Here is a 252,245-nt window from a genome sequence, read left to right as displayed (position 1 = left end):
CAATACAATTTTCCTGCTTGTCGCTTTAATGTGCATATGTTTGTTTGTATGTAAGCAGAGTGAGGGTGCTAAATCCAACTAGACATAATTTACTTGGACAAAATCCAAGATTTACACTAGAATGTGGCGTTACTAACTAAATATGATTATATGATCCGTTGATTGAAAATTTGTTCATTGAAGGTAAGTATTATCAAATTTTAGTTAATTTTAGTTCCATCCGAAATGATCATTTACTAATGTGAACATGACCCGAAATTCTAGATTCCTGTTCCACTCAAATTGAGAAATGATGATTTGCAAAGGATGATCAGTAGTGTGATTTCTTTGACTGCGAGGGACGGTTTGTATTAACATTATGGCAATTTGCTAGAGATTTATAATTGATTAGCAATGCAGTGGGAAGGGTATATACCGTATACACACTTTCTTTTTCTCTTCTATTCTTTTCTTAAATTCTTCACCTCATCGCATTTTCTTAAGCTGCTTTAGACGGGCCCTGTTTCAATATTCTATGCCAGCGTATACGATGCTTAAAGTCACAGTATATGTAATGTCATTGGTGCTTGTTTTCTCTTTGAACTTTACGACATATATTTTCATATTATCATATTCTAAAAAGATAAATGCATCTTGATGTAGTGCAGTTCTACTATGTGATAGAAGACTTGAAGTTGACTTAAAGATCACATAATATAGTAAAGTTCAGTTCATGCTCACCATCATCTGTGCAAATTCTGCTAAGAAACACTGTCCATGGATACGTCCAAAGAATTAGTTTTAATCTGGGCTCTGCCCGTACTCACTATACTTGCCATCATCATCCGTGTTGTTTACATTAAGAAGCACCGTCATTCTTCCAAAGATACCACTAGTAATCCACAATTAACTGACCCTTGTTGTTCTTCCTCTTGTTCATCTGAATCAAGCAGCTGGGATGTGTTCTTGAGCTTTTATGGTAAGGACACTCGCAGGAACTTCACTTCACATCTTTACTCTGCTTTAGATCAAGCTGGAATCCGAACCTTCAGAGATGATCCTGCACTTTAAAAGGGCCAAGAAATTTCATCCAGTCTACTTGATGCAATCAGAAACTCAAAAATGTTCATCGTTGTTCTGTCAGAGAACTATGCTCGTTCCCCCTGGTGCCTTGATGAGCTTGCAGAAATCATTAGGTTTGATAGGACAAAAAATCAAGTTGTTCCTATATTTTGCTATGTTGATCCATCAGATGTTCGACACCATAAGGGGAGTTTTGGGAAAGCTCTTGATGGCCTTAAAAAGCGTCATTCCGCTCATGTGATTGTGAAGTGGAAATCAGCTCTATCTGAAATCGCTGAGCTATCAGGACACCATCTCAGGAAAGAAGCAAATGAGTACGTTCCTTTATTAAAATTTTTGAAAATGGTCATTTTTGCTGTCCCGCGAGGGACTACGTAATTTTAATCTATATACATACTCAAGAACTTTATAAGATAATTAGAATCTGATTATTTGCATCAAGTAAATAGACAATAAAAATAGTAAAACATTTTCACCAGGAAATTTAAAGGTTGGAAGTAATTTTCCCAGATAAAGTTATTTTACAGCAGACACAAGTAGAGACTAAGATCCTGAAGCTCTCTCCATATATACTGGATTTTCTTTCCTTAATCCAATGAAATTGTGTTTTCTCCTTACATTTTTCTTTGCTTATGGTTGATTACAATAATTTGTGCAAGCATGTGAATGAAATACGTGTTGTCTTCAGTTTCTAGGAGGCTGAATACAGGGACATGATGCATATTTAAACTGATTGTATCGTATATCTGTATTAATGACACAGGAATGAATCAGACATCATTCGGAAAATTGTGGAGAATGTGACAACAAGGGCGTTTTCAACAACATTTCATCATGAAAAATTATTCGGGATAGATTCTGCAGTTGCAGAAATATATCAAAAATTGAGCATGGATTCTAATGATGTACGTACCATTGGTATATGTGGGATGGGCGGAATTGGGAAAACCATGATCGCTAAAACTTTCTACAACCAAAATGTCAATAAATTTGATATTAGCTGCTTTCATGAAAATTTTGAGCAGTCCTCACAAGGAGTTACTTCTCTACTTCCTCCACTTGAGCAACTCTTGATTGATCTTCTCAGAAAGAAAAATTATAAGGTTATTGATGTTGAAGGTAAGATGAGAAAACTGAAACAAATTCTTCATTCAAAAAAAGCTCTAATCATTCTTGATGATTTGGACCAAACACACTATCCAAAATTGCCCGCAAATCTCAGCAACTTCTTTTCCGCTGGAAGTAAAATTATAATCACGACAAGAGATGTAAACCTTCTAAATAAATTAAAAGTGGTTATATCAGAGATAGATGTATACATGGTGCAGACATTAGGAAAAGATGATTCATTAAAGCTCTTTAGCTATCATGCCTTCAGAAAACCAGTGCCGCCTGAAAGTTTCAAGGAGCTCTGCCGAAGCTTTGTAACTCATGCTGGTGGTCTTCCATTAGCTCTTAAGGTGTTGGGTTCATCTTTGCTCGGTAGGACTCATGAGTCTTTCTGGAAAGAGAAGCTTGCAAAAGTTAGAGCAATTCCAGAGAATGATATACAGAAAATACTTCAACTGAGCTACGATGAATTAGACGATGAGACGCAGAAGGCAATTTTTCTCGATATTGCTTTCTTCTTCGTCGGAAAGGACAAAGATGAGGCTACTGATGTTTTCAAATCTTGTGATTTCTTTCCCGGGGTTGGCATCCAAAATCTCCTGGACAGATGTCTATTGTCAATTGACAGACATAATAACTTTGAGATGCATAATTTAATCCAAGACATGGGAAGGGAACTTGGAAAGAGTACACGCTTGTTCTTGAGAGGAAATGCGTGGAAGGAATTGCAACATCTAGAGGTAATCAAAATGAAAATACTATCCTAGTTGTATTCGGTCTTTATAAATGCTAAAATGAACAACCCACATTAGATCCATTATCAGGAACTTTTCAAAATTCTTATATGATATTTCATTATCACAGTTTTCTAAAATTCTATTATTGATCAAATTATCAGGAAAAATTTAATGTTGAAGGCCTTGTATTAGACTTAACAACTTCTGCAGACAGAGAACTAAGTACAGTTATATTCGAAAGGATGTCCAACTTGAGACTACTTCAAATAATTGATTCAAATGACAGGGTAGGAAGTGACATTGCAGGAAGTTTTGAAAATTTACTTCCCAAATTAAGGTGCATTAGGTGGCATTATTGTCCGTGGACGCAGTTGCCTTCTACTTTTCGTCCGCAAAATCTCATTTCAGTTGAAATGCCATCCAGCAAATTCAAGAGATTATGGAGAGGACCCATGGTACGTAAATAAAAATAGTTAGTATTCTATAATTATTTCTTGGTCCTTATAGTAGAAAGTATCTATTTATGCATAATTGGTTCAGTTAAACTTCTCATATTCCTTGTTTTAATAATTTATTGTTCATTATTAATATGATCTGCAAAATTAGTATTTCATACACATTTCAGGGTCAATTTAATGTACACAATAATTTATCATAAGTTGGGTGAGTAAACTAGTTACTAATTCATACTATGCAGTCTATACTATATTATCATAGATAAACATGTAAAAAAATTGTGGCTCAATAGTTGTCTAACTCTTATTCCAATACATTTTTGTACCAATTTTTTCATATCTCTCCATTCCTAATTCCATCCAATATTTGACTTTACAACTAATCTCATCATTTAATATAATAATTAAGGGCAATACATGAAAACAATTTTTAATAGTATTAAAATTTTCTTAATATATGTTTTTTTTTCGAATGTGATAATTAAAAAGGGACGCAGGGGTAGAAAGTATTAAAAATGTAGTTGTGCATAAATATTTTCAAATTTACTGACTTCGGTGGTCTGAAACAGCCTATCAAACAATTAAATTATCTGAGTTGTTTGTATCTGAGCGGATGCCATGAACTAAAACGACTACCAGAGCACTTGGGTGATTTGAAGGCGTTAAAGAAGATTGATGCAAGTTTTACAGCAATTGAGAAACTGCCAGATTCAATTACTCACCTCAAGGAATTAGTTGAGTTGAAGTTGAGCTCTTGCAAGAAGCTTACGCGGTTACCTGAACAATTGGGAGAGATAAAAGCCTTAAAAAAGCTTGATGCAGGTGGTACTGCAATTAAACAGTTACCAGATTCATTAGTCAGCCTGATTAACATGGAGGATCTATATTTGTATTGGTGCAAAAACCTTAGAAATCTTCCAAAAGACATATGGAAGCTCAAGTTACTCAAAAAACTAAATCTGAGCATGTGTTCAGACCTGCAGCAATTGCCTGAGCAATTGGGGAAGATGCAATGTTTAGAAAGTCTGGATGCAAATAACTCAGGAATTGAACAAGTACCAGACTCTACAGGACAGCTGAGTAGGTTAAAAGAGTTGCATCTATATGATTGCAAGAAGCTTAGATATGTGCCCACAAGTATCTGGAATCTTACCTCAATTGAAGATTTGGCTATTCACCCGGGGGATACAGGGAGAATCAATTTACCTAATTCAGTAAAAAATATGAAGAAGTTGAAAGCCCTGGACCTGAGTTGTAATGTAAGATTGTACCTGCCTATTATTCTGTGTTTCTCTTCTTTGGAAAGGTTAGGGCTTATTGATGAGGGACCAATTCTCTCTTCGCCAAAACCATTCAGCCTTTCTGAGCTTTTCAACCTACAATATCTTACATTGGATAAGTGTACAAGTTTTGGGTCCTCCCTTCCGGAACTTCCTGTGAATCTGGAAGAGTTGAGGGTATATAATCACAATTCACTAGAACAACTACCTGATTTATCGAGCTTAAGAAAGTTGAAGCAGTTGTATATAGATGGATGCATCAGCCTTCAATCAATTTCGTTTCTTCCTTCTCATCTTCAATTACTTTACGTTGAAGAATGCACAAGCCTACAAGATCTACCAGACATGTCAGTGTTGAAGGAATTGGAAGAATTGTGTTTTACCCAGTGCAACAATCTAAAATCAATAAGTTTAAAACCGAGTTTCCTTCAGGTATGTTGCTATTGGTCTTACAATGAAACACAGTCACACTTCTATAAATCTATTCATATTTTTTATGTTACAGGTTGGAGAACACCGCCGTCCATTTGAAGCTCATCTACCAAACACAGAGGTTGCAGAATGGTTCGACTACAAAAGCAGTGGGTGTATGGTCTCTTTTGATATCCCAGAAAGCTTTGGATCTAACTTCTTAGGTCTTGCACTCTGGGTTGTGTATACATGCAAAGCCAATAAAGAGAAGTGGACATCCATCAAAGCTGTTATCACGAATGACACGGAAGGTATAACAGAGAACTATCCCATCTGTGTAAATATTGTAGTCGGTGAAGCACGGTCCAAGGTACACTGCATTACAGGAGAGAAGATCTCAATGAAAAGTGGAGACAAAATTAAGGTTTCTTTTAGCGTTCCTATTGGAGAAGTGAAGGTCAAAATGTGTGGAGTTCATGTTATATAGAATAGACCTTTAAGAACACACAAAAAAAAAAACATTGCCTAAGAATTACTCTGTTTTGTACATAAACTTCAATTATATGATCGACGCGGGGAAATGTCCTCTTTGGAATCACTTGATTATACTATATTATGTTATTCTTATTTTTATACAAAATGTAATGTACTGTACTCTTCCTCTTGCCTATTATCTCAGCTCTTTTCATCTGCTTCAAATTCTTTCCACGTGACCTTCTAAATGGAGAGAAAAGGTCCAAAAAGTCACTATTTTAATCTAAATAGATCTCATTGTCGTTTTCTGAAAAAATGTCCCAACTGTCACTTCAAAACACGACTTGAAGTTGTGTTTTGATTTTTCTGAGTAAAACACGACTTGAAGTTGGGTTTTTGTTAACACAACACAAAGTTAGCATTTTGAAGTGAAAATTGCGACCATTTTCTCAGAAAATGACAAGATAGGCCTTTTGCTCCTAAACAGTGACACTTGGTCCAACACCCTCCTAGATGTGGTCCAACACCCTCCTAGATGATAGCAAAATTTGTTGATTTTGTTATGAAGGAAGCTATAATTAAACTTTATACCCGATAAACTTTGCGGAGCTTATTTTTTTAGATATAAAATAAAAATCTATCACCCCGAATGCAATATGACAATCACGTCAAATGGCTAAAGATTTGTTCATCATAAAATCCATCTGCATTCTTTTTTCTTTTCTTTATGAGGTATCCATCCATCTGCATTCTTGATTGTTCTTATATGTCGGGCAATCAATAACTAATATATAATTCATCATCTGCAACTAAGGGATTTGAGCACCCGTGAACTGTGCACTGATTTTATTCCTTGGGCTACACATTGTTTGAGCTGTCCCTGCCACCTTCCCACTTATTTTACTCTCTTCTGTACTCTATGCTTTGTTTTTTATTCTGTGGGAGCGTGAAATTTATGCATAACATAAAAGTTTTCAAAAATTAAATGTGTTTTTGTCAGGGTGATGCTTAGATCGGAGTACTAATAAACTTCGATCATCTGGATTATTATTAGGTGTTTTTTCAAAATTATCCAAGTTATAATTTTTTTTTTAAAATACGGTAAAATGCAATCTCAGTTATAATAATGATAACCCGAAAATTAACCGTTTTCGACCAGCACTACAATCTCATGCACAATTTTGATTTTTAATTGTATTATTGAAAATAAATTTGAAACATGTATACTTTTATAAATTTTCCATTATTATTTTCTTGCATCACTAAATAACTGTAACAGGCTAATACGAGATTATGATTTAACTTAATTGGTGAGATAGTGTCGAAAGAAATTATCGCGGATACAAATTTAATGTGAACCAAATAACATATCTGAAATTATACAGAAAAATGACACAAAAGTTTTACATTTATGAATTTGTACAAGTTCACAAGGCTAGTAGAGTGAACTCTTTTAAGTGATGTCTGGATCATGCAAATTACTAAGCCATTCTTCTTCACTTCTCTATCTTTCTCTCTCTATTTAACTAGTTTGTGAAAACCATGAAATCAATAGACCTTTTGTGTGCATCTCCAGCTTCTACAGCCATATGTTCTAGCACGGATCAACGGACCATGGTCCGTGACCATGGTACTAGATCTATGGACCGTCGAAGTGATCACTATATAAGTTCTAGCACGGATCAACGTACCATGGTCCGTGACCATGGAACGAGATCTATGGCCCGTCGAAGTGATCACTATATAAGTGATCACCATCGACGAAAATCTAAGACTAACATTCCTGCCATTCCTTGTTCATCACAGTTGCCAATCAATCCTGCATTTTACCAAAATAATAGGAAAAGTGCTTCTGAAAGTGGTCGAGGACTACGGAGAGCAAGCTCAGCAAAGATTGTTAATGACCTAGCTACTACTCCTCATGGATCCTCTAGGCATCTCTTGAGTGATAAAACTCTCAGTGATGTGTTATCACAGACTGATAGTTTATCTGCTCCTGTTTCTAGTGAACCTGCATTGCCTCGAAGCCTAAGCTCCAAGGAACCTGTCATTCCTCGAAGCCTAAGCTCCAATGATTCTGCATTGGTTTCCAGAGATCAAGCTTTGAGGCCTTTTGGCCAACTTATCAGCTCTAGTGATTCTCTTGTTTTAAAACCTGTCAACAAACAGTTAGGTGCCAGTCAATCTGCGCGGATAATTGAATCTTCTGCTCAGAAATCTTCCTCAGCTCGATCTCAGTCCCATTATCAGGTTGGAGCCATATTTTCCTTTTGATATACTCAAGAAATTTTATCAGACATGATCAATTAAGTTGGAGCCCTGGATTTTTTACTATTGAGACATTAAATTTTTAACTACAAGTATATCAGTAATTTGTGTTTGGAAGACTAAAAACCAGATTGCCTTTCACAGGTGGTGGAACTAATGGTATCAATTCATTGCAAGGGGTGTGAAGGAAAAGTGAGAAAACATATTTCCAGAATCGAAGGTAATCAATGAATTGCCTTTGGAATAAGTATGTTTTGTTTAGTCTGGTTTTATTGCTTATTCTAAGTGTAAAAGGGTTAATCCATAGATAAGTATCAAAATTTTACTTTTGCATTTAGACAAAGGAATAGAGTTATACTTTTTAATGAACTGATGCAGGAGTGACCTCATTCAGTATTGATAGAGCAACAAAGAAAGTGACAGTGATTGGGGAGGTAACCCCTTTAGGAGTACTTTCAAGCATTTCAAAGGTGAAGAGTGCCCAGTTTTGGCCATATCCAACTTCTTCTTCTTGATAGATCTCACGGATTTTCCCTACTACTCGCTAATTTTCCTGTTATAAATTGTTTTCAAAATTTCAGCATGATGAGTACTCTGTGCCGTGTGGTCATTCTCAATTGCTAATCTGTTTGTTCAATGCATATGTAAGTTATGAGAATAAGGTTGATTTAAATTGTTTTTACTGTTGTGTTTCCTTTTTAATATAAGGGGTAATTTGAGTTCTCTTCCTCTGAATCAAGAATAATACAATTCACATGTTTCAGATTTTTTGCTTATCCTGTTGGTGATAGGTATACTGATATTTTTGTGTGCATTCGACATATGTTTAATGGTTGGACTTGGGAAGTTGGAGCAAAGTCATGAGAGAACTTTATCCTTTATAATGATTCCAGGGACATTTAAAAACACGAGAGAACGATAAGAGGTGCATTATCAGAACAAGACCAAAAGAGAAGTTGTAGGACATGACTTTGATAAGTGATGAAACATAAAGTTACAATGCATGCAGTGGCATTGGTCTGCAGCTTCTGAAGGCCAGAAATATATACAAATATACTTCTCTGAAAATAATCTAATTACAAACCTATTATTTTTGGTTAGATTCATTCCATTCTCACTTGAGTACCAGGTAGCACCTAAGAAGCAAGGAAACGGGTGCGTAGTGCAGGGATACATAGATTCGCCCCCCACATACGAATACATACCCGGATTGACCATGCTATGGTCTGAGCAATCCCAATGATAGTGGCATGCATTTAACTGGTGTGTGTCTGTGCACTCATTTCATCCTTAAGGTGGAACCTAATGATGGAAACTAGGTAAACTTTTAGGTACCAACTACCAAGTCCACTTACAAGTGGTGGCCTTTTTTAACTCCTTCCTGTCTTTCCCCTTTTTTTCCCTCCTATATAGTATAAAAAAAGGAATGTGCTTGATTCAAAAAGAAGTGAAACAAATTCAAATCCCTATCTACAATATCTGCATTTGATACATTAGTTTAACACAAGTTATTCTTACTTTTTTCTTTGTTTCTCTGCTAACTATGCTAACTTTAACTTCTTTGACTAATCCTGAACAAGTTTCCTATATGCCCTGTAAAAGTTTATTCGTTATGCAAGGTACTTCATATGATTATCAGTAGAAATTCATATGGTGGTATGCACTATGAGTTCATTTCGTTTTCATAACTTTTGATTTGGTTAGTTTGTGTTTTTCTTAGAAAGGAACTAATGTTATTACTATAAACCGAAACGTTAAGGGATGAATGAGTTATGATTATCCGGAATTGCTCCCCAAGAAGTGGATGATGGAAGTCCTAGATATGAGACTGAAACCTAATCTTCCGCACCAATACATGAATAAACTAGAATAATATTACAAACTAACATCTGCCAAATCTTGTAGCATAGTAAGCTATATTTCAATAAACAAGATTAATTATCACTATAAAGACAGAGAACTACAACAACAAAAAAAGAAGCTAAATCCAGTTAGGCCAATATCTATGAGTATTATTTAAGTCTAATAATGGGTATAGACAAACAAGAAGTAAATGAAAATTTTTTTAGTGAAAAGATCCGGGAATTAGCTTTCAAGCAATTCCATTTTCTTTGTACCACTGAATAAGATTTTGCATTTTCTATATGTATTTCAGATTGTTACAGCAAAGTCCTCCCTTAGTCATTCCTTACTCTCAACCATTAAAAACCTCTACTTTACATGCTCATCCAAGTGCTAGCCTTCGAGTTTGATGTATCAATACTTGACGTGCCACCTGAGACATCAACGCTTGATCTTCGACCAGATATTCCAAATGTTGATGTACTGAAATCTGGGATATATCTTAAAGACTCGTGGCAAAGAGGCAATGGTCTATCAGGCAGCACTGGAATTTCTATATCACCTTCTAACATCTTTAGAGCCTCAGAAATAGTTGGCCTTAGAGCCACCATTACATGAGCACAAAGAATACCAACATGTACAAATCTTTCCATTACTCCCTTTGATCCATTTTCTTCCATTCGATGATCAAAAATGTTCTCAACGTTTCCTGACTTCACAAGATCCCATGCCCAATCCGTGATTAGAACTCTTGAAGATGTTGAAAATGTGTCAAGTACTCTCCGCCCACTCATGATCTCAAGAATTATAACGCCAAAGCTGTAGACATCACTCTTTTCAGTTAGTTGTCCGTAAAGAGCATATTCTGGAGCTAAATATCCGTATGTTCCAGCTACTTTAGTCGTCAGATGTGATTCTCCTTCATTAGTCTGCTTGGCTAATCCGAAATCAGCTAGTCTGGCTTTCATTTCTGAATCCAAAAGTATGTTTGTTGTCTTTATATCACGGTGATAAATGGCTGGTTTGAGTCCATAGTGCAAATAAGCTAGTCCTTTTGCGACATCAATAATAATGTTCTTGCGCAGAGGCCAACTCAATGGCTGCTTACCAATAAAATTCCCTTCATTGTTGAACAAATGCTCATCTAAACTACCATTTGACATGAAATCATAAACAAGACATCTTATGTTACCTTTAATCGCGTCGCTAGCAACACAAAACCCTCTTAGAGCAAGAAGATTTCTGTGCCTGATTTTGCTAATAATCTCTGCCTCGTTGGTGAATTCTTGATCATCGCCATTTATATCCATATTAAGAAGTTGTTTCACTGCGACGATTGTGCCATCCAGAAGTGTACCTTTATAGACAACTCCAAATCCTCCCTGTCCTATCAGATTCTTTTTTGAAAACCCTTTAGTTGCCTGCTCAAGCTCAGCTATATGAAACCATTTTGCCCCTGTGTTGGGCAACACCTTAGCCTTCACTCCCCTTACATATTCTTCGCGCAAAGCTGCTAGCCTCCTTTCCTTTATCATTTTCTGATAAATCATGAAGCAACCCCATGTTGTCAAAACCCCAAAAATTGCCCCCAACAATCCAAAAACAACCTTGAAAACTTGTGTCCGCTTGTTAGTTGTTGACTTGGCCACATCCAGCCCGAGTGCACAATCAGCTATTCTTGCATTCTCAGGGCCATATTCATTAACAATTCCAGCAGCATACAAACAAGTGTAATAGAAACATTTTGTGGAGTTTAACCTCATAGACTCTAACCGAGGAGCCACCCTCTGCCCAGCCTCTGAGCAGGCGTTGCACTGACTTGGAGTAGATAAGTTCCCTTTGCAAGCTGAGTCTAATTCAGTAATACCAACTTTTTCTTTCCAATCTTGAAGTGTTGTAATTCCACCACAATTACTTGAACTGTTAACCACTAGCTGGTTGTACGATCTATCAGTGCATGAAATGTGGACCGACATGGATGCAAGCCTCTCATTAAAACGCAAGATACAAGAAGTTGCAGTTTCTGAGTTGGGAAAATAGAACATGGAAGTTTCATTGAGGTATTTTGCAAGGCCAACACCAAGGAGGCTTCTAATGGTTTGACAACAAATTTCTTGCCTTACTGGTTTATCCACGCAATTTGATATCTGCCATGGTAATGTGTTGACATAACTAAAATCAATGGGGCATGAAGAATTTGCACAAGAAACGAAATAGATACATCTAATGAAATAAAAAAGCCAGAGAACTGGAATCATCTCCTTTTGGGACTTCCCCATATCTTGTTTCTTCTGCTTAATGAGCACTACAAGTTAATAAGGTTTAACAATAGTCTTATGTTTGTTAGTGTCAGCTGTCAAAGCATCAATGTTGGTTGCTGTAGACTTGGGTCAATTTTTATACATGCAATAAAGCTATCTTTATAAATACTCTAATATGATAGTGTGGTTAGTTGTATATTTTCTGCATTAAGAACTGCAGAGACCAGAAAGTATTTGCATCCCAGCCATGTTGCTACATTGGAAGGTGACTAGGCTGAGTTGATTATTTGGTAAGCACACCAGTCTGGTCATTTTTTATTAATACGCGGCAGAGGATTAATTTAGTAGATTACATCTAATCTAGAAGTGTTATTAAATAATTGTTTTTTCGGAGACTATTCTAGAATCCAATCTGAGGACATGAACAAATATTCTCAGTTGTTTTTTTTTTTTTTGAAATAATATTCTCAGTTGTTAGATTTTCATATACTTTGCTTTCTTTCCTTTAACCAACAACTGCATGACTCTAATAAGATGACCCCAACATTCAACCAAGGTTCAAATCACAATTGATCATTGACTACAGGATGTCTTTCAAGAAAAAGTAATGTTTTATTAAGTAACGACTAAAGAGGTTCATCACTGGTTATGAGATATGGTTTTTTTCTGAAACCACGTGCTTGAAATTTCTCTAACAATATTATTTTCTTTAGAAAAGACTCGGATTCTCGCGACCATGCTTTTGGCAAGTGTCTTAAAGTTTTTAGCCAGCTGTGTGTCTGATAGCTGTCCAGCCGATGCTAGAGAAGAAATATTTGATCTGAGAAGGCAAGATGAGTTTCTGACGAAATGATCTATCAACCCAAAAGATATGATTGTTAGAATATGATCCTGGTAAGCCCTCCTCCTAACACCTTGAGGTTTTAGGAGAATTGGTCACTTGTTAAGGACACAAAGACTCCCTGTGACCCCCAATATTCTCAAAATTTGTTAAGGACACGAAGGCGAGTGAGGGGGAATGTTAAAATATGATCCTGGTAAGCCCTCCTCCTAACACCTTGAGGTTTTAGGAGAATTAGTCACTTAACAATGATAAAGAAGCTCAAAAAACTCATTAAGCAAAACTTAATAAAACAAAGTTTATGAGAAGGTAAGCTCCGGTTTCATTAAGTGGCAAAGCCACTTTCTGCCAGATAAATGAACAAACTGCTTTAAAACTCACGATGGACTTTACAAAGAAGCCGCAATGGAAATGCCAAATGTTATGTAGCTTTGGGGACCTATAGCATGTTCTTTCTGCGATAAATATATTGTTTCGAGTAACATGGGTACATCAATGATAAATCTGCATTGGGACATTCCTCGGTGACCTGCCCAGAATCAGTTTATGCTGTGCATGGCTTCCATGGGCTGGCCTGATTCTGAAAGAAGCTGTTCAAATTTTAGCAGCGTCATAGTTCCTATTCAACATGTATTTCTTTTCAAATTTTAGATTTCAAATGACATGAATTGAGATATCATTTCAAAATCTAAGTTTTATACTAACATTTAAATATTCTGAATTTCAAATGAAGTCCAAATCAAACTTTTTTTGTGTGTCTATGTAATCAATATTCCCACAGTAGCGGGAGGTTACCTAGAAACAGGTAATGTTTAGAAGATTTGAGAATGTATTAGTAATTTAGGTAATAATTAGGATAGTGTAACTTTTGTTTGATACATTACGTGGACTTGTTCTGAATTTAGGTCTCTGAATACGATAAACAATCCTAACTCTATGGTCTAATTTATGATTTTTTTTTAATTAAATCTAGTTTCTGGAAATTGGTGCATGGGTGTCGATAATGATTATGACTAAGTGAATTTTAAGTTTGGATATCACCAACACATTGACAATTGTTTTGATCCGTATGAACACCAAAAATCCTAATTTTAGAATTTTTTGACAGAAAGACTTAGATTAAAAAATAGGAAAAATTAAGCGATCCAAAAAATGAAATCTTTAGTTCAGGGACATAGAAAATAAAATGTCAATATTTCAAGATCTATAATTTATTTTTCTAAAAAAATATATTAGAATCTTGAAATATTTAATTAAGATTTGAAATTATCCTAAAATATATGATAACATTCAATCAAGACTATTAATTATACTAAGAGAGGTGTATTGGATTGGGATTTTAAAGTATTTTTTTGCATTCATGAAATCCGAGAGTATTTGATTGGGATTGTTTGAAATCCATTAAAATCTTAAGGTATTCAATTGGGATTTTAAATTATGATACAAAATCCGGTGGTATTCAATTGAGATTTTAAATTATGTTTTAAAATCCGATGGTATTCGATTGGGATTGTTTAAAATCCATTAAAATATAATGGTATTCAAATGCTGATGGATTTTTTTTCATTTCATAAAATGATGGATTTTGTGGCATTATTCAGCGTATTTTAAGTCTTTTGAAATCCCACCAAAATCAATGGGATTTTGAAGCATTGTAGCTAAATCCTATCAACTCTGCGACATTTTATCAAGAATCCGCATAAAATCAAAATCTCATACAATCCATTAAAATCCATACACTAAAAACAATCCATTAAAATCTCAATCGAATACACTCCCGTAAAATATATGATAACATTCAATCAATACTATTAATTATACTAAAATATTTCATATAAGATTATTTTAAATCTATTACAATTTGGCATATTTTTTAAATTTAAAAAATAACGATTATTTGATATTTGATCAGTATATTTTTATTCTAGAAATCTTTCCTAATCTAGGTAATGTCAATTCTACCATATTTGTAAAAAATTCTAATCTCTGAGTTGTACACTAATCTAGCAATAAAATTGATTTGACTTTCTAAAATTTTACGGTATTAAGTACGATGAGAGACAAATGTACAAAGATATCAAAGAGATATTATATAATCAAGAAATATATAATGTATAAAGATATTATATAATCAAGAAATATATAATATACCCTTAACAAAAGAAAAAAAGATCATCAATTTTCCTTGATAGATATTCTTTAAAGAAAAAGAAATCTGAATATTAAATACAAGAGATTTTGTGAGATATCTTCCATTAAATCAAATATTTCATTAGTCTATAAAAAGGGTGCAGACACATAACAATATAAAGCAATAAACCACAAACATCAGTGCAGAAAGATCATCCTAGGCAAAAACTAGATATATAAAATGGCTGGCAAGAACATCTCTTCTGTTACTAGAAACTTATTCATTGCATTCTTTTTCATTGCTTTGACTATCAATACAGGTTTGCTTTTGTGTTAAACATAACATAACATGCAACATATGAACATTGCAGACATCTAAAATGTGTAGTTTTGTTAATTTTTTTGGTACAGAGCAAGTAGGTGCTACTTGGTTGATTGATCAGGGTCCATGTTCCAACTTTCCTGATTGTGATGCACATTGCAAGAGCATCCAGTTTCCGCAAGGTGGACTTTGTAAGGCGCCTAGTCCTGGAGCTCCTCTTCGTTGCTACTGCATTAGCGGCTCCTCTTAATAGCATGATTTTCGTATTGGATGAGACAAAGTAGTAATAACCGGAAAAGAAAGATAGAGGAGTATTGTAGATGCTCGTTTCCGGTCTATCGTCTCGTTATTTTAATTGGTTCAGTATGAGTCGTAGTTAATTTTGTCCAGGATTTTTACCTGCTAATGAATTTCCATTTTAAGTTTTGCTCAAGAAAAGCACAAGGTATTCGTTGAGATTTTGAAGGATTTTTCTGCTTTAATGAAATTCATGTAGGTATTCGTTGAGATTTTACATGATTTTTTTGCACTAATGAAATCCAAGTATATTCAATTCGGATTAAGAAAAATATATCAAAATCTTGGGATATTCAATTATGATTTTAAATTATGTTACAAAATTTGTTAGTATTCAATCAGGATTTTAAATTATACTCAAAAATATGAAAGTATTCGATTGGGATTTTATTGGATTGTTCCGTATATTTTATGCTTTTTGAAATTCTATCATAATTCATGAGGTTTTGAGACATACAAAATCTTAAGAACTCTCTTAACTCTGCAACATTTTATCTAAAATCCATATAAAATCAAAATTTGATATAATCCATTTTTTGAAACAAAGATGTTATTCTAATACTCCCTCCGTCCCAAATTAACTGTCCAGTTTGACTTTTTGATGATCAATTTGACTCAACTTTGACTGAAAAATATGTATATTTGAATAAAATTATGAAATATATATCATTGAAAACATTATCAAATCTATTTTAAAATATATTTTTCAGTTTTGTAAAATTGTAAAAGAATAATTTCTAATTTTCAGTCAAAGTTGGGTCAAATTGATCATCAAAAAGTCAAACTGGACAGTTAATTTGGGACGGAGAGAGTAATAAAAAGTCTTACTATATTTACCCCAATGATTGAGTCGAACATATAGTAAATTGTAACCGCCGATTCTCGTGAAAAGACGGTTAAACTATATTTATGGAACTTTATGGAAGGTTGCAATGTCTAGTACTAGTGTGCAGAAGATTGCCATTGTTTACAGGTCCTTATTGATCCAGAAGATCTTGTATGAGCTGTTTGACTGAAATATAGGCTTCCAATACATGGGTGAATCACTAGTTTCATCCGTACTAAGTTCTAAAAAACTTGATGCTGATGCTTAAAGAACTGATGTTGTGAAAGTTAAGCATCTTCTCCCTCCGAGGATGTTTATCTTGACAGCTGTAAATCGAATTCCATTCAACTTACAAGGGCACAATGCGCAAGGCCAGCAAGTTTCTTGGTAATGCTCAATTAAATTTCCAGAATCCATTTTAAGCTAAAAGTCTTCATCATATTTGAGGAGAACTCAATAATATCGATTATTTTACCTGAGTTAAATCTGATTTTTCAGACTTTCTTCTCTATCTTCAAATTCTCTTTCAACTCTTCTTTGCCTTGACCTCCTCTAGCTACAGTTCTTTCCTACATTACTTTCAAAGAAGATTTACAAGCAACCAATATACCGGAATAACTAATATCAGAACCTGCTACGCAAGAAGCATCACAGAGTCTTTTAAAATATAGGCTGAATACCTGTAAACTTTATAATTCAAAAACACCCTACACAGTCTGCTTGAAATGGTAAACAAACATCATTCAAATAAAATGATAAACAAACAAGAAACGCAAGCATTATGCATTGAAGCAAATCCGTTTACTTTCTATAACTGAATGTTTAAGCTTCTGCTTAGGAAATATCTGTTGGCCTCAATAAAAATCATTGTCCAAGCAGCTAACTAAATGCTAGACCTGGGTTTCGATGTATCGATACTTAATCTGCTACCTGATGTATCAAGGCTTGATCTTCCACCTGAGATGCCCAATGTTGATATACTGAACTCTGGGATATATTTCAATGACTCGTGGCTAAGAGGTAGTGGTCTATCAGGCAGTGTTGGAACTTCTATATCACCTTCTAACATCTTCAGTGCTTCAGAAATTGTAGGCCTTAATGCCACCATTACATGAGCACAAAGTATACCAACATGTACAAATCTTTCCATTACTGCTTTTGATACATTTTCTCCCATTCGATCATCGAAAATGTTTTCAACATTTCCTGATTTTACAAGATCCATTGCCCAATCCGTGATCAGAAGTCTTGTGGATGTTGAAGATGTGTCAAGCACTTTTCGCCCACTCATGATCTCAAGAATTATGATGCCAAAGCTATAGACATCACTCTTTTCGGTTAGTTGACCATAAAGAGCATACTCTGGAGCTAGGTACCCGTATGTGCCAGCTACTTTCGTTGTTAGATGAGATTCCCCTTCAGTAGTTTGCTTTGCTAGACCAAAATCAGCTAGTCTTGCTTTCATATCTGAATCTAAAAGTATGTTTGTGGTCTTTATGTCGCGGTGATAAATGGCTGGTTTGATTCCATAGTGCAAATAAGCCAGCCCTTTGGCCACATCTATAATGATATTTTTGCGCAAAGGCCAATCCAATGGCTTCCTAGCAATAGTATTCCCTTCTTCATAAAACAGATGCTCATCTAAACTCCCATTTGACATGTAATCATAAACAAGATATCTTCTGTTACCTTTGATAGCATCGCTTTCAACACAAAACCCTCTTAAAGCAAGAAGATTCCTATGCCTGATTTTGCTAATGATCTCAGCCTCATTAGTAAATTCTTCATCATCCCCATTTATATCCATATCAAGAAGTTGTTTCACAGCAACAATTGAACCATCCAAGAGTGTACCTTTGTAGACTACTCCAAAACCTCCCTGCCCTATCAGATTCTTCTTTGAAAACCCTTTAGTGGCTTGCTCAAGCTCAGCTACATGAAACCATTTTGCGCCTGTGTTAGGCAAGACCTTAGCCTTCACTCCCCTTACATATTCTTGACGCAACGCTGCTAGCCACCTTTCCTCTTTCAATTTCTGATAAACAATGATGCAACCCCATGTTGTCAAAACTCCAAATATTGCCCCTAACAATCCAAAAGCAACTTTGAATATTTTTTTTCGCTTGTTGGTTTTTGACTGAGCCATGGGTATAGCTAGTGCACACTTAGCTATTCTTGGATCCTCAGGACCATATTCATTAACAATTCCAGCCGCATACAAACAAGCATATTTGAAACATAGTGTCGTGTCAGACCCCAATTGAGAAGCCACCCTTATCCCAGCATCAGCGCATGCCTGGCACTGACTGGCAGTAGAGAAGTTCCCTCTGCAATCTGAGTCTAGCTCTGTCTTGTAACCAAGTTTTTCTCTCCACTCCTTAAGTGTTGTAACTCCACCACAATTATTTGAGCTGTTAACCACTAGTTGGTCATACCATCCCACGGGGCAAAAAGAAATGTTGATAGACATGGATGCAAGCTTGTTATTGAAACTAGACATACATGCAGCTGCTATGCCTGTGTTTGGGAAATAGAACATTGATGTTTTTTTGAGGTACTTCGCAAGTCCTGGTGCTAGGAGGAATTTGATGGTTCCGCAACAGGCCTCTTTGTTAACCGGTTTATCTGTGCAGTCTGATCTCTTCCATGGTAATTTGCTGACATAACCAAAATCAATGGGACATGTAGTATCTGCATAAGAAATGAAGAACAGGGTAGTGAAACCAAGAAGCCAGAAAGTTGAGATCAACTTCTTTTGGGACTTGCTCATTTTTTGTTTCCTTGCTAATTGGATCAATACATGCTAATATGATATGATTAGTGCTAAAGCATCATAGTCGACAACTGTGGACTTATGGTCAAATTATCTATATAAAACTATCTTTATCTTTTTTTATGGTCGGTGGGGAAACCAATAGATCATATGAAATGATGGTGCGTTTTGTGATAGGAATTTTATGCGTTCCAGCTATTTTATCACGTGGTGCTGGTTTTGTTTCTGCAGTAGAAGGTAATTAACGTTACATTGTGTTTCAGAACATGTATTTCATTTCAGATATTGCTGGTTTTGTTTCTGCAAAGGAAGGTACTTAACGTTAGATTGTGTTTGGAAAGATGTATTTCATTTAAGATATTGAATTTCAAATGACATGATTTGAGTTGTCAATTCAAATTCTCAACTTTATACTACTATTTGCATCTCTGGAGTATCGAATAAAATCCTAATCCAATTTTTTGTGTGTATCCAAGCATGTCATTCGATTAAATCCAGAATTTCAAATGAAATTCAAGTTCCCAACAGGCCATAAAAGCTAGCTGTTAAGTTTAAAGATTAATTAAGCTTAGGCATTTGTTGCTTTCTTTGAAAGGCACACCTCGTGTGATTATTTTTCACTATACTGTGGAGCAATATAAGTTATTTGATTGTGTTGCTGAGATTATAAAAATGTGGTTGCACATGAGAGTGCATTGAGAACTTCACCTCATAAGTGAAAATGAAAGTATTGGAATACTTGAATATAAAATGCATAATCGTAAACAAAGAGAGAAACAGAACCTGATTGGCAAGAATCAAGATGCATTAAAAATCCAGAGCCTCCGTTGTTGTTTTTAGTCACGGTTAGATGTGCTTCTGGCAAGGCCGGTGAGGGGGGAAGTTAATGTTGTCCATAAGTGCATTGGTTGCGCTAGATTAATAGGACACCATTGTTTATAGCAATGCTTGCACCTCTGGGTTTTGCATAGGGTACTTGAGCATTGATAGCAGGGTTAGTAATGGTTCAGGTTAATGCTCGAGCAGATAGTATGTCATGCATCAAGTGAGCAGATTGTCATGGCTTAGAGCTGCTCCCCTCCCTATTGCAGCTGGGGGAGTGGAAGCAGCCACAATAGCAGGGCCGATCTAGAAACGAAATCTTTAGGGGGCACAAGCAAATTTTTGGAAAACATGTATATATTTTTAAATTCTAGGAGGTACTTTTGTAAATTTGTAAAATTTAGAATGATGAAAAAATATAAAATGGAATTTAGGAAACACGTGTCCCTCGTTCCTCATACTATATCCACCTCTGCACAGCAGGTATTGTGGACTAGATGGGGTTTCTGCGTCGAAATTTCAGGCTGAGGTCACATATACAGGTGATTGTGTTGGCTAGGAATAGGAGTGACACAAAGCCCTTCAATGGAAGCACCGTAGGAATGTGGGACAGGGACACCATGATGCGGAAAAATATAGGATTTTTTTATTTGACGGAACAAGTATAGGATTTTGTTGAGCTTTATTAAGGTTTAATGGGAACAGTCCAGTTAAATTTTGTATGTATTCTTGGTTTCGAATCCTCCTTCCCTCATTAATTTATGAACTGGTTACTTCACATATAGTATCAGAATACACTCATGAAGTCCCCTACCTCATCTGTTTAATTTTATATTTTATATTTTATACTTTTAGAAATCTTTTCCTCATCTATATAATGTCAATTCTACAATAGTTAATTCAAATATGAATAGACTCCATGTAAAATTCCAATCTCTAAGGTGTACACTAATCTAGCGATGAAATTGATTTGAATACCCGAAATTTTACGGTATTGAATACGATGAGAGAGAAATATGCTAAGATCAATACTTGACATATCACACAGATATTATATAATCAACAAATATATAATATACCCTTAACAAAAGAAAAAAGGATGCCAATTTTCCTTGATAGATATTCTTTAAAGAAAAAAAAAATCAAAATATTAAATGTAAGAGATTTTGTAAGATATCTTCCATTAAAACAAATATTTCATTAGTCTATAAAAAGGGTTCAGACACATAGCAATATACAATATAAGCAAGAAACTACAAGCATCAGGGTAGAAAGATCATCCTAGGCAAAAACAAGATATATAAAATGGCTGGCAAGAACATCTCTTCTGTTATTAGAAGCTTATTCATTGCCTTCTTTTTCATTGCTTTGACTATCAATACAGGTTTGCTTTTGTGTTAAACATAACATAACATGCAACATATGCACACTGTTGCAGACTTCCAAAATGAGTAATTTTATTGTTTTTTTTTTTGGTACAGAACGAGTAGGTGCTATTCGGTTGATTGATCAGGGGCCATGTTCTAACATTCCTGATTGTGATGCCCATTGCAAGAGCATCCAGTTTCCGCAGGGCGGAGTTTGTAAGGCGCCTAGTCCTGGAGCTCCTCTTCGTTGCTACTGCATTAGCTCTTAATACCATGATTTTTCGTATCGAATGAGACAGAGTAATGTAATAACCGGATGACAAAGATAGAGGATTATTGAAGATGCTCATTTTCTGTCTTGCATCTCATTATTTCAATTGGTTCCGCATGAGCTGTAGTTGATTTTGTCCCAGGATTTTACTTGCTAATGAAGTTTCATTTGAACTTTTGCAAAAAAAAAAAGTCTAATATATCCTTTCTTAAATTTAGGGGGTGTATTCGGCAGCGATTTTAAAGTTTTTTTTTTTCATTCAAGAAATATTAAGATATTCAATTGAGATGGTTTAAAATCTATTTAAATCTTAGAGTATTAAATTAGGAGTTTAAATTATGGTATTCGATTAGGGTGTTTTAAAATCCGATGATATTAAATTGAAACTATTTAAAATCCATTAAAATCTGATGGTATAAATCAATGGAATAAAGCTACACCGTGCTCCTTATGTAATGTCAATAATCAATGAAACTTACACTTTATGTTAGAAATCACTCTCCGAATTTGAGAAGGAATGATCCATTTTTTTCGTATACTCATTTTTTTTCTCTTAAATCTAATCATAACAATTTTCCACCAACTCAACTTTTTTCATAACTTTCCTCCCATATTTATTATTCTTATCAATTTTTAATTAATCATTTCATTTAATTACGTTTGATTCCCTTCTACTCAAACAAACACAACATAAAAAGATTTGTCCCCTGCAAGTTAGAGGCAGAGCGCTTTCTCGGCAACTAGTTCGATGAACTTTTTATACCCCCTACTATACAATGCAATCCAATAAAATACTATTTCCGTCTCATTAACTTTTGACTCATTCGACCTTTTTATAAATAAATTGATCTTGATTATATTTTAGGACGATATACTTTTACAATTGTATAAACATACAGTAAATTTTTAAAGGTAGAGGAAACATTATGTAAGTTTTTAAGATTAATTTATAAAATAATTTAGCACAATTTAAATACAATGATGTGTAAAATACATATCATATTTTCATCTTTTTACAGATTCAAAAATGCAGGGACCGTTTGGGCAGGCTAAATAAAATTGATTTATTACCTTAAGTAAAGAAGTGGATTAGATGTGATAAGTACATAAGTTAATAAAGTAGAAGCTTTGAGAGAAGCTAGTAATCTCAACTTCTTAAGAGTGTTTCTACTTATTTACACAAATGGGTTAAGAAAAGCAGAAGTCGGAAGCAGCTTCTGCTTCTTCAAGACAAAAAGGCCCACAATATTCATAAAATAAAGAAATCTAAATATTAAATGTAGGAGATTTTGTGTGATAACTTTCTTTAAACTGAATGGAGGCTTTCATTAGCCTATACTTATATAAAAAGGATCCAGACACATAACAACACAAGAAAGAAACTGCAAAATTCAGTGCAGAAAGATCATAAAGGCAGAAGCAGATAAAATGGCTGGGAAGAACATCTCTTCTGTTACTAGAAGCTTATTCATTGCCTTCTTTTTCATTGCTTTGACTATCAATACAGGTAAAAATCTTTTGATTTTGTGTTAATTGTTAAACATAACATAACATGCAACATATGTGCACCGCAGACATCTAAAAGGTATAATTTTGTTAAATTTTTGGTACAGGCCGTGTGGCTGCTACTCGGTTAATTGATCAGGGGCCATGTAACAACTTTCCTGATTGTGATGCCCATTGCAAGAGCATCCAATTTCCGCAGGGTGGAGTTTGTATGCCGCCTAGTCCTGGATCTCCTCTTCGTTGCTACTGCATTGATTAAAAGCTCCTCTTAAAGCCTGTTTCTTCATGTTGAATAAGACTGGGTGATATAAATAACGGACAAGAACGATGCAGAATTGCTGTAGATTTTCATTTCTGGTCATGTATCCTGCTTTTACAAATGGTTCAGTATGAGTTGCAGTTGATTTTTAAACCAGGATATTTAGCTGCTAATGAAATTCCATTTAAACTTTTGCACAAGAAAAGCCTATAATGATATTTTGTTATAACATTGCCTAGAAGATCTGTCAATGGCCTAAAGACAAAGCACTTTCCCTGGAACCAGTTCTGATGATCTTTCAAACCCTTATTTGAAAATACAATGCAATATAATATATACACATGACCAAAAATAAAACAAGAAACAAATAAAGATCATAGCAAAATCCTTGTCAATTTAGCAATAATATCCAAACTGCGGAAATAATTTTTGTTTAGCAAATATGCCTGCTGAACATTATTTGGAAAGAAAATACCTAAAACTACTTGAATAATTAAAAAGATTGGTAGCCTACAGAGCTTTAAGTAAACATATGTGCAGCAGCACTTCACTTGGGGGGAGGGAAGAAGATGGCATCAGCAGTCCTTTTAGAGCGGAACTGCTTCTCCACATCTGAATCCACATTGAAAGATGCCTGGAGAACTTGAGGAGACAAGGACTTCCATGCGCCAATGCTTCCAGCTAGATGTGTGAATACCGGACTGCAACAAACCACGTATCAAATTAGAATTAAGAGACAAGGTCAATATTGGCTTAAAAGTGAGAAGGTGAATTAGGAGCAATTGACTATAGTGAAAATCTCTAAGCCACAATGTAAAATGGTGCTTACTTTGGGGTAGATATGATAGAAAACCATTCCAAACCTTCAGGATTGCCAATCTTTGAAACCACAAAAAACCTGGGCACAATGAACAGATTACCAGCCTCAACAGTTGTTTCCAGAACGCGTTTCCCATCTATTCCAACAACCTGAGCACGACCACTGCCTCGCACAATGTAAGTCACCTGGTATGCTGAATCACATGAAAATCCAGGAGAACACATTGCACTTCCATCTAGTCTTACAAGATCAGCTCCAAGTCCAACCTCACCAACCAAAGGCAAATTCTTAGTGTTCAGAACCACAACCCTTCCACCATTTTTGATATCAACATCTAACGGGGCTTCCAGACAGTTCAACACCAAGCCATTTCGGTGTTTCTCACTTGGCTCAGTGATCTTGAAACCTGCATCAAGCTTGACAATTCCAGTACCAGACTGGTTCCCAACAAGAGTCTTCACGACACTTTCCTCCAAGTCCCATGCCCTGCCTACAAACTCAGTTGAAAAGCCTGTGAAGATTCCATTAGAGCCCGTCAAGTAAAAGTTAGTAAATGAACCGGATTTGTGGGCTTTTGAAGTATCTCCCAGAAAAAGAACTACAAGCTCAGTGTCCTCCTTATTGTACCACCATGTCACAACACCAAACGGAAGAGCAATAGAATCTCCCGTCTTGATTGGTAGGACCTTCTCTTCTTTCTCTGGAAGAACAATTCCGGCCACTCCACTCCCTGATAAAAATACAATTAATAGTGCAAGTGCAAAACATAACTAACACCTCTTCATCTTCAAAAAGGTTTTACTATGATATATCTTCCTAAAACGTGATCTCATACATTTTAATACTGAAAGTGAAAGATTAGATATGAGGATTGCAGTACTGGACACAAAGAATTACCTTGACAAGCATAAACTGGTTGCTATTCAAAAGATAAGAATGTGACAATTTATCAGGTAAAACTTAATAGAAGCCATATTTGGACATTGTCACTTGAGCCTACAATTCTACCACCATCAAATGGTTATAACAAAAGATTGAAACTTTTTCACAGAAATACATGTTTTTTCACACAAATATTATCAAAACTTTAGAACATCATAAACTTTCATGATACCATCAATCAACATCCAAATCCAAATTCAAAGAATAACTGAAATTGTTAATTTCTAATTGCAATTAGCAAAAGTCTGATCCTAAATAACCACAGAACAGCCATAAACACAACAAATCTGTCATGATCAGTGCTAAAATCAAACCATTGACCACAAAAACTAAAATAATTAATTAAAATCACCCTTATCATCATGCCTGCAATTTCTAAACCACCAGATATTAAAAACCAATCAGACAAAATAATAAGAAAACAGATTATACTTATTTTTTTTTTGACAAACAGAAAACAGATTATACTAATACAACACTACCAAGTGAAAACAAATCTATCATGATCAGTGGCAAAATCAATCCAAGAACCACAACAAATCCAATCGAATAATCAACAATGAAGATACCTTGAAGAACATAAGCGACCTTAGCGGAATCAGAGTAGCTGGGAAGAGCAAAGCCATTCTTGTTAAGAGAAAGCTTAGCTGCACCAATATTGCCTTGTTTCAGCATTGGCAGATCATTAGGACACCATGCATGGTAGCTCCCACCATCTCCTCCGTACACTTTCTTGGCCACTTTGGGTGTCAAATCAATATCCATCTTTTAAGTTATTAACAACTCCAACAAAATTATTCTACTCTTTTGCTTTTCTTAGGCTAGTTTTGTGCTGAGAAATAATGGAAGTTGATCATGTATGTGTGTTTATATATAGCTAGCTAGTACTTTTAATTTGATCTACTTAGAAGTCTAAGTCAACACTAATTAATCTCAACTTATCTTATCCATGTTAACGAGTTACCAATTTACAAAAGGGATTTTAAGTTGTAACTGAACGGACTATATAAGTTGTAACAGAATGCACTACTGGAGGAGCACCTAAAATTTATACTTATCACAAACTTTTTTGTCCGTTAGAATTTTTCCTATTTTTATTTCAAGAAAAAAATAATCCTATTTTATGAACAAAAATTATTAATAGACAATGATTTTTTGTCAAAAAAAAAAAATAGACAATGATTTGAGGGGCAGTATTCAGAAATCTGTTTCTTTTGATAAAAATTGATAAATGTTTGTTTTAAATTTAGTTGGGTCAATGCTAATTAGTGTGATTTAGGAAATTTTACGGGAGTATTTTCTTTTAGGGATAAATATCAAGTCGGTGACTCGTTTCGTCCAAATGTATCAATTGAGTTACCGATTCCCAAATTGACTCAAATGAGACACTCATTAGAAAATTTTGTATCAAAAATATCACTATATCATTAGTCGAAATTTTGAAAGTATTATATATTGGGTTTCGCACATTTTTTATGAATGGTATTATATCTAAATGAAAGATTCTGAGTTCTAGTATTTTAGATAATATTTTTAGATTTTTAAAAATTAATCTCCTATTTATTTTTATTTAAATCAAATAAAACAATCAAAAAATTAAAAATAAATAGTTGATAAAATTTTAAAAATCTAAAAATATTAGAAAAAATAGTAGGACTCGGAATCTTTTATTTGTATGTAATACCATTCATAAAGAATGTGCGAAACTCAATATATAATATTTTCAAAATTTTGACTAAGGATAGAGTGATATTTTTGATACAAATTTTTCTAATGAGGGTCTCATTTGAGTCAATTTGGGAATCAGTAACTCAATTGATACATTTGGACGAAACGAGTCACCAACTTGATATTTATCCCTTTTCTTTTAACATGTTTTGAAATTTAATTTAAACAATTGAAGATTGGTCGTAGTAACGTATAATAAGATTATTAGAAAGTTGAATAAATTTATAGCCGCATTATTATGATATATATATCGACTATTATATACTTTATATACTTATATATAATAAGCGTAAGGGAGATAATTTGGTCGCATTGTTGTACGGTCCAAAAGCTTATCATTCGTTGAATCGTATATTGAACAAATAATGCAACCAATGATATTACTTGTAAAAATATTTGCTCATAAAAACTCACTCCAATAATATTTCTATTAATATCTAGTCTAATGGGTGTAAAATCTCAATTGAATATTCCAAGATTTTATTGAATTTTAAACAATCATAATTAAATACTCTGAGATTTTATTGAATTTTAAACAAACATAATTAATTCAAGTATGCATCATTGGAACAACATAGAAGATGTACACTTCGAAATCATGGTGACTTACTTGACCTTCAACTGTAACTCTATCATGGTGCCACGTCATACACTTTGCAGTCTTGTCGGACATGAATAATCTTTGTAGTCTCAATGCAAGAGGAAAGTATCTCAAGATTTTTCTTGGGATCATCCTTTTCTTTTGATCCTTTTGAGGCTTGTATCGATTTTCATTACATATGTCACAATATATCTTCTCACTATCCTCTTTGTAAAACAACATGCAATCATTTACAAAAGCATCAATCTTTTGGTAGCCCATGTTCAACCCACTTACCAATTTCTTCACATCGTAGTATTTCATGGGCAACTTGTGACCATTTGGCAACACGGATCCAATGAGTGCAAGCAACTCGTCAAAACCCTTGTTACTACAACCATGCTTATGTTTGAATTGGAGTAGGTTGTTCACAAATGATAATGTTGTAAATCTTGTATTATCAGGATAAATTGGTTCAGAAGCACTGTCTAGCATATTATAAAAGTTATTTGCAGTTGCATTCAGTTCTTCTTCATCATTCTCGAATTGTCTTGTTGCCTCCGCAAAATCTCCAAGCATTTCACGTGCATCATAAAAATCATCATCCGTGCAACCAACATTCCTAGAACTTGTTCCGATGTCAACCCGTGACTTATCACTCTCCCCGTGATAGTACCATATTGTATATCCCAGCATAATACTGTGCCGATACAAATCCAATGTCACATTATCGGGAAACTTGAGATAATAATTTCCACATTCGTTACATGGACATCTTATCCTCCCCTTTGAATCATCCATTCGTGCACTAGCAAATTTGATGAAATTTTCAACACCAATTTTATATTCATCCGTTATTCTCTTACTCGCATCAAACCGACGATTCATCCAACTACGATCGGAAGTCATCTACAAGGTGTCCAAATATTCTAATAAATTATCAATTATTAATCTACACATACACATCTAAATAAAATCACCAAATATACAATAAATAAACAATAATTATTAAATATATATTATTATTGTTACTTATTTTCAATAAATGTTATTCAAAATGATTGTTGTTAACATTTTAAATATTTCATATCTATAAACAATTTCTTCTTGAAAAATTAGCAATTTACATTTAGCATGTCATTTTAACATAATTATCTATTTTTCAATTATACAAGTAATAAAGAAGAATTTAGGAAAATTACCTATGAGAAATGTCTTACTTACTTTGAAATTAGTAGATAACAACAAAAATTTAGCATGCCATTTACAATTATACAAGAAACATATAATAAATTTGATAGGAACTAATAATTAGCATGTCATTTTAACATAATAATGTAATTATCAATTATACAAAAAATAAATCATAAATTATGAGAAATGATACTCACTTGTTTTGAAATTAGTAGATGGGTGAGCTTGAAGGAAGGAGAGAAAATGGTGGAATATGTGGGAGAGATGATGAGAAAAGAAGTGGCCACAAACCCACGGGTGTGGATAAGAAATATTTTGAACAAAAGCGACCGCAACATAGGTGGTCGCTTTTAAACAAAAGCGACCGCAACAGACGCGGTCGCTTTTGTACAAAAGCGACCAACAATGTTCTGCGGTCGCTTTTGTTTCAAATTTTCCACATCCCACCGCGGGAATTTTCCCGCCCTGTACATTAAAAAAATAAAAGCGACCGCAGCACACTGTTGGTCGCTTTTGAACTCAAAAGCGACCAAATAAAAGCCACCACATGCAAAAGCCACCAAACAAAAGTGACCGCCATTAAAAGCCACCGTTAACGGTCGCTTTTATTAGTCAGAAAATGAAAGTTTGAACTTATGTTAAAAGCTACCTCTTTCGGTGGCTTTTATTTGTGGTCGCTTTTATTTGGTCGCTTTTAGCCTTTTTTCCTGTAGTGCTCCATGAGGACGCGCCCTGATTGGAGGGAGAAGACACATCTCAGCTTTATAAGGAAATGATTTATATGAAGACCGACTTCATTGGCCAGACCCATGAAAGAAGATTAGGTTGGGCTAACAGCTTCAAGATTGGACCAAGCCCAAACTAGTCATGTTAGTCAGAAGAGACCACTCAGGGTGCAAAATTATGAAGATTAACTAAATGGGCCGGGTCCACAGAAGAAGACCTATTTGGGCCAGGAGAAACAAGATCAACACGACTTCGAAGTGACCCTGTCAAAAGATAGGGCGCGCCCTATCTTCTGGGCGCACCACCTTGCCGAGGACAGTTTGGTTCACAGTAATTTAGAAGAGCAGAAGGAGATGCTTCTTGTTTAGGGGGACGCCCTTAAGCATAAGTAAATCCTACTGTTGAGTCATCAAAGGCCCTACCTTGTAGTCTGAGGAGTTGTCCTCCTTGGGAGGTAGAGGTTTAAGAGAAGACGCGTCCTGAAAGGCTCTATCTCTGTAGTCTGGCGGGTTGTCCCTATCGGGGAGTAGAGTAGTGTCCATGCATTTGGGGTAAGTATTGGGTGCTCGAGAGTCTACAAGGCCCAAGACTAGACCTCATCGTATTAGGCCCCTTTCGGGAGGAAGATTCTAGAAGGGGAGGCCCAGCCCACATGGGTCTCTTACGAGAAAGAACTACGTGCCGGCTTGATCCCCTATAAATAGGGATACATAGGCAGATTGTAGGCATCGATCATTCTTGAGAGCTATTCCACTTAGCAATCTCGAACCCTTTGCTTACAATTGCAGTCGCATCCATAACAAACAACCAACCGCTTCCTACATTCTCGCCAACAAGAATCTTGATCCACGCCGCGAACCTCATCTTTGTTAACCAACCAGTTTTCTCCGTTAACAACAGTCAACTTATGCAACTTACTTACGGTACATGACTGATGACTCTTATTATATTATATACTTATACATAATAAGCGTAAGAGATATAATTTGGTTCCATGGTTGCGATCTTCTTACTCTCAAAAAATTATTATCCGTTGGATTGTATACAGAACAAATAAGCACCGGTATATTAGAACAAAATTATGTTCTCTAAGGCAACTAATTTCTAGTTGCATACTCATGATTCCTTTTCTTAATCTAAAACAAAGTCTACCTTTCAGATGTTTATGATTTTTTAATCCAAAATAAATATTTTCTACAAGTTTTAATTGCAGAAGCATATAATTCGCACCGTACGTCACAAAATTATTTTTCTCTAATATATTTTCTTAAACAACATATTAAACAAAAATAATATTATGCCCAATATTAAAATTAATAAGCCGAATTTATCTGAGGAACGAACACAAAAATCTTTTCTTGATCCAAAACAAATTCTACCTTCTTCTCGCATGTTTATGATTTTTTTTCCTTAATTCTAAACAAATTATGTTTCCCGATTCTAATTCTAGAACCATATAAATTTTAAGAAAAATAAAAAAATCACATTAGGTATCATATTTCTAATATAAAATACATTTATAAATATAATCTGATAGAAGTTGACGTCACATGTATGGAACTCTGCTACACAAATACATATCAACAAAAAAATTAAAGGAAAAACATGAAATTGTCGTAATAGAAGTTGATATTACATACAAAATTCTCGCATACAAATGCAAATTAACCAAAAATATTATACATAGCAGAATCTTCAACATCTGGGACAACAACAAAATCTTTCAAATTTAAAACTGGCCAAGATCTTGAACATAAATCACTCTACATCAGGCTCACTAATTTCGTCTCTCATTTTTCTAAAAATCATTTTTTAAAATTTTGTTAATATCGACATATGAATATATCAGACGGATAAAAATGAGCATACGATTTCATGAAATATATTTCAAAAATATATAAAAGATTAACAAAGAGTTGATCATAGTAAATGATGTTGCAAACAATATAACAATGCTACTAAACAAGCACGATGGCAAAAGTCAAAATTAAGACGTGACCAAAAAGACGACACATGTGGTTAGTACTGCACAAGTAGTGCACAAGTAGTTCTGCCTTAAAAATAATATAACTTCCTATTTTATTTAATTTAAAATTATGATTTATTATTGGTAAATAATTTTTTTTATCATTTTAAATATATTAAGAATAAAATTTTATAAAAATAATTAAAAAAATGTCGTGCATTGCACAGGCTATAGGTTAGTAGTGTTTAATTTTGATCATTAAGGAGACGTTTGGTTCGTGGAGCGGTGTGGGTTTGGAATGAGCAATCGGGTTAGGGTGGTATGGGGTTAAGGTATCATTTCTGATATCATGTATTTGGTTGAGTGTTTGAATGAATCTGTTTAATATTAAATAGTATTATGTTATTAACTAAATTAAATTATTTTATTAGAAAAAAATTATAAATATTTTTCTTATTATTAATAACATTTATTTGTATATATAAATATCTTTTTTATTATTAATATTTTTTCAAAAGAATAAAAGAACAACATTAACAATGAAACCCATGCCACCATCTCATACATACCCCTCCAATTGGGTTTCAAAAACTCATAACATGAGGTTTCAGGTATGGTATTGAGAATAAAAAAATTCCAAACAAACACCAGGTATGGGTTTAATTGATTTCATACACATACCTGATTCCTGATACCACCCAACCAAACGACCCCTAAGTATCAAGATTACTTGTAAGAATATTTGCTCATAAAAACTCACTCCAATAATATTTCTATTAATATCTAGTCTAATGGGTGTAAAATCTCAATTGAATATTCAAAGATTTTATTGAATTTTAAACAAACATAATTAAATACTCTAAGATTTTATTGAATTTTAAACAAACATAATTAATTCAAGTATGCATCATTGGAACAACATAGAAGATGTACACTTCGAAATCACAAAACGGAATTGAATGACTGAGGAAATCAGTTCTTTAACATTCTCGATTATCCCTGTTTCGGATATTCTGGTGATGCGACAAGGGGTAATCACAGGAGGCCAGGAACTTGGAGAATCTATAATGTAATCGTCAAAAATTTTGGTTTAGTACTCGTTTGATACTCTCCTTTAGAACTAGAACTCTATAGTGAGGAAAGTCTATTACTGTTATATTGTTAAACAGTTTAATATATTAAAAACACTCATGACAATATATTATCATATATTATTTCATAAAAAAATTATAATGATGTTAAAAATAAAATTACAAATATCCGATTTTGAATATCTAATTTTTAATAAGAGCCTTCATATAATTCTTTTAACTCTAATGTGTTATACGACAAATATCTTTTTTCATACATACGAAATATGAAAATTATAATGATGTTAAAAATAAAATTATAAATATACGATTTCGGATATTTTTTTTAATAAGAATCTTCATATAACCCTTTTAACTCTAATGTGTTATACGAAAAAAATCTTTTTTCATACATATGAAAATATACGAAATATGAAAAATCTGATTTAAAATTAATTGAATAATACATTATCACATATTAATAACAAAAAAATATTTATAAATAGATAATAAATTATAAAAGCTAAATTTTACACAACAAATATCATTTTTCATACATATGAAGATATACGAAAGATGAAAAATCTGCTTTAAAATTAATTGAATAATACATTATTACATATTAATAACAGAAATATATTAAACCTAGTGGGTGTTAGATATATATTTACTTTGATATTCAAGTGTTTATGGACCGAAGAATCCTATAATCCACAAACTCATACACGTACACGTTATACACTCAGACTCTTCTGATGAACTTGACAGTCAACTTATACAACTTACTTACGGTACATGACTGATGACTCTTATTATATTATATACTTATATATAATAAGCGTAAGGGAGATAATTTGGTCGCATGGTTGTATGGTCCAAAAGCTTATCATACGTTGGATCGTATATTTAATTTGGTCGCATGGTTGTATGGTCCAAAAGCTTATCATACGTTGGATCGTATATTGAACCATATAAATCGCACCGTCATAAATTTATTTTTATCTAATATATTTTATAATTAATAAGCCGGATTTATGTGAGGAAAGAATAAATTTTTTTTTCATAATCCAAAACAAATTCTACTTTCTTATTGCATGTTTATGATTTTTTTTATTAATTCAAAACAAATAAATTATGTTTATCAATTTTAATCTAAAAACATATTAAGTTTTAGAAAAATATTAAAATCACATTATAATAATTCTAATATAAAATACATTTATAAATATAATCTAATAGAAGTTGGCGTCATATATTATACTCAAAATACATTAAAATTTGATAAAAACAATTTAATACTTTGGTATGATACATACGAGAAAAGGAATGACTTGGTAGTTTGCAACTTTTCTATCTTTCCCCAGCTTCTCCATCGAATTGTTGCTCACAAAGGTAATAGCTTGTCTCTGTTTTCTTTTTACTATTTGATAAATTGTTATGCATCAGTTTTATAAATTTTTTTTGTTTGTCTAAATTTAATTGATTTATTCAATTTTTCGTAGATTACACCATGAATTTGCATTACGAATCAAATAATACGAATGAAAAATGGAGAATTTAACTTAACAAGCGACGTAGAGAACGGTACAGGCTACGTCAAGAACAATACAAGTAACAACAAGAACAATGTAAGTAATATATTAAACGAAAATACAAAAAATTATATACAAATATGCAGTACATCATGCTATTAAATATTTTTATTATTAAAGACAAATATGCTAGATCAAGTTACTCATAACTGTTAAATCATGGGAAACTAATATTTTGGATTCGATTCAACTAAAATTTAAGATAAAATTCTAAATTATAATAAAAACATGTAAAAATTATATATTTTTACAACAATTCTAACTTCCAAAGAAATCATAATTTCAAATTATATTTAATTGAAAATTTTAATTTATTATTTATAAAGTAAAGTTTTTCACACCATTTAAAATATATTTAAAAATTTTATAAATAATTAAAAGCTCTCGTGTCTTGCACGGGCTATAAGCTAGTACTATTAAAGTCGCAACATTAAAAGTTTGGTCGGTCGGTACGCAGGCTTTTATACGGACTTTTATAATTAACGGGCTTCAAACAAAATTAGTGAGCTTCAAACAAGATATAAACAAATCAGAACACAAAACAAGTATATGATCAAAACATAAAACAAATATAAGACCTGTTTGACTATACCAAAACTAAAGTTAAACTTAGAAAAATAATAAAATATTAAAGCCCAAACATTAAAAATTTGGTCGGTCGGTACGCAGGCTTTTATACAGACTTTTATGGTTAGCGGGCTTTAAACAAAATTAGTGGGCCTCAATTACCTTTTTAACTTTTTATATATTCTAACTAAAAAAACGAATCTTCTACGATTAACACGGGCTACATATATAAAATTATAATATATTATATATAATTATTAATAAATAACTTGTGATATTTTTCAACCAAAATACATTAACATTATTTTTAAATACTCCAATGGACTCACTTTAAAAGTAATATTATAAATCTATAATCTATACTATACTATATACTATACTATAATAAGACAAAATAAGTATAATTTGTCGTCGTACAAAATTTTGGTTTGCTCATGTTGGTTTAGCGATTCACCTTATAACTAAAAGTCTGCTACACGTAGAGTTCTCATAGGCTTACATCTCTAATAAGTTTGATATACTACAAGATAAAAACTCCACCATTATTCTTTTAAATATAATTTATAATTAGTTAAAAAATAAAATAAGTAAATTTACTATTATTAATATATATATTAATATTATATAATAATTAATAATTAGTTTTAAATTATAGAGCCGCCCGTGCTTTGCACGGGTTTAAGGCTAGTATATTATTATATTGTTAAATCTGAAACATGAAAAGTTCAGTTACTCGTTCGGTCAGTCGAGTTCGATGAGCCCGTTGGTATTCGAGCCACAAACCTCTTTAACTTATAACATGTTATAATATATTTTTAATTATCTATTAAACCAAAACATTAAAAATTAGGTCAGTATGATGGGTCGGTATTTGGTATACACGTCTCTTTTTACTTATAATATGTTCCATACTATATCATTAATTATCAATAACGAAATATTAAAAATTTGATTGGTTGATTAATATCTTATTTTATAGATCTCCTTAAATTATAAGATGAAAAAAAAAGTATTTTAACATTCTCAGTAAAATATATATGTTCGACCTAATTTTTAATCAGCCATTTGACGGAATTAACTATTAAGAATTTATCAGCTGTTAAATAAAAAATTTATTTAATCATATTATTCTATTATAATTTTATTCTCACAATAATATTAGTTCATTATTATACTATTAAAGCCGAAATATTAAAAGTTTTGACGGTCTGTCGGTACTTGGGCCAAATTATGGGCCTACTTATACAATCAATTATCTTTTTAACTAAATCTATTATCTTTTTTTTTCTATGTTTTAACTAAAAAAACTCAATTTTCCAAAAATAATATTGGGCAACATAGCAACTACTCTTTTTAACTAAAACACATTATCTTTTTCAAAATCCTAACTAAAAAATTGATTTTCCAAAAGTAACACCTGCAACATTGATATAAAAATGATATTATACATCTATATCTATATTATACTATTAAAACCGAAACATTGAAAGTTTGGTCTTAGACCTATCTATATATCAGTTATTCTTTTTAATTAAAATATGTTATCTTTTTTATATTTTCCAACTAAAAAAACTCCATCATTTAAAATAACTTACCTTTTTAACTAAAACACATTATCCTTTTTATATTTTCTAACTAAAAAACGGATATTTTACAATTAACACGAGCTACATATATAAAAATATAATATTATTACATATAATTATTAATAAATAACCTGTGATTTTTTCAACCAAAAAAATTAACATTATTTTTAAATACACTAATTGACTCACATTAAAAATAATATTGTAAATCTATAATATACTATTATACTATTAAAAGTTCAGTTAGTCGGTCGGGTTAGTCGAGTTCGGTGAGTCGGTTGGTATTCGACCCACAAAATTTTAACATGTTATGATATATTTTTTATTATCTATTAAACCAAAACATTTAGGTTAGTATGATGGGTTGGTATTTGATTTTACGCGTCTTTTATAACTTAATATGTTCCATACTATATTATTAATTATCAATAATGAAATATTAAAAGATTGATTGGTTGATTTATATCTGATTTTATAGATCTCCTTAAATTATAATAAAAAAATCATATTTTAACATTCTCAGTAAAATATATATGTTCGACTTAATTTTTAATTAGGCATTTGACGAAATTAATTATATATTAAGAATTTATCATCTGTTGAATAAAAAATTTATTCAATCATATTATTCTATCATAATATTATTCTCACAATAATATTAGCTTAAGCTAAAATATATACGATAAAATAGCAAATATTATAACCGTCCGCTAGTATATTATTAATAGGAAGAGGATAAATAATTAGGAAAATATATAAAATTTGTATTTATAATTAGGCTTTATCAACGAGTTAGTTTAGATAATTTAAACTATCCACTTAACCGAAGTTAGTTTAGATAATTTAAACTATCCACTTAACCGATTTCATTGTTTATCTACACTCATATTACAACTTATCGATGATGGATAGAATTATAAAGGTACATAAACATATAATTATGAAAATAATACTACATATAATTATAAAAATTGGATAGAATTTTACCTATCCTTTTATCTTTATCTTCTTTGTGATATGAGCGGTTTGGGTGACCTTAAATGCTTAAAATTAAAGACGATTAAAATTAAAGATGCTTAAAAATTAAAAAAGTGATGTAGAAGTGAAGTGGAAGATGAGAGAGAAAAGCTACTATAAATGTTTTGATTATTTACACAAACGGGGTAATAGCAGATGCAAGTAGGAGTTGATTTTTTTCAAGAGTCACGGTATTTAGGCTATTCTAGTTCTTAGTAATGTTGGTTTCCTATATTTCTATATAACATCGTTATTAATTAAAAAATTTAATTTAAGGGGTATTTTTTAAAATATACTAACTTTTTATTTTTTTGAATTTTTTTTATTTTTTAAGAGGATTAAAATATTTCTTTTTATTTATTTTTGCAAATTTACTATGTTAAGCAAAAAATCAACGTACAATGCAATCAAAAGCAATTTCAAATCGTTTTACAAATAAATTGCTTTAAATAGCATTTGGTTACCAATCGTATTAAATTTATTTTATGTAGTTACTTTTAATTACATACAATATTTTTATAAATATTTTTGAAAGACAGTAAAATTATTAAAATTTTAAGAAAACATAATTTTCTTGATAAATTCCCTCATTTAAATATTGAATCAAGTAATTACTAGTGGATACGTTTTTATAGAGACCATCATCTCACATACATGTGAAAATCGATCTGCAAGTGTTTAGACACGCAAATTGTGTTGTGACGCTTTGTTATGCACGGGAAGGAACATGCATACAGCGTTTTTATATTTCCCGGAAATTACGTGATTATGATATGCTCCCTATCAGTTTTCTCATATTTGTGTATTTTTTTAGTTTAAAATATTATGTTTTGACTTTTTTTTTGAATTACTATATTATTTATATATCTATTCGGAAAAAAAAATCAATTTCCGGTCAAAAATATAATAATGTCTGTAAAAGTTTAAAGAATTATATAAAAAATGGAGGAAGTATGGCATATAGAAGAATATTTGCAATTCATTAACAAATTCATCAAATTAATAAAAAAGGTAAATTCATCAAATTAATAAAGTAAATTCATCAAATTTCATAACCATAACTGCTCTCATGCTATATTTTGGTGGATAATCATGATGCCGGACAGGGTTGATATTTTTATTTCGAGGACAACAGGGCGTATAGTCTAATTCACGTGGATATTATTCTATAAATTGTAATATAAAATATTAAGGACGACTTCAATAATGCTCGTACATTATTCAGGAATTAATAATAGTTCTTTTAATTTTAAGAACATTTATGATAATTGTGTTCAAAATTTAGTACCGCAATGAGATCAGATCCAGAAATATTGAACGACGTTCTCTGAGATTCTGAAATTCTGCAAAGCTGCATGTAACCTCGACACCCCGAATTTTTCATTTGTTGTTTTTAACAAGTAACAAAGCATTTGGAGGCAAAGAGCATTTCCCATAGACTACTTATCCTTTTAAAAACAATATTATGATATATAAATCCTATCTCGCTAGAATATTAAATATTTTGATAATTTCAACATTTTTCTTTATATATGCCCTCTGTTTATATTTTATTATTATTTAAGCGGAGAATCGAAGATAGAAGTGGAGAAAAGTGAATAGAATTTGTATTTCTCCTATTCTATTCACTTTAAAAGAATATTATATTAATAATAATAAGTTAACAACATCTAAATACTCTTTAAAAGAGGTAAAAGAGAGGGAAATCTTAGAATTTTAAGGAGTCATTAGAATAATAATAATTTTTCATCTCTTCTTAATTTAAAATTACGGGTTTATTTATTGCGTGAACTCGTGCGTTTACCCGGTGTGCAACCGAAGGGTAGCGGCTGCGGGTTCCTATGTTAAAAAAAATACGGGTTTATTTAAAAATTTATTAAAAGCATTTTGTTTGAACTTTTCTAGTTAATAAAATCTTAAAGGGAATGCAAATAGTTTTGGTTTCAGTTGTTACACTTATATTATTGTATCATTCTATATCATAGTAAAAGAAATTACGATTGAGGAGTCAATTTGAGGATAAACATCGAGCAAAATTAGGGTTTAGAGGAAATCAACGTCGATTTACAAATGAGAGTATGTGTTCACATGTATATGTATATGTATGGGAAGTGAGTTTAAAGAGGTGGCGCATTGTGGAAGTGTACGACTACTGTTGAAGACTTGAAGTCAAGGGTTGAAGAGAGAATTTGGAAGAATAAGAATGAATTTCGGGATTGTACTTGGGTAGTGATTGGGCAACGGGTTGGGTCGTCGCGACAGCTTGGGTTGGTGGTGATAGAAGTATATATCGGGGATGGAGAGTTTAAGAACAGATGAGAAGGCTTGATGACGGTGAATGTGTCCTCCAGGCGCTGACAAGATGTAGTCTCGGTGGAGATAATCGGAGTGTGACTACGCCGCTACAGTTATGGGTACATCGGTTTGGCCGAGATTTTGCTGGTATGAGGGGGGTTGCTACCTAGACAGAGAGATTGGGGGGGCTGTAAGTAGTGGCGGTGATTCTTTTTAGATTTCTTTTATTTTTAGATTTTTTTCGTTTTTAGATTTTATATTAAAGTTGATTTAAGATTAGTTAACGTCTATTTAACAGAACCTGACGGATAGGATATGGTATAGAATTGTACATATAAGTATACCAACCGGAAGCCAAAACTATTGTTTTATCATTTAGAACATCCAAAATCACAAGTGTACATTGTGAATTTCCCACTCTTAAATGAAACAAGATGAAGTAAATTAATTAGAAATATTTTGTATGGACTTTTCTGCTAAATCTTAAATGAAATCTTATTAGTTATTTTCTCAGAGCTGTTCTTCTTTTGGAGTGTAAAACCAGCTCCTGTTTATGGAGTAATGATAATATAATATGGCTTATACAAAAAATAAGATGAAGTAAATTTGGACTTCACTAGATGGGCCAAAAACTGATTCGTGTGATTGATATTGGGCTTCAATTCGGGCAGAATTTGAGAATTTTGGAAATTTCATTCAGCTGAACATTTACGGAAGAATGGATCCGTGGAGGCAGGCCTAGACTGAAGAAACTGCAATCAAAGTAGTTCAATCCGGAATACAACTACAGAAGATACAAGGCCATGTAAGGCCCAAATCGGAAAATAAACTACCAGCCCCGGATGAATCCGTCTTCGTCCTTTAGGCTATCAAGTATCAACCTAAAATTAATTTCTTATATTGTATTTGGTCGGAGAGAATGGAATAGAATAGATAAAAAATACTTGAAATTATTAGAGATAAGAATAAAATTTTGAAAAACTTTGGAGGGAGTGCAAACTTTGTATGATGATATTTGAGAAGAAATTGAGGATAAGAGAAAATGCAACATTTCATCTCAAATTAAGGGTGTAATATCTAACACATGATGTAAGTAATAGAATAGAGAATGAAATGAAATTTCTTAACAATTTTCCATGATATAGTTTTTTTTCATTCCATTTTTTCGACAAACATTTACTCCAACCAAACACAACATTAGACATCACATTTTATATTTATATACCCTTTACAAATAACAACCCATATGTCTGGGACAACAGACAGTGCTCTCTTGAACATCACATTAAGTGACAGCTAATGCCAAGATACTGGCTGCCTTCAGTGACCGGCGAGAAGGCTATCGTCTGGGCAATATAGGCTTAGAACCGTACATCTAATACAAATTAAACTAATTTTTAAAATTTGACCCAACAAAAAATCACATATTTTATTTAAATTTGTTTAGTTTTGAAATCAATTTTTTTTATCTAAAGTATGAACGAAATATATGATATTCATATTTAAAAAAAAAAATGACTTCAACCTAGTCCAATTGAAGATTCACGGCTTTTTCCGCTTTCTCCATTATTGAAATTTACAAACTTTCTCCACACCGTAACTCCCAGCTAAACTCCTCACTAATTTCCAATAATTCTTCTGAATAAAAATTTAACTTTAAAATTTTTATTCAAGGAAGGAAAATCTTAACAATAAGTTATAAAATTGTATTTTATAAAAATATTAAAATATGGGTCAAATAATGAAAATTAAATGAGATAGATGGAATATCTTGTAAGTTGCCCAAAATCTAGCCAACATAATAATACTAAAATCTTCGCAAATAAAAAATGTTACATATCTACCATTGATATATACTACATTTCTTTATTGCGAGTCAGGAGTGCTATTTTACATTTATGCATTAGCATATTCACTTGGTTCTTAATTTGTATAACCTTAAATTCTTTGCATTGCACGTGGATTAATATTGTTAATATTAATGCATTAGCATTGTTCATTTGATTATTGATTTGTATAGCCTCAAACTCTGTTTTGTAGTGCATGGTAGATTATGTAAAAAATTAAAATTTGAATAAATAATATTCACCTCATTATAACATGTTGATCTGTCTTTGATAGTTTAAATTATTATTTATATTCATTTTTCTTAAAACATAAAAATGATAATTTAGTATTGACCAATTTTATGTGACCAAATCTTACTAATACAAATCATCTTCCCTTTAGTTTATTATTATAATTATTATAATATAGTACAGATTAGCCTGGTTTAAAAAAATTAAAAAGAAAAAGAAACTTAAAATACACCAGTTTAATATGATAATAAATGATGTGTAATATTCTTATTGCATATCTAATTATAACCAATTTTATGATCGTAGATGCTCTGAGATAGGAATGGAAATTATGTTATCTTGATAGCCCAATAATACCTCGAAGAGAACTCGACTATGCTTTTGCCATGTCTGTCTTGTTATTTTTGTATGTCAAGTTATCTAAAAAGAATTGGTTTCAAAATTTTGATAGCAGTTAATTATGGAGAATTGTAAAAAGCAATAGAATTATTTAAATGGCTTATACTTGAATATATACAAGAAATGACCAATGAATATTGAATAGAAAAATAGATTTATAGACTGATCCAAAACAAGAGGTTCCCTTTTTTTCTTGAAAGGCCATGTTACTTGCAAAACCAAGAAACCTTTCTAAATGGTAAAAGACAAAGCAATCCAAACTCTGTTCTAAACAACTTTGTGCATGGATTCTCTTTATCTTCAGCACTCATTATTTCCTCATAATTTTTGTATGATCAGGGTTAAGCAAGCGCATAATGGTACTAGAATTGGAGTTTACAGGAACATGGCCACTAGTTTCAGTTGTTGTGCAGTTGGAGTGTCTGAAAACAGTCCTCTCAAAGGCACTGAAAATGGCTCAGTTTTCGACGACTCAGCTGGTTCTGTAACAACTTTTGGGACATTACTGGATGCTGAGATCACCCCGGAAACCATTGATTTTTTTGTTAGTGATGCTCATGGTGATCCTGATTGTCCTTCTCAAGGCTTCTCTTCTGTTGAACAGGCTCTTTCTTCGTTGCGTCAGGGAAAGGTAAATAATCATGATTTGTAACACTGGAACTGTTAATTTGTACTACTGTGATCTGTGACTTGCTATTAAAATATTTTGATCTTTATGTTTGAATTTTGATTTTCTGTTAAAATGCTATTTTGCCTGTGGTGTTAGTTTGTGATAGTTGTGCGCGATGAAAATGAGGAAGCTGAAGGAAGCCTTGTGATGGCAGCATCCCAAGCAAGTCCAAAAAATGTGGCTTTTATGGTTAAACATGGTTCAGGAATTGTATCGGTTGGAATGAAAGGCGAGGATTTAGAGCGACTAAACATCCCTCTAATGTCACCTGAAAATGAAGATGATGTTTCTGCTCCCTTCTTCACAGTCTCAGTGGTAATTTTATTGGCCACAGTAGCATGTTTGTGGAGCATCAATGATTTTCTTATAAACAATGCTACAAAATTTGTGAATTTAAATGGTTTTATTTTAGCCTTGTCAGTTACGAGATGTATCCTCCAGAAATTTGACAATTACTAGTTTATATGCTTTTTTTCACCTGGATTAGGATGCAAAATATGGCACGTCAAGTGGAGTATCTGCTTCAGACAGAGCAAAAACAATTTTAAGAATCTCATCTCCTGATTCGAGAGCTGAGGATTTTAGAAGGCCGGGTCTCGTGTTTCCTCTTAAATACAGAAATGGTGGGGTTCTTACAAGAGCTGGTCACACTGAGGCCTCAGTAGATCTAGTCATGCTGGCTGGGCTGCATTCAGTTTCTGTACTTTCAGATATTGTTGATGCCGAGGATGGATCTGTGTCTTCTTTGACAAATTTACGGAAGTTAGCATCAGAGCACAGCATACCAATTGTCACAATCAGTGATTTAATCAGGTAAACTGTTGTTATAGATATGATTACCCATAAATTAAGTCAGACATTATCTTGTCATGTTCAAGCCATCCTTTGATTGTCTACACTAAGTAATCAGATGTTACACCTAGGTACTAAATATATATATATAATCCGATAGCACTGCAATTAAATTGATTACATTGCACTTGTTTAATTGTAGGTATAGAAGAAAGAGGGAAAAACTAGTTGAAAGAACTTCTGTTTCAAGTTTGCCAACTAAATGGGGTTTATTTGAAGCATACGCCTATCGTTCAAAGCTAGATGGGATAGAACATATCGTTCTTGTGAAGGTAATGCTCAGTTTGCATTAGACTTTGGTTTGGAAATATCTGCTGACTACTCAATTTTATAATCACAGGGGAACATTGACAATGGACAAGACGTTCTCGTCAGAGTTCACTCAGAATGCTTGACCGGTGATATATTTGGTTCGGCTAGGTGTGATTGTGGAAACCAGTTAGACTTGGCAATGCAAATTATAGAGCAGGCAGGGAGAGGAGTTGTTGTCTATCTACGAGGGCATGAAGGGCGAGGAATTGGCCTTGGTCACAAACTTGAGGCATACAATTTGCAAGATCAAGGTCATGATACTGTTGAGGCTAATCTAGAGCTTGGATTTGCAGCTGATGCGCGTGACTATGGAATTGGGGCTCAGGTATGTCTGGTTTAGCTATCTCTAAGAGTTAAAAGACAATTATTCATAAACGCTAGTATTATTAGAAAGTAAGCACAGAGCATAACGACTAAGAATAATATCAGATTTCTCATATCACTGACAGAGGAATAGAATGTGCCTGATAGGAAGCCATAGCTTTATCTAGTTCACCTTTTACTCTTTTCATCTATATCATTTGTTTTTAATCGTATTCACTTTTGGTCATTATTATTCTACAGATGCTAAGGGATATAGGTGTTCATACCATGCGCCTAATGACTAACAATCCAGCAAAGTTTACTGGTCTGAAAGGCTATGGTTTGGCGGCTGTTGGGCGTGTTCCAGTCATGACACCTATTACAGAAGAAAACAAGAGGTATTTGGAAACAAAGCGAACAAAGATGGGGCATATATATGGATCTGATATCCAAGGACCACTAATAAGTCGAGATAAAAATGATATAAAGGGATGACCAAATGCTGAATGATACTTGGTGAGGAAAGTTAGATGTTCCTTGTTCTCCATGAACAGCTTCAAGTCATGTGCTTGTTTGTCATATTTTTTCATTGTTTAAAATTTTTACAAAATTGCAGGTACAGAAAGCAATTGTCTGAAGAACTTACTGTACATAGAAAACCTTCAATTTGACATGTATACATACAAAAAGGGGTTTCCTTTTCCTTGACTGACTAATTTTTGTTTTCTCGTCACACAAAATTAATCAGAATTCGGACTTCCACTTCAGTTTGATGTGAAATAATCCATAACAGGGACAGCACTCAACTGCCCTCGTCGCACCTAGTCCAAATTCTCTGTACATGTACTAATTTGATATTACATGCAAATTTGCTTTTCTCTAGCTTTGCAAACCCCATCTGGAAGCATTGGACAACTGGCCTGGTTCTTCTACCAGAACTTGATATTGTGCAGTCTGGAAATCTTCATACAGTGACTGAGATTGTCTTAGTGAAATTGGAACACGTACATGAGTATACGAATAATATATGATAAGCTTTTCTCAGCACAGATAGAAGGAAATTAGGTTCTTAATACTAAATTCAGGTAAGACTTGTGCCAGTACTCTAGATCGTTTAGGGAGAGGCGGGACTTGTGCCAGTACTCTAGATCGTTTAGGGAGAAGCGGGTCATCATCCTTTCTCTTATGCATTAAGGAGTCTTACTGGTTGTGTGAGGCTAAAGAAGCTTGTAATCCTTTTGCATTGTTCCCTTCAAGGAACTGATATCTTCAACAAAATTCTAGAGGCTCAAGCTGTTATCGTTGTAGATTCTGCTTACGCTATGCAAATAGCCTCTGCTAAATTAAACAACAAATATACCTATCAAATTTGATGAAACAACCTAAGTTTCAATCTATCTGAAGTCTAATTGAAGGACTCTGGAGGACATGCATACGAAGCATTTCACGAACAGATGACTGATCTTCAGCAGAATCTTCCCTTGACAGATGTCCCAACAAGTCACAAGATTGGTCAAAATCAAATACATGAGCTCTACACAGTGGGCAGCTTGAGTGAGTCTGAAACCATATGTCGATGCAAGAAACGTGAAAAACATGACAACAATTTGGTAGATGTTTTATCCAATCGCCTTCTTCAAATTCACCCAAGCAAACTGCACACTCTGTTGTTTTTTCAGTCATCTCTGCATCATTCATTTTTTTGAACTGGACTGTTGGCAGAGAGTTGGCAATGTAGGAGTCCAGTCCTTGGCTCTGAAATTGTAATGAGGGATCCTCATGGTTTTCCTCATTTATCCGACGCCTTTGAGCTCGGTTTCTGGACATATATGATGCTACTGCTTGAATTCTGCAGCAGTTTCGATTGAGTATCTGGTGATAACTTACTATTATAAAAAGACTACAAAATCCACCTACCAAGGCTATAACTAATGGATCCCAGTGTGAATTTTGGAAGCTCGGAGATGGGGTTGGAGCTGGAGACATACTAGAAAATATCTGAGATTTCACTTAAACATTAAGATATGATCACAATATCAAGAAGCAAGTTTTCCATCTGAAGATCAAAACTATGATGTCTGTCAATAGCTTAAGATATGTAAGCAATGAGTCGATGATATCAAGTAATGCAGATATAGACAAATTGTTACCTGTCCTAATGACTATTTTCATTGTGATCTACGCCCTTTTGTCAATGAACAAGACCTGTACAGTGACTGCACAAGGGGACAGTTACACTTGAACAAAAGCTAGCTGTTGAAGAGGAATCAGTTACTTCGTTGTTATTGTGTTCCTGCTAATCATTTAGGTATATCTCAGTACGTGTAGTGATTACTTTTTAATTTATATAAAAAAAAAAACAAGAATCTTGCTAATAGAAGATTAATCTTGATGATGGAGTTAAAAATGAACAATTCAACTTAAAAGGCCATGCCATTTAAAACAGGAAGAACCATGATCACTTTACAGTCTTTAACCATCAGAACAAATATCTACTGTTCAAACCAAAGAAATGTGAACATTTCTATCTTGCAAAATCAAAGGAACCTTTGTCTTTTGCCAGCTGTTAGAGAATCGTTTCCTTGAGCACTTGACATATCCTTTCCAATGCCAAAACACGATCCTGAAGCCACGTCTTGAGACTGTAGCACTGCATTAGATGTAATTTGGGACCCTGAATGCATCTCAACGTATGATCGGGTATTCTGAGGAGAGGCATGGAGAAGTTCAGTTGGCTTTTGATTGAAATTTTTGACATGACCACCTTTGCCAGTAAAAGGAGGAATATTCAAGGTGTCAAGAGGGGGAGGATTACGCCACTTAGGGACTGGCCCTGCTACAAGAAGCGTCTCAAGCAATGGTCCAGCATCCAGCACAGACTGGGAGAGCTTTCCCTTCTGAGGCAGAGTTTTTCCACTGACAAGATGATCAATATATTGATCAATTTTCGAAGCTCCTGAATGAGGAACAGAGGTTGGACTTATGCCATTATAGTCTTGAACAATGTGTTGATTGACAAATGCCATTTTGTTACTTAAAGCTCCAGCATAGGTGCCTGAAAGTTCCGAGGAGGAGACAGGTTCAAAAACTGAGCTAACTGGGGAAGAATCCTGAGAATGATAACTGTATAGTCCAGAGAAACTGTTGGATTCAGTTGTACTTAAAATTGGTCTCATGGGGTTCGCAAAGGGGCACTCAGGTGGCAGTTGAGGGGGAGCTATAGTGAAGAATTCAGTACTGGGAGTCATGTAATTTGAAGCGATGAGCTTGTTGAGTAGCCAGCAGAGCTGTGCTCTGGCCTCATCTCTTTCTTGTATAACCATATTGAGTGATTGGAGTGTTTGTTTCTCATATGCCTTGTGTATTTTCATTTGCTTCTCTGCTTCTGCTTTTACAGATTCAAGTTCAATACTTTTGTACAAGAGCTGCTGCTTCAGATCATCATTGCTCTACAAAACGAACACATCAATGATTAGTTTATGTAATACACATAATCTCGTTTAGTGCAAAACTAACACCAAGTCAGGACTAGAATGGGGACATGCAGAATCGAAAAAATACTGTATGGTTATATTCAGAGGGACAAGTGTAGTCTACCAGGCAAGACCCAACAGACATTATATAAACAGATACTAACTGAAAGTTATCAGTTCTCCTCAAATCTTTACGTGGATCGTGTCCTATTTTCTCGAACACCTCTTAATACATGAATTTTCGATAAATAACTTTGTTCAATCCTAACAGGAATGGATAAAATAATAAAATACTCAATTTTCAAGATTTAAGTGTAGGAATAACACACACAAACCCTACTTATTACACATAATTTATCATTTTTTTGAGAAAAGATTCATGCATTCATGTCAACATTTATAAATACTTGCAATTTCCTGCAAAAATTTACAAAACAGTAATCTGTAAACATGAAATTGTGATATAATGACAAGATGAAAAAATCACATGCATGGTATAAACCCACCTCTTGATAAGTCCACAAGCAATCCATATTTTCCATTTTGTTGCTCATAAGATGAAGGGCCAAGAGGGGGAGTTTAAAGAGAAGGTTTTTATGGATATAACATGGTGAGTATAAGACAAAGAAAGACAGTCCAGCGTCCCCACATAGAGCAGAAGTAATTTTGGAATCTAGCTACTTCCCATTTTTGAAATCTTTGTATAGTGCGTATGTAAAGAATTTCCAACAAACTAAGACATTTCCCTAACATTTGTCTTTTGCTTTTATGCCAACAAGAAAATAAATATGAACAGAAAAATTAGAAAGATTTTCATGCAGAAATATTTTGGCAGTGTCTCTCTCATAATCATGAGGTGATCATATAGATCATTACTCTATTGATAGGGAATTTTGGGTGATTGGATTTGGTTATGGTTTCTTTTTATTTGTCACTGAGATTCTGTGCTATCAGAGCATCACAGACGTTGGTTAAAAATATTGGTTAAAATGGACGTGCAAGATTTGTCGAATTTATATATATATATTTTATTTTGATTATATTGATTGACAATTTTCAAATGGTATGTTGTTATTGTTTCAAAGTGTTACAAGAGCATGTTGAATGGGGGTGACCGTAATCGTGAGTTAAATTAGATCCGTAAGCAATTATGCAAAATTTGCTGAAAATGAAAGACATGGTGCTTCGATGATATCGGTTATATTAGTTGATTTTAATTTAAAAATAGTATATTATTAATATTTTAAGTTGTTAACAATAGAATATATCAATTCTATATGTAATAAATGAAACATAAATTTCTTACAAATTTTTTACACGCGATAAATATAGTCATATATAAGAGATGGACTATGATTATTGATAAGAAGAAAGTATGGTTTGAATGTGATAATTTCAAGAGATTATCTATATTTTTTAATTTTGCTATGACAACTCGTTTTTTAGGTAAAAAAATTTCACAAATCACAGTTGGTGTTGCTCTAAATAAGGTTTATTATTCTAATATGGTAATAGATGAAGGGTTTTCATGATTGGAGTTACTTTTACACATTCTGTAAATTTATATAATGTCTTACAGCAATTCCAACTGTGAAAATTTTTTACCTAAAAAATGAGTTTGACATATCAAAAACAAAAAATATTGATAATTTCATAAAAAATATCACACTCCAACTATATTCTCAAATTGCCTGTAATTTTAGCCAAATTTCTATGAATAACTATATTTGTCAGATCATTATAGATATGTAATGAAGGTCACGTCATCAATTAACATATTAAAACAATATATTATATTTATAATAATTTGAAATAATAATAACATGTTATATCTAAATTATAGTCCATCAATATCACTGAAATAAGATAGAACACAGGTTCAGCAAAATTTTTAAATAATATCGTACAAATTTAATTTGCTCATAGCCAAATTCAATTGAAGATGGGGACATCCAACAATAAAGATGTTCTTACAATTTTTACCTTTCATGTAACCATATCTACTATTCGAATACTAGTAACATATTATTAGTTTCAAATTGGATGATACTATAACTCTCTTGTATACGTATCAAAAGTTTAAAATTAAATTATCCAGCAAACAAAAACGCTTATGGGACATCCAGCAATTATATTCTACTATTTAAGCTTTGAAATTCCCAGGATAATAATTATACTATACCAATTAGATCATCAAGAAGCAATTAACCATGTATTAATAAGATCAGTAACATGCAATTAACTACTTCATTTCCCTTTTCCTTTTGCTAAATACTATGTGCCTTTCCCGGATAGGTAACATTGTACGTTGAATATCATGAGTCCGTTTGTGCAACTGCTTCAAGTTCAACTTATAATACAATGATGGAAATTCACACCACAATGGCACTGTCATACAAGAACACGGGGCCTTTTACTATGTCATCACTGCGTTCATGCGATGCATTTTCAGAATTGTAATGGTGAAAATATACTAATCTGTAGACATGGGGTTTGATTAAATCCCATGAATGGATGCAATTATGCAACAAGCCAAAGGAGAGATTCAATTGATATATCATCTTCTTGTTCCCCACATGAACAGTAGAGGAGACTGCATAACAGTAGCAAATGTAAATACAGGTCTGGGTGATCCTGAAGAGATACAATGCTTGTCAAATCACAGTCCCATTTTATACGTCTATGTTCATCGCAAACACAACCCTAATACATCTCCCTTAGGCCTTCACATCTGTGCTTCACTAAAACTTTACAATCTAACCCATATCTGGGTCCTAACAGCCTGTTAATCTCTCTTTTCATCCAATCAGGTCGTTTTCTACGGTTTCCATCCATATGTCTACAACGATATTATTGAAGCATGATGGATTTTTTCTCGTATATAATCAAATTTTCACTGTTTAGGACTATTAAATGCATCATCAAAAGATAACAACTGATCAACAGAAAGCTTATTGAATGGGAAGCCAGATTTTTAAGCATAGCATGCCCACAAAAAATGAGTACATGTAGATTATATTATAGAACCAATCAGTTAGACCATGGAATACTACGGGTAGAGGTTACACATAATCAGATACTCCTATTGAGATATGTTTTAGAATATACAAGGGAAATATACTGACATAACAAGCTGGCAGGTGGCTCTAGCTGCCGCAACCAATGTTTGTTCTCTTCTTTCATGTCTCAAAGGGGCAACTGTGAAACAACATATAAATAGTGGGATTAGATATGAAATCATATAGGAGTTGTTACTATTATATGGATCTAATAATGAAATTATCTAATAGTGAAATGACAGAGAAAATGTCGAAACTGTCACAATTTGGAAAAGATCGACCAAAATACGTTGGAATGCCCCAAATATGACACATCTCCAAAATCCAGATCTATTTCGCAAAAATATTTCTAATGGAAAAAATATATTTTGGCATAATATTTTAAATTGTAAATTTTTGCTAACAGAAAAATGATCTTGTGAATCACTAGGTAATAGTAATATCAGCATGTATAAGAAAACGGGAAAAAGATTTTGTGAACCCTACATTAATTCAATCTACATACAATATTACACCACCTTATTAGTTCAATTTTGGGTAAGAACATTCAGTTTCTCTTCTTCTTGTGTCGTTTGCCCAATTTTGATCGTCGCTGCTTGAACATATGCAGGTAAAGTTTCAGCCACAGAAATGGGTACACGCAAAGCAAAACCTGAGTGACCAAGATGGAAATATGAGGAACACACAAAACAGAAACTGTAAAGAGAAGGAAGTCGGTCTGTATTGGTCATACTGTATCATAATTCATACAGGACTCTTACTCTGAGTCAGAGTGCCTGCATACATACCGTGACAAAATCTGAATAGCTAAAAGGGAGAGCAGCAAACGATTTCCCATACATGTTCTTCTTCTTTATAAACGGGAGTGCTTCATACATGAGCCACACTGAAAATGAGCCAAACAATACAAAACTGAAAGGATCAGAATATTTGTGATTTTTTAACACATTCTCCATATTCTTTATAAGTGAAATAGAAAACTTACTTTCACTGAGAAATCCTATAGGAAATAAGACAATGAACACGGTATACCTGTGCCAAAAAATTGGTTTGACAAATGTATTTTTAGTATATTTCTTAAAGGTAAATTTTTTGGATGCTCTAGCAAATACATCTGACCTGAGATAGGTGAGGATATATGGAGACATATTGAAGCAATTCAAAGCATAATTTGAGTATCTTATAACCTGTAGCAAAACAACTACCACATTATATAAAAGATAAATAGGAAAACATGCCAATATTTACCCATGCCCCATGGCGTCGTAACACATAAATGAAGGACATGAGTACATCATTGAACAAGGACGATACAGTTTGGCAGGGACATGATTCTAACTTGCCTTGAAGTAAGAACATGAGCATTGCACAATATTATAACCCTAGTTCCTTATAGCCCTGATAATAAAACTTTCTTATCTAAAGCCCCTAAATGATTAAATTTATCTATCTCTTTGCATTGTAGTACAAGATTCATATAAAAATTTATGTTTCCACAGATACCTCAGCTTGAGGAAAAAAATCTCGGAAAGTTATGAATTATTTTCGGATTATAGAAACATTGTGCGTTGTTCTCTAGAAACAAAAAATTGATGAGCAACAAAGAGGCATAAAAGTGCAAGAGACTGTCTAATTCGAATTATATGTGTGTCCATGCATGACGGTACCCCCAGAGTACACTTAACAAAAAAGGTGCCCAAAGTACTAAAAAAACCGGCAGCCTTACCATGTCCTTAGTTATTAAGGTCGTGAAGGCAAATGTGTGGGTGATCTGAATTTTTTGCAATCGATCTTACCCAAAAAAAAAGTGGATCGCTAATGGCTTTAAGCCACAGGCACATAAAGCATCAATTTCATTAATAATACAGGCATGGTTTACAAACATCCAATTAGTTTCATACCAGCAAGCCTGATTAATATGACCCTTGTACTTTCATATTTGGCCAAGAGACCTGGATTCTTTCTTTTTGACCAAAACTGAAAACCTTTTATACTATATCAATTCTTGTCCGAGAAGATCAATGCGAAGCACATAAGCCTCTGATGAAAGATTCCAGTATCATTGCAACAACAATGCAGCGTATGTTGCTGAAAACTTAAAAAAAATTTGGTGAACGATATGAATTAGATAGCAGATCATTAAAGTTCAACAGTGGATTCAAGCCAGATTTAGAGGTGACAGAGAGGAAAGTAGCCACAAATCTCTCGATGCTGAAGCCTTGTTGGGACGGAGTAACCATGGTTAACTCAAAGATGACTAGTATAAGATGTGCCCACATTGTATTTGAAGAATAAAGTATAATCTGCGATTGAATTATAAGCACTGCAGGAATTCAACAAATCGGCAAATTCTTGGCGAAAGACAGTTGAACAGTTTCGGAACATTTGACATAATTCAACAACTTGATCGTCAAAGGGTAAAGCAGAGATTTTTCAAATGCCACCTAAGCATTCTATTCAGGTGGAAAACACTCACAACTTACTGCTATTTACCTAAAAGCTCAACGCTGTAATCGGATTTAGTACACTCGTATAAAATAACTACTGGTGCAGTATTTTAAATATTCTTACTGAATTCTCTGTGTAGCATCTCAGGCATACAAGATCTTGTTGAACTCATATACCTTGACAGTCTTGTTTTGTTTACTTTGTTTATTGCCAGATTACCTTGGCATTCTGTAATTATACCAAGACAGACATCAACGTTGTATAATTGAATCCAAAAAATGACCACTATCTATATTGCTTGGACTCGAGTACAAGTGTTGGACCTGACATAGATCTGAGAGTCGACCTGATCTTTTTTAAATTTGGCAACATGAGAACCCTGTCTTTATCTTCGAAAAGGGAACGGGGACACCTAATAAGTCAAAACCACCTATATCTTAACAGACACGTAACTTTATATGATATTTAAACATAATTTTAAAAAGGGAATTTCAAATTAAAGATGTTTTTACCTTAAACCTAGACATTAACTTTTTGTTATTTACACGTCTTAACCTCGATACTGTTGCATCGTAAACTATATTCTGCTGCTTCTTCACCTTGTTTTTTCTTTTTGCATCATAAGTTCACCTAATGTGTGCTCTTTTAGTATCATGTGCTACTACTTAGGTAAGCAGCCGAAATTAGAGAGTTGGAGTTACTAGAACAGTTATTAATTTCATACAGCTATCTGTTCACTTAAAAAATTAAGGTAAAGTTTAAACAAAAATGGATGTCCCCTCAATGCAGCAAGGAATAAACGAAGATATCCATCAGCGGATCCAAACAGGATGGAGAAAGATAGAGAGAAATACTACCTCAATTGAACACCAAGCAGTAAACATTATGAAAATCGCTGTAAACTCCTGTACCTACATGAATGCGATTAAGTGTAATTATTTCTCTATTGCAATTAAACTTGAAGATAAAAATTTAGCAAAAGAATTGAAGAGAAAACAATTTCCTAAAGAATTCTATTTGTTACTTAGTCATGGTAGCACGCTGGCACTCTTCTCTTTTCTCTTTAACAAAGTGGCACTCTTCTCTATTTCTTCCTACAATGATATTTTTCGGTGATGTGACTAACAGAAAACAAGACAACCATAATCTGTACATATTATGATGCAAATTATTTGCCCAGGCCAAATTATCAATTTGATACATTCAATAGTAGATACAATCATCACTTTATAGCTTAAATTAGTTATTTTACATAATTAATTCAAGATTATAGACAGGCTTTTTACAAAAAGCGCTGTCCAGTCACTAAAAATTCTTGGATTCCTAATTCTTTAGAAATGTCTATACACTGTCGTGTCCGTCACAAACTCACAATTATCAGCACGAATATTTAGTGATAGACAATTAAATAAGAACAAATTAGGAATGATAGTAGTCCATGTGCTATCTACTAGCGGGGATTATGATCCTAAGTACATTCTTAGAAAACAAACAAATATAGTCATAATAAATAAACCTCTTTAATGCCACGAGCAACTGCGATAACGACATGAGTCCTTCCTCCCCATTGCATTAGTGGCATTAGTACCCCACTTGGAACTATCCCTGATAATGCAATAAATGAAAATGCATGGGTAGCTACACTTTGCTGATTTATATCATAACTGGAGAGGGAGGGAGGGGGGGAGAGAGAGAAAGAGAGAGAGGGATAGAGAGGGGGGGAGAGAGAGATGGAGAGAGAGAGAGAGGGAGGGAGAGAGATGGAGAGAGAGAGAGTGGGAGAGAGGGAGGGAGAGGGGGAGGGAGGGAGGGAGAGAGAGAGAGCGAGAGAGAGAGAGAGAGAGAGAGAGAGAGAGAGAGAGAGAGAGAGAGAGAGAGAGAGGGAAGAAGACTTACCAATTGCTCCATGGATAGTTTCCAAGACTGCAAGAGTTTGCAACAGACCTACAATTACCAGGGAAAAAACGCAACGCAGAAATTAGGGACACAAACAGAAACATTGATGTTTGATTAGTAAAGAAAGAGTATAAAACTCACAAATAAGTTCGCCAGCAGAAGCATAAGCACCAGTGAGTGATTTGGTGGAGACCAGATTGCTCAAAATATTCACCAATGCAATCGCCCTGTGCAAAAATCAGAGGTTCAACAATGTGAGTGTGTGTGTGTGTTTTTCTTGAGTAATTAAAAAATGGAATGGAAAATAAGGAAGGATACCATCCGTATGCTTGAAGAGAATTGTAAAGGAAGAGATAAAGGTTTGAAATCAGCTTAGACATTTTTGTCTCTCAAATCTAGCGGGGTGAACAAAAATGTTGTATACATATGGACAAAAATGGTCCTGTACATTATCTGTATCTTGACACTTGGCTCGTCAAAAAAACATTTGAGTATTGGTTTTTTTAATTTAATTATAAATAATATTTTTGATTATTCAAATTCATATTTGTCATTTATAAGTAATCTTAAACATAATTATCGATTAATATTAATATCTTTCAATTTTAATAAGCATTAAAATTAGAGATAATTGCATATCGCACCCCTAACTATCGTTAAACAACGATATTATACCATACTTTGAGAAACTCAACTCGCACCCCCGATCTTTACATTTTAAGAACGATCCGTTAAATTCCGTTAAAATACTCCCTTCGTCTCAATTTACATGTCCCTTTTGTTTTTCGAGAAGTCAAATTGACTAAATTTTGACCAACTATTAGAAAATATTTATTTATTATTTTAGGAAATAGAAAGTTACATATTAAAATAGACTAGATTTACTTTTTGATGATATCTTTTTTAATTTTTGTTTAATTAAGCTATCCCAAAGTCAAAATAATTTTACATATCAAATGACTTTAAATTTTCAGTGATATGTATATTAAGTACTTAAAATATGCACTATTTTAAATATAAAAAATAAATATTATGTGATATTTATTATAAATATATACACTTTTATTAAACAAAAGTTTGATATGTAAAATCATTTTGACTTGAGGATAGCTTAATTAAACAAAAATTTTAAAAAAAATATCATCAAAAAGTAAATCTAGTCTATTTTAATATGTAACTTTCTATTTTCTAAAATAATAAATAAATATTTTCTAATAGTTGGTCAAAAATTAGTCAATTCGACTTCTCAAAAAAAAAACAAAAGGGAAATGTAAATTGAGACGGCCGAGGGAGTATTTTAACTGAAGTTAACGGAATTTAACGGAGAGGGTGCGTATCGTTCTTGAAATGTAAAGATAGGGGGTGTGAGTTGAGTTTCTCAAAGTATGGGTACAATATCTTTTTTGAACGATAGTTAAGGGGTGCGATATGCAATTATCTCTTAAAATTATTGTCCAGCTTATGAGTTATATTGTAAAACACAGTGTCGTAAGATCTATTAAAGTAACTGTTTGCTTTAAAAAAAAGAGTAATTGTTCAATCTTTTCATTATAATATTTATGTCGTTGAACATAATCTACAGGTTGTCGGATGTTTACAAATATCGTAGAACTAAAAAAATAAATTTAAATGAATGAATTATATTTTATTCAAGTTTGTACTCAAATGCTCCAATATTTTTGTGTACTCCGTAGGAATCCTAATATTTAAATATTACACACACACACATATGGATTCCGATTCAAATACGAATATGCCTATATCCATATTCGTATTCGGAATTATCGGATTTAAATGCGGATAATATCCTCCTTGTTTCATATAGGGATAATATTCGTTTTATCTCGAATATGAATACGGATTTTTCAGACTTTTTCAACGGCCCTAATATAAACTATAAAGTAATAAAGCAAGCAAACTGATACTCCATCTGTCCCATTCAATTGTATACGTTAATTTTTGGCACGTTCTTTTAGGCTCTTTTAAAGTATAGTTCCACAAATTTTTTTAAATTTTTTTTGCCTGAATAAATGTTCGATATTTAAATTTTTATTCAAAAAAGAAATTTTTAAAAAATATGAGATGGGTGGGTCAAGTGAAATATTTTGATGAAATTGGTGGCCAGTTTGATATAAAACCCCTCCTTTCTTCCACTATCTCTATTTTATAATAATAAAAATAGTGTTACACGTACTACTTTCCTACCCTATCTCCTACCCTATCTCAATTTTTTTTTTGACAAATATAACTTATAACCTTACAAATAAGTATCTGTTTTACGAAACTCTGGGGTGAGCCAGGGTCGAACCCCTGGGACGACAGAGAATAAGCTCTTTATTATTAAAAATAAATGAGTCCCACCACTTTACTTACTTTTTATGTAACTTTACTCATTTTTACATTTTTCCTTAATCTCCGTGAACCAACCAAATGTATACAAATGATCGAGACTGAGGGAGTAATTAAAAAAAATTTGAATGAGTGGCCGTAAATATGCCACATACAATGGCATCCAGTAGATAAGGGCAAGTAGGAGTCCCAGGAGTTAAAACCCAGATTTCAAGAAAAAACAGGAATATAGAAGTAGTTGATCTTATTCATGTCTGTGTTTGTGCCATTCCAAACTGTAAAATGAGGATTTACTATCCGGTTCATGTTTGGGTATGCCGTTTGCGACTTTGCGTCAATCAGACTGGATGATAAACTAAGGAGCTCCCAGGTCTCGAGTGCAAAGCAAAGTGCACACTTATTCGAAGATTATCATACTACACAAACATAATTCACATACATTTACATTGAGAGAATAATAGATATTGACACAATCAAATAACATTCAGATAGTTTGTAGTCAGTTAAAATACTACTGATGTAGTGATGTTGATGTTTTATATATCTTCTTAACAAAATCTTGGCTGAAATCTGTATTAGGAGTCCTATTTTTTTCTGCAAATTTTATCTTCTAATCTGCATTATCTTCATAGTCATCCTGTTTTTCAGCTTCATACACACTGGTTCCTCGTACAGAACCACATGCTGGTATCAGTGTTTCTTACAAACCACTACAAAAACTTGTCTCTCGAGCTCAGTTTCATGTTATTGCTCATGTGACCAAGTTTCTGAGATTGACTGTCTTCTTTGCCAGTAAGATAAGTACTTGTATTTCCTACACTTTGATTTGTTCAAACATCTGTAAGATAAATCGACTTCTTCTAGTCCATAGTTGCCTTGTATATGTAAAATTTTCAGTTGAAGCAAAGACAATTTTTTTTTATATACCAGTCCTGTTAATAATTCTGCGTGTTAACAAGGACCACTAATCTTTTTGTTTTACATTTAATTCTATACGTTTTACATGACAAACCAAGTAGCTTTTTGTTTGTAAATTGTAATGAAATCTTCACAGAACTGTCATTTAGGTGGCTAAATACCATTTGTTGTAGAAAATTGTATTCCAAACAAATTTACATACCAAATTACAAAAGAATCTTCTAAATTCCAAACAAATTTACACTTGATCTCTAGCTATTCCAAACTGGCACACCTGTGACCATCCCATAATTACAAACCTCGCCGGCCATCGGACTAATTCTCCGAGGCAGCTGATAATGACCGTAATTCGGAACATTGGTCGGATCACTTGCTCTCATTCTAACAGAAAAGTTAATAATCCCATTACGTTCTCCATACTCATCCCTTAGCCTATAACTTAAAATATGCAAATAATTTTCGGGATAATACGCTCCTGTGAAATCTGTCACTGGAATTTTCGCCCTTCCGATAAATTTGTTACCATTAGATGAGACCTTGCACTGCACATCAATGTGCAGAAAATGCAGATGCATGGGCATTCGCACGTAAAGTTTTTCATTCCATGCAGGGTAACTTCCACCCTTGATGTCTAATTGTGTTGTATTAACATTTTGTGCATCGGTTTGAACCGTCACAAATGTGTTCCTTTTCACCGATTTTTGCCTGTTGATGCGTAAACCTTCGCAGGATATAATTGTAATTTCAAGAGAATAGCATCCCTGATCCATATATAGTGACTAACGGAGATCCTCCTCGTGTGGGTGCGGGAATTCTGTGTACTGGATACGCTCTATGTAGAAGAAAATAATATGTACAAGTGAGGTTCCGGTGCCATATTTATATAAGTAGACATGGGTTGGGGGAAGATGGAGAGAAAGAAGCGAGAAATAGATGTGTTGGTTCTTGAGAAGTAGGACTAAAAGCACAGGGGTTGTTTTTTCCCAGTGGTTTTCAAGTAACGCCAGCCGAATACAACGCATATGAGGATTGCGTGACCAGTACGAGTGACGAGTCAACGGATATATCCAAGTCGATACGGTGTATATATATATAGTGGTATTCAAAGTTTGGTTGGCGTGTGGTTAAGTTTGAAACGTTTTCTGTTTAAATATTTTTTATGAAACAACTGGCTAGAAGCCGAGAAGATGTCCAACTCGCATCGACCTGCCAAACACGTAGATGGTCATTTACGAGTACTTTTCCCCTTGCCTCGTTCTTTTACGATTATTTTGAAATACATGTATAAGTTCTTTTAAATTTTTTTATATTTGTGCAGAAATAAAAAAGGTTATTGCTCTGTTGTAATCAAATTTGCAAATACGTTTTGTGATGTAAAATTCATTATCAAAACAATGAGATTTTCATTTATATTTCTAATTTTTCCTTTTAACAGAACAACTTGAATTATCATACCTCATTTTTCTTAAAGTACTTAAATATTTGTTGGAAACCCCCGGGGAGAGTATAACTTGTTACTATCTAGTCTAGGATAAAAGTATAAAACAAGTAAATCTGGCTAAGACAAATTCTCGAGCAAGAAACCTGTGGCTTACAGAACCAACTTGTAATCCCTTATAAGAATGGGAAAAAACAGATGCAACTTTAGAATCTCAGATATTTCCAGTTTCACAAATTAAAAGAACCAAAAGAGAAAAAGGATCCTCCTCACTTTCTTTGCTTTTGATATAAAAAATTTGAGCAAAAAAGGAAAGAAAGAGAAAAAGGATGTTTTTTAGCTAATTTAAGAGAAAACGAATCTTGGTCTCAGGGAAATGATCATTTTCATTTCGGTGAAATCTTCTATTGCATGAAACACAACAAGATTGAAACTACAAAACAGAATTTAAAACCATTGGCTTCTCGCGTCAATGAGATGACCCTTCCTACTGGTTTACAAGGATAAGCGTTCGATTTCTCTCCAACATATAAGATTGTTAGGAGATGTCCGCGACTCTGCAGGTATAATGCAGAGGCGTGGTGTGTCTGTTAGCTCGGAGGAGGTGGTGGTTTCTAAAGCGCAGGCGACAGTGCTGAAATCACTTATTATACCAGCAATTTCTGTGGTTTGGGCTTGTCCCTTTAACCTTGTACTTGAATCAGAACTTAAAGGAAAATGCTTCATGAATAAAATTAGGTATAAAATCTTTTACAGAATGACATGTGTTAAGTTTTGATTGGAATGAGTCTTCTTTATTCACATAAATAGCACTGATTAAAACATCTGACCTCAATTGCCATGTATTTTGTGTAAAATTTTGTATCCAATTTTGTGCATGTAGCACTACTCCAACTTTAAAGTCGAAGGACATAAACACTGTGAAAGGCCAAAGAATCCACAACCTCCTCATCAACATCACCAAAATCTTAAGAATTTTTGCAGGAGATCTGTTTTCAGAGTATAACAAACATACATTTAACAATTGCATCATACATGATCTGTTAAACACATAAATATATTTACATATGACACCAACAGAGTTACTAGTCCCCTAAGAGAGCTTTTAATTATTGATATTCACTGAAACTGATACTTAAACAAGCAAAACAAGACAACTAGAGTGAAACAGAGTAATACTAAACTTGCGCATGGGCCAGCATTGTCCACAGAACCTCATGGCTATATACAATGAGGCTGACATTATTATTACACACTAGGATGCTGAAGTATTGTATCGGTTCGAATGAATAAAAGAACTGGTTACTTAGCCTGCAAAAAATGTTTCTTCTGGTCCAAACAAGGAATAAAATGGTTCGCTTGTGTGGAGAAACATGTCGGTATCTTTTCCTTGATCAGTGTTCCACAGTGAGTCCTGGCAGTAGTCCCAGATTGGTGGCACCAAGGTTGGACAAACCGGCTTGATTTCATCATCGTCGGATGAAACAATGTCATTCCATATCTCATCCATCGAATACTCCCCCTTTTGAATCTCTGCTGCATCAGAAAGTCCTGTTGCAGCTACTCCCCCAGTATCAAAAAAGTTCCTCTCATCCGTGTCTTTTATTTTCGTTGAACTGATGGTGGAAGAAGAGGAATACGACGAATTATAAGAAACTGATGAAGATGGTGATGACAGTTTAGTCCTCTTCTTCTCTTGACTCTTTTTCCTCATATAAGTTCTCCAATAATTCTTAATCTCATTGTCAGTTCTCCCAGGTAACTTCCTAGCAATTCTTGACCATCTTCATTCAAACAAACATACATAAAACTTATCACACAACATCAAAAAATAATTAACAATATAGTATAACTTAATTAATTTCCCCCAGATATTTCATGTTTTATTACAAAGTTTTAGACTTCAAACTCTGCAAACCATCTCCAGATCACTAGAAACTAGTCTGTATTAGAACAGGTTAAATATCAAAGCTCTGCAAACCATCTCCAGATCACTAGAACCTAGTCTGTATTAGAACAGGTTAAATATCAAAGTGGTCACTGAAGTGGAGGTCATATATCACTTTGAATTACATGGAGTTAAATTTGTTCCACCATACCTATTTCCCCATCTGGAGTGAAGTTCAAGCACAAGGCGCTCTTCATGAGACGACATCTTGCCACGTTTGAGACCAGGATGGAGGTAATTAACCCAACGTAACCTGCAACTCTTACCTGTTCTTTTCAAACCTAGTAACAAGTTAAGGCATAATTAGTTCATGTTCCATGTAAAACCAGGCACCATGCCTAAACAAGCCTACCTATATTACTTGTCTCCCGCCACCTTCAAACCTGAAACTTTCGCAATGAAATCCCAACGACGATCTCCATATAAATTCACGCACAACGCCAGCTGAACATCTTCTTGCTCAGTCCATGGTCCCTTTCTCATCTCCCCCTCTAGTTCCATCTTTTTTCTTGCTTTTTCTCTTTTCTACTTTAACAAGCTGCACTATATGCAAGGCTGTATATTCATTGCATTTGATTTATACTACTACGTTAACAGTTCTTTCCCTGTTTTCCACTTGTGCTTGGCATCTTGATCGTACGTGTGGCGGCCGCATGCTCTCTGCTGATTGGATGCTTACTATGAAAATGATGCAAGCCATTATATGAGAATATAATTGTGTAGATAAGTGGTTGATACATATATATATGACTATCAGCATTTCATATCTTGCTCACCATGTCAGCTTATATATGCACTTAGTGCAGACTGTCACTATACAGATTTATTATTCCATTAACCACTAACACGTTGCGTTTTCTGATCTTACTTGTGTCAAGTTACCAGTCCTCCTAAAATCTGATCGGAAAAAATAAAGTCCCTAGACGGTATATTATTGTAACAACTTGTGTAAGATTATATTTTGTTATTCGAAAGTAGAGACCAGTTAATTATCTGACAGGACTTTGGTACTCTTTTGGTGGGACGAAGTTTTGATACTTAAAAAAGGAAGCTGAAAAGGAAAGGTTTAGCATTGCAGTTGCTTTTAGTTTTGGGGAGAAAGTTAACAGGAAGATGCTACAATTTCTCACGTTAGAGCATCTCCAGCAGTGTCTTAGTGTCTTCCTTATAAATATTATAAAATATTGAATCCTAGTGATTTAGGACAAGATTTTGTATTTCAACTCCAACAATGATCCTTATAATTCATTCCTTATTATTATTATAATAATAAATTTGGAAAGAGATTGATAAAGGATGGAAGGAAGAGAGAGAAAATAAGTTACAATAAGAGAGAGAAATGATTTTTTATTAAAGAAATCAAATAAGGCATGCCTAGTGGTGCCTCATTAATAAGGCATGGAAGGAGGATCCTAGTGATTTAAGGAACCTCTAAGACACTGCTGGAGCACTAATTTATGTCACATTCCTTATAATTGGACTTAGGACATGATATAGGGAAGCTGCTGGAGTTGCTCTTAATGAGTAAATTGTGTGGTAGTGGTGTGCTAGACTTGACAAAGGCCCACGAGGAAAAAGATAAAGAACAAGTGGACAAAGGCTTTAAAAATATAAAGTGGTGATAACTATTTCCCATTCAATTTCAGCGTCATTCCCATGGTTTAAAAATGCTCGTAGACTATCATGCATTATTTGATACTGTGTGCGTTATCTGTGAAATTGGGACTACTGTTCAGATTAATACGGAAAGAGTAGTGTTACATTCATGAAATAAAATATACAATTTTGTGATAAGATGATTAAAGATGAAATGTTATTATCGGTGTTAATAATGCATCACATTTCAATTAAAACTTAATACATGTCTCTGTTTTTTTTTTTTTTTTAATAATACATGTCTCTGTTTTTGTATTCAATTTGTGTTTGAAGCATTTTTCATATCAAAAGCAACCGTTATTTAGTTCAAATACATGAAATCATTATCACTTGAAAACCTACCCAACTTAATGTCTAATTTAATTTTTTTTATCAAATAAGCAATCTACTAATTATCAAACTGATACAAAGTTTTGATCTTGTAACAACTAAATTGTTACGAATTATCAAATTGATAACTAAATAGAGTGAATTTCGAAATAAATGACTAATATGATATAATTCTATTTATTGATATAGATGTTTGAATAATCAATAAATATGTTCTGGTTAATATAATTTTATTAAGTATATATAACAAATTTTTTTATTAGACATGTGTTTTTTATAGTTAAACCCATCAAAAGGGTAATCAATAAATAGATTCGAAAATATATGTTTTATTATATACAGTTTAATCAATGTTAATTATAACTAAAAAATATTTTAAATTAAAGAATGAAAGAGTTCCGCATATTTAAATACCGACCAAAATTTTTAATACTTCAAATAATATTTTAAATTCTATACTTAAATAGGTATTAAAATCACTTTCCTATACATAATAACTATGGGAACATGCAAGCGAAATCTGTGAGGAAAATGCACGGCTTTGCAAGAGTGGCTTCTCCCTATATGAAGGGTCATTTAATTTTCGTACTTAACCGATTTATTAAGATTTCCGACCCTTTTAACTCCAAAGTTAAGTTCCAGATTAAAAAACATATCTGCACTAATCCATGAGGAAATCATATGTCTATTAAAACATAAAGATAAAATGATCAATTGAAAAAAAATAAAACACGTGGACTGATGATATATATGTTGTATTTTTGGCCTAAGTGATTCTTCTAATCCAATTATACAGGTTACAATAATCAATTTTTCATTATTCAATTTAGTGCTAAAAATATTTTGGAACGTGAATCGTATTTTTCGATCTGCTCCCAACTCAAATGTGGAATTATCTTTTGCTTTATTGCATATATCATAAACAAATGGGTGCTTTTTGCTTACTGCAAAAGGCAGCTAACCAAAATCAATGGTTTGAAATTGAGGCCACATTGCACACCATAAAGAGGGACATAATATAATACAGTAGAACGTAATTGGAGAACAGGCAATTGGACATGAGCCTTTTGAAAATAAAGAAATGTAATGAGTGATAAAGATATGATAAGTTGAATGGTGTATGACAACACAAGAGAATAAATATGACAAAGATATGGAATAGTTGTACCACTTACTCTGGGGGTCAAGGCAAGGGCTGGCCGGCTGGGGAAGTTCACAAAGAACCGACTTGTTCTCTTGTCATAAGAAGGAACAACCAGTGTAGTTGATTCATATTTTAAATGGAAATTTTGCAGGGATGAAGGAAAGATCAATTATAGTTGATTTTAATATTATATGGATGTGGAGATATTAAAATTTAAATATAACATGATTTTGGATAAGAAAATTGAGCTATAGAATAATATATGATTGTTTTTGCACTTCTAAACTTGAGAGAAGTTGAAATTGAGGAGATGCTGCTTTGTGAGCATGCAAAAAAAAGAGTGAGAGAATGAGAGAATGAGAGAATGAGGGGTTGGGTATTTCTTCCACCCAAGTAAAAGGAGAAGCTCTGATGATATAAGGGAGGAGCCTGCGTGTTCATGCTGTATTTTTCAAGTAGATTCTGAGTTTGATGCTGAGTTTTTTTTTTTGGCTGCTTATATTCAAGATAAATCTTCTTTATCTTTTCGATGTGGGACTTGGGTTGAACCCACTCAACAATCTCCCCTCAATCCAAGAACCACCAATCTTGTGACCCTTATACCGCCGCTACTCATCCAAGAACCACCAATCTTGTGACCCTTATACCGCCGCTACTCATCGATTCCTCATCTTGCGGGACACGTCATCCGACCACCTTTGTCGGAAAGACTTTCGACACAAGCCGTCCAAGACCTCCAATCGTAGTTCTGGAGAGCCTCCCCCACATCACACAACTGCAGCCCACAACCCCAAGGCCGCTACTCATCCAAGAACCACCAATCTTGTGACCCTTATACCGCCGCTACTCATCGATTCCTCATCTTGCGGGACACGCCATCCGACCACCTTTGTCGGAAAGACTTTCGACACAAGCCGTGCAGCCCACAACCCCAAGGCCGCTACTCATCCAAGAACCACCAATCTTGTGACCCTTATACCGCCGCTACTCATCGATTCCTCATCTTGCGGGACACGCCATCCGACCACCTTTGTCGGAAAGACTTTCGACACAAGCCGTCCAAGACCTCCAATCGTAGTTCTGGAGAGCCTCCCCCACATCACACAACTGCAGCCCGCAACCCCAAGATCAACTTCTTAACCATCGGCTCTGATACCACTTGTTGGGCCAGCTAAGCGAGCCCTAACTCCACAATAGTACGATATTGTCCGCTCTAGGCCGTGGCCAAGCCCGCACGGATTTGCTTTCGGACTCCTCCCAAAAGGCCTCATACTAATGGAGTTTTTTTTTTTGGCTGCTTATATTCAAGATAAATCTTCTTTATCTTTTCGATGTGGGACTTGGGTTGAACCCACTCAACAAATATGACATCAAACATTAAAGGTTAAAAGGGTTAAACTACACATCTAATGTATTCTTTAGAAGTTAAAAGGAACGAGCAAACTATCTTTACAGGTTAAAAAAAAACTAGTAACTTTATTTTTGATAATAATTGTCAATTTTACTCTCCATTATATATCATTTTTTGACTTTGTCCTGGTATGATGGCTAATCGGAACATATCAGATACTTGGATGATTAATCGGCCGAGTTAAAACATTAAAGTCGCATTGGTACACACTCCGAACACGAACATTGATGATTAAAATGGCATTTAGCCTAAAATCAAACTTCATTTAAGTACATGACTACTTATTAACAAAAGAATATATAAAAGAAACAGGCAGTCAATTTAACTAAAATTATGCCAGAAAAGAAAAGGAACGATTGTTGTACTTATTTTTCAGTTAAATACAGCACCATTCTTTAATTTTTAAGAAGCTGAAACTTTATAAAATGAACATAAAACCATTGTACATCATTTAGAGCCTCATACAATGTTCACATTTTCTGCTATTAAGTGATGCAGAAGATCACTTTTGTCGCTTATTTTACGGATAGCCCAACTTTGTATCATCAAGGGAATCTATAGCTATTGAAGGTGATGTTTTATTAGTAGACTTCAGGAGGCAGTCGCGGGGTGAGAGTAACTTCCAGTGGAGTTGCTTTTGGATTAGTAATACCCGGACTTTCAGTCATATCAATGTTTGAGTCTAAGACAGTTCCCAGTTCAAACGCGTGAAGCAATTGAGCAAGTGTCAAATGCAGGACCTGCATCGCAAATGTGATACCAGGGCATGACCTCCGTCCTGATCCAAATGGTAAAAGCTCAAAATTCTGACCCCAAATGTCCACATTCACATGTTTTTGCAAGAACCTCTCTGGTTGAAACTCTAGAGGGTCAGACCAAACTCTAGGGTCACGATGAATCTTCCAGAGGTTCACAACTAATCGTGTGCCAGCTGGAATTTCATATCCTGCCACCGTGCAATCTTCCATTGCTTCGTGTTGGGGTGATAGTGGTGCTGCTGGATATAATCGCAGTGTTTCCTTGACAATGGCTTGCAAATAGGTTAAATCCTTCACATCTGATTCCTTGACTTGGCGATCTCTTCCAACATATTTGTCCATTTCATCCTGTGCTTTCTTCAACACATGACGGTTGTTCAGCATTAGGGAGAGTGCCCACATAAGTGTGGCTGATGTTGTATCATAACCACCCAAGATAAGACTCTGCAACCAAATATTAATTGTATCATCAATTGTTTATACATAGCATAGCCAACATTCAAACAATCTTTTAAATGCAATGACTATAGCTAGATGCAAATATACTATAGATTCATAAGCAAACAATAGTTGATTTCATTTAATCATGACCTGTTTGGAAACTTGAATTTCATTTGAAATCATGGATTTGATCAAATGACATGTTTGTATAAAAAAAATTGAATTTGAATTTCATTTGAAATCCAAGACATCAAATACTAGTATAAAGCTGAGAATTTGAAATAACACCTCAGATCATGTCATTTGAAAATTAAAATTTATAATGATATATGTTCCCAAACGCTATCTAAAGCATATAAATTATATATGATTGTAACAGGGTATCCTGCATAACTTACTAAACAAGTGCCCTTGATGGCAGTATCAGTGTCGATGTCAGGAAACTGGTTCCCCTCCATAGCAGAGAGCATGACATCAATAAAATCTTCGTCCAAACGATTAATGCTGATATTGTTTCTCTTCTGCTGATGCTCCTTCAACCAGCTTCCAAGTACAAGATCAATCTCTTCCGCGGACTTCTTCATTTCCCCCCTGTATCCTCTCAACGTATCAATCCAACCTAGTAAGGGAAGTGCATCAGAAACCATAAACAGCCCGGCTAAGTGCATAAAATCTGCCATTGCCTTCTGAAATCGCCTCGACTCTTCATTCCCCTGCACACCAGTCCCGGAATAAATTTTACCTGCCACTGTCCTGACCACAAAATTTGTTGTCAGATCTCCAAATTTTTCCTTCATTTCCACCACAACCTTGCTTCCATTCCCATTTCTTGACCATTGCTCATACAGCTCCTTGATGAAAAGATTAACCTCTGATTCCCTAACATGTTTGAGCATCTCCAGTCGACGATTTGACAGAAGCTCAATCATTGCTAGCTTACGTATCTGGCGCCAATATGATCCATATTCCTGAAATATCATAACTCTACTATCATATCCTACTACTTTGCCAACTACAGATTTTGGACGAGTGGCGAAAACCCGGTCCTGTGCTGTAAAACATTCTTTTGCAACTTCCCAACTAGTGACCACAAGAGTCCTTTTAGTCCCCAAATTCAAACAGAAAATTGGCCCGTATCGATCAGCCATGTCTCCAAGTGTATGATGCAATATCTTGTTTGCTCCCAGAAGATGAAGATGACCGATTAAAGGCCATTTTCCAGCTGGTTCTGGTGGTCCGGGGCAACTGTTCTTTCTGAACACATAGGTACTGAAAAATCTCCATGAAATAGTACCAACAAATAATCCGAGGAAAAACAGTATGATATCTTGCAGTTGAATGTGGATGGCCATTGCAGTTGAAATCATGCTCCTTGGTGATATTATTATATATCGTGTGACCAAACAAGGAGCTAACAAGAAGGTTCTTGTTGCCTTGTATTTTAGTGTGTTAATTATTTTTGTACAGTTTCTAATAAATGGTGTGACAAGAGCATCATTGATAGAAGTAAAATGGAACAAGTAAGCACTAAAAATGGTCTGAGAAATTAACGCAACAGCGGCGAAGAGATAATGTTATTTGTATGTGACCATATCTTTCGTCTGTCATTTTGACCAAGTTGAATTACTTGCATCACTTGAATAGCAGCCAGGATCTACATACTTTGCATGTTGTCGACGTTTTAAATCTAGCCGATACGCCCCTTTCGGTTTTTTCTGCTATCCAATTTTAAGTCGATTGATTGCTTATTTCATTTGTGATTGTCTCAAAGTTCAAGCCTGAGTATTTTGTTATATTAACGCTCGCGAATGTATGGCTTTAAGTCGGACGTTTTAAACTTTTTTGAATTTTATTTCAATTTTTTTTTCTTGGAAACTGACCTGAAACTCGGATAATAATAATTTTATCCAACCTGACGGATATCAGATCAGTTCTAATTTGTTTGGATTTTTCCCAACACAATTTTTTGAATTTGGATCTCGATTCGGATTTTTTTCCAGATCCGAAAGAGTTTGGATCTGGATTTGCATTTTAAGTATACCAAACTGATACTCGATCCGAAACCCAAAAGCCGTTGATCCGAATCCGAAAACAAATCGAATACCATACACATATATATCATAAATAACTAAATAAATAAATAGCCATTACATCTAATTATTTGATATATATGACTTATATATATATATTTTTCATACGACACGAAAATTTAATTTTTTTATTTGCATTTTGAATACATGACACTGAAAATACACGAACACGAATTACACGACTCAGATATAGTGTCGGTTTTGTGTCCACTCTTTAGGTAAATGACACGAAATAAATATAATTTACAGTTAAATATTAATATTTAATTATAAATACGTATATTTATAATAGATATATGTATATTTTCTTTTAACATAATGTATAGATTATAATATTGTAAGTATAAATGATTTAAATGTATATATTTCATATAATTTCGTAAAATTTTTACCTAAAAATCTAATATTTACATTAATTTATATATTTATTTATATTTATATTTAATTTTACACGAAATACGCACAAGAACGACATTAAACACGCACGAGAACGGCACGAAAGTACATGAACCCTAAATGGGTCGGTTTTGTGTTTGGTTTTTGAGTACACGATCGACATGAAAAGGTACGCGACACGCAAGTATAAAATACGAACCAATTGACAGGTCTAATTATAACTGGTAAGTTGGATAATTATTTGGTAATTAAATTTTATATATTCAACGCTAACATTGAACTACACACATATATAAAATACTATTTTTTTAGTTAAACACACGTACACGCCGAGTGAACCTATATCTAGAAAAGCCAAAATCTCAATCACTGCACCAACCCTTCGTTAGCTAATTATTTTTGTATTCTTAACATTAAAAAAACGTGTTATCTATCATATTATTATAGTAATATAAATTTATTTATCTTTAATTAATTACTGTCATTATAAGATCTGAATTATACCCGAACTCGAACTGAAATCCGAAAAAACTTGACGGATCGAATTTGGACATTCATTTTCAATATCTGAATCTGAACCGAAACATAATAGATCTGATTTGGATCTCACGAAACCCGAACCAGTCTGACCCGTTATCATCCCTACTTAAAACCAAACCAGAAGTTAGTTTGAGTTATTTTTTTGAATGATTTAAATTTTCAAAACTTTTATTTTAGTTATCCCAAACCACTTTAAATTTTAATACTATATTTTAATAACTCATAAATGATTACTAATTCAAATTTACATATTTTAAATTACGAGCTTATCACATTAAATCATAATTACAATTTTAAACTCTACCAAACAGACTGAACATCTCGATAGACAACCTTATTAACTTTGCTCAAAGTTTAATGTTTTGATAGAAGTATAGCATTTTGAACTCCTTAGAATCCTAAATTAAAAATATTTAATATTATAAATTAAAATTATAATAGAAATTATATATAAAAAGTTAATACAGTGAGATATTGATGTTATATATAATTTTAGTCTACCTCATAATATTGACTTATTTCACCAATTTTCAGAGACTTAAAGCATTTATTATCATGTTAAGATAATAACAATTTGCAATAATAATAACTTATCATTCTTAAAATATAACCAATCATTAGAGCGAGTACTATTAAAACAAAATGTTTTACTAGTTTAAAAACTTTTACGTAATGGCTTGTGATCTCAATTTAATCGATCATTTTTAGCTAACATTTTGGCACCTTAGCTGTTAATTTTAGTCCAACCTCATAATATTTTACTTTTTTTTTTCTTTTTAATGAATTAGTTTATATAGATCCCTCATAAGTTCAGATCGCTAACAAAGAATCTGGTGAAAACGTCTATATACATCGAAGCTTAATTATCATCATTTGACTGGCCAACCTAATTAAATGATTTAATATGTACGTCTGAATTCTAAATCTATGCTTAAACCCAGCATACCGCTACACGATGTAGCGTCTATTAGAGTTAATCTATTTAGACGCTACATGATGTAGCGTTATGTTAGATTAACTTATGATAATGTTACATAAACTAGTGTTAATTGTAACATGACGTTACATAAACTAGCGTTTTGTTAGGTTAACCTAACAGAACGCTATATGATGTAGCGCGTTACACGATATAACGTTAATAAATGATGTTTGAGGGCAATTTTCCGAATCCAGATATTTAAGACATTAATGATGGATATAATTATAGTGAGGATCATCACCGAATCCGATATTTAGAGCATTAATGATGGATATAGTTATAGTTGAGGACCAACACCCTAATCCGACCTATTCAAGCATTGACATGGATCACTAGGTTAGAGTTAGAAAATATAACCAAACAAAACTCAGTAGAGCAGAGCTAAGAGAGCACGTATGCTAGCTAAGAAGAAAGCAATTCTGGTGCAATTTCTCTTCCCATTTAGAAAATCTTTGCTCACTCCTTTATATAATATTTTATATACTGGATATGTCGCAGGATATACTGAGTCTTCAAGTATATCCTTAAAGGCTCCAGCTTTGTGGTTTTTCCTATTGCTTCTATCAAAGATCAGCCACAGATCAACAATGGCCAATTGAAAATCTAGTTAATTTACATAATGTGAAAAAGCTGCCGAAGTACAAGTGCTTGCCCAGTTGAATATGGAGTTCTGTGGCCCTCTCATGTTATTCTGACATTTTGTTATCTTCTTCAGACCTTCAGCTTGGCTGTTGACTTCGATATTGACTTCCATATCTTCAATCGAAAGATTCCCAATCTCATGGCAGTGAACACATGTAACTATAATGATGACATTGCCTAAAGGCAATTTTAGCTATTTACACTTCATGTTGACCGTGATGTTGCGTTTGATTGGAATGAATGAAATGAGTTGAGTGTAAACAAAAAAAAAAAATAGAGAGCGAAAGGAAGGATTTGATAAAAAAATCAAGTGGATGCAAATTTTGTATATGAGATTTGGATAGGTAATAAGTATTGATAAGGAATGGAATATTCCATCATAAAGTGGAAGGTTTGAGCTCATAGTTAAGAATGATAGAAATAGGATTATCGAAATAATGAAATTACTAAACATTCAACTAAGTTCTAATTCACATCCACCCCAGCCAAACAAAACATACAATATACAGAAATAGTGCCCCACTTTCGATATAATAGCCACATATCAAAAATGTTACAAGAACATCTCATACGCACGAAAATTTATGAATGATGAATACATTTTCTGGCCTAGAGATACGGAGGTGTTCATCTCCCTGTGCTATAAGATGAGCTCCATTAACAATGCCGAACAGAGGTCAAATATAGCAAGAAAAACATTTATGCCAGATTTTGCTGCATCAACTGTAAAAAGATACTATTATCTATGAAGCTCTTTAATGTACAAGTAAAACCCCACATGGGAGACATAATTCTCCATGTAGACAAAAATTGCCTCCATTAGCCTTTTATGAACTCACCATAGTAAAACAGTTAACATTTCTCTAGTTTATATAAAGAGCATCCATAAAGACTATTAAAAAGCAAAATTTGGTAAAAGATGCCGAATTTACATGCATATACAAAAACTATGAGCTGGTGTGCATGCTGCTGCAGCACCTTGTTTTCCCGTTGCTCTTACAGCCATCACAGTTACTGATACTTCAAGTCCTAGATATTCAATTCTTCCTTCCCATAAATACGCTGGAGCTCACGAGTTGCCGCTTGAAATGATTCTAAATGATAGAAAATGAGAGAGACAAAATGGTAAAAAAGATGATGAACGATGTTAAAAACGACAGATATGTGTTTGTGAGGGGTATTGTGACCTGTGACATCTTTAGTGCTATGAAAAGTAGTGGTCGCAAAAAGAAGTTATTTTACCTTTCCAGGTGCGGAAGGCTTTTTGATTGATGGGTGAACCAGTTACAGTTTGGATTGCATCGAACAACAAAGTTTCAGGAGTGCTTCTCAGCTCCTGGACTATTTGATATATAGTCTTTCCATTTTCAAAGTATATGTGATTGTTAGGGTGTTTTGTTTTGCAACCAGCATGACGTTCAAACTCATAAGCATTGAGTGCCTGCAAATGTATAATAATATATCAGGCTTATAGAGTTGGGCTCAAGTTGGAAGTAAAACTTTAAATCAAAGAGTCTTACTTTTGAGTAGTTACATGACTGACATCCACAGAGGTAACCAGAACCTTTAATAATTCCGCGAAGCTCCTATTAGATGAAGACATTGCACCCATGTCACAATGCAAGAAAAAAGAACACATAAAACAAAAAAAAAAAAAATCTTCCTTTCTTTTCTTTGCTAATATTCTGTGTTCCCAATTTTTCCTATTAAATTGCTGACCAGAAAAAAACAGAATTTACCTCTCGTGACAGAGCAACATACTTCACTGGCACACCATCAAGCATACCAGTTGCTATCAGGCTTCTGACATTTGAAGGAAAACTGTTTGGAGCTTCTTTCCTACCTTGTTTAGGCTCCGACTTAGTCTTGGCCATAACCTGAATTCTCTGTTTACCAGCTTGAGAAGCATTCATCAATGGATAAGGATTTGGCGCAGCTAATGCCTTTTCTACTGGTGCATCTGACGTTTCAACAGACAACGGATTGGGTAGCAAGTTGAAACTGTTTATTGGTTTAGCCATATTATCAGATACATCAGAAAACACCTCAAAAGATATGGTATTGTTATTCACTTTGTCGAAGGAGTAATCAATAGGTCCCATGGAATTGTCATCATCCTTACCAAACACCAAATCTATAGATCTAATATCCGCCTCTCCCTTGTACGCCTGACCCAATGATGAAATAGATTCATCCTTGTCAAAAGCCTGTCCTATCGTTATAAAACTATTCTCATTCATCCGGTTGTAGACCTGTTCTGAGCATGTACCGCTACGTTCAAATGATTGTTCAACTATACTATTTAAATCCTTAACCTCGTCAACTTTCACTTTACGAATACCACCATAGCTGAGACAGGAATTAGGGGCTTCAATACCATAGGTCATAGACAAGCTGACAGGGGACTGATTGTTGGAATTTTCTCTTGCAATAGGAGATACATATCCTTCACTGAAGCCTACAGACTTATTTGTCTCACTTCCAAATAGCCGATCAATGAACTGATTAGGTGAAGAATGAAAACCAGTTCCAGTATCCCAAGGAAGACTTCCAGTAGGAATTTCTGAGGTGAATTTGCTATTTGGAGTTTCAACTGCTTGCTTCTTGCTAGGAAACAACTCTTGTTCAGCAGCATCCACAAACCAATGATGAGGACGTTTCGATTCACTTGTGGATGAACTACCGAATAATGTTTCTGCATCAAGATGTCCACCACTTTTTCCCATCCAAAACCCTTTTTCTTGGAAAGACTGACAATGAAATTCATACATCAGTATGTTTAATTATGAATCAATTTAATATATCATCATGGAAACGAAAAGTACATATATCAACTTTGGTAAAGTGCATATTCATGTAAATATAGAACATGTATGCAAGTCTAATACGCTCAACCCCTTAGGATCTGTTTTAATTATATAAGATCCAACAGAAATGCATGCCGAACAGTTTTTTGATGTAGAAAAATCAAAATTCATAAAACTTGTGTGAATCAAGGTTATAATACACAAATCATAAAGGAAATTAGTATTAGCCAGTTCCCACTTCTATCAGGCACTCAAGATGCGGCTGTGATAAAGCTATACTATAACAGCGGCATACAACTGATCAACAGAAGTAAAAAACATGTCATTCTCAAAGTATTTCACATGAAGATCAGACCAAATATGTAGAGCCAAGGAAAAAGAATTTTGCTATTTTGAAGTATAAAATATATCCACATCAAGGTCAGACCAATTATGTAACAGATTAGAGAAGTCAGATATAGATGGGTGCATATATTACAGGAAAGAGATTTCAACATGGAAATATAATAACATTGACCCAGGGATGTGTATTTTTTGAAGGCAAAATTATAAACAACCAACTTTAGGGAAAAGCGTGTAATAAGAGCTTACAGACAAGAAACCACACAAAAGTATTGTTGTTGAGTCGGTCGACTAGTCGACTACTACTTGACTGACCGGTACTAAGCCATTGACTTGTTTAAACAACTACCTGAAGTCAGTGGTTTGGTCTACTGAAAGACTAGTAGACCAGTCAAACCAACTAGTTGAGCTGACTAGTTTATAAGTTATAACCCAATCAAAACCTGGTGAATATTCACCTTTTTTAATAAGAACCCTAGAATTAAGACACAGCTTCCAACGACCGCAGCATCTCTATGACGATATGTAGAATCTAGATGTTACTTATGTTTATTAAAGTTTATTTTTAATTACGTTATGCAAAATTGCAGACTGCCAAGATTCATTCTGCAGTCCAGTGGCAGTGGCAGTTTCATTCTGCACTGTTTCTCTGCAATTTTGCTATGTTTCTGCAGTTGAACTGCACTAATTTTCTGCAATTCTGCTCCATTTCTGCAGTTATATTGCACTGTTTCTGCAATATACTATATTTTTTAATTGAAACAGCATTGATTTATGTTCATAATGATTAATGATCATGTTCTACAACTTCATGTTTCATTATAAATTAGACTTTATCATTTCAAAATTATTGTTAGTTTGTTTATCATTAGTTGTTACATAATCACAATTCACAAGTACATTGCTTCCTTTTTTCTTATTTAGTATGCACAATTTTCAAGTCCTCGTCCGTGAATTCTGAAATAAAACATCATAGTCTTAAATATGAATATTACATAATATATTATTTATAATTTATAATTATTTATAATTATAATAATAAAGACTAGTGATCAGTCGCCTAGCCGAAGATCAATTAACTCGCCTCAACTTGTTGACATGACAGCCATGCACGTGAGAACACATCACTACGTTCACAATAAAAAACCGACCATCAAATTAGAGCTAATTTTTCATTTTTGCTTTTCAGACTCTAAACAGGCCTATTGCATAGTCAGTTGGAAGAATTCAAATCTTCTCACTTTGACACACAAGTATTCAATTCTTTTATTTAAATACCGTCCTAAAAAAACAGCGGACTGTTGACGGAAGCCATTTTGCTATGTAATGCCAATTTAACTTGGATAAACCTCAAAAATGCCAGCATCTACAATATGGAATGTTTTAATGCAACATAAATGCTGTGTTGGTTGACCAGCTTAAATTTCAACTAATACAAAATGCTCATATTAATTCAAGAGAGGTTTCTACTCATTTACTTACCATTGATGTTTGTTCAATGATACAACAACAATGTCCATTACCACATCTAACATGGTTTAGACTACATCACTAAAAAGATTAGAGCTGTCGATAAATTGAGCACTTCGCAAGCGAACATGAACTTGATAAGCTAGGATTATCTTGAGTTTGATTGCTAATGCTCTTGAACACCAAAATTTGACTGTTTAAGTTTTAGGTCCAGGTCAACTTGTTTACAAATAACTCAACTTTGAGTTTGTCTCATGAAAGTCAAGATCAGAATGTTTCCTTGAAAACCCTTATAAATCTATAAATGAACCGAAATACATCGCAAACATGCTTCGGCTCGAGCTAAAATAACCGGATTTGGCTCAGTTCTCTCTAACAAGCTTAAACTTAAACAGAGATATATTTCCATTTTGGTATCAAAGTGCGGGTCATTTTGCTATTATGCGACAGCTGTGTCCATTTAGGGATAAGAGTTCGACCAAGCTTGCTTAATTAAAGCTTGTATCATATTTAAGCCTCTCTATCAGAAACTCAATTTAACTAGGTTCATTCACGGTGAAGACCATAGTTCGAAATTTACAAACTAAAGTGCTTGATTTCTGTTTAGCTTTGCCTATAAGCTTTAATATAAGATACAGCTTAAGCACATTACTAGTTCCACTACAAACAAAGCTTATCAGCAGAGCCATGGTCATTACTCATTTTAGAAGGCTCTTATTATTTACAGATTATAATTTATTAATTTATACCTAACATGTCCTAGACTTCAGAATGTTGAGGAACAATATTTAAATTGTACAGAATGCATTGGAACGTTTTCTCAAACAAGATGAAATATATAGCAAACAAAAAAGGCTTACGACTAAGGGACACCTACCAAAGAAGACAAGGCAATTATTTGTTGCTCTCTTAGACTATACACACACACACAGACACACACACACACACACAGAGACAGACACACACACACATATATGGAAGCTGATATGTATGTATATATATGGCAGCTGGTCCAGAACAACAATTGTTAGCAACATAATACTAGCGCTTTTTATTGACGGCACGCGGAAACCCTAAAATGGGTCAATTTTCCAGTGGTAGACACTAAAGCCCCTTGCATTCACATAAAAAATGTAGGTTTGATGCCTCCCAGCGGGAAAAAAACACTGGTAATATGCTGGCAACAATCGCTTTTTAGGATCCGGACCCAAGATTTATTTATGTATTAATTTTTAAAAATGCTCATGTCAATAGCCAAACTCCTAAGTTGTTATAAAAATTAATTTACTAATAGAAATATAATAGATGGGTGTCATCATATTTTAAAATTCGGTAATATTTTCCAATAAAACAATTCGCTACAGAAAAATGTCCTCAAACCAATAAGCAAGAAATGTGTTGAAAATCTAGCATCATAAAAAGAGATAGCACTATAAGACAAAAAATTCTAATGAATAAAAGAAAACAGCAGTGACGGATTCAAACCGAACATGTTGGGGTACTAAATTACGTGACTTCTTATTGCTTGTATACAGTACAATTCTGTTTTACAGAAGGGACACGTATAGATTAAACTAACAGGGGGAAGACAAAAGAAATTGGATGGTTCCTGTTGATCTAGAAGTAGTCCATAAGTTGAATCTAACAGAGATATTGAGGGCGACACAACGCAAGTTAACTGAACTTCAATCTGTTCCTTGTGTTTTTACTTCAAGTATAAATTGAAACTCTTCACGTAAAACCTACCATCTGCTTAAACGTTACCCCAAAAGCTACTTATCTGTTTTTCCATGATGCTTATTTCTCATTATCCCATCCTTTTATTTTTCACCTACTTTCAAATGACCGATACACAGTCATTCATTACAACACTATCCAACGCAATCTTTTCGCGCCTATCAAACCCAAGTTTCACTCCGCCACAAAACGACATAAAACCCCCAACACCGCCGCCCACCACAAATAAATCTTCACAACAACCACAACAGAACACTATCATCCACTCCAACAATAATTAACAAAATAGAATTCAGCAGTACATAATGCACAACATCTCGAAATTCGAAACACAAAACAAGTAGAAAGGGACAGTGAGAGTACCATTTTGAAGCCCTCTACTTCATCCAATAAGCAATCAAGCATTCATATACTCAAACTCTATAAAATCAAACAATTTCATCAGTACATAGCAATAACTGATTAACAAAGTCAATTTAACTGAAATTTAAATTCACCAGAAAAAAGAGATTAATTATTCAACATCTAACCCTAACAGTGATGTAACGTATGTGTACATATACGGGGGATGTGTGATACCTCCGTTGACGAAAAAATCTCCGGCCAAGTCGGTGGAGGAAAGGGTGTGGATGAGATGCACAGGATTGTTGCTCTGCTTATACAAATAAAAATATACAATAATGTGTATGTTCATTTTGCTCGTACACGTGTCCAAGATGTTTAATTTTGAAACTTGCAAATTATTGTACAAATCGTTTTCCTTATTTATAAAAAAGATAACTTTAAAATGTAGTACTTGTTCCTCAATAATAATAATAATAATAGTAGTAATAATAATAATAATGATAATAATATATCAAAAATTGTTATATTCACAGCTATATTTTTATTTTGATGATTATTCACAAAATACCTTGAAGTATTGGAGACCAAATGTTGTCCATTTATTATGTTTAATCTAACGATTACCATTTAAACTTTTTTTTTATTTTCTTAATATTATTAACAGATATACATTCACGTATACAGTATATTTATACGTTAATTATTACTTTAATATGCAGTTACAAGTGGATTGAAAATAAGGGGTTCAGTCATGCACGGTGCTTATTTGTCGACGACATGATCATCAACGATCATTATTCTGCCATTCTATGGTTCATGAAAATCCAACATTCACTTCTACATTTGATATTTTTATTTGTTCAAATCAATTCGACATGTGATTACTCGTGAAGTCACATCAGGTTTGTCAAAATTAGAGGAAATATAATGAAATGGTTGGCAGTAGGTTATGGGCGTGGTAGTTGTTTTTACCAAAAATTTGCAGGGTTAAAAGCCAAGCCTATTTAATTTCTATAACAATGGAGTAAGTGTTTTACGTATGAATATTTAGAAGATCGAATGGACAAGTATCGAAAAGAAAATAAAAGACAAGAACACAAACAATTTTGGTGACGCGGAAAACCCCTTGTAAAAGGTTAAAAACCGCGGGTGGGAATGACCCAGCCAAACATTCACTATAATGATGTAACATCAGCTTACAAGTATGAGAAATACATGATACAAGTACAAAAGACAGCAGTCGTCGTCATCAGAAAATGTTCCCGTCGGCGGCAGCGTGTGTACCCGTCGGCATGAAGACTTGAAGGAGATGAAGATGTAGGGCTCGGTTTATAGATGATGAAGAAGCTATGGTGGGTGTATTGTAGTTATCCGATATGTTGGAGATAAGTATAGTATATATAATGTGGTTTTATACATCTTGGGCCTGGGCTTTAGGTTTATACGTAAGAAAAGTGAAGATGTGAAGGTGTGCAGATGATAAGTGTGCTTGAGTAGATGTAGATGAAGATGACTTGTGTTTATTTCATTTTCTTGTGGTATTTATAGCTGATCTTAGGCTTCAACCGTGGGCTATTTTATAGGAAGGTGGGTTGCATAAGTATAGGAAAGTGATAAGGTTGTTACCAACCTTATCTCCTATTTTTCAGGACAAGTTGGATAACAAGTTGAATGATTCTGCAGTCGTCCCTTGATTGTAGGAGTCAACCTCTATCCATCAGCATTATTTGTTCCTTATATGTCCGCACGCGTCATGTCGTCAGTACTTCCCGTCGTGTCAGTGCAGTTCCCGTCGTGTCCTGACGCCTGTAAAATCTGGGTACAAACAGTAGTTTAGTTCTGTAAATTGTCTCTAAACATGACAAACAATGATGAACAACAATATGACGGTGTTGCAGTTTTTTAATCCTAGAAACCGATGAACATGATGATTGTTCTGCAATTTCCTTCCACTTTAAAGGACAACACATGATCGGTAACTGATAATATTTTCAGAGAATATGCGGAACAATACTTTTCCATCGATAAATGATGAACTGATATACGTTTTTTCTGAGCGTATCTATACGAAACAATATAAAACTAAAAAACTGTTTTGTTCACTAAACAATCTTAGCCGTTCATTACTTTTATAATCCAATGGCAGTTTACTTTGGTCTTCAAATACTCCAAAACAATCGTCCTCCACTGAGCCCAACTCTAATTGTATTCTTAGCCACATACATAATTTGGAGCATATTCATATACTAAATCCTAAAAATAGCTCTATTAATAAAAAATTAGTGTGGAAAATACATTTACTTTACTATTATGGACATGTGTTATGATTATTAATTTATGATAGTGAAATTGCTGCTTTTTAACCTTAGTACTATCATGAATTTGTATCATGCAGTGATTTGTGGGAGAAAAGTGAATCTGGCAAGTCACCATCATAAATCAGCGATTTTTAGTAATGTTTGATCTTTGAGTTAACAGTTAAGATTAAACGAAACGAGTGCTTGTTAAAAACTTTAAATTTTTATCTTAATTATGATTGCTATTTGAGGAGTGGTCCATTCTTTTTTCATCTGCCTAGTAGTTTATCTCAAGATAATCATGGAATTAAGTTTTCAACTAGTGCAACATGCATTTCATGACTCCTCCGCTTCAATCATCATTCATCAAGGGCCTTTTGGAGCTTAACCAGGCTAGTTTGGATTGTGAGTGAGAATGAGCATCTGAAAATGAAATAAAGGGTATAGGAACGAAAGAAGCTCCTCTAGGTGGGATTGGGATTTCCATTCCATGTCACACATCGCTAATTCAAACATAAACACATAAATTTGAAGTTCCGATTTTCATTAACCGAGCTTATTAAGCTATATTGGTGCATGTGTTAAGACCTGTTGGAACAGACACGTCATCAGTGACAACTGAGTGGGAAATGTATCTTCCGAGGGTATATCATTTCAGAGAGTTTTCGGTTGTTTTCTGCAGCACCTTTGCTAGTGCCTGCCACGCAAGGTATCAGCTGATTGTGTCGTCGGCCTAGGGATATGATGTGCCTAAAGGTGCTGAATCGTACTGTTTATTGTGTGCTCCATTCATAAGAATGAAAAGATGGGGGATGATCCTATGAGCTTTAAGCTGGAGAGGTTTGAGACAGAAGAATTTTATGCTATGCATACAAGACTACAAGTTGATACCATTTAGAATGGGTCGAGGGGCTTGTCCTGGACTTACACTGGCTATGCGTATACTGAGATTGGGAGAGAAGTGGCGACAAGGAAATTGATTTATCTCAAGGAACAGGGCTTATGATACAAAAAATCGAGCCACTTGAAGCCATGTTCAAGGCCTACCCTATAATAAACAAAGCTCTGTTGTGAAGCTGCAAAGGAGGACTAGTCATGGCCTAACAGAGTTTCTGGATGCATTAATTCTCCCCCTCCTATATTTGAAATTTTAATAAATAACTACTCAAGTGCTTCAATATCTTTTTCACCTACCTTTGAAATGAATGTTTAGTTTTAACATGCAGAACAACAATTTTATTAAAGACAAGAAATAACTGGACCTGAGGGTGCTCTTAGGGAGTTTTCCTCAAGTTAAAACAAATTACAGTATAAAAAATTGATCCAGCCCCTGCATTTAGGAAAATATGCTTAATCATCTGGGGGCACCCTTAGGCCAAGCAACCTCATAAATCAAATGATGCATCCGGGGATGACAAAAGAACAACATATGAATGAGATGGTAACACATAACATTGTCAATTCAACGTTCGTGTATTTATTTGTCGTCTATCCAATATTCTAAAAGAGGGAGCATTGTTCACTATTATGATTTTTCGAAACATCTAAAACCTATGGTCTATTTCCTTGATAAATAAGAGTATTTAACAAAATATTCCAAAAAAGGAGCCTTTGCAGTGAGTGAGAGGCTTTAAACATGAAAGCATCAAACATGGAGAGCAGAACAAGCCTCCCTAGAAGCACTCCCTCTGTGGCTCAACCGTTATAAATTGCATCTAACCCATTCTTCAAATTATGCTGTAACTGCATCTAACTGGTATTAATCAACTGTAAGGTAACATAGAGGGAGATGTAATGCGCTTATCCAGTTTTGCTGCAATATTTTTTATTTTAGTTTTGAACTGAACTTGAGCCTCGACGTCAAACATATTAAATTTTCTGGCATTCTTAACTAGACCGTGCGAAATATCAGTTCCTGACTCGACGTACTTGAAACACAGGGCAATTTCATTACGCCGACATTATTCTGGCAACTGATCAACCACTCTGAGAAAAATTACTAGTTTCAATGCCAACAAATGACAAGTTCTGCAATAAGTAAGTATGAAAAACACAAAGGGTGTAACTTGTCATTGCATGCGTCACAAGATTCTACAGGGTGTTTCCGACACATGTGCAATGACCAAACCTTCCTAATAATTTTCAAACTTATCATTAAAATATCAGGCCATACTATCAGCAGCTCACCTAAGCTCTTACCACTCATTCTTGACTCCTTGTCTCAACTTTAATTTATGTGGATATGTATAAATAGGTGCATATGTAAAGTTATTTTCTATTCAAATCTCAAACAAAACTTTCATTGTCCAAGCTCACTCCCACAGATATCATGGAAGCAAATTTGCAGCTTTTATTATATGCAATTCTCCCCCTTGTTTTCATTATTCTAGGAATAAGATCTCAATTCAAGTCCAAAACACGTCGTCTACCACCGAGCCCAAAGCCAAAATTTCCATTATTAGGCCACCTCTACCTCCTCAAAGGCAAACCCTTACTACATAGAACCTTCGATGGCCTCTCTAAAAAGCTGGGTCCGATTTTTTCTCTCCATTTTGGATCACGCCTTGTAGTTGTTGTGTCATCTTCTTCTGCTGCGGAAGAATGTTTTACTAAAAATGACATAATTCTAGCAAACCGCCCTCGGCTAATAATGGGAAAGCACATAGGCTACAACCACACAACTATGGTCCAGTCCTCTTATGGTGACCACTGGAGAAATCTCCGGAAGCTTGCTACACTAGAAATATTTTCAACCACTCGACTCAATACGTTTCTGCCTATTCGTCGTGATGAAGTCAACCAACTTCTACGAAGATTGTCAAAAAACTCACAAAATGAGTTTGCAAGAGTGGAGATAAAAGCTAACTTGACGGAGTTGTCATTCAATATCATAACGAGAATGATTGGAGGAGAAAAGTACTTTGGCGAGGATGTGGATAATCAAGCAGAAACAAGGTATGCAAGGGAAATCATATTGAAGGTGCTTTCGCAAGGAGGGGCCTCACATGCTGCAGACTTTGTGCCACTATTAAGGTGGATTGACTATGGTGGGTACGAGAAAGGTGTAGACGCTCTGAGTAAGAAAAGGGACAAGATTCTAGAAGATATCATCGATAAGAACCGTCGTGATCAAAGTAGGAATTCCATGGTAGACCATTTGCTGTCACTGCAGAAATCCGAACCTGATTACTACTCTGATTCCATCATCAAGGGCCTAATGACAGTAAGTATCGCTTACTAGTAATATAACTAGTAATATAATGGCAAATTCGAATGAAAAGATATTATAAAGTGGTTATATTAATTGTTAGTTCTGATCAAAGGGATAATTATTGATGCAGGTTATGATACTTGCTGGAACTGACACATCAGCAGTGACAATTGAATGGGCCATGTCGCTTTTGCTCAATAATCCTGACGTGTTAAGAAAAGCTAGAGACGAAATAGACACTGTTCTTGGACATGACCGTTTGGTGGAGGAATCAGATTTATCTAAATTGCCTTATCTACAAAACATTATTTCTGAGACTTTCCGATTATTTCCTGCAGCACCATTGTTAGTGCCACATAAGTCATCAGCTGATTGTGTCATCGAGGGGTATGATGTGCCACGAGGCACAATCGTATTGGTTAATGCATGGTCCATTCATAGGGATGAAAAGGTGTGGGATGATCCATTAAGTTTTAAGCCAGAGAGGTTTGGAAGTGGAGTATCTGAGGCATACAAGTTGATGCCATTCGGTATGGGCAGAAGGTCTTGCCCTGGAGCTGGACTGGCTCATCGTGTAGTAGGCTTGACTTTAGCTTCGTTAATTCAATGTTTTGAGTGGGAGAGAATTAGCGAGAAGGAGATTGACTTGGCCGAAGGAAGAGGACTTACCATGCCTAAACTTGAGCCACTTCAAGGCATGTGCAGAAGCCGCGATATTTTAAACAAAGTTCAGCTTTAAAGCTACAAAGAACCTGGACTACTTGAGAATGGCAGAGTTGCCAGCTGTTCCATCAGGGATTATAACTTTGCTGCAATCTAGTTCACTCCCAGCTCTTTCAGATGAATTTTATTTAAAAATATCATTCAAGTATGCGTTGGAAACCAGTAGACTTTTATATTGTCTGCATTTGACATTCTCAGATGTGTAGCACAAGAAGCTGTTAAACATTTTAGAAAAGTTTAAAAGTAATGCATAGGCATCTTATGACTCATGTCAATGTGGTAAGCTAGATGCAAAATATGGGCAGCTAAAAGCCTAAAATGAAAGAGATGAGAAGAAGATATATACAAGTTGGGGAGAAAATTGGTTGATTAATGATAAAATTTCTTAAGCAACTGTAGGCTCAGGATTATAAAACTTGAAACGAAAGTGCTCCTTTTGTACAGATTATTGTTATAAATATATCTTTCCTAAAAAGATGTAATTATTTTACGGAATACATGTTTTTGTACTTGACTAGAACAATCAATTAGAATGACGAAACCAATTTTACAAGTCTCAGCAACCAGATATTAGAATAAGTGAAAGAATCTGTTTCCTACTAAAACTGAAGCTAAAAAAAGAAAATAGAGATGATCCATATGAGAGAGAGAATTCAAGGTATCTACTGTTTCAACTTGAGATAATTATCTTCTGGCATCAAATTGAGATCCAAATCAAATTCTTTACAACTACTACTACTTTTCTTAAAAATTAGCATCGACTTAAACATTTCATGACTAATAGTAGTAGCACCACTTGCAGTACTCTTACTAGAACCTGAATTAGCCACCATTTCTGGTCGATGTCGCCCCATGTGTCCACCCAGCGCCTGACCTAAACCAAATCCAACTCTACATATCGAGTAATCAGGTGTCTTTGGCTTCACCGCTACATATTTAAATTTATGTATATATTTTTATTGCCCTTTCATAAATGAAGTTGTGGCTTGAAGCTGCTAAGGAGGACTACTAATGGGCTGGCAGAATCAGAGTTGCTAGCATTCTGATTCAGAAACACTATCATGCCTTTAACATAGGGCTCTTTTGGTTTCCCTACTATGGTTAATATTAAAACATAACACAACTATAGAGGACAGAAGTAATGGTCGCAAACTACCATTAGCATTATTCACTTAATCCAAACTGTTTAAGATTGCATAAGGGATAGCACTAAGTTGTTTAAGGACTTACTCCAGACCTGTTTTTCGGATTTGATCTGTTCTAACTATTATATTCTGCTAATATTTAGAAGTTATTATTTTAACATCATTCATCATTATCATGATACTGTAAAACTAAACTTTCATATTTTACAATCTAAAAAATGGCAAAGTATGATCCTAATTTTCAGATAGCGCTGAACTACTTATGCACACCATCAAGGTACTCTAAGTGAAGGACAGTATATTAATATTCACACTGGAGTGCAATAGGGTGACTCCTTGGGAATCTTTTTTTTTTTTTTTTGGCTTCGGTGAAGTATATTTGTGTCTCAAGTTTATTCAATGTTCTCTGATATCAGACCATTTTCCAGGTTCTATTGTAGGCTCCTACAGTAACAAAGTTCCCTGCATAAACTCTGTGTATCTAAAAATGAAAAGTTCTTCACTACGTAACCATATTATGATTAATAAACTTACTAGATTTATAAATAAGTAGTATCCCACAAGTTTTGTTTTTCACCCAAAGTGCTCTCTTCTTTGTTTCATCATCATAAGAAACATCAAGAACGGAATGGAGCACGGTTCTTGCCTTCACAATCATCATATAAGTTGTTGTTCAGACAATCAATAACGTTTGTTCATTGATATTTTATCACTTCCCTTTTTTTCATTTTTATACTTACATACATATTATTTCACATAGTGCCATTTTATATTGGAATAAAAGGAATGGATTTCATGGCCTCGAATTGGAGTTTGTTTGGAAAATGGCTCACATCATACATTTAATGACGGAGGATTTCACGACAAAGATTAGTCCCATGTAAAGAAAATCATGGGTCAAGGTACTATTTATATTCATTTATTGTCTTGCACTAAGCCGAGAGTTTCCACGGAAACAGTCTCCGCCGAGTGTTTTCACGGAAACAGTCTCCCTACTCTTTCAGAATATGGCATGGTCCACATACATTTTACCCCATTGAGACCCTATTTTAAGTGGGATATACTGAGGACTACTTTCCACATAAAGGCATGAATTTTAGGGGTTGCCATGATTTACCAAAAATCATCCCAACTTATATAAGTTTTAAACTTTGGAGTCACTTTGCCACTTGGTATGTGTAACGTTTGAAAGGTTCCCACGATAGGTAATGCGGCTTAGTTTTAAGGGAGATTCTATCCAAAATACCATAAACGTAATTATCCCCTTCTTCCTCCCAAACTCGAGTGAACTTCTTCAAATGTCCTTGTAGTTTTCATTTTTTGTACCCTAAATGTATACCAGTGTTGTAGTATGATGTGCCTAATTTGAGCCTGAGAAATTTGAGATCCTGACCATACGCCTCTGAACCACAAGGCAATTGAAATTTTGCTGACAATTTTTGCCTACTGATCAACAACTCTGAGAAGCACCAATAATTTTACAACCAACAATGGATAAGATTTGAATAGCATTACAAAAAAACAAAGACAATAACTTGTCATTGCATGCGTCACCAAACTCGACAGGGTATTTCAGACACAACAATAATTATACTTATCATATATAACAGTATCATAACATCCTATCAACAACTTACCTAAGCTCTTAACACTCTGTTTCGGCTCCTAGTTTCATTTATGTTGATATATATATTTGAAGATATCAATATCTCAAACAATACTTTAAAGTATCCAAGCTTACACCTAGCTATATTATGGAAGCAAATTTGCAACTTTTATTATATGCATCTCTCCCCCTTTTGTTCATTGTTCTTGCAGCCAGATCTCATTTTAAATCGAAAACATACCGTTTACCACCAAGCCCGAAACCAAAATTTCCATTATTAGGCCACCTCTACCTCCTCAAAGGCAAGCCCTTGCTCCATAGAACCTTCCATGACCTCTCTAAGAATCTTGGCCCCATTTTTTCACTCCATTTTGGATCACGCCTTGTAGTTGTTGTGTCATCCCCCTCTGCTGCGGAAGAATGTTTCACGAAAAATGACATAATTCTAGCAAACCGCCCTCGCCTAATTATGGGAAAGCACATGGGCTACAATTACACAACTATGGTCCAGTCCCCATATGGTGACCACTGGAGAAATCTCCGGAAGCTTGCTACACTCGAAATATTTTCAACCAATCGATTGAATACGTTTCTGCCTATTCGTCGTGATGAAGTCAACCAACTTCTACGAAGATTGTCAAAAAACTCACAAAATGAGTTTGCAAGAGTGGAGATAAAATCTTACTTGAAGGAGTTGTCATTTAATATCATAACGAGGATGATTGGAGGAGAAAAGTACTTTTGCGAAGATGTGGATAATCAAGCAGAGATAAGGTATTCAAGAGAAATTTTATTGAAGGTGCTTTCACAAGGAGGAGTTTCACATGCTGCAGATTTTGTGCCTCTGTTGAGGTGGATTGACTATGATGGTTATGAGAAAGGTGTTGAGGCTCTGAGCAAAAAGAAGGACAAGATTTTGGAAGATATCATCGATAAGCATCGTCGTGGTCAGAGTAAAAATTCCATGGTGGACCATTTGCTGTCACTACAGAAATCAGACCCTGATTACTACTCTGATACCATCATCAAGGGCCTTATGACAGTAAGTATCGCTTACTTAGCTCATTTCCTATGTACATATAATCAGTGACAGGATCTTCCTTGAAGCTTTTAGAAAAAAAATTGATTAGTCAACATATGAGAAATAGTTGTAGTTACTCTAAATTATTCTAGCATTTAACACTCGCCAAATTAATACAAAACTTTGTAATCAAGATAACTTATTAGCATAACTGGTAAATGTTATCTCAAGTTCATAAGAAGATATAAGCTAGAAAGACATTTAAATTCAATAGCATAAGTAAGTTAAGGGGATAATTGAGCGCGATTGGATAGCCCTGGTGGTAAGGGCTTATCTTCTGTTGTCCCCGGGTCCTGACCATATGAACTGTTAGATCTGATTTCAAATAGGATTTACTGATGCAGGTTATGATACTTGCCGGAACAGACACATCAGTAGTTACAATTGAATGGGCGATGTCTCTTTTGCTCAATAATCCTTATGCATTAAGGAAAGCTAGAGATGAAATAGACAGTGTTCTTGGACTTGACCACTTGGTGGATGAATCAGATTTATCTAAATTGCCTTATCTAGAAAATATTATTTCAGAGACTTTCCGTTTATATCCTGCATCACCATTGTTAGTTCCCCATGAGTCATCAGCTGATTGCAAAATTGAGGGATATGATGTGCCACGAGGTACCATCTTATTGGTCAATGCATGGTCCATTGTCATGATCTTAACAACTAGAACAAGCAATTAAAGCTACTGAACATAAAAGAAGAGTACTGGAAAGGAAAATGCAGAGAGAATAAAAGATAAAAACATTCATTCCATTTCATAACCAGCAAAGTAAGAGTAATATGTTTACTTATAGTACGAGTCTATGTTCTACAACTATTGGGCTTGCAACAGTCACCACTAAGTCCGAGAGTATAAGTTGGCCCACTATATATTTTCTAGCCCAATTCGTGACATACTCCACTCCTTCAACACATCCTTGTCCTCAAGGATGCAACTTAAAGAAATCGTGTATTCAGCTTTCACCAATGCTTGCATATAGCTGCTGCTTGTATTCCATTTTCTTGTTGCATCAAGTTCCAAGCCCTTCTTTGTCGCAGAAACCAGCTTCTTGCCATCATACTCCTTAAGCTGTCCAACAGCATACTCATCAATTGCATCCACCATGAAGAGAACCTCATAGCCCCTCATCTTGGGCCTCTCCAGGAATGGAAAATTCTCAACTGCCTTCTTGCTCTCACCAGTTATGTAATATATATCCTTCTGACCTTCTTTCATCCTTGTAACATAATCCTTCAGACTAGTCAGCTCCTCCCCGCTCTTGGTCGAATGGTACCTTAGCAAGTCTGCCAACTTTGCAATGTTCTGACTGTCCTCTTGGATTCCCAACTCCAAATTCTTTGAAAAAGCTTCATAGAACTTGGCATAGTCATCCTTGTTTTCAGCTATCTCATTGAACAGTTCAATGCACTTCTTCACAAGATTCTTTCTGATGACTTTAAGTATTTTGTTCTGCTGTAACATTTTACGAGAGATATTGAGAGGCAAATACTCTGGAATTATATTCAGAACATATGCTTCATGTATCATCATCGACTCAAATACCACTAAACCACAGCCACCATTTGTTTGCTCAGTAGGAAGTGTGCTTGGCCGTGAAAGAGCACCCAATTTGCTCCCAATTTGTGCAGCTTTCTTGTCGGATTTCTTTTCAATTGCAGAACTTTGTTGTGAAATGGTGATCTTTTGGCTACTGATAGTTCCAGTCTTCACCTGGGATAATGATGCCTGCTGCAGTTGATAATTAGTTTCATCTAATTCCTGAAAACTATCAGAATTGCTGGTGGGTAAAATTTCATTTACTGTCATTGATTTATCAACCATGGTTGAACCTTCATCTGCATGACTTAATTGGAGTGTCTCAACCCTTTGTCTATCAATGGCTGCAGCTTTTAGTTGAGTTACTAACGATTGCTGCAGTTGCAACTTCGCTTCATCTGATCCCTTGAAATACTTTGGCCTGACAACATTTGTAACCCGTTTTGGACCTGGCAGTTCCTTATCACCTGTGGCTTCAATAATTGTGTCCATTATATCTGATGGTATTGCAACAAGCTCTGAAGTCACATCCGTAGTCTCCCCATCAGGCTCTATTCCATGGGGCATTTTCTTTGACACTGTTGTTGGGGAAATTTGTTCAAACTGTGTACCGCTTTGAGCTGGTTCCGCATCATCATTGTTGTCTATACGGACAGGATTATCACCTGAAAACTCGCTAGTTTCGCCATCGTTGCTCTGTGAGCATGCTATATCTACTAGCAGTTTGTCCAATTGTAAATTTCCAGACTTGAACACAATATCAGTTTTTTCACCAGATATACTTTGTTCACTATCAGAGTGTGTACTTTCCTTTCTAACCAAAAAACTAACTTCCTCTGTTGAATTATGAGGAATCTGATGACTTGAAGAATTCTCATAAGGAGACAGAAGAGATAAATTCCGACAGGTTTCTTTATCTGGTTCTTGCTGAGTACTTCTCTCTCCTTCACAATTTTCATGGACTATTTCTTTTGTGCTTCTGCAAACTGGTTTCTGTGGTGAAGTTGGTCCCCCCAGGTTAGCAGCTCCATCTTTGGCAACTTCTGATTTTGAAGGCATTTGCATATCCGTCAAAGATGTGTGCGACTTCTCCTTACTCAAGGAATTCGGTTCACTACCAAGTTGGCTATCAAACTTTGAGGTGGTGTCTCCCTCAGATGCTCCAATGATTTCTTTAAAGTGGATCCCAAATCCTAGACTCCCACTTATGCTTGGAAAAGGTGCTGTATCTTGGTTTGCATTAGTTTGCTTAGATATCTTGCCTGAGATCGTCGCGAAATTAAAATCGTCAAACCCATCAAACTCGAGTATTGCAAGCACTGTTTTTAAAACAGTTGGGGCACACTCAAATTTGCCACACCTTGAGTACATCTCGACAAATGATGACTCAACAAAGTTATACAATCCTAAATGAACATTGATTGCAGATCCTCGTATCCTCTCATTTAGCCATTTTACTATGGCATCCAGAGTTATAAATGCAACTTTTTCTGATCCATGAAAGTGTGGTTGTAGATCTTGGTTCTTCTCATGAACAAACTTGGCCTCTTCTTTGGCAAACAACTTACCGTAATCATTTTCCTGAAGCTTAGAAACTGGAATCATGTCATACCCGGTAAAATGATAGACAGAATCATTATTCACCGTTTTTTCACTCGACTCGACAACAAAAAGAACAGAATCAGCTTGAGGGCTCACATCAAACACTTCAGGAGCATATTTACCAGTTTCTAATACTTGAGATTGTTTAAAAGTCTCACTATCATCAGCAACTATATTCTTAACTCCACAAAAATTATCTAAACCATCAACAATGGAGACAATAGCAGGCGTAGTAAGAGACTGATTTACCTTATTTGAGGACATTTCCTTAACTGGATTTGACAAATCAGCAAGACGCTTCTCCATTCTCTCAAGCACGTGAATGATTTGAATACGTGTATTTTCCCACTGCTCATTTGATTCAACTTCCCTATATTGATACTGAGACCTGCCTTCACAAACTTCTGGACAACGTTCAAAAACATTCACATGAACCTGATTCGGTAAAGATGCCACTATTTTCTTCTCCGTGATCAATGTTATATGCAAAAATCACCATGAAGACCTGGCCCATAAAAGAAGACTATGATGGGCTCAATATTGGACCAAGCCCAAACTAGCCATGTCAGTCAGAAGAGACCAGTTCAAGAAGATAGGGCGCGCCTTATTTTCAGGGCGCGCCAAGTTGAAGCTTACAGAGAAAGATCGTCATTTGAAGGGCAGAAGGGGACATATTTTACCTAGGGGGACGCCCTTGGGTGTGTATAGATCCTACTGTTAATTTGTCGAAGACTCTACCTTGCAGTCTGAGGAGTTGCCCTCCTTGGGAGATAGAGAATGAAGATTAGAGGAGGCCTTGCTCTGTAGTCTGGCGAGTTGTCCTTGTCGGGGAGCTTGTGGAACCTTCTCGAAGATACGCCCTGGAAGGCTCTATCTCTGTAGTCTGGCGGGTTGTCCCTGTCGGGGAGTAGAGAAGCGTCCTTGCATTTGGGGTAAGTTTTGGGTGCTCGAGAGTCTACAAGGCCCAAGACTAGGCCTCATCGTATTGGGCCCCTTTCAGGAGGAAGATAGCAGAAGGGGAAGCCTAATCCTATTAGGTTTAGGTTTCCTAAGGAGAAAAGAACTACGTACTGGCTTGATCCCCTATAAATATAGGGGTACGTAGGCAAATTAGGAGGACACGAGTTGGGAGCATCTGGAGGCAACTCGAAACCCTAATCTCAGCCACCCCAATATTTTCCATCACCACCGCTTAGCCACCGTCACAGATCTTGATTCCGGCCACGAACCTCGAATTTTGTTAACTACCAAATTCCTCCGTTAACAAATTGGCGCTAGAAGGAGGGGCTGTTTCTAGATTCATCTGCGGAGGACAGATGATGCGGCGTTAAAGTTTATACACGTGATCGGCAACAGATGGAGAATATTACCGTCACAGCTTTGTCTCGGACACTGGGATGCATATCATGCACGACAAGATACTCACATTGAAATCCAATAGCATGCCTAAACTTTAAATAAAGTTCGGGAATTAATGGGTGTGAGATGTGAACAAAAGCACGCAACAAGTCGGCCAGACGTCGAGCAACTTAAGCCGTAAGCCACCACAAATTTCCGATACGACCGACGAAGAAGATAAGTTTCCGTTTTCAATTATTAAACTTATTTATTTACAAAAAATATTGTTTTGTGAAAATCATGCTTTTTACTCAAAATATACATTGAATATATTCATCGTTGTTAACGTGAATATTTTATGGAAGGACATGTTTATTACGTTTGATTGAGTTGTTATATGAATTTATTATTTACGCGTACTTAAGGTCCTGAGTTTTTTTTTTATCAGTCACGATATATGTGTCGAGGCATAAAATTAGCTAAACAGTAAAAAGGAGGACTTGTTTTGGAATAGCCGGATGACAAAAGCCTGTTACTTTTTACTAGTACATGAGTTTAGTATGTGCACTGACGTCACCGAGGTCTCCAGCTAAGCGCCGACTTGTAAACGGAAAAGATAAGCTTTTTTCAATTTTATTTAATTTATATAGTTTTACTTGTAATTGTACATGTGCAGAAAAAATATGGTTTGTGTTCAAACACTAGGAGGTTGTAGTATATAAACCAATAAACAGCGCGCGGAACTATTTGACTGAGGGACAAGCGGAATGATTCCCTGCGGTAAAGGAAACCAACTCCAGCAGAACAAATTCAGACCCAAACAACTTTCAAAGAAAAAAAGAGATAAGATTTTCTTTATTTAATTCATATTTATGTACTTGGATTTATTACGCGGATTGAATTTATTATGACATGCATCATTGTATTTTATAAGATTGTGCACCAACTCGGCTATTAAACTATTAGGTCCTCTTATTATAATTTTTACTAATCATGAATATTACAATATTTTATTATATGGACCAAAAGAACGGCAGGCTATGAACAGGTTTAAGAAGAGTGGTAATTGAAGGGGAAGAGAAAGAAAACCAAGGAATGGAGCAAATTGCCGAAGCTTGAATGGCTGGTTTAAAAGGAAACCGACACTTAAGAATTAAAGGAGCACATGACGAGCTGACATAAATGGCAGCCAGCAAAAATAAAGATAAGCCTTTCTTAATTTTCCTTCGTATCATATATTATTTCTTTTCTGTACATAAATGCACGGATTATTTTTAAAGATAATTTGACACGTAGAATTGTGATTGTGTACATGTTAAGTGTATATATTATTATTATTTTGGAGTTCTTTGTTTGTGGGTCAATGTGAAAAAACAACAGGATCTTGGTGATAGTGCATACAAACATACCGGAAGATAGAGAGCATATGTTGTTATAATCGCTGACATGTCTTGAGGTGCAGGTGCATGGAGTTTCTCATGTTCAATGTAAAGATAAGTATTTTTCATTTTTTGTAACTTTCATTTGGTATATATATTCTTGTCATGCATATATTTATTTTTGAATATGTATGTTTTAAATTTAAATATTTCATGCGTAATCGAATTATATATTTCTCTTGTCGAGTATGGATTATTATTATAACACCACAAATATATTAATATATTTATGTGTGGTGTTTATATAATAAATATTGTGTATCTCTAACCTAATATTTTATTTAGTAAGCTATTTTTAGACAGGAAAAGAATTCGTAAGGTAAACTCAGGATGAAAGTAATGGAGGATATTTACAAGATGTGTCTCTCCGGAACAGCGTTCTCTTGAAATTATCGAGAGGCGCGCCTTCCCCTAACAGGGTGCGCCATGAGGTAAATACTAACCTTATTATTTTGCGAAATAAAATTGTGTATATATATTGTATACAGAGACACGTCCAACACTCCAGTCTTCAAGATTCGGTGTAAATATATGTCACAACACATCTTCGCAACACTGTCTTCTCCAACCTGCATCTTCAAGTCAAGCTCATACTCCGAAACTGGGGGGTGATCATACAGATTAGAAGAAGGATTTGGATAAGAAGGGAACGCCTCATCCACATCTAAGACGTGGTAGAAGGCACATTCTTCTGCTTCATCCTCGGCTTCCATGGCCTCATCTCCAGCATTGGCTTCCGCGGCCTCATCTTCAGCCTTGGCTTCCGCAGCCTCATCTTCAGCCTCGGCTTCCGCGGCCTCTCCTTCAGCATCGGCTTCCGCAGCCTCATCTCTCCTCCAGCCTTGGCTTCCGCAGCCTCATCTTCAGCCTCGGCTTCCGCGGCCTCTCCTTCGGTCTCGGCTTCCGCAGCCTCATCTCTCCTCCAGCCTTGGCTTCCGCAGCCTCATCTTCAGCCTCGGCTTCCGCGGCCTCTCCTTCGGCCTCGGCTTCTGCAGCCTCATCTCTCCTTCAGCCTCGGCTTCCGCGGCCTCATCTCTCCTTTAGTCTCGGCTTCCGTGGCCTCATCCTCAGCAACCTCGCCATCGTCTTCATCAGGCAAACACTACCTTCACATCCATCAAGCAAATGTTGCATTCACCTCCGTCAAGCGAACATCATCTTCACCTCCGACAAGCAGAATCAACTTCATCTTCAAACAACTTTTTCAACATCAGCTTCAGAGGAATCTCCCCCATTCGACTCAGTTGCACTATTCAGACTCAGCTATTATACGGCAACGTATGGTGCGTCTAATTAAGGAATGTCTACATCTTCTGCACCAATGAAGAACAACCAAGATATGACATCTCAGGGGATGAAGGACATCAAGATCTCGTCGACATCTTCAATGCCACCAAGATCTGGGGGGTAGTTGTTATATGCAAAAATCACCATGAAGACCTGGCCCATAAAAGAAGACTATGATGGGCTCAATATTGGACCAAGCCCAAACTAGCCATGTCAGTCAGAAGAGACCAGTTCAAGAAGATAGGGCGCGCCTTATTTTCAGGGCGCGCCAAGTTGAAGCTTACAGAGAAAGATCGTCATTTGAAGGGCAGAAGGGGACATATTTTACCTAGGGGGACGCCCTTGGGTGTGTATAGATCCTACTGTTAATTTGTCGAAGACTCTACCTTGCAGTCTGAGGAGTTGCCCTCCTTGGGAGATAGAGAATGAAGATTAGAGGAGGCCTTGCTCTGTAGTCTGGCGAGTTGTCCTTGTCGGGGAGCTTGTGGAACCTTCTCGAAGATACGCCCTGGAAGGCTCTATCTCTGTAGTCTGGCGGGTTGTCCCTGTCGGGGAGTAGAGAAGCGTCCTTGCATTTGGGGTAAGTTTTGGGTGCTCGAGAGTCTACAAGGCCCAAGACTAGGCCTCATCGTATTGGGCCCCTTTCAGGAGGAAGATAGCAGAAGGGGAAGCCTAATCCTATTAGGTTTAGGTTTCCTAAGGAGAAAAGAACTACGTACTGGCTTGATCCCCTATAAATATAGGGGTACGTAGGCAAATTAGGGGGACACGAGTTGGGAGCATCTGGAGGCAACTCGAAACCCTAATCTCAGCCACCCCAATATTTTCCATCACCACCGCTTAGCCACCGTCACAGATCTTGATTCCGGCCACGAACCTCGAATTTTGTTAACTACCAAATTCCTCCGTTAACAATCAACTTACTAATTGCAACGAGTTTTTCATCTAACTGAGTGACCTTACTATCTAATTGATGCAGAAAACCCTTGGTGGTATCAGTAATTAGCATTGGAGATCTGGTAAGATAAGGTGTTTCGGGAGTAGTGTAGGAATAATATGATGGTTCTGGTGGTGGTTGAATATGATGGTAAACATGCGGAGGTGTTGGAGGTGGTGTATACTGGTGTAGAGGAGTTAGAGGTGGGCTGTATGGGTACGGATGATAGAAATCATGGGTGAAATTAGGGTTTTGAAAGGGGTTTGAAGAGTATGAAGCGAGAGGAAAGTTAATAGGTATTGTGCCCGCCATGTCCGAGAAACTGGTGGCTCTGATACCAATTGTCATGATCTTAACAACTAGAACAAGCAATTAAAGCTACTGAACATAAAAGAAGAGTACTGGAAAGGAAAATGCAGAGAGAATAAAAGATAAAAACATTCATTCCATTTCATAACCAGCAAAGTAAGAGTAATATGTTTACTTATAGTACGAGTCTATGTTCTACAACTATTGGGCTTGCAACAGTCACCACTAAGTCCGAGAGTATAAGTTGGCCCACTATATATTTTCTAGCCCAATTCGTGACATCCATTCACAGGGATGAAAAGGTGTGGGATGATCCTTTAAGTTTTAAGCCAGAGAGGTTTGAAAGTGGAATATCAGCTGAGCCTTATAAGTTGATGCCATTTGGTATGGGCAGAAGGTCTTGCCCTGGTTCTGGACTCGCCCAACGTGTCGTTGGCTTGGCTTTAGCCTCGTTAATACAATGTTTTGAGTGGAAGAGAATTAGCGAGGAGGAGGTTGATTTGGCCGAAGGAAGAGGACTTACTATGCCTAAACTCGAGCCACTTGAAGCCATGTGCAGAAGCCGCGATATCATAAACAAAGTTCTGGCTTGAAGCTACAAAGAAGTAGGAGTACTACTCATGCACCAGAAAGTTCCTAGCAGTGCCCCTCAGCCTTCACGTTACCCCCACATTATGTAGTAACTTAAAAAAAAGCCAATAAGTACTGGTTTAATATCACTTTTCTTACTCTTTAGCACTATTTTATATCTTTTTTCATAATTTTCATGCCCAACCTATTGTAAAGAATTTGGTAAAATTGAAAGAGCATTATTTATGTTATTTATTAATTAATTAATATCAATTAAAGTATTGTTATAAATATTTTTTATTCTTTTAATAAAAGTTATATTTATTAATATATTTATTATTATTTTAAATCAGGTTCAGAGTACTATCAGTTGGTTGGTCTTCTAATCCAACCCCAATTCGAATTCATTATGTGGATCAGAATTTATATTCTGGCCCGTTCATCTTTTAAGTTTTTTGCACCATCTTAAATCACTTTCAATGGTGTTGACTGTTGATTATAATGGTCGGTCTTTAGATCCATAAGATAAGATATTATGTAAAATTTGTTGAATTTATAAGACTTTTTTCCCGATGATAATTAAGACGTGACATTTGTTACAGTATAATAAATACAGTCATTCACAAAGACTTGAATAAAATTATAGACAAAATAAATGTATCTTTGGAGTGTGTGATTTTGAGGAGATTATATATTTTTCTTTTTTTAATATATCAACTCTGTTTTAGTTAGGATTTTGCAGAATTGGAGTTGCTGTCAGAGATTTTACAACCCGCAAAAGCCTTTAGCAAAAGGTATATATGTCATTCATAAATAAAAAATATAAACAAAATATAAAAATGTGTGCTCTCATAGACGACTCCTCTTACAAAAGAAAATATAGCCAACATGAAATGGTTGCTATAATTGACCAGAGGCTTGTAACAAGAATTTAGATCATTTATTTATATTATAAGTTCGACCCCTATATCTAATGGTGTACGTCTTGGTCCCTTATTAACTTGGTAAGAGAATATATTTTTACTGCATATAACAGCAATTACACAATAATAATATATCTCCCCTTCCCGATCAGTGAAATAGCTTGTTGTTATCCCTTAACTATATGCTGACTGCAATTAGCACCCCACTGACTTCTCCAAGCAATCTGTCCCTTGAACCTCTGAATTCGTTGAGCTTCCTCTTCTTGAATTCCTTCGATCCTGAACCCTTTGCACCTGGAAAACAATGCGACTAACTACCTAACTCTCCTCTTTCTAAACTCTAAGAACTATTTGCTAATTTCAGCAACTAATTACCATAATCAATTACAAATATAACGATTACAACTCAAGATATATTCTCTAAATAACATATGAAGGTAGTGAAGACTTAAGCTCGTGTTTAAAGATATTGTTTTGCTTTTCAAAGTGCGAGTTGCGTAGTCTGTATGAAAATTGAAATCGTATATATGCTGAAATAATATAACGGATATAATCGGATTTCTTCCATTAACATTCATATGAATGTTGTTCTTAGCGTCATTAAGTCAGATGCATAAGTATAGGAGTGTTGATACAAGGAAAAACGTCTATAAATCAACTCCTATAGTTATGGGAAAGATAGAAGTTGTTAAGAGATAAAGAGTTTGAATCCTTCTCAACTTCTCCCGTTATTTTAGAAAACATTTTATAGATTTTAAACGAGCTTAAGGCATTAAGTAAAAACATATATTATACAGAGAATTTACAACTAAGAAGTCCTAAACCTCATAGATGTCTTGAGATAAAAACTGGGTAGAATTCAACTTCTGTTCGATCTCTGTAACAGCTTTCTATTATCACATTACAGCTTACTGTTATGCTGATATATTAACTTCCTGCAAAACTAAGTTAGAACATAGAATATGACGGGCTCTATCAACAATATATATATCAAAGCAAGCTAAAACATTAAAGTGGCTTGCCATAATGTATGATCATCAAAATTTGAGATTTATATAATAGTTACACAGAGTTGTTTGTAAATTAAATTGTTTGAGTTTTTAAAATCAGACTAATAATTTTGTTGATGATGTAATTCTGTTAGTAAAATAATTGTTATATTATAGAATCTTAGTCAATGTAAGATTCTTTTCATAATAGTATACTAATAAGTATTATTGAAAAAAAATTATATAATGATAATCAAAAGTTAGTAATTTGATATTCCTCCTTATTTATTTGAATTCTGAAATATGATATAAATAGTGGAAAAATCGTTACATTAGGAAATTCTAATCAATACAAAAGTCTTTTTATAGTAGTATAATAATAATTAAAATTAAATAAAAAAAATTCCTAGTCAATAGATGTCTTTTTATAGCCGTATAATAATAGTTATTATCAAATAAAAAATTTTAAAACATGATAACAAATTTTTGATATTATATACTTCCGATGTTCCACTGAAAGGGAGTTAAATCCTAAGTTAAATCGTTTCGGTTTTAAAAATTAATACGTTGAGTTATGTTGAGATGTAATTCTATCCTATGAATAATCGTTATATTATAAAAAACTTATCAATATATGTGTTTTAATAGGATATAATACTTTTAATAATAATAATAATAATAATAATAATAATAATAATAATAAAATATAGTGCTCCTCTAGTCTGCGTCGGTCTTTCTTGCCTTCCTAGCTTTTGCATTTAGAGCAGCTTCATCAGCCCTTCTCTTTGTTGCTCCCTCTTCCTTGAGTTCCACCCGCTTCTGCAAGTCAAATCCGGAAGTGATGGTGTTCAAAGCGACCTATTCCAACGCATTCACAGGAGGTGGATTCTCAAACCTAGCTTTTAAATTTTTGTACGGAAGTAATGTGTCTCATCTCCCTCAGCTTTCTGAATGACAAATTCAGATCCATGCCTTCAGTTGTAATGGTAATCGGGGATGGATGACCACGTACCCTTGAAGTATCATGTATAATCTCCTTAGTCTTCTTTAATTTGAACTGTTCTAGCATAGGTCTGAGCACCACTTTATCTTCTTTGAAGCATGAAATTTTAACAGTCCTAATTGCCTTGAGGTCAGGATGTCTTTAGACGACAAGGATTCCCCAATTGGCATATGCAAGTCCATATTTCTGAAGCAAAATTTCGTGTCTTTCACATAATAGATCGAATATTATACATGATTCTTGTGACAAATCTCTTATGCAATCCAATTGATGCCATGAAAATCATGGCCTTTTGGTTATGGCTTGAGCTTATGGACTTTCTAAATGTCATAAGAAGAATCATGCTCTTTCCTATCCACCTCGTTAGTGCGCTTGTGGATGAGGCTAACGTATGCCTCAAATTCATCAATAATCCACAACTGCCTCTCACAAACGAATACAATGATATTCATTTTACAAAAAATTTCATACATGGATTCTCACTCCAGTATTTGCAAACAAATCAAACACTTGAAAATTTTGGAGTGGAAATAGTCCAAACTAAAATTTATTTGCTGGCTTTTAGTGATTTACTGGAACAAGCTATTATAAAAAGTGAAACTTGAAGGATATCCTAGAACCAACAAAAACTCTCCATACAACAAGTGATGTTTTATAATGGTTCTAGCAATAGGGTAGTGCCTCATGAACAAAAGACTATGTTTTCCACATTTTTCAAAAGCTATCCAGTGATCAAGTGTGAAATTCGAAACTTTCTTGTGCAAAATTTTGGAGACTGCATTGAATCCATTTCCATGGAACAGGTGAGGGAGATTGGAGATCAACCGCTATTTTCTCAAATAGTATTCTTTGAAGTTAACATAATTTACATCATCTTAGATGGCTTACCAAAGGCTAAGTTTACCATTAACTGTAAACATGTTTGGATGAGGAAGTACGTTCCAAAAAATCAAATGAAGTTCAATATAACACCTCATTGTACGCACACGTGTGTTGTTTCATTTGAATTTCTTAGACTTCTTGGCACAAACTTCCTCGTCCAAATATGTTTATTAGTAATGAAAATTTCAGTCTTGGGTAAACCATCTTAGACGATGTATATTATGTTAACTCCAAAGAATACTACTCGAGCAAATAACGGTTGATCTCCAATCTCCTTCACCTTTTTCATGCAAATGGATTTAATGCAGTCTCCAAAATTTTGCACAAGAAAGTGTCGAATTTCCCACATGACCACTAGATAGCCTTTGGAAAATGTGGAAAACATAGTCTGTTGTTCATGAGGCACCACTCTATTGCTAGAACCATTATACGACATCCTTGTTGTATGGAGAGTTGTTGTTGGTTCTGGGCTATCCTTCAAGTTTCACTTTTTATAATAGTTTGTTCCATAAATCACTAAAAGCCAGAAAATAAATTTTAGTTTGGACTATTTCCACTCCAAATTTCTCAAGTGTTTTATTCGTTTGCAAATACTAGAGTGAGAATCCATGTATGAGATTTTGTGTAAAATGAATATCATTGCATTCATTTGTGAGAGGCAGTTGTGGGTTATTGATGAATTTGAGGCATACGTTAGCCTCATCCACAAGCACACTAATGAGGTGGATAGGCAAGAGCATGATTCTTCTTATGACACTTAGAAAGTCCATACGCTCAAGCCATAACCAAAAGGCCATGATTTTCATGGCATCTATTGGATTACATAAGAGATCTGTCACAAGAATCATGTATAATATTCGATCTATTGTGTGAAACACACGAAATTTAGCTTCAGAAATAGTGACTTGCATATGCCAATTGGATTCTACAATAATTGTCCTTCATTAGCTTTGTGAAGAAAATTAACTACTTTATGCTCTTTAAATGGTAAAATGGTCAAATGAACGATTGGCTAATAATAGTTTAGTATTACAATAACATTAAAAAGGAAAGAAAAAAATGAACAAAAAGTAAAGACCGGAGTTGAATTTAGACAAACAATTTGTGAATAATAGAATGAATGATATCAGTTAACATTTACGTTTTATATTAAAAAGGAATGATACACGACCAATTAAACATGCACAAAAACTTGAGATTTTAAAAATCAAATGAATATAAATTACGTTCAGACATACCTAATTCAGTGCTGAGTTATAATTGAGATGTTGTTAAACTATATGAGCAATCGCGTAAAATCGAGCTTGCAATTCGGAGCTTTCAAAGACGGGAGCTCTCAACGCCGGGAACAAATTGGAGCCTCATGTGTGATTTTAACCTTCATTTGAGCTATTACTTGTTGACCTCTACATGAATTAGAGCTAATTTGCTTGGTGAAATCTAGGGTTTTTGAGTTTGGGTTTGGGGAAACTGGTAAAGAGAGATAGAGAAAGATGGTCTGTTTTGTGTATGTGTTATGTGTTTTATGCTTTTAAGATCTGATTATTTATCCTTTAATTTTTATATTTTGATTTTGGCTTGGGGGAAAATTTGGGAAAATACTGCTAAAGAAGAACGATATAGGGGATTAAGTGCGTTATCCCCCCCCCCCCCCCTCCAAAAAAAATTAACTTAACACATCGGTTTCTAGGAAGCGGATGTCTTTGCAACTAAAAGACATCATTTATAGTAAAACTGATTTAGATATTTTAGATAAGTAATTTATAAATTTAAAATTATTCATATAATTTATTACTGAATTGTTTATATAGTGTTTTTAGTTTATGACGTAGATTCTAAAAGAGTTGAAGCCTCTGATGAATGAAAAATTATAACGTTAGTATGACACGAAGTTCTCCAAATAACATTCAATAATATAATTTATATAAATATTATCTTTATTATTCCAAAAATATATTTTTTCAAAAAAGATCGCATATTTAGTTATAAATATGAAAAAGGAAGTATGAACAAGTGGGAGAATATTAAATAAGAAAAAATATGTCAAACTCAAATCATCTATCTATACTATACTATTAAAGTCGAAAAATTGAAAATTTGGTTGGTCGGTAGCTGAGCCGAAATATGAGTCTATCTATATAACCAGTTATTCCTTTTAACTAAAATATATTATCTTTTATATATTCTAACGAAAAAAATCTCAATCTTCTAAAATAACATCGAGCAATATAGTAATTATCTTTTTAATTGAAACACATTATCTTTTTTAGATTTTCCAACTAAAAAAATCGATCTTCTACAAATAACACGGGCGACATATTTATAAAAATATAATAATATTATATATAGTTACTAATAAATAACTGGTGGTACCTGGGCCAAAATATGGGCCTATCTATATAACCAGTTATTCCTTTGAACCGAAATATATTATCTTTTATATCTTCTAACTAAAAAATCTCAATCTTATAAAATAACATCGAGCAACATAGTAATTATCTTTTTAATTGAAAAACATTATCTTTTTTAGATTTTCTAACTAAAAAAACCGATCTTCTACGATTAACACGAGCGACATATATATATAAAAATATAATAATATTATATATAATTATTAATAAATAATCGGTCATATTTTTCAACCAAAATACATTAACATTATTTTTAAATTCTCTAGTGATCTCACTTTAAAATTAATTTATCAATCTGCACTATACTATATATTATCGTACTATTAAAGTCGAAACATGAAATGTTTAGTTCGTCGGTCGATCAGTCAGTCGATCGATCTGTCGAGTTTGGTGTGTCGGTTGGTATTTAACCCACAGACCTCCTTAATTTCTAATATGTTATAATACATTTTTTATTATCTAATAAATCAAAACATTAAAAAATAGGTTAGTATGATAGTTCGGTATTTGGGTTTACTCTTCGCTTTAACTTATAATATGTTCAATACTATAGTATTAATTATTAATAACGAAATATTATTAAGTTGATTGGTTGGTTTATATCTGGATTTATAAGTCTCCTTAAATTATAACTTGTAAAAAAATATTTTTTAACATTCCAATTAAAATATGAATATTCGACCTAGTTTTTAATTAGCCATTTGACGAACTTAACTGTTAAGAATTTATTCAGCTGTTAAATAAAAAATTTAATCAACCATATTATTTTGTCATAATTTTATTTTCAAAATAAAATTAGTTAAACTTAAAATATATTCAATAAAATAACAAATATTATAATTGCCCGTGAATTGCACGGGTTATAAACTAGTATATATAATTATTGAGAAGTATGAACCAATCGAAACCAGTTAAAGTTATAAAATTTAAGGCTTAGCATGTGCTCATGGACACACCACAAAAAATTCAATAATTAATGACGAGAAATGTCACGACTGCCTTAACTATGGCTTATTTTTTCATACTATTTCTATCTGGATGTTCACTTCCACTGGTATATTTCAAAAACAAATTGAGTTAAATATCGTCTCGACTCTCGTACGCATAAAATGATATTTTCAACTATCTACATGTTTTTTATATACTCTGTGGATATAAAATATTTTACCGTAATGAATAATGCAAATTTTATTGTGAAATAATTTTCATACCTTGTATTATCATGTATATTATCTTTAATTTATCTTCGCGATATCTTTTGTGTTACATATATGACGGAATTTCATCAATTTAGGAAATGTTATAAAACTTTGATGTGTTAATACATATGAAATTGTAAGATTAGAACGTCGTTCACCAAAATTAATATTTAATTATTAAATAAAAAAAATAACATAATGCCTTTGTTAGGTGGGTAGACTAGGCTAGGCTGGAAGACGTTACATCTTAATCTTAACCACATTTGGACCTATATAAATTTTAGTTAGGCTTTTTTTGCATGTAATTTTGTCCATCATATACTTCTTTGTGCTTGTCACTTTTAGATTTACAACTGTCATGAGCTGTCATATGTGTGTGTGTGTGTAAGTGCGTGCATGCTTAGAACAATGACAAAAATATAGTAGTAAATGCGTTAATTGCATCTTTGTACATATTTGAAAATTGTAAATATCTATTTATTATAATATTTCTCGAAGTCATCTACCATTACACAAATTTGCTATAAAAGGGCTCGTGAGAGTTTTTTTTATTCATAACAAGCTTCAACATCTCTTCTACTCAAAACTAGTAAGCTTGTTTACTTTCTTTGAGTTGGCATTCTTTTCATCTTTATCGTTTAGATCTATTTACATTCTACAATAGATACGCTTGATCATACCTATTTCTCAACTCATAAGGATATCAAAATAAAACTTATTTTCATTCCTTCATTCATGAAGTTTTTTTTCTTTTTTTAATATCCATATATATCTTCTCAATGTTTCTTTGATTCAACAATTTGTATATCAAGTCCTACTATACCTCTCTTATATATTTGGAGAACTTATAAGTAACAAGTGTAATTGTATACCACTTATGAATCTTCTAAGAATCAATTGATTCTAAGATGGTTTGACACCCGAACACACTAATAAAAAATAAGCTAGATTGCGTACTAATACATTGTCTTTTTTGATTTTTGAATGTAGGCTTTTGACACACTTACACATCAGTCATGGAAGGTTTCTCTAATTGGCCTACGCAAGTCCATATTTCTGAAGCAAAATTTCGTGTGTTTCACACCATGGATCGTATGTTATACATGATTCTTGTGACAGAACTATTCTGCGATCCCATGGATGCCATGAATACCATGTCCTTTTGGTTGTGGCTTGAGCGGGTCGGTTTCCTAGGCATCATACGAAGAATCATCCATTTACCCATCCAACTCATTAGTGAGCTTGTAGATGAGGCTGACATATGCCTCAATTTTATCAATAATCCACAACTACATCTCATAAATGAAGTCAATGATATTAATTTTACACAAAGCTTCATACATGGATTTTCACTCCAGTATTTGCAAAACAATCAAACACTTGCAATATCTGGAGTGGAAATAGTTCGAACACAAATTTGTATGCAGGCTTTTAGTGATTTAATGCAACAAACTGTATTTCATAACGAAGCTCGACGGATAGCAGAGAGCCAACAGCAACTTTCCATGCAATTAATGTTGTCTAATGGTTCTAGCAGTAGTGTTTTGCCTCATGAAAATCGGACTATGTTTGCTACATTTTCCAAAGGCTATCCAGTGACCGAGTGGGAAATTCGCGAATTTCTTGTGCAAAATTTTGGAGACTGCATTGAATCATTTTCCATGGAAGAAGTGAGAAAGATTGGAGATCAACCACTCTTTGCTAGAATTGTATTCTTTGAAGTTGACATAATTTATACCATCCTCAATGGATTGCCGAAGGCTAAGTTTACCATTAATGGTAAACATGTTTGGATGAGAAAATATGTTCCAAGAAGTCAAAAAACTTCAAATAAAACAACACCTCATCGTGCACAATAAGGTGTTGTCTAAATAGATTTTAGTGCATGTAGTATTTACAAGTCTATGTTTCAATAAAAAAATTGTTTTATAAGATCATCATGTGTATTTTATATTCACCATCACTAAAACTTTTAAAGCAATAATCAACCTTAATGTCGAAAATGATATAATTCGGGAACTCGGTAAACATAAGTTGTGATAGTATGTTTATATAGTAACTCTTCTAAATCATCCACGATTTTGAAAAGAAGGCTTAATTGGATACTTATTATATATTTAATAGGTATTGAAAATGGTTCATCCATATTAAGTAATTAACACGAAACATATAATAATTAAAATAATATACAACATTTGTTAGGTGGGAAGAATGCCGTTACATGATACATTAATTGTCCGTTCTTGACTAGCCTAAATTTTAATTGGCATTTTTTGTTAAGTTGTTAGAGGGATGTTACATTGTAAAACTTTTCACTTTTGACATGTTTCAATTTTAAATGTCATTATTTGCATGTGATTTTAGATGCTTTATGTGATTTTAATTTTAAACCTTCGTCATCATTAAGTTCACACTAGTCATATGTTACTCCCTTTATACAATACAATTAAAATTATAGCAAAAATAAAATATGTGTGTGTGTGAAGGGTCTTACTACACTAGAAATCTTCTTATCATGAATATATCAGTGTTTACAAGTGATCCAAAAGGTTGCTCAAGCAAATAATTTTAAAGGGACTTTTATCAAACACTTGTGTGCTTCAATGAAACATACAGATCTATGGCCACTGCTCATGCTAGAAAAAGTAACAATCGAAATCATAATTAACTGGTTAAAAACACAAAATAACTGAAGCCCATTAGATAAAAAGACAGAGAATTATCCTCTCAAACCCACAAGTAGGTGACCCAATATTACTCTGATTCTTCTCATTAAAATTGGTTAACAATAGTCTCCATGAACTTCCCCTCATTCCTACTGATCGCTTCCTCTTTTTAATTAGGGTTTGGTAATGGTAAAGTATGTTCAATTTTCCTTTTTAGCACATAATATATATTTTCTAAGTATTAGACTAAAATACCCCTTAGAAAATCTAATTATATCAGTTAACCTGAAGTTTTTAACGACACTTTAACGGGAGCAACTCCTTTAAAAAGCGGAGATAATATTTAGCCACATTTCTGAGAATTTGAAAACCTAGCCAATTTTTTGTAGCTCGTGTAAAGTTTGGCCACAGCTATGAAGTTTACTCTTTAAAATCCATAGTATTATAAATTTTGAATATCTTGCTATCAAGATACTATTTGAAATATTATGCACTTATTTAAAACATATTAAATATAAAATTTGCTAAGTATAAGATATGCCTACATTATAACAAGCATTAGGTAGTGTTTGGGGTTGCTATTGCAGACAACAACAGCTTTTTGCTGAAAAGCATGTGAAAAACTGTTTGGTAAATTTTAAAACATCTTTTCCGAACAACAGTTTTTAGATGAAAAACTGCTTTTAGAAAAAGCAGCTCGTCCCATACTTTTGGAAAAAGAAGCTCTTGTCATACTTTTGGAAAAAGCTTCTTTTCAGCTTTTGCAGGTAGCTGTTACAGATTTTATTATCAAACCTCAACAAAAACATTATTTTTTTATATTATAACTCAAAATAAGCCCATATCAAAAACTTATCAAATAGTAATCTGATTTTTGTAACAACGCTTATTCTACCAGCAGTTTTCTTGACAACACAACAATTTGTAACTGCACTCCCAAACAGACCCTAGTGTCATCTTGAACTTGTCAAGATTTATTCATGTATGCCTTCTAAATGTTGAGAACTTCGAATGTGATTGGAGTAAAGTGTGTAATTCATGTAAAGATTGAAAGATTCTCTAATTTTTAAGTCTGGAGATATAAGTTTAAGAAATTTAAGAATAATTTCTCTACTTTTGACAGAAATTTATGAAATTTTTCATACCTCATGACTCATAACATAGAATTAAAATTTGGAAGAATAAATTTTATGAAATTAGAGATTTGCCTAAGCTGATATCGAGAAGGGCATTTTTTATAAATATATAGAAGCCTCAGAAACTTGCCAAGTCCACTTCTTGACAACATATTGAAGTCAATGCAGGAAGTCTCTTACGGCAGATGAAATAACAAGTAAAGAAGTTTCATATAGTGAAATCAAAGAACTACATATTGAAGTCTCATACAGTGAACTCAAGTCTTGCCTTGATCCAAAGGGTCACGAGGTCCGAACTTCACCAGCTCTCAGGCGCTCACCCGAGTTGAAGAGACAGTGGGAAGATTTTATCAAAGGAGATCGGGTCCCAAACCCTACATCGCACGAAGTTCCCACTCAACTAGGTCTTATTGCTCGGTTAGTCCGATTTACATATGTGTGTTTGTGACGGAGCTAGTCAGCAGGTTCTTAGGAAAAATCCTAAATATACTAGGATGTCCTGTAAGACGCATTTTCACCAAAAAGCTATATCGAGAAGTCACATGTAGCAAAGTCATAAGTCATAAAGCTATATCGTGAACTCTCGTGAAGCAAAGTCTAGAATGCTATGTTGAGGATTGGAAATTTTATCAACAAGTCAAGACAACTTAAGAAAAGTGACTTATTGATAAGTCTAAAAATCAACTTATCGACAAGTCCATAAAAGAAGATGACAAGATGTAGAGAAGTCCTTCACAATATTAGCACTTAAAATTATTTTGGAGAATTCCTATTATATTCAAATCTTTATTGCATATGATATGCAACTTCAGAGCATTTCTTATATGCCATTCCAAAATATTGGTATGCTCTTTGATTGCTAGGTGAATGAGACCGTATGATAAGTTTCTATCGTATGATCTCAATCAGATATAAAATATTATGTAAGAATTAAGGGATTTTCTAGTGTCTACCCATGAGCACATGCTAATTAAGCACTAAAATCTATAAATTTGGTGTATTTTGATTGGTGTGGCTGTTGTGAATGCAGGGGGCCGCCATTATTAAAGATTGTAAGCCAATTAAAACAAAGCAAATTTATCAACATTTCTGCTTATTGTGTGCCCATGGGCACATCATAGAAAAACCGAAGAATTAAATCATGTTATTAATCTGATTCATGTCGCGCATGTATATATGCATGCCTTAAGTTCGACTTTATGTTTAAAAAACTGGGTTGGAGCTACATTTACTGAGACAATATTGCGGTTTGTTTGTGTATAAAAACAGACTGAGATTCTAATGCAATCTGTAAATTTGTGTGCTTGGTCTGTTCTATGATCGTGGCTCATTCTTAACTCTTTTTTTTTTACATATTTTAAATGAATATCTATTGATAACGTTTAGATGTTTATGAATACATACAATGTTAATAGTAAAAAAAGGATCTATATTAAACAACCTGGAGTCGTAGTAGAAGTTTGGGAAGGTGGAAGCTGTCTATGCGACAGTTTGGCTAACCATATTTTCCAGAAATAAAGGCTCACTTTTGGAGAAAAGTACATACAACCGTACTTTTTATGAAATAAGCCTCTATTTTTAAAAAAAAATAAGGGATTTTTTTTTTTTTTTGAAAGATTGGTGACCAAACAACACTATATATGCTTGCTTTTAAGAGTTTTCATTTCAAGAAGACGTGTCGATTTATTTTCTCAAGTGAAAGTAAAATCAGCTGCAAATTCGATTGTACTGATTAATCCATTAATTATTAGTTTCAAATCTTCACTTCAACTTGACGGAATTTAAATCTTGCAGCCTTTTGATTTAGACTGAAATTGGTCTTATATATTCGAATATCTTAAATATTTGAGTGTAAGTACATACTTGTCAGATAATGCCCTAATGCCCCTCCGACGTGAGAAGAAAGTTGAGGTTATCTTGACGATAAAAATTATAGTTATTAGTGTGGGGTATGTGTAAAATTGGAAGTACCCCTACGACGCATATATGACGATATTTAGGGTTTGAATCGTTGATGGTCTATAAGCGACATGTTTGTACATAGGGCTATAGATTGAAACCGGATTTGGTTGAACTGCAACTCGAATTAATTGTTAGGAGTTGTCCCATATCAAGTGTGGGAGAGGCAAAAGCTAGTATAACATGGCAGATAACTCCACTAGTATGAAGACTTGTGGAGATATCATACTAGTGGAGATATCCAAAAAAAACCTGTGCGGACAATATCATATTATTGTGGAGTAGCGAGTCTTGACATAATAATATTAGGTTGAGTTCCCTCGACTTGACTGGAACTCGATAATCATATGTGCTAAGCAGATATATGTCATTATTTGTGATTCTGTGTGTGGCCAATTTTTATAGCCACACTCCCCATAATTAACCAAAGTGCCTTATCCTTAGTATGTATAACTGGCCCTTGTGTTTGTTGGAGGACTTCGGCTATTTTTATATACGAATTTTCTATGGTGTGCCCAAAGGCACACAATAGTCACTAACATTCATGAGAATACTAACTTTTGATTGGTGGATGGATAATAAATGTAAATGGTCCCCCTGCATTCACATCAATTCCACCAATCAAAACAAGCCATTTTCATGAAAATTGGTGCTTATTGTGTGCCCTTGGGCACACATTAGAAAGACCGTTTTATATATGTGCCGTTCTTATTTGGCCATTCTTATATGTATTAAATGGCATAACGCAGCTGCTGAAATCCATAAACGCCGTCTGCAATTAATAATTATAATAATCTTCAGCAAACCCATCCTCCCACCATGATCAATATACTAAGGATTATCATAATTATTTCAAATTTGTACTTTTAAATTATACAAAGTTGGTGTTAAGACAATATCCACATTTCTTGGCTTATCCCTTTTTTTTGAATGAGAGAAATTTCTGTTTAGTCGATTAAACTCTAGTTTGATTAAAAATCTTCAATTTATTCAAAATCTCCGAGATATTTCCTATAAATTTTGAATTGTTAGGTCAACCGATTAGTTTTGATTCCCGATTTCTACTATAAAAAATATGATGCAAAATATTATAATAAAAATGTTGCTTGTATACACTCTTGTTTTTTACGTGGATTTGTCTAAGCACACAAACGCATATCACCATCTAAGAAACGTACAGTTTAGCTGTTGATGGACTGCAAATATGATCATTATGCTGGTGCCCTAATGAAGCAATACACATAAAAACATTATTCAGGTAAAACTGATCATAGTGAGATGCATACTGATACAGGTAAACAGATGGGATTTCTGATTAACTCTTAACATATACCCTCTACTATATGTCTATAAATATAAAGACAGTTCTCTATTAACCCTTAACATGTACTACAAGATTTTAGATTTAATACAGATATAATGGCTAACCAGATGGGATTAACAATTCTAGTAGTGGTCCTTCTAATGACTGCAGTAAAGATAACCGGAGGAAATAGATTTCAATTGATTGCTTCTACACATGAGTCCCCTACTCCCTCTTCATCTCCATCGGAAACTCCCCTTGCAATGCCTGTCACTGCTCCTGTTCCAGCAAAATCGCGATACGTTATAGACCACAGGTTCAGTGGCTCACAATAGTTATAAGTCACAGGATCAGCCGCACCCTAGAATCATTATATATGGCAGTCTGCAGTGCGTGTTTTCTGTTACTAAAGGCCTTATTATGTCTAGAAGTACTTGTCATATCGTCTCTTGTTGTAAACTAGTACGGACTGTGTACTGGTTTAATTATGCTTTAGTCTTGGTTGTTTGTTTCATGTAATGTTTTAGATCTATCTAATGATTTAAAATGTTCTAAAATTATGCAAGGATAAGACCGTATATCAGCACCACAGTTTAGGTCAGATTCATTAGGTGCTTTAATCAATTCTCATGCTCATATTAATTTTCGAGAAGAGGAATAGATCACTGATCACAGTGCTAGTTCCCTGATGCATGCCACGAATTACATGTATAAATTTGTACTACTAAATCTGAATTAAATTCGAGTCGAGGGAAAGAGTCACCGGAAATAAGACTACACCACTTGCATTCATCCGTTCTCCCATTAATTAATACTGATCATATTACAATCAGATCAGATCAATTGATGTCCAAAAGAGTCAGAGCAAAGGCAGGCTAATATAATTTGCAATGATTTTAAATGAATTACCATGCAAAAATCTAATCCAGTAACAGGAAGCACGTGACCAAGTATAGTATAAAAACAGCCTGATTTATTTTCCAGGTTCTATTGTAGGCTCCTACAGTAACAAAGTTCCCTGCTTGTATCTGGAAATAAATTAAGTTCTTCACTGCGTAGTATGTAGTTCTCCATGTCGTGCTATTCAACAGAATCAGAGACTCTTATAATTGCCCATCTATTTAGATTATTACTGTGAATTAAGTTCCTTGTAGTTTTCACTCTTTGTACCCTGAATGTGTACCTGTGTAGTAGTATGATGTGCCTGATTTGACCCTAAGAAATTTGAGAGCCTGGCCAGGTGCATCTGAACCACAAGGCAATTGAAATTTTGCTGACAATTTTTTGCCTTCTGATCAACAACTCTGAGAAGCACCAATAATTTTACAACCAACAAGGGATAAGATTTGAATAGCATTACGAAAAAACAAAGACCATAACTTGTCACTGCCCGCATCACCAAATTCGACAGGGTGTTTCAGACACATCTCTGTGACCAAAGCCTCCTGACAATATTTACACTTATCGTAACAGTATCATGTGTTAGAATATAAGATCCTGGAAGGGCCATTCTCTAACACCTTGAGGTTTTAGAGTAACTGGTTCCTTGACATGGTATCAGAGCGAGGTTGGCGGAGGACTCGGGTTCGATCCCTGCCACCCCCAATATTCTCACAATTTATAGTGGCACGAATGGCAAATTAATGCTCCAAAGATGAGCGCCCGTGATCCACTCTTCGATGGGCTCTCGAGTGAGGGGGAATCTTAGAATATAAGATCGATCCCTGCCACCCCCAATATTCTCACAATTTATAGTGGCACGAATGGCAAATTAATGCTCCAAAGATGAGCGCCCGTGATCCACTCTTCGATGGGCTCTCGAGTGAGGGGGAATCTTAGAATATAAGATCCTGGAAAGGGCCATTCTCTAACAGGTTCCTGGTTTAACCGGTTTTACGCCTAGTTTCATCTATGTTGATATATTTATATATGAAGATATCAATATCTCATACTATACCTAAAAGTATCCAAGCTTACTCCAAGCTATATTATGGAAGCGAATTTGCAACTTTTATTATATGCATCTCTCCCCCTTTTGTTCATTCTTCTTGCAGCAAAATCTCATTTTAAATCAAAAACATATCGTTTACCACCAAGCCCGAAACCAAAATTTCCATTATTAGGCCACCTCTACCTCCTCAAAGGCAAGCCCTTGCTCCATAGAACCTTCCATGACCTCTCTAAGAATGGGCCGATTATTTCACTCCATTTTGGATCACGCCTTCTAGTTGTTGTGTCATCCCCCTCTACTGCTGAAGAATGTTTCACTAAAAATGACATAATTCTAGCAAACCGCCCTCGCCTAATTATGGGAAAGCACATAGGCTACAATTACACAACTATGGTCCAGTCCCCTTATGGTGACCACTGGAGAAATCTCCGGAAGCTTGCTACACTAGAAATATTTTCAACCACTCGACTAAATACGTTTCTATTTATTCGTCGTGATGAAGTCAACCAACTTCTACGAAGATTGTCAAAAAACTCACAAAATGAGTTTGCAAGAGTGGAGATAAAATCTTACTTGAAGGAGTTGACATTTAATATCATAACGAGGATGATTGGAGGAGAAAAGTATTTTTGTGAGGATGAGGATCATCATGCAGAAATAAGGTATTCAAGAGAAATTTTATTGAAGGTGCTTTCACAAGGAGGAGTTTCACATGCTGCGGACTTTGTGCCTCTGTTGAGGTGGAGGATTGACTATGATGGTTATGAGAAAGGTGTTGAGGCTCTGAGCAGAAAGAAGGACAAGATTTTGGAAGATATCATCTATAAGCATCGTCGTGGTCAGAGTAAAAATTCCATGGTGGACCATTTGCTGTCCTGTCACTACAGAAATCAGAACCTCATTACTACTCTGATACCATCATCAAGGGCCTTATGACAGTAAGTATCGCTTACTCTAAATTTTTCTTGATTAGTCAACATATGATAAATAGTTGTAGTTACTCCAAATTATTCTAGCATTTAACACTCGTCGAATTAATACAAAACTTTTTAATCAAGATAACATATTAGCATAACTGGTAACCTACAAGTTAATGTTTTTCGCATGTTATCTCAACTGAACTGCTAGTCAAGTTCATAAAAAGATATAAGCTAGAAAGACATTTAAATTCAATAGCATAAGTAAATTAAGGGAATAATGAGCGCGATTGGATAGCTCTGGTGATAAGGGCTTATCCTCTGCTGTCCCCAGGTCCTGGCCATATGAATTGTTAGATATGATTTCAAAGAGGATTTACTGATGCAGGTTATGATACTTGCTGGAACAGACACATCAGTAGTTACAATTGAATGGGCGATGTCTCTTTTGCTCAATAATCCTTATGCGTTAAGGAAAGCTAGAGATGAAATAGATAGTGTTCTTGGACTTGACCACTTGGTGGATGAATCAGATTTATCTAAATTGCCTTATCTAGAATATATTATTTCAGAGACTTTCCGTTTATATCCTGCATCACCATTGTTAGTGCCCCCATGAGTCATCAGCTGATTGCAAAATTGAGGGATATGATGTGCCACAAGGCACCATCTTATTGGTCAATGCATGGTCCATTCACAGGGATGCAAAGGTGTGGGATGATCCTTTAAGTTTTAAGCCAGAGAGGTTTGAAAGTGGAATATCAGCTGAGCCATATAAGTTGATGCCATTTGGTATGGGCAGAAGGTCTTGCCCTGGTTCTGGACTCGCCCAACGTGTCGTTGGCTTGGCTTTAGCCTCGTTGATACAATGTTTTGAGTGGAAGAGAATTAGCGAGAAGGAGGTTGATTTGGCCGAAGGAAGAGGACTTACTATGCCTAAACTCGAGCCACTTGAAGCCATGTGCAGAAGCCGCGATATCATAAACAAAGTTCTGGCTTGAAGCTACAAAGAAGTAGGAGTACTACTCATGCACCAGAAAGTTCCTACCATTGCCCCTCAGCCTTCACGTTACCGATATGCCTGTAACCTGGGTTACCCCCGTCCCCCAGAATATGTAGTAACTTAAAAAGAGCTAATAAGTACTGGTTGAAGGTAAAGTTAACGGCTTAACACTCATTGAGCTCTTCATAAATTAGAACAGAGGAATACCTTTCGTTTTTTTTTTTTGCCTGTTTAATTGAACCAACATGCATGTTAAAGATTTCATAGCTCTAATTTGTGTAAGAGCATCTCCAACTATCTAAATCTCTTAGCTAAAAGGTGAGTTGTCATACTTAAAATAAAAAAATTTAGCCAACAGGTCCAAAAACTCAACTCCAACCATGCTAAGCTGTTGTCTATAAATTTAGCCAACCTCCTATGGATGGCTAAATTTGTCGAAGCTCTACATGTCTGTAAGAAGATTGTACATCATTTATTACCATATTGAATTGATATATTCTATTTTAACAATTTAAAATATTAATAACATACTATTTTTAAATTGTAGCCAACTAATATAGCCAGTACCATTGAAGCAAAATGTCTTACAGGTTCGGCAAATTTTACATAATATGTCCAATTTAGCCAACGATTATAGCCAACACCGTTGGAGATGCTCTAAACGCTTATCTTATCTTTAAGTTGTTGCCAACTGACGAAGATATACTTATCTAGCCGACTGCGAATAAATAAAAAGGTAACAGCATAAATATTGTTGTTGGGCCTCAAGCCCCGATCACCTTTGGACCTCCAGCCCAAAACCACAAAAGCCCAAGGAAAGCCCAAAACAAGTAGATGCAGAAGAGATCACACGCACGACAGGGCTATATATACAAAGCTCATATCTGAGGAGAAGAGGGGTTGGAAAATGAGAGAAGAGAGCCTCCATTTTAATGGCTCAACAATTGTTATATCCAAAATTCATCGTATGATAAATTGTTTGGGCTGAACTTTTATCCAGGATGCAGATTTTAGCTAACCTTCGCGATGGTGATATCTTGAAGACGTGCAAGAAAATTTCATACCATTTATTATCATATTGATATATATTTCATTTATAACAACATAAAACAATAATAGCGTGCTAACTTTAAAATATAATCGAAACATTGTGTCTCAAAAATTCAAAGAATTTATTTATTCCAAATCTTTTAGTAAATTTCCGGAGTTGAGAAAAAACTGAAGTACAGAGGTACAATACCTGAAAAGGTAAGAACGAGATTTGCCTTTTTGAGTGTGTCAATATCAATTTCGTCCGTGCAATTAAGCATATAGAAGCAAAGACTTTGAAACAATGACTTTCGCACAACACGTTTTAGCCCTTGAAGAGTCTCCTTTCACCTTCTCTAGAATCTCTGCACACAACTTATGTGCACTGCATCTCCCCTGCAATTTCTACAACAGCACAAGTGAAAATACTTGCAGAGTTTTATATTTGCTTGCATGGCCTGATTTTCTAGAAACTTATATACTTTTAAAAATACATGCGGCTTAAATGCTAGAATAAATATCGTCCCAACCAAAATAATCAAAACAATGGACGACGTGTGAAACAAGAATTACCGTGAACAAATGTGTCCAAACTCTGACATCAAATCATAAATCTTTTTATATTTAAGAATTTGTAAATAAGTGGGTTTACTTGCCCTCCGCCTGGCGGCGTCTCCGCCGATCCCGACCTTCCTACCACCATAAACAAACTCAACACACACACACGACCCCAGAACACACGCGACCCTCCTCTCTCCTCTCTTTCTCCCCTCGTTGCTGCCTTCTCCCTTTCTCCCAGCGGTTGCTGGCGTGAAATGCCGGACGACACTCCGCCCTCCCTCCTTTCGTTGTTTCCTCCCAACCAACACTCTTTTACCTTCATCAGCGGCTCGCTTTTCAATTTATGTTGTCATCAGATGAATGTAGGCCGGCGGATTTTTATTCAATGACGGAGATTGATTTGTGTTATGATATCGGGTGTTGGCTCAGTCTCGTGCTGGAGAGCTAGGACCGCGGCGGTGTCCGAAGACGATGACGGTGACGACCGTTGTTCCGGGATCAGTCGGTTTCAGAATGGAAAGCGTTAATTATGCCTTAGAGCAAGTCCAATAGTTGCCCTATTTAGTGTCTTAAGTCATAATATAGGGCATTTAATGAAAAAACTTGATCCAACAATGTCTAGTGATGCCCTATATCACTAAGACAACCCATTCAAGCCCTATTTTTGAGGCACCCTCTCCTTACCCTATCCCATATTTTATAATAAATTCTTACCAACACTCTCTTTCTCTCTCTACTTTATATTATTTTTTAATGATGAAAGTGAACTTTTAATAATAAAATATTAAACATATAGTGAAAATAAGGCACATTGTTGGAGTTGAAGTTAGTAGAATATGTCCTATACTACTAGGACATAATTTTTTATATTATATTTAGGGCTCCAACCAGGACACTGTTGGACTTGCTCTTAATTGAGAGCATTAATCGTCTCTTAATTTGTGCCTTAATTGAGGCTTAATTGTCTCTTAATTGAGAGTTCAAGTTTTGTTAATCGTGCTCTAATTGAGGGCTTAATTTGTCTCATTTATTGAGTTATCGTGAATTTGGTTTATTTTGACCCGTACAAGCATTTTAGCATATATATTTTTTGGTTTTAAATTAATTGTCAGTTGTCGCGTGTTTGTTTTTAAATTATTTCTGCACTATTTCCTTCCTTAGTGCTCACTAATAATTTTTCACTTACGAGGGTGTATTCGATTGGGATTTTAATGCATTGTTTTTAGTCTATGGATTTTAATGGATTGTATGGGATTTTAATTTTTTGCGGATTCTTGATGAAATGTCGCAGAGTTGATAGAATTTAGGTACAATGCTTCAAAATCCCATTGAATTTGGTGGGATTTCAAATAACTTAAAATACACTGAAGAATGCCACAAAATCCATCATTTTATGAAATGAAAAAAAAATCCATCAACATTTGAATACCATCAGATTTTAATGGATTTTAAACAATCTCAATTGAATATCATCGGATTTTAAAGCATAATTTATAATCTCAATTGAATACCACTAGATTTTGTAGCATAGTTTAAAATCCTAATTGAATACCTCAAGATTTTAATGGATTTTAAACAATCCCAATCGAATACCCTCGGATTTCATGAATGCAAAAAAAAAATGCTTTAAAATCCCAATCCAATACATCCCTCTAAACTTCATATATTTGCGGTTGGGCTTGGAGATTGAAAGCCCAAACACATGTATGGATTGGTGGCCCATTGTGTTACGTATACATACAGATATACACACACAGCACACCGCTTTTTTTCTTCTTCGCTCCTTTTCTTCTTCTTCTTCTATGCGTACAAACACATCAAACGAAAAGCCAGTATCATCTGATGTTACATCTGAACTATGTGTCTTCTTGTGACAGTGTACCCGCTCTCTCTGTTATTCTTCATCTTTTTCTTTTTGTTCTAAAAGACTTGGTTGTCGGAGTTTGTGTGGATCGCCGGAATTGACGAACCGGACGCGAATTATGGCGATCTGGGTCGGATACGACCCGTGTTCCGGGTCGAACGAACTGGTTCGGGATACGTGGCGGCGTACCCGTTTCCTTGTAACTATGGTACATATAATCAGTAACAGGATCTTCCTTGAAGCTTTTAGAAAAAAAATTTATTAGTCAACATATGAGAAATAGTTGTAGTTACTCTAAATTATTCTAGCATTTAACACTCGCCATATTAATACAAAACTTTGTAAACAAGATAACTTATTAGCATAACTGGTAACTTACAAGTTAGTTTTTCGCATGTTATCTCAAGTTCATAAAAAGATATAAGCTAGAAAGACATTTAAATTCAATTGCAAAAGTAAGTTAAGGGGATAAATGAGCGCAATTGGATAGCCCTGATGGTAAGGGCTTATCCTCTGTTGTCATCCTGGCCATATGAATTGTTAGATGTGATTTCAAAGAGGATTTACTGATGCAGGTTATGATACTTGCCGGAACAGACACATCAGTCGTTACAATTGAATGGGCGATGTCTCTTTTGCTCAATAATCCTTATGCGTTCAGGAAAGCGAGAGATGAAATAGACAGTGCTCTTGGACTTGACCGCTTGGTGGAGGAATCAGATTTATCTAAATTGCCTTATCTAGGAAATATTATTTCAGAGACTTTCCGTGTATATCCTGCAGCACCATTGTTGGTGCCTCATGAGTCATCAGCTGATTGCAAAATTGAGGGATATGATGTGCCACGAGGCGCCATCTTATTGGTCAATGCATGGTCCATTCACAGGGATGCAAAGGTGTGGGATGATCCTTTAAGTTTTAAGCCAGAGAGGTTTGAAAGTGGAATATCTGAGCCATATAAGTTGATGCCATTTGGTATGGGCAGAAGGTCTTGCCCTGGATCTGGACTTGCCCAACGTGTAGTTGGCTTGGCTTTAGCCTCGTTAATACAATGTTTTGAGTGGAAGAGAACTAATGTGAAGGAGGTTGATTTGGCCGAAGGAAGAGGACTTACTATGCCTAAACTCGAGCCACTTGAAGCTATGTGCAGAAGCCGCGACATCATAAACAAACTTCGGGTTTGAAGCTACAAAAAGTTAGTACTACTTCTCTACTAATACGACATCATAAACAAATTTCTGGTTTGAAGCTACTGCGCACCAGAAAGTCCCTAGCTGTGCCCTTCAGCCTTGAAGCTACAGTTAACGGCTTAACACTTATATATTGAGCTCTTCATAATTAGAACAGAGGAATACCTTTCGTTATTTTTTTGCCTGTCTAATTGAACCAACATGCATGTTAAACATTTCATATCTCTAATTTGTCTAAGCACTTATCTAGCCATATGTGGATTGCACTTATCTAGCCATATGTGGATTGTTGCCGACAAAGATAAGTACTTATCTAGCTGACTACGAATGAATTAAAAGTTAACTGCATAAATATTGCTGTATCCAAAATTCATCATATGATAAATTGTTTGGGCTGAACTTTCATGGAGGATGAAGATTTTAGCTAACCTTTGTGATGTTAGATATCCTGAACACTGTGAAGGAAAATTTCACCCCATTTATTATCATATTGATATATTTCAGTTGTAACAACGTAAAATAATAATAACATACTAATTCTAGAATATAATCAAAACATGAAGTCTCAAAAATTCAACAAATTTAATTATCTTAATTTAAAATCTTTTAGTAAATTTCCGGAGTTGAGGAAAAACTGAAGTACAAATGTTCAATACCTGGGAAGGTAAGAACGAACTTTGCTTTTTTGGCTGCTTCAACATCAATTTTGTCCGTGCAAAGCATATAGACCCTAGTAGCAAAGACTTTGAAAAAATGACTTTCGCACAACACGTTTTAGCCCTTGAAGACTCTCCTTTCACCTTCTCTAGAATCTCTACACACAACTTATGTGCACTGCATCTTCCCTGCAATTTGTACAACAGCACTTGCGAAAATACTTGCAGTTGCAGAGTTTCATATTTGCTTGCATGGCCTGATTTCCTAGAAACTTATATACTTCTTAAAATACACGCGGCTTGAATGGGTTAATTATTAGAGCACTTTGTAACCCTACACTTTGGCCAATTAGTAAATTCGACCGCACACTATTCCGTTAAAAAACCATGTTACCGTGAGGTGATTAAGGGGTTAACAGCTGCAATTTCAGTTTATAACCCCCTATTACCCCTGTACTTGATGCAGTTGATTTTTTGCATACAAAACCATACAGAGAAAGCACGGAAACAACAACTAAAACCTGTAACAAAATAATCCACAAAAACACTTTGCAGCCAACCTCATTGAATCCGTGTTCAAACCGTTCAACATATTTTTTTATTGTCGGTTTCAGAATTTTTAGATTTTGCAAATTTTATTTATATTTTTATAATAAATACAATATTTTATACAAAATGACATGACAATTGAGGTGGTAATTTTTAACTGGTGCTGTTAATGCATAGACACTTGCACATTCCAATCATCATAAGTTAACACATACTTATTCCGTGAATGTTGCATTTTCCTTAGTATTTTGGTGTAAAGACCACAGAAAAATATTCTCTTATTTTTACATCAACCCTGATCTTTTTAATTTTTCTTTTCACCTTTCATTTTGATTTTCTTTTATTTTGGCTTATTCTTGATTTTCATCCTCAATCGACCATAGTCCAAATGAGCAAAAAGTATAACAAAAACAAGATATCATTAAAGATGACAATCTTTCAAAATGATGAAACCAATTTCACACAAGAACCTTTATACCAAGATCAATACAGATAAAATAATCTCAGCAACCAAGTACATGAACAAATAAAAGAATCGTTTCACTAACTAAAAGAAGAATGAAGATCTATCAGAAAGAAAAATGAAACAATAGTAAATCAAAGTAAAAAACTAAAGTATCTACCATCCTAACTTGAGATAATTATCATAGGGCATCAAATTCAGATCCAGACCCCAAACCCTTTTACAACTACTATTACTCTTCTTCAAAACAGGCACCTCTTTCACAACCATTTCATGACTCCCAGTTGCATCACTTGCATTAGTACTACTCGAATGGCTCTCCATCTCTGCTCGGTGGCGCCTCATGTGTCCTCCCAGCGCCTGGCCTAACGCGAACTCCACTCCACAAATCGAGCACTCGTGCGTCTTTGGCTTCACCGCTACGTGTTTAACAAGATCTCCTGCCAGTAACTTGGGCCTCTTGTGACTCGCGCAGTGACCTCCTAAGGCCTGGAATGATGTGAACTGCCGATTGCATGTTTTGCATTCGAACACACGGCCTCTCGGGAGATTATCCGATTTTCCGATACCCGAAAGAATCATTAGGTAGTTGGCCATGGCTACTGCCTCTTGTTCATTGTCTCTGCTTCTCTTCGTTGCCATCTTAGTGGAAATTGTAAAATGTGTTGCAATGTGTGGTAGAATGAGTAGAATGCTGTGTTTGTGTTGCATATTTATAAGGATTGGCAAGTGGGAAAGACGTATGTGATTACCGGTATAATATATTTGTGATGTGAAAGTGAGTTGGAGACTGGTCAGCAAAGGCTACGTGAGGGAGCGTGTAACGGGTCAAGCTGGTGAGAAACAGGGGAAAATCGCTTGGACTTTTACAAGAGCCACTTAATCTAAATCCGTCGTGGCAGTGGAGGGGCTTATTTTAGTCTTCACTAAACAAAGGAATTACTGTATGAGTAATATACAATGGACCACGTGCATACAACTTAACACCCACGGATTTCACGTACACTCTTGTCGAATTATTCAAAAAGGTGTTAGCTAGATTCATGCATGTGTACGATCATTAAAATTTGTGGGAACAAATCGGTCTTGCAGTACATACCTTATGTTTAGGAATAGTTGTTCTACAGTTTTTAGTTGGACACACCAGTTATGTCAGATATGGGACTTATTTTATTTTTATTTTTTGACAGAATCAGATATGGGACTTAAGTTTAGAGCGTTTCCCATCCTTTGACTATAATTACTTTTTTTTTGTCAGGATGATTAAAATTAGTTAATATACATTATAAATAAAAAATATTGAAATTATATACTCCCTCCCTCCCAACTAATTATATACATTGGATCTGGATACCGAAACCAACAAAAAATATAAAAATAAGTAAGATGAATGAAAATTGGGTAAAGTGGTGAGACTCGTTTATATTTAATAATAGATTTAAGATAGTGGAGGAAAGTAATAGGTGTAATAGTGTGTATATTATTATAAGATGGAGATAATGCAAGAAAATAGTGGATGTAATAGTGCTTTATATTATTAAAAGTTACTATTTTCGAAATGTATAGAAATGATGGAACATTCCAAGAAGGAAATCGTATAAAAATAAATAGGACGAGAGAGTATATATAAACAATTTTAATGTGACATCTCTTTTATCTATGATTTTAGTTAACCCTGGTGTTTGTTATGGCTTGTCGAACTTTTAGAGATCTGTAAGATAATCTACAATATTTATTATCATATTCAAGTGATATATATTATTTACAATAATTTAAAATAATAATAATATACTACTTTTGAAATATAGTTAATCAATATAACTAGTGCACATAAGTTATACGAGAAAGTATGTTGTGACAAAAAAAACTAGTGCACGTAGTGTCCTATAGCTTTAACAAATTTTACATAACAAATATTTTTTATTATTTTAATTGATTATTTTAGGCGATCTCGTTGAAGATGCCCTTAACAGCCAACATTTAATATTTATGTCGCTAAAATATAAATGGTTTTAACGCCCATGACGAAACAAATTTTGAAATGATGATATGATATAATTATATTAAATTTATCACTTTAAGAATGTTATGATATAGAAAAAATATTATATTTTAATGAAAATTCCTTAAATTAATTATATTTTTCCATATATACAAGAAGAGCATGGGTCCCTAACATACATATAATACAACATATTATCAATGATTTTTTCGTCAGATGACATTAATCATAGATTTTTGATGAAATTGTACGAGACTAATGTGTCTTTTTAGCGGAAAAAAACTCATGTTACATTTTTACCGTCTAACAATTTTCTCCTCAAAATATGTCACTTGTAATCGATTGTTTAAAGCCATTATCATATGTGTGTATATATACATATGATGTTCAAAATACAATTTGTAATATTTTAGAATTTGAAGTTTTTAAGAGTATGCTAGTGATTGTCAAATAAATGTTATAAAATATAGTGTCCTAGAAGTTTAGTTTATCATCTTTTACATTCGCTCCAACAAGAATCTTTAGCCACAAATTTTATTATTAAAATATTAATATATTTGAAGTGTAAGTTCGTAAAGAAATGTGAAAAGAGAGGAAACAAATGATATTTTATTATTAAAACTAAATTGAGAATTGAGTAAGAAATCCTTAAAAATAAGGTAGACAAAAGATGTCCCGGCAATTTAAAGAATTTCTAGGATATTGTTGGATTTTTTATATTTGTCCTAAATTTTCATTTAGCATACCAAATAAGGCTTCTTCTAAAGGTCATCATAAAATATATTTTTATTAGGGCGGCCTATAATTATAATTATAATTATATTTAATGAGTGTTTTTTAAAGTTTAACCGTATAGAATACGAAGAGTCTGATAAGATTTTAATACAAATTTAAGATGTAAAGTATTGATTTTATAATGATAATATTGTATTTATATAATATTAATCATAATGACATGATCAATTATTATTTTTAATATGCAAGATTCAAATCACCAAATCATCCAAAATTTACATATTTCTTATGTTCATCCGATATTTAATTAAGTCCGTATTATTTTTTAATTAGGTATTAATATTATGAATTATTTGAGTCATACCATTGATTTTGGGATTCTCTTTACCCTTTAAGGAGTTATGAATTTGAAATTATTTTCCACTTGTGTTAGTTGTTTTTTTGACAAAAAGCGAAGAATTTAATAAATAAATGAAACTCGGCCGAGAAAAACCCTTGAACTATTAATTACAACTTGATTAGGAAACAAAATATAGCTAAACATATGTTCATTTTGTTTTCAGATCGTTTTACACAAAAAATATTTAAATTCTCTAATCCAAAAGGTATTCAAATCTCGAGCAATTCAAACTACAGCAGTTGTGAACGTAGCATCCCAATTGACCTTTACATAAGTATCATCTATAGCCTTCAGAATTATTAGTTACGTCAACTGATATTGGATCAACAAATGACTCAAAACATGAACAATTTTATGTCGTGAAAGATGAGCTCTTGCGATATTCACCACCGTGTCATTTTTGATACAAGTCTTATTGAACACCCAAAATACCATGTAAGTCCTTCTCTGAAACGTTACTTATACCAATAACAAAACGCACAAAAACATTAAAACAAATACATACATAAAAAAAAAATGGGTACGACCTTGATGACAAGATACTCAAAAAGAACTCACCCAAGAAGGGTTAGATCTTGACGTTATTAATAAAACTGATAAATAGGAGAGAAGATGGAAGAGCGAAGATGAATAATCAGTAAAGAGGATGAAGGTTGAAGAGTGAAGAAGTGGCGGCTAGAATTCTAATTTTGAAGGTCGACTTTCAAAACTGCAAATCCGGCTCTTTTTGCTTTTCAGTTTTGTATTCTACTGATCTAACCAAGTATAATTTTCCTTGTGTTACTTGTTTTAAGTTAAGACAAACACCTAGTATCTGACGCTGGACACAAAGTCAGGGCGATATAAACTAAAACAATCTATTCGTACTGAATATAGGTTATGAAATTTACAAGTACTAACGTGGAACAAAACCAATCTGAGCAACTAGCATATGAACAAACAAAAGAATCCTTTTCCTACCTAAATTAACAATGAAGATAGAAGAAAAAAAATATACACAAACTGGTAGAATCTACCATCCCAGCTTCAAATAACTATCATATGGCATCAAGTTAAGGTCCATGCCCCACACTCTCTTGCAACTACTATTACTCTTCTTCAAAACCGGCACCTCTTTCACAACCGTCTCGTGGCTAATCGTCGTGTCACTAGCCGTATTTTTACTAGCGGAATTGGCCTCCATTTCGGCTCGGTGTCGTCTCATGTGTCCACCAAGCGCCTGGCCTAAAGCAAACTCGACTCCACATATTGAGCACTCGTGCGTCTTGGGCTTCAGAGCTACTTGTTGAAGAAGATCTCCTGCCATTAACTTAGGCCTCTTGTGACTCGCCCGATGCCCGCCTAACGCTTGGAACGACGTGAACTGCCGATTGCATGTTTTGCACTCGAAAACGCGACCACCAGGAAGATTCTCGGGTTTTTCCATCTGTGAAAGAAGCATCAAACAGTTGGCCATGGCTAGCGACTCAACTTGTCTAACCTCGTCTTCTCTGCTTCTCTTCACCGTCATCTTAATCAATCGATTTACGTTAACTCGAGTTTATGGGAGAACTGATAACTTAACTGAGTTTTTCGGAGAACAGATACTTAATGTTTTTCGGAATGGAAGTTTAGAATGTTGTTTTGTGAGTTGGCTGAATGAATGTGATTTGGTGTTTGAGTTGGGTATTTATAAGTTGCGAAAAGTGCGCGTACGTATGTGCTTACTATTATCCGCGTCGTGAACATAAAGGTATTTAAGTATTAGCCTTTGAGTGAGGGAATTGAGTTATGGTTTCTTATTGATTAAGTAGCTAGGAGTATTATAGATAGAAAGAAGACAAGTCACAAGTGGGAGGAATGGTTGGATATGGATAGCCGTCAGTTGTCAGCATTGAGCAAGCAAAGCTACGTGAATGAGCGCGTAAGAAGGGTCAACTTGGTGGGAACCAGAAGAAAATAGATGAGATGCCTTGACTTTTCTTCCACCTTGCTAAGTAATGGAAGGGACCTCCTCTGCACTAAACAAAGGAAGTTTCAGGTGATTTGGACGACGCCTCGCATGTGTCCATTTACAAGAAAGTACTAGGCATGGCCATGTCCCCTGCAGGCTGCATCAACATGTGTAATAATGGTGTTATACACTAGTAGCTCTTAACTTCTATTTATGAATATAATAGTCCCTCCATCCCACCAGGTTCTTTACCGTTTCTTTTCTGGGATATCCTATCCAATTCTTTACATTCCAAAACTTACCAAAAATAGTAAATGGGTCCCACCACTTCCCAACTTTTCATCCTTTTTCACACCACTTTTACTCCCTTTTCACACTACTTTTACTCCACTATCTCTCTTTTATTCATTAAAAATTGATGGGTCCCACCACTTCACCCACTTTTCTTCCTAATCTCCACTACTTTATACATATTTCTTAACCTCCGTGCCCAAACCAAACGTAAAGAATTGGCTGGGACGGAGGGAGTATTAATTTTCCTCCAACATTGCTTTCTTTTTATTTTTCTCTCTCATTTATATGAATAAAATATGAATAAGGAGCAGGTACAAAGAGGAGCATTGGAGTTACCATCTTTTTCAATATCTTAACTCATTAAGAGCCACATATAATATTATATTTTAAAAAGTGATTTAAGGGTCTCGTTGGAGATGCTCTAAGAGAGAGATAGTGGAGTAAAATTAGTGTTAAAATAGAAGAAAAATGGAGAAATGTAGGGATCCATTGACTATTTTTGGTAAGTTTTGAAATGTAAAGAATTGAATGAGATACCTAAAAAAAACTGTAAAGAAATGATCGGGACGGGGAGTATAAGATTTAAAACTGCTGCAGTGCTTTTCATATATTTTATAATTAATGATACAAATTTGGAACTACATTACTTGTGGTGCTTTTCTGATGATTGTGGTACATAGACGAACAGAACAATCAACTGGCCTAAGCAGAAAAGTAGAAATTTGAACACTAAGATCTAAAAAGTCCAAATATAAAGCTTTTTCTAGGAGGAGGAACATTCGTACTTGGACGATGAACTTGAATAGTACCCGGCACGTAGTTGTAAAATGTAATCCAGGTGCCGCTAAAAAGGAAAGTAAAAGATCTCGAAGGTCAATATTAACATACTAGCAAGTATTCCTTCTGTTTCAATTTACATGTCCACTTTCAACAAACTAAACATGTCCATTTTTAAAAAAATATTATTTTCAAATTACTTGTCCAATTCAACTTTCAATGCAAAATTATATTTCCAAAGTCAATTCTACTCTACATATCTCTTATTTATATTTTCTAGATCAATCTCACACCACATACTATGCTCATTTAATGCAATTAATTTGTGAACAACTACTTTTTTTAAACTGTGTGATTTTTTGAAAATGGACATCTAATTTGAAACGGAGGGAGTATTTATTATTGAAATCAAGTAAATTAGATGATTAGTTTAACGATACAGAGACGACAGGCGAGTTGCTAGATTTGTCTAAGAGCAAACGTGTGCTGCATGTTAGCTTAGTTGCTACGAAAGCAACTAGAAACACGAAACTGATCAAAATCTACGCGGCAACAACCTAGGATTGGCTGTCCATTTCTCATCTAGAGACCAGAATATGGTAGTAATTTGATTTCTATACACTTTCGTTATTTGGATGTCCCACTTAATTCTATACATTTTAAAATCTTCCCAAAGTGGTAACTTTTTATAATATAAAAATCTCAACTACCCACTACTTTCATCCACTTTTACAAATCTATCAATTATATATTGATGGGTCCCACCATTTTACTCACTTTTCTTTCTCTTTCTTATTATTTTATATTACTTTATACACTTTTTTTATTCTCCGTGTCCAATCCAAACGTATACATATCAAAAGGGACGGAGGGAGTACACTCTTTTTGCTTTCACTTGGTACACACTCACACACTACTGACTTCTCTATCAGTTTTATACCCCAATAAATCTTAGCGTACATACATATCCACTACTAATTCACTACCTGGTTTTTAGGGTAAAACGTGGACCCACTTTGTCACTTGTTTTCATCAACTGTTATCAATTTCCGTGTATTTCAACAAAATTTTTTTGTGACAAAACAGATTCTTATTTTTAACTTAGCCAAATTTTCACTTTCAACTTCATCCCCAAAAAAACCTCCTTTATATTTAAATTTTACAAAATATATACCGACCATAATATAATTATATTTTAGTATATAATATGTAATTTATATAATATTATATTATGCCTTTCATGATTAAATATCAAATTTATCTTGTATCATGTGTCAAAAATTATTTTTAAAATTTAATATTATTTGTCTGTATGTTTTTATTGTTAGCAAAATTCTGATAAATACATTACTTAAATAGTAAAAGAAAGAAAAATAACTAGTACACAATAAATTTATATAGCTCCTGGACTTTTTTCATCGACAACTTTCACATAATTTTTAAATAAAATCTTAATATACATATATTAATAAAATTATATATATATTAATAAAAGTTATAATATTATATGTATAATTATTAATATTATATAATTTTTATTTAAAAACTATGGTCAGTAAATATTAAGCCATATTAAATATATAATTATATATATATATTAAATATATAACCTCATATGATGATACATCCTCTATAATTTTTTAAATATATATATGATGGATCAAATGCGTATATACTAAAATTATAATTATATAAACTCATAATATAATTTTATATAAATTACATATTATATATTAAAATATAATTATATTATAGTCGGTAAATATTTTGTAAAATCAAAATTACATAAGAAAGTTTTTCTTGAAATTGAAGTTAAAGGTGAAAATTTGACTAAGTAATAAGAATTTGTTAAAACACACGTAAATCGATAACAAACAGAAGTGAGAGAGGGGGTCACATGTTACCCTAAAAAGCAGGTAGTGTATTAGTAGTGAATAAGGATGTAGGCCCCATTGCTTTCTACACTTAGTTTTCAGCAATATTGTTCACTGAATTAATACGACTCCGGAGTCGGCTCCGCCTACGACTAAAGTCTGGCTTAAAAAATTGATACATACTCCTCTGTCTCATTCATTTTTATATAATTTTTCGTTTTAGATGTTCTATTTAATTATATACATTTCTAAAATAGTAAAATTTTATAATACACAATTTTGATTACATCTATTGTTTTCCTTCACTACACTCACTTTATTCATTAAATATTAGTTGATTCTCACCATTTTACCTATTTTTCTTACATTTCTTCACTAACTTATACTTTTGCAAGATTATCTTTCATAATCATGCATCCAATTTTTTCTAGGATAAAGAAAAGAGAATCAGATAGAAATTTTCATATATCAAAAACTTTCTCTCTAATTTTGAAAAGATCGTACAAGACCATCTCACACGACATTTTCAATATTTTTATATGCATGTATCTTTTTTCCCTCAAATAAAAACCTCAAAACCCATGGAACATCTCAATTAAATTTTTGTGTCATTTGTCTTTCTTGATGTTCTTTTCTCTTTTATTCTCTTTTATGGTTTAAAAAAGTCATTTGCATATTGTTATGGCAACGGAGCCCGCTGCACGAAGGAAAATCGTGTTCGTGTCCTCCCGCACTCATTCGTTTAATTTAATTATGTGTCAAAAATATGTTACTCTTGATTATAAGTTAAAATATTTGATGTATTTTGCATAAATAAGCGTATCTGATCAATTTATAGTCTCCGGTAATTAGGTAACCCATCAGAGGATGAACTATTATAACGAACTAGATATTTTATAAGTTAATAGTTTATAGAATAAGTTGATCAAATGATATAGTTTTGATCTATTAATAAATGTATACTTAGGATGTCACATTATAAATATTCTACGTCTTGTAAACTACTCATAAAGTGAATATCAATGACTAAATCCAAACTATCAACGAATGAGAAATAAAGCTTCATCAATTACTATCCTGTCAACAACTAGCTAATGATGAAAAACTATCAATGATAATAGTAGAAGCTATCAATGACTAATGGCTAATTTGAGAGTATCAGTTGACAACTACAACAAAGAAAAAAGGACAACAATCACATGGGTTGATCAAAGAAAGTACAATCTATTTAATTTGGAAGCTAAGGCAAATATAAGCCTAGTATCATATTGAAGAACTCGAAACTTGTCATTTTGAGCTACACAACATAGGAGTATTAACAAAGCATTCAGTCAACAAGATAAATATATCCAAGAATATGCAAGCAAAAAAGTGAGCAAGAGTGCAGCTTTTACTAAGAATCGAAAGTTAGTTATTTTCCGCTCAAGAAAAGTTGTAAACTTGGGATATATAACCAAGTAGTTGGTAGTACAAAAGTGACTTTCAGCGTCAGTCGAAATAGCCCTAATGCGTCGGTCAACAAGCGTTGTAAATGTAGGGATCGCTATAGGTGCATGTCTACAACATCGGTTAATTAAGCGTCGATATTGGTTCTTTATAGCGTCAGTCTTCTCGAAAGTCAACGATGTAAGTCATGATCAACAGTGTCGGTGCTTAGGAATGCCGAAGCTAAAAGTCCTGACCAACAACGTCTGTCTTCCTAATTGTCAGCTCTAAAAGTCATAAGCAACAGCGTCGGTTTTCTAAAATATCGACGCTCTAAGTCATGTTCAACAGTGTCGGTCTTCTAAAAAGCTAACGCTAATGTCATGACCAACTGTGTCAGTTTTTAAAATGCCGACGCTTTTGGTATCGATTTTGACGACGCTTGTTTCCCCTATTTAAACGACGCTTTAGGTATATTTTTTTTGCAAAATTTTTTAGTTGTTTCATTATAAATACACCACCCATTATTTTTATACCCGTTTTATTATAAATAAAATGCTCAAAATCGATACAATGCACCCAAAATTTAATATAGCTCAAAAATTATAATATAAAAAATCCAAAAAGATTGTTTACATTAGGAAGAAGTACAATAGTAATTACAATCTTTCAACTAACTTAGTTGCATCAAACATCTTAGAGCATAAAAATCTCCAAACTAACTTAACTTTTCCTCAAGCTCCTTATAATCTTTGTGCACTCTCATTTTATTGCATTTTCCGATTGCCATCTGCCATGAAGAAAAATAGTTTATATTAGTGTATAAAGCATATAGAAAAATACTCTTTGTCAAACATGAATTGAAAATATGAATTAATTACATGTACTTCAAAAAATTACCTGGTTATAGAATTTCAAAAGTAAAAAATTGAGTCCAAATCTCTCCAATCTCATTGATTTCGTTTTTGCCATAAGTCCTAGAACCAAGACCCTATGAAATATAGAAGATAACATATTTAAAAATTAAAAACTTGAGTTCAAATATTGTAAAATAGTATTTGAGTTGTTTCTCTTATCACTTCCCTATTTATGTTAAAAAAAATTGATAAAGCATGACTATGTCATACATGTGCCTAATAACAAAAAATCCACATTCTTGTTAAGGACACTACAAATGAATCAATAAACAAGATTTAATAAATAATAACTAAATGAATGAGGAAGAAAATAATGTAAAGAAAAGTAAGTTATACCTTAACCTCAGCGTGATGCCATATGAATTCTTTTTTATTATATCTCAGTCCACCTTGAGACACGTATAATTTGAATGCCCTGTAAAATATGTATATGTCATCACTTCACTTATATATACAACCAGAATATATACATTACATTACTGAATATGAAATTTGAAATTTTATTTTAACATACATTCGTGCAGGTATTGTCAACCATATCTTTCTTTCTTTTTTCAAAGAATCAAACACGTAGATAGCACTTTCATTGAGGCAAAAAAGGAGCACCATCCAGTGGTCACTACAATAATACAAACATATATAATATATTAGATGGAAAAGGGTACTCGAAATACAATTACTAAACAAAAATTATTTTATTCTTACTCTTAGATGTAAGGTGCTAGGATATAATTTTTATTCTTATTGGCAACCAAAAAATTTGTCATGTACTCGGTTGCTTCTTCCATATGTCGCCGCTGGTCATGATTATGTGGTGCTGATAATCTAGATGACAATATGAATGCAAATGTATCATGCTTTAATTGTTTGCACAATTAAAGAGAATTGGTCTTACTGTAGAAATATTTATCACAATAAACATGTGTGGTGATTGAGTTTAAAGTAAATTTAGGAAAAGAGAATTAGTCTTACTGTAGAAATATTTCCACAATGGGTATGTTTAACCAACTCATTGTCCAAAATTGATTGACATCTTCAGGTGTGATGTATATTCGATCCCGTAAAATATTGCAGCCCCAATTGAAAATCAATAATCCCATGAAATCTTGCGGCCCCAATTGAAATCAAACCAAGCAGTAGAGTAATCGAGCGTGGTAGAGCTTGGAACAATTCTAACAGTATAAGACGAGTATGGTAGAGTGTGGTGAATGAAAAAATCTTCAGAGGGTGAACACTGAAGAGTGCGAGTTAGAGAATAGCATGAGTGAAGAGTGCAAGGGTTTAATAAACATACTTTAATTGTTTAGTTTTTTTAAAAAAAATATCACATATTATGTCGGGTAATTTTGAACCGATACTATACAGACTATCAAAAGAGTTGGGTGTTAAACAACCGACACAGTAGAGCGCTTAATAGCGCTGGCTATTTAACCGCCGACACGGTAGAATTATTAGTAGTGTCGGCTGTTTGACCGACCAACATAATAGGACCTCTATAGTGTCGGCATTTAAATGACCGACGCCTTTTATAATCAACGGCCTCGGTTAAGTGACGCAACCGACGCAAAAATCATGACAGAATTGAGCAAAAGCGTCGGCAAAACACACAGCCGACGCATATAAGCATTAAAGGTGTTGGTTATCAAAATAACCGACACTAAAAGTGCGACTCAAAAAGTCATTTTTGTACTAGTGAGTATATATCATTTTTAAGTATCCAAAAACACTGAGAAAGAAGGAGCTGCTTAGAACTGTTATAATCAATTTTGTAAAAGTAAGCTCTCTATTCTCTTTGTATGCAGTTGTGTTGAGAAATTCATAGAGTTCTTCGATATATAAAAATATCTCTAGTGAAAAAACAAATCCTACCTGAAATTTTTGAAAGACCCTAGTTTTCAATTATTTTCTGTTGTGCTATACTATTATCTTAGTTTTGTTTGGAGCATGATTATCCTTAAACCCAATGAGAGTTTTTCTATTTTGACTTGTTCCCGTGCAGTATTTGAACAAGAATCAAGAAGAGGCTTATGGGATGACATGGAGGCAGGGATGGCTATATTTTTGGGAGTGAAGTTTGGGCGAATATGAAGCGTATGGATACAAGTTATGCCTCGGAATGAAAGACAATTCTGAATCCGCTTCGTTTATGGACAAGGAAGCTATAAGTACATGGAGAGTTCGTTCCTGGCTCAAGATGAACATTGGTGGCATGGTTAACACATGTAAGTCAGATGGGGAAGTGATGTTTCCAGTGGCGGACGGCTGAGTAACGCATAAGAACCTGTCATTGGGAGGGGAATAACAGTTGAAAACGGCTGCTAATACCTGTAGGCTGAGGAGCAAAATGAGAAATTCGCCCAATGAGGGGCTCGCACCTAATTAGCTAGTTGGTGAGGCAATAACTCAATAAGACGATGATCAATAGCTAGCCCGAAAGGATGATCAGCCACAATGGGCTAAGACACGGCCCATAATCGATAAAAAGTTGAATAACGCTTACTGGACTGGACATTGGACTCCAAAATAACATACTAAGTCTTTAAGGTTATTATGTTGGTAATATATAAGGCTACATAAGTAGAAAACCCTAACAAAATTTATAAGACAAAGTGCGGCGCATCTGACGAGTAAGGAATTGAGGCTAAGCACTTACAATTCATTCCATCTTCATTTTCAATTAATCAATCGAGGTAATATATCGGTTTCTTTGTATATATAACATATGTATATACGTTTATCAATTATAAATCTCTGGTTACTTGTGAAATTATAGCTCATTGCATATTTGTATTAATGTATATCAATATATGTGTTATCGTTGATTTTGCTTCAATTTCATGGAATATAATCATTTCTTTATGAGCTCTTTCCTTGTAGATTAACAAAAATATGTCGGATTTATTTGTTTCTTAATTGATTGATATTGTTAGGTATGATTTCTTTCAGGAGTGGGAATGAATATTAGGTTATTTTTGGGGAGTGCATTCATGTCTTGATCTCGAACCCAAAACTGATCCCGAACCCACCCTATCCCAGAATAGAGTTTTCTTTTTTACTTCACAATCCCTGCCCTCAAGAAAATGGATTCTTTCGAAAATCGGGTATTCTTATATACACACAAATATATATATATATAGGGTCCCACTCCAATAGAAACTACTAGAATAGAAACTAAATAGAAATCAATGTGATTAAGTAGAATGATGCGGTTTTGGGACCGGGGATGGACCCCGAGATGGACCTAGACAGGGTCTAAGTGGGGCCTAATAGGGCCGGGTCGGGGTCTAGTGGGACTATGGTGGGGCCAAGGTTTGGCTCTTTAAGCCTGTCTGGAGCCTGTCCTGGGCCTGTGAGGAGCCTTGGCGAGGCCCTAGCGGGCTCGACTGGATTGAGTGGGGGTGAGGGTGGACCCTAGGTGGGTGATGACATATAGGGGTGGGTGAGGTCATCTAGGTATAGTTTCTCTTGGTTTCCATTTTAGTTTTTATTTTAGTGTATTCTATTTAAGCAATTGCCTGTGTGTGTGTGTGGTCTAAGTTCTGTGGGGACCACAATTATTTGGAGTATTGGAGTCCTTCATCTTGGCCCTCCATTCATCTTAGATCTAACGGCTATTATAATTTTATTTAATAATTAAATGACAAAAGATCAGCAGTATATAAAAGTTTGGATAATTACATTGTATAAAGAGTTTATTAGAGTTACTTTGAAAGAGGAGCGTCAATTCATGAGGTTGTTCTCGAGTAAAACTAGTCTGTCATTGTGTTTATTAAAAGATGTCTCCCAGTTCTTCTCCTCGTATGTTGTACTGGTTCTCGTTTACTTAGACTCGTGCCTTGATTATTTTTTTTTAAACTTTATTCCGACGTTGTTCTGCACCCTCTTGGACTTACATCTTCTATTGTAGTTCTGCGATTTATACTAACATTGTTCTGCGCTAGTTTTGTTCTGCACTAATTTTGCTTTACCGTACTTATCATGGAGATTTTTGGATTTGATTTGATAGACAAAGTTTAGCAGGTTAATTACTTGTAATTGTCAATTCAAGCCAATACTACATGATTTTGATTGTGCAAAAAAAGACAATATATGGTAGTTATAAAATAAATGAAAACACCATTTGTCCTTCAGATCTACAGTCTCCAAGGAACCTAACTATGTGTTTGGACAAATAAACAGAGGAGTTTTTTTAGAATTTATAAGCTTTTCTTTTCCTGTCTGGGCTTTTCAGAACTACTACATTCACCGGATAGGATAGGGCTTGATGCTTAATGTAAACATGAAATTTATAATACATATTATAATACTCCGTCTTTTTTTTATTATTTGACACTTTGATTTTTGACACACACTTTTAAATTCTTTGACCGGGTAGTGAACAATTATTTTTAGAAATTTTTTCTAAATAAGAATATATAATCAAAATTCTAATTCACAAAAATAATATTTTTAACTATCCGTCGAAACACTTAAAAATGTGTATCAAAAATCAAAACGTCAAATAATTAAAAACAGAAGGAGTATCATTTTTTTAAATTACATATTTAACCAACAATTTAACGAACAAATTTAATTGTCAACTTCAACACTTAATTAACAAATGGTTGGTGTACTATCGTAATTAGTACATGACATAACAGATAACTAGTCACCATAAAAGAAGTTTAACGTATTTCCTAGTTTGGAGGATATAGTTTCGATAAAAAGAAGATTTGATCTCTGCAAATCAGTCAATGCTTTGTATAATTGGTTTACAAATCAACAAAATAATCCAAAAACAGAAATCCAACTAAACACACGATGTAAAGTTGATGATTTTGGCAAGATATGCGATTATGTTTACTCTCCGAAATTTAATTACAACTAGATTCTACACTGTCCGAGTTGAGTGTTATCCACATATGAAACATTCTTACCATACTTACATTATCATATAGTTGATACGGACAGATGGCAACACCCCATTTTACCATATGAGTTTGCGCACGTGCCTATAAATTATGGAGTTTTTGTTGTTGCATGAATAATGATACATGAAAAAATTTCAGGAGTCACATGGAGCAGGGGCGAGGTTCACCTGACATGCATGTCCCAATGCGCTTATTGTTGCCTGGTTACAGCGGTGCTAATGAGGGTTCCGATCGCCGTCAGCTGGCGGTCTACAATCCTCCTCCTCCACCGCCACCTTCGCAGCCAGGGTTCGGTGGTAGTCGTTTCAAACTGCCCGAAGGGTGGGAGGTGGAGGAGGTGCCTCGCGCGGACGCCTCTCGAATTGACAAGGTCCTCTTTGTATTTCCCTACTCATTTAGCTTCTATGATTATGTGTTTAATATTTCCGGTTCAGTCGGGCTTCAGTCTAAGTTAGGCTCTTATTGATTCGGCCACTTGTGTTTATGTGCATTTGCATTTCAATTCAGTTTGATCAATTAGCCTGTTTAATACTCCCTTAGTCCTCTTGGATAGTATACATTTTAGTCCTCTTGGATAGTATACATTGGGGGACGGGACGCTGCACGTATTTTGATGCTCCGGTAAAATATAGTTTTGTAACTTCTTTTTAAGATTTTTTAAGAGCACTGAAATGCATGTCGAGCAGTCTATCAAAAAAAAAAAAAAAGTAATGCATGTCGAGCAGGGAAAAAATGTATAGAATGAAATGGGACAGAGGGAGTATCAAACTTGTTAGGAGATGTCGCTTGTGTATGCTTGTAATTGACAAATATGAGTTTGAGTCACATTTCTTAATTTTGATCTCACTCTGTTCCAAAAGTGATATGGTGAACTAATATGAGTTGGATCTTATTGAATGTATGTGTTTGTTTACACTTCAGTACTACTATGAGCCATCAACTGGGCACAAGTTCCGGTCTCTGAAGGAGGTGGAAAGGTACATCAATGGAGAAGTATATACTCCGAGGAGGCGTAGATCTAAGGCTTTGAAGTTCGGCTCTGGTGGATCTCATGGAAAGGTTAGATACCAACTCCATTGCTTTTGCAGCAGCTGTTTTTAAGGTATTCATATAAATTAATTAGGATGACCTTGTTTAATATTCGAGTAACTTTCTTAGCAGTCACAGAGTTCAACTTATCGGAAGATGGTCGTCTCTGGTGGAAAGGTAAACAAAAGTTTCAATTAATTCATTTTATTGCCTGAGAAGACTGATTGGTGATCAGACTTTCAAGAAAGAAAGAGACTAAGGACCTCATAACTTCTTTCGACAGCAAAGAATCACACTATTTATCTGCAGTTCTGTATGATTTTTGCTAGTTGAACTGCCATTTTGTGATATATGGAAAGCTATCAAAATTATACTCGTGAGAAAAGTAGGTGTTAGACTGTACATAGCCTCAAATAAGATATATGGAAAGCTATCAAAATTATACTTGTGAAAAAGCCTGGATCCGCATATTTTTTTGACTGATGCTGCCTTGATGCTAGATGCTGAAACTTGCCAACAAGGACGGCCCTGATAAGTACAAAATGGCGATCGTTCCTGCTAGAAAGACGCCATTCAGTTCCCCTTACCAGCTACCAGAAGGTTGGGTTGTAGAGGAGGTGCCTCGTAATACCCATGGGGGCTATGTTGACAAGGTATGTTCTGTCCCATAACTATTGGCACTTCAGTCCAGCCCTATAGAGCTGCTGTTTTTTTTGAACTGTACTTCTTATAGTTCCAATTTTCATCTCTGGTCTCGAGATAAATATTTGCATTAGTACAGCTCAGCATGCTAACTAAATCCTATTAGGAAAAAGACCCAAACACAAGGGGTCTAAATGTTTCTGCAAGTTCCCTTGGAGCCTCCGGCTGATTGGAACCTTTAAAATGTTCTTCGAAAGGTGGCATATCAGCCCAGTAAGATAGTCAGCATGTCTTTACTTGCTATTCTGTACACTGATTGTGGCAGAAATCAGTGACAGAGAGGACATGGCTATTCTGTAAGTTACGGTTTATAAAATTGTTCAGGATGTTACTGCATCAATTTGGCAGAGATCACTAAAACCCTGTGATTCTAATACATAAGATGCTATCCTGTCCCATACCTATTTCTTCCGTAAATTGGGAGGGGATAGACTGTTGACAGCTAACTACCTCTAGCAAAGTTTGATCACGAGACCTCCTACAAGAATCTCTAGCTACCAAGAACTTGAACTGTCAAATAGGCCTCAAAAACATATAAAAATCTCAATTTTTTAATGTTCAGGTCTGCTACAACTCTTATCATTTTATTCTTGTTGCAGTATTACTATGAACCAGGGACCGGGAGAAAGTTCAGATCTCTATCATCCGTTGACAGGCACCTAGCGGACCAAAATGAAAATACAAGGTTATCAGAGACACCAGCTGATCTGAGAGCGTATAACATGCCATTGTCTAATGCATACAAAATAGGCAGTCATGTGAAGGTGAGAGCAAGTATATCAATTGCACCTTCTACTCTTCACTAAATTCTTTTGTGATAACTAATTGTGAGTTTGGCTTCACAGAATTCAAATAGTTTCTGGAAGAACAATAACCAAAGGGAGGAAGTGCAGTCTGCAACATTTAACAGCCCTCCGCTGAAAATCAACTGGGTTATTGCTAGTCCTGGAGGAAACACTTGGAGCCCTTTCATCGGTGGCTCTCTGGTTCCTCAACCTGTGCAGCAGCAGTGGTGTAAACGATACATGTTGTCCATCAATGACGGAAGATATATTGCGCCAAATTTCTGAGGATAGAGGTATTTGTCTGCTTAATTAGCTATTGACAATGAAACAGCCACAACTTACATTAAAGGGACTTCCTATAGTAACATCTAATCGCAGTTTCACTGTTTTTCCAGAAGTTGGGAGCAAGGAAGGGAGAACTTGCATGCGACTGCTTAGTGCGAATCTAAACTTTAGTTCCTGTATGGCAGAGACAATTTGATCTAGTTCTAAATGTGTTGCAAACTTGAACATCTATCAGACAATCTTCGTTTCCTGGATTAGGTTTTGAAAATGGTTCTTGTATTTCTGAATTTTCATGTCTTTCACATATGGATATCTAGCTTATAGCAACTTAAATATTATAACAGCATAGTATTTGCTTCTTTTTTCCTACTCCATTGGATATATAGGTAGCTTATACCAAGTCCAATCTACTCCAGGATTTGGTCGATACTTGTTCGCCTAAGATCTGCCATGAAATGGCTAGTAAAAGTTTGGCATAAGTTGCCCAACATTATGTCGCAGTTTACACTCTAATTTCATCCCCATTGTGATGATGTGGAAAATGCCATAATGTTACACAGGGAAAGCATTATGTTGCGAGTTGCGACTGACACTCTACTTTCATCCCCTTTGCATTGATGTTGAAATTTCCATAATGGTCCGCTTGGGAACCTGAATTTCATTTGAAGAAATAACTTGTTTGGGAATATGAATTTAGATTTCATTTGAAACTCAATTCTTGTTATTTGAAATCCATCATTTAAACATAATAACGCCCTCTGATCTTAAACAGGGAAATGGGTGTTCCGTAGCAGAAATCTATACCCAGAGGGGAAATGGGAGTTAAGAATTGATCACACGGGGAAGGGTATGAAAATGGATGTGAGTCTAATAGTTTCAGGTAGAGAAATGGGGTTTTCAATGCCAAATTCACCCTCACGTCTTTTTTTCTTCCCCTGGTTCGTATATTGCTTTCCTAAAGAATGAGTTTTCATGTTTCTGATAGAGAATCTGGGGCTTCCAATTCCCTCACGAATCTGTCTTTGCCTCCTTGGCATATTGATTCGCAAAACAGAACAGACAGTCTACCATCACAAGTCAACCACCGACTAATATTCTAGTTTAAAAGCAAAAGATTGAAAATGATTTAGCAAAAAAAAAAAAAAAAGAAGGATTAGAACTGTAAATAATGAGAATAATATCAAGTCAATCACACGTTGACTTTGTCTGTTAGCTGTTTGAACTCCCTCCGTCTCAAAATAAGTGTCTTTTTGACTTTTTGTATGTAATTTGAGGTGTAAACAAAACATACTTCTACATACTACTTTTCAATTTTTCGTTTTCTGAATAAAAATTTAACATCTATATTTCTATTCAGAAAAAAGAAAATTTGAAAAACAATATATGAAAACATGTTCTTTTTACCCCTCAGCTTATGCGCAAAAAGTCAAAGGGACACTTATTTTGGACAGTGGGAGTACTCTAGTATATAAGCAGCTCAGCTCTTCAATATTTGTAACAAACTTTATTCTCTCTATTCAGTAAAATCAAGTTTCTCTTTTGTCTTCTTCATCTTCCATTATCTTTTTGACAATTAGAAATGATTAAAGCCCTAAGAACACAGAGTCACTCTGCTCAGGTGTAAAGAATATCTAGTCCCATTCTGAAGGGTCTGTGGCTTGCATTGCAACTCTACCCAAGTAACATCCAATTCCTTATTGAATCTAGTCTTTGGAGATGGCATAAATCATTTTGTTACTCATCCTTGCAATATGAGGAAAAGGGAAACCACTGCAAAACAAACATTGAAAAAGCAGACATCAATTGCCAAATTATAAAATTTAATCAGGAAAAATTTAACTTATCTTCCAATATGAGGTGACCATTGCAAAACAAACATTAAAAAAAAAAAAAAACAGCAGCTGGTTAAAGATAAAAATAGTCAGAAAAAAAAAATTAGGTTATTCAGGATGAGTTCGAAATTGAAAATTACCAAGCAATGAAGAATTAAGCATATCATGGTATATGGGCAATTATCTACTATCAAATATCATCTTAAACTGCATGACCACGCTTGGAAGGCTGGCAGTGAATTCATCATAGCTCAATGCTGGCTTCTAAAGCTACTCCACGATATCTTTCTTTTGCTTCTTCTCAATATCGAACACAAAGAAGTGGACGGTCCTTTTTATTGCAACTCCAAAAACTTCAACTTGGAGTCATAATTTTCAGCCAACTCAAAATTCAATTTCGCCAAATAGTTGTCAATTCCAGCAACCTTCACCATAATAGATAACGCATCCAACCTTCAAATAACCATGACCCCAGAATATATGTGTACTGTTGAAGCTTCTACAAGAGGCTCATGTTGTACTGCTATGACTCACAATCTCACAGTAGCTAATTACTCACATATCATAGATGATAAAAAAGTGAAACTGCTGAGTGCCATAATCAATGTGTTAACCAGCAAGAATGAGTAAATAACTCGTTAAGATATTACTAATACAAAAAATTTTACGAGATAGAATACAAGATATTAATAGCTAAGACAATATTTTATGTGCACCATGATAGACAAAATTTCCCTCAAAGGGATTAATGATAAACCAAACTACTCTATGTTTTTGTATTGCTGAAGACAAGAAAAAATTACAACTGTATCTGCCAACTATCAAAGAAGAGTGGGCTTCACACAAATAGCATACTCCCCCCTATATCTATCTATCTGTTGGAAGCATTTTCATGCTAAGTAGTGCCCCAAAGTAATATTGTACATTTTTTAATGTAATTTACATAAATATATGAAATTATGTTCAGAATCAAATTAGTCCTAAATTACAGTCAAATTGCAGCTTGTTTCTGAAACATCAATTACTGCAGGTCTGTTAACGTTACTCACCACCATTTAATTGCTTATAACCATTAGAGCAAATACCTTGAACGATAGTATTATAGATACTGTGATTCGGCTTGATACCTCTTTTTGTCATGTCATCTCGCAGTTCATAAGCCTTTGTCAGTTCCCCAGTAACACAACACCCATGTATCAAATATTTGTATGCCAGTAAATCAGGCTGCAAACCCTTTTCAAGCATGGAGTTCCACATTCTTATGGCTACCTTTAAGTCACCTCTTTTACAGAATTCATAAATAATTGTAGAATAGCTTATACAATCTGGTAAAATGTATTTACTTGTCATCTCAATTAACATTTGGGATGCTTCCTGAACCCTGCCCAGCTTGCAGAAACCACGAATCAACATGTTGTATGTAATAGTGTTGGCCAGAAAACCTTTAAGCATTGCATTGTGCAACTGTAAAGCTCTATCCATGTACCCTTCTTTCGTGAGATTGTCTAAAAAACAACCATAAGTAACATGATTCGGAATGTATTTACTAACCAGCATCTCGTTGCACAGAATCTCAGCTTTATCCGCAAGCCCTGCCTGGCACAAACCATTTATAATTACAGTAAATGTCACAATATTTGGAAGGCATCCTTCTTCCAGCATTACCTTCCAGCATCTAAATGCCTTTTGAAGATCTCCACCTTTACAGAGGGCATCAATCATATTAGTATAAATAATGTTGTCAGGTCTGAGACCCACAAGGTGCATCACCTTCAAAACTTCCAACATTTTTGGGGTATCATTCAGTTTAAGTACTCCATATATAAGTACAGCATAACAAACAACATCCATGGGAATTCCTCTTTTAACCATCTCAGAGCAAGCATGCAATGCATCCCCTACCCTTCCTTCCTTGCAATAACCATGCAACAGGGTGCTAAAACAAATCTCATTTAACTGCTTCTGTTCTTTATGAAGGTCATCCATAAATTCTTTTGCTTCAGATACCCTACCAGTCAAACAAAGGCCGCTTATAAGAGACCTATAAGTATATGTATCTGGTACAAGACCCTTCTCCGTCATTTCATCCAGCAATGTAAATGCTTTTACTGTGTTACCTTCCCTACAGTATCCTTCAATCATGACATTATATGTAACGTTGTTAGGAACAACAATTTGCCTCATTTCATCAAACAAATTACTAGCTTCCTCCATCATGTTTGCACGGCAAAGACCAGATATGAGCGCAGTGAATGTATAAGTATTTGGTGAAATTCCTTTTCCAGTCATCTCATGGTAGAGCCTGAAAGCTTTGTGCACTTGTTTATCTTTGCAGTATCCCGATATCAAAGCTGTATAAGTTACAACACATGGAACCAGTCCCTTATTAATCATCTTACTAAGGAAAGTCACTGCTGTACTAATCTTTCCAAAATTGCAATGCCCGCTAATCAGAGAATTGTAAGGATAAACTGTTGATTTCACTCCTGCAACATTCATTTTAGCAAAGAAAACAAGGGCAGCATCCATTTTTCCCCTTCTAGAGAATGCATCAATGAAAATAGAATAAGTTATGTCATTTGGGAACAATCCTTTCAGATACATATCCCTATAAAGTACCCCCGCTTCATTTAGTCTTCCATCTTTGCACAAGGAATTAATCAATGCATTATAAACAAACAAGTTCGAAACAGCGCCCAGTCTCCCCGCTACACTAATCACATCATAAGCACCGTCCACATCACCATTCTTTCTCAACCCCTCAACAAGACTTGAAACAGCCGCTTCACTCGGCACAAACCCTAAACCAACCATCTCCTTCATCAACTCCCTAGCGCTATCAAACTCCTTCACTCTACACAACCCCAAAACCAAAGTACAATACGTAATAACATCAGCTTCCAATCCCTTCTCACCCAACGAACTCTTCACTTGCACACCCTCAACACCCCTACCGCTCTGAGAAAGCCCATGAATCAACACATTATACGTAACAACACTCAATTCACACCCACTCCGCTCCATCCTACAAACCAACCGATCCACTCCCTCAAAATCCTTTAATTCACACAACGCCCTAATAACCGCATTATACATATAAGCATCCGCCCTTACCCCCAAACCAACAACCTCCTCAAAAACCGCCACCGCCAAATCAAACCGCCTAACCCTAACCAATCCATTCAACACCCCGCTAATCGTCCTAACTTCCGGCACCAACCCACATTCCCCCATCCACCTCACAATCCTAACCCCATCCAACACCCTCCTATTCGACAAATAGGCCTGAATCAACAAATCAAACCCGACACTCGAACTAAATCCACACGCATTATACGCATACCAAAAACAATCAAACAACATCCTAGCCTCCGAACACTTCACGAAAAGCGTGTGAATTATCGACGAAGCAGGCCAGTACAAATTAGACACAGCAAGCGAGTGAATTAGTATACAAAACGACGTCGTGGAGTGATTAAAATTACGATGTAAACCTAGAAAATTGAAAAAACGAAGAGCTAAACGAGAGTCATCTAGGGTTTGAATTAAGACCTTTTCGACATGGTGAGGCTTTAAATACGAGGAAATGTAGGTGTTGTTGAGCTGAGTGTTCCAGCTTTGCTTGCCTCGGACGATGTCGTTTAGGATGGAGATGAAATTATCGTCGTTGTGTTCGGTCGGTGAGGTTGAAGTGATGGGGATTGGGTTGGGGTTTGAAAAACGATGTCGTTTGAGGGGGATGAGCTTCTGCTTCTTCATTTCTGTCTGGGTTAGTTGATGAAATGTGAAATTTGGGGAGTTCTAGTATTGCTGGGTTCAGTGATTACCTCGAGTTATGACTGAGAGTTAAGGCGACTCAATTCAACAAATACTCCCGATTCGTTGTGTTTGGGATTTTCCAAGAATATCAAAGTCTTGTTAGCGCTGATCTGTTATTGAAATTGATATTTTGATTAGTTGATTAAAGTAGTAAGCGGATGTTTAGCAAACTGAACTTATTGCTTATTCGAAGAGAAGTTCTATGTTTGGTAAACTCAACTTATTGCTTATTGGGAAGAGAGTTCTTTCAACTTATTTATGTAGCGTTTGGCGACATAAGAGAAGTACTTTAAATGAGGTTAAAAGCTTCGGAAAAAAAAGTTAGGAAGTCTAGCTTTTTTTGAATTTGCAGCTTATTATAACAAAATAAGTCACGAGTATTCAAACACTTTTAATAACCTATAAGTTCAAACCAACTTTTCACTTATAATCCACTTCTTTACTTTAAGCAAAAAGTCACTTCTTTTAAGTTCAGTCAAACGGCTCCTAAGTATATGAGTAGCTTCTTTTTATAGTAGTTGATTGAAATACTTGATTTGATCAACTGATTAAGTGAATGCGTTGGCTATGATCGTTAACCTATAAGACATTGTACTTCGTAAACATTTTTTACAAATTTGCAGAGGTTCGACAAATATAACTAGACATGAGCATAATTTTTTTTTTTTTTGCTAATAGACATGAGCATAATTATCCGAAACTTATCCAAATTGTCAAAACTGAATATTTCGATTTTTTAACGGTTTGGTTTTAGTAATTAGAAAACCGAAAATTTTCGATTTGGTTTCGATTTTCACCTTCAAACCGACCGAAATACCCAAACTATAACCGTTGGCACATCATCATCATTCTTATAATACCTGAGTCTACCCGGGTCCCCAGTTAACCAATCAAAAAACTTTGAATTATTTTAGAACCAATAAGAGAACAATCCTAAATTTAGACCAATCAAATTATAACATTCTTTTAATTGCTTAACTAAAGCACTACTCTACTATGGTTAGCGGTTAATTATTTATTATAATTAAAAACTTAATTTATATTAAGAATTAATTAACTAAAACTATACCTAATATACCTAAAGTTATTCTTTTAGCAGAATAGAACTATAGTCACATAAGAGGACTACAGTCACGTATTGTTCTGTGTCACAACTACTAAAACAAAGATTCTAAACACAGACGAAGCTGGGCATGCTCCTTCAGGAAAAGCATAATTATTCATCTGCAACTGTTTCTCCGGCTCGAGCCACCACCAAATCACACGAAACACAGGTCATTTCCTTTAGATTAAGTTTTCGTTTTCTTTACAGAGTAGTTAAGTAACGTGTAAGAAGTTATCTGTCCATGTTGAGATAATGAGATTAGTTATGATGTTGGATATGTACGATAATTCTGTAGTGATTAAGTTTTTTTTTAATTGTATACTATGTGTTTGAGTAATTGTCTAAGCTAGCAAATCAACACTTTTACAAGTAGACACTTACTTTTTATTATAATTTTTGGTCAAGGCCTTCATATAGCTGTGATATTGTGCAGAGCTTATTAGCTGCAGGTAACGCTAAGCTATTCATTTTCCTGGAAAGCAATTCAAGTAATTCTTTAAATGGCATAGTTTTCGTATTCAAATCAGTTCACTATGGCACTGGCATTTCGTGTGCAGCTATATCTACTTCTATAAACTACAGTACTAAATCACTCAAACAGCTGCATCGAAGATCGCAATGTACTAAATCTTGATCGAGTCTTAAGGGCATGCATATATATGAAAGTTAACATGATTTCCTAATTTATGAATATCAAGTCCGATGTCTCCTGTGTAGTTATGTGTGGTCTGTTCTATAGTCATATTATTGTTTTCATCCTCTCTAGGTTCTGTTCATAGTTCTACGGGTTTCTTGGTTATTTCCAGTTTTGGTTAGTGGCCCTTTTCTGATTTATCATTCGCCGGTATAGTGGTAGTTTTTAATATTTTAATGGAAATATTAATGTACAACTTGATAGATATTCAATTTTCTAATTTATTAATCTTCTTCATCTTTTTCTACTTAAATGTAGTGAACCATTACTTGAGTTAATTATTTTATGCAACAACATGACATTAATATTTCCATTAAAATATTAATGTACAACTTGATAGATATTCAATTTTTTAATTTATTAATCTTCTTCATCTTTTCCTTTTGAGGTCTCAGGTAATTAAACTCCAAATATTTTAATGGACAATCCTCACCCTGAACAGCACCTCATCCCTTTGCCTATGAAACGAAAAAGAGGTTGCCTAATGATCTGATGTATTGTATTTATTAAATAAAAAATTCTTTTTATTTACCATGATTTCAATTTTCACTTTCAAATAACAGGTCGACCAAGGAAGGAGGAAGCTATGGAAAATTCAAATACATCTACACCTGTGTCACCTGGACAGAAAAGACCGATTGGTATCGATTGACATCTTTGCATGTTAGCTATTATTGTATATTGTAGATGATTTCTAATTTTTCTATTGCCAAAAATTATCACATCCTAATTTATTATGTCCTAATTATCATCACAATGTTTTATAGTATATACTAATATTTATTCTAGATGATTTGTAATCTTACCCAATTATTATAATTTATCCTTCTTATAATTACCAGGTCGGCCAAGAAAGAATGTAGATGTTAAAACTCCAAGCACAACATTTGAATTGAAGGAAGATGTCCTGGTTTCAAACTCAACATCTCAACCCATGTCAACTCCTCAAAAAAGACCTGTAGGTATAACTTTACAACCACTTTCTATGTGTCAGCAAGTATCTTATAGATATCATCGTGCCTAATAAATCTCATGATACCAAATGTATAATTATATATCAAGTTAATGGTTATTAAAGAATTCCATTTGTATTAGGCCGTCCAAGAAAGGTGCATACAAATTCAATTAGTGCCTATGAAACAATAATTAGAGGTATATTTTCACATATTTATTCTCTACTCTTCCCTTTATTTGTAATTAGATTTTCATTTTTTTCCCTACAATATTTTACAGGACAAGCTAGACCTCTTATCGTAAAGACAGCAACAACATGTAATAATACTTATATTCACGCAAATGGTTCATTTTATTGTTTATATTTGTAGATATACCAACTGATAGTGGTTTGTTTTCATCTTATTATTTGTATTTGTCATGTATATATTCATTTTGTAGGCCACCTTCGTCCTTTATTGCCAAGGCTGCCTTCGTTTTCATGTAATAATGTCACAAACGTAGCCGCTTCCTCACAACTAACAAACAGTGAGTATGAGATTGTAGCATTTAATATATTTTGTAATATGGATATTTCTTGCAATAATCATGTTTCGATTGCATCTTTTTATAAGAATTGTGCATTCATCTGCTAATAGTAGGAATGATATGAGGCCACCATCATCAAATCATATAAAAAATAAACCTGGTTTAACCACTACGCCAAAAGTGGGCTATTGTAATGCCACTTTTGCTGTTACAATAGGCCAAAAAAGTGTTACAATCCGTCTATTGTAACACTAGGGGGCGTTACATCTGCGAGCATTACAATAGACTGTCTATTGTAACACTTGCTTGATCTATTGTAACAGCAGTAAAAGTATTACAATAGCGTCCTCTTGTAACATCAGAATGTCCAAATGTAACACCTGAAAAGATGTTACCATAGCCAGACTGATATTTTTTAAAAGTGGGCCCCACATGTGGGACCCACGTGTGGGACCCACACCTGCGTCCCACATGCGGGGCCCACACAACCTATTGTAACACTATAATTGTTTATTGTAACACCAAAGTTCAGAATAATTTAACATCAGGTAGAAATAATGTAACACTGTGATTTTGTAACAGTAAACAAGGCTAATGTAACACTTAATATATAAAATTTTGAAATGTCATTTCTGTTTGCAGAAGAATCCCATAATCACAAATCAAATTATAGCAAACTACCCAAAAACAGCTCCAATTACACCAAACTCAATCCAACTACACCAAAACAACTCCAAGTCCAACCTCCATCAACCAACCAAAACAAACACAACTACATAACTATTAAAATATGGAACTAGAGTGTACAATATAAGAAATTCGATATATTACATAACCATTAAAATACGGAACCTCCCCGGAACTAGATTGTGTTGCGTTCACTGCCTTCACCTTGAGTTCCACTGGGAAAAGGAGTAGCTTGAGTTCCACTGGCCAAAGGAGTGACTTGAGTTCCACTGCCAAAAGGAGTCCCATTCTCATCATGATCACTTGACTCAGCGGCACAAAAGTCCCCAATATCTATTTTCATCCCCGGATTCGCCTCAGCTAGTTTTTTTAACATCCAAGCCATATTACCTTGAAGCTTTCTGTTAAACTTGGCCTCTAGCTCTTGAGTTATCTGCTTCAAATCAGCAACAGAAGGTTGTGGAGTAGTAGGATTGTTTTCAGAGCTAGGCATGTCACCTTTCCTTCCCACGAGCCACTCTGCTCCATGTTCGCCACTGGGAAGCAACTCGTTTGCATCATTCCCTTTTTTCAGCACCTCGTCAATGGAATCCTACAATATAATATTGCAATATATTTGGTCAAGGTAGAACATGTTCAGGGTTTATATTCACCACTTGAAATATGCTTACCAATCGTTTTTGAATGACTTCGGTATTTGATTTGTACGTGACCTTTGGGTTGCGCTTGCGGCTTCTAAAATACACTTTAGCATTTGATGGAGATTGAAGATTAGGGTCTGTGTTTTTCTAGTGTACAAAAAAATTATATATACCAATGTCAGACTAGCTAGTGTGGCAACTAAATTGAATACTTTTACTGTAAAAATTTAAATGATGCCATACCAAATTTTGTCTAACTTGAACAAGAGGTGTACGACCGAGAGTATGTGGGTCAGCATATGAATTACGATGGGATGTATTATCCCTTGCAAGTTTCTGTTAAAAAACAATTTAATTCTCTACTTAGAATGTATTTATGTGTCTCTAATACATGAAGCAAATTGACAATTCTAGTATAATTTAATTTTTTATATGCGTGTTAGGGTGTTAGGAGTACCTGAACTCCTTCATCTGCCCAATACTTCAGCAACAACTTAAAATCCTCAAGAGGTATTTCAAGAGGTCTGTTTTCAAGCCTTTGCTCATCGGTGTCATATTTTGTGTAATGCTCCTTCTTGACCCGGGACTTATGCACTCTCCAGCAAGTATTTAGTGTCTTGTTTATCCACTTCAAACCTCCATCAGGGATATCATACCTTTCCTAGAATGTATCAAACATAAAATACATTATTTCAATGCAAACAAATGAAAAAGAAAAAGCTTGTCAGGTTTAGGTAAAAATGTCTACCAGAGTGTAGTCCACCATTTTCTGCTTTAGGTCTTCTGGAACAACATGCCAGTTAACATGAGTAATGGACACATGATCCTTAACCAGCGTACCAAGAAAGTTACTTAACTCAGATGTAACCTTCTTATCTCCAATTGGCTGATTTTGTTTGTTCAATGTAATGACCACCTTTTCATTAGCAGTCCTACCGTGAACTTTATACATTTTTGATCTTCCTCTAAACCTTTTAGGAGCTATCCAGGTATAAACATGATATAGAAATATCAGTAAAAAATTTTGGCCCTATTAATGCTAATTATCTCGCAAATATAGAAATTATCGTGCTTGTACATTAATTACCTGGTTCGCCTTCTTCAACTTCATTTGGTAAACTTGATTCACCAGCATCCTCAATCCTTGGGTCAAGTTCCAGATTTTGCTTTTGACGTTCGCGCAATGCGACATAGGCAGCAATAGAACCACTTTGAATATCACCACACTGTTTTAACAGTTTACTACATGTCGGATTTAGAAGCTTTGGAGCAGTTGAACTTTCAACTCCCTCCTTGGCGGGGACCTTTTTACTTGCTTTTTTGCGCGTAGCATGCAAGGGATCCTTCTCACATAAATTCGCATCATTTGCTCGGGAACGGGTCCTGGGGCCAGGTGCTATTTTCTTTTTCTTCGGAGACTAATGAAAGTAAAATTAGTACAAATTGTAAAATGCTAAGTGAATAGATGCAACAATAATAATGATGAAACAAGCCTATCAGTTTTAACCATAATAACGATGAAACAAGCTTTACCTTTGATGAATCTTCACTATCTTCTTCCTCGCTCTCATTTTCCAAGATATATTCATCTGATTCCTCTTGGACTTTATCTTTTTCCTTGTTTATCTTTACTGCTGGTGGATTAGGATTAGGCAAAAATTTATCCAAGCCAAGTTCTTTAAACTTTTCTCTGTTTTCGAGCACTTGCTTGTTTCTCCTTTCCTCGTAAGGATTCTTTGTTGGTGTTGTTTGTGCTGGTACCTGCAAGAAATCAATAGTACCAATTGAGTATACTAGACATCATTATAACCACTTAAAAAGCATGCTAGCATGAAAAACACAAAGCAGCTGATAAAATATTTATCTATGCAGGGGCATTATTTTGGTTAATATTGTAAGCAAAGTTTCACTAATGTGCAAGTTCTGGTACATTATATGAAAGATATATACTAGACATCATAATTATTAAAATATTATTACCTCAACATCGGTGCCTTCATGTAAATTCAATTTTCTCCTCACTGAACCATTTTTATTGACCACCGGTTCTTTCTTTTCTGGAGTCCCTGCAGCTTGCTTTTTACATTGTCGTGGTGATAAAATCCTCCTCGGCGGCTCAGGTGCTTTTTTATTTGCCTTCTTTTTCTTTTCTTGTTGCTGTTGGAGCTGGTGAGTAGTCACGAATGTGCGCTTCACTCCCTCCTTGGTTGGCCCTATAATACCTGTAATACACAGTGTCCACATAGAGATCCATCTCTCCATCATTTTCGCATCGATCAACTTGCATTGAAAAGAATGTAAGTATGACAAGCTTTCCAAACTGAATCTGCTAGCTGAATAACTTTGCCATCTTTATTCTTTCTGCCTCCAATATGATATTCCGCATTTGTTGGACATTTTGAAAAATCAGTTAATGGTTCACCACCCAAAAATCTTGAACAGAATGTAACGCACTCCTCTGCCAAATAGCCTTCTGCAATTGAACCTTCGGGTCTAGACCTATTACGGACATAGTTTTTCAATTTACAAAGATATCGCTCAATAGGATACATGCAGCGAAGGTGCTCGGGTCCACCGTATTCAATCTCTCTACACAAATGAACGGGGAGGTGCACCATGACATCAAAAAAAGCAGGTGGGAAAATTATCTCAAATTCACATAAGATGTTGACAATTTCGTCTTGCAGCCTCCGGATATCATCCAAGTGAATGGCCTTACTCCACAAACCTCGAAGAAATGCACTGAATTTTATCAGCGGCTTCGCAACATCAGCTTTGACTGATTTCTTCACAGCAAATTGCAACAAGTAATGAAGTATAAAATGCGCATCATGGCTCTTATACCCCAATATCTTCCTCTCGTTTGTGTGCACATAACGACTAATATTAGAGGCACAACCGTAAGGTAATTTTGCATTCTTTAATACCTTGCAAAATATGTCTTTCTCCTTGTTTGACATGTCAAATAAGGCTGCATTAATTTCATAAGATTTCCCATCAGCAGATTCCATCGGATGAAGGGACTTCCGTATTCCCATTTCTTGTAAATCAAATCGAGCTGCCAAATGATCTTTTGACTTCCCACTAATATTAAGCAAGGTACCTAATATACTATCGCAAATGTTTTTTTCGATGTGCATGACATCGAGGTTGTGTCTTAATGGATTATGCTTCCAATAAGGTAAATCGAAAAAAATAGACCTCTTTTTAAAAGGGATGCCACTTTCACGCTTTCTTTTTTTATTTTCTCCAAACTGATTTTTAAACCCAAACAGCAGCTGTTCAACCTCTGTTCCCGTCAACGGTTCTGCACTCTGCCTCGTCTCAATTGCCCCGTTAAAATTTTTCTTGTCAAACCTCCATTTGTGGGAAGGATCAAGAAACCTACGATGACTCATATAGCACATCTTACGGCTGTGTTTCAAATATTCTGAGCAGGTTTCGTAATGGCACACCGGGCATGCTAACTTGCCTTTTGTGCTCCAACCGGACAACATAGCATAGCCCGGAAAGTCGCTAATGGTCCAGAGTACCCCTGCCCGTAAATTGAAGTTCTGATCAGTCATGGCATCATAGGTTTGGATGCCAATATCCCACAACTCATTCAACTCAGCGATTAATGGTTGCATATATACGTCGATACTATTTGAAGGGGAATTTGGACCCGATATCAACGTCGAAAGAATTAAATTTTCTTGTTTCATGCAAATCCAAGGTGGGAGGTTGTAGTTTACTAGTACTATAGGCCATGTACTATGAGAAACACTCATCGTACGATACGGAGAGAATCCATCAGCAGCTACACCTAGTCTTACATTTCGAATTTCCGAAGAAAATTCAGGATAGTTAGCATCCATCATCTTCCAAGCTAAGGCATCAGCCGGATGCCTAAGCTTACCATCTTCTACCCGTCCCGTTGCATGCCAAGTCATGAGTTTAGAAAACTCTTTGCACATGAAAATTCTTTGCAACCTAGGTTTAAGGGGAAAGTATCTCATGACGTTTGCAGGTACTTTGCTAATAATTCTCTCTGAATCATCATTAACAGCAGACCCTTTCTTTTCTTGTATAACCCACCTCGAAACCCCACAATTATCACAAACTATTTTATCCTTATTATTGCCCCAATACAGCATGCAACTGTTAGGGCAGGCATGTATTTTCTGATAATCAAGACCTAAGTCCTTGATTATATTTTTAGCAGCAGTGAAAGATATAGGCACATTGGCTTCAGGAAAGGCTTCTTTAATCAGAATTAATAAATCACTGAAGCCCGACTCGGTTATACCATGGACACACTTCAAATGGTAAAGACGGATGATAAAACTTAGCATAGAAAAATTTGTGCAGCCCGGATATAGCGGTTTTTTTCCCTCCTCGACAAGGCGATAAAATTTTTTAGCCTCCGCATTTGGTCCTACTTCTACATTCTGAAACCTCCTACCTGTACAATCGAACATATCTTGTAAATTATCCCCGAAGGCAGCCCCCGCTTCACAGTCCTTAAAATCTGTCGTATCTCTTATTTTGGCTCCTGAAATCCTATAAATCCACTGGACATGCGACATAGAAGGTCCCCTGCAAATTAGATGATCATAAATTACATCTGCACGATGCCACTTACGATCATCACAATCTTTGCAGGGGCACTTTAATTCATCACCAACAGAAAAAAGGGCAAATGCCTTCTCAACAAAAGCTTTTATCCCCTTTTCATATTCTTCGTGGTATCGTGGAAGTCCTATCCAGCTTTTATTACCATAATCACTTTCCATTTCTAAAACTAGTCGGTAACAGATTCAACACGTTGCACCTATAAAGTCAGCGTAATATGAATATACTTGTCTAGGTGCCAATCTCAAAACCATTTGTTTAAACTAATACTCAGCCTACACAATTATTTATGAGATTATAGAATGTACAGATTCACTAACAGCACAGTAATCATCAAAGCAGCGCGAAAATGACATAACTACTGGATTTCAGCACATATCATCAAAACATAGAGTCAAGTCAGCATAATATTAATATCTATTATATCATCAGACACCAAAACTACTGGATTTCAGCACATTAAACCAGTCACATGTCAATTATGTAGCACATGCTAACATAAAAATAAAATATAAAAGTTGTACCATATCATGTAACAAAAAATTAGAAAAACAATTAGTGTATCATGCATAAACAGAAAAACCTATCATAACACATGGCAACCACAATATCATAACAAAGAAGGTTGTCACAAAATTTACAAAAAACATAGCATATCATATCACTATATTAACCCATACACAAATATCATGCAAAAACCCACTGATACTCAAAATAAACCCAATCAAAAACAGAATAGCCCAATCGAATACAAAATAAACCCAATCGAGCAAATACAAAAAATTAAAATTAAACACATACACATATAAAGACATAAACCCAGTGAAAGCTTTTTACCTTAATCAAAGCAGCTGTTTACCCAATGAAACCCCTAAAATGTATGAAACTTCAATCCCTCAAAAAGTTAATCCCCTCAGAAACTTCAATCCCCTGAAATGCATGATATGAACTGTTAGTAAACAGTTTATACTAGATATACAACTAAATGCAAGATTAAAAACTAAAAATAGAAGATGTATTACAAGTTAATCGAAGAACCCCCAAATCGGAGTACCCTAATTACCTACAACTGAAAAATCGATGTGTTAGTAACTAAATCGAACAATGTGTGTGTGTTTGTGTATTCAGGTACCTAATTGATGCTTGAATCCATGCTTGAATCGAAGAAGAAAGAGTGCCGAGAGAGTGTGTTCGAGAGAGAAAGAGAGGGTCGAGAGAGTGTGTTCGAGAGAGAGAATGGGTTTGTGATGTGAGTGTATCTTGACTTAGGCTTTTTTTAGTGGGGGGAAAACTACCGCCGAGACAATTCACCTCGGTAATAGCAATTTAAATTTACTTTATATTAATAAATTAACATATTATTTAATTAGTAAAAACTATCTTTTTTAATTTTATATATAACTATTTGTTTTTTAAATAAGATGTAATAATTTTTAAAAAAGTTAAAATATTAAATATAATATTTTATAGTAATGAATAGTCCAGAATATAATTTAAAAGGTAATTTTATGATAAATATTTACTTTAATCGGAAAAAAATAAACATAATATCTATTGTAACACCAGATGCTAGTGTTACATATCGTGTAACACCGTCATATTCATGTAACACTAGGTTAACGGCTATTGTAACAACAATTTCAGGGTGTTACAATAGACCTCAGCTTTCTGAGCTACCGCAACGAAATGCTTGTAACACTTATAAAATACCATTGCAGTAGCCCACTTATGGCGTAGTGAACGTTGAGTATCGATGACGTAAACGATTCAGAATCATATGAATTGGACGAAGGTAGGCATTATGTGTCATTTGACATATTATTAACATATACGAATTGCCTTTCTAAATTGATGAGATTCTTTTTTTATGGGCATACAGGTTATATTATTGATAGTGACAATGATGAGAATTACAACAGCGGTGAAGTAGCAGCTCATAATGATACAATGACAATCCTAGCACACCAAGTTACTAAATTTCTAAGATAAAAAATTAATGATGTATGTACATTCCGATTTGTGAAATGCAATGAATATTATTATGTTCACTTTCATTTGATATCATTGTAATTATCTTAATTAGGTGTTAAAAGTCAGTATCTTAATTTAGATATGCCCAAGTACAAGTGCAAATTTTTTCAGGCTATAATGTGGATAGAGGAGAGAAATAACAAATCCATGACCGACCCTACCTTCTCAATATGTTGTGCTGGTGGTCAAATTCAGTTACCATAGGTCAAAAAGCCTCCTCCTTATCTAGCTGGACTGCTGTTTGGACAATCAAATAAATTTTGTGATTCTATAAAAGTGTATAATGCCATGTTTTGTTATACATCTTTAGGAGGAAAAGTGGACAAGCTTATAAATAAGAATGGTGGGGGTCCATTTTGTTTTCGACTAAGTTGTCAGAATCATCATAGCATTGGGAGTTTGGTACCGCTTGATGGGAGAAAACCACAATTTTGTCAGTTATACTTTTACGACACTGAGAATGAGGTTCATAATAGAATGTTTGCATTTCGTTCAAAGGATGATAAAAAAGGTATACAACGAGAAATTGTTGAGAATCTCATTAAAATGTTTGATGAAGTAAGTCCCCTGGCTCAGAAATTTCGACAAGCAAGAGATCGTTTCAAGGAACAACAACCACAAGACCTGAAGATTATTTTTAAAGAATCTAGGTCCGCTTCTGGACGTCCGAATCACATTTATCCATCTTCAGAGATTGCTGCATTAATAGTTGCAGAAAATGATCCTTCGGGTGGTGATAGAGATGTTGTTGTCCATACAAAAACTCCTGGCCCAAAGAGAATAAGCTTTATACACCCGCTTTTCATGGCATTGCAGTATCCTATACTATTTCCATATGCTGAAAATGGGTTTCATAAAGGAATTAAATATAAGACTATAGATTCTAATACTAAGAAGAAGTGGAAAAATGTAACACTGAAAGAGTAGCACTCCTACCAGCTTCATATACGACCAAACGAAGGTTAGTTAGTGTACATTCTGTTAATTATACATATCCTGTTGCATTGTGTTAAAATTATTAACAATGAAATTCAGCTTACATATATTGCAAATTTACTTGGTGGAATGACATTGCGATATGGTGGACGTCTCTTTCAACAATACATAGTTGATGCTTTTTCAGTTATTGAGCAAACACGTCTTCATTGGTATAGAACTCATCAAAGTACAGTCAGGGCTGATATGTATCAAAACATCCGCGATCAAGTCAGATAAGGTGATGAAAATCCTAATAGCTGTGGGAAATCATTTATTTTGCCAGCATCTTTTACCAGATCAAAAAGGTACATGAACCAAAATTTTCTTGATGCTCTTGCCATATGTCGTGCTATTGGGCATCCAGACATATTTTTAACAATGACAGCTAATTCCAAATGGCCGGAGATTCAGCAAATGCTTGACCATACTCCTGGTTTGACCGCGGATGATGCACCAGATATAGTTACTCGAGTTTTTAAGTTAAAATTAGACCAACTTTTGCATCTTATCAAGAAAAAAGGGTTTTTTGCTGTTGTATTGGAGGTATGTGGCTTTACAAGTTTAGGAATGTTACTACAAGTTAGTGTAATGCCATTTTTGATATATATAACAATCTAATATACATGATATTCCAGCATTACATGTCATAGAATTTCAAAAACGCGGCTTGCCTCATGCACACATGGTGATATGGTTACATCTTGACAATAAGCCTAAGACCATTCAACAAGTCGATGCAATGGTTTCTGCTGAGATACCAGATAAGGATCAAGATCGTGATGGCTACAATGCTGTAAAACAATTCATGATTCACGGACCATGTGGCACAATTAACAAGACATCTCCGTGTATGGATACTGAACGTAAGGTTTGTACACGGCATTTTCCGAAAAGGTAATTGTTATATGGATATATGTTCTTAATTCTTATATTGCACTCACTTTGGTTATTATTACCATCTTTTGCATGTCTTGCTTGCAGTAAACTACAATTTCATTATATTTTATATGTTTCTATTTATTTCATGTTTAATTTGCATTAGATTGAATCTTGACACTATTTGCTAAATATCTAAAATGCGCTACATGTAAATTTCATAAGGTATGCTTCAGAGACAACCTTTAATGATAGTGGATTTCCAGTGTATAGACGACGCAAAACAAATCATACTGTTCAAAAGAATAATGTTGACTTAGACAATCAATGGGTGGTGCCGTATAACAGAGAATTGTTACTCATGTTCCAGTGTCATATCAATGTAGAAATCTGCAATCACTCAAGAAGTTTAAAGTACCTTTTCAAATATTGCATGAAAGGACACGATCGAGCAACCATGCTATTGGTTAGAGCTAAAAATACAGTCCATGAAAGTACCCGGCAATCAGACACTACTAAAGTTGCTCCTATTAATGAAATCAAACAATATTCAGATGGTCGGTATGTGTGCGCTTTGGAAGCAATATGGCGAATATATGGATTTCATATACACCTCAGAAGTCCATCTGTTGAACGACTGCCAATTCATTTAGAGGATATGCAGACTATCACTTTCAACAGTAATGAGTTGTTAACAAATGTTGCAAAACGTGCTTCTTTTCGGTAAGCTCCAAGCATGGTTTCAAGCTAACCGAGAATATCCTTGGGCACGAGATCTCTACTATCAAGAGTTTCCTGGTTCTTTTGTGTGGGATGCTAATTCAACCAGATGGACACCTAGAAAACAAGGTTTTGTTGTTGGCAGGATGAACTCCACATATGCATCTTCGGGAGATTTATTCTACTTAAGAATGATACTCACTAGAGTCAAAGGAGCAATGTCTTTTAGTGACCTTCGAACTGTCAATAGACAAGTATATAAAACTTTTAAAGACACATGCAATGCTTTGGGACTTTTAGAAAATGACATGGAGTGGCACGAGGCAATAAAGGAAAATGCCCACCACGCTACTACATCACAGTTGCGTCAACTTTTTGTGCATATTATCGTGAACTGCGAGGTCAGCAACCCAGCAAAACTCTAGAATGATCATATCAAAGATTTTTCAGATGATATACTTTGGAAGCGGCGCCATATTTCTAAAAACAATGAGCTGACATTGTCCGAAGAGGAAATACAATTTTGGCCTCTTACAGGTTAGTGTTTTAAACACTGAATACATTATCACTGTTTCATTAATTTAAATATAATAGCACATGAAAAACTCTTATTACTGCCAATATTAAATTACTCGCAGAACTTGAGCAGATATTGAATTTGCATCGGGAAGTCTCTACGGAGTTATTCAGATATGCCATTCCTTCCTGCTGAATTTCTATGCGGAATTTCAAACACTCTTATTGCGGAGGAAAGAAGTTATGATATTCAGACCATAATAGCCGAACACCAACAGTTGCACTCAACTTTAAATAGAGATCAGACGGGAGTATATAATTCTATAATTGAATATGTTCATAACAAAAGTGGGAAGTTTTTTTTTTGTACATGGGAGCGGTGGATGTGGAAAGACCTTACTATGGCGAACAATAATTTCAAAATTGAGATCTGAAAGAAAAATTGTTTTACCCGTTGCATCCTCTGGAATTGCAGCCGTGCTAATGCCAGGAGGTAGAACTGCTCATTCGAGATTTAAAATACCATTAGATGTAGATGAACATTCAAGTTGTGGTGTGAAAATGGGAACCTAAGTTATTACAGAATACAGATCTAATTATTTGGGATGAGGCTCCAATGCAAAAGAAGTATGCATTCGAGGCACTAGACCGAGCTCTTAGAGATATACGTGGCAACATTTCAGAAGACAACAGGCTGAAGTCATTTGGTGGTATTACCGTAGTTCTTGCAGGTGATTTTAGACAGATCTTACCCGTTGTAGAGAAGGGAAATAGACATGACATTGTTAGTGCTTGCATAAATCGGTCTTATTTATGGGATCAAGTTACGTTTTACACTCTTAAACAAAACATGAGGCTCAAAAGAGGTAATACTGAACAGGTTAACAATGATATTGATGAATTCAGTAAGTGGGTGCTAGACATTGGCGAGGGACGCCTTTCATTTATCAGTGATGATGATCCAAACAAGGATCCAGAAGTTGTAATTCCGCAAAAGTTTGTTATCCCCTGCACAAATAACCTTCTATCTGATATTGTTGACATTGTATACCCAAATATTGAATGTAATTTCAAAGATCATCGATATTTACGGGATACGGCAATTCTTGCTCCAACTAATAAGGTAGTTGATGAACTTAATGAGCACATCATGGATCGTATACCAGGTGAGGAACAAGTGTACTTGAGTGTTAATAGTATTGATGAAGGCCCGGTAAATGAGACAGAACTGGATTCGGCTTTTCCAGAAGAATTTTTGAACTCAATCGACATGTCTGGACTTCCCAAGCACAAGCTAAAACTCAAACCTGGTGTCGTGGTCATGCTGACAAGGAACATTAACCAGGCTTTTGGATTGTGTAATGGCACACGTATGGTGGTTAAAAAAATGTTTAAATGGACAGTTGAATGTGAGATCATCACCGGAAGTCATTCTGGAAGTAGACATATAATTCCAAGGATGATAACTACACCTTGCGACAACAACTCTAAATGGCCTTTCATATTCAAAAGGAAACAGTTTCCTCTACAGGTCTGTTTTGCAATGACGATTAACAAGAGCCAGGGGCAATCAATGGAGAAAGTCGGTCTATATCTTCCAAATCCTATTTTTTGTCATGGCCAACTTTATGTTGCTATTTCACGTGTCACTTCTCCAGAAGGCCTGCATATCATGTTGGGAGATGGAATAAACCACACAAAAAATATTGTATATGAAGAAGTCTTTTACAACTTACCTACATAATAGAATTCTGTCAACATACTATTAGTGTGAGTACAATTTTTAAGTAATTGTCTTCCTACGATATAATATATTTACTTTGTTTTTAAAGTGTTTTTCTTTTGCAAATTCTGATCAAGATGGATCAATTTTTATGGTTGTTTTCTTTACTTTATATTGATTTCTGCCGTAACAAAGTCTACCAACAATTGCAGGTGTTTGGTCCGATGACAGTAGCATGCAATTGATACCAATTTCTCTCTGTCCAAAGTATACTTTTTGCTAGCACGAATTTCTATCATTGGCCCTAAGAATTGGATATCAAAGCTAGAAGCCATATTAGAATCCCAGGTACTATTTGATATTTAAATTGTTTTACTTTTTGATGCCATAAGCTATGGAAATATTCGTGTTTGTATATAAAGAAAACAAATATTTTTCCAAGTGCAAACTTGCAAGGTTCCAACCAAAAATATTAGGTAAAAAAACCCCTCTTCACCATACAAAGTACCTGCTGCTAATTGGAGAGGTACCATTTTCTGTATTATTTCTCTCTATTATTTCTCCAGAATATCCTCAATTGCAGGTATTCAACACTTAAAAATCTGATTTTGATATATGTACATTACACCTTATATAATTTTGTACTCTAATTTTGAGCATGACAAAGCTGTGAGATTCTAATATCTGCAAGTACAACCTTCCTGCCCTTGCATGCCGCATTTTCCTATACTGTCTCCCAATACACAGAGGAAATCATCACTAGGAGAAGTCAGATTAGTTGATCACATACCAATTTGAATTTTGATTTTCAGCATCACAAAGCTTAAGATTTACGGAGCTACGAGTACAAATTTTGTAGCATTGCATAAGCTGCTGCTATGGAACAAGGGCATCACGAAGGTCATAGATTCCGGAATATGCAAGCACAAACTTTCTTCACTTCAAAATGTTTGCTTCGCCTTTGCAATATACTTTTGTAATACTTTGAATTTCAGAGATATTATGCTCACTTATTCAAAAGGACATAATGGACATGGGGATTACTGTATTTTAACTGATCTCATAAGATTGAAAGATATGGGCATGTGCTGAATGTCTTTTCCAAATTGGTCATTGGTATCCTGCATGCCTCAAATCTAACTTACAGTACAACTATTCTGATAGTGTTTTTGTCACCATACTTTAAGCAAAATCATATTAGGCCCTCCCGAGTCATGCATCAAAATAAGCAGGATCACTTAACGCTTTAGTCAATACAGTTGAAAATTACTCAGTTTATTCTAAAAGTAATGCAGAATTTATTTTATAAAATCTATACAGGGTCACAAGCTTCAAAAATGTGAAAATTAATTTCTTTCTATTCTAAAAAATTTTATGTGCGAAATGCCAACAAAAGCAACTCATACAGTAATAATTATATAAATATTAATTCTTTCTGCCTAACAAAATCTAAATATAATAACTTAACATATATATTTAAAAATAAAATATTATGTTGTGCCATAAAATCTCCCTGGGCTTATTTTATAGCCCATCATATTATTTGGGCTTCACTTGGGCTTATTGGAATCATTTGGTTAAGGATAATGGGCTTCGCCATAGCTGGGTGAATCATTGAATGCGCACAAGAAGGTACATGGACTTACACTGGAAGCATAACGAAGGCTGCCATCAGAATGGGGTTGCACCTGAAGGCGCTTTAGGGGTTACCGCTGCTAGGGGTTACCGCTGAGTGCATCTTGGCTTGCAGTTATGGGGCTGCAGCTAGGGGATGCCGCTGGCAGGGCTTCCGCCGCTTGGGCAGAATGGCAGGCAGACTCCAAGCAGGACTCTTCTTCCTTGTTTCTAGGAGGACGAATTGGAGACATATTGGGAGTATATCAGCTATTATTTATCTACTAATTAAGAGATAAATACGTACATTATGGAGATAATTACAATCAAGGGGAGATAATTCACATATATTCGGATATATACCGAAGATGAAGGCTTCAAGTGACCTACTTGGAGTGGGATACCGCTGGATAACTACTGAAAGAAGGCTGTTTTATCCTAAACTAGAGGGGATAAGAGCTTATCTCTTCAGAGTCCTAAATCGAGAACTACATGGGCTTGATCCCTATAAATATAGGGTATGTAGGCACCTTGCAAAAGGACGAGAATCATATTCACGAGTTCTACACTCTAAAGAGAGGCACGTGTAACCTTTGTGACAGATATTTCCGGGCAATCGCAGGACGGAACTCCATAATTCCGGCCTCGTTGTTTGGTTCTTTGCAAGCTCAGCCCTTAAACACACTTGTTTCTCATTTGTGTTGTTAGTTTATGTCAACGGTAGCCCCTAAGAGCTAGCCGTGATTTTCGTAGTTGTAACAGATATCCCTATAATTGTGCTACACGGTTCTGGGGGTGTTGTATCAATTCCTCTCACAACACTTTTTGGCGCTAGAAGGAGGGGATTACTGATCTTAGAGAGGAGAGATGTCAGAAATTCCCGAAAACACTGAAAACCCCAAGACGCCGGAGGGCGCTGCGCAGGATGAAAGTGATGTTCCAAGCGGAGAACTAACCCGCGAGGAGATGAAGGCAAAAATGAAGAGGATGAGTAGGAGGATTGCCTCCTTGAAAAGAAAGTCAGCAAGGTCGAAAAGGGCTAGCAAGGTGACTCCCACCAAGCTAGATTTCGGTGCAGAAGGCGGCAGGAAAGAAGGTGGCAACCCTGAGAAAGAAGCTAACCCCGAAATGGATGATAGAGAGCACTCACAGGCTGCTAGTGTGTTCGACCGCCTTGGGAGGAAACTGACCGAGCAAGACTTGCGGCACAGGCTTGGCAACAAGGCCCCTAACGGGGATGTACCTGAAGGCTCGCAACATAGGGCTCCTCCCAGTCAGCGACAGGAGAAGCCCGTGTCTGAAGCTCGGTCAAAGGATAAAAACCAAAGGCCGTCAAAGGTTATCTCCATTCATGACGATGAGGAAAGCTCAGGGTCGCACAACGATAATGAAGTAAGCAAAAAGAAAGATCAGCCCCTGGATGATGACTATGAGGTTGCACTTGATGATGGGGATGATAAATGCAAGATGGAAGAACTGTTGGAAGCCCTAAAGAAGGTGAAGGCCGATAAGAAGTCGAAAGCCGAGCTTACCGTAAAGTCACCCTTTACTAAGAAGGTTAGGGAGTCACCCCTACCTCGTATCTACAGGGGGGTGGGCGACCTGCGATTTAACGGAACCACGGATCCCGTGGAGTATCTTAGCCGGTTCGATACTGAGATGGAGGTCTACCAGATTCCAGACCTCACAAAATGTCGCTTGTTGGCTGCAACCCTCAGGGATGACGCTCATCACTGGTTCAAGAGGCTTCCCGCTGATTCCATCAGCTCTTGGAGGAAAATGTGCGAACTGTTTGTGGGACAATTCAGGGCTTCCGTCACTTACGCCCCTCCTGCCAACACCCTGGCTAATATTAAGCAAAAGGAACATGAGACATTGAGAGAGTATTTCAAGCGCTTCAACGCAGAGGTACCCCGGGTTAGGCCAACTTCAAAGGAAACCCTGAAGAACTTCTTGATAGCGGGGGTAAGGCCTGGAACAGACTTTTGGAAGGAGTTGCAAGGGCGAGAGCCTGAAACCCTAGCTGACTTCTTTGCTAGAGCTGAACCCCATAAAGTGATCGAGGAATCCTTAGCTAAGTTGAAGAAGGAGTCAAAGTCTGAAAGCCGTAGCAACTGGAAAAACAAGAGGGATAGGTCTTACAGCCCAGATAGGAGGAACACCTACAAGAGGAACCCCTACGTAAGGCCTGTTGGTGAAAAATCCTCGAGCCGGGATGGCAAGACTTCGCCCATTACCGTAAACACAACCAGCACGCAGGGCTTCGACAAGTCAAGGTTGACAATGAGGAAGACAAGAGAAGCAAGGTACCACGAATACACGCCACTGACGGCTTCTATAGATCACATTTTTGAGGTCGGAGACAAAGCGAGACTCTTCCGGAAGCCCTTTCGAAGTGGACCCCCTGGAAAGAAAGATCAGGGAAAATATTGTGCTTTTCACGATTTAAACGGACATGACACCGCGGAATGTGTTCATCTTAAGGACCACATAGAGGACCTTATCAGAACAGGATACCTGACGGAGTTTGTAGCCCAGGAGGCTAAGAAATATAAGGAAAAGAAAGCTGAAAGGACAAATAACCAGGAAGCCAACCGAAACACCCGTGCTGGTAGTGTACGAATGATCATCGGAGGGCCCTTCGTGGGAGGCCAGGGACGCAGTGCCATGAAGAGATATGTACGGGAAGCCCGAGGGCCGCCCTTAACCAATGTGTGCCATCTGTCTGAAAGGCCTCCCAAAATGTTCAAAGGGGAGACTATGGACATTACCTTCACTGAGGGGGATGCGCGCGCGGTACACCATCCTCATAGCGACGCCCTGGTGGTAACAGCCGTGATCGGAAATGTCAATGTACACAGGCTTCTTGTCGATAACGGAAGCTCTGTCAATATCTTGGCCTACAATGCGTACCAAAGAATGAAAATGGCGGATAAAGATATGATGGCTTGCTATAATGAGTTGTATGGTTTCACGGGGAATGCTGTCCAGATTGTTGGAAGGGTAAGACTCCCGATCACCCTTGGAGTGGAACCCCGAGCTGTCACTCAGGTTGCAGAGTTCATGGTAGTGAACGAAGACATCTCCTATAACGGGATCCTGGGCAGACCTATTCTAAGGGACATGCGGATTGTAACCTCAATATACCACCTATCCATGAAGTTCCCGACCCCCAATGGGGTAGGATGTGTGCGAGGATGTCAGGCTGACTCCCGGGAATGTTATAGCAAGGCTTTGAGATCCGCAGTAAAAGCCTGTAAAGAAGCCCAGCAAATGGATGAAGACATCCCGGAGAGCTGTTACAAGCAAGTGGATATAGAAGAGGAACCCGAAACCAAGGCTCAGGGAAGGGTTTTAATAAAGTTTGTGAAAGCAACCTGCAACATGGTAATTATCGTGCAACACCCGGGGGAAGATCCTTATCTAGAAGCCTCACATGCCGTGTATGAAGGGCTTGCACCCACGGATGCATTCCCAATGAAGAATATTGATACAGCTGAAACCCTGGTTGAAGGGATTGTAGAAGATGTTACTGACAGTGACTTTGAAGAGGAATATCAAAAGCAAGAAAATGAGTGCGAGGCACCTTGTGACTTCAACAGTGCTATGGTAACCTATCAACTCGGAAACCGAACACGGCTTCCCGTTCATGAAATCCTGGGTACGCAACCCCAAGAGGGTGGCAACAAAGAGGTTACCGTTGAAATCGACCTCGACCCAAGGATGCCGGAAACCCAGGTGAAGACTGGAGCAGCCGGGGATACCCTGTCCATCTTGGTGGATGAGTCCGACCCCACTAAAGAACTAAAAATTGGGGAGCAATTGGGGCCGGACCTAAGGGAAACCCTGACCGCATTCTTAAAGGATAATCTGGACGTCTTCGCTTGGAACCATTCGGATATGATCGGGATTCACCCGGAAGTCATGTGCCACCACCTCAATATTGACCCAGATAGGAAGGGAGTCAGACAGAAGAGAAGACCAATTAGTGGGGAAAGGGCTGCCGCTCTTCAAGAAGAAGTAGACCGACTATTGAAGGCAGGCCTAGTGAAGGAAGCTTTTTACCCCACATGGCTAGCAAACCCAGTGTTGGTGAAAAAACCTAACGGAAAGTGGAGAACTTGCATAGACTTTACTGATCTGAACAAGGCCTGCCCCAAAGACAGCTTCCCGCTCCCTCGAATTGACCAATTGGTGGATTCCACTGCGGGGCATGCACTGTTAAGCTTCATGGACGCCTACTCGGGCTACAATCGATCCCCATGTTCGAGCCAGATCAGGAACACACCTCCTTCATCACTGACAGGGGGCTTTACTGCTATATAGGCATGCCGTTTGGTTTACTGAACGCCGGGGCTACATATCAGAGGCTGGTCAATAAGATGTTTAAGGATCAGATTGGAAGAACTATGGAAGTGTATGTGGATGACATGTTAGTAAAATCAAAGGAAGCTTACGATCATGTTACACACTTATCAGAAATGTTCGACATACTGAGGGACTACAGGATGAAGTTGAATCCCCAAAAATGCGTATTCGGGGTTGAATTCGGCAAGTTCTTGGGCTTCATTGTCAATCACAGGGGAATCGAAGCTAACCCTGCGAAAATCAAGGCCTTAATTGAAATGAGGTCGCCTAGGAACGTAAAGGAGGTGCAATGCCTTACAGGCCGGGTTGCCGCCCTAAACCGGTTCATCTCAAAATCCTCAGACAAATGCAGAGAATTTTTTGCAGCCATAAAAAAGGGGCAAAAATTTGAATGGACGACAGAATGTGAGGCTGCTTTCCTGAAGCTGAAAGAGCAACTCGGAAGCCCGCCCCTGTTGGCCAAACCAACGGAGGGTGAAGCCTTGATCCTTTACTTAGGGGTTTCCGAGTTCTCGATTAGCGCTGTCCTGATCAAGGAGGAAGAGCAAGCCCAACAGCCAGTATACTATGTGAGCAAGAGATTACTTGATGCTGAAACCCGCTACTCAAACATGGAAAAGTTAGCCTACGCACTAATTTTGGCTTCCCGCAAGTTAAGGCCTTACTTTCAGGCTCACAAGATTGAAGTACGAACATCCTTCCCTCTCAGACAGGTCTTGCACAAGCCGGAAGCCTCGGGAAGAATCATGAAATGGGCAGTCGAGCTAGGCCAGTTTGACATAGAGTACAAGCCTAGAACCGCAATAAAGGGGCAAGCGCTAGCTGACTTCATCTTGGAGTTTCCACCCACTTTTGAAGTCGAAGGGATGGAATGCATACCTCAACCCCAGCCTCCAGTAGCCATACCCGAGAATTGTTCCCCTTGGTGGAACCTGTACGTCGATGGGGCTGTAAATGGAAATGGGGCCGGGGCTGGCATTGTCTTAGTCAGTCCGGAAGGCCATAAGCTGCAAAGCTCCATTCATTTCGACTTCAACGCCACTAACAACGACGCGGAGTATGAAGCCCTAATAGCTGGCCTGAAGCTGGCCTTGGAAATGAGAGTGGAAAACATGAACGTTTACAGTGATTCTATGCTGGTAGTCTGGCACATCCGAGGAGGCTTCCAAGCTAGGGGTCCCCGCACCGATCTCTATATGCGGTATGCCCAGGAACTAATTGGGAAATTCAGGGAAATCAAGCTAGAGCAAATACCAAGGTCTGAGAATGCCGATGCCGATGCCTTAGCCAAATTAGGCTCTCAGAGGGATGCACACATGCTCGGGGTGATCCCCCTCGAAATCCAGCATCAGCCTAGCATCCCCAAAATTGAAGTCATGGATGTTGAAGCTGATGAGACTAACCTCTGGACAACCCCAATCCATGAATACATAGCCAACGGAACCCTGCCTACGGACAAAGATGAGGCCAGGAAATTGAGGTACAAGGCAGCCCAGTATGTAATTTATGATGGAATCCTTTACAAAAGAGGATTCAATCGGCCCCTCCTCAGGTGCGTTGCTGGGATAAGGTGTGAATACATTATGCGCGAAGTGCATGAAGGAATCTGTGGGAATCACTCGGGGGGTGCCTCCCTCGCTCACAAAATCCTCCGTCAAGGCTACTACTGGCCTACCCTCCACAAGGATGCTCATGCCTTCGCCAGGGCCTGTGACAGTTGCCAAAGGTTCTCCAATACAAACAAGAGCCCCGCAGTACCCCTGAAGACCCTGACAAGCCCCTGGCCGTTTGCTGTTTGGGGTATAGATCTGATTGGTGAATTACCAAAAGGGAAAGGAGGGGTGAAATATGCAGTCGTGGCTGTAGATTACTTTACTAAATGGGCTGAAGCTGAACCCCTAGCTTCCATCACTGCAAGGAAGTTGGTAGACTTCGTTTGTCGTGCGATCGTCTGTCGGTACGGGGTTCCCTACAAGCTCATATCAGACAATGGGAAACAATTTGACAGCAATGAAATGATGAATTTCTGTGACAACCTTGGCATAAAGAAAGGCTTCTCCGCGGTGTGCCACCCTCAGAGCAACGGTCAAACGGAGGCCGTAAACAAAATTATTAAGCACACCCTGAAAGCCAAACTGGAAGAGAAAAAGGGATGCTGGCCGGAGGAACTTCCCATGGTGTTGTGGTCTTACAATACCACTCCAAGGTCTACCACCGGCGAAACCCCGTTCACCCTAACATACGGGTGTGAAGCCATGGTTCCCGTAGAAGTGGGAGCAGGATCTTTTCGAAGGGATAACTACGACCCTGAGAATAATGAAGTCAACCACAGGCTCTACTTAGATCTAATTGAAGAAGTACGAGATACGGCTCAGTTGAAACTTGCTGCATATCAACAGAGGACCCGTAAATATTTTGACAAGAAAGTAAGGGCTCGACCCCTCAAAACGGGAGACCTAGTTCTCAGAAAAATGATGCCTAACATGAGGGTTCCCGCTCATGGGGCCTTCGGTGCAAAGTGGGAAGGCCCATATATCATCAAAACAGTGCTTTGGGAAGGTACCTATCACCTCACAGACATGGATGGAAAACTCATACCACGGGCATGGAACGCCCAACACTTAAAGAGGTATTACCAGTAGCTTCACCCGGGTAGTATTTCTGTAGGCTTCGGCTTAAGGGTCAGGAAATAAAGGCGATTTATTAGTTGTAATCGCTATGATTTTAGGAAAATTATCAGGCTACTATTTGCTTTATTTGCTAGGACGCTCGGGGGGTAGTGTCGTTACACCCCCCAATATTATGCTATGTCAATTTCTACCATGTGATTCAATAAAATTTCGCAGCTTCCCGTTATGAAAATGTTGTGTATGCTTGCTCACCATGATTGTTAATTGAATGCTTCATGTATGCTTTAAAAATTATTTAGGGCTTCAATTGCATCTAGTTTTCCACCATAATTAAAATTATGCTAAAGAACTCGGGGGGTAGTAGGCGTATCGTTAACATTACTCATTTGGCTTAAAATTCAAATAAATTTGGGAATCGAAAACACTAAAACTCGTAAACACAACTTGATAACTTGGCTGCACCGGTGGGAAGGAAAGCTTTTCAAGGTTTCAAGGTTTCGAGCCTATCAAGGCTCTCAAGGCTAAAGCTTTTCAAGCTTTCAAGGTTTCAAGCCTATCAAGGCTTTCAAGGCTAAAGCTTTTCAAGCTTTCAAGGTTTCAAGCCTATCAAGGCTTTCATGGCTAAAGCTTTTCAAGCTTTCAAGGTTTCAAGCCTATCAAGGCTTTCAAGGCTAAAGCTTTTCAAGCTTTCAAGGTTTCAAGCCTATCAAGGCTTTCATGGCTAAAGCTTTTCAAGCTTTCAAAGTTTCAAGCCTATCAAGGCTTTCAAGGCTAAAGCTTTTCAAGCTTTCAAGGTTTCAAGCCTATCAAGGCTTTCATGGCTAAAGCTTTTCAAGCTTTCAAGGTTTCAAGCCTATCAAGGCTTTCATGGCTAAAGCTTTTCAAGCCTATCAAGGCTTTCAAGGCTAAAGCTTTTCAAGCTTTCAAGGTTTCAAGCCTATCAAGGCTTTCATGGCTAAAGCTTTTCAAGCCTATCAAGGCTTTCAAGGCTAAAGCTTTTCAAGCTTTCAAGGTTTCAAGCCTATCAAGGCTTTCATGGCTAAAGCTTTTCAAGCTTTCAAAGTTTCAAGCCTATCAAGGCTTTCAAGGCTAAAGCTTTTCAAGCTTTCAAGGTTTCAAGCCTATCAAGGCTTTCAAGGCTAAAGCTTTTCAAGCTTTCAAGGTTTCAAGCCTATCAAGGCTTTCACGGCTAAAGCTTTTCAAGCTTTCAAGGTTTCAAGCCTATCAAGGCTTTCATGGCTAAAGCTTTTCAAGCTTTCAAGGTTTCAAGCCTATCAAGGCTTTCATGACTAAAGCTTTTCAAGCTTTCAAGGTTTCAAGCCTATCAAGGCTTTCAAGGCAAAAGCTTTTCAAGCTTTCATGGTTTTGGGCTTACGGTAGCCCTTCAAAGTTTAAAGCCCGTCGAGGCTTTCAAGGCCGAAGGCTCATCGAGGCTTACGGGTTTAAAGCCTGTCCAGGCTCATAAGGCTTACTTGGTGAAGTTATTACAAGGCTAACTTGGTGGGATTACTAAAAAGCCTATGTTGTAAAATTATCTCAGAACTTATGCTTGGAGACTACTCTAAAGGCTTACACCCAATGGTGTCCCTAGACTCTCACACATGTGAGATCAGATTCAATTGCGCCTAAATGGGCTATTACGAGGAAAGACTAAGTGCTTTTATATACGCTACTGGGGAGTTAACACAAACGTATACATCAACATACATCCGCAAAGAAGGAAGCGACCTTGGAAAACGAAGTTCCAAGGATCACAACCCCCCAGAAAATAAACAATGTGTACGCTTTCAACGCAAGGGCTATCCCCTATATTCATTCTTTCTACCTGCATGGAAGAGTTAGGCGACCAACACAATAATATCCAGGGGAATACAAAAAATTTATACAAAGCAAATGAAGGAGCAAAAGCAGCTATTATAAAGAGAATAATAAAATTCAAAGGAAAATTCCTCCCCGCACCAACAGGGGGAGGTCCCTTGAAACAACAAAATATCTTGCGGGGCATTCCGAGGTGCCCGCACCCTCATCCAAAAATACCAAATTCGTGACGACAAGCGCCACGCACAAATTCAGGATTAACAAAAAAAAAATAAAAGTTTGATTAACACAGAGGAGGAAAGATCAGGAAGCAGGAGAGGAGGAGCCCTTCTCGTCGGCAGGGAGGATGTCTTGCGGAGCCTGAGTGGTCGCTAGGGTTGTAGCTGGAACCCCTTCCGGGGGCGTCACCTCAGTTCCCGCAGAGATCAGCTCCACGGGCTTCGGCTCGTCTTCAGCCACACCCCTCTTTTCAATACCATCCCCGGAGAAACCTTGGGAAGTTGTTGGAACCTTCTCCTGGCCAGAAGCGTCTTCGGCCTTCGCCTCCTCCAGGGCTACTGCAGCATCAGGCCCCAACTTGGCCCAATCGTTGTCAGGGAAGAAGCGGTAGGCCGATTTCACGCAGTCCTTGACCCCTGCGGCAACTCCGGCCTCGAAAACGGCGGCCTCCCGCTCCTTCCTCGTCGCCTTTGCAGCGGCGGCAGCCTCCTGCAGCTCCTTCACCTGGCCCTCCAGCCTTCTCACCATCTTCCCAAGGCCATCTGTCTCCTCCTCCAAGGAACGCCTCACGGCGTCCTCCTTCCTCCTCTCCTCACGGACTTTGGCTTCAGCCTCCTTCAGCTCCTGGTTGGCCTTCCGCACAAGATCTCTGTCTTTGACAGCGGAAGCCAGGTCCGCCTTAGCCTGTTTCAAATCCGCCCTCATCTTCTCATTGACCCGGGCTGTGTCAGCGACGTGCTCCCCCATCTTCAGATCGAGGAACAGGCTCTTAGCGTTGGCCACCACCTTGTCACGGGTGGCCTCGGCTATTGAAAGCCTGTCCCACTCCCGAACGGTAGCCTCGGGGACCTGGTCGGAGAGCATCCGCTGAAAGAGCTGAGTCTTTTGAGAAGAGGAGGAAGCGGGAGAGCTGCGGGCCAGGGTTAACCTGGGCTTCTTACTTGTACGGCCTTCAGCTGAAGACCCCGCCTCGACAGCTTTGGAGGGGTCCCGCTTGCGACCCCCGGAGGAGGCCTTCTTCTGCTCTAAAGAGGGAGAAGGAAGCTGGGAGAGAGGCTTGGCAGAGAGGGGAGCCGGAGAATCGGAGGCCTCCCCGAACAGATCCTCGTATTTAGTGGAGCGCTTGATGAATTTGGGAATGTTGGCAGCCATATCTGTGGAAAGAGACAAGGAGAAACAATTAGATAATATGCAAACATATACGGAAATATGGGGAAATGCAAGCCCAGCAGATGGGATGAAAATCATAAATCATGTAGGAAGGAAATTTATAAAGCAAATATCAGGAAAGTAAGTTCAAAGGTGCAAGCTAGGAGGAAACCTGGGCTTCCCGTCGCCTCCACATCTGCACCCCCCTCGTCAACGGGGGATGCATTTACCACCGTAGTGGAAAAACCGAGCCTCTCCATATTTTCTGGAGTAAGCAGGCTGGAGCCATCACCTAGCCCGGTGGATAGCCCCAACACATGCTTGGCCCTCTCAAGGGACTCTCCCGCCAGAGGAGTCTGCACTGGCATGTCTACAACAAATACAAGCATAAGAAGACTGAACGGGAACCCTAAAGGAGTGAACTAGACATTGGATTAAGGGAAAGCTGGCTTACTGGGGGAGAGATTGAAGTCCTTCCTGTAGACTGGGCAGTCATAGCAGTAGAGGAAGAGCTTCTGCCAGTCCGACATCGACTGGCGGTTGCCCTTGATACCCTTCTTGTGATGGGTGTTCCAGGCAGTAAGGTAGAAGAACCCTGGGGTCCTGCCGGTAAGTTTCAGCTGGAAGAACCAGCCCAACTCCAAGGCAGACATCCTCACCCCATGGTGGATGTCATAGAGGATGTAGAGGCAGACCGCCATGCGGTAAGAGTTGGGGGTGAGCTGCATGGGGGAGACCTCGTAGAAGTCCAAGACCTCCAGGATGAAAGGATGGAGGGGGAGAGACAAACCCAGCCTGAAGAACTGGGCGGAAAGCACGGCTTTGGGGTAGCCAGTGCCTGGCTTGAGGGTGTCAAAGCGGTGACACCTCTCTCCTGGCTTCGGGATCCCCAAGGTGCAGCCAGGGTTGCAGGACTCCAATAGGGACTGCAGCCGAACAGGAGTCATGATGGAGTCCATATGCTCGCAGGCCAGGACTACAGCTGGAGGCTCGATCACCTCCACGGAAGCCTCAGCCTCCTGCTCAGCCTCCTCGGGGCTCCCCTCGAGGGCTTCAGCAGCGGGGTCCAGCGGGAGGCCCGAGGTCCCATCCGCCTTACTGGACTCAGAGGTTGTCCAGTTGAGCTCCTTTACCACCAAATTGCGCCTGGAGCGGGTTCTGGAGCTAACCCCTAAACTGGGCCGGGCAGGTTGAAGGTCCTGGCTAAAGGAGGATCCCGTGTCAACCGCAACAACGGGAGCCTTGCTGGTGGCAGACTGAGAAGAGTGTGAGGACATGGATCCTTGAGACATCTACAATAGGAAAGGATGGGTTAACGAATGGACACAGCAAGATGAGGAGAGGTCGAGAGAAAGAAAAACAAAAAGGGAGAAGGAGAAGGGGTTTGCGGAAGACTGGGCTGCAAGGGTGGAGCCCTACGGGTGTGAAGGAGGAATGAAAAGGCTTCAGTTGGAACCCTGAAGTGTAAAAGGACTACATCCCTCACAGGGAGTAGCACAGGCCACGGAGGACGGTTCATCTTCTCCGGGAAGCCCAACAAGGGACCCGGAGCGGGAAGCCTAATCCTAACCCTAATCTCAACCACAACAATCAACGCCCGATCACAATCCTAAGATGCCAGCTAAACAAGTATAGCAAGCAAATCACACAAACAATACGTTCACAGCGGATAAAGGGCACAAAAACAGAGGTTCGATTGTGAAAGAGGGGTTCCCCCCTGGAGGCGATTGGGAACCTAGGGTTTATAATCTAGGGTTACGATCATGGCCTCAAAGCAATGCGACAACAGCAAGGGCGATAACCCAGTTGGGAAACAATCAGGGCCTAATTGGGGTCAATTAAAACCAGTGGTGTGTGTATATTCAAAGGATGAGTGTACATGTTTAACTATAACTGGCATGCAGGACAAATTAGCAGTTTAATCGGGCATAATGACATCAAGCAAGGCGAATGTGGGTGTGTGCACGCATACCGAGGTGAACAGTCAAGAGAAAAAGAGGCAGATAGGCATGGATCATATAAACGTTTAGCTGCAGACATGGTGCAAATGAAAAATAAAAATAAAAACGAAGGCTCAAGGAGAGCATACCTTTGGTCGGAGGTTGGAAACGGAGACGGAGAAGTGAACGCCGGTGAGAAAGAGTAATGCGCGCCTGGGAGTGCTTCGGTCGGAAGAGAGAGTGTGGAGTGAAGTGTTTTAGAGATAAAAGAAAAGTGAAACAAGGCTGTATGTAAGTGTATATATAGCTGTGGGAAGTGGGGGACAGCTGCGCCAGGTGGCGTGCCGTGACTGGCTTGGCGTGGAGAAGGCTTTGATGACGCAGGGCTTCCCGAGGCCTAGGTGGGTGGCTGAAGAGGTAGAGGCAGGCTAGGACTCTACAGCTGCACCACCTAATTAGGGATTTTCTGTTGCAATTCAAACCAATTTGAATTTAAATTAAACCCCGAAATCTTTGGGATTGGCCTTATCACAAACTGACATGGCACACGCGGGAAACTGGAAGGGTGGAATAAAAATTATGGAAGCTCGGATATATTTGTGGAAAATAATTTTCATTATCTTGGGAATAAATATTCAAGGCTTGTGGTGGTTGTACTGAATTAATATAATTGGATTTATAATTATGCGTGGGAATTACGTCGGAATTATTTCTTGTTTCTTGCACCGGGCTACGCCCACGTAAGCTTAGGAATAATTTACGATTAATCTCTGACATAATTTAAGGGCTTGCAGCTGGATGATTGAGGGTTACCGTTCTTAGGTTCCTCTCGTATTCAATACTTCAAGGAACCGGGGGGTAGTTGTTGTGCCATAAAATCTCCCTGGGCTTATTTTATAGCCCATCATATTATTTGGGCTTCACTTGGGCTTATTGGAATCATTTGGTTAAGGATAATGGGCTTCGCCATAGCTGGGTGAATCATTGAATGCGCACAAGAAGGTACATGGACTTACACTGGAAGCATAACGAAGGCTGCCATCAGAATGGGGTTGCACCTGAAGGCGCTTTAGGGGTTACCGCTGCTAGGGGTTACCGCTGAGTGCATCTTGGCTTGCAGTTATGGGGCTGCAGCTAGGGGATGCCGCTGGCAGGGCTTCCGCCGCTTGGGCAGAATGGCAGGCAGACTCCAAGCAGGACTCTTCTTCCTTGTTTCTAGGAGGACGAATTGGAGACATATTGGGAGTATATCAGCTATTATTTATCTACTAATTAAGAGATAAATACGTACATTATGGAGATAATTACAATCAAGGGGAGATAATTCACATATATTCGGATATATACCGAAGATGAAGGCTTCAAGTGACCTACTTGGAGTGGGATACCGCTGGATAACTACTGAAAGAAGGCTGTTTTATCCTAAACTAGAGGGGATAAGAGCTTATCTCTTCAGAGTCCTAAATCGAGAACTACATGGGCTTGATCCCTATAAATATAGGGTATGTAGGCACCTTGCAAAAGGACGAGAATCATATTCACGAGTTCTACACTCTAAAGAGAGGCACGTGTAACCTTTGTGACAGATATTTCCGGGCAATCGCAGGACGGAACTCCATAATTCCGGCCTCGTTGTTTGGTTCTTTGCAAGCTCAGCCCTTAAACACACTTGTTTCTCATTTGTGTTGTTAGTTTATGTCAACGGTAGCCCCTAAGAGCTAGCCGTGATTTTCGTAGTTGTAACAGATATCCCTATAATTGTGCTACACGGTTCTGGGGGTGTTGTATCAATTCCTCTCACAACATATTAATATAATTTTATTAACTTAAAACCTGCAATTACTATTATATATAACAAGTAGAAATAATGATATAATGAAAATTATAATTCAACTAACGGAACAAAAAAATTATATAATACAAATTTTACAATACATAAATAGAGTAAAGTTCTGTGGAGACCGCTATTTCATCAGAGACCTCGAAGACCACGTATGTTCTGCAATCAAAACACTATAAAATACATTATTTTGTAAAATATGTTCTACAAATATCATGTATTCATTAAAATTGTTGAAGATCATCTATGTTTAATAAGTTGATAATGTATGTTCTGCAAGTTGAACAAATGTTCTGCAAACTAAACATATTTCATAGAACAAAACATTTTGTAATGTTCCACATGTAAAACTTATATGATATTCAAGATTTTAAATGAAATAATGATTTCGTAGAACATGATTTGCAAAACTATACGTTTTGCAATGTTTTTATGAAATATTTTAACTGCAGAACATAGATGGTCTCCGGGTCTCCAAAAAAAAATGTGGTCTCCATTGAACTTAACTCTACATAAATATTAACACACATTCAATCTAAAACAAATTTTTAGAAAATAATAATCGCCACAGGCATTAATAATTTAATGATAATTTAATGACAACAAATTTATTTAATAGATTAAATAATAATGTACCAATATTCACATATATATCATACATATTAAATTATTTACAAATTATATTTAAAATCTACCTCAAAAAAAAAAAATTGTACTTAATTTCTATTTACCAAGAGTTACAACTATAGATGACCAACAAATGCAACTGTCCTGCGAGAACTGAACCAGTTATAAACAGAAGTGTTTCAACAGAAGTGTTCCAATGATTATTTATTTGCAAAACTTTATCTCTTTCCTCAAAGTCCAAACACAAATAGAGTTTCAAATTACAAAACAATTTCAATCCAATCCTAAATATGTAAACTTAATCTATAAATTATATTTATATCAGAATATTATTTTTCATCTACTATATACACACAAGACATTCTTCCGCTCTCCAAATCAACTTATCTCTCCGACCTTCATAAACCTTCTGATGGATACCTCAAGATTCGATCGTATCACTGACTTGAAAAGCAACATAACAAACTGGAAGATTAAGGTTCGACTTACACGACTCTGGAAGAGCATCAATACAACTACAGGCACTTTCAAATGTTATAATATGATACTGCTTGATGACGATGTAAGTCCTTTCACTTAACATATACTCTTCTTATAATTTAAAAAAATCTCACGGCCTATTCTAATCCTGCTTACTATTTTATATTGCAATCTTATGTTTACCAAACTTACTTTTTAATCTACCTTATTCTCTTGACACAAACCAATGATAATAGTAAGCTACACATACCTATATGCAAAGCAGGTCTACCACTTTCCTCCACGTTCATGGCTTTGTCAAGAAAGTCCGAAATACACACACTACTTGGATGAGTAAACAGAAACAAACTACAGACCACAAGTGACAAATCTTTTCAATGCTAAACTTTAATGACGGAAACTAAACTCCTAATGCAAAGTTGATATGCGGAATATTTTACCATATGCTAAACTATTTTTAACTGTTATTATATGCACTCTTACATGTATGGTAGTTTGATATTGGTTGTATATCTCAGCACCCAACTGGCCAGTTTCTCTAACACTTTACTTTAGTCATACATAGGCCTATCTCCCCTGACTTCAACCAATTTCTTGACCAATTTAATATCTACATGCGGTGAGATTTTTTGGCTTCCTCTCAGTTTCCTACCAGAGCCTATGCTTTTACAATTCACATATTACATTTTTTAGCATCAGCTGATGCGTATTCCTATTTTTATTTGCTTTATCATCTTTGTCAATAAAATAATTATACAAACACATGTTATGTAGTTTCTAATCAATTCAAATAATTTAAATTAATTGAGCATGTTTGTATTTTGCAGAAAACACATATTCATGCTTTCGCCGGACTGGATTTTGTCAATGGGATCGACGAAGTTCCTGAAGAGGGAAAGGTTTACATCATATCAGAATTTAATGTTGATGATGCGACTTATTCTTATTCAGCTGTTAGTAACAAAAAAGAAATATATTTTCTTAAACGCACAAACATGACACTGATCGAGGAGGATGACAGAATGATTCCAGAATATAAGTTCGAGCTGGTCGCTTTCAACGCTCTCAAAAGCGGAGTTGGAGACACCAAGATCTTGACAGGTACTCAACTAGACATATAAATATTTCTATACAATTAACAAAACACACTGCTAACCTCCTATTATCATTGAGCTCTCATTACCAGATCTTATGGGGTTAGTTGAAAATATACTTCCGATGCAAAGCCGCAACACAGCCACGGGCCCAAAAGACATATTACTGTTTGACATTACAGACGGGAGGTAAACTCTTCAGTCCATACAACACCCAATATTCAAAAAGGTTTGTCATTAACATAATTAAATATGATTTTTGGCAGTGAAAGGATAAAGGTAACAGTTTGGGCGGAACAGGCACATAAATTAAAGGAGGAACTAGATAAAAGGGAAGACGAGGATAAAATCAATATTCTTACGAGTTGTAGCATAATAGAGTATCGTAGTAAGTATCTATTACAATCCCCACATCATTCGAAATACTGTGCTAATTTAATAATTTAACATAACAAATACCTAATGCCAACCATCTTCTTCTTATAAAACAACTGCAAGCCAGCTCACTCTCGCCCACAAAATTCTATATCAATCTAGATTATGATGCAGTGCACAATCTACAATACAAGTAAGTAATATTCTTCAAATTTCAATATCACAAGTCTTATAGAATTCAAATATATGCTGATTCCTGACTACTTTTTTGTGTCCCTACGTGACTTAATATTATTTCATTATCTATTATCAAAACAGGCTAAATGCTATAAATGAACCCATTATTGTGGATCATAAGGCTTCAGTGACTGAGTCTTTGGACAAGAAGATACATACATATAATCTGAAGCAAATTACCGACCTTAGACATTCAGATATGCAAAACGTATGTAAATACTATCTTATTTTATCGTCACCTAAAAGCATCTTATATACTCCAATTAACAACCTTTTTCAAACAATGTTGTAGCTGGAGGTGATATGTCATGTATCCGTCACTAGCATCGATGCACAGTCTAGATGGTGGTTTTATAGTTGTGACGCATGCCCGAAGGAACTCTCTTTCATCGACAATAACTACAAGTGCGAGGAATGTGGCAAAACTGTATTCTACCCTGACAAGAGGTATCATGTTTAATACATAATATATCTGGCATAATACATACAAATCGTAAACACATATTACATATAATACTGCAGATTCAAGGTCTCTATGTACGTTACTGATCCCACTAATACAATTAAAGTGTTTATGTTCGACCGTGAGGTCAGACGTTTAGTTTCAGCCACTGTAAAAGGTTTAATTGGTCAAAATATTAAGGTAAATACAAATTATACACTTATTACAATATACTCTATAATATCCATAGAGCTATAATACAAACAAGATCTTTCTAAGATTTTCATTATCTTCCTTACAGGAAGGAAAGGGAGACCAACTCCCGGAAAAATTGTTCAACATCGTTGGGACAAGACTTACTCTCACTCTATCCCTAAATGCTAAAAATTTGGTTGATGGCAATTCGGTCTATTTCGCTTCAGATGTAGTCAAGGTGGTTGCAACTTCCGAAAATCCATCAAGTGAACACACTTCTGAACAAAATACTATGGTAAGTGCTCTCAAAATTTATATTCAAACTACTTAATGTCAAATAATTTATTATAGCTATTAATCGCAATATCGGATCATCTGAATTCTTTTTGCAGGTTCCAGCTTCCGATCTCAACAGTCATGTTGTTGATAACCTGAAGGAGATAAAACCACCACCAATTAAACGTGTACACAACAAACACGACGGGCCTAACAAAAAGAATAAATCTTAAACACTGTTGGATATCATCCTTCTTCCACATGCATGTTTCGTTTTCAATTTATTATTTTTGAACTATCTTTTTACTCCATGGTGAACCTTATATAGTTATTGCAATTATAGATATTGGACTATTTATGCTCAAAAATTTCATCTCAAATTAATCTGGATAGTGTGACTAACATTTCCTGCATCAATAACAAAATACTAATACATTCGTATATCTAATAATTAATAATAAATTGAATATAAAACATACGGTGCGTAGCACGGGTAAAATACTAGTATGTTATAGAATGAATATTTTTATAAATTTCATTTAGATATTTCAAGTGTTCGAGTGTTGATCAATATTATAGATATTTCTTACTTTAGAAATTATTCTTCTCTTTTTCTTCTTCCTTATTTTGTATACCCTTTATTAATAATCAATCTTTCTTCTTTTTCTCTTTTAAATAAATCCTTTTGTTTATTTTTTTAACTAAAATGAATTATTTGTTTTCATAACAACGTATAAAGGTAACACCTAAAATTATTTATATCGAAGAGTTATACAAGTTTCACCTTTATCTTTTATTAAGTATTTTGTGAAGTGGTAAAAAAGAGAGCACCTAAAATTATTATAATTTTATAAAATTGTATAATTTTTAATATTTTGGTATTAAACCAAAACCAAACCGAACCAATCTGTTAAGAATCAATTCGATTTGGATTGATTTTTATAACATTCGGATTGGATATGGTCTGTAAATTTTTGAAGCCGAAAAACTTGATTTGGTTTGGTTTGGACCTCCAAAACTGTTAAACCGAACCGTGCTCAACTAAAATACTAATATTGATTTATTCACATCAATCAGACCTCTAGTATAACTAAAATATTTATTTATTTTTATCAAACCTCTAACATCCAAATAAATAGGTCGGTGGAAGTTGAAGTTACTCATAAGAAGGTTTAGGAGGTATATTTAACTAGGATTTTAATAAATTGTTTTTAGTGTAAGAATTTTAATGGATTGTATCCGATTTTGAATTTATGCGGATTTTTGATAAAATGTCGCATAGTTGATATAGATTTTTTTAGGAATCAAGCACAATATCCCACGGATATTACTACCAAATATAACTTCTGATTTTACTACCAAATCATAAGTTATATTTTCATACATATAAAAATTCTTTAAGTATAACTAAAATATATATCATCATTTTATATCAATTCGTTCAAAAAAATCATTTTATATCAATATTTTTCATAATTAATATTTTAATTATATTAACATTAACTACTTAGCTTTATTAAAATTATCACTCAAATATAAAATAATAATTTAGTTTGATAAATAATTAAAAACGCCAAAAGACCTTTGATCATAGACATAAATACTAGTACCAAATATCCCACGGATCAAAAGGTAAAACTTTATTAGTTAAAAGTGATAAATTATTTGGTAAATAATTAAATCATTTAAATTAATTAATAAGATACATATTATATTATGACAAAAATTATCATATCTAGATTATAAACATTTAATATCTCAATATTTTTATACAATTAATAATTTTGAATTATTTAATCTCTCATTGAGTTTGCACGAGTTCAAAACTGTTATAAAAGATTAGTAACGTAAGTTTAAATTAAATTTAATATAAGTATTCTTGAAATATACACGTATACACGTGATGGTACCACGAGATTAGCAAGTTCCTACTCACGTGAGCAACGATAGAGACCCGGTGTGCATCATTCTTGTCCGTCCATCTCAAAAAATTCAACGACAAAGATAAAGCCACCTCATCAATCCGGGTGCTCTCTAGTCAACCAATCACACCACACCCCAACCTCTTATAAAAAACAATCCACACAACGCAATCAATCATCCCATTCACAAAAACAAACCCTAATTCATTTCTCCCAGATCTACAAACAAACTCTCAATGGCTCCCAAAGCAGATAAGAAACCGGCGGAGAAAAAACCGGCTGAGAAATCTCCGGCCGCCGAGAAGAAGCCCAAGGCTGGGAAGAAGCTCCCCAAAGAAACCGGTTCAGCGGTGGTTGACAAGAAGAAGAAGCGGGTCAAGAAGAGCGTGGAGACCTACAAGATTTATATCTTCAAGGTGTTGAAACAGGTTCATCCTGATATCGGGATATCGAGCAAGGCCATGGGGATTATGAACAGCTTTATCAATGATATTTTTGAGAAATTGGCACAGGAGGCTTCCAAATTGGCGAGGTATAATAAGAAGCCGACGATTACATCGAGGGAAATTCAGACGGCAGTAAGATTGGTGTTGCCTGGGGAGTTGGCTAAGCATGCCGTGTCGGAGGGGACTAAGGCTGTTACCAAGTTTACGAGTTCTTGAAGATAGGATGGTTTGATTTGGTTTAATTTAGGTGTTTTCTGTTGTGTGTGTTTTGTTATGTATGTACGGTTGAATTTGGGTAGGATGAAATATCTCTATATTTTTAATAACATAATTTTAATAATCAATGATAGTTTGCTCTATTTTGATAATCTGCTGTTTGTGTTTGATATGAATGTTTTGTTCTTATTGAATTTATCTTTCAGAATTAAATTAAGTATTAGTTTGTTTTATTGTGTACTTTAGGGATATGATGTTATTTATATATATGTAATATGTAATGTTTATTCATTTGAAATGTGGTTGATACAAATGTTTTGATTCTATGGTTAATATATTTTAGAATTGAATATATATGTTTGGCTAGTATAAAGATTTTAGTTGTAGAAGGCTTTAGGATAATTTCTATGTTCTTAGTTTGGAGGATTTGGATGTGTTATATGTGTGACACTGAATGTTGTTACAAGCGCGCTGTATAACATAAACTGATTTCCTCAGGCAAACAGATATGAATCAAAAGTCTAGCCAGAAAGTTGTTTTAAATGTCTGTTCAGTTCATAAAAATGTTTTGTAATTGTGTGTTTGTTCATGCTTGACACAGGATGGCTTGCATTTTATAGTTATTGGAAAGTGTAAGGTACTGCATGTAATGACAACTTTAGGAACTGCTAGGCATCAAAATTCCCCCCTTTCATTTCTGATTATATTGTCAGAATTTAGTCAGATTTGGAACTAAAAATTACAGTTGTATCTGTATGTGTTAAGAATTGCCTCATTGATCACTACTTGGTGGTATAATTTGGTAGTATTTTCCTGATACTTGTAGCTAAGAGATTGTGGGGAGGGAATTTAAGCCAGTTCCTTTTCAAGGTTGAAGTGGCTAAAGGATCTCTAACTCATCAAACCATGCTCAATGCAGCTTGCTATGTATCTCAATGTTTGTCTGTTTTCCTTTGGGGAAATGGAGATTGTACACGAATAATTTAGTTTTAACAGAGATGCTGGTGTTCTTCACCAACTAGAATGCATGAAAGTTTGTTATATATTTGTTTAATCGGCCAAATTTCAATTTTTTGTTCTTGTATGCTATACCGGAAATGACTATTGATGTTCATAGAATATCTTGTTTGTTAAATACCGGAAATGCTACTTGCCATGTTTTTAGTTATAAGTTGTGCACATATACATTGGATCCACGTGAACAGCCCGGATTTGCTAAATCTTTCTTTGTTGCTTGTTTCATTTTCTTGTCTTAGTTTTCCAAGCTATAACTGGTGCCTTGACAATAGTATACTCTGTATTCATCGATTGTGGTGGCTATAACAGGGTCAGTCAAATTTTAGCAAGTTCGCTTGTCATATTTTGGTTCATCATATGTTATCAATGTTGTCAACGTGACATTGTTATGCTTTCTGAAGTTCTGCAAGCTTGTTTATTTGGCAGTTGTGAACTTCTGAAGTGATAGACTGATAGTTGATTCTTGTTTAATGAAAATAATAGTAGTATTGTTTTTTTTTCAAATGCCTTGGCAGGCAGTAGGTACTAGGTAGTGCCTTTTTCAATCAAATCATTCTTTCTGGAAATAAACTCCGTAAGATTGTACTCCCTATGTCCCTCTCATTTCTTTACGGTTACTATTTTGGGATGTCCTTCTCATTTCTTTATGTTACTATAAATAGTAAGTTTTTCCCATCATTACACCCACCATCTTCTCCCACTATCTCATACTCCCTCCGTCCCATTTTATGTGACCTCATTTCCTTTTTGGGACGTCCCAAAAAGAATGAACCTAGAATACTTACTATTTTTGAACACTACTTTTCACTATTACACCCACTAACTCTATATTTTATACTCTCTTACTATTAAATAAACACTATTACATCCATTACTTTTCTCCACTATCTCAAATCTATTATTAAATATTGATAGGTTCCACCACTTTACTCACTTTTCAACTACATTTACTATCTTTTTCTTAATCTCCGTGAAAGTCAAACCCGTTCACATAAAATGGGACGGAGGTAGTATTTAACAATAAAAACTACTATTACACCCACTACTTTCCTCCACTATCTTAAATCTATTATTAAATATTGGTAGGTCCCACCAATATTTTCTAAAATGGATAACCTGAATATGAAATGGGTTTCAAGGATGCAAAACGGGTTATAATCGTGAGGAGATCGGGTAAGTTTGGTTGACCCGTGGGTAAATACTGGTCAAATTTCTAAAACTTCAATAGCACTCGTTAAGAATAAGTTGATATATATAATCTCCTACTAAACCAAATCTAGCAGCCCATCCTCGTCTACTCCTTTAAAACCAAATCCAGCCCCCTAACCAAATCTTACAGCCCATCATTATCCTCCCCTTCTAAACCCGATTCTTCCCAATCATTTCCTTTTTTAGGTGGAAAATATCGTTCATATGTTAGACATGTATTCTATTTTATCATTTTTATTGACACATTTATGCATAATCTCTCATCTCTATCATTAATTTTAAATTATGAGAATTTAATGACGTTTGCATATAAATTTCGGTTTGGCTAGTGTGTGCCCATGGGCACATGCTAAGCACTAACATTAATAAAAATGGAGGGTTTTGATTGGTGTGGTCGTTGTAACTGCAGGGGGGTCCACCATTATTAAAGAAGGTAAGTCAATAGAAACCCTCCAATTTCATAAATTTTGGTGCTTAATGTGTGTCCATGGGCACACCATAGAAAAACCGTATAAATTTTATGTTGCATCTATCTTCATATAATATACATGCAACTAAATCAGTCAAAACTTATTCGTGTAGCATGATTAGAAGAAGTAACAATTAAAATTAGTCCAAATCAAATCTGTCAAAACTTATTTTATATGACGGTCCAGTTTCATTTAAATCATAATTAGTCCAAATTAAATGAGCCAAAACTTGTTTTATATGATTGTTGTGTTTCATTTGAATCAATTAAATACCGCGCATCTCCGCTTCAAAATAAAAATATAATAATAATATCAGTTTCACTTCTTAAAAAAATGTTGATATTTAAAATCTAACAGTTAAAAAACTTGTAGAAGCAAGGAGAAGCTGAAAGGCCAAAAGTTTTGTCTACACATCCATATTTATATGTGCACGCCGGTATTTAGTACAAGTAGAGAGCAATCGCGCACTACTTTGGTAATGTTCTCTCTGCTCTACTCTGTTATTACATCGTTTTATCTTCTCAGTTGTGCATCTGCTATTTTTGGTAAAGTTTTGTTCATCTTATGCATATTTGTATCTGTCATATCTACTCTTGTTATATGTTACTTGTGTTATATGAAATCTGAAGAGTCTGATTTGCACCATGTACTTTGCTGATTCTGTTGGTGTTACATAATTGTACTTATCAGGACTTCTCGATTTTTATTTAAAAATTTATGAAGAAAATTGGGGTTATGATGCATGAAATCACCAAAATGTATTCAGAATAGTTTTCCAACTTACCCTTCTTTAGAATGATTATAATGTTTGAATGCTCATTTTTGTGTATTGTGTTTCACATATTCAATACAATATCTCGTTGTTAGGTTTCTTTATGCATACACAGGCGTTTGGTTCATGGTTAATGAGCCCAGTTAACCGGAATTGGTTGATATCCTATTGTGTTTGGATTAGCAAAATTTTTGTGTGGGATGGGAACAACATTCCCTCTTGGAGGGTAAATGATTCCCTCCACACCCCTTGGGTTACCCTTTCCCATACCCCTCATTCCCATTCCCATTCCCGATTCTCATTTCCCCCAACCATCCAAACACCCCCATAATTAGATCATGGCTCTTTGTTTCTCCCAAGTCTCAAGTATACTAGTTTCATTTTGTTGTTTAGAATACTTGCTTCTTTAGTTGTTATTCTAATTATAACTTTGTGTGATTGTCAGCTATCTTGACTCTATAGGATGGAGAGCTGGCCAGGAAACAGGGATGCGCAAGCTAATGTTCTGTCTCGATTACCTACAAGGGAATTTCTTGGTTTGAAAAGTGTTTCTAAGGATTCTTGTCGTTTCGTATCAGAACTTATGTCAGAAAGCTCATTCATTCCACAGCATTCGAAGAAGAAAGAACCAAATTCTGGTTTCTTTTACCAGGAAAGTTTCAGAGGGTATGATGATGACATCAAATTTGTTAGCTACATTATTGCTGGAAAGGAAGGTGTCCAGGTGCGTCGCAGAGTTCTTGAGTTCCTGCCTGAATATGTTGTACTTCAGGCTTCAACTAATGGTCTAGTTTGTTGTCAAAGTTGCTTCGGTTCTAAACACCGACTAATTTACATCTGCAATCCCATAAACAAGCAATGGATCAGCCTGCCATTTCCTCAATTTGACACCAAAAGCAGCTTAGCCTTAGCTTTTGACCCTTTCTCTGATGTCAAAGATGATGCTACAAACTTTAAAGTTGTTCGAGTTTATGAAGCTGATAAAAAGAGATACAATTCTTTGTTTGTATTTGATGTGTACTCATCGGAAAACAAAACGTGGAGGATGTCAGTGGAGATATGTCACTGTACTAAAAAATTGTTTAAGAACAAAGGCATCTTTGTGGCAGGTTATCTGTATTGGCTAACGAATGGCGACCAGATCTTGATGTTTAGTCCTAAAGAAGAGCTATCTTTGTTGATAGCAGTACCTGTACCACGAGCAGAGTATAGGAGCATCCCTCAGATGTGTTTAGGAGAATATAAAGGCAAACTTTGTTACGTTGTAGTATCTGTGGATGGATTCGTGCTGTGGGTGCTGGAGGACATGTTTAATTCTGTGTGGAAACTGGAACATTCAGTAGCTCTAGACCTGCTCGAGGTCAAACATCCGTCATTTCCAGGTAATACTTCTAGCAGAATACAGAATCAGTTGGTTCCCCTTATAGATCCTCTACTTGTCACGGATGGACAGTTGTTTATGAGAGTGTCAGAGGATATCTTCTTGTATGACTTCAACACAGGAGAGATGAAAATGCCGTGTCACTTTTCTGAGTTGGGATTTAACTACTTTTTCTCTCCGCTTGTGCTTCCATATTCAGCAAGTTTGGTTCGATTATGTAATGTCTAGGGACACAATCATCTGTTCGAAATGTTTGTCATGCCATCAGTTCTTTTTTCTGAACTCAAATCATATCTATTTACTGGGAGCGTATATTAAGCATGTGGAAATGATTCACTCTGTCCTTTTTGATTTGAGCTGCGTGCTAATGGTATGCTCTTTCGCTAGAAAATTTCTTATCAGTAGTATATAATGTTATTTCTGTCATGGACTGTAGTATAGAGTATTATCAAGAAACACGCAAGTATTGATCTTTTTAGAAATTATGAACGTTTTACCTGAGATCCATTTTGTTTGCATCATCTTACCCATATACACCTGCCTCTTCAAGACAAGGATGGTAAAATTTAATAAACTTCCTTAAGTGTAAGCTTACTATATTCAGAGAATTATACTGTATTTGTGAATGTATTTGGTGAAAAACCAAACTCTAAGTGACCAGTAAACTCTAAGATAATTTTATATAGTTAAATTCATTGTTGAGACGTTTGCAAAAAGAATGAGGCTTGACGGTTAAATTCAAATGAAAATAACATGAAAATGAATGTTTGGAGACTTCTTAAGTTAGCGATGGAGTCCAAATTTGTGCAACTCGTTACGCCTAGGTACTTCAACAAAACCAAATTCCCAATTTCTTCTGGTATTACTTCTGAACTACTGCTTATATCTAGAACCTTTAGATATTTGAGTGTTTCAGAGATCAACTTAATTTCTAATCCCACAAGTCCTGTAATTATTTTACCAGTTGTTGCTAGTAAAGGCAACATGGAATTGTCAAAATTAGGTCCAATTAATTTCAGGTACTTACCAATTCCATTATAAATGGCATGTCGTGGTTTTTTGCGCAACAGATGGACGGGACTTGGATGGTTCTTGCTTGAGACAAAAATTCCCAGTAATTTCTCCTCCATTGCCTTCGGTACAGCAAGATCACGTACAAGATCACAGACCCTACATGCCTTAACTCGTCCATCGCAGTATGAGTCTACTATCTGAATCACGTTGCGATTAATCAACTCATTTAGATAATCCTTAGCCGCGTCCTCCATGACTAATCCTTCTCTTTCCTCAATTTCTGATGTGAATTCCTCTACAATCCATAAATGCCCTAATATGTGAACGTCAAAAACATAGCAATTTTTTGTATTCTGTGGTTATAATGACCTGCTACCATATTTCTTGCCTGCAAAAGCTTTTTTAATCTTTTCCCAACCCTCTGTTTCCCACATATCATCAATCACAACCAAACAGCAATCACAAGTTTGTAGTATAGCTTGCAAGTTCTGCAGCAAGTCGACCTCTTTCATGTGGGACAAATTAGCTGCAAGCTTGTCGAAAGACATTATCATTGTTCTTAAAACATCTTCAAAGTTATATGCCTGGGAAAAACAAACCCAGGCACTGAGTCTCAAAATGGCTCAACTGGAAAGTGTAATCTTGCTCTTAGTAATCCTTTTTTACTTCGCTGCACTATTGCAGTGGCTAAAATGTTGGAAATGCCATAATCTTCTCGCCTGTTCTTGATCTCCCCAATTCTTTCCCTAAGTGACTCAACTTGCTTGCCAATATCAGACAGATTCATTTCTTTTCTGCACATGCAGATAAACCTCCGCAGCAATTCTGAATACCATGTTTAAGAGCTGCATGTTCTTCTTCGAGGAAGTTAAACCTCTCCAGGATAAGAATAGCTTCATCGGCAACATCTTTGACATTGTTTATCCACAGGCAGATTAGTTCATCCTCTTGTTTTGCTTCTGCAGCTCTTACAGAAGACTGGGGGTAGCACAATTCATCTTTGAGCCACCTTACACCATTTTCACTCCTTTTCTTATATCAACTTCTCTGCGAGAAAATTACCAAGTTTATCAATTGCAAAAGATACAGTTTTGTCAACCATTTTTTACTACGTTTTATGATTTTCAAATTTTCCAGTATGCCATATATGTATTATGCCCACACAGAAGAAACTCAAAATATACCACAAAGTTTTTGAAATTTGATATTCTATTCAACTTGTCTACTTGTTCTGTACTAATATTATGCTAGCTAACATGGTATCGTCAATCTCATATCATATGATCACCAAGAATAATATATTTAGTCCAAGAAACCACCAACCTTTGCAAAATGGAAGGTCATACACTTAGTATCCAATACAAAAGGGTTCACATCAGTATTCCAAATTAAATCAGAGATCAAACTATCATGTCTATCAATTAACCAAGTTCATTTCAGTTTTGTAGGTAAGCAGATACCTTATATGCCACTGAAATATCAAATAGCAAACCACATGTGGGGCAACTTGAATGACAGAAGACATAAATTTAGTACCTGAATGTTGCAGTTCTATAACAGTATCTTCTTAATGTACACAGAGACTTCCCATGATCCACACCAACCCGTCAAAGCGGCGTTCAATTTCATGACACCTGCTTTCTGCATCACATTTAGGCAAATGATGTAAATTACAGCAAATAGAGCTTGTTTCATGTTTTGGCAGTAGTGTGTTTCTAAACAACTTATCAGCAGTAATAGGAGAAAACAGGATGCTCCCTGAAGACTCTCACTCATAAGCCCGCTCAAGGTCACAACCCACAAAACATTAATAAATCTCTTCTAGCCAGTATCAAGCAAGAGCTTCAAGTATTGAGTTACAAGCAAGCTGTTAAAGGAAGTTTAACAAGCAAATTAATAAAGACCATGTGTACCAGAACAATACAAAATGTCAGTTAAACCTCAGTTAAATACAGAATGTATGCAGTGATAATTCTTTAATATAAAAATTTCAAATAGGACTTCAACCATGAGATATATAATAGAGCATACTGTTTGTGTGTGACAGACTGACAGTTGAGTCTTCTTCAGCTATCCACACCTGCAGTGCTACATGAGAAAATAATCAAGGATTGTGAGAAGAGAAACATTACGAAAGTTCAGTTCATACAGATAATTTCTATATTTTTAGTTCATACAGATAATTTCTATATTTTTACTGTTAGTATAATACGAGGAGGCATATACACCTTAAACACCCGAATAATAGCCAAACAGCTCAGATCTTTCCCAGCCTACAGGCTAGAGATGGCTACATGACCCTCAACTCCCTGAGCAATATCAACTACAGTACTAATTTAGTTGGATCAAGCAATACACCAATAGAGGAACAAGGGGAAGATTTTGTTGCGATACTACAATAAGCACAAAACCTCAAACTGTAACTTGAAAACTTCTTTTAAACAGCAAGTTGCAAGTTAATGGAATCACATTGGAGATTTATAGTACAAACTGAATTGAGTTAATTAAAGCAGAGAATATATATATATAAGGCTTCAACAAAACATTTTCATTAGATATTAAACTGTAAACCAAACATTTCATTATAACCACACAATTCTGCTTCTAAGTTGTGAAGAACAACATTCGAAATATCATTTCTAAGTTTCCAACTAAAAATTGTTTCAAATTCAAATTTAGCCTCCGAAACCATAAAGAGTCCTGCCCTGCCTCTTAAGTGCATAAACAACATCCATAGCCGTGACAGTCTTCCTCCTGGCATGCTCCGTATAAGTCACCGCATCGCGAATCACATTCTCCAAAAAGATCTTCAGCACGCCTCTGGTCTCCTCATAAATCAATCCACTTATTCGCTTGACACCACCTCTTCGAGCCAATCTCCGAATGGCGGGTTTGGTGATCCCCTGGATGTTGTCACGGAGCACTTTGCGGTGCCTCTTGGCTCCCCCCTTTCCCAGTCCCTTGCCTCCCTTTCCTCTTTGTCATGTCTGGATTGGGCTAGTATTGGGATAGTAAGGTTTGGGCCATATGTAATGGGCTTATGGATTAGTAGAGACAGTCTTTTTATTACCGTTAAGCTTGTCTGCCTATAAATGGCAAGTCTTGTAGTGGGTAGAATCATCCTTGGAAATGAGAATATGCTCTGTCTCTTACTTTGTTTTTCTTTCTCTGCAAGTTTTATCTTATTAGCTGTATTATTTTAGCTGTAAAACCCCTAGTCATAACAAAGTGGTATCAGAGCCCATCCTTGGCCATGGCTGAAAACATTAAATCTAACCTCCAGAAACATGAAAACTCCATCAGTTCCTTAGAAAATCGTTTTGAGCAGATGCAGCTTGTTTTGGAAGAGGAGCATCATAGATCTATTGAGTCATTGGCTGAAATCAAGTCTCAGATGGAGCATCTGACCAATGCCAATGCTGATAGTGGTAAAAGGTTTAATGAGTTGTTGGATCTGTTAAAGGGCACTGTCAAAGGGAAGCAAGCTGAAACCCCAGAGATGGGTTCTTCAACCCACACACAGAGACCAGTCCATGCTAAAAATACAGGGTACCCTCCAGGGTTTGGTCCTTACAATGACAACTGGGAGGAGGTGGTGAGCAAAGCTGGGCCAACAAGTGTAGGAGGCAACTCTATCGCCTTTGAGGGCAACCAGTTCTTTCAACCTCCCAAGGTAAGGCCTACTCCACCTATAAACCCTAATTTAAATTTCAGTCAGTACACACCACAAAATGCACAAACTGTGATGGGGACTACTCTGCCTCCCTTATTACACCAGTATCTATCATCCCTAAACTACAATACTGACTCTGGACCTTGGCCTCCAGTATCTCAACCTCATATGACCTCTACTGGTTACCCACCACCATACACCCACCAAGCTATCACTTATCCACCACCCTATTACAACCCTCCTCCTCACAACACAAATCCCACATTTAACCCCAACATCCAGCAGCCATACCAAAACAACTTTCAACAACCACATAACAACCAACACCCATACCAGCAGAATCTTCCCCCACCACCATTGTACCCACCACATCCAAACCAGCACCATCAACCCTATAACCACCACAACCAAAGTTTTACCCCTTATAAGTTTCCAAAAATTGATTTCCCCAGATTTGAGGGTAAAGACCCAAGGGGATGGATCTCCAAGTGTGAAAAGTTTTTTCAACTTAACCCTTCCTTGGACAACAGACAAAGGGTGGTATACGCAGCTTTACATCTGGATGGGGAGGCTGACACATGGTATCAATCAGTCCAATTAGAGCAGAATGACTTGTTGTGGACAGATTTTGCTCGATTAGTCTGTCATCGCTTTACAAGAGGGGGATATGAGAATTTGGAGGGGCAGTTCAACAAGTTGATGCAGAAGGGTAAAGTAGATGAGTATATCACACAGTTTGAGGAGCTGAAAAAGCACATTGTGGTTCAAAACCCCAACCTCAGTGAATTATATTTTGTAAACAGCTTCTTAAGTGGGTTAAAGGATGAGATTTCCAGCACCTTGTATTTACATAAACCCCATTCCTTAAGAGATGCTAGAGAAAAAGCTCGAGCACAAGAATGCGTGCTGGAAGCTATGGAGAAGAGAGCTAAGCCTGCTATTAAGCCACTTGCTAATGTGGTTTCCACCCCTAGAAAGGATACTTCTGGGTATGGTGAAAGGTACAAAGGGCAATCGAGCCAAGGAGGTAAACCAGATTCCAAGCCAGTAAGAAGGCTATCTTATGGGGATTTTAGAGATCGAATGAACAAGGGCTTGTGTGTACATTGTGATGAAAAGTATACACCCGGGCATAACTGCCGGAATAAGCAATTGTTTATGGTGACTGCTGAAGAAGAGGTGGAAACTGGAAGTCAGCATAATGAGACAGGGGAACTATCCATTATTTGGGAAGAAGATGAGCAAGGAGCAGAGGGCAAAAATGAGGAGCAAGAATCTGAAATTTCTATACATGCATTAACTGGCACAGATGGACTGCACACCTTGAGTATAGAAGGCATGAAAGGGAATCATAAATTAAGAATGCTGATAGACAGTGGTTCCACACACAACTTTGTGTCTACAGCTACTGCAAAAGCTCTTGGTTTAAAGACACAACCCTGCACTCCTGTCAGCGTGGTAGTTGCTAATGGTGCAAAGCTCAATTGTGACAGAATGGTGACTAAGTTTGAATGGAGTATGGCTGGGGAAAGGTTCGAAGCAAGTTTGTTGTTGTTACCAATAGGAGGGTATGATGTCATATTGGGTGTTAACTGGATGAAGATAGTGAGTCCAGTGATCTTTGATTTCCAACACAGTAACATTATGGTGTTTTGGAAGGGAAGGAGGATCAAATTAGAACAGTCTGCAGTGTTGGGTGACTTGACTGTGGTTCCAGACACAAAGAAGAGTAAATGGGTGCACAAAGAGGATAGTTGTTTCCTAATCCAAGTGATGGCAGTGACTGAGACTCCACCTCAGGAAAATTTGCCCAGTGAAATCAAAGAAGTAATGGAAGAGTTTGCTGATGTCTTTGCAGAACCTAAAGGTCTGCCTCCTCAAAGAAGTCATGATCATAAGATACCGTTAAGGAGTGATAGCAGCCCAGTAAATTCCAATCCTTACAAATGCCCTTATGTGCATAAAAGTGAGATTGAAAAGATAGTGAAGGAGATGCTAGAGAGTGGGATTGTGAGACATAGCAGCTCCCCATATGCCTCTCCTGTGTTGTTAGTCAAAAAGAAAGACAACACATGGAGATTATGTGTTGATTATAGAGCCCTCAACTCAATTACTATTAAAAATCAGTTTCCAATACCTGTCATTGAGGAGCTCTTGGCTGAGCTAAAAGGCAGTTCTGTCTTCACTAAGTTAGACCTCAGAAGTGGTTACCATCAAATAAGGGTTCAGCCGGAGGACATTCACAAAACGGCATTTCGAACACACCAAGGGCATTATGAATTTATGGTCATGCCCTTCGGGCTGACAAATGCACCAGCAAGTTTTCAGTGTCTAATGAATAAGGTTTTTGGAGAGCAGATCAGGGATTATGTACTGGTCTTCTTTGATGATATACTAGTATACAGTCCCTCCATGGCCATGCATGTGGTGCATCTAAAAACAGTTTTAGAGCTGTTAAGGAAGCATGCCTTATTTGTTAAAAGGTCTAAATGTGAGATAGCCAAGGCCAGTGTAGAATACTTGGGGCATGTAATCACTACAGAAGGGGTGAAGGCTGATACTGAGAAGATAAGGGCCATGGTTGACTGGCCAGTACCCAAGAACATTAAAGCATTAAGAGGCTTTCTGGGATTGACTGGTTACTACAGAAGATTTGTAGCACACTATGGGCTTATCAGTAAGCCACTAACACAGCTTCTCAAAAAAGGGGCTTTCCAGTGGAGTGAAGAGGCTGAACTTGCTTTCAATACCCTCAAAGAAGCCATGTCTACAACACCTGTTCTAGCCATGCCAGATTTTACTAAACCCTTTGTTTTGGAGACTGATGCATGCCAATCTGGAGTAGGAGCTGTCCTAATGCAGGAGGGGAAACCCATTGCCTTTCTCAGCAAAGTGTTGGCTGCCAGACACATGAGTTTATCAACTTATGAAAAAGAACTAATGGCTGTGATAATGGCAGTCCAGAGGTGGAGATATTATCTGCTTGGGCACAAATTCATCATAAAAACTGATCATGAGGCTTTAAAATACCTCATGGAACAGAAACTCACTACTCTGCTCCAACATAAATGGTTGTCAAAACTACTTGGCTATGACTACTCAGTGGTGTACAAGAAGGGTAAGGATAATCTGGTAGCTGATGCTCTATCCAGATGCCATGATCAAGGTGCACAGTGCAATGCTCTACACACTGTAATATCCCTCTGGAAACAGGAACTGAAGAATAGTTGGGAAACTGATCAGTTTGCACAAGAGATGTTGGTGAAGTTGATGACTGGGAACAGTGAATTAAAAGGGTATAAATTGGTAGATGGGGATTTAATGTATGAAGGAAGATGGTATGTGGGGAATGGCAATCAGATGAGGAAGCAAATCATTGAAAATGTTCACAGTAGCCCTGAAGGAGGCCATTCTGGAGTCACTGTGACTGCAAGGAGAATCCAGGAAAAATTCCATTGGCCACAGCTCAAATTGGAGGTACAGGAGTACATTAGAGCCTGTGATGTGTGCCAGAGATGTAAGGCTGAACATACCTCACCACCAGGCTTGCTACAGCCACTGCCTATACCCAATAATGCTTGGGAAACTATATCCTTGGACTTCATAGAAGGATTGCCAAAATCTGCTGGCAAAGAAGTCATTTTGGTCATTGTCGACAAACTGACCAAATATGCACATTTTGTGGCCATTAGTCACCCCTACACAGCTGTCATTGTGGCTCAAAAGGTCTTAGATACTGTGGTTAAACTACATGGCCCTCCCAAATGCATCATTTCTGATAGAGATACAGTCTTCATCAGTACCTTTTGGAAGGAATTATTCAACACTATGGGAACAAAGCTGAACATAAGCACTGCTTACCATCCTCAGACGGATGGCCAAACAGAAAGAGTCAACCAATGTTTAGAAATGTATCTACGCTGCATAACAGGGCAAAAACCTCATTTGTGGAGTCAATGGCTGCCCATGGCAGAATTATGGTACAATACTTGCTACCACACTGCCATTGGAATGTCACCTTTCAAGGCCCTTTATGATCAAGAACCCCCACCCATACAATACCAATCTGCAGGAGTAAGTAACCCCGGAGTGAAGCAGTTTGTGAAAGACAGAGTACATATTCAACAGCTGCTAAAGGAGAATTTATTGAAGGCTCAAGAACGAATGCAGTGGTATGCCAATAAGCATCGAGTTGACAGACAGTTTAATGTTGGGGATGAAGTATTTTTAAAGCTCCAGCCGTATCGGCAAGCATCTGTGGTACTGAGGAGAAACCAGAAGTTGTCTGCAAAATTCTATGGCCCCTACAAGATCAGCAGAAGGGTGGGAAATGTAGCTTATCGAGTGGAGCTGCCAGCAGGATCCAAAGTGCATAATGTTTTTCACGTCTCACAACTCAAGAAAAGAGTAGGCAAGGGCAAGGTGATACAAACAGAGCTGCCTGGAGTAAATGATGAAGGGGAATTGCAGATAGAACCTGTGGCTGTGCTGGATAGGCAACTGGTGAAGAAAGGCAACAGGCCTGCAACAAGGGTACTGATACAGTGGACAAATGGTGGAAGAGACGAAGCAACCTGGGAATTATGGGAAGATATCCATAAGAAGTTCCCAAAGTTTGATCCTTGGGGACAAGGATCAGTTTAAGGGAAGGGATTTGTCATGTCTGGATTGGGCTAGTATTGGGATAGTAAGGTTTGGGCCATATGTAATGGGCTTATGGATTAGTAGAGACAGTCTTTTTATTACCGTTAAGCTTGTCTGCCTATAAATGGCAAGTCTTGTAGTGGGTAGAATCATCCTTGGAAATGAGAATATGCTCTGTCTCTTACTTTGTTTTTCTTTCTCTGCAAGTTTTATCTTATTAGCTGTATTATTTTAGCTGTAAAACCCCTAGTCATAACACTCTTCCTGACATTTTTTGGAATTGAATTCTAGGGTTTGGATGAGTGTTGGGGATGTTGTGCGAGTGGAGTGAGTTTGAATGGGGTTTCAACTTTTATAAGGGGGATTTGGGTTTGGGGTAAATGATTTGGACCGTTGGTTTGGGTTTTAATCTACGGTTTTGGTAATCGATCGGCGTCGAAAGTGAATGGGGGATCTGAGCCGTTGATTTAACAAGATCTACGGTTGAAAGGGGTGTTGCGAATTGAGATTGCCCAATCTATCTCTGTGCTTTGGAGAATTGCACAGTTGCAGGGCATGCGCGTAGTTACGGACATGGTAATTAGCATTGAGTAGTATACGTATGGCGAGTGGCACGGAGGTTAGAAAAAAATGTAATTTAGTGATGAAAAGTAAGAAAAGTGGGTGAAGTGGTGGGATCCATCAATATTTAATGTGTAAAATGAGTGTAGTGTGAGTAAAGTGGTGGGACATATTAATATTTAATGTATAAAGTGAGTGTGGTGGAAGAAAGTAATGGGTGTAGTTGAGTTTTTATATTATAAATTTTTACTATTTTTGGTATGTACACAATTGATGAGACATCCCAAAAAGAAAACTGTATACAATCCATTGTGACGGAAGGAGTAGTAGACAGTGCACTAGTGCAGTCAGGTTCTAGAGCATCTCCGATGCACAAGTCCAAGTCCATTACTCCATTTACACGTGGTTCTTTTTTAATGCCACATAAGCATCAAGTGGAATGTGGTCACACTACTCCAATGCACAAGCCCACTTCCTCTTACAAATGTGTCTCATCAAATCTTATCTTTCTTTATATAATACTTATTTCAATTTATAATATAATTATAAATATCTTACGATTATATAATTATATTTTAATTTAAATAAATAAACAAAAATATCAACATAAAAAATGTAATTTCAATAAAATATTATATTTGATTCATGATAAAAATATATTACATAATGAGGAAAAAGAACATTACATGAACAACATAATAAAAAACAACACGAACAATATAATTAAACAAGTTAAAACTTAAATAAATTAACGGGTAATGTGGAACTGTGAGATAATGTCAACCAAGTCTGCTTGTAGTTGACGGTGTTTTAGTTTATCACGAATTCTGATATTTCTTTGAACATAGTCTTCATAAGGAGCAAAAGGCTCCTCACCTAAATTCGGTTGTGATAAACCATCCGCTATGTCATCGTAAGATGGAAGCGGACCAAAGGGAGTGGCATATGTGTCTCTCTCGTCCTCAACAATCATATTGTGTAATATGATACATATTGTCCTCAAACATTCAATCGCAGTCGACTCGCCAATGCGAACATAGTCATCAACGACGTCGGTAGATACTCCATACGCCAACATACGCATGGCGACAGTGCATTTTTGTATAGGTGAAAGACCTTTTCTTCCCAATGCATCAACCCTTTGTTGAAAGTACGGGTCATGATTTGAAAGTGCATCAACAATACTAAGAAAAACATGTCTTCCCATTCGATACCTACGTCGGAATATCTTAAGAGGATACACTGGATTTTGTGCAAAATAATCCCTCTCTAGACGTTCGGCGCCAGCTTCACGATCTCTATGTATCATTCTCCGTGGCTTCGATGATAATCCGCCATATATTTGCTCATAAAGCTCATAGTGACGTTGCTCCAACGAATCATCGAATATAAGTTCTTGAATAAATTCTTGAGCTCCATCAGATGAGTTATCCGAATCAGACATATTGAGTATTTAGATGAGAAGTAATATGAAAGAAGAGACAAGTTATGTGAGATTGGGATGTGATATTGGAGGAATAACTCAAAACTCATGTAGAAGGTAAAACGAATATATTCCAACGGCTCTTTAACAAAGACAACATGACAAATATTAAATGACAAACACAACAAGACATTGACTAGCTTCCAACGGCTAGTTTACAAAGATGACATGACAAATATTAAATGACAAAAACTAGAAGACACTATTAGCTTCCAACGGCTAGTTTACAAACTACATCCTCCTGGAGTAAATGTCTTGCAGCAGCTTGGCGTGAATCTCTCGTTGGGTCTCATTCATTATAGTTGTATCCACCATGATGATTTTTAGATCTTGCTCCTTCGCCCTTATATCTTCCTTCTTCCGTTCGTTAGTAACAAATTCCTCCATCAAAGACAATCTTTTACAAGTAGAGAACTTCAGTATTTCTAACTCTTCACATGCCTTTGTCACTTTCCCTTTCGCTTGGTCGCTTTTGTACCTTTGGGAATAATAGGTGATTCCACATCATTTGTAGATGTGGGCGTTTCATTATTTGCAGATGATGAATAGGCTCCAGTATCACTCAATTTAGTTCTCTTCATGCTTTCACTATTTGTTGAAGGAGCTCTCCACTTGGGCTGTCTCCGGAGCTCATTCCAATGCTTATCAAAATTGTACTTCTTTTTGTATTTTGCTATGTGGAGTTCGTGAGCTAGCCGAGTTATGTCGTCCAAATTTAAACCACTCCCTACTCTCCGCTCGGCTTGATCATAACACGCTCCATATCCTTGAGCCCCTTCATTTATCCGTTGCCACCTCTTTTTCATTGCAATACCTCCTCTCTTGATGAGACCGGGAATACTTTCTTCGCAATATTCACGAATTCGCTCCCAAAATGTTTCACCTTTTTGATCGGTACCGATCATGGGATCAATTGATACATTTAACCACGCACTGATTAAGAGCTTGTCTTCATCCCATTTTCATTGACCCATAGCTTCTCGTATGTCTTCAACCTCATGACAATCATCGTTCAGATCGATTGTATTAGTGACGCCAAATGCAGAAAATTGTGAATTTGGGGAATTTTGATTATCGACGGGAGTTTGAAAATTTGGAGCAAATGGAAATTGATATTGAGGATTTTGAGTACTCGAGAAAAATGGATTTAAAAACAGAAATTGAGAATCAGGAGATTGAACATGCGAATTAAAATTTTGTGGGCTAGAAAATTGTATATTTGGAACTTGAGAATTTGGATTTGGAAGATAAGAATTTGAAAAATAATATGGAAATTGGGTATTTGGGACTTGAGAATTTTGGTCTGAAGAGGGAGGATTATTTGGATTCATTTTTTGCTTTTGACAAAATAATTCCAAAAATATTTTTTTAGAGTGATAGAAGTAGGTGAGACATATTATGAAGAGCTAGTATTTATAGAAAAATTGTAAAAATAGCTGTTATATTTTTAACGTTTTTATTTAATAAAATAATTTTTATCTAAACAGTAATATTAACGTTGGAACTGCATGTAACGTACATATATGTGTAAACTGAAAAAGCTGAAAAAGGTGGAAAAGCTGCTGATTGATTCTGTTTTTTTCCTTTTGGGCCGAGCCCAGTGCAGCAGGCCTGGCCGGTTTTCTACTTTTGCTCCAGCGCTACTTGACTGGCCACTTGCCACTTCACGAGTCCCCAGGCGCCATCCGGGCAGGCGCTGGGGATACTCTTAGAGCACCTCCAACGCGGGGTCATTTCCCGCTTTGAAAACTGTGAAAAGGACTTGGCCACTGATATTTGCATTGGAGCAGTTTATTAAAAACTGGGCAGGGCCTCTTCCCCGTCCCCTGGCCACTTCTTCTTTTTACCATTTTACTCAGATCTTGCCCCAGGATAGTACATAACATAATAAATAATATTATATATTGTTGGCATGCATTGGAGGGGAATGCCCACTTCATTACCCGAACCTCTTTTTTCCAACGTGGCACTCGAAAGAAGGAAAAGTGAGCTTCCCCATTGTGGGTGCTCTTACTCCCTCCTGCCCAAATCTTATACTCGGTCCCCTGGTTGTTTACTTTGTGGACAAGAGTTTGGCACGCATTCGAATACTTTTTGAAAATGTAGTTTCATAATTTATTTTTTAATCTTTTTTCTTTTGAATAAAAATATGATTTTTGAATTTTTATATAAAAAAAATCTTAAAAATAAGTTACGGAACTATGTTTTATAAGAGCCTTAAATTTCATGTCGAGCACTGAAAAAAAAATGTAAAAAATGAGAGGGACAGAGGAGGTATATAACATTTTCATATTTGAATTTTTTTAATAAAAAAATTGAAAAGATTTATGAAAATTAAACATTAATATAGTTTGAAATGTTGCGGCCAGTGTTCTAAAAATCCCCGATTTAACCGATTAATCCCCTGCAAGGTCGGCCACCGATTTGATTTTTGAAATCTGTCCTTATATATATTTCTTAATCGAAGTATATATGATAAATTATTAAAATTAAAATAATATATTACTTTAAATATGAATAATTATAGAGTTTATGAATACAGTAAATATATTAGTTACTAAATACTCCCTCCGTCCCAATTCTTTTGTCTTGTTTGATTTTTTATGGTCAAATTAACTCAACATTGACTGGAATTTACATATATTAAATAATTTAAAAAGATTATGAAAAATATATTATTAGAATCTACATTTATTCTACTTCAAGATGTATATTTCAATTTTTATTAATCATATAAGAATAATTATTCACAAAGTTTGGTCAATTTGACCATAAAAAATCAAACAAGATAAAAAAAAAGTGGAACGGAGGGAGTAGCTAATATAATAATAACTAAATATTAAATAATATTTTAATATTAAAATAAATCCGATTTTCACTCCGATTAATCCTTCCGATTAATCCCTGAATTAGTAGTTCAACCGATTAGGTCTGATTCCCGATTTCTGTAACAATGGTTGCTGCAAAAAGAAATATATAGTTTGAAATGCACGATTAAAGTTAACTAACTCGTTTAATTTGAGATAGAGCGAGTATTTCATACTCTGAAATTATAACAGTCAATTAGGAATTCAACACAATTATAACATCAGATCTCGATTTAATCTCTTTGGATTATAAAATGCTTGAATATCTTGTAATCATTCAAGTTTAAGACGAACCACACAACAACCACTTAAATTTACAAAAACACGGTTCTATCGTTAGAGCAGCTACAGTGAATGTGGTTAACTTTTTACTAGTGACCCCACCTACGTGCCACCTAATAGAAGTTGGCCCTGGAATATAAGTTGGACAATCCCATTCATTCACCTCCAACCATGTAATGGCCGACTTTTATTTTTTTTTAATATTATCTCTTAAAAGTTAAAAGTTTCGCTAAAATTTCGATTTTACATGTTTGAAAATTGAGTATTTTCCGCACTAACATTTTGAACAAATGAAAAATATAAATTTGGATATTGAAATGGAAAATTTAAATTTGGGGCTTGAGAATTGGGGTTTGGATTTTGCGAATTTGGAGGTTGGGAATTATTGGGACTAGTATTGTTGCCCGCTCCGCTAGCTATATTAAAGATTATATATATGCTAAGAGAAGGAACATGCATTAACTGACTGATAACAAAATAGATAATAAGTTAATCCAATGATAGAGTTGCAAAAATATTACAGACGGTTCTTTGTCACAATTGTTTCAAAAATTACATCCATTCACCCATGGACAGAGCAAAATAGTTTTTAAACCAATTACTGTTTTCGAGTAACAGTTGATGAGTCTAGGTTGTCATCTGTGAGGCCTTGAATATGATAGTCTGATGTTGTCTCAGTTGGGCAGGTACTGGTAGATTTCTTTTGTTCATCTGATTGTCCTTAATCCACCGTGTTGTCCAGCTTGAATCCAACGTAGATAATTGTTGTTGTATACAGTTTGATATTTTTCTTAGACAAATAAATTGTAGAAAGAAAAATATAAGAAGAAATACAAAGAGAGATTGCAGTATGTGAATCTAAAACTAAACTATTTGAAACAAAAATTACAACAGATATAAAGAGTGTGGAGAGATATATAAAAATGTATGTACAACAGTAATATGCAGGTGCATCAGAAGTTTTAAAGGAATAAACAATATTTTTAAAAGTTGTGCCGAAGCAGGTGGGCTTGGCCATCAGAGCACCCACAATGGCAGGGGCGGACCCAGGATTCTAAACTCACCCGGGCTGGAGCAGAAAAAAAAATTCCATTCGTCCAATAAAAAGATAAATGAGCAAACTAGGATATAAATGTAAAAGTACAACAGTTGGGTTTTGAGATTTAAGTTCCGAGGTGAGCGCTGAGCAGCACAACAGATGAGTAATTGAGAGTATTTTACTTTTGTTTTTAATTTTCTTTTGCAATTACTTTTGTTTTTCTTTAAATCACAGGCCGGCTTTGTTTAGAATATGGGCTTTGTTTAGATAATGGGTTTGCAAATTCCAATTACATCATCTGTGTGTTTTGAGTTTGGTTAAACATGTGGGCTGAGTTAACATATACTACTGGGCAAAATTTATATAACAGGGCTGATTTATTTTTCTACCCGGGCTGGACCTTTAAACCTATATAAATATTAACTGGGCTAGTGGACTTTCTCCCGGGCTGGAGCCAACCCCAGCCCCAACTGAGGTCCGCCCCTGCACAATGGGGTGTCCATTTCTACCTCCGTACAGGAGAAAGTGACCCGGGCTCTTGTGTTTTTGAGAATTGAGCGTTGGAGTAATACAGGTGGACTAGCCATGGCCACCAACAGGGGCGGACCTACATTGGTTGGACTGGGGGGAAGGGTCCCAGTGAAATTGGGCCCAAAGCTTTTAAGGATATACATGTGTGTCCCAATGAATAAACTAGCATGCCCTCGTTAAACTATACATTCAGAAGCATTAACTTATACTCCTGTATTCAGAAGCTTGTTTATCCGTTTTAGAATAGGTCCAACAAGTCCAATTACCCAAAGCCCAGTCCAAAACCAATTTGGTAATAAGCAAATTCTGAAATAATAATTGTCTAATAAACAAATTCTCTTATTAATTACTCCCTCCTACCCATTTTAATTGTCACATTTGGTTTTGTGCCAGTCAAATTGACCAAAGTTTGATTGAAATTTAGTAATATTTTATCTATTGAAAAAATAAAAAAAAATATGTCACCAGAAATACCTTTTAATCTACTTTAAGATGTACTTTTCAGTTTTTTAAAATAATGAAGGAGTGATTTGTAATCTTTGGCCAAAAATTAGTCAATTTGACTAACAAAAAAGGAAATGTGACAACTAAAATGGGACGTAGGGAATACGTACGGTGCCCCCCACTGAACTTTGATCCTGGGTCCGCCCCTAGCCACCAAGCCGGGCTGCCAGGTTGATGCAGCTTTTCCTTTTTTTAATATTGCTTACATGGGAAGGGTAACTACATGAGAAGCTGGGAACTTGAATTGGAGTAGGTTGGCCAATTTATTTCCAAGCCGAGTTACATCTTACATCTGCGTGGCCTGATAGTTTTGGCAGGAAAATGGAAAGTGACCATCGGTGCATTGGAGGTGCTCTCAAAGCGGACAGTGGACAGGTTTTTTGTTGCACTCCAGTGGTGCTAGCCTACTTTGATTTTGCCCATGTCCACATCTCTTTGTTCGAGGCGGAAGTTGGCCAACAAAATAAGACGCGCTGCAACTGCTCTTACGGTTAACTTAATATATCCGGACCATTAAGCCAAGATTTTAAAACAAACCACTTGTGTTTGTACTGCAATTACGTATGAGAAATAAACTCTCCAATTAGTCAATTACTCAATATGGTCATCCAAGAAAGAGATGAGGCCAGAGCACAGCTCCGCTGGCTACTTAACAAGCTCTTCGCTTCAAATTACACGACTCCCAATACTGAATTAGTTGACTATTGTTCCCCTTCAATTGTCACCTGAGTGCCCTTTGCAAACCCCATGAGACCAATCGTAAGTACAACTGAATCCTCTCTCAACTATACAATTATCATTCTCAGGATTCTTCCCCAGTTAGCTCAGTTTTTGAACCCGTCTCCTCGGAACTTTCAAGCACCTATGCTGGAGTTTTAACTAACAAGATGGCATTTGTCAATCAACACATTGTTCAAGAGTCAAGACTATAATGGCATGAGTCCAACCTTTGTTCCTAATTCAGGAGCTTCAAAAATTGATCAATAATATTGATAATCTTGTGAGAGGAAAAACTCTGCCTCAGAAGGGAAAGCTCTCCCGGTCTGTGCTGGATGCTGGACCACTTCTTGAGACGCTTCTTGTAGCAGGGCCAGTCCCTAAGTGGCGTAATCCTCCCCCTCTTGACACCTTAAGTATTCCTCCTTTTACTGGCAAAGGTGGTTATGTCAAAAATTTCAATTAAAAGCCAACTGGGCTATCACTCCATGCCTCTCCTGAGAATACCCGATCATATGTTGAGATGCATTCAGGGTCCCAAATCACATCTAATGCAGTGCTACAGTCTCGAGACGTGGCTTCAAGATCGTGTTCTGGCATTGGAAAGGATATTTCAAGTGCTAAAGGAACGATTCTCTAACAGCTGGCAAAAGACAAAGGTTCCTCTGATTTTGCGAAATAGAAATGTTCACATTTCTTTGGTTTAAACAGCACATATCTGTTCCCATGGTTAAAGGGTGTAAAGTGATCATGGTTCTTCTGGTTTTAAATGGCATGGCTTTTAAGTTGAATTGTTCATTTTTAATTCCATCATCAACATTGATCTTACATCAGTTGGATTCATGTTTTTCTGTAATGAATTATAAAGTACTCCATCCGTCCCAAAATACATGTCACTTTGACTTTTTTCACGTAATTTAAGATGCAAAAATAAAATACTTCTGCATATTATTTTTCAAAATTTCCTTTTCTGAATAAAAATGTAGATGTTACTTGACATCATCGACTCAGCATACATATCTTAAGCTATTGACAAACATCATAGTTTTGATCTTCAGATGAAAAACTTGCTTCTTGATACTGTGACCATATCTTAATGTTTAAGTGAAATCTAAAGGTCAGAGGATCCATGAGTTCAAAAATTACAACCAAATATATCCAAATTATATAGTTCAAAACTATATAGTTACTCTATTATTGAGAGATCAATAGATCATGTTTTCATGGACTCGATGAAACCACAATACATAAAGAAAATAATTCAAGGGAAATTTACTCGGCTGGCCTTTGTCCCAACACTGAAATGTCTTCATATCGTTTCTGCATGACAAATTTTCAATGCATTAGATTTCAATTCACAACTGAAATGGAAGAAACCAAATTTCAAACACTTGAATAGCTCATGCAGTTAATTCCATCAAACATGGAACTTCACATATTATGTAGAAATTGCCGCCTTAACCAATTTAGCTTTTACTCTAGAGGTGTTGCCTATTGCCATCTTCCCGTCACAGGAGGTTGAGGGCTCAAGCCTTGTGACAAAATGGGGCAGGTTGATGTGTAATGTGTTCAATTAGCAAAGAGCAAAAAATGTCTCCATAAACAGAGTTTATTGCCACTTCATATGGCTATGTTATATGGGTACCAACAGTGTGATAGAAGATCAAACCAGTAACAAAGGAACTCCGAGACCAAAAAGCAAAGAAACTCTCTGCAGTAGCAATTACTTACATAAAATAGAAAGAGAAAAGGTATAGAAGTTGGTGGTACTAGTGCTGTCTCAAACTGCAAAGTTATCTTACTTGTGATGTACTGTTTTATTGAAAACAATGTTTACTTGATAAAAATTCAGACTGGTTTCAAGTAAACTCAAATGTTCATACCTTGGCAAATAAGTTGAGTTTTATTGCCTTAAATAACTTTAACTAAATTATTTAAAATTAAAGCCGCCACAATTTCATAACAATGATGAAAGAACATTTTGAAAAGATCAAAAGGACAGTTAAGATGCATGAGATTTCATTGTTTATGACAACCTGCCAGGCTGCCATACAGAGTCTTGAAGTTTCCATTAAATTTACTTACAAAAGAGTGCACCTCAGGAGCTATAACTCCTACTATTCTCTTTTTATCTTGCAAAGATGTTTGGTGACAAGGAATTACTTTTCTATTACACCCCACAACATATGGACAATTATACCAAAATTTGTGGAAATCTAAAAAAATGGGTGTTGGTGCGAGGATAAAGAATTTGGCAAGTCTAAAGAAGTGGGAGTCGAGTGTGAGTGTATACAACATATAGAAAGAATATAGATATATTGAACTATAAAGTTATTAATTATAAGGAAATTCATGATTATGTAAGTAAAACTATTTAAATATCATTATTCTTTGTTGTTATTAAAAGAAGAAAAAACTTTGTCATGTAAGAAAGGGCAAAATAATAATAATGTGTTCTAAAAAACAACGCAGTGGTAGCAATAAAACAGCTGTTTTAGTAGTAGACTTCATTTGTCTAACTAACTCCCACAACGGTATATTCATCTCACTTCCTTTCTCAAAAATTGAAATCACTTGTCATTGTCTTATCAATATAATAATATAACACTTTTCTCAATTTTTACACCACAAACAATTATCAACTAACAAAAGAGTACAACATGAGCGTCGTATTCAAGCAAAAGAGAAAACAATTCTGTACACTAAACTCACTGGATGCTGGTGGCTAGATAACATTCAGTGATCAAAGTGGACTAAAATAACAATTATTAGCACTTTACAATGGCAAGTCGGGACTTTTATTTACAAAGCAGGCCATCCCCACACCCCTGCTTTCTAGATTGGCATGCAATGCAAACAATATGCAGAAGAAGTTACAGTAAGACGGTATCCACAATAATAGAAAGGTCCTAAAAAATATTTGCTAATATGTAGTATTCGGGTGTCTGCAGCTGTTTTAAGAATTTGTACTACTCAAGTCAACTAACATATAATTAAGGATTCAGGAAATGTGATTTAAGGAAATTCTATAAATTTTACAAATACATAATCATATTATTTACAATTTAGTGTTTATATGATGGTCACAAATATAATTTAGGTCCATTACCCAATTAAGTTACTACATAAGCGAAAGTAGTGACTTTTAGGTGATACACGGTTGGGCCAGAGTTTATGCTTCTTCTCTTTTACCTAAAAAGGCTTGTTAACTTAAGTACACAAGAACTAATCTACCTTCTACCAACAAAGTTGCTGCTTTTCTATCGTGAGGATTCACAGCTTGGGTATGTAGATAACATAAGTCCAGTCTGACCCCGCAGTCATTTTTCCATCCTTTAAATCAAATATTGAAATAAATATGGCATCGTACAAGTCATTCAATACTGTAAAATCAAGCCTAAAATGAAACAACAAATGCATGTTCCTATACCATTGAAGAGTATAAAGAAGAGAAACACGGCCTATCTTTATAAGAACGTGTGTAAATTTAAGCTACAGTGGAGACATAAGAAATTACCCCAACATTATTGCTTTCCCATAGCTTGTGGATTCCGTAGTCAACTCCCTGCAACCAATAATAACACATGTAAAGTTTCTTCATTGCATATAAATATCAAGCTGACTTTAATATAAAGACGGTCATTGGCGTAGGGAAGTCAAGTATAAATGTGCAAAAAACCATTGTTGCAAATGTTTTTCTGTTAATATTTTCCAAGTCTTTAACTAAAATATACAATAAACGGCACCCAAATCACCAACACAATAAACGACACTCGACGGACTCACACATTTTCCGTATCACTGGTACAAAATTGAGTTAATCAGACTATCAGGTCTAGAAGCGCACATCAAAATCTCAATGCTTACAAAAACAGTTACAGTACATTTATCCACGCACCAAAATGTCATTTATGTTCTCCATGACTTTTAATCAATTAAATAATTCATTTGCATAAACTCAATCCGTAGCAACAAAAAAAAATAATTAATAACGTCCGGATCCAATTAAAAGAACTAATTAATTTCATTCAAAAACTAATAACAAAAATTATCCATTAAGAACGAAAAATAGAGACGCGATTTGAGTACTGACCCGTTCGGCGAGGAAAGTGCCGGCGATGAGGAAAGTGACGTAGACGGAGGTGCGGCGCATGAAAACACTGTAGAATCCTTCCATGAATCTGCGGCTCGCCATTGTTGAAATCCAATTGATTTCAGAGGAGAGAGAGAAGATGATGAGATTTAATTGATTCGAATCAAATGGAAATGGGTGTTGTGTGCGAAGGGTTCATTTCTCTGTTTCACATAAATGTTGGGTTTAAATTATCCGGCCCAACTTCTAGAGAGCCCAGTAAGCGAGTGGGCCATAGAATGCTTAGAAAGTTGAAGCAGGGTAAGCGCTAAGCGTGCAACGAGTTTGAGACTCGAGTCTGTGAGTCTGTGGTCGTCTCTCTTTCTGGACAATCCGAATTTGGGATAAAAATTTATCTTATTCGAAGTCGATCTAAAATATAAAAATCTTAAATATCGATTCTAATTCGAGTCGGTATTATTACATTTGAGGACGTGTCAAATTTTACAATCTTATCTTAAAATAAATATCTATAAAAAAATATTTTTCAGGAATCCAAATGGGTTCATCAGGGCATTCTAGTACATCCCACTTTACTGTGTATGGTAACTGATAAGGTCAGAATTGTCTCTTTCCATTGACCATCGACTGCACTGCCTTGATGCTGGGAAGTGGTGGAAGGAACGGAAAAGAAGTCCTGCAAAACAATGCTCGACCGAGGGTGGTGGCCGTCAAACACCTCCGGTGTAAGAATGAGAATCCATGTATAAAGAAGATGAGAATAGAGTATGAGTAGGGGAGAGTATGGCCGGTTCGGCTCGGTTTTCGGATAAAACCGGAACCATATATCTTCGGTTTTTAAAATCGAAAACCGCAACCGCCGGTTCGGGTCCGGGTTCGGTTTCGGTTTTAAAAACCCCGGTTCGGTTATAATCGGTTCGGTTTCGGTTACAAAATCGACAAATGATGCATTATTATTTCTTTTGTTCTGAGAAGTCAGTTTGTTATATGCACCATTTTTTTTTTTGATAATTCAAGTTTATTTATTTATATAAAAGCCATCAACAAAGAGGCTAGGAGACAGAGAATAAACTCTGCAAAAGAGAGCCTGGAACAAACTAGCATGCATAACCTTAAACCAAAACATGCAGAACTACCAGATAGCAAACAACTGATACTTAGTCACTTAGACCCCAACATAAAACCAAACTATAGTATTACAGAGCAGGTACTACTATAGCCCTTCCTTCCCATAACTACCAGGCACCAGCACTGAAACTTAATAAGGGTGATAGTGTGTGTGTCCATTATTCATCAGTTCCTGAAAACTGTGTTACATCAATATTGCTTTTAGTCATGTGTTTGTGTTACTAATCTTAACGCATTGAAACAACAAGCAAGCAACTATATATGCATATTCTTAACAACAGTTTGGAATCATTGATTTACATAAACTGACCTAGCAGTAGTAGGAAATCTTATATACATAATAATAAATTAACTAATTAATTAATTAATCGGTTCGGTTCGGTTTTTATCGGTTCGGTTTTAACCAATAACCGGAACCGAACCCATGAACTCGGCTCGGTTTATAAAATTTCGGTTTCGACTCGGTTTTTTACGGCTCGGTTTTTATCGGTTTTTACTGGTTTCGGTTCGGGTTCGATTTTTTGCTCAGCCCTAAGTATGAGTGTGTGTGTCCAAGATAGAATGATACCATCACTTTTATAAAGAGCCTCCTTCTCTGGACCCGTCCCCTTCCTGCTACATTATTGTTTGATAAAATGTATATACTGTAACAGCTAAATATATTACCGAGCCGCGCAAAAGACCCTATGGAAGCGGGATATTATATCTTGGATCCGGGTAATGGACCCTGCGGAGGCGGGGTACTATCATTGCCCCCACTCCTTTAACTTGCTTTAGTGAGTTGAAGGGGTATAAGATACTTGGGATGTGTTTTAGGGTTGTTTTGTTTGTGTTTTTGTTGTTTTGCCTTCATGGATAATGTCAAAAGAGTATGTGTGACTTGATCGTTTAGTTTTCTCTGTTTTATGCAAATCTTACAACAGTATAAAGCAGATACTTATATTGTTGTTCAGAGTATAGTTTGTATTGGTGTGTAGTGATTCATATCTATTTATAGTAAATATTGATTCATGTTGTAACATCACCTCCGTTGCTAAGAGGCACGTGCGCTCAAGCATTCTCGTCGTATCTCTGGGTGGCGGGCATAGTTATCGTAATCCATTGCTTAGGTGGTTATTAGCGGGTACTTACAGTAGCAGGTACTATCATTGCCCCCTGCTTTTTTGAATTATTTTATCGGTTGAAGGAAGCACTTAGATTTGGTGCCTTGATCCCATCATTGCCCCCCACTCTTTTAACTTACGGCATTGAGTTGGAGGAGTATAATATACCGATGGAATGTTTTGATGTTTTTGTCGTCCGTCATGTTTGAATTTTGGTGAGTATTGGGTCCGGCTAACGGGGTGTATTCAGTTATATGACATGTTTGTGTACGGGGGTTGAGGATCCCATGTTATCTACTAGTAATGGGGTGTGTTTTGTTATGTGTTGTGTTGGTGTGTGGGGGTTGAAGTCCCATACTATCTGATAGCAACAGGGTGTATTCCGTCATGAAGTGTTTGTGTATGGGGGTTGAAGGTCCCATGTTATCTGCTAGGAACGGGGTGTAGTCCGTCATGTGTTGTGTTGGTGTATGGGGGTTAAAGGTCCCATGTTATCCGATAGCAACGGGGTGTAGTCCGTCATGTGTTGTGTTTGTGTATCAGAATTGAAGTCCCATATTATCTGATAGCAACGGGGTGTGTTCCGTCATGTGTTGTGTTTGTGTATGGGGGTTGAAGTCCCATATTATCTAATAGCAACAGGGTGTATTCCGTCATGTAGTGTTTGTGTATGGGAGTGAAGGTCCCATGTTATCTGATAGCAATGGGGTGTAGTCCGTCATGTGTTGTGTTGGTGGATGGGGGTTGAAGGTCCCATGTTATCTGATAGCAACAGGGTGTAGTCCGTCATGTGTTGTGTTTGTGTATGGGGGTTGAAGTCCCATATTATCTGATAGCAACGGGGTGTATTCCGTCATGTAATGTTTGTGTATGGGGGTTGAAGATCCCATGTTATCTAATAGTACCGGGGTGTATTCCGTAATGTAGTGTTTTTGTGTGGGGGTTGAAGGTCCCATATTATCTGATAGCAACGGTAGTAGTCCGTCATGTGTTGTGTTGTTGTATGGGGGTTGAAGGTCCCACGTTATTAGATAGCAACGGGGTGTAGTCTGTCATGTGTTGTGTTGGTGTATTGGATATTGAAGCTTATATGTTACACGATGCAGAAGAAAATAATAGTTGCACAATTATTGACAAGTAACTAAGAATTGCAAGTTAGAATGATAACATGCCTTTCCGGTTAATGTTTACGGTAACTACAAAACATGCTGCAGTTGTAATAATGTTGAACAAATGTTGTGTTTAGAGTGAGTATAAGCAAGGTGTGTCAGAGTAGCGGTGAAGTACTTGTACATAAGTAAACATGTTGTTGGCCAAGCAGATTTAGCAAGAAACATGTTATATGTAACAAGAGGCTAGCACCTGAGTTGCATTTAACTCTTTTTTTTAATCTGTGATATATTTTTATTGAAATTCTAGCCCTCCACTTTGTACAATATTGTCTTCAGACTTGAGTTTGAATGGGGATGTAAATTATCGATAGGCAATAGAGAAGTGCAAGAACCATGTCTTTCGAGATCAGGAGGTTATTCCTTTTTATTGTTTGGTTTTCACTACTAACAGAATATTCTGAATCTTTGAGAAAGCAATAAGCCAAACACTGTGAAGTAGTAATTTGGCTAGGGTTGACCCAAATGCCTCATAAGACTGAATTAAGTACTGTGGAGCTCTTGGGATCGGGGAGGCTAAGGCTCGATAGATTTTTCTTTATTTTTTCTCTTTCGCTAAGAGCTGAAATTGAACACTCGGTTACCTCTTCTTTTCGCCTTTGACAATATGTTTCTGCAGCCACTTCAAACATTTGAAATAAAATAGAACATAGGCAAAATAAATACCATACAATTATTAGGAATTTAGCTCTACTTGAAAAAGTAGTTAAAAACATTTAAATGCATTAAAGATGCCATAATTTGTTTGTGCAGGGAGTCCGGAATGCTATAAGCGGTTCAAGTTAAGAACTAAAAGTGTTGTTGTTTCCATCTTGATAAAACTCTAGCTGAGTTCTTGATTCATTAGCCGAGTTTGCTTGTATCACATGACTCTCTGTCGATTCTTTGCAATTCCCTTGACAAGTCCAGGAAGCTTGGAATACTTTTGCCTAGATGTGCGAATTTTAGCTTTTGTCTTGTGTCTCCCTCAACAAAGCAGTAGCTAGGAGAAATTATCATGATGATGATGGAAATATAAAATTGTATAATCATGGACAGATGAATACAAATTGCAAGTCAAAATGACTAACATGCTTTTGAGGTTAATGCTTGCGGTAACTAAAATACATCTTGCTGTTGTAACTGCAGGATTGCAGAGTTGTTTCTTATTATCCTGGTATCCTTTAATTGAGAGCCGAGCCCTCAAAATGTTGTCAACTAACTTAATATTACCTCATTGAGATCATTCTGAAACTTTCGAAAATATTACGTCGCCTCGGAATTTATTATGCATTGCCTGACTACTTGCTTAAAATTGATCTAGCTTGATTCAGTTATAGTAGCACAAATTATAAAAGTAAAGCATTCAAACTGGGCAGACGGAAACAAGATAGAAATATGCAGATAAGCAGCTTCAGACGTAATTCATATATAAATAAAATTAGACAGCATATATAGTAATCTCTTTTCCAGAAGTGTATTTGAAGAGCTAAGTAGCGAGTTGAACACGTCAAATTAGATGTGCATAGAAAATAACAATCTCAAGGTGCGGCAAATCATAAGATTACGTAAATACATAAAGGAGAGAGGGAGAAAGTGAGGGGGAGAGAGAAAGAGAGCTACTGAGTTAACCCGATGGTACTCGTTGAATTCACTCTAGTGCCGGGTTGACTCACTGAGTGGAAACCGAGTTGCCAGGTTGGAACCCTAATTGAACTGGGCACCATCTTTTTTGCTCACATTTGCTCTGATGCAGGCTTCAAAATTGCCTATGCTATGCTTCTTCTTCGGTGCTAGCTTGATTTAGATAGTAGATTGAGTAGATTAAGCTGGCTACAAGTTGACTTGAATTTTTTCAGATCTAAAATTTTTTGGTCTTGCCATCTTTTCGAACGGATTCACTTTTTGGGTGCTCCTTGAACGGGTCTCAACCATTCAGAGAAACCATACGAGGCACGGGAGAGAGTTTCTCAAACCAACCCCTTCCTGGCGGGCCAAATGATAAAGCCAAAATTGTCTCCTTCCATTGACCATCGATTGCATTGCCTTGACGTCGGGAAGTGGTGGAAGGAACAGAAAGGAAGTCCTGCAAAACAATGCTCGACCGGGGTGGCCGTCAAGCACCTCCGGTGTAAGAATGAGAATCCATGTATAAAGAAGATGAGGATAAAGTATGAGTGTGTGTGTCCAAGATAAAATGATACCATCCCTTTTACAAGGAGCCTCCTTCTCTAGACCCGTCCCCTTCCTGCTACATTATTGTCTGATAAAATGTATATATTGTAACAGTTAAATATATTACCGATCCGGGCAAAAGACCCTACGGAAGCGGGGTATTATATCTCGGAGCCGAGTAATGGACCACGCCTCCGCAAAAAACACTTATTTTAAGTTCACCCAAGCGGCCCTTAGATTATATGAATGCATTCGGCAAAAAAAAACAACCGGTCAAACCAGTAAACTGAATAGACAACAAAAATGAATCCAAATAATTCTCCACCTTTTAATCCAAATTATCAAGTCCCCAATACCTAATTTTCATATAATTTTTCAAATTCTTATTTTTCAAAACAAATTACTCAATTTAGATTTAATATTATGCAAATTTATCTATCGTTCACATTTTTATACTTTGAGTTTACTTAAATTTTGGATGGAATATATGACAAAAAGAATTAGATGGATGGATGCATAATTTTTAATTAGATTTTGATTGTTCTTATATAATGTTTCTTGTTTCTTCATGTGGTTTTTTGAATCAAAATTGAACCGGTGGAAACCTGAAATTTAAAACTGCAATCAAAATCAACAATGAACTTACGATTAAAAAGTAATTCTTAAATCGAGAATACTTAAATTTTATCGAAAATCCGCATCGATATCCTATCCGCCCTGGCGTACACCGTGTGGTCTGCGTCAATATTGTCGAAACAATGACGATTCATAAACTTAAAGCCCATCGAACAATCAAGAAAAATGTCACAGCCACACTGAAAAGCCCATCACATAGTATCAGATAAGTACGATCATCACTTCCTTGACTAAAAATCAACATCAAAACCCGAGACACGTGGCAGCATTCTAAATACACATAGCATGCATGGTGGACACGTATACAGTCCACCACTGTTATATGTAACGTGAGAACCGATCCCCAAAAATAGCACACAATAAACAGTCGAACAAACACTGCTAAATAAAAATAGAGATCTAGAGATCAAAGAGAGTGATGGCAGCTTCAGGTTCGAGCCCAATACTCGCGTACGTAGTTGTTTATGTGAAAGATGTAGCAAAATCTGTCGCTTTCTATTCCAAGGCTTTTGGCTACCAAGTCCGTCGTCTCGACGAATCCAAAAGGTAATCCAAATTTTTAACACAATTATATTATTCCCGATCAAATATAATTGTATGTGTTTGTTTCGAAACAAATTGACAGTATTAGACACGATCATGGACCCGAAATCCGAAATTAAATTTTCATCCTCTTAAACTCAAATATTCAGTTTTATGCAATTTTAAGTAATTTCATCTTAACCTTTTCGATCTGTTACAAACACGAACCGACATGTTATCCGAAATTGACATTCTAATTTATGGAGTAGTTAGTTAATTAGTGGTTAGAATAGTTTGCACGTGTTCGTTCGACTAATTAATTTTGCGAAGAACAGAAGCCGTGATTTGCACATAAGTTTTAGTTATATATAAAATTTATTGTAATATTTGATCAACCATTTCTAGTGTGTCACTTAAATTTGTTGTTATGTTGCATATTTTAGGTGGGGAGAGCTCGAAAGCGGGCATACAACGGTAGCGTTTACGCCAAAGCACCAGCACGAGACGGACGATGTAACGGGCGAGGTTCGCTCACCAGGGAGCCGAAAGGAGAGAGACCCGGTGGAGGTGTGTTTTGCATACAAAGATGTGGATGCAGCTTACAAGAGAGCCGTGGAGAATGGAGCCATTGGAGTGAGCGAGCCCGAAGATAAAGAGTGGGGTCAGAAAGTAGGGTATGTTAGAGATCTTGATGGTATTGTGGTTAGGTTGGGAAGCTTTGTTTCTGAGCCAGGAAAGCCCCATGACTCTTGAATAATTCACTGGTCTTGATGAATAATTTCGGATGTTGAATGTATTTTCAAATTTTAAATGGTAATTCTCATGTTTAGAAATTGAAACATTGACAATTGAGTAGTGTTATAGTGTAGTAATAGTGTATGGGGTAGCAAAAGTTTGTCAGGGTTGCAGTTTCACGTGCAGATGAGCCACCCCGATAAGGTCAATTGCTAAAGTGAAAAAGATGCTAAACGCTCAAATTTTCAAAAGATAACAAAAAAATAGGCATGCCTTCTTTGTAATCAGGCGCAACTTTCAAAAAAATGGTTTCAGGACTGGGAAGGTAACTTTTTTGTTAATCTAGAAGAGTTCATTTGCATTTTCTTCATTTTAGTTTTTGAAATAAGAAGAAATAAGCGGTTTGCATTTCGGTTGAAAAATTGTATATTTTGGGGAAGTTGCATTTGATCTTGGTTGTCAGAACAGTATGTTTTCTAAGAACCTTGGTGGCTGTTTGTTTATGAATTATAAGCCCAACTTCTGGATTATGAGCCTTATTCGTACCGTTTGTGTAATAAGTCAAGAAGCACTTATAAAAAGTTAGGAATGCTAGCTTTTGTTTCAGGACTCATACTTATTTACCAAACACTTTAGTCACTTATAAGTCTTATTTTGCTTCTAACTTCTACCCCGCTTATTTATTTTAATCAAAAAGCACTTATTTTAACCTCATCCAAACAGCCTCTTACGAAAGAAAGAGGTGCTTATTACTTGTCCACGCCCAGCGGTTTCCCGTAATGGGAATATGGGAAGGGTTTGTATATGTTTGTCATGAGCATATGTTAAAGTTAAACACTAAAATTTAGTCGCTTTTACATATCGATTTTTTAAATAAATTTTATCCTTATTTTCAACTCTCTCTTTTGATTTCTATACACTTTTTTTTTAGGATGTTCCATTCAATTTTATACATTTCAAAACTTTCCCACAATAGTAAAATTTTATAAATATGAAAACCCTACTCACCCCTTACTTTCATTTACTTTTCCAAATCTATCACTTAAGTATTAATGACCCTCGCCACTTTACCTACTTTTTTTTTTTTTTTTCCTCATTACTTTACATTACTCTATACAATTTTTTTAAACTTCATGTCCAAAAAAAAACGTGTATATATCCCAGAAGAATGAAGAGGGTATCCTCATAATTCTTGTGCTGGTGACCAGATCACAGAAAAACAGTTTAAGAAAAGGTTAGGTTGCATGGGCTGTCTGATTTCTATTGCTTTTCCCACGCCTTGTTCTTGTCTTATACCAGTACTAGTACTCATACTATTAAACACAATAATTGTAGTGTAGCTACATGAGTACTCCCATTCACTGTAGTAATTTGAAAATAAAAAGTGAGAAAAACAGGAAACATAGGGATTCTGAAACAGCACAGAGATTCGCTGCTACTCTAGTCATTTGCCAGTGACTCCCCCACCCAGTGCCTCTCTTTTTACGCTTTTTACACCAAAACAAACACATCAAAACCTGTGCTTTCTCTTCTCACCACTCATTCACATCTAGATAGAGTTGTACAATCACATAAAATGCGAATCTCCACATTTTACATACAATTTCGAAATGATTTAGGGTGCTGATATATGCACACCCTAAACTTATTTATGCACACCCTATCTCCTGTTTTGTATCAAATTACCCTTGTGTTTTTTTCCCAACCAAATATCTCAGTAATTTAAAAGGGTATTTTAGTACAAAATAGATAGAAAGGTGTGCATAAATCAATTTAGGGTGTGCATAAATCAGCACCCATGATTTATTATTAACTGGACTACTGGAGTGACTCTAATATGAAATTTAACTCTAATATGGGCAAATAGCTAGATGAGCACTCAACATATACATCATCGAACGTTGTTATCTATTTTGCTACATCTAAATATAGGATTAAGTATTTAAGTGAACATTAATCTGACTTGGATTGATTAATCTATTTGCTCATAGTACAAATTTCAACACTTATTACTCGGCCATTTGAAAATAAAAAGTGTTCAAACATAACACGTGACAGCAAATACATAAAAAGATCTTATAATATCTTATCAGGTCCCAATCCATAAGACAGAAAAAAAAAAAAAAAAAACATAACAACACTCATGAGTTCATACACCATTAATTAAAACATCAAGACACAAACATCCGCTTGAAACTAACTTAATTAGACTAAACTAATCCTGATTAGATAGCAGGGATCAACATTTTAGTGACAGAAGATGACTTTGAGCTCACGTGGAGAAGAGCAGTCATGCATAAGCGAAGGACTATCATGGGCATAAGTGAACGTGGAGGGGCATTCCTTCTTGAAATACTCCGAGTAGCTTGTGGGCTTGCATGTATGCGGGCTGTTATAATGGTTCCTGCAGCAGAACTCATCTTTATTGAACGCCTCGCAGGCGCTCTTGCACCCGATCACGTGCCCCGCGGAGGCTCTGAGTTGTAGTGGCGCGGGGCACTTGGGGAGGAGATCGGGCTTACACCCCACCACGGGGCAGACTCCGTGCCCCTCGTGGGGTGTAACTGTCATGGGTACGTTGTACCCATCGACGAGACTGACCGCGTAAGAGGAGAGGTCGTTATGGCCGTGGTGGAGCGAGAACTGGGCCAGAGTGGCGGGAGGAGCTCCACCACGGCCATTGCATTCCACTTTTCCTGTGCCACAGTCTCCGGTGGCACAGGAAAAGTGGTTGTCGTGGGTGTAGCAGTGAGTACGCGCCCACAAGCGACCGGACCAGTGGGCCGTGGGGGCGGGGAAGGATCGGTGGGAGAGGGAGGGGAGAAAGAAGCCTCCGCCTTCGAGGAGGAGGTGGCCGGAGTTGGGCTGGATGGCGGGCCAGAGAGGGAACGGGCAGTTGTTGACGACGGTGAGAATAGAGGAAGGAGTAGCAGAAGAGAGAGCTATGAAGAAGCTGAAGAAAAGGAGCGGAGAGAAGGAGGCCATTTGTTAATTGTGGTTTGGGTATTTGAGAATAGCAAAGGGAGAGTGTGAGTATAAATAGAGGGGGTGTCTGTTTTGAGATGTGTAGTCGCATCCAGCTAGCGGGTGCTTGTCTCGCAGATTTGGCTGGGTTATTTTGTTTGCTACTGGTTTTGTTGAATGACACGTTTTTTTCTTTACAATCTAGGGATAAAAAGGTACTCATGGGCATGAACTTTGCGCCTGTTTTAGCAACTTCCATTTTGAAAAATAAGCTCTTATTCTTATTTTAAAAAATTGTATTTTATATTCTTTTCTGATATAAATATTAAATAGGTGTTTATATTCGTTACTTTCATTATTTGACTCATAAAAAAATGTTTATTTCAGAAAACAAATATAATTTTATGTATATTTCTCTACAAATAAGCTCTTATTTCTAAATTAAAAATAAGATTAGCAAACGACCATAATTTCACAATTCTACATGTTACTTTCATCGGCAATACGCTATGTCGCCCGTTTAATACCAAAACTTTCATATGGGATTTATATCCGTTACTGTTGGCTATAGTTCTTTGCTTTTAAAAATCGGTTTTTCTGGTAAACTCTTAAATTCCACATGTTTGACTCATTTTAATTGGTTGTTGTTTCTTAATAATGATGAACCCCCTGTAAATGCAACAATCACACCAATCAAAATCTCTCAAACTTATAAAATTTAGTGCTTAAAATATGCTCATGACACAAACTAGACAAACTCTTTCAAAATTGGTGTTTCCAGTGTATCAAAGGACACACATTAAGTACTAAAATTTATGAATTATTTGGATGCATTTGATTGGTGTCATTATTAAAGATTGTTAGCCAATTAAAACAAAATAAATTTATGGAATTTTGTGCTTATTGTGTGCTCATGGGCACACCATGAAAAAACCGTTAACAACTAAATATTAATAATTTTATTTACAGTAATTTAAATTACGGTCTCGTAGAACGAACCTCATCATGTTAATTTTCTTCAGTTTAATCCTAAAATTTTGAAAATATTCACTCCAATATGAAATAAAATTAGTTGGCTAGTGATCAAATACAAACCAACCTTAAAATAAAAACTAAAAACCAGTCTAATTTAGTGATATCTTTTTTTTGTATTTACCGATATTCTCTTAAGGATTTAGTGATCTGTATTACAAAAATTAATGAAAACTTCTAGAAACTGCTCAAGATCTCCAAATCTATTCCAAAAACTGCTCAGAATCTCCAGATCTGTTTTCGTTGCCGATTTAGGTGGAGGTGGTGGAGATAGTGGATGTGAAGGTGGAGAATGAGGTGGTGGACATGGAAGGAGTTTTTGGCTTTGTTCGGCAGTTTTTGGCAAAGATACAGATTTAAAACTGCAGTAAAATCGGGCAAATCTTATCGAAAGTGAGGATGACCGAGGTGAGACCGTAGGTGAAGGTGGAGATGTGTCGGATTTGGTGGTGATATAAATAATGGAGGTGGTGGTTATGGAGGTGGAGATGGTGATGACGGAGGTGGCGACGGAGGTGGGGTTGGTGAAGATGGAGGTGGGATTGGTGAAGATGGAGATGGAGATGGGATTGTTAAAAAAAATTAGTTATATTTGCTTTAGGATTTAGTGATATATCAGCTTGATTTTTAGTTTGTAGAATAAAAGAGGTTTATAGTGGAGGTGGACTCTATATATAACACACACATCTTTGTATGATATTCAGTTAATTTTAATTGTATGATATTCAGATAATTTTAATTGTATGATATTCAGACAATTTTAAATAGTTGTTTGCTTCCCATAGAAAAAATAAATTGCGAGGTAATCTAGTTAGGATAAATTATATTTAGAGCATCTTAAGGAAGATATAGCTATAATTGTTAGCTAAAAGTATGAATATAGATGATTAGGTAAAAATTTGCTGAACCAATAAATTTTGTCCTCCAGTGGTATTGGCTATATTGGTTAGCTAAATTTAATATTCTGTTATTTTAAAATTTTAATAATTATATTTTCAAATAATAGTTATTTATTGTGAATAAATTTCATAAATAACTTTCTTATAAATTTATTCACATAAACATTTCATATAAATATATATTTTATCCTAATTAATTAAAATAATATTATTATTTAAGAATATATTATCATACTATTTTCAAATTTTAACCGCTAAATTTTCACATTGTAGATATGTATTGTAAATAAAGTTCATAAATAAATTATTTTTTGAATTTATTCAAATAAAATTTTATACAAGAATATATGTTATGTAAATAATTAAATAATTTTATTTAATAATGCAAATAATATAGTCTTTTAAAATTAATTTCATTCCAAAATTTTATCTAAATGTTGTAAACATAAGATAATTTTTATAACTAAAAACACTATATTATAAATCTAAATTTTAGGTATCGGCAAGTGTATAAACACTGGTGTTAATTTTACCCTAATTGAAAATTGAAAACAATTCATATAACACAAACTCAAATCCTTTCATAAATCTAAAATACTCTATTGTAATGAATAATACTACACGATTCATTCTTGATATTATGAATGCAGAAGAAGAAGAAGAGCAGTAAACAATGATGAGAATGAGTGCGGCATACCTTCATAATCAGCTTGAAAGAGCAAATTCTATCTCGTGTCATGGTGGTTCCACAACGAATCATCGTGTATTAATTGCAATAGAAGAGAAGGTCATGCTAAACTGTATCGTGATTATTTTTCGATACACCTATATATACTGATACACAATTTCGCTGAAGATTTTGGATGCGTAGATCATTGTTTATGCAAATTGAAGAAGCGGTTACAGCTCATGACAATTATTTTACTCAACGAACTAATGTTGTGGGAATTCATGGCTTGTCTTCACTTTAGAAAGTGACAGCTGCACTTAGGATGTTTTGCATATGAAACAACAATTGATGCATTTGATGATTATGTTCGAAATGATGAGAGTACAGCAATAGAGACTCTAAGAAGGTTTGTTAAATCAATTGTTAAAGTCTTCAGAACCGAATATATATAAGACGCCCAAATACTGAAGATGTGTCTAGATTACTAGCAGAGAATGAATAACGAGGCTTTCCCGAAATGTTGGGTTGTATTGATTGTATGCATTGGAAGTGGATAATTGTCCAGCTGGTTGGCAAGGTATGTACACGGGTCATGTTCATTAACTAACTATTATATTAGAAGCTATAGCTTTAAAGGACTTGTGGATTTGGCATGCTTTTTTTGGATTACCGAGGTCGTTAAATGATATTAACGTGTTAGATCGGTCTCATATTTTTGAATAATTGGTAGAAGGTCGCAGCCCTGAAGTGAGGAATACCATCAACGGACATGAATATAACCCGGGATATTATCTTGCTGATGGTATATATCCCTCTCGACCAACTTTTGTCAAAACTATTTCAAAACTTCAAGGTAAGAAAAAGAATATTTTCCAATGGCACAATAATCAGTTAGAAAGGATGTTGAAAGAGCATCTAGAATGTTGGAATCTCGGTTTGCAATGATTCGCGGACCATCACAATTTTGAGATGTGGACACAATGAAATATTATCATGACCGCCTACATAATATTACATAACATGATCATCGAAGATAAACGGGATTGACGTATGTAAAGAGTCTACCTTGACTGAAATATTTGAACAACGCACTAAAACTCAACAATTAAGTCATCATCTTCGCTTTGACCATATATAAGTTGAAATCTAACTTATGTTGAGTTGGAATCAAATTTATAGAGACGGAGGCTCAATGTTCCAGCTGGATGATGAATTATAAGCAAGGGCAATAAGTAATTCAAATACTTTAACGAGCAGAACAAACAAAACAATTAGTCATTAACACAAACAAAGCAATTACATTAACACAAACAAAGCAATTAGCCTTGAACGAAAAGAAAATCTACCTTATCTTGATATGTCAATCCACTTTGATTACTTCCACATATTTGATTGTAAAATCCAATAAATTTTGTGAATTTTTCATTGATTGTGCACCACCGATTACACAACGAATTAACACTTCGATCACTTTCCGATCCTTCTTTATTTCCCTCGTAATAATTCCAAATCCAATTCCAATAACATGTGTGAATCTGATTATTTCTTTACACCGGATCCATACTAATATTGAGCCATGCTAAAATAAGCAACATATCCTCTTCAATTAAAAAAGTCTTTGATTTTTTGCCCTTTTTTCAGTTTTATTGGAGCTTCTTTTTTAGGCTTAGCTAGACATGGGTGGAGGTTGTGATTGGGATTGTGGTGGCTGAGTAAATACCATTCGATTTCAGTATATGAACACTTATTAAGCAAAGATACAAACGATTCATGCATTTCTAATTTCACAACAAAAACCAAAGAACTAATTAACCTCCCAAAAAATCCAAAACTACTGAAACCCTAATTATACATATACATATACATATACATATACATATACATATACATATACATATACATATACATATACATATACATATACATATACATATACATATACATATACATATACATATACATATACATATACATATATACATACATATATATAGGGTCCTCCTCCAATACAAACTACTAGAATAGAAACTAAATGGAAACCAATGCGATTAAGTAGAGAGATGTGGGTTTTGAGATTGGGGATGGACCCAGAGATGGGCCTAGACGGGGTCTAAGTGGGGCCTAGTAGGGCCGGGTCAGGGCCTAGTGGGACCATGGCGGAGCCAAGGTTTGGCTCTTTAAGACTGTCTGGAGCCTGTCCAGGGCCTATGAGGAGCCTTGGCGAGGCCCTAGCGGGCCCGGGGTGGATTGTGTGGGGTTGAGGGTGTGCCATAGGTGGGTGATGACATATAGGGGGTGAGTGATGACATATAAGGGGGTAGGTGAGGTCATTTAGGTATAGTTTCTCTTGGTTTCCATTTTAGTTTTTATTTTAGTGGTTTCTATTTGAGCAATTGCATATATATATATATATATATATATATATATATATATAAAGAAATCAATAGTAATTAATGATGAACTCAAACCTCAAACTTGTTCCAAAACTGAATCAGCGTGAAAGAAGAAGCAGAAGCGGGTCGAGAAGAAGCGGGTGCGGGAGGAGAAGAAAAACAAAGCGGGAGATGACGTGGCAAGTTTAGCAGCTGATTTTCAAGTTCAACAGATGTAGCATAGCTGTAGTGGATATCTAAATTTTAGCTAAAAGGTTGAAACGGTTGGAGCTGTGCTTTTGAATATGAAATAGCTATATTTTTCTTTTCTCAATGACAGCTCAACATTTTTACCTAACCGGAGATACCCTCTGGAGTTGCTCTTATCTAGTAATCTTATCCATACATTTTAATGGGAATGTTTGGCTCAACTTAAATGCAAAAAGTAAAGATGTATTTTGGAAAAGAAAAAAGTTCACACAACATACTCACGTATACATTATTATAAATAAGTAATATATTTCTGAAAAATAAAAAGATAAGTCTTAATATTTATACACGCAATTTTAAAAAAACGATTTGCATATGTATAATTTCTTATTCTTTTAATAGAAATAATCATCTACGTTTATTTTCAAACATCATTCTTATTACAAAGAATAATGAAAGCAAAAACAATATAAATACCAATTGAGTGCCTCTGTTACTTTGATGCATGTGTCACACAAGAGCTCTCTAATTTTATCTTGCTTAAATCATAAATAGCAAATTGATCTTGAAGACAAACGGGGATGATCTTCAGAACTAATTGCATCCTAACCTCCTTTGAACGCAATTACTTTTCATAATACATTTTCCTCTTTTGTTTTTATGAATCAAATATTTATTTCTCTTCTTTTTCATAATACTTTTTTTTCTCTCTTCTAAATATAAATTTCAATTAATTAATATAATAATGTTTGAAAACAAAGGCATGAATTGTTTTTGAAATGATCAGGGGCGGATGTACTCTTTCTTCAGTAGGTGGAGAGGACCCCATTGAAGCTGCACTGTCAACAGAGATATAAAACTTTTATAAGCTGGGAACCCATTCGAAAAAAACTAGGAACCCACATATATATAAGTCTACTTCAGCCCGGCCCATTAATTTAAGATACTCCCTCCGTCCCGGTAGATTGTATACATTTGTTTTGGACACGGAGACCAAGAAAAAGTGTAAAAAGTGAGTAAAGTGAGATGAAAAGTGAGTAAAGTGGTGGGACCCATTTATATTTAATGATAGATTTGAGATAGTGGAGGAAAATAGTGGGTGTAATAGTGTTTATATTATTATAGAATAGAGATAGTGGAAGAAAGAAGTTGGTGTAATACTGTTTTATATTATTAAAAGTTACTATATTTGGAATGTATAGAAATGATGGGACGTCCCAAAAAGGAAACTGTATAGAATTGATTGGGACGGAGGGAGGATAGAAATAGCCCATAGTAGCCCACTAAATTGGCTACCTATTTGCACATACCATATTAATCAAGGTGTTATCATTTCATCCTTAATTTTCGTGTCATTCTATTTAAGTATCTACTTTACTTGTTTTATGCTATGTTGCCTAAAAAACATTTATCTGGAAGTGCAATTGAAATGGAAGTAGAGCCTGCTCTTCTTGCAAAACGCCGTGTTATTCGAAAAAAGCATTTTGATGAATATACTCAAGAGAATGAACTATGTCAATCGCCTGAAGAGTTATTCAGACTTGATTTTTTTTTTTGTGGTTGTTGATGTGACAATTACTTCTTTGCAAAGTAGATTTGAGCAACTAAAAAATTTTGAAAATCTATTTGGTTTTTGTTTGATTTTGACAAGTTAAAGTCGCTAGCTGAGAATGAATTGAGTGAATGTTGTGTTACTTTTCACTCTGTTTTTTCTTATGATGACTCATCGGATGTTGATTTACATAATTTGTACTCCTAACTTAAAGTATTACAATCTACTTTGCTAGATAAACTAATGTCAGCCACTAAAATTCTTGAGTTTGTTATATCTGCAGATTGCTATCTAAATGCTTTAATCGCTTATAGAATCTTTTTAACAGTTCTAGTGACCGTGGCATCAACAGAAAGAAGTTTTTCGAAGTTAAAATTGATAAAAACCTACTTGAGGTCTTCAATGTCACAAGAACGGCTGAATGATCTTGCTATTTTATCAATCGAAAAGAAACTTCTAAAACATATTGACTCTGATGTTATCATCAATGACTTTGCATCTTGGAAAGCTCATAGAACTCAATTTTTAATGAATTGTTGGATTGTGTATTATATCATTACTTATAAATTATTTGGAACTTTTTTTGTAATATATTTTAGCAAATAGTTGATGGTTTGAATATTTTCAAATTTTTTGAAGAGGGCCCCAATTTATTTTTTGGCCTAGAGCCCCCGAAAGTTCAGGATCGGGCATGCACCGCTGCAATACATAAGCAAAGTGATATTGTAAAGAATGAGTATATAATTAGATTGAATGCTTCAATTGATGTTTCTAGATATTTACTGAATGGTGCATTACCTTTCTGTGGTCATGATGAGTCAGAAAACTCTCTACATAAGGGACATTTTCTGGAAATGATAAAGTACATACAAACTCAAAATGAAAGTGTTCGTAAAGTGATACTAAAAAATGCTCCTTGGAACAATTAAATGGTATCTCCTAGCATCAAGAAAGATATTTGTCATTGTTTTGCACAAGACATACTCAAATCTATTTTTGCTGAAATCAGTGATAATGTGTTTGCTTTGTTAGTTGATGAGTCTAGTGATGATGCTTGTGGAGTGGTTAAGGAGAGATTTGTTGGTCTTGTTCATGTATTAACGCTTTCAGAAATCTAATGATGCTCTCGCACTCAAATTCGATTCTGCTAATTGTACGTGTGCCTCTAGTAGTATATCTCTTGATTATACTCCTATTCGCAGAGAATCAATTCATGATATCAGCCGATTACACAAATCAATACGGAAACATATCAATTAGAATTACCACAACAAATCAAATCAGTATGAAATCATGTTAATAGTGCAAACATGACTTCTCCTTAAGCCCTAGAATAACTACTCAATGATAACTAAACAACTGAAACAATAAAAAAACATAATAAAACTAACAAGAAAATAGAAGAAAACTACAAAAGAAAACCTTTAACTTTCATTGTTGTCACACCAAGAAAGGCTATAGTTTCTCCATAAGCCTTTCCACCCCTAATTCTAACATAATAGTGTACAATAATAAAAGTCTAATCCTCTATTTAATAATAAAAGTAGTTTTAATGTTTTAACTAACAGACAAATAGAACTCCAAAACCAAGTAGCACTGTTCTTCATAATTCGTAGCTGTATTTGGACCTCTGTTTTCCGGATTTTCCTGTTGAACTTTGCTTTTTGGACTACTTTTGAATTAAAGAGAATTCCAGGGGCCTCTCATCGGTTGTAAAAACGTCAAATCCGACATGCATGCGGAACTGAAGTTATGGCCCAAACAGTGCAGAAATCGGCTAGAACCCAATAAATCCAATTTTTCTTACAATTTTTGCTTTAAAAAAGCTATTTTTACTCAAATCCTTCTTAACTTGAAATTCTTTATACTCTACTATAAAACTTGAAAATATATTAAATAAATATTCAAATCAATGTAAAATATTACTCCCTCTATTTTGAAATATAAGTCGCTTGACTTTTCTGCACGTATTTCTAAGTATTTTGACCACGTGCTAAAAATGATTATTTTCGAAATTTTCTTTTTTTAAATAAAAATATATGATTGATATTATTATTCAGGAAATAAAAATTTCAGAAATAATGATTTTAAGCTTGCGGTCAAATGACTTAAAAATACGTGCGAAAAAGTCTAACGACCTATGTTTCAAAACGGAGGGAGTATTAAATATGAAAATAAAATCATATTGAATATATGTAAAAATATATATTCTATCAATATATCAGAATTACTTAAATGAAAAAATGATTTAAAATTTCTATTAAACACACTCTGTGAATCTTTATGTAATTCTGCGTATATATGTAAACTACTCCCTCCGTTTCAAATTAGATGTCCACTTTCAAAAAATCACATAGTTTAAGAAAAGTGGGTTTTGAGAAAAAGAGGTGTAATAAGTCATTAATTGAACCTAATGTGTGGTATATAGTTGATCTTGGAAATATAAATTTGAAATATGTGGAGGAGAGTTGATTTTGAAAATATAACTTTACATTGAAAGTTGAAGTGGACAAGTATTTTGAAACAATTTTTTTTTCTAAAGTGGACATGAATTTTGAAATGGAGGGAGTATTAAATTTTTAGAATATACATAATAGTTTGAACTTAGTTAATAAAATTACCTAAACAAAATTTATTAATTTAATTTTATTATATAGTTCTTAAATTTATATCATTCATAAATTTGAAGTAAATACTCTCTCCATCCCGCCAGATTGTTTATGTATTTTGTTTGTTTGCAGGTATTTAGATGCTATTGTAAAGTATAATTCTATAACGTTTTTTTAATTTTTTGAATAAAAGTTTAAAAATATATATATATATTGTGTAAGTATATTTTATAAGAATCTCAAAATGCATGCCAAAAAGTAACGTAAAGAACCCGATGGGACATAGAGAGTATATTTTAAAAAGTGTTGGTATTATTAGGTAATGAATAATGATACACAAATATTCATTAAAAATAAAAAATATTAATTTTTATATGATAGAATTTATGATTAATAAAAACTGCATTCAATTTATTATGTTTAAATAACAAATAAAGACATAAATTCAATAAAATTCAGATTTATGTAATATGTTGAGTGAGTACTTATTAATTTATCGAACATGTGACCAAACTTGTAACAGGCTGACAGCTGTAGCCCGTGACCGAAGTCTCTGGAACAACCTAGAATGAAACAAACCGCGGGAGTCCCATACTTGCCTCTTTTTTCAATTAATAATAATTACTCCCTCCGTCCTCCTGAATTGTATACATTGGGGGACGGGGACGCGGCACGGACTTTAATGCTCCTGTAAAGTGTAGTTGTGTAATTTATTTTTAAAATTTTCTTTTTCTGAATTAAAGTTTGGATGTTATATTTTTATTCAGAAAAAGAAAATCTCAAAAATAAGTTACGGAGCTATATTTTATAAGAGCATTGAAATGCGTGTCGAACATTTCAAAAGAAACATATACAATTAAATGGGACAGAAGGAGTAATTAATACTCATACACACACTTTTTTCATCTTATTTCCATTCAAACTCTACCGCCCTTCCATCCATCCATCCATCTGTCCCATCCAACGGCCCACATTCCCCCATCCGAACATTCTGGAGATCACCTCTTCCTTTATAACCCCCCACCTCTCCACCCCCCACACAGTCACTACATTCACTGCGTGTTTTTTTCATCCAAATATCTAGGGTTTCATAAACAAAAACACTCGATTTTGTTATTAAAATGGCCGGAAAAGGCGAAGGGCCGGCGATCGGGATCGATCTCGGGACGACGTACTCTTGCGTCGGCGTTTGGCAGCACGACAGAGTGGAGATCATCGCTAATGACCAGGGCAACAGAACGACGCCGTCTTATGTGGCGTTTACTGACACCGAGCGGCTGATTGGCGATGCTGCCAAGAATCAAGTCGCGATGAACCCTACCAACACCGTGTTTGGTATGTCTTCTTAATCGAACTTATGTTTTATCCAATTTTTAGTTTTTTTTTATCAATTTAGTCTTTAGATGCTTGCATGACTGATATTGTTTGATTGTAACTCATAATTTTGGTTGATCTAGTCTATTAGCAGCAGCGCCAGCATGTGATATATTTTTAGTTTAATTTTTGGGATTATTTGTCGATTTTTGGGTGCGTTTGAAATAATATTTTATTGTTATTGTGATTGAGTTTTGAAGATTCTACAATTGATGTGTTTGGTTGTGTGAACTGTTCTGTAGGGTTTTAATTTTCAAGTCCTTTATGTTTTTTTTTTCTTGATCTATTTATAAATTTTGGTTTTAATTTTCAAGTCCTTTATGTTTTTTTTTTCTTGATCTATTTATAAATTTTGTAGGCAAGCTTAATCCTTAATTTAAGTAGTATACAGTTGATTGTTGCTCTGGGTTTGTGTTTAATTATGGAGAAATAACTATGTAATTGGATTCAACATGCTTTATGTTAATTTAATTGTATATCATCTATTAGCTATTAGGTCACATGATTTATGATTAAAGATTTTTATTGTAAGGTATCGATTTTTATGGTGAAATGTAATTGAAGTCGTGTTAGATTATTATTTGGTCATATAATTGTTATCATTTTGTATTATGATACAGTGGTTTATTTTTTATGTTGGATAATTTTAATAGCCTGATGTATTATCGTGAGATTGTGAAGACACTGTGTGCGGTTGAATTTGTATAAATATATTGCAGAAGATATCTGTAAATATATTTAATTTTACATGATAGTTTGCTTTAGTGCATTGAATGTGTTTGTTATTGGTGACTGATAAATGTTTTGTGTGAATGTCAGATGCTAAAAGACTGATTGGAAGGAGGATTAGCGATGCTTCTGTGCAGAGTGATATGAAGTTATGGCCTTTTAAGGTCATTGCTGGACCGGCTGAAAAGCCAATGATTGTTGTCAATTACAAAGGGGAGGAGAAACAGTTTGCAGCTGAGGAGATCTCTTCAATGGTTCTTACCAAGATGAGAGAGATTGCCGAGGCTTTCTTAGGCTCAACTGTAAAGAATGCTGTTGTTACAGTTCCTGCCTATTTCAATGATTCTCAGAGGCAGGCAACAAAGGATGCTGGTGTGATTTCGGGCCTTAATGTAATGCGAATTATCAATGAGCCCACTGCAGCAGCAATTGCATATGGTCTTGACAAGAAGGCTTCAAGTGTAGGCGAGAAGAATGTACTCATCTTTGATTTGGGTGGTGGCACTTTTGATGTGTCACTTCTTACAATTGAAGAGGGTATTTTTGAGGTCAAGTCCACTGCTGGTGACACGCATCTGGGAGGTGAAGACTTTGATAACAGGATGGTGAATCATTTTGTACAAGAGTTTAAGAGGAAGAATAAGAAGGATATTAGTGGGAGTGCCAGGGCGTTGAGGAGGCTGAGGACTGCTTGTGAGAGGGCAAAGAGGACTCTTTCTTCAACTGCTCAGACAACAATTGAAATTGATTCTTTGTTTGAAGGTATTGACTTCTACACAACCATTACAAGGGCAAGATTTGAAGAGCTCAACATGGATCTTTTCAGAAAGTGTATGGAGCCTGTTGAGAAGTGTTTGAGAGACGCAAAGATGGACAAAAGCACTGTCCATGATGTGGTGCTCGTTGGTGGTTCTACAAGGATCCCCAAGGTGCAGCAGTTGTTGCAGGACTTTTTCAATGGGAAGGAGTTGTGCAAGAGTATTAACCCTGATGAAGCCGTCGCTTACGGTGCAGCTGTTCAGGCGGCAATTCTCAGTGGCGAAGGCAATGAGAAGGTTCAGGACTTGCTGTTGTTGGATGTAACTCCACTTTCCCTTGGGTTGGAAACTGCTGGAGGGGTGATGACTGTCTTGATTCCAAGAAATACAACAATCCCGACCAAGAAGGAACAGGTGTTCTCAACTTATTCTGATAATCAACCTGGTGTGCTGATTCAAGTTTTTGAGGGTGAAAGAACCCGAACAAGAGATAACAATCTTTTGGGCAAGTTTGAGCTCTCTGGAATCCCTCCTGCTCCAAGGGGTGTTCCCCAGATCACTGTCTGCTTTGACATTGATGCCAATGGTATCTTGAATGTATCGGCTGAGGACAAAACTACTGGGCAGAAGAATAAGATTACTATTACCAATGACAAGGGAAGGCTGTCTAAAGAAGAGATTGAAAAGATGGTGCAAGAAGCAGAGAGGTACAAATCTGAGGATGAGGAGCATAAGAAAAAGATCGAGGCTAAGAATTCTTTGGAAAACTATGCCTACAACATGAGGAATACAATTAAGGACGAGAGCATAAGCTCCAAAATTCCTGCAGCAGACAAGAAGAAGATCGAGGATGCAGTTGAGGAGGCCATCCAGTGGCTTGATGGGAACCAGCTAGGTGAGGTCGATGAATTTGAGGACAAGTTGAAGGAGCTGGAGGGTATCTGTAACCCTATCATTGCCAAGATGTACCAGGAAAATGGCGGCGGCATGGGTGGTGCAATGGATGAAGATGGTCCTTCTGTTGGTGGTGGAAGCGGTTCTGGTGCAGGGCCGAAGATTGAGGAAGTCGATTAATTTGGTTGTTAAATTAATATTGGGGTTTTTGCTTGTTATGTTATCTGCTTTGTTTTAGTGATAGTCCTGGAACTATGCTTTTGAGATGTTGGATGTTGCTCCCGAGTTTGGAAGGGAACATGGTTTATTAATTTCTACCGTTTTAGTTGTTAAAATAATGTTTTCTTGTTCCTTCGTTTTCATTACATCTTTGGGTTTTTATTACATCTTTGGGTGCCTGCTGGTCCTCTCAGTATTAACTGAGATCATTCACGTCCCATCTCCTAAATCCAACCTTATCCCTATATTTTAAGTAAGGAAATTTGTTAACTTGTTAACTTTGGTTGAAATGCTATATTTTAAGGAAATTTGTTAACTTTGATTGAAATGTACTCTACATTCGGAACTCCAAAATATTTAGTTATGGAGATCAGAAGGAAATTCTCATATTTGGAGTTTCACTATTCATCCTTCATAAGCAAAAGAGAACAAAATTTAGTAAAAAAAGATAAGAATGAGGATTGAATTTGGAGAATGAGATAGAAGAAACTTTTAAAAATTTGTTAAATTTTTTGAGGAATTATTTTTTCAGTAAATATTTGGGGTAGAGGCTGGGAGGCTGGATGAGAAATGCTCTGATGTCGTTTTTGGACGAATATTCAACAACAAAATTTTAATATATAAAGAGATAAATTGTTTTCGTGACTAAAAAATGTTGGATCCAGAAATCATATGGCAGTAAAAATGTCTCTTCCAATCAATAGGCTAAGATATTTTATCTAATAAATAATTATTTAATAATTTGATCTATGTAATATATTATTATTTTCGCTCATGCTCCTTGATGAATGTGTGTTTTCAATTCATTTTTTTTCTATTTTTTGGATTCTAAATTTAATAATTCATATAATTTATGTCCGAACAAAATTGTTCGAGTCAAAAAATAAAATTTTTAAAACTGATGTAAAAAATGGCAAGCGAGTTATAATTTACATGGTAATGTCACGGACTTAGAGTGCTAATCAAGACAATAAATTAATTAAATGCTTGAAAAATATTTATCAACGATCATTCTTAATTTTATAGTATTAAACTAGTCGCATTCAAATTCTTCAAAAAGTAAAAATAAAAATTGAGTTGGTAGAAACCATACCGTGCGAAGCACCAGTTTTAGTATAACGTATTATTTTTGAAAATAATAAATCTAGACAAGAGTTGATTGAGTAGTTCATATTCAAAATAGCCTGTATACACAAGTAATATAAGTTTGATTATTCAAAATTGGTGAACTTTCTTGAATAATTGAAAGCTGATTTAAAGATATAGGGGATTAATTCACTTTTTATTAGTATATATACATGTTGTAAATTTGGATAGATACGTGAGTAGCAATGTATTCAGGCCTGTAGCAATGATTTGGGACTGAGCTCAATTGAATTTGGGGTCTTTTACATGCTACCCTTTTTTATGATTCCAAATATATTTGCTACTATTCCAGTAAAGCTCAAAAACAAGACACACTAATGATACATATTAACCATATGTAAAATAGGCTTACAAAATTCTGAGTGACTCTTAAAAATGGAGTTCATGTTTCATTGACGTTATTGCATACCATCATCTACGATCCTACATTGATGTTAAACATATTTTTGTCAAGCATGTCAAGTGTAAAGTACGACGAGAATCTTATATAAAGAACCGGTTTGAACATTTAATGATTTTTTATTAGATGAGGTCTCCACCTTGTGCAAAGTAATTACAAGAATTCGAAATTAAGGCGAGAGGTGTAAGGATTCAATTTCATGTGTTACGTATGTCATTAGTTTGCTAAATGAGATTGCTCGTGAAGTATCAAGTTGATTTTAAAGATTTCATCATCGTATTTTACATTTTACAATTTACAGCAGAAAGTAACTTAAATGTTTGAATGCAGCTTCTGATTTAAAACAAACAATAAGCTGTTATTGTGTAGCTTATCTGATAATTACCGGTTTGCTGTGATGATAATGTTGCTATGTCGAGTAAAAACAGTTAGCGGCAGATCATCCATGTAACAAATACAGTTATTTTTCTTCTTAACATGTTTGCTGCATGAATAAGAACGTAAATCAATGGAAATATATGCAGCACTGAGGGGGTAAAAAGCATTCCAACTAGTTCATTGTTTCCATAATTTGGTGGTACAATCCAGTAAGAACTCAGAAATCCCCATATAATAGCCCAAACAAAAGCTCAGAATCCAGTTATAAGCAAACTAAGCAAAGACTCTGAAGATAGGATGAAACGGCTAATGGGAAGAAAAGCTGCGAAGAACTTTAAAAAAAAATTGAATGCCAAAAGACTCGGAAGATAGGACGTGACAACTAATGGGAAGACACGCTGCAAAGAAATTAATACGAAATGAACACAGACAATGATGAATTTATAGCAGCTATAACCCAAGTAAAATATATAATGACTAGGCTACTGAAAGCAAGAAATGAAACTAAATGCCAGTTGATTGAGTTTGAAAAGAAAAGGCCAAGAACAATGGAGATAGGAGATAATTGAATGTACGAAATAATTGCTACAAGTACCAAAAGAAGACCTCTCCGCACAATATTACGACTCTCTGAAATATGATATCTAAAAAAAAAGACTCAACTAGTTGCTTAGAATCTTAAATTGTCTTTCTACACTTATTTGATCACAAAAGTACACACACACACACACACACACACACACACACACACACACACACACAAACTATGTGGTGTTTATTTTTGGAACGAGACTATGAATTAGTGAAAATTATTTATTGTTTATTCAATTTAACCAAACTCTTTATTTCAAATTTCAATATACTAATTAAATATTCTTTTAAAATATAGGAGTAAATATAGAGAACATTAAAGGAAGACAATGATTTGATCACTTATGTTTTAGCTAACCATTATCTTCCTATACTTTAAAAAAAACAAAATAGAGACTACACCCTGAGATGCTGTGACGCAACTTGTTTGTATCGGATTTCTATGTAATCACAAGTAATTATAGTACAGTACTTGTTTCTAAGTTCTAAATACTGACACGTAAAATCATATATCACAGTAATTTTAACAATCACCTGTACCTGTAGTAAAATTTTAACAAAAGTACAGACATATTGACCTAGTTTCACATGCACTTATTTATTCCCAGAACAAAGATTAGCACCTGATATACGTAAGAGTTGCTAATCCAGAATAGAAATTTGCAACAAATAATATCAACTAAACAATGATATCATGTTTCTTGTAGCTAAAAACTACTGAGAAGGTTTTATATTTCATGAACCAACAGGAGAGGACAACAATTCTTGATTACAAAAAAAATAAAAATTAAAAGAATTTAAAATCATGACTTCAAATTAACTGTAGCAAACACAAACATCTAAAATACCATAACTGCCTAATTGACCGTACAATCTTTGACAAGTAGTTGATACCAAAAGGAAGCCTAAACAAAGAATCCAGAAATAACCAGCATTCAGGGTGGGAAAAATCTCAGGACAGTTCCCAACAAATCTCACAAGATCCACACGAGATATATTCAAACATTACTGGCATTCAGTGTCCAACAATCGACATATATTGGAGGACACTTCATCACCAATCTCACAAAATCGAAACAAAATGATTTTCAGACATAGCGAGCATTCAGTGTCACATCTCAGGAGCCCGACAAACCAAAGGATAGTTTCCAGTTTGCAAGTACAAACAACTTGCTTACGTATCCATATCATGATAATTAATAGTAATGGTATACAGATTACAAAATACATTATAACTAGATGCATATCTACATGACACATGCCACCAATTTTGAAGGACTAAAACATGGAGAACTTATCATGTATCTTATCATGACCGAAACTTACAATGTTATGCAATGGTTTCACAATAATCATATTACACTAGATAATATATATCAAGCACTAAGGAGCGATTTGACACACAAAGGTTTATATTATTAGTACATCTAAAAACTGCCATATTAATAATCATCATGGACCAACAACGTCATTTATACAGCAATGCAACAAAAGCTTCTACTGCAAGCAAATGCAACAATCTTGTAAATAATATGTGAAGACACATGCACTCAGTTAAAGAAAAAAAATCACAAAGTAAAAGACCATTTAAAATTATATCCAAAATTAGCCAAATGAAAATCAAATGTCATAAAAGACAATTGTAATCTTCAAAGTTGAGATGACTTTGTAAATAGCAAGTCTAAAAACTATAATAAACAATTTTTGCTTCTAAGTTTTAAGTTGTAATCTTTGACTAAAATGGCTAACCTCACATATTTCCCCAACAAAATGAAGCCTTTGAGACTAAAGAAACTCATTAGGAGGCCTGAGACAAACAGGAACTTCGTGCTCCTCTGGTCCCACACGGTGTTTAGGTACTGTGATCTCTAGAATTGTTCCACTTTTGTCAAAGTATGCTTCTAGCTTGGCATCATCTGGAATTCTAGTAGCAAGCGGAATTTCCCGTTTAAACTCTCCGGGAGGACAATGTTCAGGAGATGGATCAGTAAGCTTAAATGTTCTATCATTTCTCTGAAGAAAGGGCATGCGAGCAGTGCTCTCCGATGAAATTTTGACAACACCATGTGTAAGGTTGTTCCACCAATGAACTTTAACTCTTCCAGGATCAGAAAAAGGTAGGGCGACCATAATTAAATATCCTTCTTCATCCTCATATATAGTTTTGGCACCAGTAACCGGCCCATAAACACTCTTCATCACTCCACTGAATTCATTTAACCAAGACGGTTCAACAGGATGGTGCTCGGTATCTTGTATTCGGTCTGGATGTTGATTGCTAGGGTAACAGCAATCATCATCATTACCATTCGGAAAAAGATCTTTCTTCCTCTTGTTGCAAGCAGGCAAGAGATCAGCACCATTTCCATTTACATGGCTCGAGGACTGAGTTGACAAATTCAAACCAGAGCCGTTAAGTGACTTTTTTGAAGGATGTTGATTATTCTTCAGCACAGGAAGGGGTCTCTCTAGCTCAAACTCTGTGTTAGGAAGTGTTCTCCAAGAACAAAATTCTGTAGCTTCAGGTGGCACAACAAAACTTAGATCCCTGCCAGTAAGTTCCATCCATTTATTCTGTTCATCCTCATCGATAATCATAAGATTAGGAGACGGAACATGCTCAATTCCATGGACACATTGAGGATTAGAAAGGCCCCTATAGTGCTTCCGCTGCATTCTATGAGACCGTATAAACCCCCTCTCAACACTAAACGGGAAAGGCCGTTCTCCCTGACGAGAATGCCCGTTCATATAAGACCTTAACTGCATTTTACCCAAAGCATTCTCAGGTCTTTCCTTAAAAACCCACATATACATATTCTCCATATCGTGCTGAACCAGAAAAACATCAAAATTAAGATCCGATTTCTCAAACCCAGACACCCCGTTACTATCACGAACCACATTACAGTTAGACTCATCCTTCAAAACAGGCTTAAAATAAAAGCTAAAGAAAAACCAAGCCCCCCAAATACTATCCAGTCTCTTGGCACACTTCCTAACACTCTTAGACATATTAAGAAGCGTATCAGTATCATTATTCTGATTTCCAAGACTAACATCCAGCATATCAAAAGAGTCATGAGTCCACGATGGGGGTGGAGGACTAGGCTCAACAGACAAGGGCAGATTAATATCCGGAGGCCCCGAAAGAACAACAGCGCGGTTCATATCCCGGTCTGACTCCTCATGAGTATTCCCATTTGGATCCATGGACAAGAATGTAGAAGGATGATAATTCTCAATGGACAAAGTAGTCAGTAAATCTTCACCCATATCTCTAAACCCAATAATCTCTTCCACAAACACTTCAACTAAACCCTAACACAAATCACCCAACACCCCCCCTAAAATATCAACAAGAACAACAATTCACAACACTTCAACATATATAATTCTCTTCAAACACCTGAAAATTCCATCTTTACACTTCAAAAACAACAAAACAAGCTTATGGGTATCTACCAATTTAACATAACAAGCATCAAAGCATCAACTGTACAGCAAATAAAACAAAAAAAACAAACAGTAATCAAATTCTTAACCCTACAAGTTCTTAAAAACACGAAATTATCACAAAAAAAAAGAGCTGGGCTATAAAAAATTACCTTTTGAGATATGGGTTCGAATTGTTGAAGCAAATAATTGTTGTGAAAGGGTTGAAGAGAGACAAAAGGGCGTAGAGATACAGAGAGAGAGAGAAATAAAAGACAGGAAGGAAATGAAGAAGCGGTGACGGTATCTGTTACAGAGCGCCGTGTATTTTTCCACAGATATTTTTAGGCGTTATAACGGGATCGTTAGTTCATCATTTTGGGCCCAAAAAGGTGTAATCACATAATGAAGCTATGACAAGTGAATAGTTGATCTACTAATTTTTTTTTTAGTGTAAATTATAATGTGAAATCAAACTTATTCCTTTGATATTATATGAAAATCCATATTAGTGTAAATTCCTTTGTTAGCGAGTTGGAATGTGTTTTGTAATTGATCATGATTTTGACACCAAATTAGTATAAAAATTATATTATTTTGACATAATAGGCTGAAGATGGTCTAACCATCCTCTAATTTTACATTAATTTCAAGTTTTATCTATCAAGGATAGTGTATTTTCATTTAATCCTTCGTTTAAAAGTTGGATAAAAATGATAAAAATGAGTACTTTTTTTTTGAAATTCTGAGTACTTATTTCAAATTTTTGATTATTAATAATATATGATTCCGTTAAACTCTCTTCCAAAATTTACTTAACATAGCATGATCTACAGGCATGCAAACTCATATTTTACCTGTATCTGTCATCAACAATAGCAAATTCTGGTTACGTGCAATCCATCACTCTATTAAGGTCATACACATCTATGAAACATATTGTTCAAATCACCTCAAAATACAACTCAGTAATCCATCTATTCAGTTATACTATCAACTGAGAAATTACTAGTTTCATTTTACAGAAGAATGTATCACAGCCCAGCTTTACATATTCAATAACTAGACAGTGAACGCTCCTGCAGATAATCTACTAATAACCACAAACAGTGTGACCTCCATCAACGCAAACAATCTGGCCAGTCGTATAAGAAGCTGCAGGTAAGCAAAGGAATGCCACTACTCCAGATACTTCCTTTTGCTCTCCAGGGCGACGCATCGGGGTCCGATACACCATTCTATCTATTATCTCTTTGTGTCCTGGATCCTCCTGATAATATATAATGTCAGAAAAAAGCAAGAACTTTAGAGAATAGGTAGGCTCTGAAAAAATAAGTTGGATTATCTCGACAACAATAGCTTAAAGTAAAGAAGTGGACTAAAAGTGAGAAGTGAATTAAGACTTATAAATGATTAAACAGTTTGGGAAAGAAGTAGAAGTCCTGAAACAAAAAATAACATTCTCAGGTTTTTATAAGTGTTTCACGCTTTTTACACACACGAGTCAAAAAAAGTAGAAGCCGACTTCTTATCAAAAAAAGCCATAAGTAGTGTTAGCGAAACAGGCACACACAATCATCAAAGTAACGAGTATGGTATAAAGATTTCACCAAACATACTTCTATTCCAGCAATGAGATCAGTTTTGATGATCCATGGCGCAACACAATTAACACGAATATTGTCTGTTGCCCATTCGCATGCCAAACTCTTCGTCAGTTGGTTGATGGCTCCTGTTTTGCATCAAACATATACCCTCCCTATGTTAAGATCATATATGATCAATCAATTAAGCCCTCCTCCTAACAACTTAGATTCCAGGAGAGCGGGTAACTTAACATGGTACGTGAGCATACACACCTTTGGAGGATGAATAGATGGAAACCAAAGGCAGGGCCACGACACCAGCGACGGAAGAGATAGACACTATGCTTCCATTTCCTGATGCCTTGAGTAGCGGATGTGCAAGCTGACACAAATGGTAAGAAGCCTCGAAGTTGGTACCCATTATGTTGGAAAAATCTTCTGCTGTGAACTCTGTTGTCTCCTTAAGTATAGCTATGCCAGCATTATTAACCTAACCATGTATTTTTCGACATAATTATATGAAGTTAGTAACTTTGCAATCATCCTAATTAGCAGACATATAATAAAAATAAAGAAAAAGCATACCAGAATGTTGAGCTTTCCTCCAAATGCAGAGGCCACTGATTCCATCAGCTGCTCACGTTCAAGTCGCGATTTTAAGTCACACACTGATCCTGTAACGTTAAAACCTTTGATTTCCCATTCTTCTAAGCATTGATCAAGACATTTCTTATCGCGAGCACATGTATAAATTGCTGCCCCAAACCCAGCTAGCTCTTCGACTATTGAATGCCTACACAATGAAATAAAATTACATAATTCATTAACTCAATATACTGAAATTTACGACACATATATAGCATTCAAGGGTTCCTGGTCTTCTAAAAATGTATATTTTCTGCTCAGACCAAGTTCAAGAACAGAAAAAATAAAAAACAAAAATAACTATCGCCCATGATTAAAATTAGCGATTATGAAAAAGAAATCTGTGACCATACCCGATGCCACGAGTTCCACCAGTGACAAGAGCAGTCGTTCCCTCGAGAGACCATCTTTTATCTCCTCCATTACCCATCTGCGTCGTAGCCATTGTTCTGAAACCCAAACCAACTGAATGAAATTGATAAGTTATATCAGAACTATCTGCACACACATAATTTGACTTATGTAAGGAAACATTAAACTTCTTTCTAGTAATACAAATAGAGACCTCATCAGTAATTAAACAAACCAAAAGATTGCATTCACAACTTCTCTTTAAATAATCTAGATGGGCGGCTGCTACCTTTTGACCAAAAAATCTAGCATTAATTTATTTCATCCTTGAGACCTCAGTTCGTATACCTTATTGTGGTAAACAAGTAAAAGAAGACAAAATCCGAATATAATAGACCTATACGGCATTACATATGATATAATTTGTTTGGAGGCGTTTGGATCGTTGATGGTTATTGAAATGAAGGAAATGAGAATGAAAATGATATGGACTTGTGAAGGGTGAGGAGCGCTACATGAAACATGTGTTTATGACTCCGTTAGCAGGACTCATTCACCGTGAACCAAATATCCTTTAATGTACAAAAGTACAAATGTGTTGTTCCATGAAACTCTGAAAGTTTGATCTTATTGTGGTTATCGACTGGATGTTGGTTAATGGATTTCTGTGCTCTAAGCCTCTAGTTTAACATTGCTCGGGGACTGCATGTATCCATGAATGTTCAAATTTTTATTGCTTGTTTCATGAGTTCTCAAAAGAAAGCTTTGCCATTTGTGGATCCTTTCGGAGTGATTTCCTTGCTTCTACTGATCTTTACTCCTATGGCTTCACTAAAGCAGAAAGTTGAGACTTTGTATCATTCTTGTAATGTTCACGGTTTCAATTTATTCAAGTCATTGTAGATGAGATACCCGCCTTGCAAGTTCAAGTTCCTGAGAAACTTTGTAGCTGACATCCAGTTTTACTGTGATAGTAATTTTTATTGGAATGAAGTGATTGATGGCGAAATTTAAGGTCCAGAGAAACGAGATAAAGATATAAGGGGGTGTTTGGATGGTAAATGGGAAGGGTAATCGGGAAAGAGAATCAGGGTATGATATGAGAGTAAGTATCAAAGAGGTGTGGAAGAAATAATTTATCCATCAAGTAGGAATGGGTTTTTCATTCCATACCACAAAATCACTAATATAAACACGTAACACATGGGTTTGAGATACTGATTCTCGTTGACCGGACTCCGATTCAGATTTTTCCAGTTATTTGTAGAACCCTTTAACAATTTATTCATCTATACTAGTTGTTTTTGTAATCTTTATATAATATCTAAAATTTCTGTAATGGGTCTCTGATGGCGCTATCTTGGTTAACAACATTACCAGAAGCTCTACATGACTAGATCAACCTCACCAACCATGCACAAATATTACATGCTTTGAATTTTGATGAAAGAACAGTACTGTACCTTGTAAAGACGGTATTTGGCAACCTCAGATATTATCTTGCAGTTTAACACGGCTAATGATCCCCAAAGAGAAAATCTACTGATATACTACTAATAAGCTTTGAATGCTTGAATGCCAAACAAAATGAGTTTAACATTGTTGTACCGTAAGTCTGTAACTCATTTTAACAACAGTTTCTTACACCCAGCTGCCGAGTAAGCCATTTTAACAACAGTTGCTTACACCCTGCTCCCGAGTTTTAAATAAAGAGGAAAGCAAGTAAAGAGGAGGTCAAGTAGTATAACTTTCACTTTTAGTTGTGCTCCCGAGTTTTAAGAAGGATGAAAGCAAGTGGAAAGGAATGCAATTTTAACATAAATTCATTTCAAAATTTTCACTCCAAAATTGGGATGAAAGTGAAAGCAAGGCAAACTTTCATTTACTTCCTTTCGCATCCTTTTACTTTCCTTCTTGAAAAAAACTAAGGAGCAAGCCCTTGAAACAAACGCAAAAGCCTGCAAATAACTTATTTTAGTCTATGGAACAAGTAAACTATGTCCTAAATTGGACAATAGTAAATACTAAAACTAAATGTTAGCCAACAATAAGATAGCACAAAAATATAGTCACCATAAAACAATAAAGGATAATTTAGTGAAATCCAAAACAAGAGAAATTCTGACAATTAAGAAGTTTAACGCAAAACAATAAAACTTCAGGTAATCTTTCAGAAGGGGAGTGGGGGACAAATTAATCCTAGTCCTTCGTGGAGTTGGAAGCACTCATCAAACATTATACACATTTTTTGTCACAATTTTTTTAGCAAATACATCTGTGAGAACAGTTTTGGATCCAAAGGAGACCCTCACCAACTCCAAAGCCTAAAATTGACAAAAATCAAAAGGAGTAGTCAGAGAAGGAACAGAGCTCAGTTAGAGAACATCTCCATCACAAAGGATCAGGTGACTTCTATAAAAACCATTTACTGAGCCATACACTGTGACATTAGATACGGTAAAAAGACTAATTAGATAAGTTGTATGGAGATCGATATTTTAATGGAGATCTTAGAGACCATGAATGTTCAGCAAGGAAAATGTTGTAAAACATATTATTTTACATATATTCTTAACTACCACCATTTCATTGAAAATCTTCCAAATTATGTATGCTCCGCAAGGAAAACGTTGAAATTCATGTATGTTCTGCAAACATGACTTTACAAGACATATTGTTATACAAAACATATTTTGCTTGCAAAATATACATAATTTTCAAGATTTTCAATGAGATGGTGGTTTTCACAGAATGTATGTAATTCTAATTTATATTGGTGACATGGTAGATTTGATGTTGCAATTAGGGATACCTTCTTCATGTCGATGTTCACAATCTTTTCTTCCAGAGTACCAATGTCTTTGACACCTAAACTGTTGATAAGACTTAAGCAAGAAATGCAGGACAGGGGCTTCACTGTGAGGTCATCTGAAATCATATACGTCACTGATCCTTTAACATACCCATCCACTTCTGTCTTATCAACATTTTTTCCAAAGACAAAAGAACTGGATGAACATTGTGACTTCCGATATCCCAATTGTTGAATAAAAGGGGCAGCTTTGGTGTTTGATTCAGGCATGGCAGGATTCAGTAGATTCTGCTTCGTTTGATTGGTCTGTAAGTATTCATTGCCAAGTTTATTCACACTTTGGTAGACTTTGCTCAATGTCCAGGATTTACACATCCCCTCCCCGTCTAGAAGATTCAGCAGAGATCCTAGTGGAATTTCTAGCAGTCCAAATAAAAAGTCCACAAAATCTTTCCCCGCTTCAGCAAAGATTACCTTCCCGGTGCTGTTGTCTACAAGGAGTTTTAAGCTAACGGTGGCCATTTTATAGTACTTGGTTTTACTGATACGGAGAGAATGAGTATGAATGCATCTACTTGGGTTATTAACAAGCAGAAAGTGGCACACCTGATTTATGTATAATCATCCTAATGAATAATTGCGTAAATTGGCAAAATATTTGCAGGTGTATTTGTGTAACCTAAACTGAAAATATACACACACTATAAATCTTATTAAATTAAAGCACATGCAAATACATAACACATATACTTAACATGAAACCCCGAATAAGAGAAACCACTAACAGAACAAAGAGAATCACTAGGTGATGAGACAAGAAATTTGTCACAAAAGCAGTCAGTTCCTCAGATGTACGCTCATTATAGCAAACTGCCAACACAACAATTTCTTAAAATTAAGCGATTGACAAATAGTGGAATATACAGAATTTTAAAGTTGAAGGATAAGAGATTGAAAACATATAATCTATATAGACTGTTAATAATGGTCAAAAATTAAAAGTAAAGGTGCTGCCAAGGAGTCGTGAATATCCTCTGGTCCCCAATAGCAACTCATCTTAAACCTATCCAATTATATAAATGTTGAACAAACACTATTTTGAGCACATCTCGTATGTATTTACTCTATACAAATTTCAAAGAAAAAGAAATGTCAAACAAAGCAAGATTGAGCAATAAAATAGCTTTACAATAATATTCTTAAATGCATTTTTTTTCTGCAAGCGAATTATTCACCCTGATTTCAAAAAGAAAAGAAATCTGAACCAACTCTACCAGAATCCTACCAGGTTTACATCTCACAATTAATTCCAAACAATATTTGTGTCAGTATTTAATATATTCCCAAACAGTATGAAATTAATCTTTAAGAGATATGGTTTTGTCATCAAGAGAAGGGCTATCATTCAATATATCTCTCGATAAGTTACATAGTTTTAGCAAGTACAGGGGAGGAAGAGGAACTTAAACCACGGCCTTTGTCACCGGAGAGTGGTGCTATTAGCACCAGGCTAAACCCCTTAAGTTCGGTTATGCAATATTCATTCATATAAACTCAATTTCACCACATTCTTCAACAGATTAAGGGACCATTTTTCCTCGTCCCCAAAACAAGTTCCCCCTTCAGATTAAATAACCTCAACTTGCAACATTTCCCGTGACCGAAACTGATTCACATGTACCATAAATTTAAGAGAGTTGAAACAACTTTATAATATATTACAAATTTACAATTTACACATGTTCTTACTAACATTCCTAGCAATAAAATACATGTACATAAATTATACAAACTGCACACATCATTTGTACTTTGTAGTGTCTAGTGAGGAACACTATGATCAAATAATAAAATAAAAAATGTTAAACTAAACCTAGGTAAATGGGTCATATTAAAAAGGACTTATTCAACTCATCAACACACCCAGATCATCTAGGCAGATTTTTAAGTAATAGACATAAAGAAAGACAGAAGACAAAACTAGTAGATTCAGAAACCTAGGAACAAGTGAACTAAAGTGACTTCAAGCAAGTGAGATTTAGATCATGATCATATACACATGCATTAACAATATACAAAGGAGTTGAACAATATACTACTAGCTTACAAGCTGCTGGATCGACCTTTAGAGGGCTGAGGCTCAAGACTCTCGTGTCTGTTGCTTTACTAACTAAACTTCTGTCGACAAGTAAATGTAATGGAGTGAGCACTGAGCAGCTTCACTAACCAATAACTGAAACTTTTTATCTTATTGGAGGGGCTTGCTGTCCAATAATTGAAACTTTATATTATATTATTGATGGATATATATATATCACAATTTTAATTAATAATATTTCAAATATCATATTCAGAAATATGATCTCAAATATTATTTTGATAATATTATATTATTTAATGTTTATAATTTATTTTTATATATATAAAAAAAGAAACACTGTATTTTGTAACGCTTATTTGTTTTTTAAAACTCATAGAAAAATAATTACAAATATGTGTAACACTCACATAAGATGATATAACGAGGTAATTTTAATTTATTTGATGTTTAAAGTCCAAATCTGTATAATTTATTTTTTAAATTTTATATTGTGTAGCGTTTTATTGTATAAGCCTAACACTATATTTTAATGTGATACTTATAGCTACATTTTGAAAACGTGATATTTAATTTTTTTTTCGGTATACAATTCATTTTTATGTGATTCTTTTTTAATAAAAACTCTATTTCCAATATGATATAATTAATGTATTTGCAGAATTTTTCCCGATATAATTAATATTATAATTCACTTCTGTCATATATCTATCGAAGGTAAATTCTTCGCTAATTTATCCTTTACATAATATTTATCATCACAACCTCATTCGATAATTTATCCTTTACATAATTCTTATCGGCACAATCTCATTTGATAATTTATCCTTGCACAACTTCATTCGGTAATTTATTCTTTATATAATTCTTATCGGCACAACCTCATTTGGTAATTTATCCTTTATGTAATTCCAAGTTAGATTCATATACACATGGAAGATTCGAAGTAAGATTCATATACACATGGAAGATATTATCATTTCAAAGTACCGCTGGACATGTACATCTTCGATCCTACACATGTACACATAGCCGTAAAACTGTATAACTACATGTAGTTTCAACAGCCAAAGAAAAAGATAGATAATTTTACAAGCCTTTTTTCCTCAAGTGTGTACCAAATGTTTTCTTCCTCTGCAGCTCTGCCCTCTGGTAATTTCTAAATTTATGTTTAACATACACAGATCCAACTATTTCATTTCATATTCCAACATGCCCTTGATATAGAACTTGACTTCTAACATCGACCATATAGGCCCAATTGAGTAATGGAATTGTTGAACCAATTTTCTTTAATTTAGAATGCAACAAAAGGAAAGGGGAAAAAAAGAGAGAAGAGAAAGTATATCAAACAAAAATGAGTGCTTATAATTTAATTTTAATTCAAATAGAGCAACCACCAAAGTATTTTACACAACAAAAACATATACATAGCTTGTACAATGGTAACGAAGTTTGCAGAAAAAGAAAATCTTAAAGGGTAACGGGATTCAATTTGTTCATATGGCATCTCAGAACTCCTTTGCATTTCTAAAAATAGTGCACACCATGCTCACGTTTATAATTTATTAGCACATTTACTGCTGCAGCACCATTGATTTTAATTCCGGTGAAGCATCCAATAATTTACGAACAATATCAGCATAAATGTCAGCTTTTATTGGCGGCAATCTACCATATAAAATATCTCCTGCTCTCGCATTTGCTTGATCAATTTCGGAAACAACTTCCAACATATCGGCATCTCGCATTATCTGTTCCTCAGTGGGAGCAGGAGCAGCCGTGAGCTCTTCCAAGAGAAAGAAGCGAAAATTCAGAACATAGGGAATATCCTCACGTGTTACAAAAGAATATGCTGTGCCCGGACCATGCATTGCAGTTTTCATTACTCGAAAAAGGAAACGCTTAGGGGTAGGGAAGTCCCAACTGATAACGTTATCAGCCAACGGGGTTATCATGATCTGATACGCTACGTCCGTAGTGATCAGCAGCATACTTTTTCCTTCTTTGAATCTTGATACCTCAAGTATGCGTTCATCTCTGTCCATATTACGATAGCATATAGATGGCTCAATACCCTTATCCATAAACATAAGTTTAAGAAACTCAGCATGATCTTCTGTAGGAACAAACAGCAATGTCTTTTCATCGCATCGAATACGTTCATTGATTAAATACAGCACAGCCGCACTTTTCTCTTCCTCGCTCAAAGTGAAAAATATAAGCTTCAAAGTACTTCTTATTTGACTATGATGGCGCACAATGGCAGGGTCTTGTGTAACAGATTTGAAGAAATAGACAAGGGCAGGTGGTATTTCATGTGGTATCTCTTTAACGAAAAGCAAAGTTTGGTGTTTTTGATTAATATGGAACAGTATTTGACGCAGATGTTTTGCAAATCCCAGGCTGAGAAGACAATCCACTTCATAAAGAACAATGCATTCCACATTATGCAATAACATATCTTTAACGTGAGACAAATGACCTTTCAGGTTATCTGGAGTTGCAATCATAACATCAGGGTTCTGCAGTGTCAATTCCTCAAAGAGACTCTCTGTCTTATTATCGCCAACTAGTAAACCAATGCGAAGACCTAGCGGAATGGGAAATATCATCAACAAGTTTATATAAAAAGACTTGTGCACTTCATAAAACTAAAAGGAAAATAAGAAATGGGAAGCAAACTCAGAACTATAATTCTCTCCTTGCGGAAAGACTATTTGCTCTCAGAATATGCAACTTTGCAAATTTGGATTTCAAACACTCAGTCGAAATTTGAATAGTAATATGAACTGCTGTTATATGACTTTAACTCCAGGTCTTAGTTTTGGAAAGATAAGTATTTAGATATGACAAAATATTGTTATTATCTAAAGCAAAAGGCTTAAGATTATGTAGCCGAAGTGTACAAGAACAAACAGTTTCAAAAATATAAATAAATCTGACCCGTAAATTGAGCAAGTAGTCGAACAAGCTTTACAATCTGATATGCCAAATCTTTACTCGGAGTAAGAATCAATGCCCTGATATAACTTCTTAATAATAAAAAAAAACATGCACAGTTAATCATAGAGTTCTTGCCGGAAAATCCAATCCTAATTCTAAAGTAGCTATGGCTATAATTTGTCGACAAAAGTGGGATTTTTCGGCAGTGACAAAAACATCAATTTTAAAGATGAAGATCCAACCTTTAAGCTAAAAAAACAACAATTTCTCAATCAAGATCCAATCTTTAAGTTAAAACAAGAAATATAATAGCATAGACATATATATTATCACACAATTAAAAAAAAAAAAAAACAGCACCAAGACATATATATAAATCTGACCTGTAAACTGAGCAACAACTCGAACAATCTTCACAATCTCAAGTGCCAAATCTTTAGTTGGAGTAAGAATCAATGCCCTGATAGAATTAATACTCGGCTGCCTATTCAACTTGTCAAGTAAAGGAGCCACAAAAGATAAAATTCTGGCGGAACAAGATGGAGCCAATACTACAACATCCCGCCCGGAAAGAATGCCGGGAATCACATCCTGGTGTAAACGATAAGGACGATTGTAGCCATTACGAGTACATCCTTCTATTATGTTTGAGCTCAGCCCCAAGGATTCAAAGTCGTCTGACATTGTTGTTAAAGATGTAGTATATTTCAACAAGGTAGGCACTACTAGGTTGAAATAGGGGTGGCAATTGATCACTAGAGTTGGATTTTAACGAAAATCAAACCCTAATTCAATAGTGTTTTTCAAAACCAAGTATGAACCGAAACGAAGTTCAAGAACGAAACTCGAACTAGGGGTGAACAAAAAACCGTTTAACCCGCAAAACCGACCCAACCCGCCCCTTATTTCGGCCGAACAAACCGAACCGTTCAAAACCGAAAAATTATTGGGTTCATTTTTTATCAACCCGAATATAATTGGGTTGGGTTAGGGTTTTTAAATTATTAACCCTCACCCAAACCAACCCAACCCGTTTAAGTTACTAGGAAATAAAGAATAATATTTTCATCTTATAAGTTTGTAACCATCCTTAGATTAATATGCAAATGTTGTTTTGGGATTTCTGTTATTGATGTAGTAGCCTTGTAAGTTCCAGGTCAGTGGTCACATGTAGTAGCCTTGTAAGTTCCAGGTCAGTGGTCACATACACTTTGTCTCTCTTTTCTACAATGTTTGTCTATATAAACATTGTTTATCTATATAAACATTGGCTCTGTTGCTACTGCCACCGCAAACACCATACTATCTATAGCCCCAAATACTATACCAAACAATGAATAAAACCCGACAAACCGACCCGACCCAAACCAACCCGATGTGTGAATAATAGGGTTGGGTTGAAAATATTTTTCAGGGTTAACGGGTTCGAGTTTTCATAAACCGATTATATTGGGTTGGGTTGAATTTTTGTCCCTAACCCGGCCAACCCGACCCGTGTTCACCCCTAACTCGAACCATACGAAACCCCAAAATTATATAAAAATATTAAATAATATATCTAAAATATAGGTGTATAAACGGGTTTTTTATTTAAAAATTAATATATACTCAAATTATTACAAACATATTAATATATGTATGAATAAATTAGCAATTACAATAATTCATGATTAAAAAAGAAGCTCAATTTTTTTGAAGTATTAGTTAAGTGTTATTAATTTAGCTTTTTAAAAACCTTTTGTTAATAGCTTATTAAAAATAAATGAACATAAATATTATACACAAGAAACTGAGTTCTGTAAAAAGCATTCGGATCAGTTCAGTCGGATA

The 252,245-nt window shown here is 35.6% G+C and overlaps 35 protein-coding genes and 1 pseudogene across 41 annotated transcripts; 15 read left to right on the top strand and 21 right to left on the bottom strand.

Annotated features, from left to right (window-relative positions):
• Nucleotides 1-951: 951 nt before the first annotated feature.
• LOC108219557 (disease resistance protein RPV1-like) lies at nt 952-5,728 on the top strand. The gene is made up of 5 exons (XM_017393060.2): nt 952-1,376; nt 1,826-2,912; nt 3,071-3,364; nt 3,934-5,076; nt 5,150-5,728. Exons 1-5 carry the CDS (start codon nt 1,102-1,104, stop codon nt 5,540-5,542), a joined length of 3,192 nt encoding a protein of 1,063 aa, XP_017248549.1. The 5' UTR covers nt 952-1,101; the 3' UTR covers nt 5,543-5,728.
• Nucleotides 5,729-6,945: 1,217 nt separating this feature from the next.
• Nucleotides 6,946-8,573, top strand: LOC108218133 (protein SODIUM POTASSIUM ROOT DEFECTIVE 2). The gene is made up of 3 exons (XM_017391054.2): nt 6,946-7,779; nt 7,942-8,017; nt 8,176-8,573. Exons 1-3 carry the CDS (start codon nt 7,072-7,074, stop codon nt 8,310-8,312), a joined length of 921 nt encoding a protein of 306 aa, XP_017246543.1. The 5' UTR covers nt 6,946-7,071; the 3' UTR covers nt 8,313-8,573.
• Nucleotides 8,574-9,843: 1,270 nt separating this feature from the next.
• LOC108217915 (probable receptor-like protein kinase At1g11050) lies at nt 9,844-12,027 on the bottom strand. Its single transcript, XM_017390827.2, has one exon. It carries the CDS (start codon nt 11,916-11,918, stop codon nt 10,014-10,016), a length of 1,905 nt encoding a protein of 634 aa, XP_017246316.1. The 5' UTR covers nt 11,919-12,027; the 3' UTR covers nt 9,844-10,013.
• A 4,957-nt stretch (nt 12,028-16,984) lies between these two features.
• LOC108216713 (probable receptor-like protein kinase At1g11050) lies at nt 16,985-19,156 on the bottom strand. Its single transcript, XM_017389548.2, has one exon. It carries the CDS (start codon nt 19,084-19,086, stop codon nt 17,200-17,202), a length of 1,887 nt encoding a protein of 628 aa, XP_017245037.1. The 5' UTR covers nt 19,087-19,156; the 3' UTR covers nt 16,985-17,199.
• A 4,535-nt stretch (nt 19,157-23,691) lies between these two features.
• LOC108216871 (11S globulin seed storage protein Ana o 2.0101) lies at nt 23,692-26,043 on the bottom strand. Its single transcript, XM_017389726.2, has 3 exons — nt 25,646-26,043; nt 24,144-24,864; nt 23,692-24,015 (listed from the first exon to the last, which is right to left on the bottom strand). Exons 1-3 carry the CDS (start codon nt 25,839-25,841, stop codon nt 23,862-23,864), a joined length of 1,071 nt encoding a protein of 356 aa, XP_017245215.1. The 5' UTR covers nt 25,842-26,043; the 3' UTR covers nt 23,692-23,861.
• Nucleotides 26,044-27,128: 1,085 nt separating this feature from the next.
• LOC135152413 (uncharacterized) lies at nt 27,129-28,944 on the bottom strand. The gene is made up of 2 exons (XM_064092670.1): nt 28,776-28,944; nt 27,129-28,293 (listed from the first exon to the last, which is right to left on the bottom strand). Exons 1-2 carry the CDS (start codon nt 28,914-28,916, stop codon nt 27,355-27,357), a joined length of 1,080 nt encoding a protein of 359 aa, XP_063948740.1. The 5' UTR covers nt 28,917-28,944; the 3' UTR covers nt 27,129-27,354.
• A 13,082-nt stretch (nt 28,945-42,026) lies between these two features.
• On the top strand, nt 42,027-44,714 carry LOC108216076 (monofunctional riboflavin biosynthesis protein RIBA 3, chloroplastic). Of its 3 annotated transcripts, none has more exons than XM_017388748.2 (7): nt 42,027-42,112; nt 42,214-42,505; nt 42,641-42,859; nt 43,032-43,357; nt 43,539-43,668; nt 43,737-44,033; nt 44,273-44,714. In XM_017388748.2, exons 1-7 carry the CDS (start codon nt 42,078-42,080, stop codon nt 44,504-44,506), a joined length of 1,533 nt encoding a protein of 510 aa, XP_017244237.1. In that variant the 5' UTR covers nt 42,027-42,077; the 3' UTR covers nt 44,507-44,714. The 3 variants fall into 3 exon arrangements, with proteins under 3 accessions (XP_017244237.1, XP_017244236.1, XP_017244235.1); XM_017388747.2 differs by having other exon boundaries at nt 42,040-42,505; nt 44,273-44,527; nt 44,628-44,714; XM_017388746.2 differs by having other exon boundaries at nt 42,040-42,505.
• Nucleotides 44,715-46,379: 1,665 nt separating this feature from the next.
• LOC108217962 (uncharacterized) lies at nt 46,380-48,144 on the bottom strand. The gene is made up of 2 exons (XM_017390878.2): nt 47,991-48,144; nt 46,380-47,460 (listed from the first exon to the last, which is right to left on the bottom strand). Exons 1-2 carry the CDS (start codon nt 48,036-48,038, stop codon nt 46,549-46,551), a joined length of 960 nt encoding a protein of 319 aa, XP_017246367.1. The 5' UTR covers nt 48,039-48,144; the 3' UTR covers nt 46,380-46,548.
• A 2,264-nt stretch (nt 48,145-50,408) lies between these two features.
• LOC108216565 (uncharacterized) lies at nt 50,409-55,318 on the bottom strand. The gene is made up of 10 exons (XM_017389359.2): nt 55,206-55,318; nt 55,029-55,114; nt 54,888-54,935; nt 54,508-54,596; nt 53,849-53,902; nt 51,663-51,730; nt 51,529-51,575; nt 51,332-51,429; nt 51,062-51,195; nt 50,409-50,682 (listed from the first exon to the last, which is right to left on the bottom strand). The coding sequence occupies exons 1-9, from the start codon at nt 55,265-55,267 to the stop codon at nt 51,091-51,093; spliced, it is 657 nt and encodes a 218-aa protein (XP_017244848.1). The 5' UTR covers nt 55,268-55,318; the 3' UTR covers nt 50,409-50,682; nt 51,062-51,090.
• Nucleotides 55,319-60,671: 5,353 nt separating this feature from the next.
• Nucleotides 60,672-62,182, bottom strand: LOC108216091 (transcription factor MYB48). The gene is made up of 3 exons (XM_017388767.2): nt 61,924-62,182; nt 61,692-61,821; nt 60,672-61,376 (listed from the first exon to the last, which is right to left on the bottom strand). Exons 1-3 carry the CDS (start codon nt 62,039-62,041, stop codon nt 60,899-60,901), a joined length of 726 nt encoding a protein of 241 aa, XP_017244256.1. The 5' UTR covers nt 62,042-62,182; the 3' UTR covers nt 60,672-60,898.
• Nucleotides 62,183-66,425: 4,243 nt separating this feature from the next.
• On the bottom strand, nt 66,426-68,815 carry LOC108215849 (cytochrome P450 CYP82D47). The gene is made up of 2 exons (XM_017388441.2): nt 67,679-68,815; nt 66,426-67,283 (listed from the first exon to the last, which is right to left on the bottom strand). The coding sequence occupies exons 1-2, from the start codon at nt 68,645-68,647 to the stop codon at nt 66,663-66,665; spliced, it is 1,590 nt and encodes a 529-aa protein (XP_017243930.1). The 5' UTR covers nt 68,648-68,815; the 3' UTR covers nt 66,426-66,662.
• A 3,873-nt stretch (nt 68,816-72,688) lies between these two features.
• LOC108216025 (uncharacterized) lies at nt 72,689-79,001 on the bottom strand. Its single transcript, XM_017388678.2, has 6 exons — nt 78,863-79,001; nt 78,647-78,703; nt 73,667-74,677; nt 73,448-73,513; nt 73,170-73,368; nt 72,689-73,021 (listed from the first exon to the last, which is right to left on the bottom strand). The coding sequence occupies exons 2-6, from the start codon at nt 78,686-78,688 to the stop codon at nt 72,957-72,959; spliced, it is 1,383 nt and encodes a 460-aa protein (XP_017244167.1). The 5' UTR covers nt 78,689-78,703; nt 78,863-79,001; the 3' UTR covers nt 72,689-72,956.
• Nucleotides 79,002-83,084: 4,083 nt separating this feature from the next.
• LOC108219248 (cytochrome P450 81Q32-like) lies at nt 83,085-85,128 on the top strand. The gene is made up of 2 exons (XM_017392579.2): nt 83,085-84,148; nt 84,267-85,128. The coding sequence occupies exons 1-2, from the start codon at nt 83,255-83,257 to the stop codon at nt 84,873-84,875; spliced, it is 1,503 nt and encodes a 500-aa protein (XP_017248068.1). The 5' UTR covers nt 83,085-83,254; the 3' UTR covers nt 84,876-85,128.
• Nucleotides 85,129-87,624: 2,496 nt separating this feature from the next.
• LOC108217088 (cytochrome P450 81Q32-like) lies at nt 87,625-97,959 on the top strand. 2 transcript variants are annotated; one of them, XM_017389939.2, is made up of 3 exons: nt 87,625-88,652; nt 89,036-89,335; nt 97,425-97,959. In XM_017389939.2, exons 1-3 carry the CDS (start codon nt 87,759-87,761, stop codon nt 97,734-97,736), a joined length of 1,506 nt encoding a protein of 501 aa, XP_017245428.2. In that variant the 5' UTR covers nt 87,625-87,758; the 3' UTR covers nt 97,737-97,959. The 2 variants fall into 2 exon arrangements, with proteins under 2 accessions (XP_017245428.2, XP_063947487.1); XM_064091417.1 differs by lacking the exon at nt 97,425-97,959 and having other exon boundaries at nt 89,021-89,374.
• An 8,177-nt stretch (nt 97,960-106,136) lies between these two features.
• Nucleotides 106,137-106,979, top strand: LOC108217086 (uncharacterized). Its single transcript, XM_017389937.1, has one exon. It carries the CDS (start codon nt 106,137-106,139, stop codon nt 106,977-106,979), a length of 843 nt encoding a protein of 280 aa, XP_017245426.1.
• A 7,126-nt stretch (nt 106,980-114,105) lies between these two features.
• LOC108217085 (cytochrome P450 81Q32-like) lies at nt 114,106-116,120 on the top strand (annotated as a pseudogene).
• Nucleotides 116,121-120,063: 3,943 nt separating this feature from the next.
• On the top strand, nt 120,064-121,142 carry LOC135151985 (cytochrome P450 81Q32-like). Its single transcript, XM_064091271.1, has one exon. The coding sequence runs from the start codon at nt 120,079-120,081 to the stop codon at nt 120,691-120,693; it is 615 nt and encodes a 204-aa protein (XP_063947341.1). The 5' UTR covers nt 120,064-120,078; the 3' UTR covers nt 120,694-121,142.
• A 1,180-nt stretch (nt 121,143-122,322) lies between these two features.
• On the bottom strand, nt 122,323-127,243 carry LOC108217787 (zinc finger protein ZAT1). Its single transcript, XM_017390678.2, has 2 exons — nt 126,520-127,243; nt 122,323-123,171 (listed from the first exon to the last, which is right to left on the bottom strand). The coding sequence occupies exons 1-2, from the start codon at nt 127,012-127,014 to the stop codon at nt 122,524-122,526; spliced, it is 1,143 nt and encodes a 380-aa protein (XP_017246167.2). The 5' UTR covers nt 127,015-127,243; the 3' UTR covers nt 122,323-122,523.
• An 8,064-nt stretch (nt 127,244-135,307) lies between these two features.
• Nucleotides 135,308-140,835, top strand: LOC108218049 (methyl-CpG-binding domain-containing protein 7). Of its 2 annotated transcripts, none has more exons than XM_017390971.2 (8): nt 135,308-135,414; nt 137,773-138,004; nt 138,556-138,693; nt 138,796-138,840; nt 139,164-139,316; nt 139,965-140,129; nt 140,211-140,443; nt 140,546-140,835. In XM_017390971.2, exons 2-7 carry the CDS (start codon nt 137,780-137,782, stop codon nt 140,433-140,435), a joined length of 951 nt encoding a protein of 316 aa, XP_017246460.1. In that variant the 5' UTR covers nt 135,308-135,414; nt 137,773-137,779; the 3' UTR covers nt 140,436-140,443; nt 140,546-140,835. The 2 variants fall into 2 exon arrangements, with proteins under 2 accessions (XP_017246460.1, XP_017246458.1); XM_017390969.2 differs by having other exon boundaries at nt 138,793-138,840.
• Nucleotides 140,836-142,988: 2,153 nt separating this feature from the next.
• LOC108215587 (putative pentatricopeptide repeat-containing protein At5g59900) lies at nt 142,989-146,272 on the bottom strand. The gene has a single exon (XM_017388091.2). It carries the CDS (start codon nt 146,024-146,026, stop codon nt 143,309-143,311), a length of 2,718 nt encoding a protein of 905 aa, XP_017243580.2. The 5' UTR covers nt 146,027-146,272; the 3' UTR covers nt 142,989-143,308.
• Nucleotides 146,273-148,446: 2,174 nt separating this feature from the next.
• On the top strand, nt 148,447-149,299 carry LOC135152076 (uncharacterized). The gene is made up of 4 exons (XM_064091704.1): nt 148,447-148,526; nt 148,728-148,847; nt 148,981-149,037; nt 149,119-149,299. Exons 1-4 carry the CDS (start codon nt 148,472-148,474, stop codon nt 149,208-149,210), a joined length of 324 nt encoding a protein of 107 aa, XP_063947774.1. The 5' UTR covers nt 148,447-148,471; the 3' UTR covers nt 149,211-149,299.
• A 930-nt stretch (nt 149,300-150,229) lies between these two features.
• LOC108217084 (uncharacterized) lies at nt 150,230-152,205 on the bottom strand. Its single transcript, XM_064092135.1, has 7 exons — nt 152,185-152,205; nt 151,783-152,113; nt 151,444-151,676; nt 151,153-151,356; nt 150,939-151,031; nt 150,726-150,842; nt 150,230-150,646 (listed from the first exon to the last, which is right to left on the bottom strand). Exons 1-7 carry the CDS (start codon nt 152,203-152,205, stop codon nt 150,230-150,232), a joined length of 1,416 nt encoding a protein of 471 aa, XP_063948205.1.
• Nucleotides 152,206-172,886: 20,681 nt separating this feature from the next.
• LOC135152275 (uncharacterized) lies at nt 172,887-173,954 on the bottom strand. The gene has a single exon (XM_064092134.1). It carries the CDS (start codon nt 173,952-173,954, stop codon nt 172,887-172,889), a length of 1,068 nt encoding a protein of 355 aa, XP_063948204.1.
• Nucleotides 173,955-183,547: 9,593 nt separating this feature from the next.
• LOC108216406 (histone H2B) lies at nt 183,548-184,193 on the top strand. The gene has a single exon (XM_017389159.2). It carries the CDS (start codon nt 183,616-183,618, stop codon nt 184,039-184,041), a length of 426 nt encoding a protein of 141 aa, XP_017244648.1. The 5' UTR covers nt 183,548-183,615; the 3' UTR covers nt 184,042-184,193.
• A 2,763-nt stretch (nt 184,194-186,956) lies between these two features.
• LOC108215896 (F-box protein At5g49610) lies at nt 186,957-189,241 on the top strand. The gene is made up of 2 exons (XM_017388509.2): nt 186,957-187,212; nt 187,955-189,241. Exon 2 carries the CDS (start codon nt 187,973-187,975, stop codon nt 189,116-189,118), a length of 1,146 nt encoding a protein of 381 aa, XP_017243998.1. The 5' UTR covers nt 186,957-187,212; nt 187,955-187,972; the 3' UTR covers nt 189,119-189,241.
• Nucleotides 189,242-192,431: 3,190 nt separating this feature from the next.
• On the bottom strand, nt 192,432-192,885 carry LOC108215897 (histone H4; the record flags this gene model as incomplete). The annotated part of the gene is made up of 1 exon (XM_017388512.2): nt 192,432-192,885. A coding segment is annotated over one exon (306 nt), but the record flags the coding sequence as incomplete, so codon positions are not given.
• Nucleotides 192,886-200,711: 7,826 nt separating this feature from the next.
• LOC108217082 (glutathione S-transferase T2-like) lies at nt 200,712-201,170 on the bottom strand. The gene has a single exon (XM_017389932.1). It carries the CDS (start codon nt 201,168-201,170, stop codon nt 200,712-200,714), a length of 459 nt encoding a protein of 152 aa, XP_017245421.1.
• A 4,878-nt stretch (nt 201,171-206,048) lies between these two features.
• On the top strand, nt 206,049-206,822 carry LOC135152274 (uncharacterized). Its single transcript, XM_064092133.1, has 3 exons — nt 206,049-206,208; nt 206,295-206,346; nt 206,430-206,822. The coding sequence occupies exons 1-3, from the start codon at nt 206,089-206,091 to the stop codon at nt 206,669-206,671; spliced, it is 414 nt and encodes a 137-aa protein (XP_063948203.1). The 5' UTR covers nt 206,049-206,088; the 3' UTR covers nt 206,672-206,822.
• Nucleotides 206,823-207,264: 442 nt separating this feature from the next.
• Nucleotides 207,265-210,503, bottom strand: LOC108216599 (cytochrome b-c1 complex subunit 9, mitochondrial). Its single transcript, XM_017389405.2, has 3 exons — nt 210,299-210,503; nt 209,723-209,770; nt 207,265-207,525 (listed from the first exon to the last, which is right to left on the bottom strand). The coding sequence occupies exons 1-3, from the start codon at nt 210,398-210,400 to the stop codon at nt 207,478-207,480; spliced, it is 198 nt and encodes a 65-aa protein (XP_017244894.1). The 5' UTR covers nt 210,401-210,503; the 3' UTR covers nt 207,265-207,477.
• Nucleotides 210,504-216,841: 6,338 nt separating this feature from the next.
• On the top strand, nt 216,842-217,843 carry LOC108218106 (uncharacterized). Its single transcript, XM_017391027.2, has 2 exons — nt 216,842-217,034; nt 217,454-217,843. The coding sequence occupies exons 1-2, from the start codon at nt 216,907-216,909 to the stop codon at nt 217,761-217,763; spliced, it is 438 nt and encodes a 145-aa protein (XP_017246516.1). The 5' UTR covers nt 216,842-216,906; the 3' UTR covers nt 217,764-217,843.
• A 1,964-nt stretch (nt 217,844-219,807) lies between these two features.
• LOC108216473 (osmotin-like protein) lies at nt 219,808-220,770 on the bottom strand. Its single transcript, XM_017389238.2, has one exon. The coding sequence runs from the start codon at nt 220,728-220,730 to the stop codon at nt 219,993-219,995; it is 738 nt and encodes a 245-aa protein (XP_017244727.1). The 5' UTR covers nt 220,731-220,770; the 3' UTR covers nt 219,808-219,992.
• A 10,315-nt stretch (nt 220,771-231,085) lies between these two features.
• Nucleotides 231,086-234,159, top strand: LOC108218630 (heat shock cognate 70 kDa protein 2). The gene is made up of 2 exons (XM_017391658.2): nt 231,086-231,388; nt 232,247-234,159. Exons 1-2 carry the CDS (start codon nt 231,175-231,177, stop codon nt 233,986-233,988), a joined length of 1,956 nt encoding a protein of 651 aa, XP_017247147.1. The 5' UTR covers nt 231,086-231,174; the 3' UTR covers nt 233,989-234,159.
• A 3,951-nt stretch (nt 234,160-238,110) lies between these two features.
• Nucleotides 238,111-240,303, bottom strand: LOC108215636 (uncharacterized). 2 transcript variants are annotated; one of them, XM_017388158.2, is made up of 2 exons: nt 240,151-240,303; nt 238,111-239,951 (listed from the first exon to the last, which is right to left on the bottom strand). In XM_017388158.2, exon 2 carries the CDS (start codon nt 239,816-239,818, stop codon nt 238,328-238,330), a length of 1,491 nt encoding a protein of 496 aa, XP_017243647.1. In that variant the 5' UTR covers nt 239,819-239,951; nt 240,151-240,303; the 3' UTR covers nt 238,111-238,327. The 2 variants fall into 2 exon arrangements, with proteins under 2 accessions (XP_017243647.1, XP_017243648.1); XM_017388159.2 differs by having other exon boundaries at nt 238,111-240,038; nt 240,151-240,301.
• Nucleotides 240,304-240,843: 540 nt separating this feature from the next.
• LOC108219257 (tropinone reductase homolog) lies at nt 240,844-242,788 on the bottom strand. Its single transcript, XM_017392605.2, has 5 exons — nt 242,562-242,788; nt 242,149-242,356; nt 241,837-242,053; nt 241,597-241,709; nt 240,844-241,247 (listed from the first exon to the last, which is right to left on the bottom strand). The coding sequence occupies exons 1-5, from the start codon at nt 242,651-242,653 to the stop codon at nt 241,071-241,073; spliced, it is 807 nt and encodes a 268-aa protein (XP_017248094.1). The 5' UTR covers nt 242,654-242,788; the 3' UTR covers nt 240,844-241,070.
• A 1,824-nt stretch (nt 242,789-244,612) lies between these two features.
• LOC108217080 (uncharacterized) lies at nt 244,613-247,620 on the bottom strand. Of its 2 annotated transcripts, XM_064091731.1 has the most exons (3): nt 247,495-247,620; nt 245,372-245,977; nt 244,613-244,883 (listed from the first exon to the last, which is right to left on the bottom strand). In XM_064091731.1, exons 2-3 carry the CDS (start codon nt 245,891-245,893, stop codon nt 244,788-244,790), a joined length of 618 nt encoding a protein of 205 aa, XP_063947801.1. In that variant the 5' UTR covers nt 245,894-245,977; nt 247,495-247,620; the 3' UTR covers nt 244,613-244,787. The 2 variants fall into 2 exon arrangements, with proteins under 2 accessions (XP_063947801.1, XP_017245420.1); XM_017389931.2 differs by lacking the exon at nt 247,495-247,620 and having other exon boundaries at nt 245,372-247,470.
• A 1,196-nt stretch (nt 247,621-248,816) lies between these two features.
• Nucleotides 248,817-251,255, bottom strand: LOC108216217 (DEAD-box ATP-dependent RNA helicase 29). The gene is made up of 2 exons (XM_017388911.2): nt 250,799-251,255; nt 248,817-250,062 (listed from the first exon to the last, which is right to left on the bottom strand). Exons 1-2 carry the CDS (start codon nt 251,097-251,099, stop codon nt 249,047-249,049), a joined length of 1,317 nt encoding a protein of 438 aa, XP_017244400.1. The 5' UTR covers nt 251,100-251,255; the 3' UTR covers nt 248,817-249,046.
• Between the last annotated feature and the right edge of the window lie 990 nt (nt 251,256-252,245).

Source organism: Daucus carota, chromosome 4 (genome assembly GCF_001625215.2).
Source record: "Daucus carota subsp. sativus chromosome 4, DH1 v3.0, whole genome shotgun sequence".
Taxonomy (NCBI): Eukaryota; Viridiplantae; Streptophyta; class Magnoliopsida; order Apiales; family Apiaceae; genus Daucus; species Daucus carota.
Note: the sequence above shows the minus strand (reverse complement) of the source record. Positions and strands in the feature narration are given on the sequence as shown.

What these genes read in the sequence shown, in the direction of transcription:
- LOC108219557 (XM_017393060.2), top strand. Translation starts at nt 1,102, where the DNA reads ATGTTCATCGTTGTTCTGTCAGAGAACTATGCTCGTTCCCCCTGGTGC. An exon ending in CTCAGGAAAGAAGCAAATGA is followed by an intron (nt 1,377 to 1,825) that starts GTACGTTCCTTT and finishes TTAATGACACAG; the next exon opens with GAATGAATCAGACATCATTC. An exon ending in GATTATGGAGAGGACCCATG is followed by an intron (nt 3,365 to 3,933) that starts GTACGTAAATAA and finishes GGTCTGAAACAG; the next exon opens with CCTATCAAACAATTAAATTA.
- LOC108218133 (XM_017391054.2), top strand. Translation starts at nt 7,072, where the DNA reads ATGAAATCAATAGACCTTTTGTGTGCATCTCCAGCTTCTACAGCCATA. An exon ending in GATCTCAGTCCCATTATCAG is followed by an intron (nt 7,780 to 7,941) that starts GTTGGAGCCATA and finishes TGCCTTTCACAG; the next exon opens with GTGGTGGAACTAATGGTATC. An exon ending in ACATATTTCCAGAATCGAAG is followed by an intron (nt 8,018 to 8,175) that starts GTAATCAATGAA and finishes GAACTGATGCAG; the next exon opens with GAGTGACCTCATTCAGTATT.
- LOC108217915 (XM_017390827.2), bottom strand. Translation starts at nt 11,918, where the DNA reads ATGGGGAAGTCCCAAAAGGAGATGATTCCAGTTCTCTGGCTTTTTTAT.
- LOC108216713 (XM_017389548.2), bottom strand. Translation starts at nt 19,086, where the DNA reads ATGAGCAAGTCCCAAAAGAAGTTGATCTCAACTTTCTGGCTTCTTGGT.
- LOC108216871 (XM_017389726.2), bottom strand. Translation starts at nt 25,841, where the DNA reads ATGGATATTGATTTGACACCCAAAGTGGCCAAGAAAGTGTACGGAGGA. An exon ending in GGTCGCTTATGTTCTTCAAG is followed by an intron (nt 24,865 to 25,645) that starts GTATCTTCATTG and finishes TATTTTTATCAG; the next exon opens with GGAGTGGAGTGGCCGGAATT. An exon ending in TCTATCATATCTACCCCAAA is followed by an intron (nt 24,016 to 24,143) that starts GTAAGCACCATT and finishes GGTTTGTTGCAG; the next exon opens with TCCGGTATTCACACATCTAG.
- LOC135152413 (XM_064092670.1), bottom strand. Translation starts at nt 28,916, where the DNA reads ATGTTGCGGTCGCTTTTGTTCAAAATATTTCTTATCCACACCCGTGGG. An exon ending in ATCTACTAATTTCAAAACAA is followed by an intron (nt 28,294 to 28,775) that starts GTGAGTATCATT and finishes GACACCTTGTAG; the next exon opens with ATGACTTCCGATCGTAGTTG.
- LOC108216076 (XM_017388747.2), top strand. Translation starts at nt 42,158, where the DNA reads ATGGATTCTCTTTATCTTCAGCACTCATTATTTCCTCATAATTTTTGT. An exon ending in CCTTCTTCACAGTCTCAGTG is followed by an intron (nt 42,860 to 43,031) that starts GTAATTTTATTG and finishes CACCTGGATTAG; the next exon opens with GATGCAAAATATGGCACGTC. An exon ending in ACAATCAGTGATTTAATCAG is followed by an intron (nt 43,358 to 43,538) that starts GTAAACTGTTGT and finishes GTTTAATTGTAG; the next exon opens with GTATAGAAGAAAGAGGGAAA.
- LOC108217962 (XM_017390878.2), bottom strand. Translation starts at nt 48,038, where the DNA reads ATGAGCAACAAAATGGAAAATATGGATTGCTTGTGGACTTATCAAGAG. An exon ending in GCTTGTGGACTTATCAAGAG is followed by an intron (nt 47,461 to 47,990) that starts GTGGGTTTATAC and finishes TTCGTTTTGTAG; the next exon opens with AGCAATGATGATCTGAAGCA.
- LOC108216565 (XM_017389359.2), bottom strand. Translation starts at nt 55,267, where the DNA reads ATGTCTAAGCTGATTTCAAACCTTTATCTCTTCCTTTACAATTCTCTT. An exon ending in AACTATCCATGGAGCAATTG is followed by an intron (nt 54,597 to 54,887) that starts GTAAGTCTTCTT and finishes TTGCATTATCAG; the next exon opens with GGATAGTTCCAAGTGGGGTA. An exon ending in TATATCCTCACCTATCTCAG is followed by an intron (nt 51,576 to 51,662) that starts GTCAGATGTATT and finishes TTTTTGGCACAG; the next exon opens with GTATACCGTGTTCATTGTCT.
- LOC108216091 (XM_017388767.2), bottom strand. Translation starts at nt 62,041, where the DNA reads ATGGAACTAGAGGGGGAGATGAGAAAGGGACCATGGACTGAGCAAGAA. An exon ending in TTTCATTGCGAAAGTTTCAG is followed by an intron (nt 61,822 to 61,923) that starts GTTTGAAGGTGG and finishes ACTTGTTACTAG; the next exon opens with GTTTGAAAAGAACAGGTAAG. An exon ending in CACTCCAGATGGGGAAATAG is followed by an intron (nt 61,377 to 61,691) that starts GTATGGTGGAAC and finishes GTTTGAATGAAG; the next exon opens with ATGGTCAAGAATTGCTAGGA.
- LOC108215849 (XM_017388441.2), bottom strand. Translation starts at nt 68,647, where the DNA reads ATGATTTCAACTGCAATGGCCATCCACATTCAACTGCAAGATATCATA. An exon ending in CCATCAAGGGCACTTGTTTA is followed by an intron (nt 67,284 to 67,678) that starts GTAAGTTATGCA and finishes ATTTGGTTGCAG; the next exon opens with AGTCTTATCTTGGGTGGTTA.
- LOC108216025 (XM_017388678.2), bottom strand. Translation starts at nt 78,688, where the DNA reads ATGCTTGATTGCTTATTGGATGAAGTAGAGGGCTTCAAAATG. An exon ending in AAGTAGAGGGCTTCAAAATG is followed by an intron (nt 74,678 to 78,646) that starts GTACTCTCACTG and finishes TTTCATTGTCAG; the next exon opens with TCTTTCCAAGAAAAAGGGTT. An exon ending in AGCCTTCCGCACCTGGAAAG is followed by an intron (nt 73,022 to 73,169) that starts GTAAAATAACTT and finishes TCTATCATTTAG; the next exon opens with AATCATTTCAAGCGGCAACT.
- LOC108219248 (XM_017392579.2), top strand. Translation starts at nt 83,255, where the DNA reads ATGGAAGCAAATTTGCAGCTTTTATTATATGCAATTCTCCCCCTTGTT. An exon ending in TCATCAAGGGCCTAATGACA is followed by an intron (nt 84,149 to 84,266) that starts GTAAGTATCGCT and finishes TTATTGATGCAG; the next exon opens with GTTATGATACTTGCTGGAAC.
- LOC108217088 (XM_017389939.2), top strand. Translation starts at nt 87,759, where the DNA reads ATGGAAGCAAATTTGCAACTTTTATTATATGCATCTCTCCCCCTTTTG. An exon ending in TCATCAAGGGCCTTATGACA is followed by an intron (nt 88,653 to 89,035) that starts GTAAGTATCGCT and finishes TTACTGATGCAG; the next exon opens with GTTATGATACTTGCCGGAAC. An exon ending in TCTTATTGGTCAATGCATGG is followed by an intron (nt 89,336 to 97,424) that starts TCCATTGTCATG and finishes CAATTCGTGACA; the next exon opens with TCCATTCACAGGGATGAAAA.
- LOC108217086 (XM_017389937.1), top strand. Translation starts at nt 106,137, where the DNA reads ATGGAAGGTTTCTCTAATTGGCCTACGCAAGTCCATATTTCTGAAGCA.
- LOC135151985 (XM_064091271.1), top strand. Translation starts at nt 120,079, where the DNA reads ATGCAGGTTATGATACTTGCCGGAACAGACACATCAGTCGTTACAATT.
- LOC108217787 (XM_017390678.2), bottom strand. Translation starts at nt 127,014, where the DNA reads ATGACGGTGAAGAGAAGCAGAGAAGACGAGGTTAGACAAGTTGAGTCG. An exon ending in GTTATTTGAAGCTGGGATGG is followed by an intron (nt 123,172 to 126,519) that starts TAGATTCTACCA and finishes TCCCTCACGTAG; the next exon opens with CCTTTGCTGACCAGTCTCCA.
- LOC108218049 (XM_017390969.2), top strand. Translation starts at nt 137,780, where the DNA reads ATGGAGCAGGGGCGAGGTTCACCTGACATGCATGTCCCAATGCGCTTA. An exon ending in ACGCCTCTCGAATTGACAAG is followed by an intron (nt 138,005 to 138,555) that starts GTCCTCTTTGTA and finishes TTTACACTTCAG; the next exon opens with TACTACTATGAGCCATCAAC. An exon ending in TGGTCGTCTCTGGTGGAAAG is followed by an intron (nt 138,841 to 139,163) that starts GTAAACAAAAGT and finishes CCTTGATGCTAG; the next exon opens with ATGCTGAAACTTGCCAACAA.
- LOC108215587 (XM_017388091.2), bottom strand. Translation starts at nt 146,026, where the DNA reads ATGAAGAAGCAGAAGCTCATCCCCCTCAAACGACATCGTTTTTCAAAC.
- LOC135152076 (XM_064091704.1), top strand. Translation starts at nt 148,472, where the DNA reads ATGGAAAATTCAAATACATCTACACCTGTGTCACCTGGACAGAAAAGA. An exon ending in TGGACAGAAAAGACCGATTG is followed by an intron (nt 148,527 to 148,727) that starts GTATCGATTGAC and finishes TATAATTACCAG; the next exon opens with GTCGGCCAAGAAAGAATGTA. An exon ending in TCCTCAAAAAAGACCTGTAG is followed by an intron (nt 148,848 to 148,980) that starts GTATAACTTTAC and finishes CATTTGTATTAG; the next exon opens with GCCGTCCAAGAAAGGTGCAT.
- LOC108217084 (XM_064092135.1), bottom strand. Translation starts at nt 152,205, where the DNA reads ATGGTTAAAACTGATAGGCTT. An exon ending in GGGCAGATGAAGGAGTTCAG is followed by an intron (nt 151,032 to 151,152) that starts GTACTCCTAACA and finishes GTTTTTTAACAG; the next exon opens with AAACTTGCAAGGGATAATAC. An exon ending in TTCAAGTTAGACAAAATTTG is followed by an intron (nt 150,843 to 150,938) that starts GTATGGCATCAT and finishes TTTGTACACTAG; the next exon opens with AAAAACACAGACCCTAATCT.
- LOC135152275 (XM_064092134.1), bottom strand. Translation starts at nt 173,954, where the DNA reads ATGGCTGCCAACATTCCCAAATTCATCAAGCGCTCCACTAAATACGAG.
- LOC108216406 (XM_017389159.2), top strand. Translation starts at nt 183,616, where the DNA reads ATGGCTCCCAAAGCAGATAAGAAACCGGCGGAGAAAAAACCGGCTGAG.
- LOC108215896 (XM_017388509.2), top strand. Translation starts at nt 187,973, where the DNA reads ATGGAGAGCTGGCCAGGAAACAGGGATGCGCAAGCTAATGTTCTGTCT.
- LOC108217082 (XM_017389932.1), bottom strand. Translation starts at nt 201,170, where the DNA reads ATGATCGGTACCGATCAAAAAGGTGAAACATTTTGGGAGCGAATTCGT.
- LOC135152274 (XM_064092133.1), top strand. Translation starts at nt 206,089, where the DNA reads ATGGTCATCCAAGAAAGAGATGAGGCCAGAGCACAGCTCCGCTGGCTA. An exon ending in ACTATTGTTCCCCTTCAATT is followed by an intron (nt 206,209 to 206,294) that starts GTCACCTGAGTG and finishes TATCATTCTCAG; the next exon opens with GATTCTTCCCCAGTTAGCTC. An exon ending in CGTCTCCTCGGAACTTTCAA is followed by an intron (nt 206,347 to 206,429) that starts GCACCTATGCTG and finishes TAATGGCATGAG; the next exon opens with TCCAACCTTTGTTCCTAATT.
- LOC108216599 (XM_017389405.2), bottom strand. Translation starts at nt 210,400, where the DNA reads ATGGCGAGCCGCAGATTCATGGAAGGATTCTACAGTGTTTTCATGCGC. An exon ending in GCACTTTCCTCGCCGAACGG is followed by an intron (nt 209,771 to 210,298) that starts GTCAGTACTCAA and finishes TATTGGTTGCAG; the next exon opens with GGAGTTGACTACGGAATCCA. An exon ending in GGGAAAGCAATAATGTTGGG is followed by an intron (nt 207,526 to 209,722) that starts GTAATTTCTTAT and finishes TTTGTCATGCAG; the next exon opens with AAACGATATGAAGACATTTC.
- LOC108218106 (XM_017391027.2), top strand. Translation starts at nt 216,907, where the DNA reads ATGGCAGCTTCAGGTTCGAGCCCAATACTCGCGTACGTAGTTGTTTAT. An exon ending in CGTCTCGACGAATCCAAAAG is followed by an intron (nt 217,035 to 217,453) that starts GTAATCCAAATT and finishes TGCATATTTTAG; the next exon opens with GTGGGGAGAGCTCGAAAGCG.
- LOC108216473 (XM_017389238.2), bottom strand. Translation starts at nt 220,730, where the DNA reads ATGGCCTCCTTCTCTCCGCTCCTTTTCTTCAGCTTCTTCATAGCTCTC.
- LOC108218630 (XM_017391658.2), top strand. Translation starts at nt 231,175, where the DNA reads ATGGCCGGAAAAGGCGAAGGGCCGGCGATCGGGATCGATCTCGGGACG. An exon ending in CCCTACCAACACCGTGTTTG is followed by an intron (nt 231,389 to 232,246) that starts GTATGTCTTCTT and finishes TGTGAATGTCAG; the next exon opens with ATGCTAAAAGACTGATTGGA.
- LOC108215636 (XM_017388158.2), bottom strand. Translation starts at nt 239,818, where the DNA reads ATGGGTGAAGATTTACTGACTACTTTGTCCATTGAGAATTATCATCCT.
- LOC108219257 (XM_017392605.2), bottom strand. Translation starts at nt 242,653, where the DNA reads ATGGCTACGACGCAGATGGGTAATGGAGGAGATAAAAGATGGTCTCTC. An exon ending in GAGGAAAGCTCAACATTCTG is followed by an intron (nt 242,054 to 242,148) that starts GTATGCTTTTTC and finishes ATACATGGTTAG; the next exon opens with GTTAATAATGCTGGCATAGC. An exon ending in CATCTATTCATCCTCCAAAG is followed by an intron (nt 241,710 to 241,836) that starts GTGTGTATGCTC and finishes GATGCAAAACAG; the next exon opens with GAGCCATCAACCAACTGACG.
- LOC108217080 (XM_064091731.1), bottom strand. Translation starts at nt 245,893, where the DNA reads ATGGCCACCGTTAGCTTAAAACTCCTTGTAGACAACAGCACCGGGAAG. An exon ending in TGAACATCGACATGAAGAAG is followed by an intron (nt 244,884 to 245,371) that starts GTATCCCTAATT and finishes TGTCAATTTTAG; the next exon opens with GCTTTGGAGTTGGTGAGGGT.
- LOC108216217 (XM_017388911.2), bottom strand. Translation starts at nt 251,099, where the DNA reads ATGTCAGACGACTTTGAATCCTTGGGGCTGAGCTCAAACATAATAGAA. An exon ending in AGTTGTTGCTCAGTTTACAG is followed by an intron (nt 250,063 to 250,798) that starts GTCAGATTTATA and finishes CCATTCCGCTAG; the next exon opens with GTCTTCGCATTGGTTTACTA.